Source organism: Passer domesticus, chromosome 6, assembly GCF_036417665.1.
Source record: "Passer domesticus isolate bPasDom1 chromosome 6, bPasDom1.hap1, whole genome shotgun sequence".
NCBI classification, from domain to species: domain Eukaryota; kingdom Metazoa; phylum Chordata; class Aves; order Passeriformes; family Passeridae; genus Passer; species Passer domesticus.
The window spans coordinates 60,904,473-61,192,830 of NC_087479.1; the positions used below are offsets into that span (position 1 = coordinate 60,904,473).

At 38.0% G+C, this 288,358-nt stretch overlaps 4 protein-coding genes and 2 long non-coding RNA genes across 10 annotated transcripts; 3 read left to right on the forward strand and 3 right to left on the reverse strand.

Moving 5' to 3' along the window:
• The first annotated feature begins 24,194 nt into the window (after nucleotides 1-24,194).
• On the forward strand, nucleotides 24,195-29,338 carry SVIP (small VCP interacting protein). The gene is made up of 4 exons (XM_064426204.1): nucleotides 24,195-24,518; nucleotides 25,426-25,476; nucleotides 27,662-27,775; nucleotides 28,576-29,338. Exons 1-4 carry the CDS (start codon nucleotides 24,456-24,458, stop codon nucleotides 28,588-28,590), a joined length of 243 nt encoding a protein of 80 aa, XP_064282274.1. The 5' UTR covers nucleotides 24,195-24,455; the 3' UTR covers nucleotides 28,591-29,338.
• Nucleotides 29,339-33,503: 4,165 nt separating this feature from the next.
• Nucleotides 33,504-126,910, reverse strand: GAS2 (growth arrest specific 2). Of its 4 annotated transcripts, none has more exons than XM_064426200.1 (11): nucleotides 126,664-126,892; nucleotides 117,090-117,249; nucleotides 109,188-109,312; nucleotides 86,068-86,209; nucleotides 84,206-84,225; nucleotides 82,096-82,189; nucleotides 79,299-79,331; nucleotides 76,698-76,761; nucleotides 72,107-72,251; nucleotides 68,816-68,923; nucleotides 33,504-34,841 (listed from the first exon to the last, which is right to left on the reverse strand). In XM_064426200.1, exons 2-11 carry the CDS (start codon nucleotides 117,229-117,231, stop codon nucleotides 34,623-34,625), a joined length of 1,092 nt encoding a protein of 363 aa, XP_064282270.1. In that variant the 5' UTR covers nucleotides 117,232-117,249; nucleotides 126,664-126,892; the 3' UTR covers nucleotides 33,504-34,622. The 4 variants fall into 4 exon arrangements, with proteins under 4 accessions (XP_064282270.1, XP_064282272.1, XP_064282271.1 ...); XM_064426203.1 differs by lacking the exon at nucleotides 33,504-34,841 and adding an exon at nucleotides 61,366-64,589 and having other exon boundaries at nucleotides 126,664-126,910; XM_064426202.1 differs by lacking the exons at nucleotides 79,299-79,331; nucleotides 82,096-82,189; nucleotides 84,206-84,225 and having other exon boundaries at nucleotides 126,664-126,882.
• Nucleotides 44,807-51,246, forward strand: LOC135303921 (uncharacterized). 2 transcript variants are annotated; one of them, XR_010365337.1, is made up of 4 exons: nucleotides 44,807-45,195; nucleotides 47,832-47,931; nucleotides 49,316-49,385; nucleotides 50,263-51,246. It is a non-coding gene; the product is annotated as an uncharacterized LOC135303921 (long non-coding RNA). The 2 variants fall into 2 exon arrangements; XR_010365338.1 differs by lacking the exon at nucleotides 44,807-45,195 and adding an exon at nucleotides 46,861-47,046.
• Nucleotides 126,911-148,128: 21,218 nt separating the features above from the next.
• On the forward strand, nucleotides 148,129-149,535 carry FANCF (FA complementation group F). Its single transcript, XM_064426205.1, has one exon. It carries the CDS (start codon nucleotides 148,202-148,204, stop codon nucleotides 149,297-149,299), a length of 1,098 nt encoding a protein of 365 aa, XP_064282275.1. The 5' UTR covers nucleotides 148,129-148,201; the 3' UTR covers nucleotides 149,300-149,535.
• Nucleotides 149,536-246,080: 96,545 nt separating this feature from the next.
• On the reverse strand, nucleotides 246,081-274,614 carry SLC17A6 (solute carrier family 17 member 6). Its single transcript, XM_064426210.1, has 12 exons — nucleotides 274,479-274,614; nucleotides 271,321-271,573; nucleotides 270,276-270,394; nucleotides 257,197-257,311; nucleotides 255,685-255,772; nucleotides 255,494-255,580; nucleotides 254,429-254,571; nucleotides 252,279-252,428; nucleotides 250,928-251,060; nucleotides 250,122-250,232; nucleotides 248,550-248,677; nucleotides 246,081-248,213 (listed from the first exon to the last, which is right to left on the reverse strand). The coding sequence occupies exons 1-12, from the start codon at nucleotides 274,562-274,564 to the stop codon at nucleotides 247,881-247,883; spliced, it is 1,746 nt and encodes a 581-aa protein (XP_064282280.1). The 5' UTR covers nucleotides 274,565-274,614; the 3' UTR covers nucleotides 246,081-247,880.
• LOC135303925 (uncharacterized) lies at nucleotides 260,243-270,269 on the reverse strand. The gene is made up of 2 exons (XR_010365339.1): nucleotides 268,839-270,269; nucleotides 260,243-262,580 (listed from the first exon to the last, which is right to left on the reverse strand). It is a non-coding gene; the product is annotated as an uncharacterized LOC135303925 (long non-coding RNA).
• Nucleotides 274,615-288,358: the final 13,744 nt, after the last annotated feature.

The window sequence follows — 288,358 nt, forward strand, 5'->3', positions numbered from 1 at the left end:
GCTGCTGTACATTCAGAAAATCTGCATGGGGCAAAAATTTGCTACAGTGGAATATGACTCACATATCTATATAGCTAATGCCATCAGCCAGGCATGTGTGAGAAGTGAGGGCTAATGTGCACCATCCAGAGAACTCCCACAGACACCCAGAAGAAAGGAGTCCTTTTATCTGTTCTTACCTTTTGCTGGGGGAGAGCAATAGATGAACACAGTAGAAGGCCAAAATATTCAGTCTGAAATACTAAATGCTAAGCAAACACCTTGCCTCTGTAGTCACAGATGATTTCCATTAAAATGAAGTAATTCAGCTGTGAAGTAGTGTAGCCTACTTGATTGACTGCCCCCATGTAGATTCAACTAGGAAATTATAGATACTCTGAAAAGAATGAATCTTTGGCTCAAAGAAGCCTGAAATACTTGGAATTTTTCAAATTCCTGGTTCCATGATACATGTATGTAGGTATGTTTATCCCGTGTTACAGCTGTCACCTTCAGTGTACAGCTCTTGAGCCTTCTTTCAAAACACTGGGGACTTGCATAAAGGACTTAGTCATCTCCTCCTTGCAGTGGTAAAATTGCCAGAATAATTACAGGACAAGGAAGCAAAGGACAGTCCAGGAACAAGACTGTTTGCAGTCCCAGGGTTTGAGAGGATGCAAGCACTAATGTCATGTCATGAAGGCATTAAGCATTTTCTGTAGGATACAGTGAGTAACAGAAAAGAGAGAAATATAATTCCATTTGTTCTAAATCAGTGCATAATATCGAGAGGATTCACATTTGTATCTGAGTACAATATTTAAATTATCAGTAAGCATACTTTCTTGACAGATGTCTTTTTGTAAGCCCTGCATTCAACATGCAGTCACTGGGGCTATTCATATATTAAAATACTATGACGGAAAATGCATTGGAAATAGCTGAAATAAGAAATAAAAGATGTACTTTTGAGTCAGAAAGGCTACATTACACTCTCAAGAATTACTAGGATTGAAAAGGGAGTGCTGTTACGGGTGGGAAGACTCCATGAATCTTTTCCTGGCCTCTACCTTACACCAAGCCTCTGCAGCTTTTCTGGACAAAAGAAACAAAACTCTTAATGATAAAAGCATAACAGAACTGAGGATTTGCCCCAGTGCAAGAAGTATGCTGATGTTGACTTGGAATTTTATAATTACTTTTATGGTTTAGAGCCTTATGACATCTGGATGAGGTGATTGTGTACTTCAGGAACACTCTCACCTGAAATGAGTGCCTTAGGCACTCATGGACCTCTTGCTGTCACTAGCTCAGCCAGCAACCCATGCACTGCAAGTCCATTTCAGCGAAAAATTAGTATAGCATCCAACCTAATACTTCTAATTCCAAACAATAAACTTATGAGAAATAAACTAATATTAGATTAGCTGCAAGGTTGGTGCAAATCTCTGATTAACATAAAACAACCCCACCAAAATCAACCCCACAGAACAGGCTATAGAAGGCAAGCGTGTAAGGTCAGAATTCCGCACTGTTCAAAACAAGAAACTTGTTTTGAAAAGAAAGAAAATATTTTTTTTATAGTAAAGGTTAATGCACATCTGGTTTGAAAAATGAACTCAAAAAATACAGTTTAAACATGAGTGCAAAGTATTTTGCATTCAAAATACCCCAAACAACCAACAGAAATTAAGCTGAGGAAAAAAAAAACAGCAGAAAAATTAATCTGAACATTTTTAACCTCAATTTATTTATTATTTTACCTTGTAATCATTTTATGGGATCGCTTTGTCTTTTTAATTTGCTAGTCAGAATTAAATAGCATACTGATCACTTCTCAGGTTTCCTGGATAACAATGCTCCAATCTTTAAGGACAAGAGGATTTCCTTTTTTCCTATCTCGATCTTCAAAAGCATTTACTCAGTATTTTGTCTGCTATGTCTGGGCATCTCAAGTACAAAAGATGCTTACAAACATCCAAAAAAAAAAAAAGCCTAAATTTGAAAAATTTAAAGAGTTTTCTCTGACCCAGAGGTCACTCACAGTGGTGGCAAAGCAACTAGAGGATGTTGCATTTATGAAAGATTACTTGTGTGTAATATATAGAAGAATTTCCCCAGGTGCCTCGCTCTTGAACACAGTGATGAAGAGGAGATGGGTAGTGACCTGTAGCAAGCAGTAGAGCCCTATGCCATGATGTTGACAGGGCACATAGAAGTCCAGGGAAGTGTTCTGCCCCAGTTCACAGGCATGAGAGCCCACAATAGAATTCTAGTCAGCCCTCTCATTCCCTCACCACACATCACACTGTCTAACAATAAAGCACATGTCTGTCTGGCTGTAATATATTATTGTGTCATTTTTCCCACCATACTAGACACAGGTCAACTCCATAAAAAATTATTCTACAACAACATTGATTGCTTGGGCCCATGGACTAAACTCTGATAATGTACTCATAGAGAGATCACAGAATCAGAATTAACTAGGTTAGAAAACACCTCCTCATCAACTAAACCATGGCACTAAGTGCCACATCCAGTTTTTTTTTAAACATGCCCAGGGATGTTTAATCCATGACCTCCCTGCATTCCAGTGCCCAATAACTCTTCAAGTGAAGAATGTTTTCCTGATATCTAACCTAAACTTCCCCATGTACATCTGTGTGCTCTCGTTCTGTCAGTTGTTGCCTGGGAGAAGAGACCAACCCCCATGCGACTACAGCCACCTTTATAGGGAGTGATAAGGTCTCCTCTGAGCCTCCTTTTCTCCAGGCTAAACAACCCCAGTTCCCTCAGCCATTCTTCATAGGGCTTGTGTTCCTCACCCTTTACCAGTCTTGCTGCCCTTCTCTGGACATCCTTATTTCAACAGAAAAATCCCCTGTATCAAGCAGATAACACAAATTCAGCCTAAGTCCACGTGCTTAACTTGGTTCCTAGTCTTCCCATTTTCATGAATATTGAGTTCACCATCTCAATAAGGCCCAAGGTGCTGCTGGAGTCCTCTAGCTTTATTATGCAACAAACAAATGAAAGGGAGTAACATTAGACATTGGTCCAGGACTATGGCTATAAACAGGTGACTGGCACCAGCCTCAGCTGGAGCTCTGCTCTCCCAAGCATGCTGTCAGCACAGGCTTCCTTCACAAGGCTTTGTGACAATGACAATCTCAGTGACAAAACCTTCCCTCCTCATTCCAAGACTGACACTTCCTAGGGCTCAAATTCTTTTACTCTGGAAGTATTCCAGAGTGTTTCCAGGGATATTCCAGGGAACAGTGAGCCCTTACTTGGAGACTATTCTTATCTGTTGGATTTTAGCTTTTTTAGAAGGAAAGAGCAGCTTGGCAGAATCCAGGACAGCTATGCACATCCTGCTGCTCTGACACAATTATGTTGCAGATGCTACTATTCCACACAAGATGAATATTCAACCCTTACTACTTCTGACTTTTCAATAATAGAAAACTTTCAGAAAATCATTGTTATCTCCAGTTTAACATCTCAGACTTGATGACAAGGAAGAACTCTGAGGATTTTTTTTTTTTAAGACTCACTAGAATAAAAATTATTCAGTCGAGGCCCATGGCTACAGGCTGTCATGCATGCTGGAGTCATTCCATACTCATCATGGCATATGAACACTGTATTCTACTGTAATCAGTCTTTTTACAGTGTAGAGCTATAATTATAAACTGATTTTGATTTCAGAAATGGCATTGCAGTACCTCACTTAAAAATACCCTCCCTGAAAACAGGATGCTCAGACTTTTGTTTAGCAGAGGGATAGTAAGTTAGGCATCAAAGCAGACTTTGGCAAGGAGAAAGCCAGTCACTTATCTGGCAAGAGACTTGGCTAACAAAATAAGGATTAAATGTATGCTGAATTCTGCTATGGAACACTTTCCTAGAAATTTTGAATGATGTCTTTTGTCCTAAAGGGAAGTAAGGGGGGAAAAAAGGGTAAAGGCACGATGGATTGTTAAATAGCAAGCATCATGTTTCCCTTCACTAAGCACAGGCCAGGACTGAGGCATGTGTCAGATGGTGCAGGATGTAGGTGTGATTCAGCTTCTTCTTTCTGACATTTAAAACACTTTCAACCACTCAAGACTATTTTCTGCATCCAGTCTCTGATGGGAATATAAGAGAGGCAGCACTGACATTCAGCATCTGCTCTCAGAAGCAATGCTTCTCCTATGACCCAAAGCCATAATATAAAATAATCATTTGCTTTCCACAATTCAGCTGAGTTACTGGAAAAACAGAAACAACATTCTCCCCTTTCTTGTTATGCACACCAGGCATCATATTTTTTTTTTAATCCCCAAAGGTTACATTCTTTTCTCCTGAAAACGCCAAAGGGGCAGCTAATCCTAAACCTATAAGTATATATGTAATGATCAAAAATATTTTAAGGCTGCTCAGCCAAGCACAAATAGCTGTGATAGCAACAGTAAATCTATTTTCACAAGTTGACTGGGCTTGATAAACCAAAATATAGTCATAGACAGAAAAGGAGTCATAGTTCCTCTCTTAGGAATAAAAATATTAATTTATTTTGATTTAAATATATGTTTGCATCTCACATAATCTAACAAAAACTTAAAAAGACATATTTGTTATGTGTTTGGACACCTGTTAAAGTGTGTGAGAGATTGCCAGGTTACATTTCATTCAGCGTTTATATGTAAGTCCTTAAATGACTGTGCCTGCAGCTGGTAGCTTTTCATGTAGCCAAGCATGGTTCAAAGTCAGTGTAGCTCCAGATCACAGTCAGCCAAGGCCATGCACATTTTAAACACACAAAAAGTAAGAGTAATTTCTTCCCTTCCTATCTCTGTTATGGTTCTACTAAAACAAACCAAACATTTTTCACCTCATTTTAAAATTAAAATCTGCAGAACTGGTTCACCTGAAAGGAAATCTCACAACTTTTATTATAATAGAACATCTTATGGTGGAAACACTTTTGAGAGGTTATATTAAAATGTCACGAAGATATAATCACCCTAAAGTATCTCCTTGTATTGAATTAAAAATCCTATAACTGCAATACCATTCTGGGAAAGGATTCAAAGACCTTCCTTAAAAAATAGATTATTCCTTTAAAATACGCACCTTTCTAAAGTAATTTATGTAGAAAACCTTATTGGTCTCTTTCCTGTTAAATGCCAAAGGATTCTTCATAATGGAATTAATTACAGAAAAAAAAATCATTTAATTCATTCAAACGCATGCATTGATAAAACCATTTTCTGGCCTAGATAAAAAAAGGACAGGACTAGCCTAAAATGAAAACACAACTCCACTGAGATGTTTTCACTCCTTTGTAAAATACAGTGCTTTTTTGAATTAGATGAGCTTCAGACATGAAACTCAACTCAGACCCACATCTTCTCATTCACAAAAACAATAGAGTGTCCAGTATTTTAAAAGAGTACTAAAGTGGAATAGTGAGTATAAAATAAAAGTATTAAAAACCAATGAGTATTTACAAGTAAATGAAAATGCAGCACTGCTTCTGCTACAATTCATAGAAAGTCTCCAAAACAACGGTTTCCACAATGAAAAGAATTTAAACTATGCAATAATCCTAAAAATCACTACTTATTCAAGAATGAGGAAAGATGTGAAACTTAATAGCTCTCAAAACAAGCTCTGCAAATCAGTTAACAGTTCATGTTAAACCAGAGATCAACAAATTTGATAAATGAGGTTTGTGTTGTATTTACATCTTCAATGAAAAGAAGAATAAGAGGAGCTCTAAAAAAACAAGTAAAGCCTCAAATATCTTAGATTAATTATTATGTAAAGATGCAAAATGTGCAGCCATAACAAATCAGTTATACTTCATTCTGGAAAGATCTCAAGACAATTAGTTATATATCTGAAGACCAATATGACCCATTTCTATTCCAATTAAAATGTCTAACCTCTTAATTATATTTTATATATATCTAATAAATTATATCTATAATATCAAGGTAATATATAATATATATTATATTTTATATAATATATTGTGTTTATTATATAATTACTGTACTATCTGAATTATAAAATATGTATTTTATAAATACTGGAGATACACACACACACACATATATATATATATATATATATATATATATATATATATATATATGCCTTTTTCACACAACTCATTTGGAAGTCATTAAAATGCAAGTCCTATGGAAGGGATACACATCATACCAACACACCTACTGAGTCCTGTGGGAGATCTTGTTCTGCCTAGGAATTTTCAGCTTTTTCAAGGACTCAACATGAAGCAATTATGCTTGCCACTTACTCTTCCACTTCTTCCACCTGCAGAGCTTTTTCTCCACACCCAGTCACAAAATCTCCCATGTGTTCCCAGTGCTGGCCAGGAGCTGCCAAAGGCTGGCTGGCATCTTAATCACTGCACAAGGCCAGCATTTCCCTGGAAAGTCTCATTGTCTGCTGATTTGTTTTAAACTGGTAATGAACAAGAACACATTTGATTCACCATTAATGGATATCAGAGGACAATAAAAGCCTGGGAACAGGAAATCCTCTTCTCATTGCCATTCTCTTCTGGTATGGGATTAAAACAGTATCATTCTCAAACACTGATGTGGAAACACCACTGAATAAAGATAATTCACTGCAACAAGATTTATTGGCAACACAATACATCAGCAAAATTCTGAAAGTTAACCACATCTTTACTTATTTCCTGATTTTCACTATGGTTAAGAGGATGAAACCTATATGGCCTGTGTGATGATTTATGTTCAATTATTCCTAGAGCCTTCACTAAATATAGTCAGTCACAGGGAAAGCAGAAGTTTTATATAATTTTAAGAATTTTTTCATCGAATCATGCTATTTCAAATGAAAAAATAAAGATACTACATGGTTCACTTATTGCAAACCAACATACCAGAATTGTATTTTTTCTACCAGTGTGTCAAATGTTCTTGCTTTTCCATATAACTCTGGCAATTTAATTGTTAGAACTTCCTAGAACTTCATTATCATGCTATATAATTGATTTTTACCTTTAGTTTTCCAGTTCCTATTCTCTATTTATTTGACTTTGACGTAGCATTTCACTGTAAATGAAAACCTACAATCATTATTCATGTATTTATCACTAGATAAAGTCCATATGTCTAGGTAAAGTTTAGGTATTTTTTTTTCTTGTTTTAAGGACACAATTGAGGGAAAGAAGTATTGGTATGTTCATGGAATCACAGGTTACCTTAAATTTCTTATTTATGTCAGAACATGCACCTATGGTGGCAGACTAATTTACATATACTTAAAAGTTTTATTCTTAATATCTCGTCTGATACTCTTGTCTTAGGTTGGAAATGCAGCATGTGGCTGGGGGTGTCTTCTATTGCCATCTGTTAGATGTGGGGCAGTTATCTCTTGTTAATTGTGCCACCTGTTAAAAACAGGTGGGACAGTTTTCTTTATCTCTTCCATAACCAATCCTCCCTCCAGAAAATATCTTCTGTTCACGGGCCATTGAGTCTCACTGCATGACTGATACAATTACATCATCCCATTGGGAGATGCTCCACCCAGGAAGAGGAGCCAAGCATTCCTACCTGGATATAGTCTGAGACTTGGAACGCCTCAGAGCAACCTTTCCCCACTAGATTCCCAGAGGAGTGACTTTCTTTTCCACTGCATTCCCAGAGGAAGACCAGGCCCATCTCCAGCACCACTGGAGCTTCAGAGGAAAACTCCCCCCTTGTGCAGGATCCCTGCTCCAGCAGAAGCACAGCTGGCACTGCAGGAGGGCTGAGCCCCCATGGGATGGGACTGTGCCACCACCCCAACCCACAGGGGGTCAGGTTGTATTCTGGCTCCGTCAATGTTGTTTTGTATCTTTTTTTTTCCTCATAAAGAACTGTTATTCTTTGCCTGAGAGCCCCTTAATTTCAAAATTTTAATAATCTGGATGGAGGGAGTTTACATATTCCATTTCAAGGGAGGTTCCTGCCTTCCTTAGTGGACACCTGCCTTTTCAAAGCAAGACAACTCTGCACAAAAAAAAAAAAAAAAAAAAAAAAAAGAAAGAGAAAATGGTAGATTTTAGTCAAGGATGTTGTTAGACATTCCAGTATGTGATTGATTGATTGGTATGGATTGATTTTCCAGTATGTGATATGATTCCAGTCAACACATACTGGAATGCTTTCTTTTGGTAGTGAAAATCAGTGTTACTTTTGTCTTAAGATAAAGGTTTAGTTTTTAAATCACATTTCCAGGATGAAAGAAAAAGAAATGCATGTTTGTGTCCTTCCTTTTTGCATTTCCCCCTCTCCCTGCAACACTTATTTAACATGTGAGTGAATCCAAGTGTTCCCAATAAGCAAATTAATGAGTTTTTTGTAAAAAACCCAACTATGCAAACACACACAAACAGTACAATTATCCAAGAGCCTCGTAGAAGAGTTTGTAAGATGTCCCTGCTCTCACAGCCCACTTTTTCTATGCCACTCTGTTTGGCTAGGGTCAAAGCATTTCTCAAGTCTAAAGATGCAACTCTACAGAGTGACCTATATTAGTGAGTGGTCAACCAGTAGAAAAAGAATCAGACAGTGTTAGAGCAGCAGTATCAAGGCAATTTTGAGCAGGACAAAATTTCAGATAGAATATATTTTTTAATAGGGTGCTTTATAGCTGTACCAGTCTCTTGGAATCCAGACTTCATAGCAGGGAACACTCTGTAAAGCTGTGTTAAACTGGTGAGGGCTAGTTGACATGCAGAAGCAAGATCTGAAAGAGCTTCATTCCTTTCCATATCCAAGATATGAAAGTGGTGCCCCAGGCAGGGCTAGAGAATATCAGGTGCCTGCAGAAATGAAGATGAATTTATAAAAGCCAAGAATATCTGCTCCAGTTCCCATCCAGTTGTGGGAAAAATTTTATTTGTTTTAAAATTCATTTTATAGCAAATAACTCCCAGCCTACCTCTGCTAACATGCTGGAGGGAGAAAGCATATGCATTGCTGTATGGCTTGGAAAGGAGTCGAGTGCACAGTGATTTGTCAGACTGTGTAGCAGCAAAATGGCAGGCAAGCAGATTTCAAACTGACCTTGAAACGCAGTGAAATCTTCCTCTTAGTTTAAACTGCCCTTGTACTCAAACAGAAGGTAGTTTATGAAGAATTTATGCTTAGATATGGTAACTGTAAACAGATGTTCTTTTTGCAGTCCCTAATTGCTGTCTGTGATACTCTGGACTGAAAAAAGGGATCTTATGAACATGCTCAGCACAGTACCTATAAGCATTCTTTGGTTTAGTTAGAAATTGGAAGGGAGCTTCACGAGAATTCAGAATTTATCATTATATACTTTTACAGATTTTATTCAAGGATATGCCAGTGCTGAGTTTTACACTGAATTCTCCAGATTTTCCAGTGCTTCATACATATGCTTTTTTGCACATAAGGAAAAGGTATAAACAAAAGGCTAGTATTTACTGTGCATGTTTTTAGTCACCAACTAGCAACATCTTTAACCCTTTTAAAGCTGTCTTGTTTCTGTGGAGCAATTGTTACAATTTATGAAGAAAGATGTGAAGCTAATAAAAAGGGATTCATTGCTGATGAAGGAAAATGATCATTATTAGCTGAAAGATTACAAAGCAAGATAAGGTATAGCTTTAAAAAAAGCTCAGTTTGCATGGATCTCAACAAAAATTGTACTCTCAGAGACCCTATAGAGCTTGGATTGCAGTCTGACATTCACAGTAACCTCTACGCTAAAATGTAAAAAGAAATTTGAGGAAACTCATTAAGTGAACAATGAATATATGCATCTGTGATTATAATTAAGCACTACATCATTTTTGTTCATTTCTGGTTAGAAAGTTTGAACAATAAATAAATTTCAAAACACAAGCCTTGCTACCATCTTCAAAAAAAAAATCTTTATGTTGAGAATTAGTACATTTAATCTGTCATGAACTATTAATAGTATATATTCATCTTACTGCTCCTTACAGATCCCATGTCCTTCCCTGCATTTTGGGTTGAATTCCATCTAAGTAGAGGGAAAAATTAAAGTTCATTACTATATCACTGCTAATATTCTACTGACGACACGCATAGTATCTTCTGTCTAAAGTAAGGGATTTAAGAGATAGTTTTCCATAATTACCAAAACCAGCTACTACCTGGAAATCTTTGTCAAATGTTTCCAGATAGGCAGAAATCTAAGGTTCTTGTCAGAATGAACTCTTGAAAGTTCCTCTAGGACAACTCAAAATACTAAGTCACTAAATTGTGTTCATCCTCTTCAACCATCTCTTTTCTCTTGGCCCACAATCAATTTATTATAATAAAAAAGACCCTAAGATGGAAGCAGTAAGAAAAAATCCTTAATTTTTTTCATCATGAATGCCAGTGGAAATACTATAAAGTACTGAGGTGACATAGAACTTATGATTAAGATTCCATGATTCTTGTGGAGGAAATCAACCTCCTCATATATAAATAAAATATTATGAATAAAAATAATCAGTCACATTGTTTGTTGATTCCTTACAGTTATACTAAGAGCCTGAGACTCCAGTAACCATGCTTTGCATGGAAGACTTTATAGAAATGGCTACCCTCAAGAACAAAGGGGCCAGAACAAAGTAGCTGAGGCTCTAACATGAGCACCATTGACAACTTCAATCTGTTCAGCATGCCTGAAGTAGAGCAGAATTTATTTGCTCAATTATACATATTTTATAGAGTACTGTTGTGGTTTGGCACTGGCCCAACACCAGACACCCACCAGAGTCAATCGCTCACCCTCCCCTGCTACAGCTGGGCAGCAGAGAGGGGGGGGGGAAACTAATGAAGGGTTCATGAGCGAGATAAGGACTGGGAAAAATATTTCAAGGGCAAAACAGGCTCAATTTAAAATTGCAAAGTGCATTTATTAATAACAGAATCAGAGCAGGATAATGAGAAGTAAAAGAAGCCCTTAAAACACCTTCTCCCCCAGCCCCTCCCTCCTTCCCACCAACAGCACAGGGAGACAGGGCATGGGGGTTTTGGCAGTTCATCACCAAGGTTTTCTTCCAGTGCTCAGGGAGAGGAGCCTTTCCCTGTGAGGCCGTGGGGTCCCTCCCACAGGAGGCAGTTCTCCATGAATTTCTCTGTCACGGTTCCACTGTCACGGGCAGCAGGCCTGCCACACCTGCTGCAGTGTGAATTCCCCCCACGGGCACACAATCCTCCCAAAACTGCTGTGGCATGGGTCACTCTTCCACGGGGTGCAGCTCTCCAAGGACAGGCTGCTCCGGCCTGGAAGCAGGGCCCCTCTCTGCACCGGGTCTCCCACTGGATCACAGCCCTGCCCAGGCATCCCCTAGCTCTGGCATGGGCACCTCCCCAGGGGCTGGGGGTGGATCTCTGCATCCCCCTGGATCCCCGGGGGCTGGGGGTGGATCTCTGCATCCCCCTGGATCCCCAGGGGCTGGGGCTGGATCTCTGCATCCCCCTGGATCCCCGGGGGCTGGGGGTGGATCTCTGCATCCCCCTGGATCCCCAGGGGCTGGGGCTGGATCTCTGCATCCCCCTGGATCCCCGGGGGCTGGGGGTGGATCTCTGCATCCCCCTGGATCCCCAGGGGCTGGGGGTGGATCTCTGCATCCCCCTGGATCCCCGGGGGCTGTAGGGACACAGCTGCTTCACCATGGTCTCACCACGGCTGCAGAGGAATCTCAGCTCTGGCACCTGCAGCACCTCCTCTGCCTCCTTCTCCACTGACCTTGGTGTCTTCACATTCTTTCTCTCACATGTTCTCACCTACTCCTCTTTTCTAACTAGAAGCAAAAACTGTGTGACTTTGATTTTCTTCTTAAATATGTCATCACAGAGGCAACCTCTCTCATTGTCCCACTTTTGGCCAGCAGCATGTCCATCTTCAGTGCCATCAGCCATTGGCTTTGCTGGACATGGTGGAAGCTTCCAGCAGCTTCTCACAGGAGCCACCTCTGTGACCGCCCTGCTACTGAACACCAGGCCATGCAAAAGCAATACAAATACCTAAATGGTCCTGAAGAGACTATTACAGAGGTGGAAACTCTCCCTTCCAGCCTGACCTGCTGGTCTGTGACCAACAGGACTCCATAAGTATACTTACCTGTATTGGAAGTGGCATTTACAGAGAAACAAGAGCTCTTTTACAGACAGAAATTGATTGACACCTTTAATTTACCACTCTGCAAGGATGGTGGCATGTAACCATACAAGCAGAGAAGGAACAGCAAGGTGTGACTGACTGAGTGGAACTGCTGTGGAGAGTGTCAGCCCTGGAGCTTGCTAATCCGAGCAGACGGACACCAGCCACACATCACTATCCATCAGGGCTGCACCTGCTCCCATGGAACCGGTGACAGCATTCATTCAGTGGCTTCCTATTGACATCTAAACTGCTGGCTAATGACTGTGAGTGACATCAGGGCCACAAAGATGTAAATAAGCATCCACAGATGCTGCAGTTACTTTTGCAGCAGAAGGCCTAGCTGGCACTAAGCCGTTCCTTTGCTTTTCCTGCAAAGCAGTCTATGTCTTTATTGCTTTAAGGACTGCCTATAACCAAAGGAAGAACTTCTGATTCCTGAACTCTTGGGATACTGGGACACAAGACAGATGATGGACTTTGGCCCTGGTTATCATATGAGATTTGATAACAGGATGCCTTGGCAATAGCAAACAGAACTTTGAGGATTAAATCAAGATTTCAAGATTAAATCAGACGGGTTTTCCGTAAAAAGATAATTACATTAAACTCTGCAAGCAAGAAATGTTGTAAAATGCATAAGTTTGTTTATGTGATTTTTAATCCAATAATTTAGTAAAAACATTACTAGACTTCCTAAAATGCTATATTAGCATTTGTATCCCACAATAAAATCAAATTCTTTGACCATCTCACCGAGTCCTCGTCATGGCCACTCTTACAGGCACTTGTCTTCTCTTGAATAAAGAGTCCTAAATTTTAAAATTCAAATAACTACAAGGTATGATAAGTAACTGAACAGTTAAAATTCAACTATAATTTAATCATGGATGATTTTTAATTTTTAAATAATTAAATAGGCATGATAACTTTATAAACTATCAGCCAGAACTGGCTTCTCTCTCCAGATTTACATGCAATAGAAATAATAAAACTGCCTGTAATATCAAACCAAAACAGGAAATTGAAAGTGTGATTATGGATTTGGAAAATACAGGACATTTTTGTGTCAACAGTACCACCTGCTGGATATCAAGAAGACAAGAGGTAGAGACTAATCAACATTTATAAAAGTCAGATTATGGCACAACTCAGTACTAGTCTTGCACAAATGTCAGCATAACTAAACAGTTACAAATAAATCGATAACAAATTTTCAGATCTTCTAACACACTCCTAAAACCCTGCAGAAAGGTCACGGACATTTTCAATACATATTTTTTCTTAAATCAGATATTCAAAACTCATTAAACATAATCAGATTAATAAAAAATTCAAACCAATCTGCCTAGCAGCCCAATTTAAAAGCAAAGCTACTACTGTTAATGACTGTATTAAGTATGGGGTTTTAAAACTTAATTACACAACTAATGTGTTGTATCACTACAATGTTATTTAGCAGGGTGGGAGGAGTAGACAAAAATGCCTTCAAAGCACTAAAATAAGCAAACAGCCTCCCCCTTTCTATTACTGTTCAGGTACTGTGAAATCCCAAAAATAAGCAGCTATTAAACGACCTCAATCCAAGTGACTTCACTGAAAGGTTAAAGCTTCAGCAAGAAAATCATCAACCTTGAAATCCCCTCATATCTATGGTGACATTTAAGAAGATCAAAACAAAATCACCCAGTTTTCCTTCTAGCCAGAGAAGAGGAGGAGTAGGTGAGAACATGTGAGGGAAAGAACGTGGAGACCCCAAGGTCAGTGGAGAAGGAGGCAGAGGAGGTGCTGCAGGTGCCAGAGCTGAGATTCCTCTGCAGCCATGGTGAGACCATGGTGAAACAGCTGTGTCCCTGCAGCCCCTGGGGATCCAGGGGGATGCAGAGATCCACCCAGAGCTCCTGGGGATCCAGGGGGATGCAGAGATCCACCCCCAGCCCCTGGGGATCCAGGGGGATGCAGACATCCACCCCCAGCCCCTGGGGATCCAGGGGGATGCAGACATCCACCCCCAGCCCCTGGGGATCCAGGGGGATGCAGAGATCCAGCCCCAGCCCCTGGGGATCCAGGGGGATGCAGAGATCCAGCCCCAGCCCCTGGGGATCCAGGGGGATGCAGAGATCCAGCCCCTGGGGATCCAGGGGGATGCAGAGATCCACCCCCAGCCCCTGGGGATCCAGGGGGATGCAGAGATCCAGCCCCAGCCCCTGGGGATCCAGGGGGATGCAGAGATCCACCCCCAGCCCCTGGGGATCCAGGGGGATGCAGACATCCACCCCCAGCCCCTGGGGATCCAGGGGGATGCAGACATCCACCCCCAGCCCCTGGGGATCCAGGGGGATGCAGACATCCAGCCCCTGGGGATCCAGGGGGATGCAGAGATCCAGCCCCAGCCCCTGGGGATCCAGGGGGATGCAGAGATCCAGCCCCTGGGGATCCAGGGGGATGCAGAGATCCAGCCCCAGCCCCTGGGGATCCAGGGGGATGCAGAGATCCAGCCCTAGCCCCTGGGGATCCAGGGGGATGCAGAGATCCAGCCCCAGCCCCTGGGGATCCAGGGGGATGCAGAGATCCACCCCCAGCCCCCAGGGATCCAGGGGGATGCAGAGATCCACCCCCAGCCCCTGGGGATCCAGGGGGATGCAGACATCCACCCCCAGCCCCTGGGGATCCAGGGGGATGCAGACATCCACCCCCAGCCCCTGGGGATCCAGGGGGATGCAGAGATCCAGCCCCAGCCCCTGGGGATCCAGGGGGATGCAGAGATCCAGCCCCAGCCCCTGGGGATCCAGGGGGATGCAGAGATCCAGCCCCAGCCCCTGGGGATACAGGGGGATGCAGAGATCCAGCCCCTGGGGATCCAGGGGGATGCAGAGATCCACCCCCAGCCCCTGGGGATCCAGGGGGATGCAGAGATCCAGCCCCTGGGGATCCAGGGGGATGCAGAGATCCACCCCCAGCCCCTGGGGATCCAGGGGGATGCAGAGATCCACCCCCAGCCCCCGGGGATCCAGGGGGATGCAGAGATCCACCCCCAGCCCCTGGGGAGGTGCCCATGCCAGAGCTGGGGGATGCCTGGGCAGGGCTGTGATCCAGTGGGAGACCCGGTGCAGAGAGGGGCCCTGCTTCCAGGCCGGAGCAGCCTGTCCTTGGAGAGCTGCACCCCGTGGAAGAGTGACCCATGCCACAGCAGTTTTGGGAGGACTGTGTGCCCGTGGTGGGAATTCACACTGCAGCAGGTGTGGCAGGCCTGCTGCCTGTGACAGTGGAACCGTGACAGAGAAATTCATGGAGAACTGCCTCCTGTGGGAGGGACCCCACGGCCTCACAGGGAAAAGCTCCTCTCCCTGAGCACTGGAAGAAAACCTTGGTGATGAACCAACCAAAACCCCTGTGCCCTGTCTCCCTGTGCTGTTGGTGGGAAGGAGGGAGGGGCTGGGGGAGAAGGTGTTTTAAGGGCTTCTTTTACTTCTCATTATCCTGCTCTGATTCTGTTAGTAATAAATGCACTTTGCAATTTTAAATTGAGCCTGTTTTGCCCTTGAAATATTTTTCCCAGTCCTTATCTCACTCATGAACCCTTCATTAGTTTCCCCCCCCCCCTCTCTGCTGCCCAGCTGTAGCAGGGGAGGGTGAGCGATTGACTCTGGTGGGTGTCTGGTGTTGGGCCAGTGCCAAACCACAACAGTCATATGAGAACATTAAAAGAACTGCTCATCTTTTCTGTTATGCATCTTTGTGGGTGCCCTGAGGGGCTTTTCCTGGGTTAGATTGACACAAGAACTTCCCTCAAAAGCTGTTAAGACCCAGTTGGCTCCTTCCCTTGTTCCTGTGTCCCTCAGCCTCTCACTCCCTATTCCCCCACTGGCCCTGATCTTTGTACTGCCCCATGCCACTGTTCAGCCCCTACCTCTGGGGACACAGAAACCTGGACTCTGTCCATGAGTGGCCCTTGGACCCTGAGCATCTTACCTCGTGCTGAATTAAACATCTGTGGATATTATGCAAAGGCCTTTTTTGCTTCCTTACTCTAGACTTTACTAGTGGCTATTCCAGCTGCAGCACATCTTATACCAGGTCACACTTCCTTCAGAAAGCTGTGCTCTCTTTCTCCATGAAGAGCTCTGTCCAAGCATACTTCAGTCTTCCTCTAAATCTTAACAGATTTGCAGCAAAATCTATATTAGTTACCTTCAGGGATTATCATCTGATGGATCCAAAAGGCAACTGCATGCAATGGAGATCCTCTCAGCTCTAATCTAAAGCCTGACAAATACTGAACACTTTATCCACAAAACAACAGCACATTCATACTCAAAAAAAAAAAAAAAAAAAGTTTTTATTAAAAAGCAGAAAATTAACTCCTAACACTCTACACCACGCAGCAGGAAAGTTTCAGTACCTCCACTGCAGCTCCCAGGAACACAACAAAGTTCTCCTGTGTTCAATCTCAGACTCTCCAGTAAGGGCAGCAGGTGAACCTCCTTTTCTCTGCCTTCCAATGCACCTCATCAGTCTCTTATTATGACAGAAAGACTTTTGATGGCCAGTTCAGAAAGTCCAGCACCATGTTGAGACTTGTGTTAAGTTCTTAGTTCAGCAACTCAGTAACCCCCTCTGATGACCTAACAGGCTTGAGAAGTGGGTCCATATGAACCCCATGAAGTTCAAAGCCAGGTGCAAGGTGCTGCATATGGGTCAGGGCAATCCCAAGCACAAATACAAGCTGGACAAAGAACGGATTGAGAGGAGTCCTCAGGAGAAGGCCATCGGTGTGAGAACTCAACATGACCCAGCAATGTGCACCTGCAGCCTACACAGCCAACCACATCCTGGGCTGCATGAAAAGCAGTGTGAGGAGGAGGTCGAGGGAGGTGACTGTCCTTTGCTCCACTCTTGTGAGACCCCACAGGAGCACTGTGTACAGCTCTGGGGCCCCCAACATAAGAAGGACATGGACCTGTTGGTCCATGGGGGAGTCCATGGAGAGCCAGGAAGTCCAGGGGAACCAGGAAGACCCTCAGAGAGCTGAAGCAGCCCAAGTACAAAGACAGGTTGAGAGAGTTGGGCTTGTTCAACCAAGAGAAGACCCCAGAGAGACCTGAAAACACTTTCCTGTACATACAGGCGTACAAGAGAGATGAAGAGGTTTATAAGAATGTGTAATTGTAGGACTGGCTTCAAAGAGGGAATATCTTTACACTGAAGAAGGATAGATTTAGATTAGGTATTAAGAGGAACTTCTTTACTGTGACAATAGTGAGGCAGTGGCAGAAGTTGCCCAGAGAAGCTGTGGGTGCCCCAGCCCTGATATGTCCAAGCCAGGCTGGATGGTTCTTGGAGCAACCTGGTCCAGTGCAAGGTATCCCTGACCATGGTAGAGGGTTTGGAACTAGGGGGTTGTCTTAGGCTGGAAATGCACCATGTGGCTGGGGGTGTGTATTCTATTGCCATCTGTTATATGTGGGGCTGTCCTAGGGTGAGGTTATGATGCTTGTATCCCCAGTCATGAGTTCTGTTAGTGCTGGATATTATGTACTGTGCCTTCAAGACTGGCTCTGAAGAGCAAGGTTTGTTTTGGTTTGTTATCAGCCTGCTCCCCCACGGCTGGCAGGACACAGAGACGGGGCAGTACATAGTGTGGCTTTTGCTTTTTGCTTTGCTTTTTGCTGCTTGCTTTGCTCTTGCTTCTGCTGTGCTCCTGTTTTGCGTTTGCTTTTTGCTTCTGCTTGTTACTTAGTTTAGCTAAGCAGTCCAGATTTTTTCCTGGACTGTTTTTTCCTTTCCCTTTTTGGAACCACTCACACCTGCTCCAGACTGGGACCTGGGAAACACCGAGAGTTTGCATCCTGTGGCTGCAGCAGCTATCCCCAGCGCCAGAGGGAGCGACAACAGAGCCACCACTCCCAGGAAAGACTTTCTGAATTTGTCATCCTTTTCAGATCGGTGAAAGTATTGTCATCTGGTATTGTTCATTTTGTGTGCTGGGGGTGTTTTGCCTGTCAAATAAACAGGTTCTTTCCACTTCTCTCCGAGGAATCCTTCCTGAACCGGTGGGGGGAAGGGGCTGTGTGGGTTTGCTTTCTGGGGAAGCCCTTTTTGGAGGTTTTCTCCCAGATTTGCCCTAATCCAGGACAAAATTTGGTGCCCAATGTGTGGGGCTTGAGAGAGTGGAAAAAACCCTGTTTTGAGTACATTTTGGTTGCCATTACTATGTGTTGGTATAAAGCAGTTAATAGCCATGTTTTTTGAATTCGTAATGTCTCTTGGGGTGAAGGCTTGCATGCATTTCTAGTCCGTCGGGTTTTTTGAGATCTTAATACCTCTATGGTCCCTAGGTTTATTTTCTTCTCCAGAAATAGCTCTAGTATTGTCCCTAATACATAGTTTTTACAGTAGAGGGGCAGTGACCAGAATAGCTATTCTGCTGGGCTTGGTGGTTATGATTTGTAAGAAGTTTATAAACATGCTGGGGTCTGTTCCAGGTATGAATGGTTCATGGCTATGCTTATGCACCCAGTTTGTTAGAGGAGGAGCGGGGGATGAGGTTTTTCAGCCTTTGCTTTCCTTCTTCTCCTCTGAATCTGTTACCTCCCTATTGGAGAATGTTCAGTTTCCTCTAAATCTTAAAGAGACCATCTTTCTGATATTTAATCTAGTAAACTTCTTTTATACAGTCTGCAGCTTCTCTAGAATGAGGGCTGAGATTTCTAGACTGGCTGATGAGACCCCTGACCTAGGAGTAGACCCAGGCATGGAAAATCCTGAGTGGTGTGGGAAATGGGAGGATATGGGCCAAATCCTGAAGGAATTCTCTGACCCTATAGTCTGGGACTTCCCCCACAACCAAATTCAGAACCCAGCTAAGGTGGGGAAATACCTGAAAGAGAAGTACCTCAATGATGGCCCTAAGGAGAAAAGGATCATTACAGTGAGCTGGGCCCTGGCATATGCTTATCGCACACTGCTAGATACTGTAGGACAGCAGACAAAGGGGGCAGGGAGATACATCAAGAGCTATCCCAGTCACTCAAGCTGCAGCCAACACCCCAGGCTCAAAGCCAGCAGCTAAACCACATAGTGAGCCTAAGCCAGCAGTTAAACCAGACAACAAGCTTCAGCCAATGGCTGTTGCTACTAGCACTAGAAGTGGGAAGTGCACAGACAAGACCGATCGACCAGTGGATGATGATGATGATGATGATGATGATGATGCAGGAGAAGGACCCTCAAAGCTTCCTGACATAAAATCAGGAGTCAAAACAACAGGTGAAAGATCACAAGCCAATATTGAGTCCTTCTCCCTGAAGGACCTGCGTGGTCTAAGGAAGGATTACACCCGACGATCTGATGAATCCATAATTAGCTGGTTAGTCCGTCTTTGGGATGCTGCAGGCGAGGCTACAATTCTGGACGGCACGGAAACAAGGCATTTGGGATCCCTGTCACATGATCCTGTCACTGACCAAGGAATAATGAGGGGAGCTAACCCTCACAGCCTCTGGGCAAGGGTCTTGGACAATGTAGCGCAAAGATAGCTGTGTGCCGATGATCTCTACATGCAACAAACACAGTGGAAGACCATAGAACAAGGGATTAAATGCCTGAGAGAAATGGCAGTGGCTGAGATTATCTTCTCAGATGACATAACAACTAGGAATCCAGACATGGTACTATGCACATCTGTGATGTGGCGAAAACTGGTACGACTTGGGCCACATGAATATGCTTCTGCTCTAGCTATCATGAAGCGGGATGACAGGGATGAGACCGTGCTTGACATGGCAAAGAAGCTCCGAGCTTATGCAGATGCTGTACATGGCCCCACACATGCCAGAATCGCAGCGGTGGAAACACGTCTGCAGAGATTAGAGGATAAGATAGAGGAGAATCATAAGAAGCTCAGAGAGGAGATTAAAGAAAACCTTCTCCAAATCTCGGCAGTACAGATCAGAAGTTCTGGTACCCAACACAGACATTCCCCAGGTGGAGAGAAAAGGTACACCCCACGAGCTGAGCTGTGGTTCTTTCTGCGTGATTGTGGAGAAAACATGAGGCTATGGGATGGAAAATCCACCGCTGCTCTTGCGTGAATTGAAGGAAGACAGGGCTCAGAGAGGAAGTTCCACCACAAGGAAAGCAGCTCCAGTTGCCCATAGCCGAACTGCCAGGTATGATGATGATGATGACATGTCTGATCCCCTTGAAGGAACCTCTAAGACATATGCCCAAGGAAAGAAGGATAACCAGGCTTAGAGGGGCCCTGCCTCTAGCCAGGTAGAGGCTAGGGAAAATTGTGTTTTCTGGACGGTGTGGATTCGTTGGCCTGGCACATCGGAACCACAAGAGTATAAAGCTTTGGTCGACACTGGTGCACAGTGCACAGTAATCCCATCAAGACATGTGGGGACAGAATCCGTTTCTATTGCTGGTGTGACCGGGGGATCACAAGATTTCACTTTGGTGGAAGCTGATGTGAGCTTGACTGGGAATGAGTGGAAGAAACATCCTATTGTGACTGGCCCAGAGACCCCATGTATCCTGGGCATAGATTATCTGCGAAGTGAGTATTTCAAAGACCCAAAAGGACTGAGGTGGGCATTTGGGATAGCAGCTGTAGTGACAGAGGGCGTCCAGCAATTGAATACCTTGCCTGGACTGTCTGAGAATCCATCTACAGTAGGGCTTCTGAAGGGAGAAGAGCAACAGGTACCAATTGCCACTTCCACAGTGCATCGTCGACAGTATAGAACCACTCGAGATGCTGTGATTCCCATCCATAAGATGATCCGAGAGCTGGAGAGCCCAGGGGTGGTCAGCAAGACCCACTCACCCTTCAACAGCCCCATCTGGCCTGTGCGTAAATCTGAAGGAGAATGGAGACTGATGGTGGACTACCGTGCATTGAATGAAGTGACTCCACCACTGAGCGCTGCTGTGCCAGACATATTAGAGCTCCAGTATGAGCTTGAGTCCAAGGCAGCAAAGTGGTATGCCACTATCGATATTGCCAATGCATTTTTCTCCATTCCTCTAGCAGCAGAATGCAGGCCTCAGTTTGCCTTCACCTGGAGAGGTGTGCAGTACACTTGGAACCGGCTGCCCCAGGGGTGGAAGCACAGTCCTACCATCTGCCACGGACTGATCCAGAGTACACCAGAAAAGGGTGAAGCTCCAGAACACCTACAGTATATTGATGACATCATTGTGTGGGGAACACAGCTGCAGAAGTGTTTGAGAAAGGAGAGAAAATCATCCAAATCCTCCTGGGAGCTGGTTTGGCCATCAAAAAGAGCAAAGTAAAGGGACCAGGTCATTAGATTCAGTTCCTAGGAGCAAAGTGGCAAGATGGACGGCATCAGATTCCTACAGATGTCATCAACAAGATCACAGCTATGTCTCCACCAACAAATAAGAAGGAGACACAAGCTTTCCTGATTGCCATAGGTTTTTGGAGAATGCACATTCTTGAGTACAGTCAGATTGTGAGCCCTCTCTACCTGGTCACCTGTAAGAAGAACACTTTCCACTGGGGCCCTAAGCAGCAACAAGCCTTTGCCCAGATCAAGCAGGAGATCGCTCATGCGGTAGCCCTTGGCCCAGTCAGGACAGGACCAGAGGTGAAGAACATGCTCCACTCTGCAGCCAGGAACCATGGCTTGTCCTGGAGCCTTTGGCAGAAGGTGCCTGGGGTGACTCCGTGTCGACCATTGGGATTTTGGAGTCAAAGCTACAGAGGATCTGAATCTAACTACACTCCAACAGAGAAAGAGATCTTGGCTGCCTCTGAAGGAGTCCAAGCTGCCTCAGAAGTGATTGGTACAGAAGCACAATTCCTCCTGGCACCCCGACTACCCGTGCTGGGGTGGATGTTTAAAGGCCACCATGTCACCAGTGCTATATGGAGCAAGTGGATTGCTCTTATCACACAACGCACCCGTATAGGTAAACTGGATCGCCCTGGGATTTTAGAGGCAATTACAAATTGGCCTGAAGGTGAAAATTTTGGTGTCACAGATGAAGAACAAGAACCAGTGACACGGGCTGAAGAAGCTCCTCCATATAACCAACTGCCACCAGAGGAAACACGCTATGCTCTTTTTACTGATGGTTCCTGTCGCATGGTAGGAATGAATCGGAAGTGGAAAGCAGCCGTATGGAGCCCCACACGACAGGTTGCAGAGGCCACTGAAGGAGAAGGTGGATCAAGCCAACTCACAGAACTCAAAGCCATTCAGCTGGCCCTGGACATTGCAGAAAGAGAGAAGTGGCCAAAGCTCTATCTCTGCACTGATTCATGGATGGTAGCCAACGTTCTGTGGGGATGGCTGGAGACATGGAAAAAGACTAATTGGCAGCGTAGAGGAAAACCAATTTGGGCTGTTGAAGAGTGGAAAGACATCGCTACCAGGGTAGGGAGGCTACCTGTGAAGGTCCGCCATGTAGATGCCCATGTCCCCAAGAGTAGAGCCAATGAGGAGCACCAAAACAATGAGCAGGTAGACCAGGCTGCAAAGATAGGGGTGTCCACGATAGACCTAGATTGGGAGCACAAGGGAGAGTTATTTCTAGCTCGATGGGCCCATGATGCCTCAGGTCATCAGGGTAGAGATGCCACCTATAAGTGGGCACGAGACCGAGGGGTGGATTTAACCATGGACAGTATTTCTCAGGTTATCCACGACTGTGAGACGTGTGCTGCCATCAAACAGGCCGAGGATGAAACCCCTATGATATGGTGGGCGGTGGTCCAAGTACAAGTATGGGGAGGCCTGGCAGATTGACTACATCACACTGCCCCAGACACGCCAAGGCAAGCGCTACGTGCTCACAATGGTAGAAGCCACCACAGGGTGGTTGGAAACATACCCTGTGTCTCATGCTACTGCCCGTAACACCATCCTGGGCCTTGAAAAGCAAGTCCTGTGGAGACATGGTACCCCTGAGAGGATTGAGTCAGACAACGGGACTCATTTCAAGAACAGCCTTATCAGCACCTGGGCCAGAGAACATGGCATTGAGTGGGTGTACTATATCCCCTACCATGCACCAACTGCAGGCAAAGTGGAGAGGTACAATGGGCTGCTAAAAACCCAGCTGAAAGCCTTGGGTGGGGGATCTTTCAAAAACTGGGAGCAGCATTTAGCAAAGGCCACCTGGTTAGTTAACACCCGAGGCTCCACCAACCGAGCAGGTCCTGCCCAGTCTGAGTCCCTGAATATAATACATGGAGAGAAAGTCCCAGTGGTACATGTCAGAGGTTTGTTAGGGAAGACCGTGTGGATCAATTCTGCCTCGAGTACAGACAAACCCATTTGTGGGGTTATCTTTGCTCAGGGACCAGATTGCACATGGTGGATAATGCAAAGAGATGGAACAACACAATGTGTACCTCAGGGAGATCTGATTGTAGGGTAAGGATGATATGCAAATATCACTGTAATGATATAACTGAATGTTAGTGCCGTTGTCTGTACATTAAATCATACATGAGATAGAAGAAAATGTGTAATTGTTGACAGTTTGAGCAAGTGAAAGATGGAGAAGGAAATGTTTAAGTGTTGAAGGTCTGAGCAAGTGAAAGATGGAGTTTTGAGTGAGTAAAATGAAAGTGGGGAATCCTGCAGCTCCGAGATATGGGGCCGGGATTCAGTGGTCTGGTGTGGGGATGCAATGAGGGCATGATGAGTATAGCTTGTAATTTTCACGGGGAACAGATGGAAGTTTTACGTTAATAAAATGCATGATGTGTGGTAGTATGTTGACGATATGGGGATGAGGGGTGGAATGTCCTAGAGTGAGGTTATGATGCTTGTATCCCCAGTCGTGAGTTCTGTTAGTGCTGGATATTATGTTCTGTGCCTTCAAGACTGGCTCAGAAGAGCAAGGTTTGTTTTGGTTTGTTATCAGCCTGCTCCCCCGCGGCTGGCGGGACACAGAGACGGGGCAGTACTACTTCTGGCAGAAGAGCCAGAAAGCGACACCCCCACCACCGAGCCGAGGCAGATCTGCGCCGGCCTCAGCAGCTCAGCTCCGGCCGCGCCGGGCGGGGCGCGGCATCGGAAATGCCGGCTGCCGGCGGGCCCCGAGCCGGCACGGGCCGGGAAACCAATCGCACTGTTCTCCCTGTGCCGTCACAGAACACCTTCCATTGAATTCACTACCGGGGGCACTCGCGCGGCCCCGTGCCAGCCTCCGCCCCGGCCCCGCCCGCCCCCGACGGTCGCAGGCCGGGGCGGGCGCTGCCGGCGCTTCCTCGGCGGGGCTGGCGGGTGTTCGGGTGCGCCATGGGGCAGTGCCTGCCCTGCCTGGGGGGCGCCGTCAAGGACGTGGTGGAGACGCCCGACCCGGTGAGTGCGGGACGGCGGCGGCGCCGCGCCTCCTCCCCGCCTTGTTTACAGTGGCGCCTGGCGTGCCGCCATGAGGGCGAGCGCGGGGGCGGCCGCCTTCCCTGCGCGACATGGGGCCAGGCCGCGGGGCTGCCGCCGTGCCCCGGCGGGCAGCGGCGGTGCCGGGCACACGGAGCCCGTCCTTCGGCCCCCGGCCCGGGCTGGGCAGAGCTCTTGGGCCGAGGCCGCCCGGGGCACCCCGCAGCGTGGGGCCTGGCGCCCCGGAGCCTCCTGCCGCTGCGCCGCACGGATCGCGCGTGGGCATGGGGTAGTGTGGGGACCGGGGGTTTCGCGTGAGACGTGTTACTGCATAATCGTGGCCAGCATGACCCCCATTTTTACACGAAATAGAAAAAAAAGCTGTGCTTCCCCCTCCCCCCGGTGGATAGTGGTGCTCGCTTCTAACTACCCTTCCACTGCATGACATTTTTCCTGGGTGAGTAAGAGCCCATCTCAGTGGTTTGTACCCCTCATCTGAGGATTTCATGGGGGACAAGGAAAGGAGCCTGCTCTGCCTGGGAGAGCAAGCATTCCCCTTCCCAGACCCTAAAAGGATGTTTTGTGCACTGCGTGCCGTTTCACCCCAGTCTGGGTTTTTTTAGTGAAGGTGCAGAACAGCTGAATAGTGATTTCTGGTGGGGTTTGGCTGTATATATGTCAGTAGCTGCTCTTCTGGCCTATTAGTCACTAAAAACACTTTGTTCTTGCAGGCTGGCAGTGCAGGGAAAGATGATGCTAATTGACTTGAAGGTGTTATTTTGTGGGAGTTAGTATCACAGATTTGAGTTGTACTTAAAAATTAAGACTTTAAAAAGAATGCAAAGACTATATTGAAGTAGAATTTCACTGTCTTTAACATTTTACCTAGGAAATAAAAAGAAGACAACTAGCAGAAGCTGCTGAAAAGAGGCAGATGGAGGTAATGTCTGATAAAATGTCATTTTTTGAAATTATTTTTTGATAACTGATTTATGGGGAGAATGGCTTTGGCTTCTCTGGTGACACCGGGTATCCTGTTTGGGTTGTGGGAATTGTTGTTAAGTACTTTCCTGGTATTCTTAATGTTGTACTTTATACCTTTTATATATTAAGAATTTAGCTAGGTGCTCTAAGACCATTACAAAGTAACTGAGCTTGTTTGTATGGGAGATATTTTACAGTAGTTTATAAAACAACCTAAGAACTGGAAGAGCAACTTCAACATTATTTTTTCCTTGTTCTCAGACTTGAAAACAAGAGATGGAGAAGTATTCAAACCAGAGTGGTCAAACAATTGTTGCAGTAGTTTCAAGTGGTAGTGCACTTGTACTTTTCTTAAAAATGCAGGTTGCATGCACTTGCAGGTTCTTTATCAACAAGGCAACAATTTGGACGTGTTTATCAGCTCAGATTCCAGCAAAGATGTAGTATTAGTCTTTTGTCTTTTTAAGGTGGCCAAGCTTTAACTGCTTATATGTCCTTAAAGTTAGAAGAGGTAGGATACAAATGCTCTAGCAGAACAGCCAACCTGGTTTTTTTCCTTACACACCTCAAGACTTATAGCATATACTCTTATTGTAGATTTTGAAAGGTGTGTCTTAAAGACCACAGCTGAACTGTGAAGAGAAAGGATTGTTATATGTGTGAATGTTAGTTACATATTAAATTATGAGTTGGCCATTATGCGTGGGAACCATGACTTGGTTTGAAGGGAGTTTAGTAAATAATTTGGAGCAACAGCTGAGTGATGCATGAGACTCCTTAAAACACTTGATTTTGTGTCATTCTACGTACTAAAAGCAATCTACATGTTGTTTTCAACCACAAATGGGTTTCAGTCACAAAGAGATTTTTAAGCATAACTGTAGGAAATAGCTAGCTCTTACCTGGCTAAAAAGCTTTCCTGAGAGGAAGGAAGCAATTAGGGTTGTGGATGTCCTTGAAGTTTAGTGGGACCCATTGTGCTGACAAAGAAAAATGGAAGTATCACTCTGTTACTTTTTGTTTTCTTGGAAGACAAAGAGATAAAAAGTATCTATTGAGATTTTTCAGGACTATCTTTGAGGTCATTTTAGCCTCTGAATGTTGGGTAATGGAGATGTCTTGCAAGCAGCAATACTTAGTTTCACCCTTGTGAGGGGACAAGAGAGTAGATCAGATGTCTTTCCTTCTCTTAGTGTTTTCTTGTACATGCTTCTCAGCTGCTCATTATCCCTCCTGACATCATATGAGCTGTTCTTCCTTTTGGGGTGCTGCAGACAGTTTGGGTACCTGACTCACTTGGAAGGCCAGTTTCCTGAGAGGCAGAGAACATGTGGTCTAAGTAGGTTGTTATTTGGTGGTAAGATTTGTCTTGGTACCCCACTGGACCTTGAAATTCAGGTGAGAACATTGTTGGTTTGCCTTGGTAGATTTTAGCATCTTTTGTATAACTTCTGCTATGTTTTTATAACCCTAAACTTAGATAAGAATCAGTTTTAAAACTTTTTCTTTCTTTTTTGTTTGGTTTTCTTTTTTGGTTTTTTTTTGTGTTTTTTTTGTTATTTTTCTATTTCATGGTGTTAACTGTAATTCTGATGCTCCTGCCATCTAGTCTAGATTGTCATTAAAAGTTCCACAAGGATGTGAAGCAGGCAGTTTACAACAGATTTTTCATTTGGTACTCCTGCTACCCACACACCCTGTGACATTTTGAAGGGTGGACTGCTCTCAGATCACAGTTGAAAAGTTGAACTTCCTCACAGCCTGAGCTAGCACTACTAACACAGCTCTTTTTCTCCCCTGTTCGTGAGGGTAAAAGTAGGCCCTGACACTGAAAAAAACAGACTAAAAATTTGTGATCTTTTGGGAAGGGAAGATTCTGGTTCTGCATCTGAGGATGAAACATCTTCACCTGGATGTAATAACAAAGGGAAACAGAAACACCTAACTTACCTATGGGACCAGGAGTTCACAGAATGAGGAAATATCCTGAAAGGGCTACCTTGATGTATCAGAAGCATTACTAAGTGCTTCAGTCTTTTCATGCAAACCACAGTTCATAAAATAGTGTTGCAACACTTGCAGTTTGGTTTCTCTCCAGAAAAATAGCTAACCTGGTCTTACTCAAATGTGTTTTCTGCCAGGCTTCCTCTCGTGGTATTAAGAATGCTTACTCTGTAGAGCAGAAGAAAAAGAAACAGGAAGAAATAGAAAGAAGAATGGCAGCTTCACGTCCTGGAGGAGAAGGAGGACTGCGAGTAAGTTTAAAAAAGAAAAAATGTGATTCAATTATCTATATATTCACTGTGAAAATCTGTTTTGTCATGTAGAAGATTGAATAACTTGAGGAAAAACCAAAAGGAAGGGAAATGGAATAGAAATGGAAGCATGTGTCATTGTCATGCAGTGTTCTTAATGAGACTTCATCACTAGGACAGAAAGACAGTAGTGATGGCAGAGAGCTTTTTTTTCTCCCCTCTTCTTCCCAGTTTCTACATACATGATACATCAGTTTTACAGGTCTCTCAGCACTGGGGACCTCATCACTGTGTTATCCTGTACTCAGTGTCTTTTTTCAGTGCCAGTTGAGATTGTCTCTCTTCCTTCAGAGCTTATAGAAAATATTTGAGCTGAGTAGGGCAATGGTTTGGTTTATGTGTCTCCCATCATGAAAGAAATATACAGTGTTGGCATAAAATTACTACTACTGCTATTCTAATGTGAACTTTACCTCAGAAGGCCAGGCAGAAGGTTCATGAAGAATTACAGTCTCTCCAAAACAATAGGTGTATCTGATCATTGAACTCAGGTTTTGTAAGCCTATGTCTTTTGTCCTTATCACCATACATGATTCAGGAGGCAGGAGTTTGTGTAAGTTGCCGCTGATACACTGTATGTCCATCACTTGCTGGAATAAAAGATTAACTGAGAATGTAAAGGTGAACGGAGAATTTACTGTAGTTTGACAATCTTACAGTGTTTGTTTGCTTTGGGATTTTTTTCCTTTCTTTTCCTTATCTTCATACAAATCTGTGGTGTGTTTTTTTTGTTTCTTTAGTGGCAGGTTGGATAACACATGACTTCTGAAGAGAAGATGATTAATGTTTACTGCCAGTAACTTGTCAGTTTCTGCAGCCAAGTGGCACTTACTCATCATGTGGCTTTTGCTGTTCACCTCTGAAGACTCAGCAGTACTTTGCCATTGTGGGACAATGGATGTGGAAACATTCACAAAGAAATTTAAGAACTAATTCTGAACACTATGGTTTTGCCAATTTTGTTTGTTTGTTTTCCATGCATGTTTTACTGCTTCCCTGTCAAGACTTCCTGTCAGCTGGAAGTGGCCTCCTTATGTGTGGTCAGCCAATATGTGTATACCGTCTGGTCAGTTGATGTCTGTCTGTCTGTGTATGACTGGCCTGAGCAAGCTCAGGTGCCCACATGTTGGTTTGGATGCTTATTTCAAGCTCTACAATTAAACCAAGTCCTCATGTAGAAAGTTTTTCATACATGTATGTATTTGAATATGCAGATGACAGCATTTCTTTTCTGTTTCCTAATGACTCTTGCACTGCTTAGGAATTTAGTGCCTTTTTGAAAAAAGAAAAGTAGTCATGGCAGGTCCTTACAAATGGAATAATTTTGTGACTAGCAAAAGAAAAAATAGAAACCTTTATAAATTCTGTGTACTTAGATCAAGAATGCAGTTTTATTATGAGTGTAATAATTATTCTTGTTTTCTCACGCAAGTTTCTTTTGAGTCTGTAAGTATTTATAATGAATACTGAAAGTTAAACATGAAATTAAAAATCCTGTTATTAGTTGTATTCATTTATTACCACAAGAGGGCAATGCTAACCTTCTCAGGATTTTGAAAAACAAACTGGAAAACAGTTACTATGCCATCACTTTGCCAGTTAATTTCCAAAACTTTCTGTGTTATCTAATTAGCTGGACTACTTACAGTGCAAAAACGTTTTCTTTTCCCCAGAGAGCATTATGCACATTATGCATGGGCCCAGTACTGCAGGTGCTGCATTTCTGACCTAGTCAAGATGCAGAGGCTTTTTTTTCACCCCTTGAACTATGTATTTTGTCTTTCACATCTCAGTACTGCCCAGTGTTGTCCTGAGAGTGCAGTCTTGACACAGTTTCCTGGCTCAGCCTTTAGAACTGAGCGGAGAAGGGAGAACTTTCAACATTAGCATAATGGTGTTTGGGCTGAAGAAAGCTTGTATCCTTGGCTGAAGACTGCCTTCAGTTTCCTTTGATTGCTGGCAATTGCTCTCTTCAGTGTATTAACTGTTCATAATAATTTTTTTAAAGTCTAGTGAAAATGCATTGGGTTATAAAAAGGTATCTCATACATTAATTTGAAATGAGAATTTCAGTCTAGCATCACAGTAGGTGTCCTACAAGACACTTAAGCAGCACTTACACGTAGTTGGTCACTTGGGTTATTTAAAACTTTAAACATTTTTCTCTTTATTCTCTGTCATATGCTCCCCTGAAACTGCAAGGGGAGCAAATAACCATGTCTCTTGTCATCCAAGCCTCTGCTTGCATTAGTGCCATGAACACTTGCATTTAAAGCCATTGAAAGAACCTAGGGAAAGCAATCATATTCTCCATCCTTCATGTAAAAACTAGAGCTGTCTATGCTTCTTAAGAGACCTAGTTTTGAATGTTGGATTTATTGTATGGCTAAGGAACCACAGCAGAGGATGTGGGAGTGTGTAGTTCCAGATTATAAATCACCTACAAAGCTGTTTCAAAAGATGTTCCTATACCATACCTATCCAGTTGTCCAAATTGCCAGGTTTAACTGACTGGGAATTATTTGAGGAAATAAAACCACTGACTGTTGGTTTAACTTTTGTTTCAGCTGACAATGAAAGCAGAAATTATTGCAGATCAGTAGTGTACAGCTGATAGCAACCTGACATGTACCACTAAACAGTAAGGCTGAGAGCCCTGTAGATGAGCTGCTCTCTCCTTACAGATGTCTTCCCTGTCTTTCTGATTGCTTAGTGCAGTAGTAGGTTTATGTGAACCACAACAGGAGTTTTGTCCTTATTTCTCTCAATCCTGAATGTTTACTTCACCTCGGAGGCTGTTTACAATGCACCTTTTCACATAGATTATTAATATGGTTGATATTTTGTTTACGTCAGTACAACTCTTTTTTTTCCTTCATCTTCTGAAAGCCCAGTGTTGTACTTGAAAAACTGGCAGGGCCAAGCCCAGTACTGGTAGACTGGACTGAAAAGCTGACTCTCCATGACTGGGATAGCATCCTCTTTGTTGCAGTAACAGAGTGAAACCATTTGCCACTCCATAGCGTTAAAATTCAAAGATTATGTTAGAGAGAGAATGTTTGTAGCAGATATCCTGAAATTTGGGAAGGCACAGAAGCTGTGTCTCTACAAGGATGAGCAGCATCACAGTGGGCCCTGAGGAACACAGATGACTTTAGCATGTGCATTTGGCACAGTGACAAGACTGAGTACTTGAGACGCAGCTCATCAGGCACAAGCAGTGCCAGCAGTTTTTCCGGAGTCTGGGAAAGCCTGTACAGCCCCATCAACATTTGTGTGATCCCACCTGTGTTCCTCCACCTTACCTTAGTTGACACACCACAGGCTAAGAAAGTCATAGACAGAGCAAAGAAGCAGCACTGTGCCTCCTTCCCTTGTCAGGTACTCAGGCTGCTGCCAATGAGGCAGTACAATGTGTAAGCCTAAAAAGATCCCAACCCTTGTCAGCATCTCTAGGAAATGCTTCTGTAACTCTGGTGTGGCAAACAGCTCGTCTTCCAGATCTAAAGTGAACATGTGTAATAAGTTCAGGATTGGGTCTTCAGTTACAAGAAACTTGCTGTACACACTTCCATTGCCTTCTCATTTCACTCATCCCCACCAACAATCCTTTAACTAGCTGCCATAGATTTTCCATATCTTCTCTAAATTGCTGTTGGAAAAAAGGTGGTACTGCAAGGGAAGGAGCAATTATCCCTACAATAAAGATGTGAAAAACCCCTATCCTCAATCAGAGATGTAAATAATCCTGCTTGGGAAAAAATCTCCAGGTAATGTATGAATAGCAAGGTGACAGAATGCACTTCCTATAAAGAGCAATAACAGATATTAGTTACATTTCCAAACTAGTTTTGAATGGCTTCCAGCATGATGAGTCATATTTGACATTATACAATAATAATTGTTTTTTGTAAATAATTTTACATAATTTATCCATTTTGAGATTTATTCACAGGCATCTCCCATGGAGTTTGGTCTCTGAGGACTTTGAGAAAAGGCTTCATTGTAGCTCCTATTGCTTGAAGTTTTTAGGACTTCAGCCTCCTCAACATTCACATTCAGCTAATTTACACAGCAAGATGGTTGAAATCACTACATCGTAGAAAATTACCTAAATTTGTTCTGCCCCTATCACTGCAGCAAGGGCTGTATGCCTTTGAGCAAGATTCTGCTGCTCAGCTTTAGCTTCATAAATTGAGCCATAGGTTCCTAACAAGTTTTCCAATTCCTACATTGCTACAGGATCTAATACACTTATGAAAATACTATTTATCAGATTAGCAACACTTACCTCCAACCCCCTCTTCCAGACTAACCAGCTTACTGCATTTCTTTTGTTGTTTGTTTTATTGATGCTTTCATTTCCTCTGTTATTCACACCCACATCAATGCAATCAAAAGCAGTAAGTCCCACCTGGATGTTTTTTACATCAGGTGGTACTGCCAATACTTTAAAATAAAATCCTAATGTCTCCCATTCTGGAACTGGCAAATCTGAAGTTTTAAGTCAAGGAAGTGTTTTAATGTGATTTTTTTCAAAGACATTTGAGTACCCCCCCAAAACAAACAAACAAACAAACAAACAAACAAAACTATTTTGACAGGTACAGTCCAAGCACACAAAGGGATTCATGCTGAGTTTAAAAGCTTGATTTGGATTTACTGGGATTGTTGAAGTTTACTATTAAAATAAACTTATGAATACCTTTTTTATAATTATCTGCTCTGATTTATTAATATGTAAACAACTTCAAATATTTTAAAAACCAACATCATAATAACAACACAAACTTAGTCTTGGATGATGGAAATAAAGATTAAACTTGAAGACCTTGGAAGTGTTTTCAACCTCTAGGATTCTGTGAAATCCAGCTAATTATGTTTAGAAACCTAGCCATTATTTCTAAATAAACATCTCACGTTTCCATGAGTGATTTTTTTCCTTCCCTTTTCATTTGAAAACAGATCTGTCAGTGCTTATATTAAGATCATGATTTTTTTTTCAGCTACGCTACATTTTTTATGAAATGATGTTACTTGTGGTCTGCTTTCTGCTCCCTTTGGAGGACATATGACAACTTCTATGACAACTGAGACTTCCTATGGCTTTTCAAGACATTTATTGCTGAATATGTGTTTAATCTTCCTACCTAGTGTTTTAAAATAAGATTAAAAGGCTGTAACTTTGAAATTATGTCCTGCTACATGGTCTGCTGCACCCAGCAATTGTGAACTGATTGTATTCAGCAGGTATTTTTAGATGAAGAGGCAGGCCTTTTCCACAGAAGTGAGATACAACGTGCTGATTTTAATAAGGCATGGAACATGAAAGATTGTCTTGATCCTTTCTAACCCATAGGCATTTATTTTTCTGTTAATTTTAAAGACCACAGGAGCAGATCATAAGACCATTTAAAAAAAAAGTTAACATCAGAAAGTAGAGAAAAATACTAGTCAGGACTAAAAAAATATTTCCAGGATGCTTTTGATTTTTTTTTCCCTGCAAAGAAAAATTAATTTTCAAAAAATATGGGTATTTCTGTGTTATCTGTTTGCCCCTTTCTTTGTGCAGCTCATTATTAGGGCAGCAAGTAGTGTTGTGCATTGTAAGCATCCAGTCAGTAGCAGCAAAGTAGAGATGAATGATTACAAATAATGAGATTCAAAATGCATGAGTATTTAAAAAATTTTATTTAATTTTAAAATTTATACAGTCAGTGAAACAATCCTATAAAATGATTTTTCTAGGATGTTACAAGGCACATAAATTACCAAATATAAACATAGAAAAGTAGCCAAAATAATGAACTAAGCCCACATACACCTTTAGCTATATTAGAGGTGTGTGAATGATTTATGAGAATATGAATCACTCTATTTACAGGGTAATGCATATTTCACATTTAACAATAATCAACAACATTAAAAAGAAGGGGAAGGAAAAGCTCATATCCAAGAACAGAGCCACATTTTGCCACTCCAGAGGGACTTGCATTTTCTGAAGCTCCTCCCTGGGTGAGAGGGCTGTGTTAGTGCTTCCCTTTTGGGCTGCAGAACATCACCTGGTGTGACAACCAGCTCTACTGTCTGACACAGGAAGGGGCACTCTCCCCACTTCCCCATGCTGCCATACTGGGCAGCTTTGTGAAAAACAGAAAGGATCTACACACAGATCGAACACTCAGCATTGTTTGCAGCTTTAAATAGTAAAATGGTGTGAAGGGGTTTCTTGGGCATTCTCTTTTAAGTAATGGCTTTGAGAAGTTGTTTGGCATGCAATAAGCCATTATTTTCCACTTATTAAGAAAAGATTGCAAAACATACAGTCAATTTTTATTTCATTTCAAGAGACATTACCAAATAATTTCTCCAAATACCCACTTTTCACCTGCATATATATATTTCAACTACACTAAAAATGAGGGATTCAAAGCAATAAGATTTTGGTACAAATATATTTCATTGTGTATTTCCTTCCAATAATAGGATCCACTCCTTTATGTAGCTCTAAGTATACATTCACATAATAAAGAGTAATAATTTGGCTAAAAAGATATGCCTGTTTATTATCCGATTGTAGTAATTTGCCTATCAAGGATAATTTGCTATAAAAGATACAGTACTAGAAATAAATAGTTCTAAATTCAAAGATCTTCAAAATGGGGTGTCATTTCCAGTCTGTGTTAAATTTTCCAAAGTCCTTTTAAAGCATCAACTAAATTCACTACACTTGAGAGAATAATTTGGACCTACATACATGAAGTCCCACTCACATGAGAAGCTTATTTCACTTAATTTCCTTCTTGGTTTTGTAATGGGCAGAAACAACCAGATAATTGTCTGGATTCATGTCCCTGATGTTTGGAGACTTGCTCTGGATTGGAGACGTTTTCCCATCTACTCGGGAGATCTGAAGCATTCGGCATGGGTCATGCTTCAGTAAGTAACCTGCAAAAGTCTCCCAGCCTCCTCCAACACGAACCATCACGTGTTTGTTGTGCAGCATCTGAAATTACATAGGCGGGAGAAAAGAAAAACGCTCTTGAGAGGCAACCATTCAGAAGGAAATCGTACTTTTTTGCTGTAAAAACCTGCTTACTTTAATTGAAAGCCAAAAAACGTAATGGTAGTACATAAAAGGAAAGGAAATACTGTACAATAAAAGGAAAGGAAAAGAAACTGTAGAGTGTTTTTATTTGAATTTTAAAAGTAAATTTAAAAAACTGTAAGAAAATGGGCTGGTATTTTAAACTAAAGATTTTCATATTTTATGTAAATAAATGCTACATGTTCTTCTAGTCCTATAGCATGGAGTCTTTTTGTTCTTCATGTCTTTAGTAGAAATATGTCAGGGAATATGAATACTTAAAGATTATTATTTTAAAATATATTAGTAAAGACACCATTTTATATTGAATTGAAACTGGCTTTTCTTTACAGGAGTAGTGAAGGGCAAACAACCAAAACAATTTCCTCTATCTCTGAAAAATTTAAGAGAAAAAACATATTTAAGAAAATGAAATTACATTTATTTTAACAATTAAGTCTTTCTGACAATACATTCTAATAAAATAGTTTAATTAAATATTAATAAATATTAATAGCTGTAATTAAAATAATCCAATGAGGTATATTAGAAGTAATTTATCTGGGTTTGGAAACACCTGAATTTTCTGACTAAATTCAAATAAAATTTTTCTGCAAGTGCCAGTGTACCTTCTCCCTTGCCTATCCTTGAATTCAGTTGGTGATCTTACTAATTTCTCCCTTTTGTTTCTCCATGCAGAACAGCAAAATAAATACTGGTGAGGTATCATAAAACAGCACATTCTATATTTATTGGGTTATTTTATTACCAATGTGAACACCACATTGAAAAATGCTTTGATCAGGGTATCTCATGAAATGGTAAACAACATTTAGCTGTAGTACAAGAAATTAAAAATTGGTCTGGTAAAATGTGTCTAGAAGACACATTTAACACAGTCTAGGTTTTTGAATTTGGATGTGTGGCAGTGATGCCTGTCCATGTTTTGACATGTCCAAAACTCCCTGGAGGGCTGGCAGTATTTGCAGTTGAGACTTAGATGGCACGTAAACCTTTTGTAACACAGCACAGCCAACAAAACAGGAAACATCCTCAATCAAACAAAATCACACATAATAGAAGACAAAAAATTAACTTAAAAAAAAAACCCTCAACCAAAGAACCCCTCACCTCAGCCTATTTGAATTCTGTGACATAAAGAGACAGATTCACCTGAAGTGAAGAAAGCATGGCCAGCTGTACAACTCAGTGAAGTTTGAAAATCAGGTTACATTCATAAGGAATGGAACTCTTCATTAGAATAAGCAGCTGCAGATGAAATCTCATTTGACAGTTTTCATTTAAAACTGCTACACAAGGAAATTCTTGCTTGTGCACTTTGGTTTTTATGTAAAACACAATGTGCAATCAATTATGGATACTGAAAAATAAAGTTACTTCTGATCCATCGCAAAGAGGTGCTCAAGCACCCTCAGTTTAATGAGTATCTCCCAGCTACTGAGTCTGCGCTGGTGCTCTGGGTTGTGGGAGTTTTCATTTCTACAACAGCCGTACACGAATGAGGTTTTTCTCTGGATTTATGGGAGGGGGAACAGAATCAGACTTTTTCTCTCAAGGTTTGTATTTTAGTTTCAAGACTTTGATTTGAGCTGACAAGGATATGAGATCTGAATCATGCCTTTAGTCTGGACAATATATCATGAAAGAAGCAAATGGTTTTTGCATCAAGTTTGAAAATTGAAGTTCAAATGGAGACAGATCCTTAAGAGAATCTAGAGAATTTTATTTAGCAACGTTCTTCTCTTTGAATGCCTTAGAAAGCTTTTGAGAAGTGCCCCAAAAACTTTTAACATTAAAACAACTTAAGCCAAACTGGTGCAATACAACATGGGGTGGGGAGGGGTTGATTGTGCCTGAATTTCAGCTTCCCTATATTATCATAGGGGGATTCACGTCCCAAGAACAGTTAGTAGCTGGGCTTTTGATTAAGATACAAAGTTAGCAAAAAGTATATTTGGTTCAATTTCCCTTGCTGACTACTGTGCAAACACACTCTAAACACACTATTTCCTGATACTTAGGTTAAATGCACATCTTTTGTCTTTCTCCTCTTTGATCTTAATCTTTTGTGTTACTACACTATTATAAAAATCATTGAGTGCTTGCTTTCTACAGGCAGAGTTTTCCTACATCCTAAAGAGACACAGTTTATGTTGTGCTGTGTCACAAATGCACCATTTTACTCCTACTGTCATATCTTGATGTTAGTAACATCAGCATGAATCCAAAATAATTCTGCTAGTTTTAGAATTGCTCCAGCTCCACAGAAGTATGAAAGACTTCTTAGCATGGAAAAAAACAACAACAACTTGCTTTACTTTCTAACTGAAAAAACAGTTTTCTCCCCAAAATACTTCAGCTGGAGATGAAACTCTTGAGATTTCATATTCCATCCAATTCACCTTTTCAATTGCATGAGAGCTCTGAGAAGAAAAAAGTTGGATTCTACAATAATAAAGTTTATTAGTAACAATTTAAATACATTCATGGCGTACATGTATTTTCACACTGCTATCCAGCCAACTAAAACTAAGAAAATCCTTTCTGAAAATAAAATCCAACATATGCTTGTGATTGCCATAAATTCCGTTATTTCAGTTGTGCCTGAAACAGGGCTGTCACTAAAGCTCTTCTCTCTTGAATCTGTCACTGAATCTACAGTGAACCAAACAGATATAACAAACCAGAAGAGCAGAAAATAACATTACAGAGGAAGAAATGATAGATTTGTTTTGGTAGGCACCAAGGCTGTATCCAGAGATAACAAGGGAAAGAGTTAATAGAAGTTAGGTGACACTGAGCTGCATTGCATAGGACTTTGGCTTCAGTATAAAATATAGTCTAGGCAGTTATGGTTTTCACATACCCTAATTTGGTGAGTTTGATGCCTTATTAAAGAGATATCAGGTGTATGTAAAGAAAGTTAGTTCATCTAAATAAGCAGTGCTTAGCTGACTTGAAAAATTCCTATTCTGTTGTATAGGAACTAAAAATCTATCCCAATATAGTTACACTTCTGTGGATGCTGACAGTTTAGTCAGAAAAAGAAACAGATACCTTTCACAGGCATTGTCCTGGGGAAGTTGTGAGAAAGCTCAGAGAAAGAATGAAAACAATTCTTCTCTTAAGTCTCTGCAGCTGGTGTTTGTGAACTTGTGGAACATGTTATACATGATGTTATGGAGAGATATTTACAAAGAGGTGTTGTTTCTAATTAACCAATGGGGTGATTATTAAGAACCAATCAGGTTCTGTGTGAACGATGTTGCTTATAAAAATGTGAAGCTTTGTAATAAAGTAGCTTTTATGCCTTCTGAAAATACATGGAGTGTATCACCTTCATTCCTGTTCCTGACTCAATGGTGACACACTTCAGATTATAACTTTCTTACAGAATATTTCAGAAGGTGAGAGGAAGAAGAAGGAGGAATTACACACTATAGATCTGATCCAAGTACTACAAAAGCCAACACAAAAACCCTGCTGACTGAAAAGGAACTTGGGCTGGGCTCTGGAAGCTAAATGCAGCGACCTAAGGCAAATAGAATTAGTTGGTATGACTTTAGACCAACTTCAGAAACAGCGTAGGCTACACAGTGAGAGAATATTGACTATAAAAATTGAAGGTGTTTGGCAAAATAATGCAGAACATCACACCAGTGGCTATGAAAAAAAAAATTCACACTCACAAAAGTGAAATATTAATGAGATTGCTAATGAGAAGAAATTAAATTTTACTGAATATAAGCCACTTAGACTTATCGTTATCAGTAGATGTATCTTGGTGCTTGTATCTTAGGACTTAAGGATCCTTCTTTGAGTGGTGTTCAGAACAACATCATGAAATGGGCTTCTACATCAATACATTTCACATTATCCGCAGAAACATCACAGGCCAACCCTAAGGAAATACCACTGTTCTGAAGACTTATGTGCATTACTGTATCAGACTGCTGCCCACAGCAAGCTTGAAGGCTTTGCTGCCTCCACTGAGAGGTACACCCGCCCTCCCACATCAAGGCCCCCTCAGATATGGTACCACTACCTGATGATTCTGCTGCAACCCCCACTGATGTTATTTAGGAATCATTTTGCTCCAGCCTGTCCATACCTCTTTTGCTGATCTACCCTCCTGTCTATGAAAAATAAATTACTTTCTCAAATCTTAGCAGTATTCAGCATTCACTAACAATTCTTAGTAAAAAAACCAAAGTGAGAGCAGGATACAAATCTCAGACCAGGAATGGGACTCAGATCTAGGCTTTTAGCCTGCCCCAGCGACTCTCTGGGCCTGTATCTAGAATATGTTAGTGTCAAGTAATGACAAATTATTCTGCAGGGATAATTCTGCTCATGTGGACATTTTCATGGAGTAGGACATCTTTTCCATATAAGAGACTGTTGTGACAAGAAGTGATGTTTGGCACTGGCAAATGGTGAAGTCTTGGAATTTGATGCACATATCTCTATGGAAGATGAAAAAGTATTATCTGCAGACTTGAGACACTACTGCTTCAGGAAACAGGGCTAGCAAAATTAATCTTTAAAATCCCCAGAGATTCCAATGCTTGGCAGTTACCCAGGTCTTCTTGAAAGTGGCCACTGAAAATTCTCACATTTATCACTTAATGTGGAAACAGGTCTCGCTTGGTGAAGCCCCGAGAAAGACTCTGGAAGACTGGCAGAAAAGTCTGTGTCCAGAAGGGTGCAGAGAAGTCTGTCCAGCTGTATGCTTTCCCAGACACTCTGATGACAGTGGCTCAACATCCCTGACAGTCACCAAAACAAGCAAAAGTTCTTGCTAACAGTCCATGCTATAGTCCATTCAAACAGGATGACTGGCCAAGAAGAGGACACCACCACAGTAGGTGATAGAAGTCATTTATACTAAAACCATATAAAACTAGAAATTTTCTAAATTCATTCAAACAGGGATGCGACTTTTCAGAAATTAATAGGTAACTGTTGCTACATGAAGTTTTTCTACTTCTCTGAGAATTCACTGACCTGAAAACACCAGAGTGTGTAACAGGCTCCTGATTATTTGCTTGAAAGCCAAATGTAGACATTAAAAATATCTCGTTAGCAAAGATTATGCAACTTCATCACTAGAATTCATCATAAAATTTATAGCAAAATCCTGAAGTATGATCTGATTTAATCATCAGCCAGGTTCTATTCATGTACAGTCCTATTTTTAAAAGTTTATAGACACTGTAGCATAAATATTATAAAAAGCAGTAGTACTCTTAAACAGAGGACTCCCTTACACACAAGGAATCATGGGAGTAATTCCCAACAGAATATGGAAGAAAATCAGTGGGAAAGCTAGAAAGCTTCCCTCCAACTACACTGTCTCTTGGCTTTCATTCCCCTTTTATCATAGAATTTGCGTCTTCTTAGAGAAATGCTTTAGTCTAATAAAGCAATAAAGCTTATTTTAGACTTTTAAGGAGTCACTTATGTGCCTGAGTGCATATCCAAGGGATTAAAACTAAACCTCACCTCTACATATCTGAAAAAGTGTAAATTATGTAGCCAATTCCAGGTACTAATTATTCATCCATATTGAAGTAATCTATTTGGAGTCTATTAATATATATTTTGGCAGATGATAATTTATTAGTCCCTTCCAACATAAATTATCCTAAAAATAAGTAAAAATAAGTCTTTCTCCACCTGAAAACCAGGAAATATGCACTCCTCATCTTCCCTTGTCATCCCTCATTAAGTCACATTTTGCCTAGCTCCCCTCTTTATATAGGATTATATGAAAATGCTTTGTATAAAAATGTCTTCGAGTTTTAAAAGTTCCAGATGATGCGACCTCAGCCATTACATATGGATTTGTTTAAGGACCAGCTCTGACTTTCTGTGTTGTCATTCTAAAACTCCAATAAAATAGCCTGCACTTCCTCTCTCTTCAGACACCACAATAATGACATGAAAAATAGATGGCTCTCTGGATTAACATCTCCCTCTCATTTTTGTGGAGTTATATGTTGTAAATCATACTAAACAAATCTCTCTTAGTTGGAAAAAATGTCATAAAAAAGCTCAGACTGAAAAAATATGTCAAGAACATATGTTAATTGCTTGTCACAATATTTCTAGCTATGCTACAGTTTGGTTTTAGAATTAACATACTTTCTGAATTATGGAGAATTTTATTTTGATGTTACATCTTGGGCTGTATCAAATACATCAACACGTATCCACTTAATTCATTGAAACAATGAATTAAGTGGATACGTGTTGATGTATTTCAGATCAAAATTCAGATCAAAAGAACAAACATACTTTGTTTACACAAACACAAAAGGTGTCCAAATAATCATTCCGATATGTAAATACCCAAAGGGCTATTTAGACATTAAAAGCATTAAACAGAAAATGGCAGGTGTAATTATCCACTTTTCTTATTTTCAAAATTTAGCTGTCACTTCACTCTGCAAACAAAATTCATCAAAGAGGACTGTAGACATGTCTCTGCATGCAGGACATTAAGGAGGTCAGCTACAATAAAGATGGTGGTTTTAAGCAAACCCTTAGACTTTTGAAGTTAAAAGTAAGCGAGGTTTTGTGCAAAACTGCACTGAGTACTAAATGCCATGTAATCCTCCTAGGCAAAAACTATTATGATAATAGGAGTACCAAATATAAAAGAAGGAATGGCAGCAGAGCAGTATATCACATATGGTGGCATCTTTAAGTTAATATATGGCAAGATCCCTCATCTGCCCGATGAAGAATTTAGGGTTCAATTTCATATGTTTGTATCATTTTCCATATTCAACTCCAAACTGCTTCAGATACCTGCAGCAGACACATTAATAGTGAGGGGTTTTTTTTAGCAGTTAAGAATGAGATAGTACTATTATTGTGATCTATCACAGATACCACTGTATCTTCAAAGAAGACTTACTCTTCAAAAAAAGCCATCTCTCTTCAATTAAGATGCAATGAGAGACTCGTAAGATTTAGTGGGCAACAGACACCCCTAACACTCACTATTCTAGGATAGAATTTTTTAATTATAAATGTGTTTTCATTATATTTTCTTCCCTACCCATATTTTTGTCATTTTTCTATTACACAGTTGAGTGTTCAGGATTTGTAAAGTGATAGCAGATTAAAGTATCATTATAAAATACAATATTAGGTACTATGACTTTTTACTGTAATATAATATTGTGTTATATTATTAAATAGATATTACCTATTGTTTCACAGTTTAACTGAGTAATACATTTTGAAATAGAGATGGAAATGTTTAAATATATAAATAAAGTGAAGATCTACTCCTTACCGCTGGACACTTACTCAGTAACAGGTGCACTTCTTTTCTAAGTGAAACCAGTTACACGTTTTTAATAAATGAATGATGTAGTTCCTGCTGAAGTCAACAGGCAGTCCAATTCTTCAAAATGTATTTTGGGTCATGTTTTTTGGAAATCTGAGCCAGACCCTTTTGCTAAAATAAGTAAGATTTTTTTTTTCTTTTATGAAAAGGCCCCTAGGATAAAGGCTTTAAAACCCTAACCACTATATTCTTTGTTAATTAAATCCACTCCTTTCAGCCTTCTCGTTCTCCTTTTCATCTCACAGATATTTCTATAAAAAGATATATAACAACATCAACTGTTTTATTTCACTAAAACACATAGCAGAGAGCTATTGTCATTTAGAATAGGAAGTGATTTGCTTCCACCTAACTCACCTTTACTTAATTGATTAGTCATTTTGCTTGTGTGTTGATTTCTCCTTTTTCTAAACTGGTATTATTGTCCATTTGGCAACTGCCTCCATTTTCAAAACCACTCCTTCCTTTGAAAAACTTAAGCAAACAAGGGTAAGTAAAATGGAGTTAAAATGAGACTACCTTTGTCTTTTGGGACTCAGCTTCCTTTCAAGCCTTTTATATTCCATTTATAAGTGCCTTAGAGATTAGGACCTCCTTTGAGATTTCTACCTCACTACTTTCCAATTTGTTTTTGCAATAATTACCCAAGCTGTTAAACTACCTTATCAGTCAAAAATCTTGTTTTTTACAGTGCTTATGGAATGCTATTATAAGATGTCATGTTTTTGGTGCAGCGCTGGTAACACAACTGGGAATAGAAAACATCTGTGCTGAAGACAGGCAGAAAAGTAAGTGGCTACTGATTCCACTGAAATCAGACTGCTGTAGCTCAAAAACAAACACTTCATATATTAATATACCTTGTTGGTATGACCTATGTTATGTTAAAACACTGCTTAAGCAACTTATAATTCATACATGATTGCAAATTACTCCTAACAGGAAGGCAAGTGGAACCTGTAAAACCATTTAAAAATCTGGGAACAGTGCTCCCAAGTATCTCAACCCTGTGCCTTTCACCATTACACAGAGCTAAATCCAGCTCCACTCTTTCAGTTCGTGCAGAAAGCAAATCTCCACCAAGCCTCATGGCAATATGAAATGAAAACAAAAACTGTCTTAGATTTAGCCACAGCTCAGGAAACTAGCATGTAATCAGGTCAGAAACCCAATACCACGGGGAAAAAGTTTGTAAATTGTTCCTAGAGAGTTCCCCAGAAGAGGTGCAGATGTGGAAAAGCTGATGGCTTACTTACATCTGAGTTTATAAAGGTCTGAAAGAAGCTAGGAAACACTTATTTGATCATGAAGCCACAGTGTGTCTAAAAATGAATAGGATGCTAAATTATTAAAGCCCTATGTGATCTAAGAGAAATAAGCAGTTTCACAAGCCTCCCTTTATAGCAGAGAGCAGGTAAATGGCATGTTTGCAGTGGTATCAGGAACAATGTACCAGAAAAATCTTCTATTTGATGTATCAGCAGAACATCATACTAGGACAGCACCACAGCCTCCCAAAAGGGGCAACAGCAATTGCTGAAAACAGTACTCTGATAAATCTTACAGGGTGTCACTGAAGATCAGCCAGTTGTGGGTTGTGAGAAGTACATCAACAGCAGGGTTGTGAGAGAATAAGAAAGTAGAAATCGGGATGTGGGGATGAGCAAAATTATAATAAACAGGTGGCCTAGAAGTACCCACTGGAATGTTAGAGATAAGAGTACTTGAGAGCCAAGATGTGCTGGGGTGATTCATACTGTTATTGTATTCTCTATCTATCTGTGCCAAAATACTCTTACTGTCTCTTTCAGACCCTGATGCCTTGAGAAGGCTGTCCTAGAACAGAGGCTAGACAGAGTTAAAGAATAAAGTACGTATTTATTTAAAAGCCTTAATGGATACACCTTGGATAGTACAAGAGCCTGGCCAGGGCTACACCCAAGATGAACCCAAAATGGTCATAAAATGGACAACTGGTCACAAGGTCTCACACTTCTATAAGGTTTGGTCCGTTAGCATATTGGAGTTAATTGTCCAATTATAGCTTCATCTCTCTTCCTATGTTCTTGGGCCTCAATCTTGTAACAGTTTTCCTTGGCTCCAGGCTAAAAGGAATTATTTTGTCTGCCTGCCTTGTGAAGAGAACTTGCTAACACTTAATATGAAGCTCAGAACTACACAGCTAGGCAGCACAGAATCTGAAAAATAGGAAAGCTAAAACTTAAGACATCACCCTCCATCTGGGACCCTTGTGTATGTGGGGTTGCGATCGTGGGCATTTTCAAAATCTCCCTGCCCAGGTGGTTTGCTGGTTTTTGCCATGAAGTGTTTGCTCATGGGCTGCTTGGTCTTTGCTCAGTGAAAGGTTTTGTTTTTTTCCTTTTTTTCCCCCCGTTGGCTAGGAAAGAGTGTTACTGGGTTTGAGCTTCCTTGGCGGGAGTTCCGCACGTCTCTGCTGGCGACCCTGCTCCAGGAGCGAAGATAGGAGCAGAGCTTTCGCTCTTCTGTGGCAGCTTTGGGTTTCCAAGTAGCCATTTGTAGAAAGTGCAGTTCCCAATTAGAAACTGTTTCGAAGTGAACTGTGCAAATTCTGACAGCAGGGAAAAAAAAAAAAAAGCAAGTGAGGCGCTGGGGCCGGGACACGCCATGTCCCCCAGCGGCCTGGTCCTCCTGCTGCCACCCCAGCAGCAGCAGCGGCGTGGACCCACATGAGCCAGCAAGCTTCCATCTGCCTCTAGAGCTGTCCTGTAGCTCCTGCCTTCCCAGAAGGGGCTGTCACCACCCGGCCTTTTTTCCTGGGGCAGGCGGTCGCCTGGGAGGTGCCATTTTAGAAGTGAAGGGTGTGATGGCATCCCCCCGCCATGTCCTTCAGCCACGCGGCCGCTGCTGGTGGGTGCCATTTTGGGCCTCTCCTTGTTCTTGCAGGGTTGTGAGGTCTAGCAGTTTAGTTAACTAGTAGTTACTTACCATTTTTTTCCTCCTGCCTGCTGGTATTCTGTTTGTTAATAAATTTTTGTGGGTTTTTTTCACTTCGTTCTACTCATATTCATTCCTTATTAGTGGAAAGGGATTGTATGAACTCTTAAAGGGAGACAACTCATTCCAGAATGTTGTCCATTCAATTGTCTCAAACCAAGAGACAAGGGAAAGAAAGTTTCTTTCCAGCAGGCACCTAAGAGTAAGCAAGAATCTAGCAGTCCACTGAAATCCTGAACTGATATAGCACATGGGATAATGAAGGATAGTGAGGGAAATCTCAGGGCAACTCACAGTAATTACAACTTAAAAGACTGAAAGGACAAACTGAAAGTGGAACTGTCAACACTGTCTCATAAAGTATGGGATCCAGCACAGCGGTGATTTTTAGTTGATACACAGTCTGCTGAAGAGATAGTAGAGATTGTTCCATAGTTTCAGTGATAAAATTGTACATGATACCTGACCTCAGGACCTGAGATATTTGCAAAGACCCATAAGGAAAGCCGTGCCTGGGAAACTGAGAAATTTACAGGAATGGGATGGGAACAAAGAAAGATCCACTTGCACAGTGAAGTGAATAGAAAGACTTCATGAAGCCTGAGACATTGAAGAACAATCCTTTGATTAGTGTAGAAGTCCCAGTTTGAGGGTACTTCTGCAGTCATTCTGTGTATCATCAAAAAATACTCAGAAGCCATGAAATAACATCTTACCTTCTGCAAGGCAAGTGAGGAAATAGGATTTTTTTCCCTTTTCACATTGCAAAAATGCAACATCCTTCATCTTTTTGTGCATGGCAAGAGATGAAGTCAATATGCTTGGCATAATGGCAAAAAAACACTAATGCACAGGAGTTCAGCTATTTTTAGATATATATTTATGTATACCTGAAACAGCCAGGAATTGTTTTAGAGGTTGAAACCACAGCCAGGTAAATCCTGTATGGCACAGATAGCTATTGACCTTTGGAATTAACAATTGTGTTAAACATTTCTACAAAGGGAAGGCATTGAGACTGACTACACCAAAGTTACTGCACTTAATGAAACTGCTTATTTCTGTTTCCACACAATAGCAGGCTCATTGAAATAATTATTCCAAGTATTCCTGCCTAACTAACTGAAACTGAGATACATTGTCATACTGATAAAAATAACATGACAGTTTGGACATTTGAAATTCTTATTCTTGATTTAATTTTACCTCAAACCTTACATTTGGCTTCTGTCTGAAACTATTTTATAGAATTTGGAAATAGCATCTGTTTCATGTCTACCAGTAAATCTTGCTTCCAGCAAGGTGAGCACTCTGTGTGCAAGAAATAACACAGATGCAGAAATAAACACAACTCCTGTTCATTAAGAACAAGTGTATTTCTGACAAGTGAAGGCATTTATGCCTTGGACAAAAATGAACAGTGTCAAGGAAAATTATTTAGACATGGGATTCATGTTCAGAATGGTATTTGCAAGTAAAGGGACTGCGCACTTCCAAGCACTTTGGGTGACATCTGGTGCATTGAGCTCTGAGGGCAATTAAGGTGACACTTTTTTGTTTCTTACTCTCCAGACACATATGTCTAGGCCAACCACAAGGAGGACCTTGTCCCTATCAACTGAAATGTGTGATATTGAGCAGAAATCTAGTTGCTCTTAGCTGCAACACTGACTCATAAGAAATATTTTATGCAACACTCAGCAGAAGAGATGATATGGCAAACAGATGAAATACATAAAAAGAAATCAGACAGAGTTTATGAGAGTAAGTGAAAGTGTCAACTTGCCAATGGTATGTCTGGATGGAGTTATGGAAAACCATATGTACTAAAATCAAGTAATAGGGGTAGGGGAAGACTGTATTTAAGAAAAAAATTTAAAAAAACATTAGCATGAGGCTGCTAAAATAAATTTATGACAGATTTCTTAATAAGAAGAAAAAGACTTTACTCTTAGCTTTGAATAAAAACCCAAACAAACAACTAACTTCTTAATTGCAATGATTAATCTTTCTATTAGCATTTGGGGCCCTGAAAAGTTTCTCTTAAAGAAACCCAAATAGCTAGAGACAATTCCCTCTCACTTTCTAAAGTCAACTAAGTTTTTACCCCTCACGAAATACCTCTAAAATAATGTTTTAGAGCAGTGAGGTACTATTCAGAATAAGTTAGAGGCAGAATTTAATAGAAAATAAAAATATGAGTTCTATCTATAAACTGTGCACAAATTTAAATTAGAAAGCCCACTGAATACAGAAAGGAATTAATTTTACCCAGACTATCAAGATTCTTCCAACTTACATTCTCTTAAGGCTGTTGAGTCACTTACAGAGTGTATTTATGCAGAGTGATCATCTATTTAGATTTTGCCACTGAATTCAGCTAATGTAGAGTTTCATCATGCAGATGTGCGTGGGTTCCATGTGAACATGCTCGTGTTATGGGACTGCAGAAGTACATGAAAATGTTCTTATGAATCCTTAAGTGCCATCTGTTCTCTAGCTATTTTATCAAGACTCATTCTGTCTCCTAATTTTCTGCCTCAAAACAGCCAAATAAAAGAAAGTACCTCCTGCAACTAAACAAAAAACTGCACATCTTCATCTACAGAATTCTTCTCACTGACTGCCTCTGGAAGCAAAGTGCCTGTGGTAGGTGACAGGTGTTTTAAGTCCACAGACTGATTTCAGTTACTACATACATCCAACTGCAGCAATCTATGTGTTTCCCTCTCTGGATTTTTTTTTTTAGCTTCCAAATTGCTTCAAACAGCTACTTTCAAGTGTATGCAAGATTAATGCAGTAGCTGGAGTTAAAATGCTTACTTGCTTCCTTTATTATGCATTCCCATCCTCTGGGACACCAGTACAGCAAACCCTTCCCTGTAGTTGTGATCTTTGTAATATTTGTCACAAAAGCAATTGTTGGCCATTTTCCCCAGATCATTGACTTTTGCCCCCTGTTGAAATAAAGACTCTGCCAGTCCTTTAGTGGTTAAAATCATGACCCATAAACTTTCAAATTACGTTTAAGGTATTTTGATTTACCCAAATCGTCAAATTGACCATAGCATTTCAGTTTAACATGTGAAGTCCAAAAAAAAAAAAAAAAAAAAACCAAAAAAACAAACCCAAAACCAAACAAGCAAATAAATAATAAACAAATGGTCAGTCTAGAGTCATCACAATTCAGTTCAGTAGCTTCTTATAGCCTATAAAAAACCCAACCCCAAACTAAACTAACCAACCAAAAAAAACAAAAATTCCTCCACAAAGCCAAAACTATCAAACACGTCAAGTCAGGACTGCAGTAATAAGGAAAATCACAAGGAGGCAGGCAAACATCACAATCAATTACAACCATGAGTGATAGGAATAAAAAACTATACTCCAGAGAAATGAAGATCTCAAAAAGGATAGGTAGCACTTTTTCATTTCCTCATGCAATAAAAATAATAAAAATGAAGCATTTCTGGATACCTTAAGAAAGAACTGAATACCATGTATTTTATGCCTGCAGATTTATCTTTGCGAAGAATTAAAAAATATATGACACTCTAGGGGTCTTCTGCATTACTAGTCAGTGTCACAAATACTTTGACTTTTAGATGGTTTTCTGCCTTCTATGAATTTATTCAGGATTCGCAGCTGCCTCATTTGTTTTGGCACTATCAAGCAAGCAAAAGAAAATTCAATAGTTTTAAAGTGAGGGTCCCAACAAAAGAATACCAGAAAGATTTGAATTTTTCTGGACATTTTCTGGACACTTTCAGATGTAGAAACTGCCTATATATTTTGCATGAAAAGTTCAATAATGCCTTTACTACTCAGGCTTTTTTACTTCTTCATGGTATCACTTTCAGGAAAGGCAAGTGCTGAGGTGTCTGATCCAACCCATAAGAGAAAATAATATGTAATGACTATAACATTATTTCACTTCCTGAAATTTATGAGATGTAGGTTTAATTATAAGCTCTAAAGACATATTTTCACATATCCTTCAGCAAGTAAACATATTGTAATTCTATGCTTCAAGTCTCTAGGCTTGGCATAACAAGACCTACTTGTTCCAGTTCATCTGTGTACAGGCTTGCTGGCTAGTCAAGGTAGGAACTGTGAATATATGTGGATAAAATATCAACATTAAAAAGTACAGTTTCTGATAATTGAGATAGAACCAGTCAGAGGGTAGCTATATTTGAAATTAGGAGTTTTTAAGATTTAACATATGCATAACATAACTCCTCACTGAATGCCTGCAGATGAAATTGGTCCACGCTCAAAATTATTGAGCTGTCTATATGTTCCTGAAGATGAAGAATTTATAGTGCACAATTTCAATGTGCACTAGCCCCTGCGTTACTGTGACTGCAGCTTATTAAAATAAACATATAAAAATAAAGAAACAAACATAAAATAACACCACCAACATGATGCATGGCAATGATGGTAGTTAGAAAGTTTAAATTAAAGTGAGACATGTAAAACTGGGGAAGTTTCATTCATATGACTACACTGGCCTGTGGAGACCATGTACTAAAATCCAGGAGTTATCCAAGAGAAGCTATAATATGCTTACAATCAGTTTATCCCTGTGCCAAAGAATCAATGTTTTAAAAAGCTTTTTAAAGCAATACAATATACTAGCCAGCCATAAAGACATTTGGCCTTGGTTGCTTAGCAATCCTAGAATAGAAATGTAAATAAATTCATCCAGCCTTTATTTCTGACTAATTCAAAATTACATTCTATTGTCTAATCATCGTAAATATATCTAACAATATGGTCCTTTAGAAGGAAACTATTATTTATACTATCCTCTAAAAAAAGGCTCATTAAAATGTGGCTATACTGAGGATACTGCTTACAAGGCTTTTATCTAATAGCATCACCAAATAAATTGAGATAAATCTATTGTTTTCAAGCATGGGTTATACTTCAGTAATTTAATCCACCTACTCTTCCTCCATCTTTCCTCTACAGGATATTTATTTTGTGTACTTTCCATAACCTAACCCACAAGCTTCATGGAAGTCTGCTCCCTGCATTGCAGGTGAGAGAAAATGAAAACCTCGTAAGGAATAGAAGCACAAAGGAATGAGCATCGAAACAGAGAGGAGTGCAAACCTTATCTTTACAAGTGCCCCATGGCAATCCAGTACTCCAGAATGGCAAGGAGAAAACAGGGACCTGTCTTGTTCCAATCTCCTAGCTGTCTTGTATTCTGAGGCCAGAATATTCCTCAAAGAGATGCAGTTCAATTTTAGTATTAGTCCAGTAGGAGCTATTGCTTAACATCTACATTAAGATGAAAGACTGCATATGAACATTTGTTGTGGAGTAGTAGTAGCTGCTAATTCACATTCCTAAAAGTAATTTGGTAAATTTGCCCAAAAACCTAAGTTAGAGTCAAGTTCTACAGAAATGTAAATTAATTCCCATTAGACTGAAAGAGATTTTCTAGTCTGACTCTCTTCCAATAAGTTCTGGACCATGGTGTGAGGGCTTGGCCTTCAGTTGCTTCTGCTCATTGTGTAGGTGCAGCAGTAGCTGTTATCCCATCTCCTCCCACTAAGACTGTTCTGAGTTCCTAGGTTTCCACCACTCCAGACTCCTTCCCTTGATGAGTTGCACCTACCACCCTTCCTATTTATAACAAGCAGTAAGGAACTCTGGATGCTGGACCAATGTCACTCTTTCTTTCTCCTGGACTATATAATGTATACTGTCAAAGAAGGAAGAGTACATGGACAGAAGAACAAAAAATGGGCAGAAGACTTCAGAAAAGAAAAATATTCCCCTCACCCCCCCCTCCAATATTTACACGATTCCACTTCTACAGCTTCATTCAACTTGATGTCCTTCTTTTGGAAGATGCTCTCCTAGATTCCTAACCCTGTACTTTCATAAGCCTGTAGGTGGACCATGGTAAGGTTAAAAACATGAGCTGACCAACATTTAAGATTAAAGGTAATAAAGAGTCTAAGTCTGTATTTACTCTGTTATTTGTTGTATGTCTCATGAACTGACAGAAATTAACATTTCTTTTTACTTGTAGAGCAGTTATCTTTGAAAAATGCATCACTCGTATGTTATATTTCACTCTTTTTCCCATTTTCTCCTCACCATAGCCCTGAGGGCCAGCAAGTCTCTGCTAACATTGTCCTCTGGCCTCACTCTAACATCAATTCACAAAAAAAAAAATTAATTTTCCTTTATATCTTTTAACAACACTGTTCTCACTGTGGCAAATTTCCAGCTCAATTTGCCTTTACATATAGGGTACATTATAAATGGAAGCAATCTTTATAGTTTCATGTAAATTGAAGAAAATATCTGAGAAACCCAAGGTCCCAAGAAGTGAGTACACTGCCAGCCAATTCCAGCCTGCAGTATCACTGCTTCCATTGACCTATTACTGGAAGAGGAGCAGCTCTTATGGGAAAATTATTTTGGAAAAATGGGAAAATTTTTCAGAGAAAAGTATCAGTGAGCTGGCAATATTCAGACAATATTCCTTCAACCAGTACCAACTGTATTCATGAGAACTGTCAGGACTCTGTAAGGTACTTCAGAAAACCTATGCAAAGCACAGATAACCCATGATTCTGGTTGGCTGCCTACAGAGTGCCTCAGACTCCTTCTGTTTTATGATTCCTAGTTATGCTGGAAAGCTTAGTCTATGTGCTTTTAGATAAAATATAATAGGCAAAGAACAGAAAAGTCTCAAGGTATGTTTTCCAGTCTTATATATGAACAGTTAAGGGCAACACCAAAATGATGAAAACAGTTACACAGAAATCTGGAAACTGTCTCCTACCTCCATCCCCTGGTTTTTAAATCAACGGAGCTACATGCATAAGCAAGAAAATTACATTTGGAAAGTAGCTAAAGGCAGATTGTTTTATTAGATCTTGCTTGAATTTAGACTAGAGGTTGTTCTTTTAAATGAGCAGGCCTGCAATAAATTTATTTAACTCCATGATTTTCATTAAAATGACTTCTAATTTACACTGGGTTATGAAGGGAGAACAAAGGTGGCATAATTTCAATAATGTTTATCCTTAGGCTTAATTTTCTTTAAATAGTACAAAGCATTCTCTCAAAGTTTTCAAAATGATGTCAGTGTGAGTCTATGGGGCATGATGTTACAGAGTTGGAATGAAATTATGTCACTGGAAATCTATGAAACCAGCACTGTCAGTAATGAACCAAAGCTATACTAATGTGTTTTAAAAAAGTGAAAATAATCTGAATGGAATGAAAAACTTTAAATAAAATTAAGCTATTGCAGGTCGCATACTATTTATCCAAGACTGCAGTCATTGGTTTTGATTCCAGATCCAAATACACATATATATTTGGCTAGGTAGTCAAATCCAGTCCAATGCCATCTGTCGTATTTTACGTGTTTCAAATCTACCGTATCTCAAGTGACTTAACTAGCATGGAAGTCTTTGGGCCAAATTTGACCAGAGTATAAGTAATACTGGGAATTGTATACCAAGTACATCAACTGGAGAAGAGTACAAATGGCTGGAAAATTTAAACTAGCACAGCGAGTGGACACATTTTACTCTTTCTGCAATGTGAAAGCAGGAAATCCACACCTGGTCATTCTCCCAGCTTCTAAAAACAGCCATCTAAATGCAAGTCAGTGGTGAATTAGTTGCATTTATGAGGAGAGCACGAGCAGAAGTTAACATATGACAACATGGCTGCATGATATTTCACTGATACCAACTTTTCTTGCTACATCTTTTTCTTCTCTTTATGGGCCCAGATTAGCACTTGCCATCATCTTAAAGCAAATTTCTAATATATTTGAACTTAAAATGGGTTTTCTCTGTAATGATATTGCCATAGAGAAATTAAGGATTGGCATTTCAGCTTAAAAAATGTATGACTTTCACGTACTGATATTCACTGTTTCATTTCATACACATCCCTATTTTGCCACAGTCATAACACCCATTTTTTGAATCTCCTTACCAGATCTATGTGTATATCCTTACACTATTACTCCATTAATACTGAACATAACATACAAATTAGAACTATTTTATTTCTCAGCCACATTGATAAATCTTACTTACGTCCTAAATTGTACACATATAAATCAATTCAGAACTTTTTTTATTCAGGCTTTTATTCTAAACTGTTTAGCACAAAATAAATTTCAGCTGAAATCAGTCTCATGTAGTTTGGTGTGTTAATGTTGAATTTTTAACTGCTTTGACACAAGACAAGATATTTTACATGGACACAAAACTGCCAGTTTGGTAAATTTGGGCAATAAAAGGCAAAATATTGATGTTCTTGCTCCCCACAGCCCCACTTTGACAGCATATTTGATACTAACTTTGTTCAGAATCCTCACTTTTCCATGAGACAGATCCAGGAAAAATCATGGTAATACTATCATTTTTGTTCTGTGGAATTCCAAGTTTATCTTTGGAATGCTTTCCAAGAGTTTACTATACTTTCATGACACTTGTGAGGGGCTGACCAGGTGCCAAGCCCTGAAATCCATTTAAAGTGCAGCAAATGTTACCAAAAAACCACACTTCCTTGGCATGAAATTTTAAAGATAAAAAATTGATGGGGTTAAAGGAGAATCAGACTTAAAGAATGCACAGATTTTTCATATTGTGCTATTTTTCTGTGGGGTATTTAATAATTTTAGGATCTGGTAACTCTCTTGACACAGGAATGAATTATTTAAAGTTAGTATTAGTAATTCAGTTTAGTTTTGATAGCTGCTAGCTGTAACCTGACAGCACTTCAATTCAGTCACATGGAAATTCCCTGTTGTATATATTCTAGTATGCTGGATCTCTTTGCACTCATCAGTTTTATATCTTTCTGCAAATACCAGAAGAAACGTTGTTCTAGGTTCTGGCAAAGATCTTGGAAAGGGAAAATGTGCTAGTTGCCAAAAAGACACTGATTACTCTAACAGAGTAGCCCAGAGTTTCTATCCTTTCCCTTTTAATATGTAAACTTGTTTCTGATTTAGAACTGATTCCTGGCAAAGGTGTTTTCCTCAGTGCTCATTTGTGTATAGCTAGGCTCTATGTTGACTCCCATCTTAGAGAACACAAACCACTTTTCACTTACTCAGAAGCATGAATAAATTTTATAACATTTAGTCCTGTATTTCAGAACAGGAAGGCAGAGTGAGCACACATAATAGGAACAGAAGCAGTACTTCTATTGCATGTATGCTTTTAAATCATGACTGCAATAGCAAGAATTATGTAAAACTCATTTAAAAAAAATACAACAAAAAGAAGAGCTATGTTTAGACAAATCCAGTATGTATGCATCAAATATGCAAGTACTCTTGCATCCTTCAATACTTCATCTTTAGATTTCACTTCTTTCAGAGATGTACTTTTCAATTCTTGCCAGAATAATAGATTTCCCTTTGATAAGGTGATCAAGTGATGCTTTGGTAAAGCCTGAAAAAGCAATGGAAACATTCTTGACTGAAATACCTTCTCAAATATTGTCTGTTGTTCAATGCTGCTACATCTGAACTGTGCACTAGACAGTGCTTCCTCTGTTCCACACCTGCATGGTGTGCCCTGGCCATATCTTAATCCATGAGAAGGCAAGATTTCCTTTTTAACCTTACCTCTCCTCCTGTTTTCAGGTTATCACAGAGGAGGCTGCATGCTCCCTCTGAACATTTAACAAACCTTGTGTGCCCAAAATTTTATCTACCGCATATTCTAAACACAGACCTAACTAGGAATCACTGTTGCAGTTTCTAAAAAATTCAGTTGACTGTCTACAGATCTGTTAAATCTTTAAGCTTTCTTCGATTTTTATTGAGGAACCAGTTTCCCAGCTGGCACTGAGGAAAGTAATTTCTACAGAATCTTTGTGCACTCATCTTTGTCTTCACAGTGTCTCTCTCTATATGCAGTTTAAAGATACTTTTCATTATAGCGCATTTGTTCTGCAAAACAGTTTGACTAGATTAAAAATTAGCATGCAGACATAAATATTTCAAACTCAGGGCCAAAATAGAGAAGGTTAAATCAACATTTCCTTCTTCCATTTGCCATACTTGAAGGGTACAGTTCTCCCTTTTAATTCACCCCCATGTTTAAAAATTACCCAGTTAACATATTAACACTCCTTGATGTATTTTGAGTTGACGTCACCTAAATTTTTAAATTTTTAGTCAAAGGACTAGGTTTCACAGATAGTAGTGTGGCACATGTGCCTTTGTACACACCCATGTATAACTTACACACACAAACACACTCACATAAAATACATGAAGTACCCTGTGCACAGGTAAGATGGAGTGTAAAGCACACAAGAGTTCCTAAATGCAAACATATGTGTTAAGTTGGGAGATCATAATAGATCTTCATAACATTTTTTCCACTTCTGTATTATGAATAAAGCAAAATGAATGTGTGTTGTAAAACAAAACTTCTTCAGACTGGAGAATCTATTAAGTTAGTATTAGCTTTTATTCTCAAAAGGCTTCGGTTTTTAAACAATTTTTGTTATTATGTTAATCTTGAAAGTGAAAACTAATTGTTAGGACAAGACTTTTAGTTCTAATTGCATCATGGATAGCCTCAGGCAGTAGCTGTAAACAGAGATAAAGCTACAGAGATCTTTCCCTTAGACAAGCTTTGCTAATGCTAAGCACCAGTGCTGAGAAATTCTTTCCAGGTAACTTTCCTCTCACAGTATCTCCTGAGCAGTTATTATGAATTTTGAACAGTTTAAGAAACATGAATGTGAAGATCATAGTGTAAAATGTAATTATACCTATTTTCACATCAATATAATCTTTCATCATCAGGATACTCTTAGTTTTTGAACTGGACTCTTTACTTCAATATTAGCAAAAAGGGAATATTACATAAAAAATCCTGAAGTATTAAATGTTGATACATTCATATTCACTAGAATCTGCAAAAAATTACTTGATGGCTTGAAGTCAAATACAGCCAGAGTCCTGGCTTCAAAAAATACTCGTTGAGGAACCCTTTAGATATATATATATATACACACTGCCAGACCTGCATCAAACACATGATCTCCATATTTCCTACAGCAAAGATTTCATGCCACAGACACCATGGTATATGGCATAAAGCTTTGAGCTTTAAGGCATCTCCTCTGGCTCAAACCTCAAGGCAGCTTTTGGACTAAATGGAAACAAGAGTAGAGAACAGACAGAGTTAGAAAAGCACCATCACAAGCCTTGTCAGTATGTTACAGACATATTGCTTTTCACCAGTCTGAAAGAAGGGATGTGGATGCCTTGCACATTTAATAAAAAGCTTTTGCCCTACTATTCCATATATACTGAGATACTCCAAAAACATTGTTTGCTTATTTGTCCTCAAAAAATTTTTGTACTGGTAGGAATTCCTGAAGCACTGAGAACCAGCTTTACTTCTCAGAGATTTAATTTTTTTTTGTGCTGTACTCAGGGCTATGTCAAGACTGAATACTAAAATGATAATAGCTAATAAAAAAATCTCTGAACAAAACCACATCTCCTTTGCTATTACTTTTCCTAAGTTGGAAATGTGTTTTAAAATTAGGCAAGTAAGACTGTAACCCTGAGTAAATTAGCTATATTATAGCTGAATCTAACAAAATTATACACAATTATCAATACATGCAGACCAGGTTTTCATGGCCTCCTTCAGAATCTGGGTTTATGTCCAGAATTGCTAAGAATTGTTAAGTAGAACTTTCTACAGTATCTTTTGCAAACACTATATTAAATTTAAAAACAAAACAGAAAAAAAAAATCCCACCACTCAGCAAAGACTAAAGAGAAGGAGGGAGATGAGAACAATGTACACTTTCAGCATGAAATTGCCATGATATCATTCTTTGGCTTGCCAATACTTGGAGAAACTGGGTTGGAGAGGAGAGAATGAAACAGAAACAGGATTCTTTGTACCCTTATGAAATGCTAAATTTTCCTTATCCCTCTTGCCTGTCAGTGAATCATGAGGAAGTTGTTAAGTAAAAGAAATTTGCATGAGCACCACTGAAATTTCTGAAACACTGAGTTTTTTGCAGCCTACCATTTTATTTGATTTATGTGAGTTGGGTTTGAAGGTTCTACACAGAATTCTGAATACTGCTATGGTTCTACACCTTAGACACCACAGAAATACATGTAAAAAGAAAAATTAAAATAAAAATTCCAAATATCTAAAATACATTTAAAACACATACATTTTGACTGGGAAATGTTTTAGGTTAGGAATTTTTAAACTGTATTATATAAATAATTAAATTTATTGTTCAAAACAGTATTTAAGTATTATCTTCAACTACAGTGTCTGAAAATAAGTGAGCTATATTAGTTTAACTGGGTTTATAATAGGCTAGCTAATGGCAACATGTTTCTCACGTCTGATATGGGAAGTGAAACCTGAGCTATAAAAAGAATAACTGCTTCAACAATTTTTTATGTGTTCCCTTGACGGAAACCAGGAGGTATTTTGAAACCTAAAGCAATACCACTTTAGTTGAGCTCAAATATCTTCTAGGGAAAGCAACATGCTAAATGTTACCAAGAGCAAAATGGTATCAAAAGGTTAAATATCTGTGGCAGTTAAAAAAAAAAATTCAAATAGAAACTCATTTTGTGACTTACCTGGGCTGCCTTTAAGTGACCTATTGATATGCTCCATCTAAAATCATGCTAGAAGAACAGGGCCAGGAAGCCATCAGTTGGTTGCCAAGCCAAAAGCCCCTGGCTACTCCTGTCTTTGAATTTTCCTGCCACACCAGAACCGCTTGCCCAGATCCATAGTTATTCCAATGGAAAGATTCAAAATTGTGTCTGGGCTCCAGATCAAGATTCACTGTATAGAGATCAAATATTCCATGACATCTTCATTCAAAAGGAAAAATAAAAATTAAAAATTAAGGAAAAGGAAGGATTTAAGATGGCGGGTTGCGGGGCAGAGCACAGATGAGGTAGAAACCTTTACAGAAACCTTTATGTGCAGATGAGAAACTTTGACACAGAGGCAGAAACCCATTTCCCTCATATTTAAAAAATCTTTGAGATTATTAAAACTTACTTCAAATGAGACGGAAAATTATCATGGTTATGCATTTGCCAGATTGTTATAAACATATCTCCTTATGAATCAATAATTACCCTTACATACATTAAAGTTCATGTTAAGCTACCGTGGTATCATGCTAAAGGTTGAGAAAAGCAAGACTGTCCAAGGCAGTAAACACAGCAGAGGAAGCAGCAATTTTCCTTAGGCTGTGTTGTGATAAGGGGTGATGGTTTTAAACTGATGTGAGAGTTGATTTAGATGAGATATAAGGAATAAGTGTTTTACAACGAGGGTGGTGAGGCCATGGCACAAGTTTCCCAGAGAGACTGTGGATGTCCCATCCCTGGAAACATTCAAGGCCAGGATGGATGGGTGAGCAACCTGGTCTAGTTGAAGAAACCTCTGCTTATAGGAGGAGGTTGGACTAGATGACATCTAAGGCTCCCTTCCAAACCAAACCATTCTATGATTCTACATAAAACCTTAATGCAAATTTAAAAATTACTTAACTTTATTTCAGTATTATTTACAAAAGCAATCACAACCTAGTAAGTAGCACAAATGGGATGTTTTGGGCAACAGTTCTGGCCCTCTTCTGAATAGTAAAAGCTTCAGAGCGAGCTGCATCTAGTTGTTTAGAGAAGAGGTACATTCTCAGGACTGCAAAACCTAAAATATCTAGCAAAATATCTAATAATTTTCACAGCATATATTCATCTAAATATAGTGTTTATAACTAAAGCACTTCAGCATCTGTTCCCATGACTGAAATAATATCTTAATAAAATAAGAAATTTTAATGACCTGGTATGTGGAATTTTACAGGGTGGGGGGGAAGTGGGGGGAGCTTGAGTTGTATTTTAAACCTTTAGGTAAATCCAATTTTCAGGAGATGAAAATCCAATTTTCATGAGTTGAAAATCCAATTCTCATGAGTTGGTGTGCTTATGATAGCACACCATGAAGCAATTGGTATCAAGTGATGCTGATTTACGACTTGATGAGCAATCTATAGCTGGTCTTCAGTTTAGTAGTTGCTGGTTTTTGGTAGATACACTTAAGATAACAGTTAACTCTGGGATCTCCCAAGTTTATTAATCTTTGGCAAAGAAAATGTTTTCTCTGTTTAAAACTTCCTCATAGCAACGTATTCTTGTTTTGTTCTGAGTTTCAAAAATCAGTGACAACAAAAAGAGTAAAAGATGATTTAGATCTCAATGAGATTTGTAAAACAATTTATTAAAAAAAAGTATTAAAAAAGTGTTAGAAATTTGAGCATTCACCATTTAAAAAATCAAAATATAGGGGAAAGTTTGTTTTTGCGTACAGCTAACCCTCATAGTTCATTACTAGAAGACATCTTGAACTATATTATTTTCAGAAGGGGATAAATAATGGCAACTGCATATTCAGTTTTAACTCCAAATTCCACATTAAGATAGGAGTTTTATCCCATGGCTTGTGTGGGCTACCACTGACTTCAGGGCATTTCCAACAACCTGAACCCATCTCTAAGTTAGTACTTATTTTGTAGCATTCATGTGATAATTAAGAAACTTTTAATCAAGGCAAAAATGAAGTAATTACAGTTTCCTTAATGTTCTGTTGTTAAAGGAGGGCAACTACACAACAAACTTCAGTGAAAATTCATTATTTGATGCACAAAGCATGTAAGCGGTCTTGGACTCAAACTTCTAATGTAGAGAAGAAAATAAACAAAACCAAAGAAAATAAAGTCAGGATCAAATGGTGACCTTTGCTGGGCATTTGTGATTTCTGCTGATGGAGGTGCCGGGGAAGCACAAATCTGGTCCCATGTGAACTGGCATAGTCACTAGATACAGCTATTTCCATTTGTGATATACAAGGAGATGACCAGCTCAAGGAGAAAAACAATAACTAATACTCCCAAGTCTAGGATCTTACAGGTACCTGTGGAACTACTAAAACCTGTATTTTAATCTCTCATGTATTTTGATCATGAACTAAATTTTATACAGTTCACCACAAAGAGCTTGAAGGGCAAGCTGTCATTATATTAAAATAACATATATAAAATTTGAGTGCACTTAACCTTAAAATCTCTTTCCTTAATTCTACCTTAATGTAGGCAACAATATTTTCCAGTCATTTAAAATTATTTACATTAACAAATGGAATTTAAAATATTAAGTAAAAATAGCTATTAATACTATCCTAAATTGTTAGAAGCAAATTATATTTGAAAGGAAATTTTTTTATATGTTGTAGTTTAGATAAAAATCTAAAAATCTGCACTGAAAAAGCATTATTCAATATATCCTAAGAGTATTATTTCTGTTATTGCAATATAAGAGAGATACACTGAATTTATCATGACTGTTTCATAGTCTTTGAAATAGTCTAGACTAATAAATAATTAAAGGACATAACTGTTATAGATAAAGGTCTCATTTTATTGCTTTGCTACCATAAGAGTTTCTTGTTATATAATTATTTTTATTTTTTGAAAGATAATCTATTCCCACTGACTGGCGCAGATGCAGCTTAAGTTCTGTATGAGTTTCTTTTCTTTTAAAGTTGTAGTATAACATCTCAAAATAGAATCTAAATAAATCGAGGTAAAAAGCATCCCCAAAATTTATAACCAAAATATATCAAATTGACAGTTTAATTTTTACATTTTTAATCTGAAAGACAAATAATACAAAATGCTATGTAACTCTGTAGTTTGATTATAAATTCCATTAATTAGCATAGAAAATAGAGAGGAATTTCTTGTTCCTCTCCACTGAAAGAACCCTGAAGATGAGATGAAGGCATCCCTCTGATTCTAACAAAAAAAAAAAACCCAAAAAAAACCCAAAAAAAAAAACAAAACAAAAAAAAAAAAAAAACCAAACAAAAAAAAACCACCACAAAAAACCAAAAACAACAAAACAAACAACCCCCCCCACACACAAAAAAACCAAAAAAAAAAAAAAAAAACCAAAAACAAACAAACAAACAAAAGCCACCAAAACTTTTAAAGAGAATAAAAACCAAAAATAAAAATTCAACTTCTCCCATCTCTCTAGAAAGAATGGGCATGTGACAGCTTCTGCTAGCAAAGACAAAATCCTGCTGGAACAGACTAGTTGATAAACTCTCTGCCATGCAAATCATCACTATTCTCATTAAAATACGTTCTGTATTTCAACATGAGAAAGGATTTGGAAATATTGATTACTTTTCCTCTGGTCAGAACTAGAAGGTGTCAGAGAGGACAAAGTCATCAATAAACACATGGGATAAAATCCTGCTGTGTTGACATATTGTAAAAAGTACTTTATACCTTTATATGCATATTGCCAGAGGTGGAGTTTAAACATGAAATATAGCAGATACAGTTTTTGGTGAACAACACGAATACTTACAAAGTGTAACTGAATATAACGAGAGGAAAAAACTTGCTTTCACACTGACAAGAGAATGACAAAGAAATAAAATATTTTTAAGAACACACTCTAACTTCCTCCCGGTTTTAGGAATAGAAAGGTAAAACCACATTGTATTAAATATTTTAAAAGCCCACATACCACTTTATGTTAAATCGTGGCCAGCCCAGTTCTAGGCAGAACCATAATTCCCGAGTCAAGATATAAAGCCAATGGGAAATTCCCATGTAGGCTAAGATTTCTCTAAGAGTATTACACTAAAGCTAAGGAATATGGCAATAGATAGTCAATGCATTTCCATGCCTGAATCCTAAACCTCCAATGACAATCCCTTATGAACAGCGCAGAAGCTTTGGTTAACAGATGCCACCACATAAGCCATAAGCCACATTTTTTCTTCTCTCCAGATGGCAGCAGGAGTTATGTTTACAGTAGAAAAGTATACTGTACACACTGTATATCATAAAGAATCAGGTGGGACTTTTTCCTTTTCAATTAGCATTGTATAGTAATTATCTAAACCTACAGTGAAGAATATTAACCTAAATTCACCATACAAATATTTTAGCATTCTTCTATAAAAGACAGATATACTTACCTTGACTCTGTTAAATGTACTTCCATTAGTGTCATACCTAGTCAACTCACCAAAGAAAAAGCTTACAGAAGAAATGTAAAGCTCAGTGCTACCCTTTAAAAGCAACACCACAAATAGCAGCATCTCCATTTCTAAAGCATCAGGTTTAATAAACTGTCTTCTAAACTGCGAGCACATGCTGCTGTCCCATCATAAATGCAGAATATAGTATTGTCTAGTAAATGTCAAATGGATTCTTATAAAATGATTTATCTATTCAACAGAAACACAAAGTAATAACTGAGAGAAAGGAAATACTTTTCCCCACTAATATTTTCAGTATAAACTTATAGGATCCAATCCTTAGTTCTCAACAACACACTATAAATAAAGGCTTTTTGTTTTGAAAATTCTTGTCTGTAGATTAGTGGTGGATTTGATTAGCAGTCTACATGGGTTCTTAGCTGTGGAGATGCTGGTCCATTACCTGTAATATAAAAGGAGTAAGAGAAGCACAAAAAAAGGAGAAGAGGGAAGTTATATAACTTGGTCTATTTTTGTATTCTCGGTATTGAGGGGGGAAAAAAGTCTAAAATAATGAGATAAATACTGCATATTTTCCCAGCTTTGTTACTCATCTTTATTTATCTTTAAAGTATTGACAATGTTTTTTGTATAATTAATTACCACACAGAAAATACTTCTGGTGCTGTTGTGCAGGGTAATTTTACCCTAGTTTATTCTTGCCAGAAAAGGAAACTCCCCATTACACCTGGGGAATGTCTTGCTTTGCCATCTTTAGCTCTTGCTAAGGAAAACAGCTGAATTTTAGGGTGATACTTTTAGACACAAAGCTTCAGAATATTCTATCCTAGCCTCCTCCTGAGAAGAATTCTCATTCTACTAATTTCAGATAATGTAATACTGTTATAACTTCAGATCTAGAAGCCTGAATTATAAATACTAAGGCAGAAAATTACCACAGGTAATTTTCCAAGAACTAGAATGTTACTCTTCTTGAAGATGCATTACACCCTAAAAAAGCCAATATGATTTGCTAAAAATTTTTCTTATCTCCAAATGGAGTTTTCATTGTGCAATAATGAATAGAGGGAGACACTTGGAATTAAAGAAAACACAGTATTTGATTGTCCACAGAAGGAGGTCACTGAAGCAAACAAGTCTAAGCTAGTGAGAAAAATTGCAGAGCTATTGCACAGCCTGTCAGTTCCACTGAATCTGAATATTGCGTCAAAGACATATTCTGTAAAAAAATTTCCACCAAGTCTAACAAGAACTTCATTGGGTGAAAGTAAAATGGAGTAACTTCAACAGTTTTCCATTAAATTAGGAGCTAATCATTTGACTTACAAAGGGTTTTTTTGTAAAGAAGTTTCTAATGAACCCTTTCAAAGTTCTAGACACTAAATTAACATGAATGGCTGCACAAATGCAGTACATCAGTGAAAAAAGGTAGAAAATTAAATCAAGAGGGGCAAAAAATATGTATTTAATTTCTCATACTTTATACTCAATGAAAGTCAGTCAACTATTTAACTAGAAATCTCAGTTCTTGAAAGGACCAGATAGGGGAGCTGTAGCTGCTTTTTTACTGAGTGCAAAACCAGCATCATCAGGTACAAAGTGAAGAGAGAGATGTCCATGGGCTTCTGTCTCCATGGAGGCATCTAGGCCTAAATAAGAAAAGCTGCAGGCAGGAAGGGGAAAAAAAATAAAGAATAAAGGGAGAGGCAGGAGAGAAAGGGTAACTAAAAGAACAAGCAAGCTGCAACTTAAGGTGGAGCAGGGCAGGGTTCTGCCTAATGTCAAAAGATTAATGGTAGAGTGTAGAATAAAATGGATTTCCTGACAGTTCTGTAGGCAGCACTCAATTCCAGCCACCCCACTAACACGTTCAGTATCACTGTTTGTCCAAGAGCTTTTGAGTCCTGTGCAGTGAATTTTACTGGCCCTTTAAGGACTTTTTTTTTTTTTTTTTTTAACAATAAATGAAACCTGAGAAGGCGGAGAAGAATTCCACCTTCAGTAGCACGAGACTGAAATGTCATCTTTTCTGTGATTGTAAAGCTGTTGGAGAGGAATTGGCACAAAGTAAAGAAGTGTCCAGCTGAAAGGTCTCCAAAACCAACTCGTATCTGGGCACAAAATAGGGCTGGACTTCAGACATGCCTTTCCCCAGGTCTTTTACAGTCTTAAGTTGAGAATTACTGTAGGTGTCTACAAACACAAAGAAGACTGAGATTAGAAGCCCAAAGAGACCAATGACTGTTGCTGTCCCGAGGCCCAAGATGTGTTTTCAGAATTCACTCACAAGATCCCAGGCATCCCACTGTATCTCCTTTAGAGTTAGGGTAATTGAAAACTCCTCATGTGCCCATGATTTTGACATTTTAAACACCCTGGAAAGTTATTTTTTGTGGATAAAGCTCAGGAAAGGATTTTCACTGCTAATAACATAAACTTGGAGTGAAAGTATTGAAAGTGAAGGTATTGAAAGACTGGAAGTAAGTAGGCCTGGGAAAAGCAGAACAACTGTGAAAATCTTTGGAATAAGGAAGACAAAAAAAAAAAAAGCTAGGAATATTATGTTGAAGGAAAAACAAAAGACAGAAACACACCACACAAAAGCTATGAGTACAACTTATGCATTTGAATTGGAAAGTCAGAGCAAAGCATTTGAGATCTGTATAATCAATTTGCTTTCTACTTCTCTGTCTTTTCAGTTCTTATATGCTATATGATACATCATCCCTACCTGGATGGTTTTGAGTAAAATGTACTTCTATATTTATACACAAGTACATCCTTCTCACCAGGAAGACGCAATAGTCCATATTAGACTGTCTGCAGAGTGATTTTTCTATATATATATTTATAAAAACATATATATTACACATATATTATGCCAGTGAATCTGAAAATAATGTTTCTACACAGGTACTCTAGCAGGTAAATAACACCTTTCCTTTCCTGGGATTTAAAAGAAGAAAGTATTAAATAAACATTGTATTATTACTATAGCAAATTAATGTTACATGATATTAATTATTAAGAATACAAGGTCAAATATTTAAGAGCAATCACATACTTATCAACTGGTCTACAAGGCAGAGAACACATCTATATGTCACAGGAAAAATCAGAAGCTTTAAAACCAGGACCCATTACATCATCTAATGTGACTCCATTTGCACTACAGATAATTTCCCAACAATTTGAATGTCATCATAGGTATGGACCAAAATGACAGATCCTTCTGAGAGAAGCTGGTTAGTTTGGGGAAAATTTTCATACTAATGCATATACAATGCAACACGAGGTAACTTGAAAACAGAATTCCTGTCACTGAAAATGTTAAAGAAGTACTTTTTGTACAGGTGTGATTGACATTTCTTACTATAGAAATCTCTGCTGCCTTCTGCAAGAAGCAAGCACTTCAAACTCTGTGACTCTCTCCCAATTTATGACCCAAACATTTTTACAAGTTTTCATGACTTGTTATTCTTTATTTTTAAAAATAGGTTTCTTCATTCAGTTCCATTCTGAAAGTTTAAGGCATAATGGTAGGATGGTAGGAGAGTGAAAAAGCAAATGATTAATTTTATGTTGCACACATACAGAGATCCTGCTAATTGTGAACCAGTGTTTCAATTTTAAATAAGATGGTCATTTATCATTTATTTTAACTTATTAATATAATCCATTAATGTAAAATATGTCTTCCATCTTTTCTGTGGAAGTGGAATTTAGAATCGTTCCTACTTGGAAGGAAGGAAAAAGAATCTACAAGCAGATAAATTTTTATTGAAAATACATTTTTAGGATCTAAGCCACCACAGCATTATTTTAATCATATTCAGTTTATGCATTATGGAAACATTTCGTAAGAAACTGCTTTTGGGGCATGCAATTTTATCAGGAGATTCAAGCATCTTAATGTTTTTATGAAGTTTCGTAATTCCCCTTAATTCATGGATTTAAAATTTCTATTAGGAAATTAAATATTTTCCCATGTTAAAAGAAAAAAATTACTCTAATTTTAATGGGACACTTTTTGCTACATATTCCAAATTATTTCCTTTCCTTAGGAATCACTTCAAATTGACACATGTACTTTGTTTCTGTGATTTTTTTCCTTGAAATCTATGCTCTGCCATGTTTTATTTTGCTTTGCTATTCCTTTTTCACTTATTCCATATATAGATATAAATTAATAAAAGAGGAACTTGGGACACTTTCTCTTCTGGTTTGAATGCTGGTTTTGGGGTCTTTTTCCTAACAGAACTTGCAGAATTAGAAAAAAAATACAAATATTATTAAATAATTTCTGAAAAAATAATCTTAGCCATCAATTAATAGGAGTTAACTCCTACCACTTGACATACTTGTAGCATTCCTGAAATGATAGATTTTTTAAATTCTCTAAAGGTTACTGCAGAAAGCTAATAGGCTAATACAGTAGTGGATATACTAAGCCATCTTCAAACAATGAAACTGTTGATCTCAATTTAACTAGAACACATTGGGTTGTAAACAAATGGCATTTATTTGGCTGTGTCACGCTGTGTAAAGAACATACAGCCTAGGAGGAACTACCTCAGTGGCATCAAATTCGGTGCCAAATACCAACACAATTAAAAATCAGCTACACACCCTGAATCTGCTTTTCACAACTGTCCAAAGAAAGGCTAATGTATCTAGTTATGTACTCAAGAACATGTAGAGTGAAGGGTAAAAACTTACTGTGATTCAGTGAAATGTTCCAAGATGAAGTTCAAACCAACCAGAACCAGAAGACAATTGACATTTAAAACCTAGGAAAATGAACTTGTTCCCACTGAAATGCATGGCAAGTTTCCATTTATATAAGTTTTGCAGGAATGATCTTTAATACTGCTGTTTATTACCTAATCTATATTACTATTATTTTTTTGCACAATTCAACTTGGAATGCAGTAGTGTGATATGGAAAGGGATTTTTGTTTGCAAACTTGGAATGAAATCTGGCTTGGACTAGATTGCATAATAAAGAAGTCAGCAAAAGGGAATTTGACACTCACCATTCTGGCAGAACTCAAGTTTCTCAAAACAAAAATATTAAAAATACTTTGATACTGTTTTTAAAATGAAAACCAAAAGGAAGAAAATGTAAATGTTAAACTGTGCCAGATTACTGAGGTCTTTAGTTAATAATCATTACCTTCTTCAAAGTGGTTTGAAACTAGTACTAAAGCTATTGCCTAAATATACTGCAGAATTTTAAAAAAGTCCCTTACTAGCTACAAACCAGAAAAGCTATTAATCCTTTATACTCAAATATCTGTGAGATTTAAAAAATCCCTTATTTCTTCTTCTTTATGACCTATTACTGAATTAATTAGGAGTTCTTATTACTTATTCAGCACAATACTTATACATGTTCCCAACTTCACACTCCCGAGAGAACCCAAACCCTTATCTGCCTTCATTGACTTCACTGTGAGTTATGTGAAGCAGAAGTTTGTGACTGAATAAGCGCTCTGGTATTTTGTTGAACCAGGAACTTCACTTCTGCAGATAAGAAGTGATCCCTCTGACTTCTTCTGTTTACAAGTGCTCAGTTTTATCAGGTCACAGTTATGAGCCTTTAGCAAAATAGGGATAACAGTTATTTGAGAGCAAGACCTATCATTTTGTCAAGTCATGACTCAAGAATAGTGCATGTGGAGAGGAAGATGGGAAGAAGTGTAGTATGAATCATATTCTTAACATACAACTACAGAATAACAAGATTAGCATATTTTCAATTATTATTACCATAGCCATCTATAGAGACGATTAAGTGGATCAGATGAATTAATCTTTGAAAGTAAAGATGTGCTAAATTCAGCCACATAATAATGCTAGCAAATATTGATACTGATTAACTTTGTGCTATGGGAGTTAATAATCTACACACAAAGTCTGCAATACAGCTCTGGGTTTGGAAATATCTGTCAATCAAATGATGTACTATGGATTTTAACGGTTTGCTCACACTGCTTTAGCAATATATCTTAGTCATGACTTGGCAATTCAATGATCATGAAGCCTTTGATCTGTTTCCTGATCTGTTAAATAGTATCAGCCAAAACAGAGTGGGAGAAAGGCTGTTTTAATGCAGTGGATATTCTTTCAAGCCAAACCGAGAAGTCACCAGCTCTATTTCTGAATACTTTTCTTTTGGTTGCAATTGATTAAAGAGAGAGCAAATTCAATGATCTAAAGTCAGAAGGATATTTATCACATACTAATAATTCCTTGGGCCAGTTAACACACCGTAGGTTATTTATTCTCCAACTGTGTCATAAAAATGAGTCAGTGCTGGTTAACCAGAAATATTTTTTCCTGTTAATCAGTGATGTAATTTTCAAAGTGGAAGGTAGCAGTAAAGTAAAAACAAAATGTGATAATAAAATCTTTACCCTAATAAAAAGGATCTTCTCTCCAACTCTGTATCTTCCCTGTGAAAGACGCTCCACACAGAACTTATTAGGGCATTTACAAGGTGGATCTTCAGAAATGTGTTTAACCTATAAAACAAGAAGTTATTAATAGGAACTGTTTAAAATAGCATGGATACCAAAACATTCAATAAGACACTTGTCATAATGTATCATTTAATATAAGTATTAATTGATGATATTTTTCTTGGTTTTGCTTAACATTTCCGTAACCCCAGAAAGCACCCTATGGTGCTTCCAATAACAATGATTTAGTAGCCGAGTTAAAATAGTTACACAGTTCAGCATCAAATTTGCACTCTTTATCTGAAGTCAAGCAGTTTGCTACGTGGAGTCTAGCACCAAACTTTTGTAACTGCATTCTCAGTATTTTATGATGAATCAGCTCAAAGTGCTAATATAGTTAACAGGCAAAATGAAGATGTCACAAGATGCATCCTGCCTTCTAAATATATATACATATACAGGTGTCTTCCTTACCATTAAGAGGCTCTGCCTCTTTAAAATTGTGCTCAAACCCCTTAGGAAAAAAGCATACAGAAAATATTGTGACATGATGAAAAATTAATGCCAAGACACCCCCCAGCAGTTTCAACTACCATTTGATGATCTCCTTGTTAGGGCTAGCTAAATCCAAGTTAATTTAAGGGACCTCAAGAACACTATCATTGCCAAACCTAACTACATAACCCCAAAAAATAAGGGCTGAGAAGAAACAGATGAAAACCACCTTCCTGCATGTTATTAGCTGCACCAGCTTGACTTTGGCCTCCTTGCTCTGGCATGTGCTACCAAAGACATTGATGTTTAGTACAAGTACATTTTATACTCCTAAATGATGGGAAAGTAGCAAAGGCATCAATATCAAAAGAGCAGGTCTGGCTGTGAAACTCTTCCTTGGCATTCAAATTGCACTTCTGCATAGGAACAGTGAGAATAAGTGCAGCATTTTCATACACTGAGTTTTTCTTGGACAAAATACCTACCTAGTATGTCAGCACCAAACAATGCAGAATGCCAGAGGAACCTGTAGATGTTTGTCCACTTCAAACAATATTCCAAAGACATTTTCATATCCAGTTTGTAAACCAAGGCCTGTAAAAATGGTCTGAGGCCCAGGAAAGGATATTTTCAGAAGAGCTAACAAATTAAAGTCTTATATTGTTTCATAAAAAGAAAAAATGCTTGGCCAAAGCTGTAGCACTCTAATGAGTGTTTTGTTTATCAAGAATAGATAAGGTTTGTGAAGTACAAACGTTTCTTCAGATCTGCTTTAAGAATTAGGTTGCAGTATGTTAAATAAGCCAGAAAGGCAACCAATTATTGTTTCTCTATTTTTGAAACTAGCCCTGTTGAGTGATTTAAAGGCTTTCCAGATATTTCTGAAATGGTTCAATGCCTTTATTTGAATAACATCATTAATTAATTAATTGTGGAGGGTTTTTATAAGTATTCTTAAGACTTATTTATTTTTAATCAGGGAATAATATTTTTATGAAGAAAAATAACTAAAATAACACGTAACAGAGGAGCTCTACATGTATTTTACACACAAAAAGTATTTCTCAAGTATCAGATGAGTTGTCCTCAGTTTGAATGTATCAAGTTTTGAATTTTAACATCAGTTACTCAAATTATTTTTATCAACATGGATGAGACTTAGCCTCCATTTCTAGATAGTTAATGTACAATAGGAATAACTTAAATGAAATCAGTGGCTGATTACTTAAATCCAAGTGCAGGTTGCTGAGGATGAAAAAGGTGTACTCCTGTATTTCTTGGAAGGTGGTACCAAGACTGGAATTGTGCTTAGGGAGTTTTTTGGCAATGGCCCTCTGAATATTGTTCAATAATGAGGGATTCCTGACATAATATCCTATGGCATTATCACCCTGACAGCTGAACATGGGTAGTAGGAACTTAATGCTTCATCCACCAGAGTTCATATAAGGAATCAAACCCCCAGAGTAACTGGGCCTAAACACATTCAAGGCTGTTTTGAACTGTAAGCAAAATAGACCCATCTTCTGCCTGTGGAGAATGAAAGCCAACAGTTCTATTCTGATGTAAAGCAGAGGATAATAAGATCTTCACTGCTGATCCTGCTGTTGAGGGTTCCATTGCCTTACTGTCCCAAAGGACACAGAAGCATTGAGTGGAATTTGGAAATCAAATAAGGAAGCAGAGGCAGGAATTATATTCTATTTTATTTTAAGTCTGGACTATATGAGAAACTGCTGCTATTTTATGGTGTGAGTGTCTGGGGCAGTGCAGGTCAGGATTCTAGCTGGATGAATTCCATTCTGTTTCTATCCATACTGCTTTCTAAATTAAAGGAGGTGGTTAGAGAAAACCTGCTTTCTCCCTGTTCAATTTCTACATGATATGCAGTCACCAGCCTCCTTCTACACATAACTGTTCTTTCTCAATTCTGTTGAAACACAAGTCCTTTTGCAAAGTTAAGGAAGAAATACAAACCAGAAAATTTTAAATGTAATTATAGTCATCAAATAAAAGAAGTGTTTCAATAAAATGAAGGAACATTATATTCCATCTGCTCTTTGTAACAGGAAAGTGGCACATGGATTTTTCAAGAAGTGCTTTGTAACTCCCAGGTGGCACATCTACCTTGCAATGTAGTAGTTACTATGGTAACTGCTTCTTTTTACAGGCTAGATTTGTACTTTTCCAGTTTAACCTCTTCATGGTCTCCAAATGTGTCCTTTTCATCTGATTCCAGCTATTTCAAATGAACCCCTGTGGGTTTGCACCAGAAACATGAACACTCAATATGCTGCAACAAGCTTAATGAAATTGAAAGCAAGATTCTAACAGTGAGGAAAACAATGCTTGTTTTTTTACTATGTGAGAATCATGCAGAACAGCAAAAAATTAGGCTGAAATATCTCTGAAGCGTTTGTTAACATTCAGTACAAGTCAGTATGAGCCAAATCTTGTCCTGATTCAGTCCTTCCTCAGACAAAGCACCAAGTGGGAGTTGGTGAATAAGGAGTAAAAGAGTAATAAGAAGGGAATGTGGTGCTAAGCACCAAGCTAGGCTAAGCTGCAGAGCTCCTACACAGTGTGATTTTTTTTTTCCTAAGCTTCAGGCATAAATAATTGCGGTCAAAAACCAAATAAGTCTGTAAGTCAACAAATGTTTAAAATAGAGTGAGATGTTAAACTCAGGCTTGTGTGTGTTTTGCATATCAGAATCAATAAGATAGGAAGAAGCTTCCTCTCACAACTTACAGCATCATCCAAGAGTTTCCCTGTACTCTTTTTCCCGGGAGACTTTGTGGGTGATGGTGAAGGAGATGGAAGGGGAGCTGAAAGTGTTTCCTCTTGTTCAATCTCTTTTTCCAATTTTATTAATCCAGGAGGTTCCACCCCACACCTTTTGGAAACATGCAAATAATAAACTATTAGTCCATAGAAAGTATTATGTATTTTAAAACAAAACAGTGGAAAGAATTTCTACTTTGTGTGTAATAACAGAATGATACACATTAACAAAAATGTTTAAATACACCAAGCCATACTGCCATAATTTCAAATTAATTTAAAAAAAATAAGATGCAGTCTCTCAGTTAATCAAATTTACAGGAAATACAGGTACTTTTTCAGCTTCTCTGTCTGATATCATATATGCTGATGAATAATTTATGAACAACACTAGACCTCAAAAATTGCAATATTATGCAGGACATAGTCAAGTTCAGTACATTTGCACTTTTTTTCTATTTTATTTTCTTTCTTTCCAAACAGAATCTTTTCAAATTACTTAACAACTTATATTTTGTATTAGTATTTTCTGAAGAAATACAAATGGCCATTACTCTTCAGAAGTGGTTAGTGTTTCTACTAATTTATTTTTGACAGTCTTCAGATCTCTGTTAACAGTGGCAACACACTTGTTGGTCTAGCTCCAGCTAGAACAAAATACATGCAACTTCATCATGGATAAACTCAGAACACTTGAAGAACAAGATTCTTTTTGAAAGATCTTCTGAAAGCTTTATGGCAAGTGATTGAGTCAGTATCTCACAGCAAGCAGCAGAACTTGGGCAGAAGTCAAAAGTCTAAAAGCGCACCCCATTTTCCTAATTACCGATAATCCCCTTCTGGGTTTTGGGGTTTTTTTACCTGCCAACACTGAATAAACCCCAGAAAAACACTCAGAGTTCCTTTTTCAGAGAATGACTTCAGCTTGAAAAAGTTATCATGCCAGGTAGACTTCTCACAGCAAACTACTTGCACAAATGAAATTATATTTTTTTCTGCTGCAGAAAAGTCCACGGTCCAGATGCAGAACTATAGTGACTTACCTAGATAGAGACCTGGACACTAAAATATGGAGCAGTAAGAAATACATATCATGAAAACTAAAGCTAATTACCATAATGATCTTAGAAGTGTACAGAGAAAAGATATAAGCACACATACTAGCTTTTGCATTTTCCTGATAATGTTTAATTTAGTCTGCCTAGTAAATTAATAGAAAGCAAACCAGGAACCAAATCTGTGCTTGTATTGGCTTGTAACTGGTGCAGTCTGTGTAATGAAAAGCCAGCCAACACTGAAGCAAGCACTTATATACAATCTATTTACTTCCTGTCTGTCTGCAGATGCTGACAGGCTGTAAATCATGGAATTCCCATTGGGCTCTAAGCCTACTTCTGCATACAGCCTTACTCATCAAATAAAACTCTTCCAGGGTAAGAAATGTTGCTTCTTTGCTTCTACTGCTTTTCATAGTTTGTAAATTTCATCTTTGTGAGAGATTTTTGAAGTTTCCTCTACTTCCAGTATTCTGAATTCCTTTGATGAACAGTTGAAAAATAAAATCAATGATCAAAAAATACACACACTTTTTCCCCCCATATGCTGTATGAACCCAAAGCAAAGTTGCTGGAAAACTGAAAGTGTAAAAAGCCACATCTTTTCTGAGAGGGGTAGAGGTGCAAATTCTGGGAAGGTATGCTGAGCATTTCCTTTTCTGCTCCTTTCTAGCCTGGCTTCTCACAACTACATGTGAAGCAGCAATGGACTGTAACATGATCTGTTAGATTTCTTAAAGCACCACTTTCTGTTTTTATCAAGGTAAAATTGAATACAATAACAGAAAGACCTTGAAATTTTCCAATAGTAATTCCAAAAGACCTGTGAGGGTTGTTTAACCCTGCAGAGTTTAACAGTAACCCAAGAACTTCATCTTTTGTGCAGAAAAAATAATTTATCTGCTTTCCATTGTATAATCTCTGACTTTCAAATACTTAGGAGAATGTTGGACCTTGTACAACCCACTGCAACAGTCCTGTGCATTTTCAGAGGTAAATTCCACCCTGTAGGACACTTCCCTCTCTCATAAATCTCACTGTATTGACATAACATCTGCCAGTGACACAAAGCCTCATTTTAACTATTGAAGTTTTGCAGACGATCTCAGAACTTTGTTTTCATAAAAAGCTGAAATTCAGGATAATTTATCAGGCCATTGTATTTTTATTAATATCTTTGAACGGCCACTTTTTGAGCCAAATGGTCACACCAGTTTCCCACTCACTGTGCAATCCATCCATCAAGACCTCGTGTCCCTGATTTGTCTAAGAGGACACTATGTGATAACGTGCTAAAAGCATTCCTAAAGCAAAGGTAAATCATCACCTGCCTTCCCTCCTCCAGAGAGTATCTGTTGAATACAAGTTGAGCAGAACAGAGCTCAATTTAACTCCTCCTCAAGCAATCCTCATTCTTCCTCACTTGTGCCTCAATCACAAGTTCATTTGCATTAAATAAAAAAGTTTAGGTTGACTTTCAGGAGTTACAGACCTGAAAACTAAGAGTAATCTAGCTGGGCAAAGTGTGCCAAAAGCTGAGTCCTTGTGATGAGTAAGCCACTTTGAACATATCTTTCTGCTTCTACAATTACTCAGTGTCTCTGACACTTTTTGTTCTTTAAAAACAGATTGAGACATTTTTTCAAAGATCTCTACAGCTCCTGCTCTGGAAAGCAGATCCCTAAGACTGCCAACAGACCCAGTTTGCTTTACAAAGCACACATCTGACTTCCCTCTTGTTTAAAGCAGCACAGCAACCTCACTTTATTGTGCTCTTTCCTACCCTTAAAGAAGGCATTTATCAATTCTCGTTTCCCATACAGTTCTGGTTTACCAGAGCTCAGGCAAAACAGGCATCATATATTTGGTTTTCAATTGTATAAACCACAGTTTTTGTGTACCTTGGAAGTGTACAAGATTATAAAAGGGGATTTGTTTGTTTTTCAAGAGATACTAGAGCAGTAACATGTTATTTGACCCCTAAGCTACAAATAAAATTAAAATAAAGAAACATAAATACAGAAATGGAAACACAGTATGTAAAATAATCATTAATGATATATGGTAATATTCATGCAATATAAATAGAAAATAGAATACACATATTTTAAGGATAAAGGGATCGATATGCATAATAATGAAAGCATGGCTTATTTATTTATTTATTCAGCGCTTCTTTTCATGTCTGGAACAGAAAGAATCCGAGACGTGGAAGCTTAAGACAAATTTAAAGCGTAACATTCTGTTTTCATTCCCTTGTAGATCTATTGAGACATCAAATCTCACTGCAAAATGAGATTAATGTAACTCAACCAACTTTAGCAGAATCCAACACTGCCTAACCACAACCATGCATTACCTGAGGAAGTTGGATACTAGAAAGTAACCAACCAGGGCAGATACCCCTGACAGTTATGCCCCAGGCACAGGGGCTTTGGGTGCTGTAGGTCTATCTCCAAGCTGGTCTTGAAAGCAGTTTGTTTGCACAGGCAAATTAAGATTCATTAAAATGAACTTCATTATGCACCTGCAGATCAAAATACTTTCTGCTTCGTAGGAAGTTAAAGCAATTTGCCATTTGAATACAAGTTGTAGAGATAACAAAATAACTGAAAACTTGAAATCACTTTTTTTTTTGACCATTGCTGTTCCTATGCAAGCTTCCACTGACAGCAAGGATTTTCTGAAACTTGACCAGGAGACAAATTTCTAGTTTTCCATGTGAGTTCATTCACAAAATATGAATACACATCACGCAATTTTAACACAGCCAATACTAGTTCTTAAACTAGCAATAAACAGGGGTCTCCCTCACCTTGTTACCACAGGGAATTCTTCTGAAATTATTGAAACTACCTGAATAGCAAGGTACTCCAACGTTACACACATCAATGAATGCAACTGCAAAATTACATGCAAGACTGGGCAGCAGTGCTGCTGCTAATGTATTTTTCAGTAAATCTTATGCACTGTGCTGGTTAAATCTACATCTGCAAAAAGGGGGGAAAATCACATTCTAGTTACTGTAATTTTGATTGCTTAGCAAAAGTCTTTGTCTTTATGTCAAAGATAACATTACAATGTACTGAAGGTCCAGCACAGCTAAAATCATATTGGCCAGATTTAGATCAAGTGAAGATCCCCTTATTACCAGAAAACTTCATTAAATTGCAGGTTTTTTATTGAAAGATCTGACTTTAGAAGGAGAAATGGCTCAAAGCTTTATAGAAAAAAAAAGTCGCAAACCCTTCCTCTCCTAATAGAAGGAAAGCCTACAAATATCTTCACTGATGTACAGATATTTTGTAATATTTGCTAACAACTGCCCTCAAGAGTGACATCCAGTGAGTGACCTCCTGAAGAGTGACATCAAACATTCTATTTGAACCTAATGAGCACAAAAGTTAGCTTGAGATGTGCTGATTTAATATGTGTGTCAATAGCCCTAGCCCCTGCTGTCAAGAATGCAAATATTTTAACAGTCTTAGAATATTTTCACCTACCTTGCTGCAATTCTTCCAAGTTCCAGCAAACAAAGGCACACTTCTCTTGGCTGCTTGTGGAGTACTAGAAAAGCAAAATGAAGATGGAAAAACACTGATAAATAAAGGCTATTTTAAAGATCTTAGTGATGGAATGGAATCTAATCATCAACATCTGTTACTCTTGACTCCGTTTTCTTTGCCTTCAGTAGAGTTTTATTGGAATAAAAAGGATGGGATTGATGAATGGTTCTCAGAGTTCAGACAGTTCAGAAGCTCAATTTAATTATCTAAATCACTGAATAATTATTTGGGGTAACTGGTAACCTGCAAGCAGTTCATAACTTTTTAAAAATAATCAAGAGATCTGGCATAACACTTTAATTAGCAGAAAGTAAAAAATAATAACATTAGAGTGATACTTTTCTTTCTACAAACTAAGATAATTCATATCCTTTAGATCACTATTTTTCCTAGCCAATTTAATTTTAAAACATAACAAAGTTGCATTAACAAAGACACACCTCACTATAAATTTGGTCCTGATTTATTTTCACATCTACTCTTAAAGTAAATATGAAACTAGAATGTGTTAGGAATCAGCTCTTCACAGTATAAAAATCCCAAACAGACAAAAAAAGAGTTTCTTCTTTATACATACATACATATAATGCAAATATGCATGCCTGGATTCCACACAGAATAGGTTTTTTTATGATTCAGAAGTAGCTGTGACACAGCATGATGTTCTAATTTTTGTGAGAGATTGAAATGTTAGGGGTTAATGTCCCAACCATCCATTTCCAAAAGGAGCAGGTGCTTTGCTGAGGCCAGGTTTGCACTCCTTACTGGAAAGAGAGGGGGACAGGTTTTGGTTGTGTGGTGGTGAAATAACCGTGTAAGAGCAGCCCAGGCACAGAGGTGGCGTGCACCCACCACCAGAGGATGAGCACAACAAACCTATTTCTGTTTGGCAACAAGCTGGGTTTTGAGCCAAATAAGGGAAAAGACTCACAAGAAACAGATTCTGCAAAGTGGAATACTGCTTTTTATCATGGCAATGTCCTCCCTTACATAACTGGCTCAGGTGTAAAACTCCCCTCCATGGATGGTATGGGGACACTTCATGGGCCTGAAGGCACACATCCCTTCTGATGGGGCACAACTGTTACTGTGACATTTTATGGAAGTCCTTTTGCTAGGATTTTCTCCTGAGAAGCTGAGAAACCTCAGAAAAGAAATGTAAACAATAACTATCCGATGCCTGTGGAATGTGGTCTGGAGCTGGTTTACCAACAGGTGCATCTTTGATTGGTCTCATGTGAATTGTTTTTACTTGATGACCAATCATGGTCCAGCTGTGTCGAGGCTCTGAGCAGTCATGAGTTTTTATTATTCATTCCTTTCCTAGCCTTCTGATGTATTTCTTTCTCTACTCCTTTTAGGATAGCATTTTTAATATAACATAATATCATATATAATAAATCAGCCTTCTAAGAAATATGGAGTCAGATTCATCTCTTCCCTTGTCCTGGGACCCACGAACACATTGACACACAACTGGCTCAGCTACACTGCTGTGACAGGCACCTGTCATGCTTTAGGTGTCACAAACCATCCAAGTCCCCCAAAGTGTGCCCAGACTAATTTTCTGAGGCTTTCCACCAGAGGACTGCACCTGATCCACAATGCTGGAACACTGCAGCACCCTCGCCTCAGCGGTGGTACCCTGGATGTTGTCACCTGAACCTGACTGTATTTTAACCCACTGAACCTGAAGTTTCATGGGTTTACCCCAACTTCAAGAGATCAAGACTGAGACCATCACTTTAAACAAGAGACATTGAAATTGCAACAATTAGGTCTCACTTCACTTTCTGTTCTTATCCTTTCTCTCTTTTCCATCTATATTTTCTTAAGTGCTATCTTCATACTTTGCTGCATTTCTATAGATGATAACAGCCAAAATAGCTACATACCCCCTTTCCATTGCAACCAAACTGATCTAAAATAAACCTGCCATATATATACATATATATATACACACACATATAAATATATATATATATAAACACTAGTCACTCAGTGTGGTTTCACTCTCACCTGCCCAAAGGAATCTGCTAGCAAGAACCGCAGTTACCCTTGTCATCAGGGGCAAGTTATAACAATTATGAAATACCACCATAAACCAACAGGGTTATTTTCCTCCACAATTCAGAACAGGTAACGTTCTGTAAAGAAGTTCAGCAAAGCATACAAGCAAAATCCAAAATCAATAAATCAAGAAAGTGTCTGTATAATCAACTCCCCAAAACTTCAAGAAGAAGAAAGGAAAAGTACAAGGAAAGAGAAAATAGTAATTATGAGTATATTGTAATCTACTCTTCAGAGATACCTACTAAAGCTCTTATGTTGTTGTGAGTAAAAAATCAGGTTTTAAAAATTTCCACAATATTAAAAAAATTTTCACCTTACACTTCAGATTGAATTGAGACCAAAAAGTAATTGTGTGACTCTTTGCATAAATAAGAAAAAACCTGAACAGCATAAAAATAATTTTGTTTTTAATGAGTTAAGGTCAAGACATCAGCTATATAAAATTTTGGTAATCTAAAGACTCACCTAACACAAAGTCATGAAGAAAAAATACCATACCTGAAAAAGATATTTCAATTTCTAGTTAAAGCTCTGAAAGCAATTACTTTGTTCTATGTATGTATGAGACCCAGAAGGAGGCTCCACAGGCTTGAACATCTCTAGGTAATAATGCCCTGAGGAGGACCTCCAGCCTCTGTGACTTCAGCTTGCAGCTCCACTGACATGAAAAATGTGAGTGCTGTGAGTTAATGCTCATCCCAGTATCTTTTCCTAGTGTCTGTGTAGCCCTTTGAGAGGTATGCATTTGTCCTCTAATCTCATCCAAATATATTCCCAGAAGTAAAACTGCAGAGCATGAAAACTAAACAGGCACTGCACTAGAAAAATATATTTATTCTTCAGCCATCTGTTACTAAGAATATAAATGATGAACACTTGCACATTCAGCTATTTTCAATATTCTTCCTTCCCACAACATAGTAATTACATTAAATATTTACCTTTAGTAGTAATCAGTATTTTTAAAGTGTTACATTCATGACCCTAGATGTATATTCTGCTATTTTGGTTTTAAACTGGTTGTGACAGCCCCAAAATAAAACTTGATTTTAAGAAGCAAGGCATACCCCAAAATATAAATAAACTGGGTTTGGAATAGTCAAACCAAGTAAATTGCAATTCATACATATGTACATCTGAATGACTTTGGATTGGATGAAAAAGAGTGGTTCAACTACCACTATTTGCAAAAAAATCCACAAATAGAACCAGAAGAAAATTTGATTAAAATTTGATTTAAAAAAGTAAAAAAAAAAAAAAATCTACTCAAACTTCATAGACCTTTAGCAAGTCTGACTCAACATAACCTAGACACATTTCATGCATTTCACACTGAACAATGTGGCACAGTGACATCATTGTTAGAGGATGAAGACATGTGCAGGCAATAACCAACCACAAAAACAAACATCAGCTCAGCTCATAAGACAGTGCTTCTAAGGAGAAAATAGCAGCATTCCTGAGGACTATACAGCATGTGTATTTGGGGACTTCAGAGACCAATAAATGTTATTTTATGCAGATCCCCTGCATAAAATGAATCAAAATATCCCTCTTTCTAGAGAATCTCACTGATGGCATTTGCTTGACAAGAATGCAATGGGAAGATATAGTGCAGACAAGTCTGGCTTATTTTAGGTGTCCTGCCTTTTTGCTTTTCATCTTATCTCTAAATTCTTCTTATTTGCTGTCCTCACTGCCTGCATCTTCACATGCTACCTCCAGCCACTCTTTGTTAACAATAATTCCTTTTCAGTTCCTGGAAGGTTTTATCCTTGCTTCTCTCTGGCAAAAATATTTCTTCACATTGCTCCCTCCCATCTTGTTGCTGTCCCATTCTCTTTTTACAGGTATTCCTCTTTTGTTCACTCAACCTTTGTGCTTCCCCAGAGCTCCTTACCTCAGTGCCTGGATGCTACCAGGCAAAGCAGAGGAGGAGCAGCCTCTGCTTTCAGCACTATTAGAACCTGTGACTGTGAGGAGACAGAACACACATGGAGTCCGTGTGTTTACTGAACAGGTTTAAACTGAAAGTTCACAATAACATTCAGGGCTTTTGTTTTGTTTGTGGTTTTGTATTTGTTTTAAATTAGTGGAATATCCAATCACAATAAACTTCTCACAACTTCCTGCCAAGTTTCAAATCTTGGCTTCTAACACTTTTATAAACCATTTTTAATGAAGTCAGTCTTCCTTCTAACTTTTTTTTGTTTGTTTTAAAGATTAAGATATCAGGCATAGCTGAATAATAAAAAGTAAATATTAATTCTGTTTGTAATGCATTCTTTATCCCACTAGAAGCAAACAGTTTTACCCAGTGCCTTAGTATTTACTATCACAGGCTTCCAATTGCCATCAGAACTCACACTAGTTTAGGGTAAGTTTTCCAAAAGGATGGTCCTTTGATCCTTCTTCCTATTTTCTCTCACATTTTCCTTTAATTTTTACTCTGCTCCTACAGAAGGCTTTTGGTTCTTAAAAAAACCTCCAATATTGTTTTGTCAACACTCTTAACTTAGAACAAACTCACCCATGTTTCAGCATCAGAGTTATGCTATGACACACTTGTGCTTCCCCTACACTTCCTGCCCCATTTCAGCTCAATCACTTATGGAAATCTCAGAACAATTAAGGTGTCAAACATACTAGATCTAAGGATAGTAAAGAATTAATATAGAAGGGATACAGAGGTCACCCGAACACTAATAATTTACTGAAACTCATTAGTTTAACATGCAAATCCAATGGTAACAACAAAGAGTCTAGGATGCTTCTATAGTCCTCAAAATGAGATATATTCAGTAATATTATGAGTAGTTTAGTAAAGAGTTGTGAAAGATGGGACAAAATCTTATTCTGATGCAACTTCAAGTAAATTTTAACATGGTGTTACAATATGTAGATGTTTCAATATAAAAGAACAGAAAAAACTTGCACCTTGAAATCAGATAAACTACAGTAACAATTTAAAAAATAATCTTCCCTGTGTATAAAATATTTTTAAGCAAGCAACATTTGAGTATTTTTTAAATAACCTTTAAGCCAACAATGTTAGAAGAAAGATCAGAGGTGCTGGTGTTTCAGTTTACTATTTCCACTAAAACACTAAATGCATTTGTTTAGGAAACCTGTCCATGAAACTCAAATCAATCAGTTGCATCAAAAGAAGTCCATGTCACATACTGTGTGTACAGGTGCACAGAATATACAAGCACAAAACATTAACCATCAACAGCATCCAACAACTCCCAAAACTGATTACATATCAGCATGCTGACACACTCAGTGGCAAACCCTTTTCTTGCTGGGTAGACTTTATCACAGAAGAGATGCAGAATATTCATTGGTTCCAAATCCTATAATCATCCAACAACACTCCATTACCACAAAGAGTTCAGAACTTATGTTTTATGTTCACTGACTAAAGCAATCACAGAAAATCTTACCATTCTTATTTGTCCAAGAAGAGTTTTCTTTGAGTATTATACTCTTCAGGCATGAGCAAAATTACAAATATCTCCACCTAGAATGCTTCCATGAGGAAAATTACCAGAGCTGTGGGGATCTGCTGCCCTAAAGCCCTACAGGGGCTATTCCCTACAGGGGAATTTACAAGGTATATTTATGGGAACAGAGGAGTTAAAGGCAGTATTAACATCCTTACACTGCATGAGAGAGTTAACACATCATGTTCAGGGTCCCACATAGTCTGATACATCTAAGAAGACCATTCAATGACACTGTACCTCAAGATTTGCACAGATGATCAAAATTTGGATTTTGGATCATAATTTTTGGCATTAACAAAGCTAATTCCTTCTCCTTTAAATACACAAACTTTAAAAGTAAAAAACATGACAATGCTAAATTTGGCAATGAGTGCAGGGAGCACATATGGTGTCCCTCTATTTTGCAGCACTCAAGATTATCCCTACATACTGTGTTGCTATAATTTTTACAGATGTTCATGTGTGAGCTGTAGCTCATACATCAGGTATCCCAGACACCTTTTCTTTGCAAAGCCATTAACTCGGAGACTTTCCTGCCATGTCTCTGCACTTGGAGATAAATTGCTACCAGTCAGCTCTGGCTGTGTTACAAATTTTAACAGGAAACAGTTTTTCCAATTTGTTTGCATTTTAACCTATGTTAAAGCATGGTAACATTCAGCAAGACAAACTACATCATATTATAGACTACTAACAAATTAGCAGTACAAATCTTCAAATTTTTGAGCTCTCTACCATTCTCTTCCAATGATATCTAAAGTAACCTGTGATTAGACAGCATAATCATATCTACTAATATGTCAAGCACCTCTATTTTTCATTCTACTTATTTTTCCTTCTCTTTATTCTGAAGACTTCAATCTTCTTTCCTTGTTTGGCTCAGCTGAATAGCCCAAATCCAACAAAGCATTTGAAACTGCGCTTAACTTTAAATAATTACATGAATTGCTCAAATTAGTCCACAGGTGAAGGACATGATCAGGTCTGCTCACCTGCTTGTGTGGCTCAGCCCTGAAATGTTAACCCTCTGCAGAAGCAAGCCTCTAAGAATACTCAGGATTCCCATTAACATCACTTACCTGCATGCCCATCAGGCATGGAGTGCCCCTATCTGCTCTAGTCTCTGTTTGAGACAGCTCCATTCCAGTGAGGAATACCTTTGTACCACTTGAGTCTCAGTGCTAAAAATTAGGAGTGATGGAAGATGCATTTGTGGGCAGTTATACTTGCATGATTCAAAGATTTCTTCAGAACTTACAACAATGAGACAGTATTTTTAAGTAATGAGAAATAATAGCAATTAACAATTTCTTAGCCAGTATAGACTTTGTTTTGCTGATCTCTAATATACTTGGTACTTTTTTTTGTTTTAAAATCAGTGTCATAAATCCATCATTCAAGTATTTCAGTGCACTAGATCTTCAAAATCACTCTTATAATTCTAGAGTACATATTTGCCAGAAAAAGACCTCAGGAATGTTTTATATTGTACAGTAGCACGATGAAAATATTCCTATGTGCCTTTAATTAAATAACACAGTATTTGCATACCATAAAGCACACAGAATAAGAGTGAAAAAATGAGGATAAAAATCCACTCAGTTGAGAACATTGCTACAATAAAGGTTCTCTAATACAGACAGAAAAAAGACGCTTTATCACTCCAATTTACACACCGATTTACTGAGTTTATGAGCCGTGGGGAAAAACAGAAGAAAATGCAAACAACAGTTACCTCTGTAACCATAATTTCACCACAATTAATAACAAAAAAAAATGAAGAATTCAGTGAGGCAGTGCAAAGACAGATGTCATTCACACACATTTCTCACTGCTTTGAAAAGAACCTTTGATATTACTTACCTTTGCTGAATGTTTGCTTCCTATGCATTGGTGAAGTGATTTGTGGGAGAGAGAGGAACATAAAAGCTTTAGATTGGCAACTGTTAAGATTTATCATTATTTCTAATGCATTAGGATAATCTCAAAAAAGCAAAACTTTGAGTTAATGATTAAACTGAAGGAGAATAATAGCTACTAGTTTTATCTTTTTTTTTTAAGGCACGATTACCACCTCCTTCTCAAGTTCAGAAAAATGGGTCAAAAATGTTACCAAATCCTAATCCTATTTCAAGCAACATAAATCTTTTCTACAAGTACATTATACAATAAAAGGAAAAACCTCAGAACCTAGTTTTTAATCAATTAAGAAGAAAATCAGTCGCTAATCAAACAAAATGGAGTACAGGTTTGCACACTCAGTTGTATTTCACTTCAGTTTTCTGAATGAGGAAGTTCTCTGGAACACACCTTTTCAGTTGTATTTGCACTCTGTTTCACTATGGCAGGCAAGGCACTGTGTATGTGTGAAAATTAACTATCAGGAAATATCAGTATTCCAGCTATGTCAACTCCAACTCTAAACAAGATCTAGTTTTGTAAAAATGCACAACAGATTTGTGGAACAATGGCAAATGGCTGGGCTTACCATAGCAATACAAACTTCAAATACCTTGAAGTATTCCATTAACCAGAGGTTCTTCTGCCTGTGTCAGGCATTGGAGGTCTGCATCTCCTGGTGTTTACAAGCTCCTTGGTCCTAGGTAAATGGTCAACTTCTTCACCATTTCAAATCATTGAAACTACAATTATTGTTCATCTTCCATGTGATTTACCATATCAAATAAGAATTTCATCTTAAAGATTTAATTAACAAAACAGAGTCAATACATATATTCAACTTACTATTTGTCACCTTTGAGATAGTAATCTGCCCTCTGCCAAGCATTTTCTCCCAGACATAGAAAATAATGTAATTAAAAAACTTCCCAGGATAAAAGAACAGACAAATGAAAAAGAAAAACTCTCTCAGAAATATCTGTGCTAGACTACAGAAGCAGAACAAGACTGTAAAAGAATGGGAATAGTTCAGTCACAACACATGTAAGAGCTTCAACAGGGCAAAGGCTTTTGAGCAACAGAACAAAGAAGCTTCAGCACAGTGTGTTCATTTGTCTTCCATAGAAATTGATCTGTCACCATGACTGCTTTATCTGATTTGAGATAGCAAACATTGGACTCTTAATTTCATGAGATCTGGCTGAAAAACTGTGAAGTAAAGACTCATAAGATTTCCTTTGAAGAAAGAAGAGTTAAAACAACGAAGACTATGTAGTATTTTCCTGAGAGTGCAATTCTTTTCATGAAACACCATGAAGCAGTGGTATTGGATAATTTTTGTCCAGAACTGCACAAGGGAACTAGCTGGGGAAAATGGTCAGCATGGGAAACAGACAAATTTTGTATCTTCTCACCTCCTGTGCAATTCACTAAATCTCCACAACTAGCCAAATGTCTGCAGACAGAACTGTGCATGCACTTGTATCCTACTTTCCCAAAACCGAAAAGCATCATCTTATACATTGAACTAAGGAACAGCATTCCATGCTCAGAAAAGTATATGTAAGGGTGAAAAATATTTGTGTGCAAGAAAACATAGCAAGAGTTTCCTCTCATTTAAGTTCCTCTTAAAACTGGCTTAAATGAGTAATATGTGATGTGTACTTTAATTGTTCATTCTACGCACAAGCAGCACAATTAACACAAACAAAGGTCAGAGTCAGAGTCAGGACCTATTAAAAGCCTTTCTGTCTTTCAAGGCTAAAGGCAAAAGAAAAGTTATCTCAAATTACCAACTACTACATGAAGAATAAAGAAATACATACCCAAACCTTCTGATTCAAACAGGCAGGTATCATCCACACCTACATCTCTGCACCAGGATAAGAAATTTGCTGTGTTGTCCCGTGCAAAAAAAGATCCTGAAGGAGCATTGGCTTTGCATGGAATTTTCCGAACTGGTAAGGTCTGAAAAACAGGAATTCTTTATTTAGCTAAATGATACATACTATCATAATACTTAAGTATTACAAAATCACTATGCAAGTTTTGCATAGATGGGTAACTCCCACCAACTTATTTCCTTGGCCATTAAAGAATTCCGAGCAAAGAAGCATGAGAAGTGAATTTAACAGCATGCAGTTCTCAGCCAAAAAGTCTTTCCAAAAGTCCACACAATGAAGTTGAGAGCTGAACCAACATTAGCTACTTAGGAATATGACTAACTATAGGCTTTGTATTTAGTGTTTGGTCCAGTTCACTGAATTAAAAAAAAAAAATTATAGACAGAATTTAAACCAGGAACTGAACTTTCTTACAATTAAGGGTGAATTACTTTCAGTTCTATGCTAGGAGGCAATCACAGTGCAAAGGAATGGGTCTTGAGGCCCAAAGACTACAAACACTTCAGAAAGGTCACTGTCTCCTGTTTAACAACACCCAGAAGTCTCCAGTGCACAACACAGGACTGTAAATCTAGTAGGTACAAAGTCAAGGTCTACAAAGACAGGTTCTCACCATACCAGAGTAGTTCCCTTTACATTATTTCAATATCAGAAAGGATGCTGCTGATACAGCATCAACATCTGTACCAAACAGAGTAATTACCACAGCAAATCTGCTTCCTGCATTGGTACATTTACTGAGACACACTGAGAAAAGAAGTCCTTAGCATTTAGTTTCACTTAAGGCTTCTTTTCCTCAAAAGAAAAATAGCTGTACTACATGGACAAGTGAAGACAGAAAATGAAACATTGTTGATATGTAACTTTAGGGATCTATAAATCATGGAGGAATTCAGACCTTATGTTGATTTGAATGCACTCTTTTTTCCAATGCTGATTTATGAAATTTTTACTTCTGTCTGGAGTCAGTAGTTACTCAATGAAAAGTGAGCTAAGAGGTAGAAAACTGCAAATATGGTGTCTCTACTCATTCCTAGCTTAAAGTTACTGGAAATGGGGAGAGCAACACAGGAGTAGGCTTCCCCTTACAACAGCTTCTAGCAGTATAATAATGTCAGCATTAAACACAGCTTAGAAAGAGTTTAAATCTCAAACATATTATACATATGACAGCAGCAATGTAACAGCAGAATATGCCTACGTGCACTGAGCTACTTGCTGCTACCTACCCAATAAGCCAAATAAACTGAAAAAGAACAACTGCAGGCATAATCACCATTGTACTTATTAGTATGTCATGGGGACTAACAGATTGTCTTAGATATATAAATATGTCTCAGAGATTTATGCAATTAAATCTATTCCCCAAATCACCATCTAGCTTTCATTCCCCCATGATTCTTACTCCAAATACTCAATTTACATTTCCTTGTTTTGGAAAAATTAACTTATTATTCAAGCTATTTGCAAGGAGATATTATTATTTTTCTACAATTTATATAAAACACTGACGAATTTTGCATTCTATTTTAAACAAAAAAATCTTATGCCACAGATACCATATCACCTCCTGGACCATCCAGGAAGAAGGAGGGAAAATCAAGAAGGAAGCAGGGAAGTAAAAACAGCTCTTCTCTAATCCAGAATAAATAAAAAAACTATACAACATTAATTCTTTCAAGGGGCTCTAGATATAGGGCAATCTTACAGATCAGATGAAGTTTTAAAACATTATTTCTGCCCCTTTCTATTCTTCTGGAAGAAGAAAAAAAAAAAAAGTAGAAATAAATGCTCAGTTCCTTACATATCAGTGATTTTGTTTTTCTTTTCTTAAAGAAGAAGTTAATAAAAAGCTGTTAGCACTAGACACATTTTTTAGGCTAGCATTCTTTTAATATTATACTAATTTCTTCAAAGAAACAATGAGTATCTCTTCTGAGACAAATACTTATACTCTACAGGCAGTTTCTCCCATTGCATTTCCTCTCAGTGACTTAGTCTTTAGGAAGAAGTAATGCACCATTTGTGCATCTCTGTCTCTCCCTACCCTTTCCCAGGAGATTTTAACTGGACAAATCTAATACAGTCTCTAACTATATTAGTGTTAAAAGGACACCCACTTCTTTTAAAAGCAGTCACACAAGTCTCTGGCAGCCTGTTGGAAGAAGGTCAGCTAGTGCAGGCTGCAGAGGAAAGCTGTCAAAACAGGACATCCATTCCATGATTTTGCACTAAAACATTGCAGAAACCTTAAAGAAGTCCCTTCTTCAAAATGATTTCCCAAAGAAAGTTCAACCCAACCATAGCTCTTGCAGTGCAAAAGAGGAACAAGCAAAGTGGGCAGGGATATTGGACTGGCACAAAGCAAAATGGAAAAAGGCAGAGAGCAGCAAGAGTTGGGCTGCTCCATGAGGGAAGACAATCCAGGGTCAAAGGGTGAGCCCAGCACAGGCAGTGGCAGCCCTCACTGGCAATGGTGCAGTCCCAGAGCAACCAAATAAGGCAATGCTGGGAACATAAGAGCTTTAGACAATTGTTCTGTTAGAGGAGGAAGAGCCAAGTCAGGTCTAGTGTGTCCAGGGAAGGCGAGTCAGAAACAGCAGAAGACAAGGCAGAACTCAGGGCTGCAGCAGACACTGACCTAGCCATGAAACCCGGGACAAGGAAGGGAAAGCAAGAAGGAAGCAGGGAAGTAAAACCAGCTCTTTCTAATCCAGAATAAATTAAAAAAAACAACTATACAACATGAATTCTTTTAAGGGGCTCTAGATAGGGAGCAACAGGCAGCCAGGCTGGAGATGGTCTGTTCACAACACAGCTCTGACAAGAAGAGGGCTTGAGGTAAAAGGGACATTCTGGGCCATGGGCAGAGAGTGCAGGTCAGGGTCCCAGGGGAGGCTGGTCACAACTATTAAGGTATTTTGATTCCCTCAAGTCTTGACAATTAATCTGTGGGTTTTAGAGTTTCAGTGGAATCAGAAATACTCATTACTTTATAATTAACTCCATTTTGTCAGTAGGGTGCAAAGAGGTGCCATATCATAGCACTCAATCAATCCAGTTACAGAAAACATCCACTGTACATACATCATACTTGATCTTATATTCACTGAATCAAATTATCAGCATCTCTAAAATGTTTTAACAACAAGAAAATCAAACAGAATGAAATTCTTTTCCAATATCTGCTTGGACCAGATTATCTGAAGTGATACACAGACATTGAATCAACTGAGTTAACAGTCAACATCAGGGGACCAAATAAACAATATCTGACACTACTACACTCTTCGTAATTTTTGATTTATTACATCAAATTAAAAGCACCAATTCTGGATGATCTGCTACGGACAAATAGCACTGTGACAAGAACAAGATGCCAAGAAGCCAGCTCCAGTATTCCTGGCACCTGCAGACTTGTGCATAAGAACTTCAGAGAGAATGGAAAGGAGATAAGGATACAGATGCTTAATGTGTAAGAGCAGACCTGCAGTGTCAAATCATGTCACCTCTCAGTTCTCATCTCTAGATTTTTCCACAGTGTCCATGTTCTCAGGCTTGCCTTTGCAGAAAACTAGTGAATCTTCTCCAAGAAAAGAAACTTCTGTTTCTAATGCCAGGAACAGCTCAGAAGAGGTAGTGACATCATGCTGGGTTTGTTTGCTTCCACACAGCTCTCCAGCTCTAGTCAGTTCTGCACCTTTAAACTGCTTTGTGCTGAGACAACCATAATAAATAACCTATATTCTTTCAAGTCCTGCTGAGGAGACTGAACAACGCTGTTCTGGAAGTCTGTATATAAACCACTTAGATTACCTTAGAACTATTGAACAGCAAAAAACCTCAAAACACCAACCAAAAAAAAAAAATAAATAAACACCAAACTAAACGAAACAAAAAAAAGAAATTTTTGTGTGTGTGACTGGTGGCTGCCATCTGGCATTCAGTGGAGACTCGGGCTCAGTGTGGGCACAGCCCATCTGCTCTCCCTGGCCCTGAGCCCAGCAGCAAGAGAAGCCTCCAGCAGTGGGCCTGGAGACCAGGACCTGCTGTGTGGCACAGAGCCTCCAGCAGAGCAGGAGCAGCCAGGAGCGAGGAGATAGCCAGGAGAACCTGCACTGCCTCTCTTCCAAGGAGCCACTGGGAAGGCACTGCAACGCCTGGCAGGAATGCAGGAAACCCCAAGTGACCCTTGGGTCGCTGTTGCTCCCCAGTACTAACAACACATTAATAAATCTGGTTCTAAATATTTTGTATCTTTTGATTTACGTATACTGCAGTGACTGAACGTAGAATTTCCTTCTAGAAGATCAATTCAGAACAGATGGTTTATGTGTCAGTAATCACCTGAAATTTCATACACATAAATTGCAATTCTGTGCCTTGACAACTAAGACTTTTAAACACATCATTTAACCTAGCTTCACTATGAAGCTTAGACATTCATGGAACTTACAACATTCCTTTACAGTGTCTTTCAAAAGCACATTTTTGGTAGTAACAGCAAATAGTAAGAGTCTAGGTACAGAACATTACACTTTACTAAGCAAATTTGTGATATTCTTAATTTCATAGCGACAGAAAAATGTTTGATTAACAGATGTCCTGAACAGCTCAGGAGTGACAAATAACCACATGTAAAGACAAGACATTGTTGCAAACAACAGCTACATCATTTAACAACCAAAAAGAGCACAAAAGCCTCCGGTCGTTTTCTGAAGCAAATACTACACAGACAAATATCCCTGACATCACATGATCTCACTAAAATATACGAGTTTCATCCCATTTCCCACAGTACTAGGGTCTTGCTGAAGAGAACAGCAAAAAAACCCCACGCTCTTTTCTATTCAGTAATAGCCCTAGCAGGTTTATCACACAAATTATAGGGAAATACTCATATTTTCTAATCACCTACTAAATTTTCCTACCACCTCTTAAACAGAAGTCTACTTTTTTTAATATTTCCAAAACTGTCACTGTACTGCTCAAACTCTAACACATGAAAGCTTTTATTCAAGAAAGGCTTCATGCAGAAATATTTTTTACCGAGTTGTATAAATGGCCTGACTATTTCAAAAGTGCTTTCTAACAGATCATTCTGAAATAATTAGGTTTCCACATTGCAAAACTGACTTTTGTTGACATAGTATAGTATGACCACAGTTGCTTTGAAGCATCAGTGGCCGCAATTACTCCTATCAAGTATCAGGAAAACAATTCCCCAGTCACACTCCTTTTACAATCTTGTCTTGTTGACGTGCATGCATGTGGTTTAATACAGGATGTGAAAGTGCGAGTGAAACATATGATGCAATCCTGGAAAAATGCTGTCAGGTTCACTTCTAAAACCAAAAGGGACTCTCTTACATCGATGCTCTGAAATCACATGGAAAAATGTATTTTTGGTACTGCTTTTTCAAAACGAGTTCATGAACAAATACTAAAATCCCCATTTATTTGACTTAGACTTTACTTGTATTTTGAAGATTGTTCATCATATTTCCCTTTTTGAAAAGATGATTTCAGGATATTTTGAACTATCACTTATGCTTGAATAAAAAGAAAAAGATGAGCAATTTGTCTGCTATGAAAGAGGGCTACAGTTACTAGGTACTCAAAGGGAAAATTTGCCTTTATCTCCTGATGACCTACATTAACCAAAATGGGGGGTGGGAGTGGGAAATTATGCCATGAAGTACCTAACTGCTGTGCCTTGCTAGGCCATTTAGTGTTAAGTGAGCATAAATTCCTACTGAAATGTGATTATATCAGCTAAATAGAACATGTATCTATTTCAAAACTTTCTGCCATTTGCTTTTTAACTTAGCTCTGTGGCAGTACCAATCCCTTTCCTCCTTCAATTCTTTCCTCATTTCCTCAAGTGTTCTTAAACAACTGGACCAACGGCCAAAAGAATGTGCTAAACGTACATGTAAAACAGAATATGGAAATACATACAAAGAATTTAAAATTAAGCGTTTCCCACTGAAAAAAATAACTGAACTAAGAAAAGAAATACAAACCCCTCAGCCCTACTAAAGAAAGCTGCAAAATAGAAGTTAAACCCCAGGGCAAATTTAGAATATGAAAACTCAGCAAGGAAGTTCTGAAGGCTTAGGACACAAAAAAAAGCCAAACTTTTCCACAGCCAGAGAACTAAGAACAACTTCTAGACTGATGAAAAATAACATTGAACATATAACAAAGCAAGCGCCCCTAAGCAATTAACTTAACAAGCAGCAAAACAGTTTCCTTCAGTGAAACACAGCTTTTATATTGTCATATCATGTCATTTTAATGGAACAGGAAATTGGATTTCAAGTTTACAGATCACGTGTTGATCAGATTTTTACCCTATATAATAACTGCAGAGATCATCAAAAGCCAAAAATCACTCATTATCAACTTTCTAGATTTTAAGAACACATTTGTGAATAATTTGGAATCCCCAACATATTTACAATATGTCTATAAAAATAATTAACATCATCAAGGCTTTACAGAAATATACAGACTTCAACATTGAAATAACTGCAGGACTAAATTAATGCTTTAACCATGTAATTCAGTGTCAATTCTTCCATGTGGCATTAGTGTTAGCTTCTTAAGAGTAAGAATATATGGAAAATAAACTTAACTTTTAAAATTATATTGTTAAATTAAGCATTTTTTCATGTATTTTTTCTTCTAAGTTCTCTGTCCAACACACAGCTTACTCATCACATGGCAAAAGATTGGTTATTCAAAAAAATAGTGTTAATACTAATGAACAATGCAGCTTTTACTTCTAGCAGCGTGCCAGAAAGCCAAGGAATACAAAAGACTATTCAAGCCACAGACAATGCACTGTGATATCCAGAAGTAAATAATGTCAGAAAGCAGCAAGGCAGAAGCTTCATTCACCAGCTGTTTCACATTTCATTATTTGACTAATAAGCAATTTAAATGTAGTCTAAGGATATGTGTATTTCAACACATGGAGCCAAAATCCCAATGTCTGTCAGAGCTGGAAGGCCATCTCTCAGGGGCTGGCTAACCCAGGGTAACACAGAGGGACCACAACCAGGGGTCCTGCCCAGCAGAGCACGGCTCATGGAGGATCACAACAGAGAGCCCACCTCAGCAGATGTCAGACGCTGTTCCTCCCACTCCTCTGTGTAACAGAGGTGGGGATTAGGTCACTACAGTCCAAAGACTTGGGGAGGTCAATAAATTCTCTCTTAAAACTTCTAGACATCTACGTCTGTAACATACCCATGCCTACTGACAAGTTTACTTTTATCAACAGTCTTTCAAAGTATTGCAGAAGTAATTTGCAATCTCCAAGCATGTATGCACCAAAAATTAAAAGCCATTACTGCTACTCTCTGAAAATGCTAGCAAGCCAAATGCAAAGATCGGTGGTGGTTTGTTTTTTTTTCTAATGCTATGATAGCATTAAATAGAGTCACTAAAATAAGATGCTTTCAAGAGAAAGACTTCAATTAATTTTTTTTTAAAGTGTATTAAGATTTTATAAACAGAGACAATAAAAGAAAGCCATGGCAAAGACCTCCCTACAGAATCCATGAAAACAGGGATTCAGTAGTTAATTCTCATTCAATAAATGGTCTGTGTTTAAGAATTAACATTTAGATGGGGATTTTTTAAATTGGCATTTCATAATGAGCTTCTTCAATAACATTTAAGTAGAACAGAATGAGGCAATTCTCACAGGTGCTCCTTCAGAGGGCAATTACACCTTATCCTTGATAGATGATCCTGAGCTTTTCCCCATCACAACCTCAGAACTCAGAGCTGAATTAGCAAAGAGTTAGTTGAAGAAGACAAAAGAATCCTAGTTTCCGAATTTCATTCATTTTTATTCCAAGTAAATGAGAAAAAAAATGGAGGGTTGCAATTAACAAGAGAATTGCACTTGTTTGTGGCATTGTCACACAGCATGACTTGTGAATGAACATGTCAATAAACACCAATTATTCCATGAGATGTGAAAGTATTTCCATGACATATAAATGGTGAAATCTGGGTGGATTTTCATGGAATATATTTTTTGAAGCATCTTATGTATTATCAAATTATGTTTTATCAAACATCACATTCCTCAAAATAAAACATAAAAACCACTAAATTTTGGCAAAAGCAACTAATTTTAGTAATAACAATTTCAAAAAATCAAAATGGGAAACTGCTATTCTAATACATATTAACAAACATACTTATAGTATACTAATACTTAGTAAATAACATGTAAGTCATATTGATTAACTGTTACTTAATAGAATATATAAAGAATATTGTAATTTGACTTGGCATGTAAGCTTGGGTTGTGCAAAAAGAAAAGAGGGGAAATGTTAGAGAGCATTTTGGGCAGACACTGTGCACAACCCTGCAGACAAAAAACAATGGACATTCCGTGGATTTAGAAGCATGCTTGCCAATACTTTGGGTATGTGCCTGATAGCAGAAGCATGCTGCCCTTGGACAGCCAGCAGGAGAAAGTTTGCCAACTGCATCCCAGGGAAGAGGATGTGAAAGAACATGGTCTGAAGATTCTAACAGAGGATAAGAAGATGTTCTGCTGATATTGCTGACAAGCTGAGCTACATGACCAAGACATGTTCAAGAAATAGTCTTTGTTTTATGTATAAGTGCTTTGTTAACCAATCAGATACTTCCCCGTGTCGCTTGAACCCTGGAACCATATAAATGTACCCTGAACCTAACAATAAAGGAGCATTGATCATACTTCTATGAAGACGCGATCTTTGTCTCTGGAGGCTCCTCTACCTTTTTCCCCCTACCCCTACCCCTCTCTTTCATGATTTGGCTGCCCGAACAGGACTAACAGCAAAGTCTGAGAGAAAGAGAGAGAGTGAAAAGCAGACACTTAAAGTGAAAAGCGGACAGCGGAACGCTGTAATACTTCAATCAGAAGTGAAGGTGGTGAGGGGCCAAGCAAGCAGAGTTTTTTCAGCTGGAGTCAGTGACTCAGACTGAGGTGAGAAGAGTCATGATCTTCCTTTGCTTGTCTTTTCTATTTATTTTCTTTTCTGCTTGCCAAATATGGAAAATGAATATGCGGCAGCAAAGAAATTGCTTTTAGGTATCCTTGCTAAGCGAGGCAAGGCAATTTCTGAAAAAGCTTTAGATAGGCTGGTTTCATGGGCAAAAGGAGGAGGTTTGTTGGCTACCCCCACTCAATTATTCGAGTGGGCAGCCTGGCATGAAGTGGGAGATGCTTTATGGGATGACACCATTGATAAGAAGGGCAAAGAACCGTTCTCTGGCTGTAGGGAAACTTGGAGAACGATCGTAAATACTCTGCAAGCTTTGAAAGCTGAGTCGAAAGTAGCTGCAGCTGCTGTCCAAGCACTTACCTCTTCAGATTCTGCTCCTGCTGCTTTACCCCTCTCAGCACCGAGACGGGGCTCATTCTTTGGGTTTGGGCGTTTGCATCCTATAAAAGGCATGTCTTCAAATAACCCTTGCTCAAACGCACGACAGCTTTTATCAGCGGGTCAGCAGCAGAGTGAGAAAAATGAATCAAGTGAAGGCGAAGGAGCTGCTGCTGCAGCAGCTCCCGATGTGTTCATGTCAGACAGCGGAAGTCAACCAAGCCATAATCTGGAATTGCCTCAGACAGCTACAGACGAGATGGGTGGGCCTAGCTACCGGCAAAACTGTTCCCAACTATTCTGTCTGCACCTGTTCTGTCTCCAGAAGAAATTGCATTACTGAGTGAAGAAGAAGAGGAAATAGATAAAGAGGATCAACATCCAGAAATTAAGTTAAGTTTAAAAGAGCTGCAAGTTCAAATGGAAACAACAATGCAAGCATTGCAAGATCGGATGGAACGATCCCATCAGTTTTTAGAAGCAGGAAGAATTGCTCTGGACTGGATTTGCACTGTAGATGTAAACTCTCCTCATGACTGCAGAAATCTCTCAAGAATGTTTCCTACAACATCTCAGCAAATTCTATGGGAAAGAGAATGGTATCGTCTAGCCACTTTAGAAGCCAACAGACAGAGAGGTCCAAATGATCCTTTAAATGGAATTACTGCTGAAATGTTAACAGGAACAGGAAGATTTGCAGATATGCAGACACAACTAAATTATCCAATTGAATTACATCATCTAGCTGCCTCCACTGCCTGACAAGCCTACTATGCTATTCCAGGAGAAGGCCCTCCACCTGCTTTCACCAACATCAAGCAAGGCCTGTCTGAACCACATACATATTTTATTGATCGGCTTTCATCAGCATTGATTGTTCAACCCGACATGGATGAAGCAGCCAAACAAAACATGTTTAAACTACTGGCCTTTGAAAATGCAAATCCCAAGACCAGATCATTGTTAGCTACCCTGCCAAGGTATGCTGAAGTCAGAGACATGATTGAATTAGCAAATCAAACTCAAGGTAAGCAACAAGAAAAATTAATCGCTCAAGCTGTGTCTTCAGCTGCATCTATGTTAGCTGCTGCAGTTCAAAAACTTGGAAGATCAGACAACACTCCTAATGAAAGATTTCTCCCAGGCATTTGTCATCGATGTGGACGAAAAGGACATTTTCGTAAAACCTGCGCAGCCACCGTATGGTATGATCATTGTCAGAAGGACAATCATGCAAGTGAAGTCTGCAGATTGACAAAAACCGGGAAGATCAGCGCGACAAAGAGGCCCCACGCTGGGACAAAAATGGCAGGCCCCTCAATGTCATCCAGCAACTACCCACTCCAGCAACCAGAGGTAGCTTGGGAATCGATTTGGCAGCAGCAGTAGATGTCACCCTAACATCTGTCATGCCTCAGAAAATACCTACCAGAGTGAAAGGACCTATCTATTCTCTTACTAGTGGTTTAGGTGCTTTCATTATAGGAAGGTCATCTGCAAGCATGGCTGGATTATTTTGCCTGGAGTCATTGATGCAGATTTCACTGGTGAAATTATGACTATAGCTTACACTTTGACACCTCCCTTGGTTATAAAGAAAGGTACTCAAATTGCACAATTGGTACTGTACCTCAAAGAATGCACAGAAAAAGACATCTTTCGAAAAGCTCCAAACAGAGGAGATAAAGGCTTTGGATCAACAGGAGACATCCTAGTGAATTTAGTCCAGCAGATGCAACAGCGACCAATGATTTTTCTCAAAAAAGATAACCATCAGATAAAAATGGCCACATTAGACACAGGCGCAGCTGTAACCATCATTAGCACTCATTTGTGGCCAAAAGGCTGGCCCTTGGTGAATGCCATTGATACTGTACAAGGAGTTGGAGGTGGCATGGCACCACAACAAAGCCTCACTGCTGTACAGCTGGCACTTCCTGAAGGCCAGTGCATCACTGCAAGACCATACGTCATGCCACTGCCTGGCAACTTAGGAGGCCCGGTTGGTCGTGATGTTCTTTCTCAAGTGGGAGCAACTTTGAACATTCCTCAGTCGCAGTTTTTGTGCTAAAGGTCACTGCTGAGCAGCCGCCTATCCCGCACATTCAATGGAGACTGATGAACCTGTGTGGGTAGAGCAGTGGCCCCTTTCAGAAGAACGGCTGCACATTGCACATCAGTTAGTTGATGAACAGCTGAAAGCTGGACACATCAAATCTTCTATCAGCCCCTGGAACACTCCTATATTTGTGATCCTCAAGAAATCAGGGAAATGGCGTCTTCTGCATGATCTTCGCAAGGTCAATGATCAGATGTGGCCCATGGGAGCTTTGCAGCCTGGAATGCCTTTGCCTATGATGCTACCACAAGACTGGGACATTTTAGTGATTGATCTGAAAGATTGTTTATTCACTATTCCCTTGCAACCTGAAGATACAGTGAGATTTGCTTTTACTTTACCCTCTATCAATAAAGCCACACCTGCTGTCAGGTATGAGTGGACAGTGCTTCCACAAGGAAATAGATGGCCCCCCACAATGTGTCAGCTGTACATATCCTGGAGAGTCCAACCAGTCAGGCAACAGCTACCTAACACCCTGATTTATCACTACATGGACGATATTTTGCTTTGTCAGAAAGACCCTATTACAAACAATGTTATCCATTTTTTGCAACAACAACTTGCTTCAGCAGGTTTGGTAATTGCCCCTGAAAAAATCCAACAAGAGTCACCTTGGAAGTATTTAGGGTGGGTAGTCACTAAGGCTACAATCCAAGCACAAAAACTGTCTCTCACCACAAATATCAAAACACTGAACGATGTCCAAAAGTTAGTTGGAGATTTACAATGGGTACGCAACATAGCTGGCATCACAAATCAACAGCTTGCACCTTTCATGCCTCTTCTGCGAGGTACTGACCCACGACAACCTGTCACATGGTCCACTGAGCATCAAAAGGCTCTAGAAACAGTTGGACAAATCATTGTTGCTTCCTTTGCAGATCGTAAATTAGAGTCAGAAGTAATTGGCCTTCTGATCTGTAATACAAGCCATCCCTTTGCTCTGCTGATGCAATGGTCTGCTTGGCAAAAAGAAAAGGGGGGAATTCCCCCTGAATGTGCCAAACAGACAAAAATCGTCCCTGATGAATGTGCCAAGCAGACACAGATTCAAAAAATTGAAAAAATTGCCCTCCCAGAATGGCTTTTTCCTCCATTCACCACCCCAAAAAGTATTTGGCAAAAACCAGAAGTGATCAGTTATCTAATCCAAAAGGGTAAGCACAGATGCAAGGATGTTAGTGGCCAGGAACCTGCGTGGATTAGCCTGCCCATCAAATCAGTAGATTTTGAACAGATGATGCATCATTCTGACCCACTTCAAATAGCATTACTAGGTTACTCTGGTAAAATTTTGAATACAATGCCATCAGATAGACGTTTGCACTTTCTCTCTGGCTGGAACAACCTAAAGTGGTGAGGCAACCAGTTAAGTTATCACTGCTTTCACTGATGCTGGTAAGAAAAGCAAAAAAGCTGTGTGTCTATGGAAACAAAACGATCAGTGGCAAAGACACCTGCTCTATGAAAATGAAGCAGATTCACTGCAAACACTGGAATTCGCTGCAATTGCTTGGCCCTTGTCAAAATGGTCAAATACACCTCTGAATGTAGTGTCAGACTGTCAATATGCCATGGGAGTGGCACAGCGCGTTGAAGATGCTGTGATCAAGCTTCCTAAAAATCAAAGACCTGGAGAACTGTTTTTGCAGATTCAAAGAGCTTTGAAGATTAGAACTCAGCTTTGCTGCATTATCCATATAAGAAGCCATTGCACCAAGAGGATTAGGAGAAGGCAACGCAGTAGCTGACTCTTTAGTTAGTGCAGTGCTTCCTGCACCTGTTAACTCGTTTGTTATGGCCAGAGAAACTCATGAAATGTTTCATCAATCTGCTAAAGCTTTAAAAAGACAGTCTGACATTACCTGGGCAGATGCACGAGTTGTGTCTCCACAGGTCACAGACCATTGTGGGTACCAAGTTAATGGACTCACCCAGCACCAGCTCTGGCCCACAAGACCCACAAATCTTTTCCGAGCAGTGACAACAAGCAATTATATAATTAATTAGAGAAGTCGTAAAGGAGATCAAAATTCCAGACATCTAGTAGTAAATATAGTAAAAGAACATAAACCAGGTGGAATTTGGGAACGAAATCCTATTTGCTTTGCAAACAGTAGGCGATATTGTGATTATTGCAGAAAGCATTTAGTGCTTACACTTAAATGTGGTGGGTGTTCACAAATATTTGATCGTATTAGTCATTATATTGATGAAAATGGTAGTTTATGTGACCATTTATCAAACCCCTGACCCATCTGTTGACCATTTTGGAAGTGTTGATAATCTTTATGAGTGTATGACCATTTGTGCCCTGAAGAGAGCCATCCAGCAGGTACAACAGGCAGATAGGACCCAGATCCTTGAAATTAGATGCCAAGAATGTCATCTAAGAGATCCTGCACCCTGGGCATTGATATTGCTACTGAGCATTCCCAGCACTTTACCAATTTATACTCTCCCTGAAGGGAAAAATGTTTGGGTTACTTGGGCCAAAACAGGACAAGATCCATTCTGTTTGTCATTAACTACCCCTTACAATCCATTTCATACCTGTCTAATTGGAGTCCCTCTAAACCAGATGAAAGAATTTGGGCTTTGGACAACAAATAAAATAAATTCCAACTACTTCTTAGGGTTTCGAGCAGTTAAAATTGCTCAAGGGCTGAATGTTACAGGCTTGGAACCTCAAGAGCTTGGTATCTTAGGGTCTATACCAGGAAATTATTGTTTAGTTTTGGGATTTTACGAAAAAAATATTGTCTCAGGTAAAATCAGACTTCATAAGCCAAAAATGATAGTACTTGGATTGCCCCTGGGTCCCCCTGGTATTATAATACTGCTGGTTACTGTAACAATTGGCTTTGGCTTCTTCCATGGTATGGTAAGGCAGCAGCAAAAGCAAAAATGTTGCCCCCAGGAGTTTTCCTCATCTGCAGAGATCAAGCTTGGCCTGCCATACCTGCAAAAGCACAAGGAGGACCCTGCTATCTTGGTAAGCTGACATTGTTTGCCCCTACTATCCATCAAATGACCAATACAGGTCACAAATTTGAGCGTACCCGGCGCAGTGTAGAACAATTAGGATCTGAGTGTAAGGCCAATGTTGAATTCTGGGAACGACCCTCTGTTATTGTAGCTTCACTCTTTTCACCACAAGTTGCTTCTGCCAAAGCCCCCACCCAACTAAGACAATTAGCCTGTTGGACAGGAAAATAAATTAACATTACCTCTAGAGTGCTAGATGAGCTCACCACTGATGTTGATAGTTTACGACATGCTGCACTACAAAATCGAGCAGCCATTGATTTTTTGTTATTAGCACAAGGACGTGGCTGTGAAGATTTTGAGGGAATGTGCTGTATGAATCTTTCTGATCATTCTGAGTCCATTCACCTTTTGCTGAGTTGCAAAATAACATGAAGAAATTCACTGTTGTTGAAAACCCATTTGACAAATGGCTCAAGGATCTGGGAATTACTGTCTGGTTGAAAACCTTTTTGACAGAAGGACTTCGTTTTCTTGTTGTTTTTGATGTGCTTTTTGTTCTTTGTTGCATTCTTATGTGTATGAAAAAGAGTGTAGAATCAATTGTTAAACGAGCCTGGGTTGTTCAAAAAGAAAATGAAAGAAGTATAGAAAGATTCTTAGCTGAGCAAGGCCAAGATATTCTTCTTCAGGAATTGGACAAACCAGGTCTGCAGATTAGAGAGTTACTTTGAAGACCATGTACCGGGCTTGCATAGAACAAGATAGCCCAGGTACTGTCCTCAAAAAGATGCAACAAAGAAGGATTGAGCTTTGTATCAAAATAAGGCTTAGATGTCAAGCATGCTGTGGGAAACTGCTATTCTAACACATATTAACAAACATACTTATAGTATACTAATACTTAGTAAATAACACGTAAATCACATTAATTGTTACTTAATAGAATATATAAAGAATATTGTAATTTGACTTGGCATGTAAGCTTGGGTTGTGCAAAAAGAAAAGAGGGGAAATGTTAGAGAGCATTTTGGGCAGACACTGTGGCCTATGTGCACAACCCTGCAGACAAAAAACAATGGACATTCCGTGGATTTAGAAGCATGCTGCCCTTGGACAGCCAGCAGGAGAAAGTTTGCCAACTGCATCCCAGGGAAGAGGATGTGAAAGAACATGGTCTGAAGATTCTAACAGAGGATGAGAAGATGTTCTGCTGATATTGCTGACAAGCTGAGCTACACGACCAAGACATGTTCAAGAAATAGTCTTTGTTTTATGTATAAGTGCTTTGTTAACCAATCAGATACTTCCCCGTGTCGCTTGAACCCTGGAACCATATAAATGTACCCTGAACCTAACAATAAAGGAGCCTTGATCATACTTCTATGAAGACGCGATCTTTGATTCTGGAGGCTCCTCTTCCTTTTTCCCCCTACCCCTACTCTCTCCTTCAAGAACTTTATCCCTTAATTATTCCAGAAGAACCCAAGCTAAGGAAAATGCTTCAAAAAAAAAATGCTAATGAAATGGTTGTTCATCAAAACATATTACAGGTTCTAAAATTTCTTACTGAAAAAAGTTTTCATAATTTCACTGACAGTGTGGTCAAACAACATATTACTTTGGTCTATGGAATTACAGTGAATAGCCTTTCACTGTCCATCTAAATAACAAATGCAAAAAGCTATTCAAAATCCTTGATAATGGTGGATGTACAGCTGTATTACCATTATACCTCCTCTTCCACCTGGTTTTCTCCCAATGAGCAATCTCACATTTTCTGATCTTCTGAAGTGCAAGACAAGGTGAGGGTTTTCCAGCTCTTTCCTGTAAGATTAGTTCCAAATGGTGACACTTGCCATGAGGCAAGTGTCAAGGAAGACTCTGAAATATTTAGACGGTCTAAAGAAATACAGAATTTTTTGAGATGCTTTATCTGTTTGCTTTCTGAATTTTCTGATGTTTAACAAAGATGAAATTTTCATGCAGATGCTGAAAACATTCAGGAAGAATTTAGCATGTACCTCATGCTAAATTTAGCATGTACCTCACTGCAGGTAAATCTGATGCTCCAAAGCTCTGGATGCTAATTTTTGAGAAAAAACTGCATCTTTGTTTTTATGATAAAGAATCTGAATTTCTGTAAGCTTTTAAATTAAAAAACACAAGGAAACTGCTAGAGCCCAGGGAATTCTAAACAGGTGCAGAACTTAAAAACTTTCATGATTTGAAAAACATGGTGGAGTGTTTATCCATACAAAAAAGTTCCAAAATCAGCCTTAAATCAGCCTCAAGTTAAAAGCAAAGCTTTACTGCATACTTTAAGCATTTGGGGCTGATTTACATAAACAAACACAAATTTGAATATTTATTTAAATAAACAAATTAAACATAATTATGGTAGCTATAAATTGATGTCTGTGCCTCAAAGGGACTTTGTTTTCTTCTTCTGCATTGCAGTCATTACTTATGTTTACCACTCCCATTGCTTCAGAAATTTTGGCTTATCTTGGTTCAGGAGTCACTATTGGTAATTGCATCAAATTCTGTAGATCTTTCTTATTCATTACTCCCAGAGAACTGCTACCACAAACTTAGACTTAAGAACTGCACAGTAAACTAAGGACAGTTGGTCTAAACTTTGTTGTTTTCTCAAGTTATAAGGTAATTTCCATGCAAGTCTGTTACATTTCTGTTCCAGATTATTCCTAGAAGTCTAAATAAAAAGCCAAAGAGAAAGATCTGTTACAAAGATGTCTACAGTTTGCTTTAAACACTTAACAAAATAAGTAGTAGGACCATTACAATGCATTTCATATAAGAGGCAAAATCCAGCAAATCTAAAAATGACTGTTTATAAATGTCTCTCAGAAAATATGCCATCCCTATCTTTAATACATGTATTAAAGTAATGGCAGAAATGTTATGAAAAAATCCAGGTCTAATATAAATTTTACGAAGTGTTTAAGTATTACCATTCCATACAAAGTCAGAGTTAATTAAAAATCTCTGGAAAAAAACCTTGGTTTTCTCTTGTTAAATTATATTATTAGAAATCAAAATGTGGTCCTCATGACCTGATTTGCAGTTCGAGTCATATTTTCCAAAGATGGAGCTACCAAGTAGCTAAATACTTAAATCTGCTCTGCTTTTTCCCTGACAATTAGCTTGTGATGCAAATTCTTGTTATTTCTGCAATGTTAAACAGGAGCAGAGAGAGGGGTATGCGGGAGAACCACTGAAAAGAGCAAGACCAGTTCACATACACTGTTCTTCAGCCAAACAAGGGAACAAACCATGCCTTCCCAAGGACAAGTATCAAAGAGAAGAACAATCCAGAGACACAGAATGTCTTGGTGCTGCCTCCAGGATTGTATAGCTCTGCTTCCAACACAGTGCATGGCTTGAAGTGCATTTAAAACCTTTTTAAGTAGCTCTTCAATGTATTCACCTGGAACATGCCAAGCAGACAAACACATAATATCCTGGAATTGTTCAGAAATATGCTTTCCTAGTCTGATGAGCAACACCAACTATCGTACCTGCAATCCTCCTGTAAGCATAAACTTTAGTTGTAGGAGCATTTGCTGAGGCATAGAAGGTTTGTGCATGTGACCTATTGCAGACAAATCCTACAATATCTGCAAGAAACCTGTTAGCAACCCACTTGAATGAGCAAGCTATCGACACATCTGAGAAACACACAAAGAGCTCTCCAGCAAGCAGCTTTACAGTCTTGTGGAAATTATTCCTTCTAGATGGGTCAGCACTGTCAATCATTTTGCAAGATAATCCTTTCCCTCTCACATCCACATCAGTCTGCCACTAGAAAGATTAATACTCAAAAAGACACTGCTGTAGTTTTTTAATCCTCCCAAGTAATTGAGAGTCATATCTATCATGCATATGATTAGAAGTTGGCTGCATGAGCTTTTATCACAAAATAAGTCCAGAAAGTACAAGTGTGCAGAAAAGCAAATTGCTGCTCCAGACCATAAAGGATCTGTCCATAGCCTAACAATTGATGCAGCCCTATTCATGAAATTCTCAACTGGAGAGTCAGATTTCTAATTTACAGCGGGGACCTGAACCTGACATCACTGATGCAGCTGATGTCTCTTTACACCGGCAGACAGGCTCAAGGCACCAAGTTTACAGAATACCATCCATTCATCCCATCTATAGGACACAGATAATCTTGAGAAACTGAAGCCTACAGTATAAATAAAACCACCATGCTGATTAGATCAGACTTTCAGCTTGTCCATCTGGGGTCTAAGAGCAAGATCCAGATTCCAGATCTAATTCTGAATAATTGGTACAGATTCTTTAAATTGTAATTCTTAAAATGCATAACATGACTCTCAAAGATAATTCACCTTCAACCTCCTTCATGAAAACATTGTTTTAAGTGGAGTGTTTGTAAATATATCAGCAGCTTCAAGGATGGTGGGCATAGTACCGTGCCTTGCCGACAAAAACGGTAACAACAATTAACACAGTTTATTTATGTTTTTTTTTAAAATCTTTATTACTGGTCTTACTAAACTAAGCCAAACTACATCAAATGTGGGCTTTGTGCATACTGCACATGTCTTGATGCTCTGGATTTATTTGTACAGCTGTGAAATTCTCAAATTAACTATCTGTCAGGAAAAGTAAAATACTGACAGGAGACCATGGAGAAGAAATGCAAGTCAATGGGAGAAAATTACAAAATGGCATAGTGCAACATTAATTACTCTCATTGAATAGCTGCTGCTATAATAATAAGCCTGTAGTTTCAAGAAAGTACTCCATTAACACCAGTACAGGTAGTTTCAACAACCTACTACTATACAAATCTTGAGCATTTATTAAGATTGCTGCTAGTCATTTCCTTGTATTTTAAAAATAGACATTATAAGATATATTACTCTAAAAATCTCCAGAAAGAGAAAAAAAATTACTTAGAAAATACCTTATATAGTCACACTGCACTCCCAGTTTAAAAAATCCATTTTAATCTAAGACTCAAAAATTTTGTCTGCTTGTAGCAAAGGATCAGATACAACATCAATGCTTTCAGAATTATCAGGTTTTGAAGCATGGTTTAACTGCTTAACAATGAAGAACATTGTCCTCTGGGATTTGCAAAAAAATCCTGGGACTCAACATCTTCTGAAATGAAGAATTTTTAAATGCTTCCTCTTTAGAAACTGAAATGCTTTTAGTATCTTCTTACTGAATATTAACCAATCAAACAGCTAAGAAGGTAGAATCATGGAAGGCACAGAGTACCTATTATGATATCCAAAGGTGCTTATTATGGCATTAGGCTCACAATAGCAACATGCAGAGGCTGCCTAAACAGCACCAGAGGCTGCCAACATCACTCTCCTGAAAAACAAATATCAAAGTGGAGTGTGGCCCAGGTGGTATTTTTAGATACAGGGATTCAGTCCTAAAAAGGCTTTCTACAGAAACAAAAAATCCAAATATAATTTTCATTTCTTTGAAGTTTGACTCTTGTGATTGATTTCCCTTTGTCCACTGGCACAACTAGCAGGGTATTCATCCCCAGGAAACAATAACATACAGAACCTATGAGTGACCCTTCTGCTTTCTCAAGTTCTAATACATTTCAGCTATAGGGACTTCCTCCTCTGGGTGGGGTTTCTGTGCAAGCAGCCTTCCAAAAGATCTCTCTTCCAATACCTAATTCAGTATTTACTTTTAAATTTACTCAATTTAAAAACTCCTTGACAAGAATTTTCCAACTTGTATGTAAACAAGGTCCCCCTTTTTCTTGTTTGGCTTTCACCAGCTTCCCTCTATGTCCCATAGTTTTTGTATAGAAACTGACCATTTACCACATCATACCACACCATTCCTGATTTTGCAAGTTTGCATCGCATGCTCCTCTTTCTACACTCAAGCATCCTAACCTATCCACTCACTCATAAAAATAAACTCCATTATTTCCTTCATGCATAAAAAGTTATGCCTTTTTTGCCTGCCTCTCACTCTTAAGGAAAAAAGACTAGATCTTCACCACAATCCATTTAATCTCCTCTTCAGTCTCTTAAAGCTCTATCCCCAAAGTCACATTACCAGTAGTTTCCTATGTATTTTGAAAATGTCCCCAGTATCCACAAGTGTTTCCACATGACAAAAGAAGGAAGTGTTGATATCAGCAAGACAATCTTCCTTCCAGATTTGGAAAACACAATATTTTGGGAACTCCTTTGACATCTGTTTTCTCCATTTACTCCACATTCAAAATAGCTGATGCTGGCCTAGGGGATTCCTAAAATCTGAAGGAAGGCCAATGCTCACTAAGAAGAAAGGGAATGATACAGTTCAGTTAACAAACAAACTGCAAACTGACATTGACTTGCAACTTATTGCACAAGCTATTAAATCAGAAGCAACAGGATTTAACCTGCTATTTTGTAGAGTATTGCAATATGAATTTAGGGAATTATGGCAAAAAACTGAGGAGTCAGTGCATGTAATATTAGCTTTTAATGTCTTCTTAAATCTGTTGCTATTGTGGCTTAACTAGCAGCCCCAAAGAGCTTCACAATGAATTCATGATCAGTACTACATATCAATCAGGGCAGGATATATCATCTTTCTTTAAGACAAAACTAACCCCAAAATATTATATTAAGCTTTTCCATAGGAACAAGTTCACACAGAAGGTAAAACTGCTTATGAAAACAGACCAGCTTGTGGAAGGCCTCAGTTAAGATGACACACACGCCCTCCATTAACCATCACGACTTCCTCACTCAGATGCAAGCTGGTGCAGCAATCAACTGATCCTCCTGACTCGTTTTATATCAACTGCTTCTATCTAGAAAAATTCAAAGTTACATATAGGGATAGCAAAGTCTGCTATTTATTTTGACAGAGGCTGAACTCAATAGAAATCAGTAGCTTCTCCCAGCTGCCAGTGAAGCCATCAGGGTACCTCAGTGAAAGAACATGTTTCTGTTATCCTGTGCAGAGCAAGGGTCAAATGGCTTCAAAGTTCCACATATATTATTAATGAAATGCATAAAAATTATTCAGGGGAGGATTGTGGAATTCTTTCTATGCTAAATTTCATACAATATTATCTCTTCATAAATGTTCTTGGTACTACAAAGTCAGATTGCCCAAGAGTGCTATACAGGGAATTAAAATCTGAAAGGATGAATAGCTCCCTAATAGTATACAATGACACAAATCTGTTATTCTGCAATTTATTTGAATTCTTACTAAGTATGAAATAACATACACTGAGAAAACAGTAATGAGGTAGATTTTTTCCCTTTAAATGCATTGTCAGTTGTACCAGCCTGATAAATAAAGACCAACAAATCTAAATAATGACCACATATGGGACTGCAAATGTGTCATTGCCTTCTAATGTAACTTAGAACACAAAAAACAGTACAAGTAACTCTTCCTTCTACCTAGCTAGTTCCTAGGCTCAATCAAGAAGACTGTCCTATGTGTTTTCTCACTTGAAAACTACCATGACACTTAGATGAAGACAAGCCAGACTATATCATGAAGAGGAACTCCAAAGCCACCCAATACTTCTACTAAGGAAGACCTGATTATAATTCAAACTAGGAAATATGAAAGAAAATTTCTTCTACAACAACAATTATGAACTTGGAACCAATAATTACACAGGTGCAACCAACACAAGACTGTCAGTTCTCAGACCAGCTGATAAAATTTATGCCATGCCCTAATTTCTGCTACACACAAGTTATGAAACATCGAGAGCAGAAAATGCTATATGATTTCTGTTCTTAACCTCTTTTTTACCTGTTCTTTATTTGCTCGTTTTAGCTTTCAAGTATGATGTACCTGAATGCAACCAGAAAAAATAAGAACAGTTTCACACTGAATGTGTTAACGTGTCAACCATTTAATTCTACTTCTCCAATGAACTTGCTACACTCTTGAAAGTTTCCCAGTAAGATTGTCCCATGAGAATAGTTTAAATTAGAGCAAGGTTGTGTTCAAACAAATCCTTAAATGGATCCTTCCAAAATTCCTAATTATCTTCTAAGCTTCACATTTTCCATATAACTCCTTAGACTCTTTACTGAAACCCCTCCCAGCACACCAAATCCTTAAACTCTAGGTACCAAAACTAACTATAGAGTTTCATTATTGGTCTCCCTAGAATTGTTCTTAGAGGAGAAGACACCTCCCACAGCTACTTAATATAAAATAAATACAAGGATCACATTTTCGCTATTGCCTACCACATCCCACTGCTAGATCTGGTTTATTCTTATTCTCCACATATTACAAGTACTTTTTGTTTTGCATAGACACTTAAATAAATACCAAATAAACATTATTTCCATCAATTACATATTGCAATTTTTCTACACAGAGCAATTACCTCCCCACCCATTTGCAGAATCTCCACACATAAAACCTCTTAACTTTTAAAAGGTTTAAAAAACCCTCAGTACCAAAATGGTCAGATACATCAGATACTGATATTAAATGCTAGAGTGTTGACCAACACTTACTTTGCCAGGCTTGTTTGCATCAAAGCTGTTTTCTTTAAATTTCTCCTGCAGGGTCTCAGCTAACCGGCAAAGCAAGGCACCATTATCCAATTTCTCCATAAAGGTTTCTGCTGTTATTTCTCTACCTGAACATCAAACAGAAAGTTAACATGTCAGAAAGCATGCAATGGTACATTTGTGTAAAAAGAGAAATAAAAACAAAAAAATACTGAAAAAAAAAACTTGCATTACTTGGAATACTTTATGAATAACCTCAGTACTACTTTACTGGTAGATATACAGCAAATTAGGAAAAGAATCCCATGCTTTCTTTGGGAAGGCATGTGATATTTGAAAAACAGTTCTAGCATATCCAACCCCATGTATTTCACTATACTTATGAAGATCCAGTGTTTTTAACATAACGTATTAAAAGAGAGAGTACAGCAGGAAAATGGTTTACACCAGTATGCATGTGTAGTTATAGCATGAATTGCTAAGAGTTGATTTTGTAACAGAAGTAGAAAACAATGTCCAAAAGGAAAGGGTGGTATATTTTTAGTAGACTCTTAAGTTTTGATCCTGCAAGAAGTAAACAAGACAGTGACTGCCGTGCTCCTCCGAATGTTCTTTTTCAGAAGTCAAGTTAGGTACATAACAAAACAAGGGAGAGTAAAATTTCATGTTATATATCTACTTGCCACACAGATCAAAATTTTCACTAAAAGAACAAACCTAAAATACTCTGCTTTTAAACTATATCAATTCTCATATCATGCTATATGACAATACTTCAGCTGCCAGGAAATGTCCTCTCTTCTACAGCAGGCCAGACAACCTCGCAGAACAATGTAATTACATCCCTCTGGAAGAGGGGATCACATGTTCCACGATGTGATTGCGCGCTGACCCCAGATGGGAAGGGAATTATTTACCATGCTAGACTAAACTTCTAGGATCTTAACATAATTTTCAGTAAAAATATTCCTATTTCCTATCGAAGGTTTTTTATTTTCACATTTCTACTGAAAAATTTCCCTTTACTTTGGACACTACATTGGCAAGCCACTGTATTTTTCAGCCCTTTTAACTTCCACTCATATCAAGAGAGCATCAAGGAATAATTCTTGTTCTTCCAATTATGACAGCATTTTTTCCCTCCAGTATTTAAATATGCCATTTAGGAAATAACACTACTAGCTCATTTTTCATAAGCTGTTACACAGCATGCATTAGCAACAATAGTCTAATGTACCAAAAAAGAAAAAAGAAAAATATTTAAAAACTGAAGCGAGACTGGTTCCTCATCCCATCCAAGTCCACTTCTACTTCCATGAGAGGTCTGGAAACTGAAAATATTAATCTGTTTGGAACAGGTTCACTGCAACTTTTTATCAAACAAAATAGGAAAAGTAAAGCTTTCCCATATCTTTTTGCTAAGAAGAGAGGGGGAAAAATAACATTCAAAAGTAACAAAAATGAAGTATATGCATTAGTGCTGAACTTCTTGCTGATACGTTGTAACCTGATACTCCATGTCACAATACTGAAGATAACAGCATTATAAAGCAGTATGATATTAAAAATGCTATAGGAAAGCTGATTTCTCTAGGCCCTTGACTGAAAACTTTGAGATACCTTAGCATCCTTTGGGCAAAATCCAAAAACGTGAGTCTTTTCAGTTTGGTAAGTTAAGATAAAAACAATAAAGATGGTTGCAGCAAAGCATCTTCAGATACAGCTCACTTCGTTTTTCATTGAAGCTAAACTTGTTTTTTTCCTAACACATTTTAATTCAGAAATATCCTTTTAACATGAACATTTTCCTTTTTTTTTTATTCCCACTTAATTCTATTTGCCATGTAGCCCACTTTATAGCTCCTGTATGCATAAATGACTTCTCCAGGCAAAAGAGCAGCAGTAGCACTGCAGACATGCAGAGTTAGCATATGCCTAACAGATAATATTTTTGCCATATCTCCAGATTAAATGAAGCCAGAAATGAAACTATAATAGCCCAAACATTAAAAAAAACCTGAGCAGCTCAGCATCTCAAAAGACTTTGCCACCATTCTAGCCTACATATTTTCCCATTTTCCCCATCAGCATTTTTATAAAATGCTCTAAATCCACTAGAATGCCAAATTTTAAAAATAACCATGCTTCAGGAACTGCTTGAGTATTACTTTTTATAATACACTCCTTCTCTTCTAAAAAAATTATTTCAAGTATCTTTATCAGACTAAAAATTTTTATTTTGATTTGCAACACATAATTTTTTCACAAAAACAAACCAACCCCCCCCCCATGTTCTACATATCTCTTCTGTCCTATGATTTATAGATGCATAATTTCATAATAATGGAATGTAATAAAGCCCTTAAAACTTATTAAGGATATTTTCTTTTTACAAAGATATAAAAAAAATTGGTCATCTTCTTCTGCTACTTAACAATATATTTATATTATTTTAAGTGCTGAATTGCATTAGCAGTTTGGTCACTGCATATTGTACACTAAACTGGATTATTTGAGTTCTATTTGCCTTTATGAAATCTGAAAGAATGAGTTTTGCATTGAACATCTGTCTCCAATGAAAAGTATATTAGGTGTCAGCTTTCAGTTCACTGTATTTTATGGCTTCATAAGGTGGCATTTCTTTGCTAAAACAGACACGCTGACATATTTAACAGTAGAAATGTATTGATTCAAGTAAGAGTAATGTTCATAACCTGAGGAAAAAAATTGCTCCATGTATTTGTATGGAAAAAACATCAAACTCCATTAAAAATGTACAACTCCCTCTATAATTACAAGAAAGCAGTTGCAATGTTTTTATAGAATGGTAATAACATTAAGTATAATAAAAAAACAACACTGAAAGTATGAGAAGAAAATCCAGGAATATGAAGGCTTTCAGAAAACTCTCAAGTGCTGCCTACCCTCTCTTTTACCACAACCACCAGATTCCCCTTAAAAAGTCAAAGAGCTGCACCTGAGCACCCACCACTTGCAAACTGTGAGCAACTATCTGTAAGGTCACCCAGTCCTGGGGGACCTAATAAAACCAGACTGGAGGTCCATGACAAAATAATGGAAGAGAGTTCATGCCTTGGGTGTGTGCCCAAGAAGTTGAAGATAAAGTTTTCCTCACAGGTCTCAGATATCCAGAGCCTTCAGAAAAAATAGATAGACTTAAAGAGATAGACCCAGGTACCCAAACCTAATCAATTTCTCTATCACACTTGGTGTAATAACTACAGTGCAACTCACTCCAGCCTCACAATTTCCTGCTGGCCTATTTTAATTGCCTATTTTGTGTAGTAACACAAAACTAGTAGTTTAAAAATAGAAACATTTCACTCAAGTGAATCTCTGAAACATCTACAATGCTGAGACACTATTGAAGCAATTGCTCCTAACCCTCTCAATTCACATGGCATATAAATGCAAGAAAACAAAAAATAAAAATAATATTAAAATATAAATAAAAAAGAAAAAGAAAGAAAACCAAGGCAAATGACTATGCATATACAGAACTGGTTCTTTTCTGACAAGATTACTCTGCTCCCTACAACAGCTGATAGTAGGAGAAATCATTTTGAAAACATTGAGACATTATTACTTACTTGAAATGGTACACATAAAAATTCCCAAAGGCATGCTGATAATAAAGAAAATTATAAAGCAACTCAACTAAGTAAGAAACTATATCAGAGCCAGTAGAATCACTGCAGGTATCAGTAGTGTGAATATCTTGATACTCAGACGATTAAAATCTATATTTCCCACTGGATGGATCTGAACAAACTGATGTTGAAAAATACACGTTCTGGTACAGAATGCTCTTAGGCAACAAGGTGAGCAACAACACTGAGCTGGCACAGATTTAATTCAGAATCAAAGAAAGACAGTTTTCTTGCAGAAGACTCACCATTCTCCAACTTCAAACTGTACACCTCCTTCAACCTTTTAAATACCTAGCCTTGTCTTCAGCTTGATGCCTCTCCTAACATCCACACCCCTGTTCCTTTCCTCCAAGCCTCCTTCACTTTTGCACCCAAGCAACTTTTACATGCATCAAACAATATTCAATGTTTATGTGCGCAGTTTCTCAGCATCTTGCATTCCCTGGCCCCTCAGCTATGAGCTTCTGAAACCCTCTACTGTTAAGCGGCCTCAGGACTGAAACCTTGGAACCCAACATATGCCTCAGGTGTAGTCAGTCCCAGTCAGTGCTAAATGAAGCTGGATGGAATAAAAAGACAATAACCTTCTGCAGATTGTAAACAAACTCTGTAAATGGGGAAAAATATTAGAGGTCCACAAAACTGCCAAAGAGGAAACAGGGAAACCATCTCTCTGTACCTGTCCTAAAGTATAGGCTGGCAAGGAGACCCACTCCTCATGTCAGCTTTTGCAGACCCACAAAAGAAAACAAGACTAGAGAGTAAAGCAGACAAGCAAATCTTTCAAATTGCCATTCTGCCTCTACTAGAAGACTTCTGTGGCCCAAGTGTGCTAATTCCCATACGCAGCTTGCTCAGGGTGGAATAGCACTTTTCAGTACCCACAAGAACATTCTACTAAAGCAAGTCTTTTACACAATCTACCAAACTTGGAGTTTGTCAGAAGTGAAAGCATTCCCAAATGCTTCATTAGCTCTATACCTAATAGAAACAAGGCTCAGAGATCATCATGACTGGCAAGTCAGCTGGGTTAACACATCTCGTTAGCTTTGTCACCACCACTCTTGACTGAGACACCAAAGCTCAAGAGAGAAGCAAGGACAGGAGACACAACATCTATGGCTGCAATCTTCCTTTCCAGCAGACAAACCACAACACTGACATGTCCCACTTTGAAAATACTCCAATGTACAATATCATGTGAGTTAATCCTATCTGACACATGGATTTCATCTGCAATGTCCTTTTCTCCATCCCCTAGAGTATAGACAGCTAAAATCTATTCAGCAATGGAGCTGTAAAGATGAACTGTCCTCTCAGAAGCTCTCAGTTTCTCTGACATGGTTCCAAAAAATAATTAGCAAAGTGCACACACAAAAGTACTAGTGATTACTAAACAAACACCCCCACAACAATGTCCATGATAAATTAAATATTGAAAGTCTCAGGATTAAAAATTCTTCCAGTGTTATTTTCCAGCCACACCATGTATCTCACTTTTCTAATTTATCCATTGGGTAAGGTCAAATTCTAGCTATGCCTACTTTCTATCTGATATCAAAACACTTCATTCATATTATAAAGTGCATTATCCCAGAAATGTTTTCCAGTTTGATTTTGAACCCACATCAGGCTATGCTGCTGCAATACCATCACCATTCCAACTTCCAGTAACACTGTATAGGACATAAGTGTCTCTCCACAAAAATCTCTTTAAAAACCATCACTTGATCAAACTACCTCAAAGAGTTTCAGCCCTATATTTGCCTAAAATACTATTTTTTTTAAAATCTGTATTTCTTTGAAAAGATTATGTGTCCTTGTTGAGTCCTAGTACAGATGAATGACAAAAATATAAATGCAACAAAAGTTAAATTAAGATAAATGTTATGCATAGTAAATGAAAGTTAAATGTTAAATGAAGTTAAATTAAATTTAACTTCAAAAGTTAAATGAAATGCATATTAATTTCCTTTATAAATTGAGAAATCCTATTGCATGAAAACTGCAATAAGGCCACTTACAATGAAGCCACACAAGATACAGACACAGCAAGCTAGGATGTGGACACACATAGTATTATCTGCTCTGTGTTACTAGCACATCCATGCATGTAAAGATCTACTGACCATTAATTCAAAACACATTATTTCTTTCATGTAGACAGGAAAAAAACCCAAAAAAAACCAAAAAAAGCCTTCCATATTCTTCTATCTTTTTGGATGCTGAAAAATGCATGGTGTATATTCATTTCTATTTTAATGCATGCTCACACATACCTTCTCTACTTAAAGTTTATCCAAATTATGCAGTAATTAAACAAAATTTGAATTCTGAGTTAATATACTCTTACAAATAACAATTATTTTCATTCACACTTCATTTATTTTGAATATGAATTTTAACTTAATTGAAATATTAATTTGAATAACAATGTCTACATAGGAATTCAAAGCACTCTAACAAAACACTTTCATTTCAATTCATCAGCACAAAACTCTGAGAAAAGGAGAGCTTGGTGCAAGAAGGTGTGGGGGAATACATTAAGCAAATGAACTGTATACACTGCTTAATTAAAAGAAGGTTGTGCCCATTGAGTTCTGCAGTGCAGAACTTGGTGTCCATATGAAAAATCAGATATTTAATTACAGTTGGCATTTCGGAACCTCCTGCTGGTTGCTACTTTCTTGCTCAAAGGGTGACCTCATTCCTAAACTTTTCACTGGGAGAACTCTGTCACAAACTGCAAGCAAGCTTCTATTTGTTTTAGAGTGGATCACTAAAACTTCATTGTTCAAAACATTTAAACAATATATTGAATCCTTAATGGAATGTGCTGCTTCCAATTAAAAAACCAGTCACTTGGATTATTGTCTTGTGAGAAGTGGAATGAAAAGTTCCGAATTTTGTTCTCGTTTTTCATAGACAATTTTATATTCAAAACACATTAATTTAAATGGAAGTACCATACAAATAAGTCATTTAAAACACCTGCCACTTTTGCAGTTGTGGATTCATAACTCAACTGAAAAAATAGGTATTGTCTACCTGCAAAATATTGTGTTCTATTGACATTGTGCTTATTGACCACATCTGTCCTAACATAAGTGATATTTCCTTTTCCTTCTCTTAAAAAAGAGGAAATAGAGCAATAGAGAATGTGCTGATGAGAGACAATGGATATACTGTTACTGTATGACATCACTGAGATGGATTAACTACAGCATTTGCCATGACAAGACACTGCCCATGTCTCACCAGAACAAATTTTCAGAATTTTTTTTAATTAAATAAATTCTCCAAAACCATGCACACCAAATTTTCTTCCAAAATCCCATCAACTAAATTTCCATGTAAACATAGCTTCTGAAATATTTTTCTTCTCTTTATTTAATGAGAGGAATTAGTGGCATGTCTCCCTTAGCATGAGGTATCGCCTAAGTAATCTATTTCTTTAGTAGTATCCTCTGTATTTACAGAGATCACATAAAAGACACTTTTCCCTGAGTGTTCTCAGCAAACAACATACTATTTCCTGGCTCATAGTTTCTAAATTCCACCTTCTTGAGTAATTTGCACATCTCAAAGTATTGTCCCTGGGAGGAAGGAAAGAGACAATCTCATTTGCTCTTTCTTATGTTTTTTTTTTTTCTCAGTTTTGGTTTGCATCCTCTTCTGACAACAACAAGCTTTGTCTTCACACACCAAGATGCACACCAGTAAATCTCCAGGTCCCAGCTAGGCTAGGTCAAACCCCTCTATGCACAGGCTACCACAAGTCTTAGCATGCATTGCCTTGGGCAGCAATCATCAATTACCCGACTGCTTGGTCAGAGAAGAGCTATTAAATGGTTCCTTCTGATCAAGACAGTCCCTACACCATACTCTTCAGGAGGCCTAGCAATAAAAATGGAAGACATAGGTGAAGGCAGCAATTAATATCCTTCATCTTAGTGGTATAGGTACAGAAAACACATGAAAAAAAAAATTAACGAGGAAATTTGAAAGAAAACTAAACACAGAATATATAATGTTCAGTTATGTTACTCACAGAAACACAATGGAGGTAAATTACTTGTTAGCTTTTCCAACCTTGCTAATATTTGTCTTTTATGATGGTAGCTACGTAGTCATAACTTTATTTTAGAAACACAAAGAAATCTGAATTCCCAGCTAACAGCTTAAAGAGTTCTCACACTACCCAGTATCTGCATTCCATCTTATTGTACCTTACCCAGTAGGTTTGTGAGCCAGAGGGCCAAATCCTCTTTCATTGGCAGCAAGTTGGCCTCGTGTCTACTTGCAAGCCACTGACTGTACTGGTGCATGTCAGAGAGACCAGGCCCACGTGCCTTGGGGCTCAGGGCAGTGCACATGGCTTATCTTGTCGTCCCCTGTTTACAAAATTATGTAAAAAGAAAAAAAAAAAAGAAAAGAAAAAAGTTATTCATTACACCAATTAAAGTCTCACGTGCTCCATTTTCAGAATTGTAGAAAATAATCCCAACCAGAATGTAATCCCCATCTCTGGAAGTGTTCAAGGCCAGGTTAGACAGGTCTTTGAGCACCTGAACCATTTTGTGATTCAATAATGACAACAGTAATTATGTGCCTAAGAAATCAGATATTAGACAAACAGAGGTGGATCTAACACATGGTTGCACACACTAGTGACCAAAACTTCTGTTTTGATAATGGATTTTTTTAATGTGATTAAATCATACAGGTAAATGTTAACATCATTTGTACTCACCAAGCTACATGCCCAACACAACAAAATGTTCTGCAAGTAATTATTAAAATCAAATCAAAATAAACATTTTGCACAAAGCTAACAACTCACTATGGTGCCTGACCCAATACCCAATAGCAATTCAGATTAACTGGAGAGCTTCAGAGATTTTTGGATCATGCCCAGGAAAAACATGGCAACAACCAAATTACACTCCTACAGCAAATTTATTAACAATTAATAAATGCTGCAACCAAATGGAAACAGTGTATTCCACAGCTTGAAAATTATTAAAGAAAAAACTACACCAAATATATTGACTCAATAGCATTATTGCTTCACAAGCAGCAGAACAGCTAGTGTTGGTCACTCACACTTGCCACTTCCCAAATTCTCCTCTGCTTTAGTGATGACTTACTGAAACTTTTCAGGTAAGACAACTAATCTTTAACACACATGATGTATTAAGTGTTGTCAGTCACTGGAGCCACTGCTGTTAGAACCACTGGACCTATCTCTATGTCTGAAGAACACACTAGTTCTCCACCTGTGGCAGAAATGTGCAAGGTTATTTTCCCCTCTCTGAAAGAATCTTGCAGTAATTGTAGCGATGAGTTGAAACCCTTCCTTGCCTGGTAGGCTGTAGCCCACACCAACCAGCAGACACAAGGTCTTGTAGAGGTGGCACTAGACAGCCATTAAGTGAATGTGAGACCCATAAGGAATGGTCCTTTGTCTATTCTCAACTGCCTGGTCCACACCAATTGGAGTAAGACATATCAACTGCCTTCAATTCATCAATCTGCAAACACTTTCTCTCTGTCCTTCACATATCTTTCATACCAGGTAAGAGATATTTGTGACCTTGAAAACAACATGAGAAAAAAAGAACAATTTATTATACTATCCATTATGGCCTGAAACCAATTTCTTTGTCAAAAAAACCCCAATATTTACTAAATGTAAAAAAGAAAAAAAAAATCCTTTCCATAAAATTGTGCTGTAACTGACTTTTCCAAATGTATGCAATAGTATTTGGGATATCTTAATACTTGCATTAAAATACTCCAGCATTTTTTACCCTACTCTGTGTAACTAAACTCCATGTTTGCAAAAAGGTCTGCATAAGCTCTTTTTGACAGTACCTCACCCCAAGTCCTGAAGTTTAGCTTGCCCTTGAGATAAGGCACAGCTTTCACTACAAATATACTTCTTACTGAAATTAGACAAATTTTTCAGTTGGGGAGAAGCAAAAACATACATAAAAAAGATTTATTCTCTTGTATAAACACATATTTCTGAATTATGAGTAGATTTTACATTTTTCTAACAAAAAAAATCCTTATGCATCAAAGCTTCTTTGAAGGCAGTTTCTTTTTAAAGCAGACTAAAGTACTTAACTTATGCACAGCTCTGTTGTGAAACTGACTTTGTGAAAACGTCAGCTTGGATTTATAGCTTCCTGGTTAATTAAATTCAAATCATACCTGCTCATTTAGGGCAGGCTGCAAGGGAGAGGAGGGAGAAGACTTGGACTGTTAGCTCTGCAAAAATCAACCTGGATTGTCACTCTCAAAATAGATTGATTCAGACTAGAAGCTACCAACAGCTAAGGAATTTCAATGAAAGTATATCTGAAGTTTCTCTAAGTTACTCAGAACCACATAAATTATTCTTTCAAATCACTGCTTCATTTTGGATTGAAACAGAGGCAAGACAGATAGCTGACACAGCTGTCACCAAAGATTATATGGGAAAGATCAAGTATTTATCACATACTTGCCTTCCAGAAAGAGCCGCCAAGTAATTTGGACCACTTACTGGGATCTACAACCTCCACTGATACAGTGAGAGCCAGAAGTGAAATAAGCTTTGTTTTTTTTCCTCTTGAATTACCTCTCCAATGATAGTGGTAAAATAAAAAAAAAAAAATCTTATTCCTGAGTGTATGTATCTAAATATTTGGGAAAATCCTGAAATCCTGCAATTTGTTTCTCTTTACGTACAAATTGGAAAAATACAACAGAAAAAGCAGAACTATTTCACTAAAGAAACCAGTTAGATGCTGCACCTCTTCACTGGGAAGGATTTCACATTTCATACATGCATTGTGGAGGGAGCAAGACTGGATGACACTTGGAGGTGCCTTCCAACCTAAATGTATTGTTATTTTATATTTCATGGATGCTCAGAGCAATATGAATCATGAAACTCTACACAGGGTCTGCCCTGCTAGAAGGGTAAAAATTGGTGCACACACGCTGAGCTGGGTTGTGTCAAGAAGGAAACAACAGGCAATACCCTTTTCTTTCACCCTATTTCACCACTTCCAAGACCATGTATATGAAGTGCTCTATGGGGCTAATTAATCACCAGCATTATGATATGGCTGACAGTCGTCCAACACAATACAGGCTGCTGACACTGGTGGGGCTGAAGGAATTCTATGGTCTCAAAGCCACATTTCTTTAAGACAAGACAAAACAGAAACAAGGCTTCTTAAACAGCTACATGGAAGCAGTCTGGGCTTCCACAAGAGTCTGTGGAAGAAGTACTGCAGTCTATTTACACTTCAGGCCTGTTTCTGTGGAAATGCAGAGTAGAGAATTGGGGGAATAGGGATGTTATTTCAGTTTGTCTCTAAAATACAGCATTGTCTTTAAGTATATTTCATATTGACCCAACTCAACAATCAGGCTGTGTAAAGTCCTAAGAAACTTTTGAGACTCATTCAGAGAAGAAAAGTGGGAGAACAAAGATTTTGGAGGATGCAAGGTGCTTCAGCCTCTTAGTAACTCTGATAGTATGAAGAAAAAAGAGGGACAAGAAAGGTATTCTGAGTTTAAGATAGTTTTCATAAGACACATCCTCAGAATGAGAAACTGGAAAGATAACAGAAGCCAGATAGACAGGTGACAAGCCTCTAGAAGGTGAAAATGATTAATACATTTCTATATTGGGACTAGGTCTTCTTGAAACAGTAGCCCTGAATGAAAATAATGTATGCACTAATTTGTCAAGTCGGCATGCAAAGTGAGGACTGAGGAATGATAAAGTTAATGCTGATGAAGAGCCTGACGAATCACAGATAAATCACATACAAAACAACCTTATCTCTGTGTAAGTTTTCTTTGATTTCATTTCCAAAAAAAACCCAAAATTTTTCACTTCTCCACTACTTCTCTGAAAAACTACCCTACGCTTCAGTAAAATCCACAAAATTCCTACACTGGACTTTTAAAATCAATTGTTAAAAAATTAAAACTCAGCTTTCATGGAGCAGGGTATCTCCTCCCACAAACTCTCTAAGTTATACTGGAGGTCGGTTATCAATCTGCAAGCATCAGAAACTTTCAATATCCTTCATGCAAACACTACTGAACTTGTTAAATTCAACATAAGCCTTCAAAATACTTCAGTACTGAAGTACCCAAGTTTCAATAAAAAGTTGTCTACTTCACCAATTGTAGATACTTATTAGAACTTCATCACACAGTAGCTGGGATCCACGACAAAGCCAAAATGCGATAGTTCTGTGAAGGTGACAGCAGTGGAGTATTAAGCTCCTTCAAGTTCTGTTTGAAGATTCTTTCTGTAGTAAAGGCCAGGCCCTTGCCTCATCACCCAGATACCTTCAAATGTCTTCCTTAAAATGTCTTAATATATTTATTTTTCAGTGAACTGAAGAAAAGTTTGTTGACAATTTATCGGTGAGGAATGTGGTCAGAGAAATGGACTCACTTGCATCAGAGGTAGACAGCAGCTTTCAAGGATACCTCACCACAGCTGAGGCAAGTCACTGGCCCCAACAACTATTTCATCCTTTCCTTTTGGCAGAGAAAGTATGAACAAAGTAGCCAAAAAATATTGGGTTTCCTAATCTCACTACTTTCTAACAGCAACATCAAATCACCATATATACAGCTGTTTAAAACTAGCCAACACAAACATGTCAAATATTTTATAGAATGTTACACTTCTCTGTAAACTGTTGAGGCTGACGTGATATGCAGAAGCATTTTCAAAACTTACCTCTAAATGCTTTAAAGCAACTGATTCCCCCCTACTATTCAGAATGTAGATGAGGAACCGTCTTTGACTACTTTTCATCCTGTTTTGTTACAGTTCATATTTATGTGCACAACCCTTTTTTCAGCCTCTCTCAATAAGAGAATGATGTCTCAAATTCTTAGCCTTATTGTCTAGATGAAGAATTCAGTGTGGGATGGTTTACAGTACACCCAGAAATGTATCAGATTCATTTCACTAAAAGGTCCTATTTCTTTCTGCTTGCTCCTACTGAACAGTGAAGTTCTTATTTTGCTTTACAGTAGTGCATTTAGTTATCTGTTTATTGCAGTTCATTGCTTGTATTATGCCAGCAGCATAAGCTTACACTATCTGATGATTGTTATCAGTGATCATCAGGTGAAAGCAATGAGAATCAAACAAGTGATCTTCTGTTTCTACTGGCTTTTGTTGGGGTTAATGGGTAGGAAAAAGAATCACGAATGATACACTGTACTCAAAACACACAGGAAGCAAAGACTGTTTAATCTAGAAAGTAAAACTGGATGCACAATGAAGCACTCACAGTTGCAGATCCCCAGATTGAATTCCCTTTCCTATTCCAACTACCCTCCTTACCTGTAAAATTGTGATTATTTTCTTCAACCAAGTATAAAAATGGAGGAAAAAATGTATATATAAAAGCTTGTATATATGATTAGATATACATACAAAGAAAATACACATGCTCCAGCCTGCTAGATAATAATATAAACCGATATGTTTTTACTCCAAATTACCTATCAAGTCCCAGCATATATGCATAACAGCTTATACTGAGTAGCTGCTGGCAATGCAGTGGCCTCTGTACCACGTGAGTTTCATTGTCACTTCAACCTGGTTCCCAATTAAATATGCATTAATTCTCAAATAAAAAGGGGCTTGAACCATTTCCTCCAGTTTGCTCCCACATACAATCCTTCCAGGTCAGGAATGAAGAAGTCTTGCTGAGTCACTTGCTCTAAGACTTGACTTAAGAATTAGCATGGAAGTTAAGTATCCAGTGAAACAAGCATTTTTCTTTGCATTCGGTTAGAAAAGAATGAAAACAAGTTAGAAGTGTCTGTGGAGGGGAAAAAGAAAACATCATAAAGCAAATGCAGAACTCCCTATAGTGACCAGTCAAATCACCTCCAATGCAGAGGTCCTACATGATGTGCCCTTTGCATCATAACATGTGACAGGGACACTGTGCATAGACATCAAGCTTGGCCCACCCAGGCACTACTGCCCAGCAGGCAAGTTCATTGACTGGCTCTGTGCAGTTGGCAGCCAAACCAGAGCTATCCAGGACTGAAGAGCTGCACATATGCCAGTTCAGTGGCCCAGCTGCTCTACAAAGTTGGAACAACTGGAACAGAAGATGTTACAACTCTGCCTCGGACCCTGGGTTCAAAGACTCTTTTTCATAAATCTTATCAGGATTAAATATGCAGGCTTGAAGCTTGTGCAATGAAATCTGTTATAACATGACTGAGGAAGCATATTAGCCACCAGTTGTAGAAGAAACTAAACATCATACACACAACTGTGCAACTGCTTTACTGTCAGGGATAGAGGAAACAGACAGCTACTTAGACAAGATCAGCAAGTTTTTCTGTGAAGGAACTGCAACTTGAGCAGTAGACTGTACATTGGCTTTGACAGAGGGGTATCAGCTATAAATACAGACAATCTCCTGCTGTCTTAGAGAGAAGGTAATGCTACTGGAAAGCAGCCAGCCTGGAAGGAGAGGAGACAGAGGATCAAAAGCCAGAACGGAGCTCATGAATGTATCTGGCAAGGGTCTCTGCTGGATCTCCCTGCTAATTCTAATCACCTCAAGCAGATGGAAAAGAACAGAACTTTTGAAATTTTACTGGAGTTTAAGTGGACTGCGTGCACCATTCACTAACTGTAACAGCAAGCTGAGTGCAAAAAAGGCATAAGATTCAGTGTTCATAAACAGATTAAGTTGCAGAACAAAATGCATAATTGTGCAAGCAGAAATGAAGCTGCCCACAATTTGGGACCCATATTGCAATCACCACCTTCACATCATCAAGTGCCAGTTTTATAGACATGGCAGAACCAAGGATAAATACACTCACATTTTAAAACTTACTTCAGTTTTCCTGTCTCAGTGTTGACATATTTTTCAGATTTGGAGAGTATAACATCAGTTCACAGACTAAAGGTTGCTCTTATTTTTCCATACATATATACTAGGTGTATATACACACATACAAGCAGAAAGAGGGAAAATATGAATGGCTTCCTTTGAGAGCCACAAAAAGAACTAAAAACTTTACATTTTTTAATGTCAGGAAACTGTTCCCCATGGTGAGATCTGCTAGACAGTGGAATGACTTTCCCAAATGAGACTGTGAAAGCTCCCTTTCTTGAAATGCTAAAAATGGACTAAAAGAAGCAGCAAGAAAAAACTCAGAGACTTGCCCCTCACTGTTAGATGTTACTTAGTCAATCTTTACCATCTTCATTTCCCAGTTTACTACAGAAGAGTAATCACTCTCCTTTTGCCCTTTTACATACATAAAAACAAACACAATAATTTTTAAAGTCATTCTGCTACTGCCTTGCATATTTTCTCTTCAAGAGGTATTTGCAGAGCTTTCCCTTCTATAAGAAACAACAGGTCATTCTTGTCTGCTTTATCATACAGGTAACTTACATGTACTCGTAACTTTGCTCACTACTATAAATGAGCAGATAAAACATAAGCTGACAAATGCAGGCAGCATATCTTTATAAAGAAATTTAATTTTTCTAGATATTTTATTATCCTTATAAACTATACCACAACCAATTTAGCCCAAAGTTTCTGAGTTTTCCCAGATTAACTTGGAACATACTGTACATTAGGAGCAGGGGGAGGGGCACTGAAGGGGAACCACCATCTGAAACTCATTAATCAATTAGAATTTTTCATGGCTTGCATCAAAATGTGATCTACACTGATAGAGTACATTTTAATCACAAGAAGCCTTTGTCCTTTACATTATTTATACACATTGCAAGTGTGTGCAGTACTTCGAGGGGAGGATGGAGAACCTGGCACAACAGCTCACTGATACCTTATACCTGTAAGGCCCTTGGACTGATGCCAGACCAAAACAAAGTTAACTGCACTTAAAAATCTGTTCTAATCATTGGAAGCCTAGATGTTTTCAGGACTATGCCTAGTAGAAACAATTTTATTGCCTTGATAATGTCTCCCTTACCAAAAGGCAAGCAGAAAGTCTTTCACACTCAGACAGACTGAATGCTCCTAAAGCAAAGCTTTAGGAACATTCAATATCTACTTGCTCATGAAATTGTAACTTCTGGAAACTGAGCCTGATTCCTCAGGCTTGAAGTTGATTCCTCTTTGCATGGCTCTTACTGGATGTTTTTCTGATTGTCTAAGCAAAATAGCCATTAAAAATTAGTACAAAAGAAGTTTCAACCTCCACCAGTTAGCAAATAAAATATATATTTAAACTGAGATAACACATCTGACAAGGAGTAGGAGTGTCTCTTGCTGTAAGGACACTATGCAGACAGTACTACATGCTGACTTCCAACCATCAGCTTTGCTTTTAATTATGATGTTCCATTTCTAAATCCTGTCCTGAAATTAGTGTTAAGTTCAACTGAGAGGTGTAAAGTAGAGTTGAATAGGTACTGTGCACAGTAAGTGTGCCAATTTAAATAAGACTGTAGGTAAAATAAATAAAGTGACCAAATAAGCTAGCAGGATAAATTAAGTGGCAGCTAGAACTTGAGGATAGTATTGACTCTTCAGCACTTCACCACCTTCATATAATTTTGACCATGGTTCCAACAAGAGCAGTATAATCCTGATAGATGGCTTATGGCACCGTACAGCATGAATTCAGGAATGTCCTATTTAGAAACCTCCTATTAAATCACAATCCACGTCACAAAACCCTCATAAAACTGCTACACTTGGCACAGCATCTAATTTGCAATGAAACAAAAAAACACATAATGCACATGGAAAACTAATAGTAATTCGTTCATTTTTCATTGCAAAGCAACGTCAGAAGTGTGTTGAATCTGCACTGGGGAGCCTGCAATGCATCCGTCCCGTGTCCCAGGAGCTGAGCTCCCCTGGGAGCGTGCAGAGGCAGCAGGCTCAGATGACACCATTGCGCCAGGATGCACACAGCAACCCTAGACAGGGACAGCAACCTTCATTCCTTACACGTACAACGTTAGCGAAGAAACAGAGCCTTCTTAAAAGTGAAACTCCGTCCTCGGAGATTTGAATTTAGAGCCTGAAGAGGAAACCGAGAGTCCCGGGCTAACCGAGGGCGGCTTTTGGCACAAGAAGGGTCTCGTTCTCTTGGCTCGGGGGGCGGCGGAGGGGCGAGCTGCGGCTGCCTGCGGGGCTCGGTGCCTCCCGCCCGCGGTGCCGCAGCCCCGCCGGCGGGCGCTGCGGACGGACAAACCCGCCCTCCCCCTCTCGCACCACCAGCACCCCAGGGCTGCCGAGAGAAGCCATAAAGATAAACCAGAGGTTGGGGCCAGGGGTGAGTGCACAGTAAGAGCCACCCCCCATCCCTTCTCACCCGCCGCGGAGTCCGATGCGTTCGTCCTCCTCGGGGCCCCTCCACAGTCAGGCTGAGCTAATGGCTTTGCCATGAGCGCTGGAAGCGCTGCTCCCAGGTCTGCCCCTCGGGGGCAGGACCAAGCAAACCCGCCGCAGCCCCCGGCCCTCCGCGGGATGCCCAGGGCAGCCCGCACCCTCCCGCGGTGAGCCCCGGGAGAACCACGCGTGGGCCTCCGCCACACACCCACGCACATTCTCATTCCGCCTCCGCCATGCTTTCAAACTCCCACGGTCAGAGAGAGAGGGAAAAAATCCACACCGAAACCCCCCGAAGCCCCACCAGCAGACAGCGGCAGCAGCCACCCCCGTGGTGCCCGCCGCCGAGCCCCGCTGCTCCCCGACGTACCCCCGCGGCCCCCTGGACTGGGAGAGCAAGGAAACAAAAGCACCTACTCCCCACCGAAGAGCCGCCGGGCAAAAATCACCTTCCCGCTCCGCTGCGGCCCCTTTCTCTTTAAACTCGAGAGCAGCCGGCGAGACACGCGAAACGCCCTCAATTTAAAGGAGCCCGCGTGGCGAGCCCCGCCGCACGGCTGACAGCGAGCCCGCTGCACGGGCAGGCAGGGCTCCCACCTCGGCCGGGGCGGGCAGGAAGGCAGGCAGAGTTCCCACCTTGGCAGGGAGGGGGGAGCAGGCAGGCAGGGCTCCCACCTCGGCTGGGGGGGGAAGCAGGCAGGGTTCCCACCTTGGCCAGGGGAGCAGGCAGGGCTCTCACCTTGGCTAGGGCGGGCAGGAAGGCAGGGCTCCCACCTCAGCTGAGGGAGCAGGCAGGGCTCCCACCTCGGCCGGGGCGGGCGGGCAGGCAGGCAGGCAGGCAGGGCTCCCACCTCGGCTGGGGGGAACAGGCAGGGCTCCCACCTTGGCAGGGATTGGGAAGCAGGCAGGCCAGGGTTCCCACCTCAGCTGAGGGAGCAGGCCAGGGTTCCCACCTCAGCTGAGGGAGCAGGCAGGGCTCCCACCTCGGCCGGGGCGGGCAGGCAGGCAGGCAGGGCTCCCACCTTGGCCAGGGGAACAGGCAGGGCTCCCACCTTGGCAGGGAGGGGGAAGCAGGCAGGCAGGGCTCCCACCTAAGCTGAGGGAGCAGGCAGGGCTCCCACCTCGGCCGGGGCGGGCAGGCAGGCAGGGCTCCCACCTCGGCCGGGGGGAGCAGGCAGGGGTCCCTCCTCGGCCGGGCAGGCAGGGCTCCGGGGCTCGCTGCCCTCGCTGCCCTCTCGCCGCCGTCCCCCCGAGCACAGCTGGGCGGGCTGGGAGCAGCCGCGCTGCCTCTCCTCATGCTTCTGTCCGCTCAGCTCGATGCTCTCTTTGGGAAACCCGGCTTTGGTTTTGTTCGGTTGGTTCGGATTTTTGTCTGTTGTTTTGTTGTTGTTATTGTTTTGCGGGGTTTTGTTTGGTTGGTTTTTGGGGTTTTTTTTGTGGCTGGTGTTTTTGGTTTGTTGTTTGGGTTTCGGGGTTTTTTTACACTTCCCCCTCCCCCCTCATTTTCCCCCATTTTTTTCTTTTTTTTTTTTTTCCCCCCCTCTCTGACACCGATTTCCTACCCTTGAGCAGTCCGCATTGACTGAACGGAAGTTTAATACTTGGTTTTTTCAGAGGGACGGCAAACGCAGTTCACACTGATTTACCCTTGAAATGCTGAGGTATTGTATTACAGCCCTTGGCAGCGAGTTGATGCTTAGTTCCATTTATCTTTTATTATTGCTCCCTTTCCAAGACTCGTGGTTGTGGAAATGGAAAGAAAAGAAGAAAAGAAAATGTCACATCCAAGATAAAACTCTGTTTTTTCTTTAGTTTGACTATTATGTCTGGAATTTTTTAACACTTATAGACACATAATTATTGCTTTTTTTTTTTTTTTATGGCTAGAGAAATATTTGGTGGAACTTTCTTTGTTGCTTATTTCTCCAAAACCATTTCATGCTACCTTGTACATCTTGAATAAAAAAGTATACTGTTCATAAACTGATCATTCATTGTATACATTTTAAAGAGTGATGGGTAGAGGTCTGGCTTGTTCTTGTTATCTGTGCTTCATTTGCCAAGCTAACTTTTAGCACACCATTATTTCAGACATTTCATTCTCACGTTACGTCATTTTTGTGATACTTCTACATTTTGTTAAATGTCAGTGATAACGTTCTCCAACTATTGTTTGTTCACTTATTCCCTGCCCAGCGAAGCCCCTTTTGTGAATTCAATAGCGGGAAACAGATGTTCAGACTTCTTCTCTTAATGCATGAATGTAGATGGTCTTGTTGAGTTTCCTAATGGTATCATGCTATCACTTTCAATAAGAGTGTTCCAGATGAACAGTGCACTTATTCTTCTCTTTCACGGTAGAGTCACTTAATTAAATTTTTCTAGCTAAAACACATGTATAATTATACTGAAAGAATTGTTTTAAATTGATTGCTGAAACACTCATCAAACTGACCCTTGTTTTTTATTTACATTCATTTCTTTGTACACTGATCTGCTGGGAAAACTTGATTTGTGTAATTAATGCTGGGCTATTTCTCAATAATTGCAGTATAAGCAGGTTCCTATTCCCTGAATAGCAGATATTCATTCCTGGCCAATCAAATGCACTCTAGTTATTTATTGTATTCCTACACTAGTATTATACTTTTCTGGTGGACTATTAACTGCTGTGATGAGTGCTACTTAAATGAGAGCAATTCATCAGCATGCTGATATAGTTAACTATGGTGAGCTCTAACCATCTACTATGTGAGTAACAGCACAGAATTAAATCACCTCCTAGTTTTGATCCAGTTAGCAAAATTTTAATGCCCCTAGGCATGACTGCTTTCATTGGCTCATCCAATTTTTTTTGCTCAGAAAAACAAAAAGGAGAAAAAAAAAGCCGTAAAAATATATCCTAAAGATGCACTGGGTTGGAACCGATGGTGAGCCGATAAGCAGATTCCTGCATCCACTTGATTGTCTTACAATTTCTTACCTGACCTTGAGAAAGATTTTATTTGTTACTTAATAAAGAGCAGCAATTCAAATCCAATTTATGTCAACTCAATATAAAAACCACCTTGAGATGAGAAGACAAATTTTGTTAAAATGTCCCTTGTGCTTAAAATCCTGGCTGTAGGAACTCAGTACATCACTCCGGATGTCCAGAGCTACCGAGACAACCCTTGGGGGGCTCGGAGGCCCTGGAATGTTGCCAAAAGTACCTGGTGGCTTGACTTTGATCCTTTTAAAGAAATGACACCTGAAGGTGAGGAGATGAGAGAATTTCAGGTCTGAATGGTGAGGGGATGTTATTCACTTGTTAGAACTTAAGTTAGAATGCACTGTACAGGGGGGTCTAGAATTCTGTGCATGGATCAGGAGTCCCAAGATGGAGGAATTTGGGCGTGCCCTGTCCTTCTTCTTTCTTCTCCTTGGCATCCATGTTCAGGATGATGTTGGCATGTGTGGATTGGTTCATAGAAAGAGTACACTTGCCAACAAGGGCAGAAAGTATTGGGAAGTAAAGGTAAATATTGAATACGTAATTTTCATTATAAAAGAGACAACCGCCTTGTGGGCGGGAGAGAGTGCCTTTGGCTGTCTTGCTGATCAGACCTCGGCTGGACAGACAGAAAAACTTTGTAGATAAGAAATAATAAACTCGACTGAAGACCTAAAAGCAAGAGTCCAGACTCCTTCTTCGAGAGCGTGGCCTACCCAGAAACACTTTTTCCCGTGCTGGGGCAGAGACAAGTAACAGCCGACCCCGGCACCTGGCAATTTCTAGAGAAGTTGAAAAACATTCTCCTAAGCAACAGTTACATCTTGACCAGAAGCTTCTCATGGTTCACATTCTCTTGAAGTTACAAGATTCCTACTAAGTTTAGGAGCAATTCTGCACAGGGAGTTAAGCTGAGGCTTTTCCAGATCCCATGCAGTAAATCTTGTGTGAGCATTTGCATAGGTACCAGTAGGAAGGACTAGAAAAGCATTTGTAAGATTTTGAAGCTGAGGTTGGTTGTGTGCTCCTTTATCTATCCGTTTGTACCAAAGGATAATCTAACAGCATGAGCGTATTCATAGATACTTTATGTATCTTTTTGTATTGAGGATTGATAGCAGACAAGCAATATGTAACATCCAGTACAGGAGCTAAGAAAAACAAAAAACTGAGGGTTAGATCAAATCTTACTCTAGCCAAAGGGATGGAAACCCAGTGCCAAGTATGCATCTGAAATGTCCATTATGTGAATACTGTGGAAGTTTCAGTAGCACCATCACAATTATGAATGAACTGAGATTCACAATTCTTCCACCTTTAACATTAGAATTCTGCTTTCAAATTGGACACAGTAACTTTGGAGCCCCAACAGAAACACATTTTCTGCATAAGGTTCAATAACAGCATTGTTTACCTTTGCAGAGGAAATACACAAAACTTTCCTAGTCAAATGCCATCATTTTCATTAGTCCTTCACACGATTAATCTTAGGTCCTCACACTTTCAAGGTCCTGTGCCCACACGTTTTGATAATACTTCCGAGTCTACTTCCAAGCAAATAAGAGGATGAATGGGTATGAGAATAAACAATGATTTGAAGACAGACATAGGAAAGGAGAGGGAGAAAGATAAAGCATATTTGGAAGTCATATGAGCATGTATTGCTGAATAATATTAATACCACTGCAAAATGGTTCTATATCTTGTCTCTAGATAATATGCCTTTCCTACTGTTTAAATTAATTCTCATAATAAATGTGTATACGTGGCTGAGATGCAACAAATTCTATCTGAAGATATCATAAGCTTTTTATGATTTAGGACAAAAATTCAGGATTAAAGATTTTGTAAGATTTACTTGGTAGCAGGTCTAAACCTTGATGCATAGATATTTGGAGATTAAATTCATGAAGTCAGCAAGGATGACCACAATGGCCGATTTTATCTGTGTAATTTGTCAGCCCTTTCCTAAAAACTGTCTTAAAATCACCACCTCTGATGACCTGTGAGTGCTGTGACATTATCAGGATTTTCTTATGCAGGTACCTTGCAGGTCATTTACAAATGGGAGAGAAAAATTACCTAGATCAAAGGTTTCTCAATGCCCAGGAAGCTGAAGCAGCAGTCACTGAATGGGAGGAGGAAAAGAGGCCAAGAGAAGACAGTGTAGAGTGGAGGATGAAGATACAGGCATCCGTAAGATCTAAGAGAAGAGAGATGGGAGAGCACAACTGAGTTGAGTAGCAGAAATGCTGCATAAAATGTATATTGAATTGAGAATATCATACCTGCTCATTTTCTTGCTTTTCTGCCATTAAAGGGACCATATAATTAAATTATTTAAGTGAAAATGAAGTGAGTTTGGAATGCAGAAATAGATTGCTTTGTTTTTTCTTTCAGTACATGCCACATAAGTTAAAATTCAAAAAATAGTGTTCAGAGGTGACTAAAAATTGCTGATACTTGAGTCAGTTTGTTAGAATATAAGCAGCAACAATGAGTGCAGAACGTGTTTCATAAATCATCCAATATTGCTGCAATATTATAGTACTTACTTTGCCACAAATTTCCATGTCTTCCTTGACTTTTAATAAAGGGAGAGTGGTCAATAGCTTTGCAGGCCTGAGATCAGTAAATACAACCTTATGGAACTCGCTGAAATATATTGCACTAACTGGTGTCAGATACACATTATTTTAATTTTTTTTCTAAAACAGTCGGAATATAATGTAAAAATCTCAGTTAAAATGTGTCCTTTGTATGAAAATTTTAAGAATAGAGGAAAAAATTAAATGGGTAGAATTTAAAATTGTTTCAGTTATGCACCATTTACTATTTTCATTACCATGAAAATAAGACATGCTGTAAGTTAATTCCATCCTCTTATAATTCCATTCAACACACACAGTGACTTCACAGTCAACTGAACTTTTATCCAAGCTGCAGTGAAACACTCATGTTAAAGCCCTATGAAAAACTTCAAACTACTCCTTTACCATAAAATTAGTATGTTTTGTCCTTCCATCTTGTAAACTTACTATGCAGGAATTGTACTTTCTCTCTATATAATTATATATACTAAAAATAATTACCATTTTAATGAAACTTTGGTTTTAATCTTAAATATGATACTGAATGCTATAATCTAAGAGAAGCCAATTTTCATCATTGCAAGTCCAAATACAAGTTAACTGTTCCCTCTGCATTATATTTACTAAAACATGTCTACTTCTAATCTTTGGAGGAATCTTCATTAGTCACAGAAAACGCCTGGATGAAATTAGACGCAATAAATAAGATTTCTGTGATGCTTGGATTGATGTACTGTGCACCAGCATACATAGATTGCTCAGAAGATCCAGGTCTATAGTATGTGCATCACTGGGACAAATATTCTAGAATAAGTGCTCGCAATTGTGATTTGCATAGAATGGTATTATTTGGCTGAGTGTCACTTATCCATGGATACAGAGCATGCAGTTGATATGTTCAACTACACAATAATTACCAGGCCAAATATGTTCTGTCTGACAAAGCACAATAATCTGTCCCTAAACAAACAGTGCCTTAAACATAAATGAAGCAGACAGTTATTATTAATTTTTTCTTAAACCCTCAGTTACTACATTGATAAAGGTGATTTAAATCACTATGTATATTGGATAGGCCTCATAACATCTTCCTTCCTTCCTTCTTGGACTGAAATCAATGATACCCTCACATACAGAACTCTACACTTTTCTAACTACAGCTCATACTACACTATCTTCCTCACAAGACAATGTAGCAATTGAAAGTGATTAAGACATATAGAAACTTAATCTGAGATAACTGTCAGAACTAGCCCAAATGTAAATTAAGTGATGATCCCTCTTCCTGTTCCTTATATTTTACAAGAGATCTAGATTTTGTGGCTGGTCTCTACTTGGAATGGACAAATGATTAAAATAGGGTGCTGAGGTCACATAGAAACACTGGATTTTAACTGCTGAAAACACAAGAAGAACAGTGAGAAAAAGACAATCTAAACAGCTATCCCTGCCACATTGTCTTCTTGTAAGTGTTTTGGAATCATTTTATCAGCTTCTTTTATAGTAGTTGAATCAAAATACATAAACTAATTTTCATAGGAATTAACAGATGAATGCTGTGCTTGGGAGGCAATTTACAAAGAGTTCTGATGCACATATTGCAGTTTCTTGAAACTTGCAAAATTTCCAGACCAAGAATAGCAGAAGACCAATCAGTTTTTCAAGAACTCAACAATCATTTTAAATAGAAAATGTTCTAATAGAGTAATAATGCCTGCCCTCCCACTTCCCCTATGGCTGGTCAAATTCCTGCCTTCCTTTTTGTTTTGGATGTCTTCCTTCTCTTGACACAGATCTATGTTTCCCTTTAATCATTAAGATTCATTGCTTCAATTTGCCTTCCCTTTAACTTATTCCCTTTGTTATTGGGCTTTGTATGAAAATAGTTTGTTGGGTTTTGTTTATAGTTAACCAGGTCCCAATTCTATCCCTTACAGTGAAACTCCCATTAATAAAATCAGGTGAGGATTTTTTTTTTGAGCCTAGTTCCTAAGAACAAAATTATCAGCAGTTCTTCCAAACTGAAAGAACTGCAGATAACTATAGACATAGTTTTAAATCTCTTCTTACAGAGAAGTATATGGACTCAGTTCTGTCTTCCTAGCTTCATCATAACCACACTGATATTTTCCCAGACCACTTCAGTCTACACTTGTCAGAGACATAATTGTAATATTTTACTGAATGGGGGAAAATGTATTTCAGTAGGAGAGGTACTGATCTGATACCTCTAGAGGAAAATGCTAAGGTCAATCCCAAAGGAAATAGGTGGCATACAAAGGTATTTTATGTGAGACAAGTATGTCTTTCTTCCCTATTGACTACTTAGTGAAAACAATTTCATCAAACTCCACTACCCTAGTCACTGGAATAACTTCTGCAGTCCAATTTAGGATCCTGTTTCCATTTCAAAGCCCCACAAATCAGAAGATACTTTGGCTATCTCACAAGTTCAGTTCTATTTTTCTCACATTGCTTCGTCTGTGAAGCAAAAAATTCTAACCTATTCAAAGTGATGCACAGTCACAAAACATGCAATTTGTAATAAACCTGCCTTTGTAACAAGGAAATTAAAAATTCATTGCCTGGCTAGCAATGGAAAGGAAGAGAGACAGAATGAAAATTAGGTGCATGCTTAGGTTTCTGCAAGTCTGAGTTTCTTCCCACGCTGCCTTCACAGTTCTCCCAATCTTTTTCCTGGTGCTTCTGACACAGCTGTTCAGCACTTATCCCTTAACCCCACACTTTCTCCATCAACATTCCAAATTAAGTTTCTTCACAAGCTATTGTTGAGATACTACCTCTATTGCTATTTTTTTCCAGGACCTTTTTTCCAACTCACAGTTCAAGCAGGCAATCTTATACCTTAAGGAATGCTTCAGGTCCAGCATTCCTTTTCATTCTTCTATTACAGTGTCATCATCAAAGCATTCCTAATGGAAAGAACACCATTCCCTCTGCACCATACTATGCTGCCAAGTGAAACAGGGTGAATGCCAGCTCATTTAATAAGTTATTCCTGTCTTGTGGGGTAGGGAGATTCAGTTCCTTTTCCCATCTATGCAAATGTATCTGTTCTATCAGTTTTGCTAAACCACTTTTTATTTTAATTTTCCCATCTGTAAAAGAGACTGTCATAAAACATAATGTCATAAAGTAGTTCATGCCAGTGGACACCAAAAATTGTATTGAGATAGCCTTGATTTATTAAGTTGATTTATAGAAGCACCCTGCACTTATTTCTCTTCTCTTCTCTTCTCTTCTCTTCTCTTCTCTTCTCTTCTCTTCTCTTCTCTTCTCTTCTCTTCTCTTCTCTTCTCTTCTCTTCTCTTCTCTTCTCTTCTCTTCTCTTCTCTTCTCTTCTCTTCTCTTCTCTTCTCTTCTCTTCTCTTCTCTTCTCTTCTCTTCTCTTCTCTTCTCTTCTCTTCTCTTCTCTTCTCTTCTCTTCTCTTTTATTCTTCCTTATCCTGGAAGCCACATACCTGGTAAAATGCTAATAGAGAAGGGAAATAAGGAGGTTTGGGAATAATCCTGGCTCTGGTTATCACTTGCTGTCATACCTAAACAAGAAATCTGTGTGTGATCTCAAAGTATTTAAGTTATTAAGGGAAAGTTATTTAATCTTCCAGACGCTTCAGAGTTATAATCTATAACATTATTATCAAGTATATCTCATGAGAATTGTAAGGCAGTATTAAACATTTTGATGTCACAGGCTGAAGATTCAACAAATTAAAATATTACTTTTTTAGTGTATTACCTCTTTTACAAACAGTCATGTTGTGAAGAGGTTGATCAATAGCAGAATCATCTCTATGACTTTATACTTCATGTAAGGACACTTTTCCTTCAGGAGAGAATGCCCAGTTCACAGTGTTACAATCTGAAAGATGATAAGGGAATAGCTAATTGCTGACAAAAGACTAGTGTTTATATTGTTAGGGTGTTACTTCAGCACCTGCAATCCACAGATCATCCTTTTCCACTTTATCCTTTCCTTCACTGGGAATGATTCTTTATTCTGTTAACAATATCAAAATAACAGTGTCAAAATAAGGAGCTGGTTTTGTTCAACAGTGTACATATTTAGTTTTCCTCTTGGGAGAGCCTGATGCATTTCTTTTTATGCTATAGCCAAATGCCTTGGGCATGTTTTTCTAACTGAGGTTGGCTGAAACTGCTCTGCTTTCCTGCTGCCTGTCATAGGCTGAATTACAAGCAATGATGGGACTGGTTACCCAGCTCCCCACATTAATGACATATGTTGCTGAAATGCATTGAGAAACTTTTAGTGAGATCAAATTGCAGAAGAACTTCAAAATCAAATGTCCCAAGCTAACAATGATGAGAGAAAGAGACAGAAAGCTAGTTTTTTAACTTTTTAATATTATAGCCATGCTTACAAATAAGATGAGTCATAATTCCAGTATTAAAGCTTATTCTGTGTGATCTTTAAATTTAGGACATTTCTATTTCTTCATCTGCCCCAATTCCATGCAAAGAGCCCACAAAACAATTAATAATTCAACAAATGTAAACAACTACTTGAACAAAATATTGTAGGTCTGACAAGTGAAAAGAAATAGGAACCAAATAGACCAAACTAAGACTAAATATTTAGAATGGTTATCTGAATGATATGACATTCTGAGATGCTAGTAATTCCATATAGAATTTGCTACCAAATATGGTACTGTGGATTTGTGGCCCTCAGGCTTCATACAACAACAACAACAACAGGAAAAATAGTAACCTGAAGTACTGCAGTCTTGATATACACAAGTGCTAGGGTCTAAATCCATCATAAGGACCTCTATTTTCACCCTCACAGTTATGGATGTGAAATATTCATCTGTAGAAAAAATGTATGGTAAACAAAATGATGCAGGGTTCTATCATGGCACAACTGGTGACCCGCATCTGCTGTAACACACCTGAAGTCTTCCTGGACAGAGATAAAAATTATAATGTTCTTAGGCTTACTTTAATTTTTATTACTCTAATAATAAAAACTAGATTGTAACCTAATAAATAGGTTGCCTTAGTAGAATATATAATGATATTTTATGTCCTATGAATAGGCCAAGTTCACTGTCTGCTTCTCCATGAGATACTATAAAAGGCAAATCAGAAGAAATGCTGTGAGACTGAAATGATAATAGTGAATGACTCAAAAAACCAGCCATTTGCAAAAGCAACAGGTGCTTTTGCAGACATGCAGAAAGTAATTGCCCAGGTGCAGAGGAGGTGCACAAGCTGGGAGCTACAAGCTGGGTACAAGCCAAAGAAGAGAAAAGGCTGATAAGAAGCTGCTCCTTCAAGGTGGCATAGTGCTTTTTATCATGCCAGTCTTTTTATCATATCAATCTCTTACACAATTGGCTAAGGTGTGAAAACTGCCCTCTGAAAGAAGTATCGCTACATTCACATGTAGACCTGAATGTATTTATCCCTCTGATGGGCCATAACTGGCTCAGCTACACTGATATGAGTGGCAGCTGTCATGTCCTAGAAGGTGTCATGGACTAGCCAAGACCCCAAAGTGCCCTGTGCTCCACAGTGTTACAGCGTGCAGTGTAAATCTCCCACCTGGATTCAGCCTCTATTAACCCACTGAACTTTTGTTTCATGGGCTCTCCCCACCCTGATGTATCAAGAATGCGAGGATCACTTAGAACAAGGGAGGATGAAATTGCAGCAATCAAGTCTCCTTGCTTGATCCACGGGTGGTGACTATGTATTTTTCTTCTCTTATACTTTCAGGTTTTTCCTTTATACATGTTTTGAAGTGTTATCTTTATATTGCCATATTTTAACAGACAGTAATAAACAAAACAGCTACATACCTCCTTTGAAATTGTTCTAAAATAAACATTACACACACACACATATATATAAACCTGATCATTCAGGGTTGTTTCACTCTAATCCACCCCAAGGAATATATTAACAAGAACCTGGGCTACCTTTGTCTTCTGGGGCAGGTCATAACCAATTCAAAAATGTGAATGAAACCAAGAGGGTGCACTTCCCTGAAAGTACAAAGAATTGCACTCCTTAGCAAGTACAAAGAATGCCAGGCCCACAACATGTCCATTTTCAAGAAAGAGAGTCGGGAATAGCTTTTCTTGAAAAGATATTTTAAAAATTAAATAAAAGGCTACAGAGTCTCCCAGTTTTCCAAAGTGGAACATAACCCTCCCCTGGGATAGGGTACAATTCCACTAATTTTGCTGAAAGTGGCAGACCAGTTACATGTTCAGTGAACTGTTCAGAACTGGGCTGCTGAATCACTTTGGAGACAAATTTAGTGGGAAATCCGTAACCAAACCTTGTGGATTAAATTTGTGTTTATGTCCATTAATATAATAACTGAGACATGCTTGGAACAGGACTGAAGTTACTATTTGCAATTTAGTAATGTAAACCACATGTAAAATAAAAAAAATTAAAAATTAAGTAAGATCCATGTTGTTATTTTGCACCAATATTTTTGTCAGTACTTCCCAAGTACTGGTTAATTCAAGTTACCTGAGACACTGATACATTGGCTGTAGCAGCAAGTCAGGCAAAAGGCATCTATTCACAGCACAAATTATCTAGAAACAATATTTTTTTTGTATAATTTGAACCTTACATGCTTGCTATGAAGCCTAAATATACACCTTGTAAAATTTTCCCATGGGAGTGATTTCAAAAACTGTAAAAGCAAAGACTTGGAAATTAGGAAGAACAAAATGCTATTAGAAATTCAGAAAAATAAATAAAACACCCAGAATATATGGTAAGCAAAAGGAGAAACAAACATTTTCTACTCTGAATATCAGCCCATTCTAAGCCTATTCTCTGAGGAACCACTGCAGGCAGTCTCTACCTTGCCAGTTCCATGTCTTCTCTGGTTCTTTGCACAGCAGCAGGAGAAAAGTAGTTTTAAATCAGGACATGTATCTCAATTTTGTCAACAGGACAGGGATTGACATGACCCTTTTTTCTTTCCCAAGTGCTTTGAATATAATAGATACGCCATACTGATTTTATGTAAATGAACATTTTGGTTTTATTGAAAGTAATTTTATTTTAAAATTTCATGTAGTAGAAAATTCTAACCTCTCATTTGTAGTGAAATCACTGTTTTGATACCTGAGACTAAAGAAAATAGAACCAAACTGCATTCTGAGATTAAAAAATTTCTCAGATTACTCCCATGGAAATGCTCTGGACTATTTCCTTGGATAAATCATTTCTGTACTATAGTTCATAGCATCTATCCATTGCAGTATTTAGGCAAGTTACACCCAGATTACAAACTGTTGAGTTTCCCATATAAATCCTGACTGCTGCCAGATGCACAGGATGCTTCCACTACATGAATGAGGATCTCTAACTTGGACAAAATCATCTCTCTTAATACAGAAATTTTCAAGAGCTCTCAAGACCCTTAGGCATCTGGTTCCCATTGACTTGCTCTTGTGGCAAGGTGCCTAACTCCCTTAGGTGGTTTAGAGCAGTTAATCATCAGCGAGTTTTGTCTGGAATATTTGATCCATATTGTCCATTTGCTAAGAACTGTGAGATCCAACTCTTTCTACAAAAAGCAAGGGAACCAATTCCAGCCCCCAAGGGTTGTAAGTTGTCAGTTAACAGAACTTCACACTCTTTCAAATGCTGATGAGCATCAGCATTTCACAGAGAGAAAATCAGACACAATATTTTTCCTTGTTTTATGTAATTTTCTTCACACAGAATATAAAACTCAAGTACATTTCTGAGAGAGTAATTACTCCTTGATGAAGTTACCAATATATTTTTCTCAAAATGCAAAAAGTTATTGTAATACCAAGAAATATGATTATATTTTCAACAGTAGTTTCTACTAAGAGTAGTGTTTTTTTCTCTTTTTGTTATAACAAATGGAATTAATATGAATTTTATCATTTCCAGGTTTAATACTGGGCTACTGCTACTTTTTTTTTTACCAAACCCCCTCCCCCCAAAAAACCAAAAAACACCAACCCCCACCCCCTCCCAAAGAAAAAAAAAACAAACAAACAAACAAAAAAACCCTTTACTAAACCAGACTTTTCTTTTAGACTTTTCCTTCAGTTCTAGGAATTCATCTTCACCCATCACCCCATCCACAGGTACAAACTGCACAAGAATTTTCTTTTGCTGGCTTTTAGTTTTATGCAAATATCCTTTGTGCTGGATCTCATCTCTGCTGCCTTTGTTTAGCCCATTGTTATTCTTTTCTGCAAGTACAAGGGAACACTGTTAATTGGGGAAGCTAATAGCAACATTTCAAGACCAGCTATGACCTAGCATATCATGCTACATGTTACCTGTACTGTCATGCTTTTTGGATATACACGGAAGTTCCAATCTTTGCCATTACACGTACCCTTCAGTGCACTGGACTAGGAATCAAGTAAGTCAAAATAATATGCAATTGACATGAAATACAGCATCCTAACTGCTATAGAAACCACAACACCAAAACATTTTGGGTTCTGGGCCTTTTTACTAATTGAGTACCTTTGTTTTCAGTAAAAAAGAGGGAAAAAACTTCTTAAAGAACACCATTAAGTTAAAAACTCTGGAGTTAGAAAAAAACTTTTAACTGCTAGAGGCATTTATGAGACAGGTACACAACTTGCTATTAGCAAGCAGCTCTCAATATAAACCAAAATTGTTTTACTGAACTATTGATCCTAGAAGTGGCTGCATGAGTTTTAATGATCTGCTTTTAGAGGACAATATGAGTGTAGATAACAGAATCCAGTATTCCTTTGTATGTGTTTACATAAATAAACCAACAAATGAAAAAACTCCTTACAATTTTCTTAAACAGGAAGAAAAATCCCTTCAAAGCTTTGCATTAACATTTGCTTGATTCACACATTTATATTATTTTTCCAATTGAATGTTCTTCTTGATATGCTAGGATGGAGAAAAGTAAAATCTTTTAACCTTAATGAGATTCACATATAAGCTCCTCCTCACTTCAAGAATGTTTCTTGCCATCCCCCTCGCCCACATTTGCTTCACAGTGAAAAGGATGTTAAAATGGAAAATCAAATTAGTTTGTAAATATTAACCAATGAGCTTCTTAGGAAAGACTGAAAAAAACCTACGTATACATTCTGTGGTTTCCATTTCCTTGGTTTTATTGTCTTTATGTAAATTCTCCCAGGACTTTTCAGGTTATATGTCTGGAAGCCACAGCCATTCAGTAGAGTAAAAGTTGAGAGAATAATGAGAAATGTGCTGGAAAAATTCACATAAAAGCTTTGGAGACATGCAAATGGAAACAACAGATACGTAAAAGCCATAATGCTCAAAAAAATAAATGTGTACCCAGCATGTGCATACCTGTGTTTCAGTGTAGCTCTCTCTGAATTCACAGACATATTATTTGTAAAGACACTGTATAGAGCAGCAAAGGAGTGGGATATGACAATTTTGAGATGTTTTCAGGATATTAAGGCAATGGAAGTGAATAATCCAAATGACTTCTGTTATTAGAACACGGACTTACATATAAATAACTCTATACGTAGTTGTCTTGGCATTGAGTTTTATATATCTTTTTATGTAAATGAAAAATATAACCAAATATGACATGAAAATGTGTTTATGAGATCTCCCTGAACTCTTGTGCATGACAGCAATTTAAGTGCCTTGGAAATATGCACAATCTACAAGTAGGAAAGAATCTTTACTTGTTATTCTTAAACATTCATTTTTTTCCAATACTCTTACAGAGATTTGTCATTCAATACTAACCCTGTGATGCTAGACTAAGCTTAGTCCAAGTATGCTTCACTTTATACAAGTACTGAAGTGTTACATATCAAAATTCCAAACCTGTAGCCATAGCCAGCCTTTATGACTCAAATTTTATGGAATATTATTTTCAGAGGACTCGGTAAGATGATCTCTAAAACAGATAGCTCTTTAAGACAGTTCTTAACAGGTACCCAAAAAAGAGGGGTTGGGTTCAAGAATGGATGAATTTGTGCACCTGATCCTATAAAAAAAGTACTTAAGATAAGTAGATAAGAGTGTTAAAGGAAAAGTAGGCATGTAGGCAAACTAATCAGTACATGCTGTGACCTACCAAGCCCACCACCACAACAGGCAGCAAATTAAATCTCTCTAAAGGGCATCACAAAGGCAAGTGACCAAAGCACACAGCTCAAAACTTTACCATTCATCAGCAGAGCAACATTAATGCATGCTCTTATCCCATAGCAAATATAAGTTAAAAATGCATTAACTCAAACAACCTCAGGCAAAACTACTTATAGCTAATACACACATAACAACTGCAAATGGTTTTTTGAAGTGCATACATGATCATTTAACAAGCTTCATGTGGTGCAAGGGAACTTTGAATGTCTGTACTAATTTCACTTCTGATTGATTATTCACATAGAAAAAGGTGACTTCATTTGCCACCCAATTACACTTATGTTCATGTCTATGATACTGAAGAGCTATAGCCGTAGCTTAGTTGTTTTGCTAGTATGGTTCTGACTCATAGTATCAAAATGAGAGATAGAGCTAGACAGCAAAATCTGTCTTTTTATTTAAAAAAAATAATTTTTGGTATAGCCAGACATAGGTAAATTAGAGTGAGGTTTAGGTTATCTCAGTGACATGTATAGATTTCTTTCAATATGCTGAGTTTCAATCAATTTCCACTCTAGTGCATTTCAAAACTGAGGCTTGGCCATTGACACCAGTTACCACACTCATAGCCTAACTCATTACAAATGGGCATTGCTACTAATATAGTGATACACTACAAGCGGGGCTTAGAGGTTTCAGGGGAAATCCCCCTGATGACAGATATGCCTTTTGTACAATCTGAGGCTCATGCTGATCTACAAATTAGTAGGTTCAACACCTTTATTATGCAATTTGATCTGTTCTCATGCCAAAAGCACAAAACAGACTTGCCCCTTTTTGAGATACTGAGAGATTACATTGACACACACACACACAAAAAAAAATAAATCTTAAGTACCTCAACAGAAGATATGGAAGGGGTGATACAGTCTGCCAGGCAGTGGCTTAACTAATAACCTCAGTTTTCCACAGTTTGTTGCAGAAATGAAAAGAAATTCTACAAGAATGGTTCACAAGTTTAAAGTCTTCGCTACATGGAAGATAATAAGTATGGCAAACTTGTGTCTAATACAAAATTTGAGGCAGCAAAACAAATCTCCTTACAGTAAGAAAGTGCATATTAGTGCCAGAAATATAGAAGATTATTATAAATCTCTCTCTCTCAATTTTTATAATTTACAATAGCACCCCCTTATCTAAGGAAAGACCATTTTGGAGTTTTATAATGCCAGCTGGAATGAGTAAACAATGTCCTACATTTCTGTTCAGGAGAAATAGTATAACCATTTTATAGCCAGCATGACTTCTGAGAGGAAGGAAAATATAGCAATGAAATCCAGACTTCTGGCTACCTTGACCAATTTTGCTTCAAAACTGATATTTCCTGCCAGGGTGAATTTTATTGGCTCTGTAACCAGAGTGAAGAAACTCACTAGTTCCATAAAACTTCATATGAATCTTTTACTTGACTTCTCAGCTTAGATAAAACAGCACAGTAATTCATATTAAATTCAAGGTTTGTGAAACTGCTTTGCAGTGCTTCACTGAAAAATGAGCTTGTTTTCAGGGAGCTGTGAAAATTACTTCCCAGATTTTTGTATCTAACAGACACTTCTCTTACTTCCTCATCAACTTTCTTTGCCATGTATGTTATCAATCAAAAGCTGTAATAGAGGAACATTTACTATAGCTTAACACAACCATAGATGAATACCCTCAAAACACTTACTTTAATGCTTATTGTAGAGATTAAATTTTAAAATTACAAAATAGACTTTATTGGGGAAAACCAAACAGAACAACAAAATAGAAACAAAACCTACAACACAAGAAACACTGGCCACCCCTGTTCATACTATCACATCTACTTAGAAGAAGTATACAGCAGACATCTGAACAATCCAGTATGTTGTGATTGTAAATCTGTGCTCTAGCCTATCACTTAAGATAGGCTGTTCTCTCTTCTGTTTTCTTCTTTGCTTTTAAATAAGTCATAACAAAGGTTATTTTTTCAGACTGTGTAATGAAGTGATAAATTTTCTGTATGATTTTAAGGTATCATTGTGAGTTTCACTTCTTGTTAGGTAAATATAGACAGACTCTATAGTTTACATAACATGAAAGACACATCCAAACTCACCCTGAAACAGTATGAGAGACTACTACAAGCATCATTAGTAGAGGAAGCAGGTTGATATCAAACACCCAAAGACCTATGTGAAGCCTAGAAATAAATGTTTGGGTTCTTTTTAAAAAAGTCATCAAGCAGGAAGCACACTGCACACAGTGCTATCTGAAAATCCACTCACCATTCTATCTGCCCCATCTCTGTGTTCTTACTGTATCTCCTGACAGCCTAACATGAACTTTCCCTTTCCCGTCCCCTTCCCCAATAACCCTCTACCTCACCTCCTCAGTCTCTCAGTACTTACTTCCCAAGTATTTCCCAGCTGTCTGAAGGTGTTCCTGAGATAGAAAACCAACTCAGCACTGTACAGGTACTTTTAAACCATACCTATACAACTCAGCAATCCTATTAGATAGCAACAGTCTTAGTATCAGTTGATAGAGAGTAAGTACAAATTTTGATGCTTAGTTATAATGCTGATTACTAAGGAAGTAATGGCTATGCAAGATATTACTTAGCTAGATGTAAGACTGGTCATAGTAAAGAGAGTACTAGCTCTCAAATTCTTATGCAAATAGTTCACCTGTAAGGAAAAATATCACATTTTTCAATTTAATTTGATTGCTATGTGGTACCACCACCAGCCAGATCAATCAACTGATAAATAGATCTCACTCTTGCAGTGGAAGATCCTAAAATGCATTCTGAGAATGGTCAGGGTCTCAAATAATAACACAAACTTCAGAGAAGAAAAGGATTACTTTAATGGTGAGTGTAGAGAAAGAATTATGGGTTTTATGGGCTATTGTAGTGCAACAGAATCATAACCATCTCACTGATACCTTGCTTCTTTTTTCATTCATTGAAATAATTTTCCAATGCATTCTAAAAGTCTAATACAAAACTCTGCTGCTTCTTCATGTTAGGCTCTATTTTTCATTATATGCATCCCAATCATGACAGGACCCTGCAAATGCAGCCGCAATACCTAGAAATACAGAAACATCTTTTTATATGAACCATTTTATTAGAGATGCCAACCTGTGCCCTTTTGATGAAAAGTAGTGATATTTAGAAGTTTGACCCTAAGTTAAAAAAATGCTGAAATATTCAGAGGTTTTATAAAATGCAAATTTAATTTTTCAATCAGCTCTACAGAAGACCCACTAGAACACACAGGCCATCTCTTTTCACATGTAAGAGTATTTCTGATAACAGTGTTTTTTTCCAGACTACTTAGATTTTCACAACCTGTTTTTGTTAGTTTCCTGGTGCTGCAAATGTGGTTATTTGATTTCTTTCGCATGAAACATACAGAGACATTCCCACAATATAAACCCATACGTTTTATCCAGTAAAGAAAAAGAACAGTAATGTGAAAGATTTCTTGTGAAAAGTTATCTCATGTAAAGGGAAAGATCTTTATGACATGGAGCATATGCACCTCCAAAAACATCCCTACCAAAATAAAACATGAATTCACTGAAACAGTTTTCTTCCTCTGTGCCACAACTCTTCATTCAAGATGTGCCATATTAACCAGAGAGGCCTACATATACATGTGTGTGTGTATATATATATATTACGTATTACATGTAAATGTTGAATTATATTCCAACCACTCTAAGTTTCTTTCACTTTTTCATTTAAGAAAAACACAAGGTAAAAACATCCCAAAGTGCTACACTCAACTGTATGTAATTTCAAAGTTTGCACGCTCCTTCTTCTCTTCATTGTATATTATTTTATAATATGCACTGGAATATACAGGTAAGGCAGATGATAGGTAAGTATGAAATTATTAATTACAATAGCAATTCCTTTGTCAACAATGCAATAAATTGCTAGATGAGAGATATTGTAGCCAATTTTATGTCTAATAGCTAACAGAGATATTTTTCTCTAACAGAGGAAAGAGATTAAAAAATAGATTTAAAAAAGATTAAAAGAGACTTTTTCAGGGGAAAATCATATATTTTAGATTGATACTTTAAGATAGATTATATTCATAGACACTGAGGTGTTTTTATTAACTCCTTCAATCACAAACAAGGGCCATAGAATTTCACTCCAATGCCTGTATTAGGCCCTTAACCTACAGGTGACCTAAAGCACCAAGCCTACAGCTTCATGTTTTTCTAAGAAAGAAATAAGAAAAACAGAAAATAAGAAAATAAGACTGAAATAAGAAAATAGGATAGCAACTCAGATGGGAGATCTGTTTTAGTGAGTGTACTTAAGAAAACATTTACCAAACAACCATCTAGGGCAGTCTACAAGAGGGTCTAGAGAGGGTAGCCTAGTATCTAAACCCTTACTTACAATTTTATTAATCTGTCTTTTGCTTTATTTTCAAAGCATGATGTGAATTAGAGGAGCTTGTCATCAACAGCTTCAACACTACTTTTAGGGCAAGGACCTGTGCACATGAGACAAAGTTTCAGCATGTTCCTAATGAGACACAGAATTCGAATGGGTTCCGTGTCTCTGTCCACACATTTCAATTTTCCTTAGTGGAAAATAAACCAGTAGAAGCAAGTTGTTGTCCTCTTTCTCGTCTTTCATCCATGTTGGTTTGAAGTCAGAGCTACAAGTGTTGTCTCTCTTCCTATCTAAGCTACCAAGGGTCCTTACACACTTCATCACCCAAAAATGCAATTTGTTTAATAACAAACTTGGAGGAAACTATTGGCAGCACTAGGATGTACAGAAGAGAACATACAATCTGCATGAGGATGCATAGTGCTCTTTCAAAGAGCATTATGGTTTGCCTTACTGTGAGTATTGCAGCTCACTGTGTTATAGTTTGGCTTCTATTGCTGATTCCCACAGTAAATTCCAGTCAAACCTCACTTACTGTGCCAGGTATTGCTAGTGCCTTTCAGAAAGCTAAAGGATTTGCTTGGGCAGGTTGGCAGTGTTGTCCTCAGGGCTGGACACAGGGCCAAGTCCTGGCAGGCTGGGTGACAAGGGTGTCCACCCTCCTCTCTTGGACATTGCTGCAGCCCAGTCCAGCTAAAGGCACCAGGGGCTCACCAGGTCACTCTGCTGTCTCCAGACGTGTTCCAGTGGCCAGCATTGTGCCGCAGGGCTGGCAAACTTTCAAAGAAATATCCAGCAGCTACCAAACCTCCCAGCTCCAGCACCCAGCTGCCACTGCTGCAGCCCTGAGGAGCAGGGACACAGAGTGTATCTGTGGAAACTGCCAGAAGCCAGACCAGCCTGCTCCCTTCCACACTCTGAGGGAACACTGAACGTAGCTCTGCCAGGGAGATGAGGATGGAGGGCAAGAACCTGTAATCCAGCTGGGTGGAAGCCCTTGAGGCAGCAGACATTAGGCAAGCATCTGAGAACAGTCACTCCAACACATAGGCTGTATCAAGTCATGCCTAACTTGCTTGCCATGTAGCAGAGAGGTGGAAGTAGAGGAGTCACTAGTGGGGAATCGCTAATGAGCTATGAAGCCATTAATTGGTGGGGCAGAAGGGTGAGCCCAGCCGTGGCAGAGCACAGCCCTGGGTAGTGATGGGCAGTCCTGCTGCCAGCTGAGCTTGGCATGGCTCCTTCCAGGGCCTGAGCTATTCTTGAAACTGGGAAGCACCCCCAAAGGTGGGGCAGGGGGAGCTTTGCTCCTGAGGAGGTTTATGTTTTAGGGGATGGTTAGGAATGCTATGCTACATATCGTTCTGTGCCTCTTACCATAAACAGACCGGCTGGGCGCGGGAGGTGATTGTCCTGCTCTGCTGTGGCGTGGCCTCACCTCCCATTGTGTGTGTGGTTTTGGGGGACAGGATACAACAAAGAAATAAAGCTACTGCAGAGCGTCCAAAGGAGGGCAACGAACGAAGATGGTGAAGGGCCTAGAGCGGAATGACCTACTTAAAAAAAAAAAAAAAAAAAAAAAAAAAGGCGGTCGGTTTTAATCATTTCAATTCGGTTCAATTTCCCGCTCCTGGTCGGGTGATGGGCCGGAAGTCGAGTGACGGCTCCTTCACCGAAAGCTCGATCGCTCGGATTGACGTCCCGCTCAGCCAATAGCTACAAACGCCATCCTCCGGGCCCGGCCCCGGCTCCGGCGGGACCGCGCTCGAACGGCAGCCCCAAGCCTGGCCCATGGAGGCTGTACTGGGGCAGGTGGAGCAGCTGCCGGCGCTCCTGGCCGTGTGCCGCTCCGCGCTGGTGCGGGACTGGGACTCCCTCACGCTGGACAGGGCTCTAGAGTGGGCCCGGTATTTCCAGCACCTCCATGACCGGTTCCGTGCCCGTCCCCAGCTCCGGGAGGCCCTCGGCCGGCGGCTGCGCCGGTCCCAGCCGTACCCTCTGCTCGGCTTCCCCGCGCTGGGCCGCTGCCCGCTGCTGTTGGGGCTGGCGCTGCTGGAGAACCGCGCTTTGCCGCCCGCCGCCTGCCGCCGCCTGCTCCGCAGCCTGCTGCAGCCGCCCGGCGCGGGGAGCGGCTCCGATGCCCGCGGCCTGGAGCTGCTCGCCCGCCGCAAGGCCGCTGCCTGCCTGCTGGCGGTGCCCCGCCGTCGGCCGCGGCGTGCCCCCGGGCCGGAGCCGCAGCTGCGGGCAGAGGCGCAGCTGCTGCTGGGCCGGCTGCGGGGGGAGGCCGCGGGGCAGCTGCGCTGGCTGTGCGGCGTTCTGGAGCAGCTGCCCCAGCCCCGCGCCTTCGCGGTGGTGGCGGCGGCGCTGGCTCTGCTGAAGCAGGAGCGTGGCGCTGAGCAGGCCGGAGACTGGGACCGGGATGGGAGCAGCAGCCAGGGCGGGTGCCCGGAGAGCACTGCGGGAGACGGGTGCGCAGCCGGGCTCCTGCTTTCCTGGCTGCTGGGCGACCAGGAGCGGTTTTCTGCCTTCTGCCTTTGCCTCCCATGTTCCCATCTTGCTTTCCTAGCTGGTCACTATTCCCAGTTAAGCAGATCTTATTTGGACCTCTTAACCGGCTGGGGAAGCCACTTGGTGTATGACCCCTTGCAGGGGCGGTGGGTTAAAAGTTGCCTTGACAAAGCTAAATTGTCCTGGGAGGAATTAAGGGAGCGCTTCAGCTGCCTCTGTCAGGGATCTGCGCTGCTCAGAGAACAGACCCAAGCTGCTCTGGAACTGCTGAGGACACAAGATGGAGACTTCAAAGTCTGTGGCCTAAGTGTGTGGACTGACTTACTGATGGAAGTAATGCAGGAACACAAAAGCAACGTGAAAACTTACAAAATCAAGTAAAACTGGTTAACTTTATTTGATGTGAAAGGCAAGACAACTACTCTCTTCCTTGAAAACCAAATGTTGTGACTGCTGATCATGATTCTGACAGCATCTGGTTCTGAAATCTTTCAGGGAGGCCTGGTGTTTTGTTGTGATTGTGCTGTCATTTCTGGTCAACACGAAAGTTTCTTCCTTTTCAGTACTTGCTGATATTAATTATCTAATAAAATGAAGAAAATGCATTCTGCTTCAAATATGGAGTAGTTTTCTGTTTAGAAAATATGACGGTTCTGATATGGTCATGGTAGGCATTTTTCTAAGTGTTGGAGGCTGAGCAAAAGTTCAAAGGGAGGGTGGAGTTTCAGATGTGAAAACACAAATTCAGGGTTCATTTAGTAGTGATTGTCTTCATTGGGCTGTCTGCTCTGGTGGCCATGTTGATGCTTCCATAGCTCTTGCACTTGACTTAGCCCCAGGGTCAGTGAAGAAAGTGAGAGGAAGCCAACTGGAAATCTTCTTGAAAAGTTCTAAAATAAATGTCTTTATTAGTTGCTATATTACTTGATAATATCCAGGTATTTCCTAAGCAAAGTGAGATAAAATGTAGGATGTTCTGTGTGGTTTTCTTCCCATTTCCATAATTTATTACACTATTCATTGCTTTTTGAAGCAGAAAAGTGAGTGAATAGCAAACTTTTTTACTACATGTATATATTATATGTACTATATATATAAAACTTTGTCTATATGTTTATACAAAATAGTATATAATTGTATGTATAAAATGTGATATATATATTATATATAATGTATATATAATATTTTCCCCCCTTTGTTATTTTACATCTTATCTTTTCTGTTAGGAAAACTTGAACAAGGTAGTTACTACCTTTCCACTTTCATTAAAATGAGTACTGTAATGCAGAAATAGTGTGTATATTCAGCTCTGTAAACTAGTGTTTCCAAAAGTGAGCACCGTAAAAAGAGAATAGTCAAGGAAGATGAGGCAAATGTATGGAACTGCTGCCAAAAGAATTACTCATTAATCTTTTGTGTGGAGGACCTGACAGAGTTCCTGTAGACCGTATTCTTACAGTTTCAAGATCCTTTGTTTTCAAGATCTTTCTTTTGTTGCAAAAGTCTTGTAGGAGAGGTTAGAAGATTCTTCACTTATGCTTATAAGCTTAAAGAAAGCAAACCAGCTATTAAATGTATAAACTGTATTGAAGCTAATTAGAGTAGTAATCTGTCTTATGACAAGAAATAGTGTATGCAACTATGGCAGATATTTCTGAATGGCAGAACTAAAGTGGAGAGAATCTTGAGGTTTTTCAAATGGAAGCAATTGGAACAAGGATTGAATATTGAAGATGCTTATTTGAACTTGTATGGAAGTAATTGCAGACACAAATAATTTCTTATTCTTCACCTATTCTAAAACAGAAGAGGTACTTGGGGGTAGCAGCCTTTATATAGTTAGAAGGACATGCTACTAATCTATCAAAAATACAACTTTTCTTTGCATTCCTTGCTATGTTACATCAGTGACGCAAGTTATGGAGATCTGTGGATGAACATATTCTAAAACTACAGCTGTGGCAGTTGTCTTGCTCTGTCTTAAATGGAGTTGTTTCCCCTTCTGGAACTTGCAGTCAATCTTAAGAGACACCAATGTCAGTGGACCTCCTGACTGAGTCAATATTTCTGTGGTATCAAAACAAAAAAAAAAGAAATCTGTCTAAAAATTGGTCTGAAATCTGTCAGTGTTTAAAACTGCTTAGAAGTGTAAAGCATGAAGTTTGAATTTATGTTGTCTAGCCACAGTTCCCTGTGTTATGTAGTTTTGGCATTTGGTGTGGAAACTCTGCACTTGAGTTTGCTCTTAACGCTTTTAACAGGCATAAGATTTTTTTGTCTGTTAGAATACTTTCTGCTATCAGGGGTTCCTGTTGAATAATACACACAAAGATGCTAGACAAAGTTACTTGCTTCTCCTCAGATATACTTTAAGGGTGATTAACAAATGTTGCAATAACCTTGCAAATGTTGTAGTATCAAATCAAACTTTGACTATTAAAACCTGCTGTGCCCAGGTATTTGAGTCTCTGGGACAAATTTCAGTGAGGGTTGAGTCTTAGTTTTGCTTGTCAGGTTAGATATGTTTCATAATTTCTTTCAGAATATTCACTATAAATTAAGTCTTTTAACTATTTCTAGAATAAATCAGATCTTTTTAGGGAGTTTCTTCATGCAGTATTTCACATCTTCCTTTTGATAAACTTAAGCTTTGTGTTATAAAATTCAGTTCATGAAGACATACGTCTTTCTTTGAAGTAATGCTTATTACACCTTTTAATACCTAAGTTCAACTGCAGAATCTTTTACTGGCATGGCTAGGAAGTAATAAGCCCATCAGTGATTTATTAAGCAAGTAAAGAAATAATCATGGGCATGGACAGGCAAGAGACAGGCCAGTATAAACCTTATATACTGATTTCCAATTCTGTCTTCCTTATAGAAACAGGGATGGCAAAAGGTAGTTCAACCTCAGTGAGACAAAAGCACCTGGTTATAGCAATTACACAGAAATGCTCCAATCTGTCCCAAATACATTATAAAGAGAGGCCAGATCTCTGATTACCAAATTCCAAAATCCATATGGTATTCATTGCACAAATACACTGGTCCACATTCCCTATTATTTCAGCGTGCTCGTCGACTTCTCCAGGTAGCTGTGCGAATGATTAATTTTTTCTGGAATTCCATTTTTAATAAAAGTATAAACAGGAAAGGAACCTCCTCTTTTTATATATTTGCAGCTCATGTGTGCGAACTCTTGACAATCTCAACTATCACAAGAAGCGAGACAGGCTAAGGCCTCTTCCACAATCACCTTCCTCCTTTTTTTCTCCTTAATAAGCAGAAGCAGATCTCTGCTATTTATTAAATGATGATTGAAGAAACTGCTATGCTTGTGTTTTAGAAGATTGGTAAGGATTGTGGAATGCATCAAGAGGATTTTACTTGCCCAGTTAACAGCTAAGACATTTTCCTGCTGTTGATGCTTGATTTTTTTTTCACAAGAAAGAAAAAAAAAAATTACCCCTTGACAAACAGAACTGTAACTCCACAGGTAACATACTATGAGATGTCTAGATACAAAGCTGCCTTTTTTCTTATTTTTATTGTAAAGTGTCTGTTCACTTGTACTAAGTAAAATCTAGAAGAAAGCAAATTATATATTGTAGTACTTTGCAGAATATATGCAGACACTAGAATAAAGATAAATTATGTAGAATAAATTGTACATTTATGAAAACACTATTAGCAAATTGGTACTATTCAGGCGAATATGCAAGCCTGATTGTCACAATGCATTAGCATGAATATTTTTTTTGCACACAAGGTTTCTTTCCCCCAGCCCTTTCCCAAATAGGTGAATAAGGGTCTAATGTTCTTTTCAGTAAGCATGAAAGATGGTTGTTTTTGTTCTTCTCATGTGTTAGAGAATGCTTATTAGGTCACGAAGGCAGACTAATGTTTTAATCACATGGAAGTAACATTTTCCAATACTGTTTAACTAGAAAGTTAAAGTTGTATGGCTAATTTTAGTTTTGCTGTTTCTGAAAAACAGGGTTTAAAGCTAAATTGTATTCCTTGTGAGCAGTTTGGATGAATGACCCATTGCAGAGTGCTGGCAAAGGTCCTACATCATCGCCATTCAGAATACAACAAACAGTAGTAGCATAGGCACCCTGTACTTGAGAAGCTTATTTATTTGTTGGGCAGAATTGCAGAAAAATAAATAAAATGCAAGTGGAAAGGGTGAGGAGAAAATGTGGAAAGCTGCTCACTTCTGAAGACCCATTGAGAAAGGGTAGATTTCCCCTTCACCAGAACTGAATGGCTTTGCTACTGCTGGAGACAGCATTAGGTTGGTAGTTTTGTGATAAAAAAATCAGAAGAGTTTTGATTTGATGTTGGCTATTCTTCTAAAACACTCATCCTCTGTGTGCCCAAATGACCACATTGATCAGTGGTATAACGAGGTAGTAAATGAGAAATGTTGGTAGTAAATGAGAAATGTTGTGCAGGGTAGGAGACTGTTTATTTATATAGAGGCTTGTCTCACAGAGGTTATACCAAAGGAACAACATTATATCTGCCCTGGTATAAAACAGATTTGAATAATCACAAGTGTGATCTGGAAAACTAGCCTTTTATCAGGTAATAATTAATATAAATCCTTCTCATAGGCAGTTTGCTCTCGGTATTGTATCTGTCTCATGAGGAATTAATCAAACACATCCTTCTTTATTAATCAGTTATGCACCTTACTGAATTTCAGATTAAGAGATTCTAGACAACCTGGAAAAAATTGCATGTTTGTTCTCCCCTATGTACTTCTTTTTAAAAAGTCCCAGGATAAAAAAAATGAACTGTATCAATGAACTAGATGAGAGATAAACACATAGTTAAGGTGCATTCTCTTTGAAAATTTCTCAGAGGTAGCCTACAAAGATAATTTAATTTATCCTTTAATTCCTTGTGTGCCAGTACCTTAGAGTTACTGATATTATTTTAAAGACTTTATTATATGCCAGTAATTTTCCATTGTGTCAGTTCTTTCACAACTAGATGTCTGTGTCCCTAGATCTTTAGAGTGGTTGGCATTTTATTTACTGTTAGTATTTTGATTCATCTCAGATACCACAGAGGGTGGCAGCAGAGCCTCTCTACACATATATGCTTGGATTTCTGATCCAATGGGAGAATCCAAGCTCAAGGGTCATTTCTAGAAGCAGAAGAGATGCAGGGAGTAAACACCCACTGTTGTCAGAAATTAGCCAGTCAGAAGTCTCCAACTGAAAAGCCCTATTGAAAGTTTATTTTGTCCTTGCGATTCTAATTTTACTGGCTCTTAAATGTAGTCTAGGATCAGGTAATAATACAAACCATATCCTCTGTCTCTATCCACAAGCCCATTTTATTAATAATATTAGGTATGCAGCTCTTAAATTCCTTTTCTATTACATGATAAATTCCATAGTATTATGTGATCAATTTACTGTAACACTTAACTAGTACATTTTACCAGAAATCATAGCAGTATGCACTGAACAGAAAATGTAGCAATCAAATTCTGAATCTTGTCTCGAGCTGCACCTTCCTATTATATTTCTTCCTTTGGGAGGAACGTTCAGGATGATTGCTCAGACATGGGTTATTCATAGTGTGTAGCTCACAAACACACTAATCCCAGCATTTGATAAAGCGCTATTTAGATTTTTGGCAATTGTCATGAGTTCTAAATCCCACCACAAAGATTGTTTGAATGTTTTCCTAAGGATAATTTCCAGTAATGAAATATGTACTGCTTTTACCTGCACATTTGTATCATTGTTCCTCTTATGGTGTGTTGGACTCAGAACAGGAAATCATAATTGTGGTCTTGAGTTCTTGTGCATAGTTCTTCTCTCAAAGTTAGCAATGGAAGAAAATTATCATGTGCTCTCTATCATGCATAATAAATATTACACCCATAAAAATGATCCAACAATGCAAGATTATTTGCTATATGATTAAATTATCAGTTAAATACCAAGATAAATACTTGGTTTTAAAGCTGAATAACTGGGAAAAAAAAAAATTGTATTTGCTTTTTTCTCACAGGAAGAGATAATGAATCCTCTTTAAAGACGACTAGGCTGATGTGAATGCAGCTTCTCTTTCCAGTACTTATAGGCAGGGGAGTCATTAATATTTTCTTATTAATGTAAATGAGCTAGGTAACAACGATTGATTTCTTCTAGGAATTAATTGGACATAATCAATCCCTAAAACGAGTGTGACAACAAGGTCGTTCATCAGCCTCTTAACATTGCAATAGCCTAAGCTTGCCCTTTCAGCTAGGAAAAGATGCCATGCTCTGGAGAAAAGGCTTTTAAATCATTGTGCTATTGGCAAAAAAATGTGTACTGTTGTCTCTCACAGACTCATCATTCTTAATGCTGAGGTGAAAGTTGCTGACTTCAGGTATTTTATAATTTGCATTGTTCAAGCTTTGGTTTTAGGGCAAAAATAGAAAGTATACATAGGAATCTAAGGGTCTTCTCAGCTATGCAGGGATGTTCAGGCATTGGAAGGGATACGCAAGCGAATGTCATAATTTAATTAATGTCTAGATCTACGCACTTTTGAGTGAGATGATGGCATTTTTTAATTATAGCAGTGAAATAATCTGACCCATCACTTATTTGCTTCAAAATAGTTTGAGCACTGAATTCGCCTCCAATTTGCCAGTGTTTTGCTTTTTTTGAAGAGGTTTGCTTTCTCCCTAATGCAGCAAAAACTCCTTCCCTTTTATTCTTCGTAAATGTGTACAAAGATAATATGCATCAAGGGAACAGTAGGATGACCATAATGCAGAAAATAATTTCTAGAATGTAATTGAAGGAATTTCTTAGTACTGCTGAAGTAGCCAAGAACTTTCCCCTATTTTTAAGTTAGTAAAAATTCAGTAAGGAGACAATCCCCTCCACCTGCAAACAGTACATCAAACTATCATTTAACCCAAAAAGCACAAATAAGATCCAGTAGCAGGAAATGAAAACTTGAAACAGTTAAAAGAAAGATTCTGTTTTCTATATTAAGATTGTTAAGTTAATGGAATAATGGAATAGTAATAATAATAATAATAATAATAATAATAATAATAATAATAATAATAAACACCTTTTATGGTTTTCACTGCTTACTTGCAATTCTTTGCAGAGACTTTGTGTGTTCCTAAAATGTGCTTTTTTATTTCAAGCAAAAGTTTTTGGCCAGTAAGACCAAACACATGGCCTGATAGAGAAAAAATAAGGATGAAAAAGAAAATGCTGGTGTGTGCACTTCCCCACTGCAAAATTTGGCATGCTGTTTCACACTCTGTGAGGAGTGAGCAGAGTGTAGAACACAAGAGTGTAGCCTGGAGCCCGTGGCTCATAATGACAAAACTGGAGCTGTAATGTTTTGATATGATCATTGTTCAATAAACCTATGAAAGGTTTGATCTGGATCTCACTTAATACTGCTTCCTTTTGAAGGTAATTGAATTTGTGGCTGTGGCTGTAATTGAGCTGGGTAGGGCATGAATTTTGGTCTGAGGTGTAACGGACAATATCCCTGCCAAGAAGAAACACTGGACTTATTTTCTGAAGACCATACAAATATATAGGACCATCCATTTCTATGAAAGGAATACATTATGTGAAAAAAAAAAATTGTTTAAGTGACTGAGGAAGGATTCCTATGGTGTTAATTGTAGTTACATAAAATTCTCATCTTCACACCTTGCATCTATATCAAGCCCTCTAAGATTTTATCTTTGTCCTATGGCTTTCTACATATGACAATTTTTATTCCTTTTCAATCTGAGAAGGGGAAAAATTACTTAAATAATTATTTTCTGTATTCAGTGATGTCAAAAATGTGTTGCTGACCCTGCCAGTTCAAGGCTTTTGGAAACATGGAGTAAATTGCGAACGACTAAGAGGATCAATTTAAGAAGGTGCATTATCCAAAGGCATGTGCGTGCACACTCCACTAGTCACTGGACATCTGGTTGAATCTGGAATTACTACAGTAACTTTCAGGTAATGGTGAGCATGAACTTGCTGCTAATTCCTATAGGAAAATACTGGACTCTGTGCATGGCACTGACAAATTGCTTCCAGTGGTATCTAAGATATTTCACTGTTGTCATTATAGCCTCTAGCAAACTCAGGATATTTGAAAAGAGTATGGTGTCTGCTATGTGTTGAAGATGTTATATCCCTATTTATAGTCCAATTCCATGAATAGAAAATTCCAGCTGAGAATGTTTACTATAGAAATTTTGGAATATGGAGCTTTTAAAGGCAGGTATGTTTATTTTATGTGCCAGGCATTTAGGAAAAAAAAAACAATTAAAGCCACCTTGCTCATTAACCTTTCAGTTCCTCTTAGAGCACTCTAAGCACAAGCAAGTGATTGCATTTTGATTTGTAATGCTTCAGTGAACTGGCCCTCTTCTCTGGGTGTGTGTGCACTGTACTATAGCACAAGCTCTAAACACTTGCATGTGTTTTTATTTCACTGTGATTTAACTGATATGCTGATCTAAATTCTTTGAACTCATGGATTGCAAATGCCTTTTACCATGAACTATGTTCAGTCCTTTTTACATCTACTTTGCAAAGCTATATCACATGCCATAATGCATTATCATGGTTATTGCTATTTGAGAAGACTCAACAAATTATAAGCAATATCAAATCAAGACAATGATTTATAGAAGTATAGCTTGACTTTTGGAGTATAAATTGGAAGAAATGACAGTGTATTATTTCTCCATCACTGAGTATGATGACTATAAGTTGACGAATTCTTACTCCTTTTAGAAGATATAGGAGGTGAGGGAAAATGCCAAACTACATCGCATGTAGAAAGAAATGGATTAATTGAATCAGAAATCATATTTTAAAACAGTGTGTGTATTAGCAAAAGAGACATTTTGAAAAGTATTTGGGTTCTCAGAAGCTAATGAGAATGGCTTGCTGGGCTCACAAATGTTAATTTGCTCTTATGTTAATTTTTAAATTTCCTTCCAACAGCAATTAGAAATAATAGATAAAAAGAAACATGAAAGGTAAAATAATTTTTTTTCTGTTTTATAATTACAGAAAAATAACCCGTGTATGGGATGAAGTTTTTTTCCTTCAGCCTTCATAAAGGCATATCCAAATAAACCTGAAATACAGAGCTTCTTAAAATGCAAAGGTTTTTCATCATCTTGGCAGCTGTGACGTGCACTCGTAACACCTGATGCATCCTTGTCCCTACAAAACTTCAGACACAGTGGCATTTTGCTATTTATGTTGAAGTTTGTGGCTTCAGTGTTTAGAGAACATTGCACATGTACGTGAGGTAAAATGTTCAGCTCCTGATCAAGGTCTGGAAGGGACTTTTTCCCAACATTATTAGAAGAGACCTTAGGTTTTAATTTCTCTTTGTATTTAGCTTCATATTTTCTACATTTTACAAAATCTCAGTCTATAATCCTGCCTGTACTTCTGGACATACCAATTTTTTTTAAGCAGCATTTTTATTGCCAGAACATGGCTTTGGATTGTGAAATCCTTGATTTAAATGTTACACGCACTCAATTAAGAGTTATTATCCAAAAACTGTATCTTTTAACTGAGTTCTAAAGAAAGTAAATGTTGGTGTCAATCTGCTGAGTGAATCACAGGGAAATCAAATTGTGTAGAGTGATGCGGGGAGTTTGTAGCAGTTGTACTCTTGATGTAGGTATTTATACTTCTGGGTCTGATTGCAAATCTGTACTTGTTTAAACAGGAGACTAAGATGTTTGGAATGTTTTACAGTGGTTCAAAAGCAATTCTTAAGAAAAAACAAGTAGACATTTTATATAACCAACAAAATTTTTCACCACGTGCACTGTTGTATACTTCATCTTGGTGACTTTCTTATTCCTTTGGCACTCCTGTGGTAAGAGGTAATTAACTTCATATGAAAAAAATGGAAAATGGTAGCTTTTCCACCACAATGAAATGCCGAAATCTGAATGAATGATGAAGCCTTTAGAATTAGTGGCAACATTACTGTAGTGAAGTCAGAGAGTGACCTGCCCTGAAGGAACAGGGAAAAGCAATAACGTTCACGTCCCATCTGTCAGGAAGGTGTAGGAGACATTTGTTACATAATGACTGTCCCATTCACTGAAATATTATGGGGATTAGAAAATACCTTGCATAATTTAGATACACCATCTCTGTTCTGGAACCATACATTATACTTCCCACAGACAGATTAAGCTGACATTCTGAGCTGTATGCATGGTTTATGTAGGTAACATAATACTTGCAAATTATATTTGCTATGAGCCAATAAAATTAGAATGGGGTAGTTAGGCAATAGCCTAATAACAGCTAAACTAACAAAGGTTTATAAAATACATCTCTCCTAATTTTTCATGGAGCATTCATTGTTTTTTATTTTTTTCCATAGTTTTACTGATGAAAGGCAGCATTAAAAACCAGTACTGTTACTACCCAACATGCAGGTGTTCTCAGGCATATATAGAATTTGAGTCTGTCTCTTCTGCTCAGATAGGAATTTCTATGGTTCAATAACTGAATTTTCTTCTAATATAGAATTCCCACAGAGATATGATAAGTTACACTCATTTAGAATTGAGCTGCTTGAAATAGAAAATGTGATAATTTTAGATATGCTTTCTGAGATGGCATTTTACTGTTACATCAGTTTTTATTTCTGTATGGATATTTTTCAAAATACCTTCACCGACTGACTTCCAAAACAGTTACTGAACAGTTTCATTCCATTAGGGCTTTGTTGCTTTGGGTTTTGGGGACAAGAGGGTTCTTCCTCTTTTGAGAATATCCCAGTAGTACAAAACTGTTGGCACCATTTGACTTCCAAGAGCTATAAATCTGTTCAAGACAATGGCTTGAGGACAATAGGATTGATTGTTTCTGTTATATTGGGATTGTCACTTTCTGAGCCAAGAGGGATAGAGCCACGACACAGTAGTGAGGAGGCCAGCAATTCACAGCTTCTTCATCCATCAGGGAATTTGCACTAGGTGCTGTGTTAACCCAGTGGTGTATTTTGGTGTATTTTCTGTGCAGCCTGCTGTGTCTTCAGGGGGAACAGCCCTGCTCCTCTTCTGCCACGGAGCATGGTGCTTTCTGCTTTCTGCTTTCTGCTTTCCATCCCAGTGAAGCTGAGCCTCCACAGACCTGGCAGCTTTGCTGCTGCTCAAGGAGGTAGCCTGGCCTGCCTGCCCACACTTTGGGGGAGGCCAAGTGTTTGTGTGGCTGTGTTTTTGCTTGGCTGGGATGCCCTGCTTTCCCAGCTGTCCCAGCACATCTTATCTCAACAGTGTGTGTTAGGGCAAAGGATGTGGCAACATATGGCTGGGGTAGGAGATATGTGCAGCATTTTCTCATGGCAGCATTGGTGGTTTATGCTTTGTTCAAGTACAACATTAAGTGTGTATTTTCTTTACTCCTAACTAACAGTTTAGAAAAGGGATATACATTATGATTAAATGAAAAACATTGGAAAGGAATGGAGTTTCTTCTTTCCCCTTATTCCTTTGCAAAGATGCAGAAGATAGGCTTACAGAATTAGATGTAGTCATTTCATATGGGTAACATCTGAACAGTAACGTTTATTCCATTTTCCTCAATCAGCCTAGATTTATCCTAAAAAGTACATTAGTGCATTTAGGTCAGTTATTTCCTTATTTAAAATTCTATTTCATAATTTGAAAACCAAGTTTTTTATTTTTCATTAAGAAAAAATACTTTATAGTGTACAAGATGGCTGGAGAAGGATATAGATCTAATGAATAAAAGACGAGACTAGGTTTAATTATATTTCATGCCTTTGGAGGAGTGGAACTGTTTGGGACGCAAATCTAATATCTGTTTAGAATTTTGGGATTGACACATGTTAAAATTTGTTTTATATTTTAAAATTTGCTTTCTGACCATTTGTGTGTTATAACAACTGAAAGAGGTGTAACCTCATAAAAGGGAGCTCTTCCTACTTTTACTACTGTTTTAAACTTGTGGCAGAATTTAATACCACTAGATGCATTTCTTGATAAACACAGGGCTCTTAGGTAAAAAGAATCTGAAACATTTTCTTGCTGTAAGATCAATAGGTGGTTAGTGTCAGCAACAGCATATTTTGTTTTTATTTTCCTGCAATTACTCTTGGTTTAGAGAAAAAACAAACAAACAAACAACCTTTAATTCTACACAAATAAAATGGGTACAAGGCTCACATCGTATGTAACCACACCAACACAGGTTTTGACATCCTATTGTGCTATTTTGGATTTAGGTAGAGTTAATTTTCTTCACAGTGGCTGGTATGAGGATGTGTTTTGGATTAGTTCTGAATACAGGGTTGACAACATGGAGGTGTTTTTGTAATTGCTGAGTGAGGCTTGCCCTGAGTCAAGGCCTTCTTTGCTTTTCATTTGGCCATGCTGGTGAGGAGTTGGGGGTGCCTGGAGGGTGGGAGGAGACACAGCCAGGACAGGTGACCCAAAGTGACCAAAGGGACATTCCAGACCATGTGGCATCAGGCTCAGGATATGAAGGGGGGAAGGAGGAAGAGGGGGGATGTTTGGGGTGATGGCATTTGTCTTCCCAAGTATCTATTGCACATGATGGGGCCCTGCTCTCCTGGAAATGGCTGAGCACCTGCCTGCCTATGGGAAATAGTGAATAAATTCCTTGTTTTACTTTGTGTGCACAGCTTTTGCTTTCCCTAATAAACTGTCTTTATCTCAACCCATGCATTTTGTAGTTTTTACCCTTCTGATTCTCCTGCTGATCTCATTGGTGGGGCTGTGTGGTGCTTGGCTGGGGTTAAACCATAACACCTATTGTAAGTTTTCTTAGAACAAAGAATTGTTTATGATAGAGATCTAAGGAGAATAAAACTCAGAAATACAATGCCATTTCACTAATGTACTTGAAAATCCTCGTGGAAACTTAGTGGTCTTTTCACTGATTTCTTGAGTGTTCCTTCATGAAAATGGCCTCAGTTCTTTCTTCTGTTTGACTGCTCCTGTTTGTGTGCTGCCCTGAATGCTTTGTAAGTCAGCAAGCAGGCTTGTCAGTTCCTCTTGTGCTGTAAATCTTTGTTAATAGGGAATATGTAATTATCTGTTCTGAAATTGCCATTTGTAAAATAACTGATGCTTCAAAGAAAAGAAATATTAAATATGAACTCTGTTTCTTCTGCTGTTAGTGGTATAGACCAGTATGGAAAGGAATTTATAGTTTGGACTCTCAACCCTCTGCCCAATAACAGCAAGCAACTGCTTTCCTTACATTTTGTTATTGTGAGTCAGGAAACAATGATATGTAGATCTAAATAAGAAGTGGAATCCTGACACTGTTGAGTCTATCTATTGACTGGCCTGACCTGCAGAATGGAGTTAAACTGCACAGTTTAAGGCAATGTCTAAGGATTTGGAGGTGGCAGAGCTGCAGCAGATCCTTGGGCCAGAACTTCTGGCCCATTGGTCAGAACACCATGGCAAAAAAGTGTGGTTGGATATACAAGCAGGAAAATGAGACTTGTACCATAGTTATTTCAAGTCAACATATCTACAGTTAAGGAATCAAAATTTACTAGGCAATTCATTATATTGCTTTTACTAGCTACCATAGAAATATTTATGGCATTTAATTATTATTCTAATATTCATTATTTCAAAGATAAATTAAAATTGAGCTCTGTTAAATATTGTTTATTTTATGTCTTTGGGGTCTTAACCAAGAACAGTAACTTTGCTGGGGTTTTTCCCCCTTTTCTGCAAGATCTATGATAAATTCAAATATTCAAGTTCTTTAATTAAAGTATTTCCTTTTGTGCTTGTTTTAACATGACACACAGAGTTGATTAACCTTTCCAGAGTATATTTTGGAAGATTGATAGTTAAATTTTGCTCAGTTTAGCTTTTATAAGGAGCTTACATGAAATTATTTCTGTGACAATAAGTAAGGCATCCTAAGGTATCATACTACCTGAATCATAATAATAAATCAAAAACGAAAGATTTTGTGCTAGGTTGCTGCTCTTTGTAATGTAACTAGAAGGTGAAGCAGAGAAAAAATTCTATTTCCAAACAGAATCTGTAGCAGATGAAGAAGAGAAAAGCTGTATAATATTGAGGTGCTTTGCAGAAGAGATGTAGCAGCAGTGAGGAGCACTGCTGTTACTGTTTTAAAACCTGCTGCTTTGCTGGAGTGCCCATGTGGATACAGGAACTCTTTACACATCTCTCCCCATGGGGATATGTGAAAATGTTATTTATCTTGAAAAATGTATATCTGAAAAATTTGCATTTTATAATAAATGCACTTTTTAAAATAGCAATGCAAAAGTTCTTACAGTTTGTACTCCTGAAGACCCATCCCCTAATTTAGAGAGTTTAGTACTTTAAAAAGAAACTCCTTTCCCTGGCTGTGGAAAACAAAGAGGTATTCAGCAGTGGTTAAGAGGCAAGAGGGCCAAGGCTTTTGGAATGCTGTATGTAACATGAGAATCCCTCAAGCAGAATGGAGGAACCATGCAGTCAGTGCTGCATATTTCTACCTGCCTGCAGGGATATAGTTATGCAATATTAAATGCTCTTTTTATTAAACTCATAATATTTTTCTTATTAATTCTATAATATTTCAAAGAATATTTTTTGCACTTATTAAGATAGTGAAGTATATACAATTTTAATATTAAAATTTTATTAAGCATTAAATACTTGCAAAATATTTTTCAAATCCAAAACTGAAGAGTATTTAACTATTAGATGTGTAAATGTAATGACATTGCATTTTGAAAACAAGTTAACGAAAAGTCAGGAGCAAACAGTTTCTTCATGTACAAGCTGAAACTGATTAAACTTTTTGTATTTGCTGTCCCAGGTAGCATCCACTCTGGAATACTGTGTAGTTTGGGTGCTGGGAAGGTGGGTGCTGGTTTGCATTGGAAGTGGAGGAGAGCAGCAGCTTAGTTTGGATGCTGAGCAGAGATTTAGTGCCCTCAGTGCTGTAGTCAGGATGAGGTTTTGAGGAAGCCGTTTTGCTTTGCTAAAAGAGTGTCTTTGTTGAGTTTTTGATGAAGCCAGCCTGCCTGTTGGTGATCTTCAGAAATGTTCTCTGCACTTTTTCATAATTTTATGGTGTTCTTTGAGCCAATTCCTGAGCAAAGTGAGAACCAGAGTGGCTAATTCCTCTTACTCACACCAGAGGAATCCTATGCATTTTTATGCCACCTGTGTTTGCTTTCCGTGTTCTAAGAGATCTCTAAATGTACATTTTGTTGGGTTTTTTCCCCCTGTAATTCATCATAGGTTTTTTGAAAGCTGGATCATTGTGGATTCTCTTCTGGTGGATTATGCCCATTGGGCATAGGTGGGACGGGTGGGTAGTATTTGTGGTTATTTGTTTCAAGTCTACATAATAAAAAGTGTCTCTCCTCAATTCTGATTGCAACTTTTGGCTTCCTCCTGGGATTGGCAGATTGAGAGGGTTTAGGTTTTTTTAATTTCCAAATTAAAAAATGTATCCGGGTGCCATAATGTAATGAGCCTTTAGGGTACTCCTGCAGTGTTTTCTCTGTTTGCTTTATGAGCAGCCTTGATGAGAGGACTCTGGCAGCTTGCAGCTGTTTTAAAACAGGTTTGAGATCAGAGTTCTGGAGGGCTTCAGAAAGCCTGTCCTGCTGCCTGTCCCTGTCCTGCTGGGACACAAACCAGTGTGAGGTGACTGGAGGATGTCCAGGCTAATATGAAGTAGAGGAGTGTCCATGAAAATGTTACAACAAGGACCTAATAAACATTGAACATTCTATGTTTTCAATATCGATAATAAAATGCACATTGTCACAAAGAGTTGTGCTGTGCAGATGTAGCTTACTTTGGTGCAGATTAATTAGGCTTAACAGGAACTTAAGTCTGCTCTGCAAATGCAGTATATTAAATCATATATTAAAGATGCAGTAAGAGGTTTTCACCTGTTAGAAAAAACTACCCCTAATGCAACAAACACAGGCAGGCTACAGCTGTATTGGTTAATGATTTGGCCCATTGCAGGCTTTAGGTAGTATCCTTTTTTCTAATGAATAGTAAAAAAATACTGGTTTTAGTTTTGTCTGAGCTGGACTTAGTGAGTGGTGGACTAATACTGTAACATTCAGTACTCACTGAGTTAAGGAAGACAACTGAAGTTCATGGCACAATGGCCATTCATACTGCATGGGGGAGAAATCATGGCCCTTTCTACATGCCTTTTGTTTGCACAGTTAATACTACTCATAAGAACAAATCTCATGTAAAAGACCATAATGAAATATATTACATTAAGACCTACAGCTGACCCCACTGACTGGGACAGATTGAAAGAATTTTTTTGCAGAGTATTTTTTACAGTATGAGCACGCCTACTGAGAACAGAGGCCAGCAGTCTAAGACAACATGTAAATTTTCAGTTTATTTATTTCAGTACAATTAAATATTACAGCCTCTTTTCACATACTTTTATTCTCCCTTAAATTTTTTTCTAATTCACGTTGCTTTATTAAAAATGTTTTTGATAATGTCAAGATACTTGTGTTTTGTAATCAAAATATTAACCTAGGGTAGTTACACTGGTATGATCTGAAGAATTTAGCTGAACTTCTATAAGAGTATCACTCTAAGCATCTCCTCTAAGGACAAGCATTTAGGCACATTACTTCTGGAAGTAATATTTCTCTTTCAGTTGTTTGTTTTAATAAAATGTAACATTATCAAAATATGTGGTTAAATGTAGACTGACAATTTAAAACTGTTTTGACTGCTACGTAGAGTTACCTGCCTTTTAATAGGATGTTTGAATTGTGTTATGGTAAGCTGATAGAGCTAACATAATCATAAAATATATTTTTTTATATAACAAGACATATTACTAGGTTGCTGTGACATAATATCTGAAGATGCTTTAATATATTTCTTGTTTAATGCCAATTTGCAGAGGTACATCTCATCTTTATAGGACACTTTCAAATATAGCCCAGCCTATTGGTTTGACCTTGTGTAGACATCACCCCAAAATCTGTCTCCCATCATCCCTTCCAAAACATCTTTTTTGGTGAGAGAAACTCTGAGCTAAGACCAGTCAGATCTGGAGTAGAGCCAACATGGGAGTCCTGCAGCTGACAGGCACTGAGATTTTTAGTGAATATCAGAGAAGTGACAACTCTGTCCTGTGAAGAGTGATTTTAGAAAAAGGAAGAGAGCTCAATATCTATTGAAAATAAAGTAAAATTGAAAGATAAGCCCTCGATATTCTGAGGGAAGAATAATGCTGGACAAGCCACCTCTGCTACTTTTACCACAATACCATGAATGAAGACAAAAATAAAAAGGTGGGCCACTAGCATCTGTATATCTATCCTACCAGAGATTTTACTCAATAGAATGTCCACAGCAGTTTTCATCAGAAAAATAAACTGCATTTATCTAAGACAGTTTACCATACCAGCAAGACACTATTAGCCCATCGGGGAAGTAATTTTATATATTGATAGCTGATAATTGCAGGCACAAGAAAATGTGGTACACTTGTCTCTGTATCTTGATTATCACTCTGCAGATAAATTCATAATCCCAAACTGCTCAACAAGAGGAAATGCATTTTTAGCACTGCAATATGTTACTGTCTAATGTGTTTTGGTGTTTTTTTGCTTAGTTCTGTTGATAAGTTATGATTCACCTTACAATTGATGAACACATGTGGAAAAGTTTTTGAGAATAACTGATGAATTTCGGGTGCCTCATGTTTTGAAAGGCGCTGATTTTATGCCAGCGATATTCAGAGATTTTATTTTGAAGTTCTGGCATTTATGTGCTGCATAGTAGACCTTTCTCTGTTTCACAAAAAAATGCCAAATTGAAAATCTGTGTAGTATTTATTCTGTAGTAGTTTGGCACTTGGAAGTGAAAAATGAAAGGACTTGCTGAGCTGAATCACTGGGGGTATGTGTGGGAGGACAGTTACCAGAGCACGTCCTATTGTTGCACAGTCCCTGTCAAACCCGATCATCTTGTATTTTTACCTGCTGTGGATTTCTCCATTTCCAGGAAATCATTGTTTATCTTTCTAGCTCAGGCTTTTGGGCCATTTTCTAAAGATTGGAAGAAAAAGCTTATAGTAATTTATGTCAGAAATTACATATCACACAGGTAGGCTATTAGAAGTATATATAATATACTTATATATAATATATCTTAATACTTCAAATAAGTATTAAGAGGTACTGTGGTTAGTATTTCATGTAATTCAGTGCCCTTTTTTAGTAACTTCTCATATGAAATTATTTGCTGGAGTACCAGAGATTCAGTGTGTATCTGTCGGGCATAAATGTGTCCCAGTCACAATTCAATTCCAAGCAATACTTTTATATTAGGAACCAGCAAGGCAGTCCATGGCAGGAAGTTCTTTGTGTAGGCTATTGTAATGTTTGTTTTACTACTCTGCTGAAGTCTGCTGGCCAAACTCAGGCCTAATATGAGTCGATGAAGTTTTAAAAAACCCTGACTTTTTTTTTTTTTGAGGTTTGTTTGAATAAAATCATGAACAAAAATTAATTTAAAAACCAGTTGCCTTAAATGTTTTTAAGCTTCAGACATCACTGTAGAGCAATTTTTGTTATGAGTCTTTTCAAAAGAGATCAATAATCTCTTTTATCTTCCAGATGTCGAACATTACAATTGTTCCTTTTGCCACTGGGCTGGTATGCACTCACTGAGGGATATTTGCCTGGCATCTCTCTGCTTAGGCTGCAGCTTTACAAATAACTGTTCATAACTTCTCATCTCTCAGCTGCATTATAAATACTTTAAGGTTCCCAGCTGCACTGTGTTTTTACAAACATCTTAAAATTATGAACTTACTGGCATGCAGCTGGGTGAATGCAGTTACGAATGGTTTATACTCAAGGAAAATTTCTGAATAGCATTAGAATTCTTGTTGAAGTAATCTAGTGTCAGGAAAGTAGGTCTGCAGATATATTTTTTTCCCCACCATTGCCACCATATTTTTCCTTTCCTAGCTGGTGGTCTGACATCTGTGAAACTATCTTGTGTCATCATCTAGTCTGAGTTGTAAAGAGCAGCCATCTAAAATGTGTATATCTGCAGTGGGTTTGTAGCAAGAGGTGATGAAGGAACAAGAAAATGATAGCTGTGGGCTTGTTTATAGCACAGAGTACTTTCCAGTTTCTGCTCATTGAAATTTTTAGGATGGCTGCCTCTTAGGGAGTATGCCATAATACATAATTTCTTTCCTTACTGGATGGCCTAGTGAAGTTTTCAGTGGTAACACTCCAAATGGGGAGTACAGAATCTTGCTTCTAGAAGGTCTGTGTACACTAAGATCATGGCTTCTTGCACAGCTAGAAAAGCAAAACAGGATGGATATCTTGAAAGCAGCTGTGAGTTATCCTTGCATAGCTGAAATCAATGGCAATTGTGTGTATCACTCCCTTGGAGATGCCTGCTGGCACATTTCTACATCACAGAATATTTAGAATCTTAATAGTTCACAGACTTCTTCATTTTTGTAGATTTAAGATCCCTGATAATTTAGTGCTTAGTTTGAATATCAAATTACAATTTTTTTAAATACATCTATGTCTTAAAATATGGTGTGTTATTTTTGAACTTCATTGTCTACCTGACTTGCTTTTTGTTAATTTTAATGATCAAGTCCTTGGGGCAGAAGAGTTGTTCTAAGGTTTCACAGTATGGAGTGCAATGATAGAGATTAAGTATGTGGAACTGTGATGAACTGCATCCTCTCTGGCATGAAGTCAAAAGCATTCAGTTTCTGGTTTAACAGTTCATGAACTGGCTTTTGTTTTGACTGATGATGTATTCTTTCTTTTCAGGCATCTGGGAGACTCAAGATATCTGCTAGCAAACTGTGCTTCCCTGTCTCCCTCAAATGGTGTTCCTTCACCTAATGTTCATCTCTGGGTTCAACACTACTTCATAGCTCTTGCTGTTAATAATAGATCATCTGCAGAATTACAGAAATGAATTGTAGGGAATATAGATATGAAAAACTGTCTTCTATCAGCCAGCCAGAGTCAGTCACTTGATACAGGCAGAATTTCATTTAGTTTTCACTGTATTTGGCTCATTTTCCTACAGAAACTTACACATCACATTGCTTTTGCTAATAGACATCCAGTCTTTTGGCAAATAGTAATTTTTCTCTTCTGGCTTTATCACCAGGCCTGTCTCTCTTATTCATATGGCACCTGTTGACTAAAGACAATGCAAATAGGCAGGTCTCATAACCCCTAATTTGTGCTTATTTTAATTTTTTATTTAATTTCCTTCAGTTAGGAAAACCAGGGTTTTTTCTCTATTGCTAGTTAAAGGACTGAGGTAGATCTTATCTTCATAGGACACTTTCAAACATAGTCCAGCCACAAGGTTTTACCTTGTGTAGACATTGCTCCAGCATCCTATCTTCCCTCCAAAACCTCTTACAAGTGAGACAAAGTGTGCTAGCACTGAGATCAAGTGTAAAGCCAAAAATATTCATTCATATTTGGCTTTTGGTTTTAGTTTTCAGGTTAAAAAAATCTTTTTGCTTATTCATTAAAGAAATATTTCAAATGTATATGTCCATAATTTACAACTAAATGTAGGGATTTATTGATGCGTTCATTAATTTATAGGTCCACTAATAGATGTAATGATTTTTATTAATAGTTTAATGATAAATAGTATCATTTATTATATTGATAAGATTACTTTATTGGACTGAAGTAAACAGGAAAGAGTAATGGTTCATGCTTGCAGCATAATAATGATTGCCTTAGGCCTGCCATCGGTCTTATACAGATGACAAGCATTATAAAGTAAATAATCAAAATTTTTACTACTCTTGGCACAGGTACTTGGAAAATACATTCAGTATTCCGACTTTTTCCTCACTTTCCATGCTGTTTTCTCTATAAACATTCTGCCAAATGTAGAGAAAATTCCACTCACCACTTGTTTGATTCTCCTCCTGTGCTAGGATCTGTTCCACACCTGTACATTTTTCGTTCATGCTGTGCCCTTATTGGTTTGAGGCAATTTATTAACTGTGATTGTTCAGAGGCATTTTATACAGACAGCTCTTTCTTGATGTGGGACTTTGGTCTTCCATAGCTATGGACACATGGCAAAAAATAACTTTGTGTGGCAAGCCTTTTTGGTGACCAGCAGAGCTGCTGAGCAAAGGCTTACATAAGCATGGGTGGTAGCCACTAACCCTTTTCTGAAAGTGTCTGAATTATGTTCTGAAAATCAAGTTTTAAATACAGGTTAAGTGTGCGTTTTCTGCTGTTGTAGGAACTAGTTGTGTATTGTAACACACTATTTAATGTCTGTTGGTTTGTTATTTTCTTAACCCATAAAAAATTGGTGGTATGTTGTGTGTTCCGTAGAGAGCTGTGAATCCAAATTAAATTATTACAACATGCTTTGGAATCCTGAAATCTTACAAAACTACTGCTGATTAATGAAACAATCCTTTTTGCTAAAATATTTGGGAAAATAGTGGGCTTGGGTGCATCTTGGGTCAGATTCAGTATACATTCATAGTAATGTATGAAAATCTACAAAAAATCATTTATTAGCATTTGTGTTTATAGCTTTTTGAACTTATCAGTTAAGATCTGTTGGGCATAAAAAAACCATTTTCAGTATTACTATTCTGATTTGTCTTGTGTGTTGGTTAAACTAAAAGTGTACTTTATTCTTTCACAATGGTGAAATGTACAAGTGACTAAAATTTCAATCATATAACTTTTTCAGAGGAAAGAATAAGTAAAATTATATTAAGAATGGAACTGTAGATCATAGCTTCAGCTTGATCTGGGAACAGGTTGAGGATATATGAAGTAGTTCACATACTTTTTCACTAAAGAAAAACTGAAGTTAAAATTTTGGTTCAAGATTCTTGAGCTTTTCAGTGCCATATATTATTGAACTGATAAATAAATATGATATTGAAACATGGATTGAATCTGTATTTTATCACTCTAAGATTCATAACCAGCTTCATTGGTAAATAGGCCATTTTGAGGGAATATAAGATATCTAATACAGTTACCAGCTGAATCCAGTTATATATCCAGTTACCAGCTGATAGACAGCTGAATCCTTTGTCATAGCCCTTATATTTTGAGTGAACATACTAAATGATCTTTTAATGCAGTTTTATATTCCAGGAGGCAGAGAATAGAACTCATGTCATTTCAGGTCTTTTGCCACTGAGAACTATCTTAGACAGTATGTACTCATGCAACCTGCTTTTGAAAGAAAAGAATTAATGCATAAACCCAGGAGGTAGAAAACGTTCATTTTTCCTAAGCAATACAGTTATTTATCTTGAATTCCTCTTCCAGAAGACACTCTAATATTGTTAAATTCTTCCGTGTGAATTTTTGGAACGTCCATAATGATAGGGTAGTGAAGCACCTTCTTAAATATCTTTATTTTCCAGCCTTTCCCACTGTTGTGGCATTATCCATGAAATGCAGTACCAACAGGTTTTTATATTTGGGGGAAAAACCCAACAAGGTGTAAAAGAATTCAATAATCCTTTACATTTTGAAGAGGAAAGAGGAAAAATAAAATTTATTGCAAAAGCTCTGTTTGTAGCCTCAAGAGTTCAGTTAAATACCTCCATCAGAGTGGAGGTATTTAAATAACAGGAAAGATAAATCTGTTATAATATTACCCAAGAAAAAATAGGTAATTGCAATACTTTTAATATTAGAAATTCTTCTCTGATTACCTGAGATGTAGAACATTAGATAAAATATCTTCGTTGTTGTAATTTTAATATCATTAGAAGCAGGACTATGTTCTCCTGTATTGGAAGGAATGATGATGGGATCACAAGGAAATGGGAGCCCCTAGGAGCCAAAATTCTTCTATGTAGTTCCCTCATTAAAGCATTAAATTGTTTGCAAAATTTGTGTCATGCTTCCTCTTACTTGCCAAGTCATATGATCAGTTTTTGGGGTGGATGCAAGCCTGGCCCATCTTTCATCCTATTTCATCCCACTTTTTCTCTAAAAGCTGCTGTTCAGGAGGTCACTGGCAACAGCTACGTTGCCTTTATGCTCTTTCCACTTCTACTAGATACAAGAATTTTTAGCTGGTTGGTTGGGGGGTGGTTCTTGTGTTCTTGTGTTCTTGTGGGGTTTATTTTTTGGGGTTTTTTTAAGGCTTCCATTTACATGATTTTTCTTACATTTTACTAATGTGATGGGGAATATTCTGCAGCTGCATCTTGGAGGATTTTAAGGACTGGTGGTGCTGAAGAGCAATAACCTATTTAGAATTGCAGAGCAGGCAGTGATAAGTTTCTTAACTCTGTTGTAATGCTAATGGAGGTTGGGAAGTGCTTAAAAGGGAGAGATGCAGAAGAGCAGAGCTTTCAGAGCTACTTGGCACTTTGGAACCCATAAGCACATTGAAGAGCACAAGAACATTTGATTGGGTACCTGTTTTGCAAGTTGCCTGTGATAAACCTTCCATTGTAGTTAAACAGAGACTAGTTTCAACTAGTCAACTGCTGCCTCCAAAAAGGAGGCTTTATAAAGCTAGCTAGCTTTCTGGAACAGCATTGTACCTCCCAAGGATACTCTGGAGCAGGACATTTGCTGGGGTAGGGAGGGCATTTGGTCGGCTGTGAGGCGTTGCTGACACCTCGTTTTCTGCATTGTAGGATACCACAAGCAATGTAATTGTACTGTCTGATGAACTTTCAGACCTAATGCCAAAACTTGGTCTGACATTCCCCTGTTAAAGGGTATTCTCTGTCCTATGAAGCATAGCTTATCAAAAATCCGGTTAAGGAGGCTACATTTGGTCCTTGATTTCTTGGTTTTATTGTGTTTGCTGAGCACCCTGACTTAGTGAAAGATGTCCCTGCCCATGACAGATTGCTTGGACTAGGTGATTGGTAAAGATCCCTTCTCATGAAATAATGTTGAGATTTGGCTAAGATACAGCAAAAGCTTGATCACAGGGCAATGTAATCATGAACATATAAATTCAAAGATGCTGTGAATAATATTGAGAAATTAGAATGCATCATAAACATGCAGGGTATAATATATATTTTTGGAAAAACTGAATGCTTTTATTATTAAGATATTTTTAAGTACAGAAGGTGGTGTTTTTAAAGAGCTTTTCTGAAACCTATCCTGTGAAATTCAGTATGTGTATGCAATTTAATGAATCAAGAGTCAAATTAGTAGTAATAAAATAAAGCAGTCATTTGAATCTGAAAATATTCTGCTACAGTTTCCATTACAGCAGGTGATCAATAACATAGTGGAGTGGAAAAACTTGAATTGATTCTACCATCCTTCTTGTGCATATGCTTACATTTGTGGGGCTACATCAGGCTCTATTGCTTCAATGTCTAATAGTATTTTAAATCTCTTTCATTCACATTGAAAAGCAAAACATATTGCCCTTTCTTATCTAGGTGGCAGAATCAAGAACGCTTACTGTGTACAACTGAAACAAGCAACCCTATGGAAAAAAAATGATTGTGAACTTTTACAGAGGTGTTTCCTTCCTTTGAAGGTGGGTGGGGGGAGTTTGGGTTTCCTGATAACATAGCAAGGGTTAAATGAAACACTCACTGAATGAAAGTAGCCTCAGTGCCCTTGTGTCCTTGTGAAAAGGAATATGAGACCTATGGAGCTCATCGATATTATAGCAGGGACATTGTGGGCTGCTGGAAAGAAAATGACAGCTGAGATATGCTGGAATCCTTAAGGCAAGAGGGAAATGCCCAATGTTTTTATAAGTGTTCTTCCTCACTAAAACCTTTAAAACACAAGCACAATTTTTGCCAATAACTGGAGCTCAAAGATATTGCTAGCACATTCATTTTTTTTTGGGTGATGCTAGACCTTGTACTGGAAACCACCCAATTTTAACACATTAATTTTGAGGATTCCCTCTTCTATGTTTGTAGAATAATTATATAGTACATGAACTGCATTAAATGCCCAGCATAAAAAAAAGTCCTGTTCCAATTATATTTGTCGCAATGATCAATAGTTGAAGCTTTAGGATTTACAGGTTATAATCTAAACTCCTATTCATAAGTTTGACTTAAACACCTAAGTATTTTAAACTGATGCATTTTCTTTTTTTCAACTTCCTTTTCAGTACTCCTGCTCCTTAGATATATTTCCCTACATTCAGAGGTTGAGGTCTTTAAAAAAACCACATTTTCTTGCTTGATATAACTATATGAATTGGTATTTCTTAAAAAAAAGCAAAAAACCAATAAATCACTAAAGAATTTGAGATTTTTTTATTAAAATCACAGGACTTGACAATACTGATTTCCAGTTAAATCAATGGGCATTAAATTAATCCTTCTTTATATGACATTAATAAAAAAAACCCCCTAATATGCTGTTCAAAACTTAATTCATGGAAAACCAGGTTGGAAGGGGACCTCAAGGATCATCTGGTCCAATATTTTTGGCAAAAACACTGTCTAGACAAGATGGCACATCACCCTGACCAGCTGAATCTTAAGTGTCTGATGTTGGGGAACTCATCACTTCACTAAGGAAATTATTCCAATGTCTGATTGTTCTCATTCTGAAAATTGCACCCTTGTGTCTAATCAGAATCTCCCAGGAGAAACTTGTGCCCATTACCCCTCATACAGAGGAAGGCTGCATCTTCTTTGTAGCAAATCTTGAAATACTGGAACAAGGTGATAGGTCTCTAAGCCTTCTTTTCTAAAGTCTGAAGAAAACCAGTTCTCTCAGCCTTCTCTCAAATGGCAGAATCACAGTCCTTTGATACTTTGTGTTCCTCCTCTGTACCCTTTCCAGCCTTTCTGCATCTTTTTTTGTAATTCTGACTTCTGGTCTACAAAATTACCTCATTTTATCATGGTGTTCTTAGCTTTTTACTACCTAAATACAGTTAATTCTCTTTTATATTTTTACTGCATACATTTTTAGGAGTCAGAATTTTTGCTGTATCAGCAGAACCAGTATGAATATTGTTCTTAAATTCCACTTGGTACATGCCACCTCAGTACTTTCGGTTGCCTTTCCTTTTTCATTGAATGAATGCCATTGCCTTTGTAAATGCTGTTCCCTGAAAGAGAGACAAGATTTTTCAGTTTTAAAATGAGAAATTGCTATTCATAGAAACAAGTTTTCAGCCAATAAATACTATAGAAGCCTGGATTGAAAGGTCAGTGCTGCGATAGCCAGTCAGGGTCTGTTTTATTAATGGAAGTAAGTATTATGTGTCTTTGTTGCATAATGTGTTTTGCTGGAAGGTGAAGCTGTACAGCAGTGAGCTTTCTCTAGAGGCCTATTCTCTTGGCTTTATGTCGAAGACAGGCTTCAGCAGTAAATGGCTTTAAGCTTGTCAAAGAAAGGTTATTAAAAATGTTCCTGCCTTTCAGTCTCCGTGCTCAATAGGCACAAAAACTCAATCCTATAGGGATTTTTTTCTATTTAGTCATGTCATTTGGCATTTTGCCTATAGCTAAAAATGAGGTACCATCTGGTTTAAGCACACTAATGATTCTGCTCACTAATGATTGTTACCTGAACTGGCTCACTAGTTTGTTGTTAGAAATTAAGAAATGAGCTTGCCATCTGCTAATTGCACTTTGGTTACTATGTTTTGTTAAGATTTTAAGTCTCAGTGATTTCTTGAGGTGGTGATTTGGAATCACAGTTCTTCTGTACTAGTACTCTGGGTAATGTTGTTTTCTGCTGCCTTGACACATTTCTTTTATCACAATATATACTTATAATGTAATGGGACCTCATCTGCCTTGGGGCCTTAAGAAATTCACTGACTTCTGGTGTGAGGTGACTGGCAGGAAGTTAAAATGCAGGTGCTGAGGACAGAGTTGCTGCTTTGCTGACCACAGGCATCAGGTGAAATAAAAGGTGAGGGAATATTTGGGTTCCCTCCAGTGTCATTGGCACAGGAGCTGCTATGAGCACAATTGAATCTGTCAGGGCACGCACACTTTGGCTGCAGGTGATGGGAGGCTTCCACAGACCTGGGCATAATGCCTGCATAAAGGAATCATCCAGAATAAAGATGTCTCCATGATGCTCTGGACTCATGCAGCATATCTGGAAGCTATTCCTAAACTTACAGCTGTTTTCCGATGACTTCTGTGACACTTGTTTACTGGCAAAATGTTGCATTCATTGTAGAAATCTCTTGGATGTGAATCAATGGGCAGTGGAGCTTTGTTCCAATTCACAGTGGATGCTTACTGGCAGGGAGAAGTGGCTCTCTGTGACACTGAGCAGCCTCTGGTCTTGGAGATCATGTGGGCTTGTTCCCAGATCCTGCCCCTTGTTAAACTGCTCCTCAGGATTGAGGGATATCATAGCATTTCTTGACAAACTTTACCATTTCCCGATCACTCAGAATAGTGGAAGTCCAGTGTAGCTGGATAATAATGTAAGCTCATGAGCCTTCTTTTTCTCATGACACCCACTGTAATCAAGACACACAGCAAATTTTGTGCTGCTGGAGTGTGGAAAAAGGTATTTGTGCCAACCCTCTAGCCTGAATCTAAGGTGATTTCAGAAAGAGGTATTAGAAAGCATTAAGGGACTGTTTTGTGTGACTGACAGATCCAGGAGCAGCATCTTTATTGAAAATAATGAGCAAGGGCTTTTTTGGTATTATCAGAGCTGGGATGTGTGCCTGTATTCACAAGATTAATTCAAGTCCTTCAAAGACTGTCTAGGACTTTCAGAAAAGTCATTTATATGATCAGACCAGTGACACCTTGAAAAGCAATTGTTTCTCTAGAAGTGCCACTTATAATGGAAACAGAGATGCTTCTCTCATTGTGAAAACTGATTTTGTGAGGTTCCTGCCCTAGCTGCTTCAGATTGTATGAGGCCAAAACCCAAATGGTTGTGCTAGCTTATGTTCTAGCTACTGAGCAGTGCAGAAAAGCAATCTAAAGACAGTCCTGCGTGACTTTTTGCCAAAATCTATTAGTTTAGGAAAGAAACCTTAGAATTTTACAAGCAGCACCCTTCTCAGAAGGTAGTCTTTAAAGCCTTGAAACTGATGCTCCAGTCTAAAGCTTGTCTCTATTACACACTTATGTTACTTTTAGAATATTTTATTGTCTTGATGCTGTGATACAGGTGGTAATCACTTCATGATGTTGTGATAAAATATGAATAGACCACTTCAGTACAAAACAGGAACTGTTTCAAATTCCTTGAATTTAAAACTTTTAAGTTATACCTTTCAAATATTTTATTTGCATTGTTTTCATTCTGGTTTGCAGTAATGAAGTACAAGGAAAATTTCTGTTTGTTGAGGGGGTCTTTACTGCTGTTGGCAAACATTTGCATATAAAACCTTTTAGAAGAGTATGAAAGCATGCTCTGCATTTAGTTGTGCAAATTTTCAGTAGCTACGCATCAAAAAACCAAGATGGGCTTTTATTGAGGTATATTATATCTTGAATTTGAAAGGTTTTATTACTACTTCTTCTTCTCGCAGTTAGTAGTTGTACTTTTGCCTGTGATTAAGGCCTTGCTTTTAGATACTTAATTTTTAGAAGAGTCATAATACAGGTCTGTATAGGTTTCAAAAATAAATTTGGTGACATCTTGAACTCTGTTCACATTATTTTTTCTGAACAAGTCCAAGCCACACCTATTACACAAGATGTCAGGTATAAATAACTTACAATATCATATTTCTAATGCACATTGCCTTTGGTTTCTTTAGTTTGCTTAATGACACATTATTCATAGCTTAGGACAAAAATGCTTTTACTTAGCCAAATGTAAGCAACAAAAACTGTGAATATATATTATTCTAAGTATCAAAATCAACTAATCTTGTTATACCTAAATTCTGCTCTCTTTTTTCTGTGATTATTATACAAAATTCAGTGACATAATAACTATTCACTAACAGAAGAAACCTTAAGAGAATATTGCAGGATATGAGGTCTGGATTTTGAATATGAAAGTGCTGGGAACTTGTTTTAGAATGTGATCATCATCATGTCATGGAAAATAAATGTCACTTCAGTGACTGCCTGACTTAGATTTCAGCATGTTTTTGTTCAATATAAGAAAAGTCACAACAGATATCCTTAATGATGAATTAATTGTCATTTGTAAGATGCAGCTATTAGTTTTGCAAAAGGCATATTTGTTAAAATGGAGAATTTAATGAAAAAATCACAAACTGGAAGAAGAAGTTAGCAAACAAGCTGTACTTCAGTTGGTGAAAAGGCCTAATAAATGAAGTAGTTAAAAATATTTTCAGATGGGTAATGGTAAGTGTGCTGTATAGTTGAAAAGGATCCAAAAGGATCAGTAAAGTTCTGTGAAAATGGACTGTGGAAGACCAAAGTAGAGAAGTTTTACAAAATATAAACATAGAAACAAAAAAATGGATCTATCGCATAAAATTATCAGCACAACATACGTTAATTAATGTAATTTCTAATAAACATGAATCTGAGAGAGCTGAGGTACAAATACTAGCACAGAAGTTGAGAAATTGTGGTGGAGGAGAAGAACGAGGTCAAAGAGGAAAGTAGAACAAAAGGACAGAAGATAAATGTATTCGGATTATTCCCCATAGGTTTTATATCTCTAAGTCTTAGATATCCATCAGGACAAAATGTTCTGGTGAAGGACTTTATGCTTACAGAATAAGGTTTGTACAGATTGCTACCCTGTCTGCATAGCCCTGGATGTTCCTTGCAGTTTCCCTTGAAGCTGAGCAGGGCTGCTTGGTGGGTGTACTAAAGGCACAGAGGAGGAAAACACCAGCCCATATGGGCGAAGGTACCAGAATCTGTAGTTCAACAGGGAGAGGAACAAATGAAGTCATTGTTTTCTTGGCTGAGGATGTGAAATCCTACCAGAGCTATGAGGAACCCTTTGCATGGACATATGGGACTTTGCTATGAATACCTCTCACTGTGGTTCCCAAAGCCTTTCATAAAGGGTTCCCAATGTAAAAATCCAGATGTAAATGCAGAATTCCTAAGAAGGTAAGGCTGTGTGGATCTGAAGTTCTGGGCTGGCTGATTATAAATGTTCTTGAATCAAGAAGTTTGGACCAGGAGGCTTATTTTGGATGTAGATGAGTCTTTCTTTCTCACTCTAGTCCCAGTAAAAGCTCCCTTATATTGAAAATATTTGGATTTTTTTTCAACTCAATAGAAGTTTTGTATCAGATTGATAATTTTACTCTCTTATGCAGGGAGTGTTAGTTCATAATCAGTCCCTGTATTGCACTTTATAGCTAACACTTATCTTACATTTTCAATTAAAAAATAATCTAAAGTGTTTTGAAATGTAAAAATGTTAACTGTAAAAAATGTTAACTGTTCCTGCTGGGCGTATTCCACAGGTAGAACATTTTAGAAGAGTTCTTGCAAAAAATGAGGGGAGTGAGAGAAGGGAGAAAAAGAAGCAGAAATAATTTTGTGGCCACCAAATTTCTGAGGGCTTGGTTTTGCACTTTAGTATTTCTTTCAAGTTTTGTACTTCTTGTTACTGTCTCTTTTCGCCTAGATGTTTCTAGATTCTATAACTCTAACCAGAGTGGTAGGGGTCTTTTTGTAATTAAATTAATTGGGTTGGATCCTAAATCATCTTTATGTAATTTTCATCTAATATATTTCTACTGTCTTTAGCTAAAACTGCTTCAGATTTGATGTGAAGTTATTATATATTCTTATAGTGTTTTGTTACCTGTTCTGGGAGATGACAAAATAAACATAGGCAGAAGGCCTCAAGAAAGCTCAGTTTATCCAATTGCTTTCCTGCCTGGTGCTGCCAGAAGGGAACAGCCGCTCCCTTCTGTCCAGTCCAAGTACTGGTAATCAAAAATGATAACAACCCAGCCTGGCCAGGCTGGAAGGGGACCAGGGGAAGCAATGTTTTTGTAGCAGTGGGCAATCATCTCTCTCCTGAGCAGAGAGGAAAGTTTCTGGGAACAGCCCCACTTCCAGATTTTGAAAATTCACACTTTTTAATTTTTTTTAGACAGGATAGAGAATTTCTTGAGCCCCACTGTTAGCAGATTTTTAGCAGTAATAAACAGCTGTGGGGGTCATCTTCCCCAGTGTGAGGGACTCCTTGTCCTGCAGCTGTCCAAGAACACTGGCACCCTCCTCTCCAGGGAGTTAGCAGCCACTCCTGGCTTACCTGCCCAGCACAATTACTTTATGCCTTACAAAGCTTGTAGCTTTCTATTACAAACACCTGCAGAAGCAAATGAGCCAGATCGTCAATGTTTGACTTAGTACACCAAGAGCAAAATGTTTTGGGAATGAAAAAGCAACCACTTAAAAGACAGTAGTGCAGCATTAAGAAATGGAAAATAATGCAACCTGAAAAATTTCCAAGTGTAAAATGAAGCAATGGTTATTAAAGCAGAAATCATGCTAGTCACACCTTCACTGAAATAATGTCTGAAAACAGAAGAAAAGCTTTTCCCAACATTATCATGTAACAGCCATGTTCCAACTCATATGATAAAATACCAAGTCATAGAGTAAATATTCATAGAATATACAGTTATTTAATGTGAAATTTTCTTCAGGGTGGAGATCATGTCCTTAAAAGCTTATTTAATTCTTAAAAAGAAAAATGGAAAAAGGAAAAACTGTTTTGTCTTCATTCTGTTTCAGTATTCCAAGACAAGTGCAATCATCTGGCACTTTTTCTTTGGGGATGTGATTGCTCATTAAATGTTGTCATCTCTGTTTTTTATGAGTTGTATTTTTACATTTAATCAATATGTATACATCTGAACCTGTCGCTTGGCCTGACCCTCATACTCAAAGCCTATTTTAATGAAAACATTTGTCTGCTTTAGCAGAGGAAAAAAGATTATTTATTTATTTTTCATCAGTATAGTAAATATAGTGACTTCTACTTCCTTTTAAATAAACAGAGTAAAAATTGGGATCAATGGTCTTCAGATTTTCCTTCTCCTACCCGAAGCCTTACAGAAGTCAAGTAAAGAGAATCTTTGTGTTAGCTTTCACTTGTGTCTACTGTCATGTCTGGATGGTGAGATATTTCCACACAGGAGAAACTCAAGGCATTCACTGAGTTTTTTGGGTAGAGCAGATATCCAAAGGCTGTTCATGCAGTTTACAATTTCTCTCCAGGGCTGTCCAATCATAAACAATGAAAAATGTCACTTGCATATCAGAAACCAGAAAAAACTCAATTGTGCTGTTGAAATTATGTTAAATAATTACAGTGACAGACCTTGTGCTGACTGCTTTAACTTCTTCATTCTACTGAATCTCAGAAGAAATGTACTTAAATGTGTTTTGAAACAAATATTACCATGAACACAAATACTCTGCTGAATAAGAAAAGTAACATTCCTCATTTTTTCATGTACAAATGCAAAGCCTCTTCCTTCTTTAAACTTTTCTGATCTATTCTATGAACGAATTGCTTTTCAATACCCTGGGGTGAAATCATACATTCCTTCTGAGCAGGACATATTCCCATGTCCTTGTAGCTGGCAGGTTCTCACAGTGCTCTCAGAGCCTGCAATGCAGCTTGGAAATGCATTTTCTAAAAGCAGCAAATTTTAAGAATAATTGATATACTCATTCCCTGTGAATAAGGCACTTGTTGCTTGTGTCATACCACCCCTAGCAGAGCACCAGCCCTTGACTTCCTCCCACCAGTCTGGATAGCTACCAACCTGTAGGCAACGTCCAGATGGCATGAAATATTTTTTTGGAATTGGTATATGAAGAAAGTTCAACAAACAGCTTTTCCTGCTCCCCAGTTAAAAACCATATGGAAGATGGGGAACAACAGGGCAGTGTAGGACAAAGAGAAAGTCCTAAATGACCACTGCTTCTTTTTGCTGTCTTTCTACAGCAAAAGACAAAATAGGTTTCATGGTCAGAAATTACATGAATAGCAGAAGAACCTTATATTTAGAAGGTTTTAAGTTACTGATAAAATTTGTTTTAAATATTTAAGAGTCCTCTCAAAATGATCTTGAAACTTTTTTGTCACTTCATACATTCTGAGTACTTGGGGCAGGCAAACAATTGCAAACAACTGCAATTCCATAAGATTTTCAAAAATAACACAAGAGTGCAACTTTTATCTGACTAGCAAAACCAACTTCACTGATGAAGATTATTCCCTCTTCAAACTTGTATTTTGATGGAAGTATCAGGCCATGATGCTGTGAAGGAGCACCATGATAACAAACTTGTGTCTTTAATCATCTGGGCAAAGAAATTAAATTCCTTTGGTTGACATGCAATTAAACAAGTTAAACTTTCCTCTGTCTTGTTTTTGATGAATTCCTTTGGTTTCAGTAGATGTATTCGTGATCTTTAGGAGTACCTGAAAGGGTCCTTTCAGGACTCCTGAAAGGAGTACCTCTGCTAGGTAGGTGCAAGTTATTTAAAAACTGAAATGGTCTGAAACTCCGTGTGGATAATATCTATGTTTTAGTCCAAAGTTTTGACTGCACCTTGTATAGACCTCCACAGTGTAATCTGGCTACTGATAACACTGCAGATGCTGTGCCACAGGCTTTCATTACAGGGTACAGACCTCAGGAACAAGGCAGGAGCAAATGATATTATTCTTATTATCCATATAAATACCTGGTTCAAAGCTGGTCTACATACATTAACAGAAATTCTGATCATGTTTTTATACTACAAAGTAGACATAATCTTTAGAAGCAATTATCTATAAGAGCCAATCTTTATATTTACCCCTGGAAAATCAATTGCTATGACTTCTGTACATGCAAGTAGTTTTAAAATTTATTTTGTCCTTCAAGGAGGGAACTTCTGTTTAACTCTTGTCCTATATTCTGAACTGATTTATTGTTATCTCTAGGTTTTTAAGTTTCTGTGAGTCCTCAGAATTTTTGCAGATTTCATGAAGTTGAGTCTTCCTGACTTATAACCTTAGTGCTAGGATATTTTAAGAGATCTGGAAGGTCGATTATTTTTTTCTTATCATAAGTAGGTAACAGAAAAACCAGTATACTTTGAACAATACCTAGAGCTCAGAGGTTAGCAAGTGACAAGAACATCAAGTCTATGTACTCAAGAAAAAGAAACAAGTCATGTAATGTCTCAGGTTGGGCAACACAGCTTATTTTGTCCTAATGCAACCACTCTACTGAGGAAATACATTAATACACATTCATCAAATATTCTCAAACACCAGCATCTATCTTAAGCCATGTAGTAGTTTCTAAACATGAGTTCATCTCAGAACCTTTTAGTAAAGTACCCTCGGCTGGAGTGATTACTGTAAATATACTTTCCACATAAAGAAGTACATTTCCAAATGCTCTCAGGATAAGATGTGTGCTTTCAATGAGAAGGATTCTTGGATAAGCACTGGAGAGGAATTCAGGAAAACTCAGATTTAATCCAACTTTGCCATTAGGCAGTGAAATTAATTTGGTCAAATCACTTCATCTTCCTGCACCTCAGTTTCTGTGTGTATGAACTAGGGGGTCTATTGCAATCCACGAGGCATTATTAGCTAAGACATTCTGTTCCTTTTTCCATGTAGAGGTAGAACATCCCCTCTCCATCTTCTCAGAGTATTTGAAAGTTCTTCCTAATGGCTCCACATTCAGCAATTAAAGATAAGTAAGTGATGTTTCAGTAAAAAACATTTTATTCTGTTAACAATGACAGTCTTGCACATACAGTATTTTAGTGCAATTTTGTATGAACTTTTGAATTTTAAATCTTCAGGATATCATAATGGCTTATGCTTTAGTTGGTTTTTGAGCAGAGATAGCGTAACTATGTTTTTGCCTTCTATTTTTCATTCATGCGTTTTTCTTTGGTTTAATTTATGAATGTTTGGGCAACTGCTGGTCAGCATGCACTCACGCTTTCTTTCCCCTTCCTATTTTACAGTCCTGGTATAATATTTTTATATCCATTTGTATGTGTGGTTGAATGCAAGTGTGCATACAGTTGTGCACATCTGTATATGCCTGTTACATCAGCTATGTACTTAGTAGTCATCAGTCATAAAACCTTGAGAGTGAAAGCCCACAAACTCCAAGGGGAGGGAGTTCTGGAGTATAAATCAGAGTGATTTAGATGTAAGTGGTTCCTTGCCTGTGTTGGGATGAAGCCTTAAATCTGAAGTCTGTTGACTACAGGAGATCACTAATCAAGACTTATTTGTCTTTTATTGACACTTAGGAATGCTTCACTTCCCCCACATATGAGAACACTAGGCAAATACAGTATAAGACACTTTACTTGCCTGTAAACTTATTTACTTATATATTATTTACTTATTCAGAAAAAATAAAATTATTCTGTCTTTTCCAGGATGTTAAAAAACAAATAGCAAAGCTATTGTACATCTCAATGTTCTGCCACTAGAGAGCACCAAAATGTTTGGTTGTAATGGACTGATTGCATTAACTTCCCTCGCCTTAAAATAGTGTTCTTTTATGTTGCACAAGTCTCTTCTAAAATGTCTCCATGGTCCCATTTTTAATATATATGTCTAATGAGAAAACATCTACTTCTAGGTATATCATATTAAAAAACAATAATTTGGACTTTAGGCTTGCAATAGTTAAACCACATTTCTTTCACAGTTCTTCCCATAAAAGCCAAATTAATTTTCTAATTCTGCCAACAGATATTTTGACCAGTTGACTTTCTGGTACTTGATTTTATCGAACAAGTGTAAAGTGGAAAACACAAATTATGATTAGAGACAGAATTCTGATTGATTTTTCTAGATAGAATTGCAATTAATGTGATTGTATCAGCGTTTGAGTTGAGACATGAAAATCTGATCCTGACTTGCTGCCAAAAATGAGAGATGCTCATTAAAAAGACATGAAGGTTGGGGCAGATTTCAGATAAAGACTTCCCTTCTTGCTTGCTTCTCTGTGTTGCAGTGGTAATACTGCAACCTAAACTTGAATGCATATGCTGATTCAGCTGTGCTCGAAACCAAGAGAACATGTAACAGAATGAAATTTTGTTTCCACTTTTAGGAATATAAAAGCTTACATGATAAAGCCAGGATTTTACTCTCAGTGTTAGGGGAAGAAATATGTTTAGGTGTGGGGTGTGTACTCACCATTCAAAAGGAGTTGTAGCTTTTCTGTACTATTCAGAAAGATTCTCCAGGCCCTCATCCCATGAGGATCTGTGCTCTATTCCCAGGTTTGCAAGGTCTGCCTTGATGGCCGCAGCGTTGTGATCTCCATTCAGTCACTTCATGACACACAACAGCTAGAGTAAGCTGAGCCCCTGAAGGGTGTCCTTCACCTCAGAGAATGTCTTTGTCTAGTAGAAGATGTACCAGAGAGTAGATTTAGAATAAAAAAAAAAAAAGGTGTTTTAATTATGGAATATGGTTGTTCTCGCAGTCTGAATTGTGAAACTTTAGTGCTACTGTGTCTCTGAAGAAATATACATATGAAATATTCTGGACTAGAATGGCCACTAGAGTGGCAAAAGAGATACATGGGCTCTGCTATCATAGCCAATAACCACTATGTATAATTTAAAACATTAGGTTTTGATTATTGTGGAAATAAAGACCCCGGCTTATTAGTCTGCCAAGAATACTGATTTCTGGAATTTAATTTCACCTTGGTACTTTTAACTGTACATTCACAAATAAGTAAGCAATAATACTTCAGTGTATTAATATCACAGGTCCAAGCAATAGAGAACTTTTCTTCTGGACAGCACATCATTATGTGTTTTAAACATAGAGCTACCTTTCTATCTAATTGCAAATATATCAGTAAGAACACTACTTATTCTTTTTCCTGAAAAAAAGTCTCAACTCTGTAAATGCTGATCAATCAGGAAAAAAATGCTCATTTTAACATTCCAGGACCTAATTTATCTGTAAAAGGCCTACCGAGACTTTAGTAAAATCGAGTTACCTGAATGCATAAAGGTCCAATATAATTGGTGGTGGTTGCACACACATCCAATAGATGATCAATTGGATTTTAGAATATCAAGCCTTGCTACTGAGAAAATAAATATCTTTCTTAATGCCTATAAAAAGAATAACAAAAAATACAATAATAATCACCAGCTTGTTGTACAATTCATGAGGATCTGCAAGACTTGGTATTAATTTCAGTAGGTTTGATTCAACCAAGTCCTCAGTCCAGAAAATAAAGAACAAAATATGCCTAAACATCTAAGCATAAAAAACATAGTCAAATAAATCTGCTTTGGCTAATCCCTTACCTATAACTTTTTGTGTAAGTATCTCCTTAGGTCTCATTCAATAGCCAGGGTCTTGTGTTCTTAAATTTAAGCACTTGATGAAATACTGTGAGGAACAGTCACAACCTGATGAATGTGGGCAAATTGCCTCATTTAGAACCATCCAGAGCTCAGAAAAAGCTCAAATTCTCACATGCCAATTATTCATTAGAAGGAAAAAACAGTTTTGACTGTTCTTCTGATGATATCACTGAAGCAAATGAGAGAATCGTGTAAGTTGGAAAAGAACTTAAAGATCATCAAGTCCAACATTTAACTGAGAACTGCCAAGTCCGCTGCCAAGCCTTGTCCTTAAGGCCAATCTTTAAAGAGCTCCAGGGATTCCACCACTGCCCTGGGCACCCTGTTTCAATGTTTGACAACTCTTTGGGTGAAAAATTTCTTCCTAATATCCAATCTAAGCCTCTTCTGGTGCAACTTGAGGCCATTTCTTCTTGTCCTGTTATTTGCTCCTGGGAGAAGAGGCCAATTTCCACTTTGCTACAATCTCCTTTCAGGGATTTGTGGAGACAGAAGGTCCCCCCAAGCCTCCTTTTCTGCAGGTGGAGCACCCCAGCTCCCTTAGCTGCTCCTCATCAGACTTGTGCTTCAGAACTTTTACCAGTTTCATTGCCTTTCTTTAGAAACTCATCGTTTTCCAAGGTGACTAAATGAAATTTTCTTCAGAGTTGCATTTTAATAGTACTGTTAAAAATGAAAGTAATATTTCTATGTGATCAGAACGGTTGGGGTTTTTTTTTTTCCAAATCTGTTACTTCAAGGAATTCTCTAGATATAGTTTTTTGTTCTTTTATTCTTTATACCACTGATTTACTGCATGTGTTTACATTGGAATAGAAATTTAAAGGAGCATTTTCATTTATATTTTAAAACACATTATCCAACTACTTCTCCCCAAATCATATTTTTCCTGGCTGTGTTTAACTTACATTGCATCTGTGGCAATAAATATCAAATGAAAGAAGAAAAAAAAAAAGGTGAAGGCAACTCCATTGTAGTAATTAGATTACTCTGGAAATAAAGCAGTGGATCACTAAAATCTAATTTGGAAGTGATGAAGTGCATGTGATTGCCAAGTAATTATTTCTGCACAGTTGTTGTCCATGGGGAGAACAGAATTATTGGACACTACACAATGTTAATGATGCCATAGTTTGACAACCTCATGAACATGCAGAAACACTGGTCTTTCGAGGACATTTTGTGACAATTTGTATTCATCCAAAAGTCTGCATTAACATGTGCACCAAATCAGTTTGTGTTAGAAACACTTGTTGTTGTTTATTTTTTGCAAAATGAAACTTGAGTGTGACCTTATGATCAGAATTTAACTTTATATGTTTATTCACTTGCAGAAGGTGAAGAGATGTTGGGGGAGACAAAGAGAAATGATGCAGTTATGGAAGTATGGAACATTTAAATTTTGCTTTTAATATTATCTGAAGTTTTTTCTAGGTAATGGGAAATGTCGAGATTGCAACCATGTCTCCATCATAATAAAATTTGATTATATTGTAATGCTGGTAATATTTTCATTCTATTTCACACTCATATTCAGATCAAATTTTTACTAATCTAAAATAATGGATTCTTCTTCAGTAAGAATCACAATATCTCATTGTTGACTATCAGAAGAAATGCCAAAGTAAAGAGAAAAGATTCAAGTATAGACATACTAACCCTGTGTCAAGGGTCTTGTTTCCATAAAGTATGTAACAGTATCAGAAATTCAAATTTTATTTAAAAGTCATCTCTTGTTTTACACAGGTTTTTTTGCAAGCTCTGTTCATACCTAATGCAGAAGACCAGCTGAGTATTCAGAGCTTCCAGCAAAGTCCTGCCACCAGCTGGAAAGGAGCTCATGGGTAAAGGTGAAGCAGAATACCTTTTTTATGTGAAGAACCAAATATGCTTTGTTCTGGGAACATTGCACTATTGATGCTGCTTGAGAAGGAATTAATTTTTATGACACTATTCTTATTTGGAGGCAATAGCACTGTAACTGTCCCAGTACCCAGCTGTAATGGTACCATAACACAAACAATGAGGAAGCATTCTACCAGCATTTGCTCATGTTCTACTAGCTTGAGTCACAGAATCACAGAAAAGTTAAGTTGGTAAGGGACCTCTGGGGGCCATATGGTCCACTCCCACTTCTCAAGTGGGGTCATCTAGAGCAAACTGTCCAGGGTTTTGTCCAGATGGCATTTGAATATCTCCAGGGTGGGAGACCTCCATGACCACTCCAGCCAGCTTGTTCCAGTCTTTCCACTCATACCAGTAGATACAGTGGTGCTCATTTTAGGTGTCCATAGGGATCAATTGCCAAGATACCCAGTATCTACTTCAAATGAATGCAAAATTGTCTCTAGAATTTGTAAAAACAAATGAACACATTAAAACACTACTACTACCACCGCCACCAAAACTGATGTCAAAGTCCACATTTTCTCATTCTACTTTATCAATCTTGGATCAAAAACACTACCTGGTTAAGGTGAACCCTACTTCTACAAGCACTAATCCGTGTTGTAAACTAGGTTTCCAAATGGAAAAATTAAAGACACATATTCTTCTAATAGTACTTTCTTCTAAATTATTATGTACTAATGGTTGCTCTGATTTTACTTTAGAAGAGTTAGAAATTGTGCTGGTGTGGTGGTTGTGAACTCTTTGGAGTATCCTTTGTATGTTCCAATTGGATCTGAGGCTCCTCTGTTTCAGACTTGACTCACGGATGAGATTAGAGACAACTTTGTGGAACGGCTTTATCCCTGTCCCTATTTCTCCATTAATGATTTTAAACACTCAACAGGTAGATTATAAATATTATAAGGTTTTATCTAGAAAAAAAACCCTGTTGAATTAATAGAGACTTCCTGAACTTCATTCCTAATAGAAAATACTGACTCTAAAATTAGCATCCTATCACTTGTACCTATGTCATTGTTTTATCATTGGGCAAAATTCACCTGTAAAGTGTACAAAGTTTTTCTGGTACTGTGGCATGAAACATTCCTGTATTTTTATTTATCAAATTAGTGACTTTTTGTATAAGTTTTTACCTATTTTTTACTCTAAGTGGTAGATTCATAGACCCTGATTCTCATTTGTAGTCTAATCTCAGGGAAATGTTTTATCAGCAAATTTACTTATCAGGGTTTTGCTCCAGGCAGGGGAGTCACCTCCACCCTTTTGGATGACAGTGAAAAGTGATTCAAAAAGCATTTTCTGACAGACTTGGCAAAAATAATCTGATTTAAAAGCCACAAAGTAAACTACAGATTAGTAGTAATAAGAGTAGGAATTCAGATTGAGATTTACTAATCAAAAATAATTTGTAATTTTTTCCCTGATCCTGCTTTGCTGAAGTCAGTGGAAGGAGATAGAATCAGGGCTTAAAATTTCAATTTTCTAAGCAATATTTGAAGTTGCATCTAGCAAGATTTGCATGCAATTGTTTATTCATGGACTTGCAGAACTGAATTTCAACCAAGATCTGCATTTAGAAAGCAAGATGTGGAGCAGTATTGAATCACTTATATTGCATTTGGGCTGTACAGTAAGGTTTAAGTAGTGTGGGATACTATGGTACGCAACTCAGTAAAAGAAGGTTGTAGCTCTTATTGCAAAGTGTCATGCTGCTCTCTGTTATGGGATTTAAGAATAATCACAGTGACCTGAATGATCAGCAAGGGTGTAAGTTTTTCCTTTAGAATTCAATAATATATTGAAAGAAGTGGTAGTGAAGACAGTTGAAATACTTTTGGATTCTGAAGGAATTCTGAAAAAAATCGCTCTTCCTCTTAGCTGTCTTGACCAAATAAGAGGCAGCATCTATATTCCATAATTTTCACATATCGAAAAATTCACACAGAAATGTTGTGTGGGGGGAATAATTTTGTTTCACTATGTCTTCCCATGCTTTGCCTTCTGCTGAACACCTCATGTATCATGTTTCTAGTCTGTGGCTGAGAGCAAAGTGCTCCAGACAGTTGCTGGCCCCAGGAAAAATCTGGGGTAATTAGTACTCCTGCTACCAAATTTTTGGAAGTTGTATGCAGCTGTCATAGGTTGGAACCACATCTTGCATCACCCTGTATACTACCAGTAAGGAAATGAGAACTTCTGAGTTGATTTGTTTCCAAATTGAGTGTATATGCTCATATAGGAGTAGAATGAATCGATTCTCCAAAACTAGGTGGTGTGAATGCTATTTAAATGACATGTCTCATCTAATTTCTCCTGTGGCTAGAAAAAAACCCCTCAAGCATTTTTGTAGATTAAAACATTTTGACTGCAATGTGTGAGTGGCTGGGACCAGATCCCTGTCATGCCTATCTACTGTCACTGAGAAAATAAGTTGGAAAGATAGCATGCTTTCCTGCTGGCATAACTACTTCGAGGATTAAGTCAGTGAATAAAAAATGTGCGAGAAACAGAGAAATGTAACCTGAGCATGTACCTAAGATTTGTTACCTAGTTGCTGGCATAAGTGAGAAAACAAAACCTTAGCCCTGAAAATGAGAGTTTTAGATGAAGTTCTGCAAGAAGACATTCCTACGACATAGATTTTTTGCTTTACACTCTCCTCAATGACAGATATTGAGGAGTTTAAAAATGACATTCAGTTATTATTGTCTCGTTTGCTTATAGAAGAAATATCTAGCAAAGCAACCTGCAAAGCCATTGTTCCAAAATGAGGTACACCTTCATATTCTAACTGTCCTTTTCAGCTGACGAAAGTAATTGGAATTGTATTTTACTTCAAAAGACTTGTAAAATAAATTACTTCACCCTATACCTATATATCTGAGTTTAATCCTAAAAGTAAGATTTTTAACTGGTTTCAGTATGCTTTTTATCAAGACTGAGTTTGTTTAGGTCAAGTCTCTTACCATCTGAGGAACTTGTCAGAGATGCTACCTTCTCTCTTCCACCTGCTTGTCCTCTCTTCTGTAATCCTTTCAGGGAAGGAGGGTTCTTTCTCTGCATCTTGTGAAGCCTGTGCTATTTGCAGGTGTTAGTTAAACTAGTAAAAAGTAACCACTATTTTCAGTTTCACATGACAAAGTCATATTCTCATGAATAAGTAAATGAACAGAAAGACAGGATTTTTAAAGTGTTTGGTGTTAACTTATTCTCTTTCCACTTAGTATATAGAAAGAAACAAAGGCCAGGACTATATATTTTGGGAAATCTCAGCCTTGGTATGATAAAACTGGTCTCACATAGTATTTAGTTTGCCTTCCTCAACATAAACTCACAAGTGGAAAGTCCTGCTTTGGGATAGTGGCAGCCACGTAGTAATTCAGTCTGCATTGGAGCTGAGATCCTTGCCCAGCCCTGGTACTTACATATCTTCATGGATTAAATTGAGCCCAAAAGGTTTTACATGTAGAAAATAGAGATTCTGGAGTCACTAAATATTTCTGAATCATTTGTTGGCAAAGTTCTTACCTCATCTCAAGACCATAAGAATGAGGACAACTTTAGTGTCATCATTTCCCCCGCTCTGAAAAAATGCTGTTAATAGTGATGGGGAGGAATCAACATCTTTGTTTGCTCTAAATGATATGGGGGTGACACAGGAAATGCTACTATTTTGAACATCTGCAAATATTAATCAAATGTATTGTTGTAAGGAAAGTATAATTTACCAAATGATTGATAAAAATACTATGAGAGTCCATTTTCCACAATCACTATACCAAAGCTACAAAGGACCTCCAGTGCTTGCAAAGTTATTTAAATGGTTTTCTTCTTTGTTTCTGGCCTGCCACTTTATGTGATTCCTATAATATAAATGTATTTTAAACTGAAAACCCAGACTGAGTGTTCTAACACTGCAAATTTACTTATGTTTTGTAGAATTACATTTTCAGGCCTGCTATACTTATGGACAGTAATGGGTTAAATTAATCAGGCTGTATAAATGTGAGCTGAACATATGGTCAGGCCCTCTGAGAGTTTTAAAAAGCAAATGTCTGCTAAAACAAGTAAAGTCCAGCTTTTTGTGAGTATGTTGTCAGCATGAAAAGAGTCCTCCTATTTGCCACAATGAAAAAAAGGGGAAGATCTGCAATTATTTCACTTCTCTAGCTGCACACAATGAAATGGGAAGAAAATTGATGTTTGACTAGGGACAAAAAGGCAGACAGGTGGAAAATCCATTTGGGAAACTGGTGTGAAATGTTGTGAGAGAGAAGAAATATTTAGTGGCTGGACATGTAATAGAAAAGAGGACAACTTTAAAATGCAGGTCCTCAAACTGCTGCAAAAGTTTTAGTTTTTAAGCAAATTATTTTTAGTTTTACTCCTCATTACAACACCCCAGACTAATGCAATGAATTTGCAAAAAGCCCCAGTCTTTTAAAATTAAATGTTTGTCTTAAGATCCTTACCAGTTTTTGGACTGCAAGCTTTAGAACTGATGAAAGATATCAGAGTTTTTGGTGGTATTTGACAGATAATAAAATAAATGCTTTAACTGTGACATCTGTATGATCTCTGAGTAAAAGGTATTTTTATCTCCTCTTTCTTTCATTTTAAGGAAGTACTATCAAGCAAAAAAAAAATGCTAGTGTGGAAACTTCTTTTATTCAAAAGAATTTTTAACCCTAAAGTTTCTGTTTTGTTTTTGAAAACAACCTCTACTGTTCTGAAAATCTATTTAACAAAGAACAAATATTTTTTCTGATGTCCTTGAGACACTGTTCTCATCTGACTTATGAATTGAAAATTAGTTTGCATTGATAGTGATTGAAGACTCAAGAAGTCATAGGTCTCCTAAACAATAGACAAGGAAGTCTATTTTTCCCTATTGGATTTTCATCTACAAGCAAAAATTACTGCATTTTTTCTCTAGGTTGTCAATTTGAATGGAGCCTGGAACAAAGAAGTCAAGGACACCATAGCCTGTTGAGAGTGAAGCATCCTTTCAGGGTCCTTTCCTACATGTTCCCTATTCTCTCCAAGCAATGACTAAGACAGCAGGCCAGGAAATGTGTTTATAGAAGAACTGTTTTTATCTTATGCCTGATAAATAAAGGCCCCTTGACCCTCGTCATCAAATTAGTATCTTTGTAACGTGAATCAGAGCTAAATAATATAAACAAAAACTTTTTTGTTCCCTATAGGTAATGCTTAATGTTATTATTCCTTTTTTCTACCACAAGAAGTTTACTGAAAGTATTGGCTTTAACTCAGTTGCAAAGCTTATATGTACCTGAGTAGGTCAAGAATTTCTCTCTCTTTTCAAGACTATTGAAAAATTTGAATCTTTAATACCCGTGTTTAATCCTTTCACTGTGCCAAAAGTGTTTCTCTTGGGAACGGGTGAAGCAAATTTATATTTTCCAATTAAAAGTTTAAAAACCTTTTCCCTGCAAAGTTACTGTATATGTATATGTAATATTTATTCTTAATTTTTTTAAGGCATAAATAGTTTGAGGCCTGCATCAGTTTTCAAATTCCACGTGTATAACGGAAACAAATTCTTGTATTATCTTTTGATAAATTCAGAGCTTTCATGTAGCATATGTAAGAATCTTCATTACCTGGATCCAGCTTTGAGCTACATTAAGGCAGTAGGGACCTCAGAGGCAGAAGTGGCATGTTACTAGTGGCACATTTGAATGTACGTTTTTATTGAAATTAGCAATGAGTTAGTGTTTTCAAATTACCATCGATCTGTTCCTGTCTATGGAAGTTTCTAGGGTGACAGAGCAGGGAGCATGGAATGCCTTGAAAAATCGCTTGTTGATAATTGTCACAGAAGGGCAAACCTGCAAAGTAACCTCTGAAAAACCTAGAAACAATCACAAACCAGCCTGTTATAGAGAAGGTGCAGAGGGATCATACAACTCACTGACTTGCAAATATGACAGTGGTAAATTTGCACTCACTTTTACTCATATGCCATGACAACACTAATTGAAAATCTTTAAGGACAAACATAAAATTCTTCCTTTTGTAATAAATCTTCCTAAAATCAGGGCCTTGTTCTACATATCATCCTAATAACTGCCAATATTTAGCCTTTCAAGCATAAAGAAAGTGTATTACTTACAACATAATTAAGTAATCTAAGAAAACATTAAAATTAATAGGATAGTAGTGACAAAGGAATAAAAATTTCACCCCCACCTTCCCAAAAGCATTCAGAGTATTAAATGACACATTCAGGCTGTCTTTTGAAAAAAGCTTTGTGAAACAAACACAATGGCTTATAATTTCTGTCTGCAAGCCACTGCATACAGTTAATACATATGTTAAAATGTGCACAGTGCGTCTCACTTTCCACTAATGAGATTTCAAAATCCATCCTGATTTGCTGCTGTTTACATAGGGAAATTAAAAAATTGATGGGTTACTTCCTTCCCTGGATTTCTGCACCTTGGCTGGCTGCTTGCCGTGACCAGGCAAACCTTTGGAGCAAGAAGCAAGCTTTGTAGCAGCAGGGGCTGTGAGGAAAGAGGCTCTGGGATCAATTAAAATGCCAGGCTTTTCCATGCTGGTTTCCAGAGCATCTGTGCATGATTCCACATAAATTTACAGAATTAAAGATCAGACAAAGGTAAACATTTCCATGCTTTGCTTAGCATTGCATTAAAATGAGGGTATGAAATATGACAAGACCATTCAGACTGAAGCTGTGTTTACAGTCTCCATATTATTTATTTACATCCAATTCCTTTGTTATTGCAGGTATGTCATAACTATAGGCTGTTTGAGTTACTGTTTGGGTGCAGGCTGTATTTGGAAGTTTAAATCAAACCACTCTAGCTGTTGTGAAAAAGGATGAGAAAAATGTACATTATCTTAGCAAAGAGATGGGTTTTTTTCCACATCATATCCCCTTGGAGACACAAAAAGAATATCTTTCTCAAAAAAATGTCTCTAATTAACAAATAAGCAAAAGAAAATATTTTTCTAATCGTCACGCGCTCAGATAAATTCTGGTGATATTGTATCTTGGCATACAAATTTAAATATTCAACATCCTGGCCAGCCCACTCCAACCACAACTGCCTTAAAAAAGCCCTTCTTTGTTTTGAAGTAGTCAGCAATACCTTTGCAAATGAAAGGTGTCTTCCCCTCTTTGTCTCAACCATAATCTATTCCTGCAGGCACACAGACTTTGTTTCTCTGCTGCATGCACAGAGCAAAGAGCCCAGACCCCTCTGGCATCCAGTCCCAGAAATTAAGGTGGAGAAAGATGCACCAGGCTTTTGTTGCTGGGTGTAGGTGGGGCATGGAAGCAGATGCCACAGGGAAGTGATGGGATTCTGCCACTCGGCTTGGGGAAAGCACTGTCAATAGGAATAAGCAATTGGGACTGAGAGAAGACAACGCGGAAACAGACTTAGAATTAACAAATAATGAAATGCTGTGTAGAAATGATGGAGGCAGCATTCCAGTTAAATCCAAAAGGGTTATATTTGAAAAGTGTAAAAAAAACCAAAAAAGCATTTCAGGGACACAAAAATGTTTGCCTTGAAATAATACCTAGTGAAGACTGTCTGTGGGTCTCTTATGTTACCAGATTCTGATATTTACTTCAGACTAATGTAATGCTTTCAATATCTTCAATATTCCTTTAAGGCATTAACTCTATCAGTCACTTTTCTAGCATTCTTCAAAATTTCAGCTGAAAGAGTTTTACCATCATTCTATAACCAGAGACCATAAACCATAAATGTTCCTAACTGAATTTGACCTGCTGAAGTAAGTTTGATGAGAATGTAGCAGTTTATGTTGCTCAGAAATACACATGACATGGTGCAAGTTTTACTATTCTGTATAATGAAATATATTGTTCATTTTGTGTGATGGATTGAAAGGAGAGAGATGTATAAAACCTAGGTACTGATTGCAGCAGCTGACAGCTTTCTGCTGTTAAGAACCCAGAAAAGAAATGTTGTTATGAGAGGAGGAAGAGCGATTTTTCCCAGATTGTGGTAGTTATTTTTGTACTGCTGCTGCCTTCTCAAGACTACATAGATCACATCTAACACCAGCCAACTTCTGCTGCTTGAGAAAGGTGGTGTCTTTTTTTCCCTAAGCACAGATTTATGGCCTTTTGGAATCTGCAATATTTCTTTACCGCAATTCTTTTTTTGTAATATGATTATATCAACTCATTTTTTTCCAGTAGTCCAGATGTTGATATGTTCAGCCCTATCATATAGATTTCCAGCTGCAAACCTGCTTTACAGCATTAAAGAATTTGTATTCTGAAGCTATAAGAAAGTAATACCTTTTGTTTTAGGGTCTTAAATGGATAATAGCAGAAGGTTTGTCAAGATCCATTACCTCAGCATCCTGATAAGCTTACAATGTCCTTTTACCTTATTTTTCATTCTTAATCATTTAGTGTTATTTTAAAACCTGCCAAGAACATAGAAACAAATTGCCTAATCTTTCAGAGGAATACATATGATTACTTTGCATGATATGGCTTAACAGTTATATTGATGATGGTTTCACAGGATGAGTGAAAATAGGCAAAGTGTTAGCACTGTGGGATTGTATTACAAATGCAGACTTCAAAAATGTTGAATTGCCTCATCTGTCTGCCTTGCTTCGGGCTAAGTTATATGTATTTAATCCAGGAATCACCACAGAGAAAAAAAAAATCTTTGGAATGGTTAATGGATTGCTAAATTCAACTACTTTTTTTCTTTCAATACTGAACCTGTGGCCTTTGCAGATGACTGTCCCAGTAGCAATTGTTTTTTCCCTTCCTTTTTGGAGAAGAAACACAATTATTCTGCCTTTAGAGAGTGTTCAGAATCTCTTCATGATGGCATATTTTCTGAGATGAAAGATGTAATTTATTTATTCCATCCTTCCATTAATCCAAAGACTAGTTGAGAAAATAGATTTTGTTCCACCCTCTTCTTTCAGGATGAAGTCTTGATTCATACCAAAAGGCAAAGCTGTAAAAAAGGGTACTGAATATTCTGCAGCTTCTTTAGAACCAGCTCACCATCTGCTGCTCTATTAGGTTTTGGTAATAAAAACAATTTCCTAAGCCTAGTAGACTCTTACACATATCCTAATCTATTTTTAAAACCAACACCATCATGTGTACTGAGTGAAGTATGCAGTTGCTGTAGAGCAATTTTACATAATTCTTTAGTTGATTATGATAAAAACTGAATTTTTCCTCCAAATGCTGGGTGAAAATTGCCTAGAGCAGCATCATTATCCATGTTAACAGTAATTAACACATTGAATTAGCACCTTGGACAATGCAGAGTGAGCACCTCCCTTTTTCTGCAAACACAACTGTTGTCTTAATGTTTTACATAATGAGCACTTTTGTTTCCAAAAAAGTATAAAGGTGCATTTCAAACATCTTCTACCCAGCAATTTGATATCTAAAGTAGATTTCTACATCTTAAGAAGGCAAATTTTAATTCCAAATTGCAGAGCATGCATTTAATTATTGACTGAATTAATACCATTCATGATGCTTCTATTGCTTTTATAATTGTTATAAATAAAAAATATTTTCTAATCATTTTTATGGGAACAGTCACAAGATTTGACATTCCTTTTGCACAAAACATGCTCATAATCAGGGAAATCTGCGGATGTTGGGCAAGCACAGGGATGATTCTGAGCTTGTGGTGTCTGCTGCTTTGCCATATGTGGTTTGAAGAGGACGTGGTCCCTGCTCTGTCCTTCTGCTCCTCTGGCTCGCTCTCCCTTTGTGAGATGAGGGGATATTGGAGCTGACAGGGTTTGTGCAGGACTGAAGCCAACGGGAGCACCAAAGGGCACACATAAAATATATGCTCTTGTTTTGTTGGTGGTGGGCTGTCCAGCTTGGAAAAAGACATTTTAATAGAAGATTAGACCTCTTCTCAGGCATACAAATTATAAATGAAAATACCCTGAAGCAAAAATATGACCTTTTTTTTAAGGGAGAGAGCATACTTGAACACAGAAAAGGGGAAAGGATATCATGTCTAAAACATATATTTGACCACTACAATTGGACCCTTCTGCTTTTGCACTCCTTCAGTGATGCCAAACGCCTCTGTGCCTCACCACAGGAGCATTTCCCTGGCTGGAGATGACACTCAGGTGGCACTGAGCTTTCCTCAGCTGTACCAGAGAATCCAAGTTCTCCCAGTACAGCTTTCAAAGTGTTGGTCATACAAACTGCCTTAACAATCTAGAGAGAGAGAAAAAAAAAAAACAAAAACAAAAAAAAAACCCAAAAAAACCCAACCCCATACATTCCTGAATGTTCAGAGAAAAAAAGCGTATATTTGTTTCTCAAAGCACATTGCTCAGTTTAACACATGCAGTTCTCAATAAAAGCAGTGGTGCACCTGGCCAAAAACCTTAGCAGCTCTTTGAAAATTTGCCTCTAATGTGAATAACCATAAAGTGTATTTAAGTGCAGACGAGTATGCTTCTACTGCACAAGCAATTGTAAAAATAAAATGTCTCCCACTGCTGCCAATGCATTACCCTGAAAGATTACTACAACACATGTGCTCACAAATGCAGCACAGTCTAAACTTGGCTCACTACAGCAAACCACAGTAACCCTTTCCAAGAAATGTTTCAATGGTGTTGGCCTTAAAGGTTATTCATACTCTTGGCAGATGACCCAAATAACAGAATGCCATGAACACACCAGGTCTCTGCTTGTAGCAAGCGTGGTTCTTCTTTCCTGGCTGCCTCTGTGCCTCTCGCATCACAGCATCTCTTCCTGCCATGTGTGACTGCTCGGGACAGTGGCTGTACAACCATTCCCCCCAGTTCCATGTTTTCCAAGGCATGTTGTTGCTACAGCGCTTGTGTTCCCCACAATCCAAAGTTGTGAATGTTGATGCAATAAGGAAAAATTGTACATTCCTTTGCATTGTTTTAAGGTTCACTCGCAATCACAGAATCACTGGGCTGGAAGGGAACTTCAAGATCACTGAGTCCAACCCAGCCGCAACACCTCAACTAAGCCCTGGCACCCAGTGCCACATCCAGGCTTTGTTAAACACTCCCAGGGATGGTCACTCCACCACCTCCATAGGCAGAGAACTTTATCACCCTTTCTGTAAAAACTTTTTCCTAATATCCAACCTATATTTCCAGCCTGGTGCAGCTTGAGACTGTGTCCTTTTGTTCTGTCAGTGCTGCCTGGAGAAAGAGCCCAACCCCACCCGAGCACAGCCACTTTCAGGGAGCTGCAGAGAGTGATAAGGTCACCCTGAGTCTCCTTTTCTCCAGGCTGAGCACCCCCAGCTCCCTCAGTTGTTACTCACAAAGTGCCTGAGAGTACCATATACATGACATTTTGAGTGAGCAGCATGTTGGAACATGTCTAATAGCAGAAGGAAAAACATGTTTTCCATTCTTTATCAAAGAACTTCAAGAACTTTCAAAACTCTATTATTTCTTTGTACTTCAGCAAAAGGCATTTTGGGTTTGTTTTTGTTTTTGTTTTTTGTTGGGTTTTCTTTTGTTACTAAAATGAGAGAACTTGGTGCAATTTGGGAGAAAAATACAAACAGCAGAACACTGCTGCATTTCTTAATTTTTGACATCGGATTGTTTCAGGGTGATCCAGGTCCTAATGTTGAGTAATTAATAATATATCATCATAGCAGTTCAGCAGTGTTCCTCTGTATTCCATGAAAAGTTCCTGAATGGATTTTCACTGTACATTTTGGTTTTATATTGTTCCTTTAATTTTTTCAACCATCATTAGCAGAACAGAAGATTTTGCCCTTAGAAAGAACATTTCAGTCAATAATTGCAGCACTTGGCCTGGTATTTTTGTTCTGAAGGGTGGTTTCAAGTACATCTCTTTTAATTATTGTCATCTTAGACTGTTACTTTTTAAATGTATCTTTTCTGAATTTATTTAAATTTCCGTGAACCATCTCCTACTAGTAGTCACCACATACAGATACTACCTACAAGAGTTGTCTAGTTTATTGTTTGTAAATTATTCTCATTGTGCACATTATTAAACTGATAGAATAAATTTTATATACAGCATGTAAGAATCTGTTATTAATGGTATAGAAGTGCTAATTGAAGAATTTTTTTCCCTCAGATTACCATCTTCTTCAAAAATGGTGAAAGACCAGACAAGACCAAATAATGAGCATCTATCCCATTTCTGGAGGAGTGAAGGAATAGATGAAAATTATACTATTAAAAGCATGTTTACTTTTTATTAATCATAAACTGGCTCTTGATTAGCCAGTCGATCAGTTCCAAACAACTGATGAACAATCAATCATGATCTGCCATAATTTCACCTGGTGAGATTCAGAATGAGGATTTATGAAACAGCATTTCATTGTCTTGCAGAACTTGTTAAATTTTTGATCAGCACAGCATTCATTCCACATAAGTCAAAATACACATAGCTATGTCATGAATGACTTTAATTTCCCATCTCTGCTTGATTGATGTGAAAATACATTTCCTTTTTAGAGTTCTTCAAACAGTTCCAAGGTATGCTTAAATAAATCTGTTACCTTGTCTAACTTAAGATAGAGAACATAACAATTTTGTAGTTTATCTGGTAAAGAAAACTGGAAGCATCAGTTTTTCAAGCACTGCCTGTGCTCTTGGTTGTAATGCTGGGTTTCACAGTGGCAATGCACAGAGCTTTCAGGATACAGCCAGGATTTTACGTACAGGTATTTCATTTCAATCTCCACTTTTATTTCTGGGGTCTTAAAGGAATGAAACTACCCATATATTCAAAGTTTTACACACAAACAAGCATTTACAGAACTGGGGGTTTTTCACAACTCTGCTGTATAAGGTTTGTAATAAGCTCAAACCATGTAATTTGTTTCAGGACATTCCTGGTTTCATATTCTATTTCCTTAGCTCTTTTTTCACCTGGGTTAGTTTTTTGTTTGTTTGTTTATTTGTTTGTTTGTTTCTAACCCTGTTGGATTATATTGGTGAAGAAATATTGAATTTTAATTCAAGGGTTTTCAAAATACATTTTCTTCCCAACATAGCATTATTATACTCATGCTAAAATTTCATTGAAAAGAACAGTTATATCTACCTCAAGAGTGGACAAAATAGATAATCAAAACAATATTCTTTCTCTGACAACCATATAGAATATTAAATTAACTGTTATGTATGTAATTAATTACTATTTAATGAACTGGAAGAAGCTCCCAGTTGAAATCATGGCTCTATTTAGCCTGCTGTTACACAGAAAAAACTCCAGGGTTTTCAATACCCAAAAATTTTTCAGTTAGTTAATGATTGTCTAGTTTCATTATCCTGAAAATTAAAATGATAGAACTTTTTTGTGCATCTGACAGATGCAGGCAAGAAATCTTCTTTACTATGGAAAGAAAAAAGAAATCCATTTGAGAACTGATATTGGCTAAAATAAATAATTAAGCATTGACATTAATTCACAATTTAAAATATCCTCTGAAGTAAATTAGAAAAGACACTAATTATAATTTAAGTTCATTGAAATGAAAACTTGGGTTTTAGAAACCATTCTTCATGTATAGATTTTGGAGTATTTTACAAAAAGAGGCAAAATAATGGTTCTATTTCACAGAGAAAGCTGAAGCTGAGAGGAAGGAAATCATTTAAAGACAGAAGACAAGCCACTGGCCCGGTCAAAAAGAATAGATCCTTGAGTAAATACCCTATTCACAAAATCACATTAATTAATATTTTTCTTGGAGAATAATGACTGTGTAGTCATGTGGCTTTTCCTGGCTTCATTCAGATAGTAATTGAGAACACACATGTGTGTACTAGGGTAGATATGTGTATTATTTCTACATGAAAATGGAAGACTGCTATAGTAGGGCAGAAAGGTGCACACTGCCAGTTCTACGAGGATCTCTCCTCATTTAAATTGGAATTTGTGTTTTCAAACTGGGAAAATGCCTGAGCCTCCACCCCACAGTCATTATGTGGCTGCAAGCCTCAGCTGAGACAGTCACTCCAGTGACTGGCTGATATCCAACAGCCACTGTGGCAAACCTTCTGAGATGGCAAGAAGCTTTTGGTGCCCTCTAGCCACTGTGTATAGGCAGTGACAGGCACACCCCAATTTTTGTATATAGCTTCTTCCTCGCTAGAACCAATTGTGACCTAATATAGTGTGTTATTTTTCATATAGTGTCCAAAAAAGTGTAAGACCTTGTGTCAGAGTGACAAAATGCATGTAGTGCTTCTGAATTTTCACATTTTTTGATTTCTGAAGGCAGCATCTGGTGATTTGAGTCCCAAAACATTTAGTCATTTTACTTTCATGTCACTGTTACATCTTTTTGAGACACCTTAGAGAAAATCTGTACCATATGTTATACTTTCAAATTATACATATTAGTTATCTCTGTACTTTCAAAATAAATCATAGAATTATAGAATAGATTGGGGTGGAAGAGATCATCTAGTTCCAACCCCCACTGACATGGACAACAACACTGTCCACTATCCCAGGGTGCTCTAGTCCAACCTGGTCTTGACCACAACTTCCATGGGCAAAGTGTGCCAGGGCCTCCTGACCCTTACAGGGGGGATTTCTTACTTCTAATCTAAATCTCCTGTCCTTCAGTTTGAAGCCATTTCCCCTTGTCCTATGCCCCCATGAGAAGTCCCTCTCCAGCTCTCTTGAATCCTTTTAGGTACTGAAAGGCTTCTAAGGTCTCCCCAGAGAACTCTCAAGGCTGAACAACCCCAACTCTCTCAGCTTGTTTTCATGGGAGAGGGGATCCATCCATATGGACTTGTTCCACAGATGTATGTTTGTAAGCAATGAAAAAAAAGATGGTATAGAATATTTACATGCTGAGAATGATTTTCTATTTTATTCCAAGAGCCTTTCCCTTATTCCAGTCCTCTCCCCATCAGTCCCACTTCACAGGTACTTTCTTCCCCATGCTTGGACCCATAAGTAGTGCTAAGGCCCTCTTGTCCCTATCTTTAGGACACTTATTTATTTTCTGATGCATAAGAACTGACATAAGTGGTTGCCAAGCTGATCTGCCCTTTTATGGGGAACAACAAAAAGATGAATCCAATCTTTAATAGCCTGTAAGCTTATTTAGACTGCACTCACTCTCTGTCATTCTTGCTTATAGAAACTATAATGTGGTTCTGGTTGGTAAACTTGCAAACTAAAATGCAAATCTTACACATCCACTGGTGATTGAATTCAAGCAGGTAGTACCTTCAGAATCTGAAATAATTTTATAAGTTTCTGCTGTAGTTATCAGACAGAGATTGAGAGTTTATGCACATACATAGCTAAAAATAATGTTTTGGACCAAAGATCTCTTATTATAGTGTTTTCTAATTATTTTGTGTATCCCTTTGTAAGAATAATATTAAAGGATATTAATTGCACTAGTGATCTTTTCTGATACACTACTCATGCAAAAGAACTATAAATTCCTAGAGAATGAGTCAATGCCAGCTCCCACAGACTGTCTGAGGCAGGAAAGGCAGGGGGAACCACAGAAATTTTGCCTTCTATTTAAGTTTTATTTCACCATCCAAAATCAACTTCATAAGGAAGTGTGAAAAATTACTCACATTCTCTACCTTCTTTATTCTCACAAACCACTTGTGTTCCTCTGACTAATTCTGACAGCATGCTTACATGATGATCAACAATTTCAGATGACTGAGTTCCATACTGGTACCATGCACACAACCAAACTTGGGCTGATCACCTATTTACACAGAGTTGTGAGGTATTTTGTGTTCAGCACTTCCCCAACCACATTGCAATGTGTGCTTAGAACAGTTCAAAGGTAGCACAAATCTGTCTGTGAAGTCCTTGGCCACCCATTTGACATCAGCATATATCCAGGCAAAGCTGCATAGGTTGTTAAATTATTATCTGGATTCTCAAGTTATGCACATCTACCTGAGGAATAGGAATGATTTCTTTTGATGAATAGATGTAGTTACCCCTAAGAGTCTCAGAAGCTGTTTCTTTTTCAATGTGGTACTTTCAGATCATCATAGCAAAAGTGCTTCAAACAGTCTGTACCTTCAAATAATGAGCACACTTAAATGTCTGTAAACAAATTTGCTGCAAAAAGATATATTTATACACCACTTCTCCTGTGTGTTGCTGAAAGACAGATTCTCATGCCCTTGTGTAGGTTCTGTACCTATTGCCTAAATTTGTCGAGTTACTCACCATGAATCATATCCTGATTGCAAAATGTTACAAAAGGCAACTGCAAAAGAAAAAAGAGGCTAGAATACATCTAATCACAGAGACCTGCCATATGCCAACTGCTTGCCACATAGTTTTCATAAAATTTAATTTGATTGCAACACAATACAAGCAGGTTATGTCCCATGGAATCTGCACTGCAAAACCTTAGAACAGTTAGTTGTGATTTTCTCTTGTCTCCGATGATTATGACATATTTCACCTGAGACAGCTTGCAAGCGATTATCTGAGATAATGTGTGGGTTGGATGTGACTTTGGCAAAGCTGCATATCTCACAATAACAAATGTATATCTTTAGTTAAATTAAGTTGTTGGCCTGTCATTCATCACATTGATTCTACTCTCTTTCAGCTAAAAGTTGTGTCTGTCCTTTGGGAGAGAATTTAAGAAATGCCGTTCATGCCAGGGTTTCTCCTAATGACATTTATTTGGCTGTACTGAAACCCTGAGATTAACACATTCATTTTAGGTGGGTTTTTATGTTTCAGTTATAAATGCCCACTGAGTATCTTGTGATGTACTTAAAAGCAAATTGTGGGAGAAGGAAAATGCCACTCTGTAATTGATAATGTTATTATGGCAAACTGTTGAGTCAAGTATAGTGCAGACTGCATTGATCAGCAGTTGGAAATTACATCCATTCTCACTTTATTATATAGCATGAATGTCAAAGTACCTTAAGTGTTTCAGCAACTGAAGGGGAAAAGATGTGAGCTACCTAATGGATACACCTTTTTTTAGCTGCATTAATTTATTTAGTTGTAGGAATGTGCTTCTCTGGAAGCTGTTGCTGTAGTGTATCCGTCCATTTGAAAGTCAGCATGTTATAAACAAAGCTGGCTACCAGGAAAATTAATAATAAATGAAGCTTTCCTCCCTTCTCTTCTTCCACTGAAAGCAAAAATCATTTACAAAGTAAATAGAAGCTTTTACATATGGGAAAATAAATTTAACCCCTCCAACTATTTGAATGCTTTACCCGGCTTTTCCAAATTTACTGTTATGTCTCCTAGTTTCAATTAATTAATTATTTTAAATCTAGGACTCAATGCTTAAGTGTGTGAAATCTTTTTTTATCATTTGAGTATCTCATTCTTTAATTTTTCTTTTTATTCTTATTTTTATTTTTTATTTTTATTTTTATTTTTAATTTTACCTTATTTTTTCCAACAAACCAGAACTCAATTAATTGTGCAGCTCTAGGTTTACTGTACAGGGGAATCATACATTTTTCTGCAACAGAAGTTTTGTTTATGACTGTCTAATGTGCTTTCAGTCTGAGAAATCTGTGTTTTCTAGCCGTTTGCCTGTCAGCATTGCATCGTATTCAGATGAAAGGAGGATTTACAAATATATTTGAAGAGCTTAATCTATTCATAAATCTTATTTATTTTGGAGGAACAATGAAACACAAAGGCTTTTGTTTGTTTGTGTCCAAGCTGTGCTCTATGTTGCTGACATCGATGAAGAAAGGATGGAGGGGCAGGATGAGGCTGTTTTGCTTTGAAGAGAGAAGGAGTCTTAAAGATTATATATTGTTGCTTGGTTACAGCCCTTGTTTTTCACCTCTCCTAGGGACAAGTTGTCATGTTAAGGAAGACAAAAAGAGGGTTTTTTTCACAGAAAAGTCTTTACATCCAGATCTCTAGATGGGGTTCTTAAGAGCTCCTTCTGTTAAGCATGTATGTCCTAAGATGCATTTCATTGTTTTCCTCTGATGCTGTACATCTGTATAAGGATGGCAGATGTCTGCTCTGAGTACCCTCTTGTACATATGTACAGCCATCATTTCTGCTTTCAATCTGCTGCCAGCATTCAGTGAATTCACATATTATGGTCCAAAAAATTGTCCTGCATGACTGCTGAAACCAATACACACCTGTGCTCTCTGCACTAAACAGCTGTGATATTTATAACCCTATTTTGATATGAAGCAGACAAGAGGGAAGCTAGTCTTTAGAAAGATATATAAAAGAACAAATAATTTAAAACTTATAATCTGATACATTGTAAATAAAAATCAGTAGCAGATCTTTTCTGTATTAAAATGAAATCAAATTTGTTAATGTGCCTCCTAGGCCTTCTAGAGCGATGCTAACTTTTGGAAATGTGTCAGTGATGTTCCTCTGCAAATAACTCCTGCCATTTTACTGAATCCAACTTTCTTTTGTGCTCCTTTAATATCCTCTCCATCTAGCTCAAGATCAGGAAACTCATATAAAAGATTCTGGAACCAAGGTCATATAAAATCAGAGCATGCTCTGAGCCCAGTGTGGCCTGTGACATCAGGAAGCCTGGACCTCCTCCCTGTAAGAGCAATTATATATAAGGGTGGTTGTAAACTCAGCCTACAAAATCACTAAGTCACAGAATGTTGTTTTGGAAAAGACTGCTGTAAATCCTCTAGGTCAGCTCATTCTACGGCAGAAACTTCTCCAGTTGGATTTTAATATCTCCAGCACTGAAGGCTCCAGAACCTTCTTGAGAAACCACTTACACTGTTTGACAACTCTTACCGTAATGAGGTTTTTACTTCATTGTAAATTGCATTTCCTGTGGTTTTATTTCTTTCCATTGCCTCTTCTCTCATGCCTGGTGTCCTGCTTTTGGCCAAAAACCTCTGAAGGGATCCCTCTAGAAAGCGAATTCTAGGGACCCCTCCCCCCACCAGTTTGGGAGACATAAATCTCCTTCCAGAAAGGTGGAAAAAACTATTTATTTAACAAGCAAAGTGTTCACAAACATGGAAAAATGAATGATATTAAACAGTGGAAGCTCTCGTTGTTCTGAAGAGGTGGGAAATTCAGAAAATCCTTTTCAGGGGCTGTAGCTCAGCTTGCTTTGTCTCTTATCAGTCCCTCCTCTGCTGGAAATGCTGCATCCTGGGCTCCAGTGGGCCGCAGGCGTGAGCTCCAGGTGTTTTTCTGGGTTTTCTGTCCAGAGCAAGTTCAAACAGTTCCAAGAAAAAGAAAAGCCACAGTCTGGAGAACTTTTTGCCTCAGCTAGCTAAAAAACTAACTAAAAGCAAAGGAGAGTTTTCTCCTGCTCCCTGTCCGTGCTGCAGACAGCACAGTCTGTGTGAGAGAGAGAGAGCTGAAGCTCTTATCTCTGTGTTTTGAATCAGCCACCTCAGACATTCCACTGCTTCTCCTTCTCCCCCCATTTCACTCTTAGATCTAGTTTTAAAAGCACAGAATTCAATGTCCAGTACAAGCAGAACAGACAGTCAGGGATATATAAGGTCACCCTGGGCGTTACCAAGAAGTATCTGGCTCCATTTCTTCTCCCTTTTCTACTGCCCAGTACTCAGTCTGTTCATGAGATATCCAAGAACCTTCCCCAAACCAGAACACTCAGCCTCTCTCAGCTTTCCCCACGTGACAGATGCTTCAGTCCCTCTGTCATGTTGTGGTCCTTCACTGGATATGCACCTGTTATGTCCACATTTCTTTTGTATTGGGGAGCCCAGAGCTGGAGACAGCACTCCAGTTGTGTCCTGTTAGTGCTGAGCAGCAGGAAGGAATCACCTCCTTTGACCTGCTGGAAGCACTCTTTGTGATGCAAACAGTCTTAGAATGAATTTGTCCTTTTAGACAACTCATTAAAAATATTTTACTAAGCTAAAAAGGAAAATATTACTGACTATTCCTGCAAATAAATGTTATGCTTTTTATTCTCGAATCCTACCAATGCTTGTCTTATACTTTTCCCCATGCCTTCTTTTTTAAGAAGAAGATTATGACTGTGTTTTTGCAGCTGAGTTGTTGGTGTTGAAAGATTTAGAGGATTTTATTACAAGGCAGAGGTATCCAAGTATGTGTCATCTCTTAAACAAGTCCTGTTTTTCGACTGACACATGTCACAGAATAGCAGGTTTTTTTCTCCTTGCCTCCAGAATAGACACCCTCCCATTTCATAATGTTTTGCAATTCATCATTTGGTTTTCTCATGAAATCCCAATGAGTTAGTTTTTTACTTATTGGCTAAACTATTTGAAACTCAATTTTGGCAGTTTCTGATCACACACTGTTGTTGCTATGATGCAAGGTATGAAGCTGAGGCCACAATAAGAGAAAATGGCAGACCAAAACAGATGAGATTCTGTTTTGCCTATATAAGTAATAAAATATGACTGAGTTTGTGAGGCCAGGATCTCACCCTAAGTAATTTTTCCATGTTCCTCTTCTTAATATCAAATTTCCTGAAATTCCTGAAGAATTGGAAATTTACCATGAGACATATAAAGCAGCAAATTGTTGGATGTGGATTACACTTCAACTACAAAAGCCTTCTAAAACAGATATGAACTGTGCCCACCTCCATATGTTCATGCAGTTAACTCCCAAATCAGAGAAACTAAGGTTTTTTTCCTCTTCTTTTCCCTTTTTCTCTCCTATCTGACTTCTCTTTGCATGCAATGGGCAGTATTGATAGCTCCCCGGAAGACAATGTGTGGGTAGGTGTTGCTGAAAAACTCAAAGGCAAATATAAATTAATAAAACAGATGAAAGTATGTTTTCCAAGGTCTGGCAGGCAGACAGACAATTAGTTTTGGATTTAGGAGGTATAGAAATCTTTAACAGCAAAAATTTAAGGAAAAAATCCTTAGAGAGTTCTGCCAAATGTTAGAATAATCAACTCTTAAATAAAGCTTTATTTGCTTTCCTTCATTGACTATTGTAAATTCCAGATGCTGCCAAAGCTTTGACTGTTTGATTGATTAAATTGGTTACTTTGTTTTCTTATAGAAAATTGTATTCTATACAAATTACATATTGGAAATACAAACTGCATTAGTGAGACACTGGTAGGTTAAACCTTCCCACACCTTCTCACATCTTAGACTTGTTTCACAAAATTTTCTGAGATTTCAAAAATATACCTTCTTTAGCATATGTGGCAGAACTGCAATATTTTAGCAGTTTGTTCCAATATGTAAAGAAATTGGAATAACCATAGATCTCTTACAGGCCCTTTGGTCATACCTCTGCTCTTCCTAAATACAGACACTACTAAGTGCATGTGATCTGTGTCTTTCTGTCTCATCCTCCTCACTACCTCACAAAAAAAGCACCTGTGTTCCAAATCCTATCATTCTTAAGAGGCAGCATCTCCTGATCAAAGAATGCTTAGCTGTAGCCAAAACATTTCTGTTTTCCAGAATCTAAGGGGTTTTATTTTCCCACTTAAAATTCTGAGCTGTTCGTAGTAAGCAGATTTTGGGTAGAATAACACCTGAAAATATCATTTCTATGGAATAATTTGGATGGACTTCTACTGAATAATTTTGATGAAACACTTCCTTCAAACCTACTTAAAGGAAAATTTTATATATGGGTCTAACATCTTCCTTTATTAGATCTTCTCATAAACTAATTATTTTGTTTCATTGTCATTGTTTTTTTAGCGTTAGATTACTAATTTAATGTACAATATTTAGAAGCAAAAATGAAAACTACAGAGAGCAATTTCAGGTGGAATTACACTAATAATAAAATTTCTCATATGCATTTCTAAGCCTTTCTGTTGTTTACAGTGTGTTTTTTTGAAATGTGGCAGGGAATTAATCTTGCAATCTGCTGAATTTTGATTTCCCAGTGGAAATCAACCAGGAATGGTCAAGGCTACGAGCTATGTAAAATTATCCTTTGCACATGGGAATGCTCAGGGCTGGTTCTGTGTGAAGGCAAAGTAACCATTTGGCAGTGGCAGTAGATAGCTGAGGAAAACAAAATGCTGAGAGCTCTGGAAAGCTAGGCTAGCTTTCCCTGTGGAAAGAAAAGGATTCCCCCACAATTATCATTTGCCATCTTCACTTTTCCATTCCCAAACGAAGAGCTCTGTCCCTCTGTCTTTCTTGCTCTCCTTCCTGCATAGCAGAATTACCCGGGCTGTATCTCTGCATCTCTCATGGCTGAGCACCCAGCTGTATCAAGTAAGACAAATTTCAGACGTTTCTGATTAAAAGGCATTTTTCTGAGTGACTGTGGTTGACTTTCCTATTTTTACCTCTAGACATCATTCTCTTAGCAATGGAAAAGGGAAGAGGATATGCCAATTCAACTATCAGAACGGCAAGGAGCTCTGCATGCCTGTGGCAAGAAGTTGCCTCAGACTGAAGCTGACTTTTAACCACTATCAGTTACTCTATTCTAGCAATACACAGGGGAGCTAAAATTTGTGTTTCAGACCTTGGTTACAGCTTTTATATTGGGGTTCAGCTTTCTTGCATATCCTGTACAGGTATCATTGACTCACAGTAGAAAAAGGAAATTCTTTGCATTTACAAGGTTAGTATCTACTGTAGTTTAACTGAACTTGTCTAAATAACTCCACTACTCACATAATACACAGATGTTATCTCGAGGTTATGTCAGTTTAAAGACAGTCTGTTTACTAAGTGCTGTAACATGCTGTATCTTTAAAATTAGACAACACCTATGTACATAAAGTGTGCCCTCAGTTATTATCGGCAAATAAACCTTCAGTAATGAGGTTTCAGATCTATTGGTTCAGTGCTGGCAATAATTCTCTGTGGAACTGACTTCAGCCCATTAAGCAAGCCTGCTTCTGCTCCCGTGGTTGTTAATTTGACGGGACTGTGTCACATTAAGTAGAACAAACATGTTTTCACCCGCTCAGCCATCCAGAACGGACATGGCTGTTACTCTAACAACTGGATATTGATTGGAAGCATTCACCCTTTCTGACCTAGGGCTGGTACATGAAAACAGAGCCAGGACTGATTAAGAAATTGTATGTGTTTGTGCACATGTGTGCAGTGTTAATGGTCCACATAAATTTCAGGCCTTTTGAATTCACGTCATGTTAATGCTCTGAACATGAGATCTGTCACTCATTTCCTGCAGAAGCTGTGAAGCCTCGTTTATCTTTAATTATTTATTTGTCTGCATCCTTGTACCCATCTGCTCAGACCATGCTTTCAGGGTCCACTGCCCCATATTGAAAAATTTGTTTATTAGCTGTAGCTCTACTAAAACTGTCTCAGGAAATGATGAAGTTGAACTGCTGGGATTTACTTCTGGTTTTGAGCCCATGTATGGCATAATTCAGTAGAGAGTAGTGTGCTACTTTTGTGTATTCTTGATACAGAGAATATCATTAGCTGGTCATTTCTGTAGACGACTTAAAAACAGAGGAACTAAAGGGGACAAAAAAAAAAAAGAAAAGGGGGATTTTGCATCTATTAATGAAAGCAGACTACCTTGTAATATAAATGTTTGATGTAATGCACTTTCTTCCTGTAAATTCTGCTTTATTGATTACATTTAGTACACCCTTGGATGTCTATATGGTCTAATTTGCAGCACAGAGAGGAGGAAATGGGGTGAATTGTTCTAATATTCCATGCTGGTCAGCTCTGGTGAGCCAGAGTGGAAGGAATACTCTACTTGCCTTGCCACCAGGAGAACCATGAACTTACAGCTAATTCTCCTGGGTTCAGAGAAGTCGTGTGCTCTCATCTCCTGCAAACCTGACTCAATGGAGGCAGGAGTTCATTGGTGATTTATTTTTCATTTATATTCTTCTCCATTTTTTTTCTGCTCCCCCTCCAATATTGAGGTCTTCACCAGCTGTACTATATGACTCAGTAGAATTATGCTACACCTTCTCAGCTTTGCTATTTCTAACAACAGTACCAAGAGCTGATAATAAGTTTTATTTATGAAGGTAAGTACCACACATTGTCTTATAGTCAAACGTAAAGTTGGGCCACTCAAAGTGAGAAATTACAGGTTTAGGTGCTTTTAACGTGATGATAGAGAAATAATAATAATAATAAAGTCTAGATATCACTCATGTATTTTCTACAAAGTAAAATGCAGCATGTGCAATATATACTTTCAACTATTTGATGTGGGATTTTTTCTAGCACTAGAGTAAATATTTATAAAAAATACAGATATTATAAAATAATAATGAAAGAGTTTAAATTGTTTTAAAAGTCTAGATTTTTAAAATTTAAATACTTAATTTCCAATGTAAGATACTAAAGGAAACAATGTAATATTATGGAAAAAAATTGGAAATTAATTTTTTAAAAATTATTGATTTCAAGATACAGCAAACAGAAAGTAAAATTGCATTGCTCTTGCATTTCTCTCCTTCATAAAGCAGGAAGAAGCAATGCAACAGTGAAGAAAACAACATGGAAGTTTATCTGAAAATAGAGAAGAAATTTTATGGACCTGATTCATTAACATAAAATATACTACAGTGCTAAAATTCAAGAAAAATTGTGAAGATAAAATGGCATAGTGAAGTAATAAATGAGAGGTCCCAAGCAGAAAAAGATAATGTTCAGCAAAAAGAAAAAATCATATTATGTATAAAAGCATTTCTGTCTACAATTTTAGTGAAATACTTCTACAATCAAAGAACTTATTAAAAATAATCAGTTTTATGGAAACAATTTTTCAAAAGGAACTGTTTTGGTATTAAAAATGCTTTTATTTTTCCACATTGTTATATTTTCAAGCACCTGGAAAAATCAGAGGAAATATTGTTTGAAAATCCTTCAAGAAGAGTATGTGGGGTGATGAAACTTAATCTTCATTTACTACAGCTCATAGTTTGTGAAGCAAACAATCTCAGAAAGATGTTTTAATACTCTGCTTTGTGGAGATCATGGGAATTCAGCTGAGTGGACATGATGATGAAAAGTGATTCTGGCATGACTGTGTTCGAAGGGAATTAAAGATTCATGGATGCTCTGCAGAGGGATGTAAAACTGGAAGAACATCAGAATACACAATTAGTTGTAGGGTGTAATTCTGCAGTGATTTTAGTGATCAATGCATGGCTTTTTCATATTATTAAGCTATAAATTATTTTATATTATTACCCCAGAAAATCAGACTCTTCATTACAGAACAGTAGTGCTGCAGGATATTACATAAATGTAATCATGTACGTAACAAAATCATCCATCACACTGTGATAAGCAGTAAGTGTTCAATTGCAGCTAGTCAATGTTACTCTTCTAATTTTGTTAAATGTTGAATTCTAATGAATGTTTCATTTGGAAATTTTAGAGGTGTACTTTACAGAATTGAGCTTTTTTGGCACGAGAACTTCCTGATTCTTAACATGATTTGTATAATCACAGAATGGATAGGGTTGGAAGGGACCACTGTGGTTCATCTGGTCTACCTCTCTGCTCTAGCAGGGTCATCCCATGGCACAGGATTGCAACCCAGGGGTTCTTGAATATCTTCAATAAGGGAGACTCCCCAATTTTTTGAGAAATCTGTTCCAATGTACAGCCATCCACATAATAAATAAGTTTTTCCTCATATTGAGGTGGAGCTTCCTGTGCATCTGTTTCTGCCCATTGCCTCTCATCTCATTGCCTGGCACCACTGGGCAGATGGAGCCTGGTCCATCCTCTAACAGCTCCCTGCAGAGACTGGCAGACACTGACAGCTTCCCCCCTCAGTCTCCCATCTCCCCTGGAGGCTGAACAGGCCCCGTTCCCTCAGCCCTTCCTCCTAAGGGAGATGCTCCATCCCTTCATCATCTGTTACTGTCCACTGGAACCGCTGCAGGAGCTCCGTGTCTGTCTGTGCTGAGGAGCCCAGAACAGGACACAGCACTCCAGCTGTGCCTCCCCAGGGCTGAGGGGCAGGAACCCCAACCTCGGCCTGCTGGCCATGCTCTCCCTAAAGCACCCCAGGATCCCCCTGGCCTCCTTGGCCACAGGGCACTGCTGGCTCTTGGACAGTTCATTGTCCATCGGGATGCTCAGGTCCTTCCCACAGAGCTGCTTTCCAGCAGGCCAGCTCTCAGCCTGTACTGGTACATGAGGTGCAGGACCCTGCATTTCCCTTTCCTGAATTTCAGGCAGTTCTCTGCCCATCTCTCCAGCCTGTCAATGTCCCTCTGCTCAGCTGTCTGGGGTATTGGCACTCCTCCCAGCTTTGTGTCTCCAGCTGAACTCACTGAGGAGGCTCCTGTCCCCTGGTCCAGGTCACTGATGCAGAATTTAAACAGGGCTGGGCCCAGTACTGAACCCTGGAGGACACCACCAGATACATGATTCAACCGGACCCTGTGCCACTGATTTCAAGCCTCTCTTCAGCCTGTTCAGCCATTTCTCAATCCACCTCACTGCCCACTCATCCAGTCCACGCTCTCTGAGCTTGCCTATGAGGATGTTGTGAGAGACAGTGTCAAAAGCCTTGCTGAATTCAAGCTATGCAATATTCACTAAAAAACCAGAGTTCAACAACCATAGAATACAGCATGACATGCAGCATTACCCATTCATCTCCATGAAAAAATACTGTACGTTAGTAGAAATTAGTTGTATTTATTTTTACTTACTCTGCAGGGACACAGCAGTAATAAATGACCCCTAGACCCTAAACTTTCCACCATTTAAAAATAAATTCCGCTCTTTGCAGAGATTTCCTTAAGTTCAATCCATAGAGACAAAACTACCTCATAAATCAGCCATATTATCCCTATTAATAAAAATATTTCCATTAACTTTAGTGAATTTTAAATCAGATTATTAGGGAAGGATTATTACAGTGTCACAATCTTCCTGAAAATATTTCATGAAGATGCAGAGATGATATATAATATATATAATATGATAAATCATATTATATATATATATGATAAATAATAATAATCTCCGTTGATATTATAAATCTTGATTTACTCATTGCTTCTATTGTGTCTTTCTAGAGGTGCTGTGGTCCATCAGTTCTCCTTTAACTTCTTGTCTTGCCTTGCTCCTTCCTCCTTGAAACTATTTTTTTCACTTTTGATGCACAATGAAATTATTTCCTAATAGTTTGGGGAGGGGTGTTTCTGAACAAGAGAATGAGATGAGAAGGGAGGCATCCTGTTCTTTTTGGATGTGATTTGTGTTGTAGTTTGACATAATCTTCAAATTTAATATCGATTCTGACACCAAAAGCCTAACCTTATTTGTCTTATAATTAATAGGTAGTTAAAAGTTTTGAAGAGAGGGATAAAATTTACTAGGAACCCATGTGAATGTGGGACTGGTTAGCATGATAAGATTTCCCAGGAAAATATGACAAAGACCACAGTAGAATGTGGCCATCTCTCAATTTGTATGCTGTTTACTGGATTACACTGTTTTTTCTTTGGTAATTGTTAATGATATTTAATAGACTTCAGCTATTAAATATCATTATATAAGTCTTGTTTCTTCATTACCTATATGTAATATATCTTTGTAATTTGGAGGGTATAGTGAATAGTTGGAGGGTATAGTGAAGCCACTTGATCTAAGGTTTAAGGTTAACATTTGAATATGTAATACAGTAATAGTGTTTTAAGAAGCAGCAGTATAATTTTTGTCACACATTGATCATTATTATTTTAAAACAAATATTATAACCAAGACAGAAATAGGTTAGCTATGACACAGATACTTATCAAATGGAACGAATAAAAACTCAGTAACTTTTTATTATCCTCTTATGTTGATAGTTCATGTTGGTTTCAAATCAAATTTTGAGAAGTAAATAAAAGATTATATCATTATTTCAACCCCACTGTACTTGGTACAAATTTAAAGCCAGAGAAAAAATGCTTCAAAAAGCATTTTTTGGTGAGAGAAAACAGACAGAAAATGTAGTATTCTTTGCAGTTGTAAATACAATGATTGAAAGGAAGATGATATTACATGTCTGTGGTAGAGCCACAAACTGGGGGTTTAATCCAACGTAGTCATAGGAACATTAAATAATACAAACTGGATGGGACTCCTGGAGGTTGTTGGGTGCAATCCTGCGTGCAGAGCAGGGTCAGTCTAGACTTGGCTTTGCTTACTGAGAAGACTGTCCAGTCAAGTTATGAGTATCTCCAAGGACGGAGATTTCACACACTCTAAGCAACCTCTCTCAAGCTACTTTGTGGTGAAACCAAATGTCATACTTGATGGCACTTACAACTTTTCCCTTTTTTTTCAGCAGTGTATATCCCTAAGATTTCAACTCCATTCTCCTAAAAGCAGTGGAAGATAGCAATAGGATCCACCCTCAGGCATCTCCGAAATCCATTTCTCTGAGTCCATCCACCTTTTCCTAGAACATAACATGTGTGAGCTGCCTGTCCGTGTGTGAGTGCCTCTCACTCACCTTGCTCAAGTGTGCCAAGAATCAGGAAGTTCTCGTGCCAATAAAGCTCAATTCTGTAAAGTACACCTCTAAAATTTCCAGGGAAACATGGAAATGGACACTGCTCCTGTGGCATGGCACAGAGAGAAGCCGCATCCCTTCGCTCAGTTTGCTGGGTGCGATTGCTGACGGAGCCCAGCGTCATTGCCTGTGTTGCTGGATAAGCACACAGCTGACTCCTGTTCTGTTTGTCCCCAGGACCCCCATCCCTCATTGCACAAGGGTCCTTTCTAGCCCAGCCTGGGTAGCCAGCAGCATAATTTAGGGTTGGCATCAGATTGTTGTGTCCCCCTCAGAAGTGGCCTCATCTCTGCAGGTATTTGCAATAGACAAGGAGGCCGATCCTATGGCTTTAATTCATGTGTTCTTTACAACTGTACCAAGCTATCCGTGTTTTCATTATCAGAAGGGTCAAAGGGTGTGAAACTAATGTCTGGCTTCGAGGAAAATAAATTATTGTTGAGGAAGCTACTTGAACCAGCCCTGATTTTAGTTGCTCTGTATCAGCCTGATTAAATCAACACTGGATGGGACTACCAATAACACCAGTGGATTTGATTGAATTGCAATGCTTCAGACAATTGTGAAATACCTTGTTGAGTAATAAAATGTTCTGCTTTTTCTCCTCTGCTTCATTTTGGTTTCATCTGTTTAAAAGGAGGTGGGGTTTTTTTATCAAAATAAGAGAAAAAAGTCTGCAAATTCATTAAATCTGGTTGAGTGACAAGGAAAAACAATTGGGAGCTTGTATTAGATGGGTATTTTGATGTTTGGGTATGGCTCTTTACCTACTTGTATAGCAGAGCAAAGACTTGAAAACAAAATAATTCTTTACTCACTGATGTTTTGTAAAAAAAACCCACCAAAAAGCAGAAAAGGATAAGAAACTGTTTGGGGTTTTTTTGTTCAGAAGTGCTTTTTAATTTTCTTTTGTTTTCTTTATAAATAGGATGTCCACAGCCTTGTGTCTTTCTGTCAATGTTCTTCCTGAAATTCTTGGACTAAATGCATAAAGGAATTTTTTCCTGTATGCTATAAACAGCAGTGACTAGAATGAGAACAAATCTGCCACACCAAAATCACTTTGATCATGCTCAGGAATCCCAGCAGACATTTTGGTTTTCTGCATCCTCTACTTGGAGTGAATAGGAATGAAGAAGTCTATCTCATCAACCCAAATATATTTCCAATCTGATTCATTCTGCAAAGGAGATTAGAGCACCTTAATGCTATGCTGCTGCTTTTCCTTCAGTGGAGAGAAGTAGTTGATGAAATAGATATTTAAATCCTCATTACTTAGTATCTAAAAGTAGCCAGCAATTTAAATAAGAGTGTTCAAATGCGTTACAGGTAGTACTTGTGTCTCCTGCCAAGTCTCGCTGCACATGGTTTAGGGTTTCAGTACTTTCTTTAAAATGCCAATATTGAGATAAAATGCAGGATTTAATTTTGAAGCTTACAGTGTAATCCGGTGTATTTATTGAAGCTAAATTTGTTCCAATCAATGCTCATTGGTTTAGGGTGCTCTTTGAAGTCAATAGAATTTCTGCTTTAACCCCAGACAGATTCAAGCATATAATCAAAATTAACTTTAGATAACTTGAAACTTAAATCTACACGATTACAAGTATATATATATATATATATATATATATATATATATATATACACACACATATATATCTCCCCCCGATTTTTACATAGCAACATTGTTGTTAGGGTTTCTTGTAACAGCTGGGTCCCTGAATTCAGAATCACTTCTGAGACTATCTACCTGAACAACTCCTATAAAATGTGTGGGGTTCTTTCCCTAGAGAATGATCTCATTTTCAGTCAGTGATTAAGCACAATTCACCTAAGGAAAATAAAATCCCTTTATATCTTCCATGGTTGTGTGGCATAAATTAACAAGTTTTTCCCAAGACACAACACTATTTTTAATATAAACATTAAGCACATACCTAATTTTTTAGAGTTTTTAAAAATATTCACAGAAATTGCTCTTCTGCAGCTCATGAACTGTTCCATGAAGAGTTCTGTTGGAAATTAAAAAGACTTAGTATGCAACAAAGAGTGCTCTGTCTTTTTAACTAGTTACTTAGGCTTTTGTTATTGTTGCCATGTGAGAAATGCTGTGAAGGCTTATGTCCTGTAAAATACTAATAAAGAATTTTGAAAGTCTGTGTTGCTTTAAGAGACACAACTCAGGATCCTAATGGGTGATCCTCTGTCTGAAAAAGATCCCTGCCTTTAGGTATTGATTCATTCTTTGTAAATGAGAGCTGCTGCTCAGTCTGTCTTTTGGGCTGTTAAAATTTCACAATGTGATGGTCCACATAACTCTCTCTGTGTTGAACTGAGTGTGGAGTGAATTAAAATTATTAACAAGTCTCCCCTCTGAAGACCATTAGCTAGGTAATAAATCAACAAGGGATACCACAGCATGATGAAACTGTTACAGCCCACAGTTATTACGACACATGGGGCACTGTCAGAGGACTTTAATCTCCCTCATGTAGAATAATTTATTACAGCAACATCCTCTGAACTTCCCTTGTTGATATAAAATTATTGGGTTGAAGCATTTGCAAAGCAATATTAGCATTGCTAAGGAGGTTGCATATAGTCATTCCTTTCATTAATATACATCAGTACCTTCAGTAGTGAATACAATTATCTGATTTTGAACCAAAAATATGATGGAAGCAAAAATCTTGTATTTGAGGCAATCTGACAATAAACATACTTGCTTTTAATTTTAATGATGAGAGAGAAGATGTGTGTACATGAATTTGTATAAAATTCTTTATTTGGCTTTAAGGACTGTTCCAGGTATCCCACTGAATGCTTGAAATCATGCAAAACACGCTTCTGCAAGGTAGAATGCTTCCAAGCTTGGGCAGAAGATGTGGAAGTGGGAGGCTGATCGTGCTTTGACACACGTCTGTTTCTCTGGAAACAGGTGGGAAGCATTTAGCTATCTTAAAAAGGCTTCAGTGTCACCCAGTGCCCAGACCCTGCACTGAATTCAGCTGCCAGCAGTGCCTCAATGCTGGCTCCTTGCAGATACCCACAGAGATATGCTTTGGCTGGGGATGGGAGAGAGATTGATCTGTCAGGCCACAGAGTATGTGGGTCACTCTATTTGCTCTGTCTGGGCTGCAGGAAACCCACTGCTTGAACGAGAAGATCATGGTAGCTGAGAGTGCTTATGTCAAGAAATACTCCTGGAGCCTGAACAGTCAGGTTTCAAAGAGCATAAAAATGGCTTGGACTGATATCTGCCCTGTATTATTTCCATATGTTGCCTCTGCTGAAGGGAAAAAACAGAATATCTGCTAGGCCTTTGGACAAGGCTGGGGAAGAAAATTGGCTCAAGAAATCTTTGCCATCTTTTTCAGTATTAGATGAAAAACTTAACCACACTTCCTAAGCAGGCTAGCCAAGCTCAGATTTGATGAGGTATTAAGTAAAGCAAACTAAATGTAGGCAACTGAGAAATTACTTTCGTAATCTAAATATGCAGTCTTTGATTGTACTGGGCTTTTTGCTTTGGTTTTGTTTTTTTGGGGAGGGGTGGGAGTGGGGCATAGCACATTTTCTCCAAAAGGTATACAGAAAATCAGGTGGAAATTTTTTATCTCCTATATAACTTATAATTTCACAACTGAGTGGATTGACATGAAGACTTTTGTCTTTTCCCCCCCCCATCTGTTCCAGTTCTGCATAATCTTTTTAGTATAAGGAAATGCCAACAGTCTGTTCTGAAAATATTGAAGAACCATGAATTCTTCTTTCCCCAGTTGCTTGCCTACAGGGTGTTTGTTATGTGGCCTAATGCAGGCAGGCACCAGCATGCAATTCATGTCCACCAGGGCATGCAATAGCAAACATGCAATTGTTTTCATTAATACATGTGTTTAAACATTCTCATTCAATGATGCTATAAGCACCTGTTCTGTCCAGGAATGTGGCATTTCAGGACCCTGAAGGCCAGATAGGTTGTGCCTGAAGGGCTTCCAGGGAAGAAGGATCTGGAGATCAGTGCTGAACTACACTGGTGAGTCAGATCCAACACACAAACATAGGAAAGACATCCATATATTGCCGAACTTACTCATAAATGTTACTCAAAATTTACTCAAAAATTTAGTCATTTGAGTAAACTTATACAAATATATGTCTGAGCAGTCATTTTTGTTCTTTTTTTCTAAAGTGGTCAGCTTCTAACAGTTTTATTTTCTTAAGTAAATGTTTTAATAACCAAATATCTGCCACAACACCTAATTCTATCTACAAAGGCATGTATTTTTCAAATTCACAAGGAATTAATTTTTTAGAGCTTCTGGTTGCATAGACCATTGGGATTCTTGGACCCTGCTCTCTTAAATAGACCCAGTCGGGCAAAAAGCGAGAAGCAATCATGTATGGATACGCAATCAGATTTTTTTAACATAATGGCCAGGATATGCTTAACAGAAATACCAGAAACCTGTAAAAGTGCTACAGCTATTCCTGGTAGCAACAGTAAAACTTCAAAAAGTCTTTAGTCTACCCTTGTCCTATAATTTCATCTTCTCTTTTTCCTTTGTGTATATTTCTCAGACAAAATGCTAACAGTAAAATCATTCCAGACATGTGTCTTCCATTAACTTGTTGAACTCAAGAAACTTACAACACTCCATTAAAATTATTTCCCCTCTCCCTAAGATGCCCTGTCACAAATCATAGAGCAACTGTAAGCATTACTAGCTTATTCCTGAAAATACTGTAGTCCTGAAAAAAAACTGAAAATCCCTTTCCAAAAAGAGAAGTTTAATTCTGAACTATAGCTCAGAGGCATTGCAGGCTTCGGCTCTAAATTAACTTACATGAATTTGATAGCCTGGGGTTGTGTTAGTAGAGATTGATTGAAACATTAGTTGGGTTTAATCCTGCTGCTTGGGAAAAAGGAATATAAATTGCAAGCAGAATGGTAGCCCTGAATGAGATGATCAATACATGAGCTCTCCCAAAAATCTGAGGTATTACATTTTACATTAAATTATTCAATAGAATCTGTGCCAAAATTAATATGATCCATATCAGAAGGGAATGATTAATGTTTTTATGAAATTTTATTTGATCAAGTTTAAGTTCATTTTTCAAAACCGTGATCACACTTGCTATTTTTATATGGCTCCTTGAAAGTATTTCCCCAGAATGAATCTCATGAATTTTCTTTTGTGTGAATGGAATTGAACCTTCTAGTTAAAAAATGATGAACAGTAATTAGGACATAAATTATTTAAAGATCTCACAGCTTAAGCAGACATAAAAAATGGCAGGCAATTAAATTCATGGTAAACTCCAGGGGATACTGCTGGAAACAGGTGGAAGCAAGTATTTTATGAGATCTTAGGACAAGCTCAGGGCTCAGGAGATGGTGACATGTGGATGAAAACTGGCAATTTTCAGTCTAATGCTAGCTTAACAAGATGTGTAGGAAACCTTATTACACTGGTGTGAATGTCCCCTGTGGGCCAGAGTGAGGCTAAAGCTCCACATTTAGAGCTGCAGATGGGAACAGCCGTCCCCCTCTTTGCAAGCTTCCTCTTGCTTCCATCCCTTTACACGCACAAATATCTGCGGTGTGCAGAGGCTTTGGAGAGTGGTTTCACAGCTGCTGTGAAACCAAGTGCAGCAGAGAGCATTCTGACAAATGAGCAAGTCTTGCCAGCATCAAAGAATTTAGAGGAGGGGATGCTAAGGCTCTGATGCATTGTACCTACACTGCCCACATAAAACAAGAAAACTTAGGACAAGTAAATGTTGCCAAAATCTCTCTGCCTAATCAAAAAACAAACCTAATTTAAAAATTTTCAATAACAAAAATGTTGTTTAATATCCATTTTCCTTTTTATGTTAGAACCACCTATTATTTAAAATTTCATAAAAAATATTTTATACTAACTTATATTTATTTTAAAGAAATGTGTGACCATCATGTTGAACCACAAATCTCTTTTTATTAGCTGTATGAACATGCAGTGTGTACAAATCAATGCATTTTTATTCTCCTTACATATGTTTTGCATTTGCAGTAAGCAGCATGAAATCATAGGTGTGGTCACACAAGCTGGATGAATAAATGTATACATATTTAGTATTTTCTTTGTACATTGAGGCGAAGATTTCCTTAAGCTGCCTGCCTTTATTTGTGTGAGCAAGGTGTGCAAGAACTGACTATAAGGCATGAAGCCATACAATGATTCTCTTCAGATTGCTAAGTCTGTCTTGTTATTTTAATATATTTTGAGTCATCATCAATTGGTGGATTTGTTTGTTTGTTTGCTTGTTTGTTTTTCTGAGCCTGGGCCTGCAAAACAACAGTCATCTAATATAACACGGGTCTTACACCTACCTTATGTGACAGCACTTTTGAAAGCATTATCGAGACTCTGCTGGATGTGTTACTGCCTTAATGGGGTTTTTTTTTCATTCTCCCAGGAGAGTGGAAATTGCAGCTCAATAACACAGGTTTTTAATTACTCAGCACACCAGTCCAGTGAGGTTGTAGACCAAAGACGGTTGTTCTTTTCTGAGCAGGTGGAACACTCTGAATACTACACAGAAGACAGAAAATTCAGCCTGTAGAAAAATGGAAATTTCAGCAGTTATCAATTAAGGGGAAATATATCTAAAATTCAGAATTTTTAAATTAAAATCTTGGGAAACAGATGTTTTGAAACATTCTATTTTGTTTCCACATGGTATGTAAGAAAAACTACAAACTTTCAGATCAGAAGTATCAAAACAGGTTGCTTTACTCTTGTCACCTCTTTTGACATTCAAGTAAATTATATTTTAATGCAACCAGAGTGCTCCAGCTTTTGGCAGAGAAAGGCATTGTTAGGCAAAATAATAATTTTATTTTTCCTAAAAGTCCGGAATTTGCTATTGGAAGCAAGCTGAAAAACCTTTGGATCTGACTCTACAGAAAGGCTCTGTGGCAGGTGTCTTCAAAGGACTACATTAATTTCTCTGTATTTACTGGTTTCTCTGGGTCTGGATTGAAGGCACTTGAGGCAGTAGTTCATGTTGGGACTCAGGTGTTTATTATTTCTTATCAGTAAAACAGTCTCACAACCATGAGTTCAGCAGCTTTTCATTAGAAGGCACAGAATGGCTAAATATCTCTTCTTACAAGGTCTTTTAAGACTAAACTATCCAATTAGAATGGCACCTAGATTATTTTCCCTTTTAACCCAATGACTTATCCCACAGAGCCTGCAGTGCGGGCTTTTCTGCCCAGTTACAAAATGCCACCCAAACCCAAGAAGAAGAAGGAAGAAGAAGCATGAAGAAGAAACCCAGGACAACACCCTGTGCCCTCCATCTTGCTTCCACCCACAACACACTAAAAATCCCCAAACCTAAATTTCTCACCAAGTGACACACCTACACTGTTCTCCATAATCTATTTCACACTTTTGTGGATTCCAGTCCATCTTGAAGTCTGGGAAACTTTCTCCATGAATGAGGGTCAAAGTCAGTGCTCCCCTGGGGGTCAGGGCACACCAGAGCAGACAGAGAAATATTCCTGCTGCCTTGGGTTTCCACATATACTGTTTGTGCTTGCCTGCATACACAGCTGCAGTCCTGAAGCATCTCTGTATAACTCTGCAAATAATGAACTTTCCCACTGTAAAAACCTTTTACCAGTCCTAGCATTTCTACAGCTTGCTGCATCTCAGACATCTGCACTGGGAGGCAGACATGAGAATACATCACAGGCCCTGGACTCAGCTCTGCGAACACCCAAACTGGATGAAGTTCAGCTCTCATCTCAGGGTGACCAAGAAGAGGTGGAACCCTCGTGTAAGTAGCATGGCCTGAGCACGTCCACCTTGAGAAACTGCAACAGGCAACACTGAGGTTCATTTGAACACCTTCTTTTAACTGTCAGCATTTTAGAGAAAGTGGAGCCATGCTTAGCAGTTTTGCTGAAAATCAGGCCTTCTAATTCAGACAGCTCTGTTAGAATTGCCAGCTTCTACTGAAAACAAAATACCAGTTTTAAGTCCTCATACATCTGGAAAAAAGCTGAACAGCATAATGTAATAACATTATTATGGCTCAGAAAGTTAAAAGCAAAAAGTCTCATCACAGGAAAACAGCTGACTAAACTAATGTTTGACTCACAAAAATTTTTACTTTTTTTCCCTGTAAACACTCAGTTTTTGAGGCTTGACTAATGCTTTGTGAGGGCTGAAGATTAAATATTAGATTCTCGATCCTCTGATTCTGTATGCTCAAACATTGTGCTAAAATATAATGATCCTTAGTTCGGTGAGGGTTCTCAAAAGTAATAATCCTTCATTTAGCAGAACTGCCCTGGTTCATTTCTAGAAGTCCTCTACATCTTTGGAGCCAAAGGTGTACTTGGCCCATGTGAAAACTTTGCTGTGTTGTGTAGAATATATGCATAGAATATATTTGCATAGAATATACTAATACTATACACGTAATTAAAGTATGCTATAGCCCAAAAAAATTACTATAGTTTTCTTTATGTTTTGAGGTACTGAAATAATGATTAAACCAATGTGGACGTGTAGAAGAGCAGATTTAGGCACCATACTATGCAGTGTACACATTGAATTGTACAATTTCATGATGCGAAATAATACTGTAAGCTATTAGGGCACTGTTTCCTGTTTATAATCCACATCTGATTTCTGTACTGCAGAAACAGTCTTAAAAGCTCCAGAACCCCCTAAAGAATTTATTATTTTTAGGTCTGTGGAGGGATTGTGATCTTTAAATCCAGCCATATTTCTTAAACTAAATCTGGTTGTGTGTAACTGTTAGTAAAAATGAACTATTTTAAATACCTAAAAAAAGCTCTTCGTTTGCATTACAGCTTAGCACAGCATGCACAACACATAGCTGAGCAAAAGTAGTTTTACCACTCATGAAAACAGTCCTATATTTGACAGGAATTTGACTAAATGATAAAGTCAGTAGTGCTGGCTTCCCAGCACTTTTATTTCTTTGCTGTAAAATGAAAATACAGCTAAATACACAGATAAATAATGCATACTATTGCTGGGGAAACAATTTCCTTTTCAGCTTTTTATTCATTGCCATAAATCTAAAGATACAGTTTTCAGAGTTGCACAGGGTATTTGACTATATCCTTTTTATTTAAATTGCAAATAAATATATAAATGCCAAAGGCCTGGATTTTTAAAGCACCTTGAGGGACTGCTAATCTTATTCATGATTCTTTTTCCCATTTAGGGAAGAAAATATTTGAAGTTAGGATACTAGCAGTAGTGTCCAGAAATGTCACAATCTTGAATGTATTTTTCTCTCTGTAAGACAGAAAAACATAATAAAAATGCATACTAATGACTAAAAAGCCTCATTTATAAATTGAATGGTGGTCACTATATTGCCAAAGTTGCTATAGCCTGTAATTGTGATTAGGACCCTACTACACTAAATATTGTACATACAGTGTAAAATGAACCATACCCCCAAGAAAGCATAAAATCACAGAAATGAAACATGAAAGAAAGCATTGCCATGATAAGCTCACATATGAGAGACTGAATGAACTGCTGCGGAGGCTCCTAAAGCACCACATATTAAAAATACTTATTATGGCTTCATCCTTTGTGCCAAGATTTACTTAATTTTGGAATTTAAGTGTCATGTAAAAAATATTTAAGAACAATGAACAATTTTATTTGTATTTAACAGGAATCTAATAAGTTTGACGTCTTCTCTGTTCTACAGAAAGCCATTTTATATTCAGTTCCACTTAGAGACTGCAGTGGCAAGGGGACCTTGAGTCTCATAATGCCAACCTGGCAGATCCTAACTTGTTTGCTTTGTAAATGTGTGGAAATCACAAAGTCACCTGTGACTGGCACACCCCAAAAAAGTCAGGCTTGGTGATGATATGCTATGCAAAGGCAGAAGTACTGACCAAGGAGCTGTAAAATGCCAAGAGGAAATCATTATGAGAAAGACATAGTTTGAACTCATGTCATTTCTGGGAATTAAAAAGCTGACAGGTACACTGATCCATTACTTCCCTCAGTTCAGTCCCAAACTCTCCATGGGAATCAAGCATTGTAGCTTTTTTTTTTTCTGACTTAAGGCCAATCTTCTTTCAGAACAGAGCAGAAGCAGGCGCTCATAAAATTAATCTAATAACTCATTTGTACAAGGACTAATGTAGGCTACAGACTTGAATTCAGTTCCTTCCTTCCTTCCGCCACTCCCTTCCTTCCTTCCTTCCTTCCTTCCTTCCTTCCTTCCTTCCTTCCTTCCTTCCTTCCTTCCTTCCTTCCTTCCTTCCTTCCTTCCTTCCTTCCTTCCTTCCTTCCTTCCTTCCTTCCTTCCTTCCTTCCTTCCTTCCTTCCTTCCTTCCTTCCTTCCTTCCTTCCTTCCTTCCTTCCTTCCTTCCTTCCTTCCTTCCTTCCTTCCTTCCTTCCTTCCTTCCTTCCTTCCTTCCTTCCTTCCTTCCTTCCTTCCTTCCTTCCTTCCTTCCTTCCTTCCTTCCTTCCTTCCTTCCTTCCTTCCTTCCTTCCTTCCTTCCTTCCTCCCTTTTCCCTCTCTCTGCTCTCCACTTCTCATTCCCCTTTCTGTTTCTCTCTCCCTCCCTCCCTCCCTTCTGGTTTTAGTCATCATCCAGTAAAACACTGTAGAATAACACATTGTCAGTCTCTGCTGCCTTCGCTGCCCCACTCCGTGATGAACAATTAAAAATTCATGGAAGTCTGCAAGAGAGAAGGCAAGTTTGAGACAAGGGGGAGAACCCACAGTCCAGTGAGAGCATTAAGTTAGGAAGGGTGAGATATGCTTCTCCTTGCCAATCAATAAGTAATACAAGAATTTAATTATTTATTGAAGTAGATATTAGGAATCTGATCTCTCTTCTCCACGTGACACTGATGTGTTACTATTTCTGGCCCTCATTTCTGGAGTAAATTATTTATATATATACATATATATATATATATATATATATATATAAAAACTGCCTGTGAGACTTTGAGTTTATTTATATGTTAAGTGTCACACAGAAAAGCAGATGATTGTTGCACATTCATATACAGTATGATGGGCTCTGAGATCCGCACTACCATTTAGGAACAAGGCATTGGAATCATAATATAGAGATGTATACTATGTCCAGTGCTCAGCAAAAGTCAAAAAGAAAACCAACATTTGGAATTACATGACTAGGAAAAGATAATGAAAGAAAACTACATTAAACCATTCAATACATCCATGGTTCAGCACCAGAAATGTCATGGACAGTTAGGGTCCTCTAGCCTCAGAAAATATATGCTGGAACTAGAAAACCTTAGAGACAGGCAATTCTAAAGAATGGGATAACTCATGCAGACAATGATCTTCAACATGGAAATTAAGGCAGCTTAATCAAGACAGAAGTCTTCAAAATTATGTGTAGGATAGTGAACTGTCATTTCTCTTATCCAACATAAGAAAATTAGGAACATCAAATTAGGGTAGGAGAGGCTGACAAAAAAACACAAACAAAAAAAAAATTCCAAAAACATTAAAAGCAAGAAGGAAGTTATAGTTGTGTTAGGCCTGTGAAATTGTTTGCCTTAGGGCATCTTGGATAGCAAAATATGTTTTGCCAAGAGGGGACTAACAAGCATTTGGAAGAGAGAGTAATTGATGATTACTAAGGAGACAAGTACCAGCAGGCTTTGGGAATTTTCCAAGCTGAAAATTGTTGGAACCTAGAAGAGTATGAACAGGGGAGTTACTCTATATTCCTGCCTTCTTTGAGCTCTTCCATAGGTCACTTTTCTTCACTGTTGGAGTCAAAGCAGTAAGATGTGGTCTGACAAGGACAGCAATTCTTGTCCTCTGTGACCCTTCCTTGTGTATGGATCTGCTTCAGCAGTGAAGATAAAAGAACTGGTAAAAAATAACCTCATACAGAAAAGAAAGGGTAGATTTCTTGCATCACACTTCAATGACCTTCAGAATACGCACAAGAACACACAGGAAGCCTACATACTTCTATGGAGCTCAGCTTCAATCTTCCAAATCTCAGAACGATTCTTTAGTCATTGTCCAGCAGAGTTTGTTACTGAAAATTCTGTTGAATAAATGATATAATTTTGTTACCTGATAATTTTGTAGCCTAAAGCTAACAGCAGTAAAACTTTCTGGTGTACACCCATGTGTTTGTTGAAGTGTGTGTGGGTCAAATGATTCATCTTGATCCTCACAGACTTTTTTCATATTCTTGAAAGTCAGAAGATGCATTTGGTTATTTAGAGATTAAAACTTTTTTTTTTTCACCACCAGAAAACATATGGGCAAAAAAGAGAACAGATACTGTTGTACCTGCCAGTCTGAATCAGCAGTTATGGACAGCTGCCTGCTGTTACCATACTTGGTGTGGACCTGAAATCCAAATAGAGCCATATATATTGTTTCCAAAGTACTAGCAGACCCAGTTTTAATAATCACTTGGTCAGAAACATTTGGACCAAGCCCTATTCAGTCTGAAGATTAATTCTTAGGAATTCTGCCTTAGAAATTCACTGTAAAAGAAAACCAGAGACTATAATTTCTATAGCAGAATCCAGCTTACTAAGGAAAATAATAATAGCATCATATTGTGGATATGATGTTGAGAGGCCTACATTAAGAATATTTCCCAAAAGTATCTTTTTCCTTTTAGAAGTAATTTCATAAGTTGCAAGGACTAGAGATAAACTTGTGAATCCAAATATGTACTCTGCTGCTATTCAGACAAACACATTGCATACTCACTTCCATTACATGATCAAGCTTCATCTTAAAAATATTAAGGTTTCTTCCCCTCAACAACCATACAGAAAGTTGTTTTAAGATCTTGTTGGTCAGATAGTTGGACAACTGATTATCTAACTTCTATTAATATAAACTAGTTTATACTTAAATACTTATCTTACATTGTTTCAGGCTTCAGACACTTGCCAGATTTGTGTTGCTGCTAAAGGATATTGAGATAAGATAGATTTTCAGATTTTACAATGATCTATTGTAAAATATATCATATCTATTACAATATATATCAATTATATTTACAATGATATATTGTAAAATATATACAAATATATTCCTAAATATCAGTAAGTGATGAATGGAGGATCCCATTTACAATCATGTTTAACATAAATATTTAATCAATTTCTTCCTACAGTCTTTAGTACCTCAATGTTCATTGTGGTTGATTTGAAAATCTTATGTTATTTATAATCTTTGGAATCTTAATGGCGATTCCAGGATATATTTCTGTAGTGATCTGACTGATATTATTTTTCCATTCTTTTAAGATTTAATTTTGCTCTAGGTGTAAACCAGTTGTGTCTGTCTATCATTCAAAGAGCTAGAATGAAGTACTGATTATATCTGACATGCCAGTGGCCTTTCCCCTTTGTCAAGTGTTCTCAATGTTGTAGTTCTTATTGGAGGATTTAATCTTTTTTATACTCTTGGGTTTTTTATCATCTTATCTAATATCCTCAAAATTATCCTTGAACATCTCATTGCAACACTAAATAGTTTTTGTTTTCTTATCAAAGTCATTATATTCAATTTTTTTCACAACCTGCTTTGTGGAAGAGAAAGAAAGGGGTAAACCTTCAGTGGTGTTTTTCAAGAGCAGAGCTGATTTTTCATATTGCAAACTGGCAGTGACATTATGCAGTGCTTTAGGAGGTGTTCTTTTTATGGACAATACCCTGGTGGCACACACCAGAGAAGCAATGGCAGCAGCAGAGGCAGCTGAGGTGGTAGCATGTTTTTAGTGGATGAAACACAAGAACTTGCCAAAACTGTGGGAATGTGACCCGTAGGAGAACTTGTTGCCAGCTTCTTCTGTTTTGTAATTTTTCCTCTTACTTTTTCATTGTATTTGACATTTTCCTGAGACTCAGTTTTGTAACTATAAGTGCCTTATGGCAATGAACAGGAGAAATGGGGCCTGTTCTTATATGGAAATGGAATATGGAAAACAAAGAAAATATGCCCAAAAAAGATGTTTCAAAAACTGGAAAAAGCATTTCTGAAGTGCTTATGACCCTTCTTTTCTTCAGTTGCTGGTAGAAGCTGGAGCCCTCCATTCCTTGCACAGTTGTTTGTACACAGAATAAAATACTGATAATTTCTATCCCTAGTTAGAGTTGCTTTCTTTTTCTCTCCCAGCCTTTGCTTGAAATAGAATATCAGCCTTGGCTCTTTGTAGAGAGCAGCAAAAGGCAGCCTAGTGGACTTTGGTGCTCCATGCATTATGAGGCATGCAAAAGCTCAGTAATTGCATTAGTGAAACAGGACATGTGGGGACATGGGTAAATATGTGGCCTCCTCCATCTTCTCTCCTTGCTGTTTCCACATATGTTAGCAAATCTTTTAATGAAGTATTTTTTATTTTGCCTGTCCTATAATTTCCTTCCCTGGTCACATACCAGGCATTTTCTCAGATCAACCAAAATTAGAAGTTTAGAGAGAGAGTTTTCTTATGAGAGATTGCTTCACAGGTGAAGAAGACAAGCTGTTCCGAATGCAGCAAGAGCTCTGTTCTCAGATGGTGAAGCAAGGGAATACCCCCAAGGTTGAAATGCTGTATTTTGTTTGAATAATTGGGATAATTTTTTCATACATGTTTAGGTTGTCACTGAAGACTAAAGGACCTTAGCTAATGAAAGTTATTACTTCCACATTTGAAAAAAAAAAATCCAGAATTTCAAAGTCAGATTCATTCTGCTGTTTCTCGGTGACTGAATGAGTTTAATTTAAGACATGCAGATGCCTTCTTACCATGTGTGTCAAGTGCTTTCAGGCCTATTTTACAAAGGAAATAATTGGCAGTTTTTTACATTTATTTTCAAGGTATGTGCAATACTCTTTGCACCGCTAAAGAAAAAAAATTCTGTCCTAAAATTTTAAAAGCTAATTAATAATTTCTGCTCTTTGAACTAGTTATGTGCAAATGTGTTTTCACTGTTACAGTTGTACAGCTTAATAAGGTTTCACGTGGGTTTTTTCTCTGCTAACATTTTCACACCAGATCGAATTAAAGATGTACTGTACAAGGACACTTATCTAAAAATTATTATCTGTTATCTGTGTGCATCCATGCATGCTTCTTTAAGAAAATGCTCTGTATCTCTGCAACAGTTTCTGACTATCATGTGATGCAGGAATTGCCATGGTAACTACTTGTATGCATCTTTTATTGTCCAGCACAATGGGAAGGTAAGAAAAGCTGTGAAAGTTGGTGGCAACACAAGTTACTGCTGCCCTTGGTTTGCGCAGCTGTCGCTCACTGTGATAGGAGTGCTGCTGTTGTCTTAGGATAGAATGTTTCTATTTTATACATGAAATCCAAAGGAGGCATATTTTATTGCAAAATTATTTGGATTTCTTATATATTTGTGATTTATGACTCAGAGAAACACATTTGCTTGAGTTTAGGAAAGACAAAGTGAAGAGCTCTTTTGCTCATTAATCTCAAGGATAAACTATTAGGCTTTCTGTAGTCTTCTGTAACATCTGAATAGAAATTAATATATTTCTCAAAAAAGAAATTCACATACTCCTATCCCTTAAGGTAAATATATATTTCATGTTTAATGCTCTTTAACAGAAAATTCAGTAAAATTGCATTTTCTTACATAAGATTACCATGACTGCTAAAGCATTTTTCTTCGAAATGCTACATTTTGAGAGGTGTAGAATGTGAAATACAGATGTTGATTTTTAGGAGATAATAGCTGTATATGTCCCTAATAATATAACTTTAATATCTTCTAAGAGTTGCTTTGTGTGACTGCTACCAAGACAGAGCAACAGCCTGTGCATGTAATCTCATTCTCTGGCAATTGTTCTGATCCCTCCAGGATCATTTGTTACTCATTCACTGCATATCTGCAAAGCTAAGAAGCTCGAAGTGGTTTACTGAAGGGCCCAGTAAAATCTTGGGCCCCAATTGTTTCTTGCAATTCGCTGCTGAAAGAAGAACAATAGAAATATTATAAATGGAAAAACAAATCTGTGCCTCAGAAGGGAAGTTCCAAAACGGAGATTGAGAAATAATTTTCCCCATCAAATTATTTAGAACTAGTTTTAAGGCCTGTGAATTGCTGAACATATTCAGCACTCAACAGCCTGATGCTGTTACAGGAGTCCCATTTACAGAAATGAGTGTAGAGAATGTATTTCCCTGCAGCTCAACCTCAGTTTTCAGACTCTAATGGGTCAAATACTCTATGAGAATCAATAATTAAATTGGGCTGAAATTAATCAAACTTCAATCCAATTAATCAAAGTATGGGTCTATTTTTAATTCTTCACCAAAACCATAGTTCTCTAGTGCATTACTGCTGGAAACTGTTTCTGGATCTGCCTGTAGTCTACTGCATAAACATGTTGGGATCCTTTCAGTTTGTAGTTTACTGAACTTATATTTTCAAACCTGAAAGAGAGCATAATGATGTCTTTTCTCTGTGAAAATTTCTCTGAGATGACTCAGGGTAAGATATGAACAATCAGTAGCTTTGATGACAACATGAAGAAAACTCTGGATCAGCTGTACTGCAGCGGCACCTTTCTTCTTTGTACTCTGCTCTTCCCCACACAAGCGAATCAGCCATTCTGCATGGTCACAGAACTGAGATTGCTGGAGCACCACCTTTGATGGTCTCCCAGCACAGCTCATTCCACATCCTGTCTCCAAAATGCATGCCAAGTGACCAGCCATTTCACATGACAGCAACTAATAACAATAACCAATTAATAATAACCAATATTGGAAGAGATGACCAAGGAACATCTTCTAAAAGCAGCATAAAGAAGTATGAACTACTTACATTTTTCTCTCTCATATTGCTTTGAGAAAAATGTTGAGGAAAAAAATTTGAAGGAAAAAAAATATTATAAAGGCTGCTTTCACAGTGATTTGTGCTTGTACTGGTGTTTTATATCAGAATTGTTATAATTTCACACATGCTGCTTGAAAGACATTGTCATAATAAAATTTAAATTTCATGGGCTCTGTAGTTGCCACATCTGAAGCTAGAACCATTGCCTCCTTGTAAATTCTAAAAAGGCAGAGGGCAAAGAAAATGAAAAAAACAAAATATTACATCTCTCCTGAATTTCAATAAAGAATTCTGATATTAAAAGTAAACTATCTTTTTCTCCTAGTCTTTCTCCTTGTCAATATCACAGCCTGCCCCCTGCTAGATTTAAAACCCCACAAAGCTGCACTATTTTCCAGTACCAAACCATGAGATGATGTCACTCCCTGTATTAGACAATAATCAACTGAGTTTTCTCTGAGTTAGTTCCAGTAATGAAATTATCTATCCTGACAGTACTCACTGGCAGTGCACAGTAACTGCTCTACTCAGGGGGTCTCCACTATGTATTTATTTCTATGAATTTCTTTTTCCAAACTTGCACTGAATTTTACTTGGAGAAAAAGATATTACTATTAGTCTATTAATGTGTGTCTTCTTCTCCCACTTTAGAATTTTTAGAGACAGTGACTTTAAGGGAAGATTTTGAGCATCAAGTTACATACCCTATGTGCTAATGCTCTAAAGGGAAAAAGGATGTTGCATCTGTCTGATGTTTTCTACAGTATTGATCACTCTCTCAGTGCCGCAGATACTCTTGGGAGGTTCAGAGTGATGAAAACATACTTCTCTGGATACAAATGCTTTTACTGAATATCATTATAAACACTGCAAAAAAAAAAAGTATTAAAATTACTGTTTAAATAGTGAATTTGTTAGGACTTTGACTATTTGAAGAAGCAGAATTTAAAATAGCTTTAGAGCTCTTAGCAATGTTGTCCTGTATATTTTGTGTGCAAAATAAGTGCAACATGTATCAACTGATCCTTAAAAAACCTTATCATACATATATAGAAAGATATACACACTGACATTTCAGAATCATATCTACTTCATTTATTTTCTAATGTCAAGTGCTTAATTAAAACATTCTTTTAAGAACACTTCCACAATATATTTACTGTGTGTCTGGTAGCTTTACCAGATAGCAGAGGAAAAAGTGAGACAATCTCATATTGTGTGAGATTTTAGCAGACTTTACCTTGTACAGTGTCAGGAGGGAATAAATCCTTAGACAGTATGTTGCTGCCACTAAAAATTACATGGTAGCATATTCTGTATGCTTTAATCCTGAAAGGGGCTCAATCTGAGCCAAGAGATATTCAGCTTTCTTCATCTCTTGCAGAGGGAGCTGTATTCTGCCAAGCTAGGTAAGAAATGGGCAGCTTTGCATGTGTTCTTCATGAGATGATGAAATAATAGAAATGTTTCCTGATGATCTCACAGCACATCCTCTTTCCCAGTCCTGATAGTGGCTCCCAGCAGTTTCCACAGGTTCTCTGCACAGTATCTGATGTGGCTGGAGTGATTGTGCATATCTATTTGCAGACTGACCATATAGTAGGACTAGTTGGCTAGTTACGACAGTTTTCAGTATTTGTTCCTGAAAAGCAAAGACTACAGCAAAAAAATTAGGATTTTATAACGGTGCAAGTTTTGGGTAGAAAGAATATAGAAATATATAAACTATAGAATATAGAAAAAAAATTTATTAACAAAGGAAATCAATTTAGTCCAAAGGTTTTCCTCTGTGTGTAATTCATCTACTTCCTGATACAAAAATATTCTCAGAATATTAACAAAATGTTTTGGGTTGGAAGGGACACACAAGGATTATCAAGTCCAACTTTTAAGTGAATGGCTCCTATGGAACTGACAACCTTGGTGTTATTAGCACAATACTCTGACCAACTGAGCTCATCTCAGGGTCATGACATATGACATACTAGTGACATTTTCTTTATTATTATGTTTCATAACCTTTTCTAAAGATTGCTAAATGCTATTTCAGGTCTAACAACTTTATAACAAATATAGTTTGTTTTTACATATACTCTACATTAAAGAGCACCCAACCAAAACTAAAAAAGTGATGTACATATAACAGCATAACTATGCCATAAAGATATTCAAGATACATTTTGGAGATACATGTCTCAAGCTAATAACCTTTCACATTTCCCAATTTCATCTGTATTTTGTCCTCTCATCTGCCTCCACTGGGACCAGTATTGATATTCCAAACCATGGGGCAGCTGTTAGATAGTTCCCATTATCATGGTTTTATGTTTAAAAAGGCAACTTGCCATAAAACATGCCACATATTTTAGAATTCTCATGTGAAGGGAGTGATGTGTAGCAGACACATGGTTTGAAGACACAGCTTTTGCAAGGAATCCTTAGTTCTCCCTCACTGCTCCAGTGACTGATTCTTTCTCCTCCAAATGCCAGATTTGTTATATGAGCAGAGCATATGACTAGGGGGACAGAGAAAAAGTCATGTGTGCATGCTTAATTTTGGTGGTGAACATAAAAGAAAATAGATTGCTGCCTATTTGCAAGGCCTTCTTATGCCAGAGTCCTGACAGAAAATTTTGAAATGGAGAAAAGGGAGAAAGATTTGGTTTAATAAGCTTTTATGATACAGGCAGAAACACATGTTCATGAGACAATAAAAATGAAACTCAACACACTTGCCATATTTGATGTTGAATTCCTTTTAAAATTTTCTGTCAGGCAAATATTTCCCTTCATACCAATGTAGTCTATCTGAAAATCCTGAAAGTAATTAGTCTTGCTGAAAGGAAAATCTTAATAGCTGCCATGTCAAGCTCCTGTCATAGAACCAGAGAATGGCTTGGGTTGAAATGTCATCTAGTTCCAACCCCCCTGTTATGGTGCTATATGGTTCTTGGTATATAGAATTCCGCATCTAATCAACTTAGAGTGGGTGGATTAGCAACATTCAGGAATCAGAGATAAAGGATATGAGACACATGTCAAAGTAAGCAACAGTGTGAATAGCTAAAAGTACACAACTAGGCTTTGGGGAGTTTGGCACATTATGTTGCCAGCTCCTCTTTGATGTTATCAAATATAGAAGCCACACTGCTAGTTTTTGTACACTCAGAAAATTGAGCTAGTAGCCAAATTCTCTCTTTAAAAACAGCTGTTTGAAAAAAAGAGATATTATTAACTAAAAGATGGCAGGCAACTCAGAAATACCAGAGAAAGATAGATAATGTAATTCATGCTTATGTAAACATTTCATTCTTTATCTGAACAAAGGACAACACCTTCAAACTATTTACTTCACCATTAGATTGGTCACTGTGAGATAGAAAAATATTTTTATATTCTCAGTTACTATTTATTTTATATTCAGTATTTTTCTCAGTATTTGGATATCAAACTGTTCTTTGTCAGTTGTACAGTATGTACAATTTTCTCCCTTTGCTCAGAACCATTCATAATTCATTGCCTGGATTTGACTAACTGTATCTCTCATGAATTTACAAATAAGTGAAATTTCTTATACTCTAGTGGCTCCTTGTGGAGTTGCCTTTTTTAGACTAAACTGCACATGACTCACTGTTTGTTTAAGGGGTTTTTCTTCAACATTTACTAAAACATATATAGTGGTTTTGATTCTTAAGTAAATAGCTAAGGAAAATGACCCAAATATTTGAAGACAGAAGTTCTTTATAAAGTAGTTCAGCAGTTTCATGATATGCATTTTCAAACTGATTTGTTACCTGGGTTTTTACCTGATATTTATTTATTGTGTGTTAACTCATTTAAAAATGTGTATAAATTAAATCTTCCAAAATTTAAATTACAGATGTATGGAGCACTTATACTTATTAACCTGGCCTGAATCACCTGAATAGAGTAGAGCTGCTCTACCAAAGTTGCATGACTATCTCTTTGCAACCCTGCTGCTTTGTTTCCATCAATATATCCCCAAACCCTTTTGCCTCTTTCTGCAAAATACATGAAAAAATGAAAATATTCTTTCACAAAATAACAAGCAAACCTTTCAGAAATGGATAATTACTCATTTAGACAGTTAAATCAATATGCAATGCTTAAAACCTCAAAATTTTTGGAAGTATGCAATGAAATATTTGGGCTCCAGAGTAGCATGTACAATCATTACATTTGTCTACTGAAATTTTGAAAAGAGGTGCTCCACTTCATGGTACTCAAAGGCACAAATATTCGTCTGTGTGCAAAGTGCCAGCTCCTGAAGAATCCCCATGGAAAAGATTCCGCAGGTGATGTAGACCACCATGGCTGCTCTTACCACCCACAGGAAGGATTGGCATATGGACAGATTAGAGGCAAAAATTTTGCTGTCCAAATGGTTTTCTGGATTAAGGAATCAAATGAGGCTGAGATAATAGATCTGGGCTGGTAATTGCACTTTGCAGTTTTGATCTGTTGGGTGGTGAGCCAAGGAACACAAGATGGGAACTGGGTGCTGCTGTTCTCATAAAGATCACTGGCTAACTGATAACACAGAAAACAGTTCGTGTAGATGAAGAAACACCAACTTGTTCCATTAATTGACAAATGTGTTTTGGCTGAGGCAGAGGATTGTTAGCAAGTTACTAAGAAAAAGGGATGATATTTTACTTGAGGTGATTGAATGCGACCCCAATTAAGTGATTTCCTTTTGTTCTTATTCCAAAATTTCCAGACTGAAAATTAACAAATGAAAACAAAACAGAAGCAAAACTTCCTATAGATATTAAATAACTGTACTTCTTATTTCTGGGATGATAGGGAAGATGCAGTCTGATTCTGGTCATATGGTGCATCTGATCGATGGCAATAGAACATTTGTAACTGATACGTAACAGCTGATATGGGGGTTATATTATAAACTTAAGTAGCTTAATTTATGACAAATTGCTCTTAAATATCACAATTAAAGTTCTCAAATTAGTGCCTTATAAGTTAATTATAATTTTTGTGCTTTCATCTTGTTTTCTGCTAAATATGCAGTCAAGGCCCTGCTGGTACACAGGTGCTGAGGAAAAAGAGATCAATGTCTGAAGCACTAGGACACTGTAGTGGTGAGTACTACTGAACTGTAATCAAGGAAAATAATCATTCTGTCTTCAAATTAGGATTTAAATGGGGTGATGACATTGGGTAAGAAAACATATTCATTAGTTTATGCTATTATTTTGTGTACTGACTGACATGGAGATGTCATGAAAAACCATATTAATTTTTTTCATTTCATTTTTTCATAATATATGTGAAACAGAAGTCAGTCAAGGTTGTACAAGGAAATTTTAATTCTGGTGTTTCCTGACTGCTAGCACTTGCCTTTGCAATCTTCACTCTTCTCACACAGACACACACACACACATATAAACATACAGAGTAGCAACCAGAATTTCCAGTGAGTCTTGGTTGCACATGCTCACTTTGAGGTCTGAGCATCATCTGGGGGCAGAACAACAGGAGGAATTAGAAGGTGGGTTTATTCTTCTGTCTGTGTCTGTTCTGTCTTTAACTTCCTTTAAAGCCTCAAGGGAAAAAGGAGAAATAACTTTCTGATTTTCTGTTCTTTGGGTTATAATACATTCAAGAACATTAAGTAGTGAGGTGATTGTGAATGCTAATGCAAAGCACAGAAGGTGAGTTTACCTAGAACTAATAGAGTTTTAAAAATGAAAATTAGAACTGCTATTTCATGTAGGCATTTTCATTTCTTTCATTTAATATAGAAATTATGACGCATTTTTCATGCCACATCAGAATGAAGATTAGCTAAAATATGTTGCTTTTAGAATCAGTTAGGTCAGAAAAGACTTCTGAGATCATCAAGTTCAGCCTATTACCAAACACCACCACGTCAACTGGACCATGGAACTAAGTGCCACATCTTTTCCTAAACACCTCCAGGGTGAAGGTAGGATGAGTAAGTGAGGATCCTGCTGAAAGATGATATAAAGTCTGGGATTGCTTACTTGGTCATGTAGCCTGTTACAGGTTAGTTCAAAACATGAGATCAAATCTTAATGGTAAAGTGTGCCTGTATTTTCTTAGAAAAGCATTTTATCTACTGCAAATATAATATTAGCGTATTGCAAAATTTACCCCAATCCGTGCTGACTGTCAAAGTTGTTACTGATAATCTCTGTTCTTTCTACAGATAAAGACTGAGGAGAATGACATCCACAAACCAAAGTGTCCATTCATAAATTCCTTATTAGGAATATGGTGCTGATTTTTTGTCATACATTCTATTAATCACAAGAAAAAAGAGGACTAATTAAATTTGTTTTTCTTACTGCAACAAGATAAAAAGTACTTTAGAGATTAACTGTAGACTTGTTCTTATTAGTGCTCAAAAGCAGATCAATAATTCATCTCTGTTTCTTCCTGTACTTTGTTATTAATCACAAATGAATGGCCACACACACCAAATGAAATGATGGACTCTAGTATTTTTCCCCAGGAGATCCACATCATTTCATTTTAGATGTCACTGAGTGGCTCCTGCACTGTTTATTCAGGCAACAGAGGCAAAGCCACACAATGCACGCCAGCCTTCAAGATACTCTGTAAACACTTTTTGTTTATACAAACTGTAATGCATGCTCATCAAAAAAGGTTTCTAATTAAATTTTAATTCCTAAAATAATTACATGGACCTTTCATTTTGGAAGTGAGTGAAGTTACCCAAAAGTGTTTAAATATGTGACACGTTTGTACTCTGTATTAAGACAGTTAACTTTCAAAATCAGCAGTAGAATTTTGCTCATTGATTTTATTGTCTTCTCTGATGTTTGGTTTTGCAGCCTGTTTTGATATTGACCCTTAAATCTCTCCCTTTAAGCATCTGGAATATTTTTTTCTGTCTCATTCTTTCTCACACCTTCCTTTTTCTGCATTTCTTTGTGAGATTTTTGTGAGAAAATTCCAGAAAGAGTCAGATAGTATGTGATTTCATTGTAGAGGAAGGAAAGCCAAAGCTGCTTGAAATGAAAGAAGCAATTCCACAGGGAATGGTTAAGCCATGCTACCAACATCCTGCTGTTAAAACACTTGTATATGATCACTGTTTTATTTTTATAACATAATTAGAAGCGATATATTTTCAAGATTAAATTAATCAATAACAAAATAATAAAGTAAGCATTTCCAAGGAGTGCCTCCAGATCACTTCTCAGTCAAACCAGGAGGCTTTTTTCTGATATTTCTCTGGGCTGTTTAATTGTTTATGGGATTGTCTTTCTTGCATGACTTACCTTTTTCACTGCTGACAGAAATTGAGGTGAGCATCAGGGCATATTACCTAACTGATGCTGGAACCAAAACATCTGAAACATCTGTCATTTGGGCACCATGGCAAGTGGAGAGGGACACGTCATTGGGTGAGCAAGAGCCATACCTTCCCCTCTTTTTCTCTGTGTCATACAAACTCCTTTTTTCTTTGCTTCAAATACTCTTACCAGCTCATGCCAAGTAAGTAGTAGAGACAGGGGATTACAGAAGATCAATTCAGTGACAGAAGGATTTGAACATTTCCTGGAATATGAGACTGATAGCTGAGGCTCTTGATTCACTGCAGCCACAGCCCTAGCCCAGGAGTACTCTCCACTGACCCACCTCACTGTGAAGTCCTGTGAGAGTAAAGCTTCCATTCTAACTGACAATTAACAAATTCCAGGAACTTTGAATTTGAGGAAAATGTATAGTGAGGGCCTTCTCTCTATTTCTCCTGCTCTGTTCAAAGGCAGCACAGAGTGAATTCTAGTGAGCAGAAGCACTGTGGGGATCTCCTGCCTGGTGGTGACAGCTCCAGAACAGAATTCCAGTGCTTGCAGAGTGCCTGTTTCCAGCAGTGTTCTGGCACCAGTGTAACAGGGACAATTTTGAGGAACTTGCTTTATCTTCATTGTAGTGACATCAGTGCCTTCAAAACACATTGCCTCCACAGGAGCAGAACTGGATATTTTGGTAGAGGAATAACACTTGGTTCTCCAAAGTGTCACAGCCTGTGCACTGAAGGATCAGTTAGGGAATTGATCTTAAATGAGTGTCAATAGTTGAATGTTAAATAGTGCTGCTATTTTGACACAGCTAAAATTATTTCAGCTTGTATGCTTTCTGTTAAGTAGTTTTCGTGTCCTCTCAAATTAAATTAATGCACAAGAACAAATAAGCCACTGATGGCCCAAAGGATTCTATTCTAAATAAAACGTGAAGTATTTACATTTAGTGATATAAACAGTAAATTACTGTTGCATAAGGCTGGCATTGTATGAGCAAGTTTCTAGGCTAATAAAAATATTCTAAGACAAGAAAATAAATTAACTAGAATATGCTCTTTACAAAATTACCTTTTCTTTTTACTCATATGAAACACACAGACACACAAAAATGTCCTTTAAAATTATTTGTCTAAAAATGAAATTCTGTTTTCTTAGATTTTCATTACTGTCTTTTTCAAAACTGAATGTCTTCATCATAGAAAAATGAGAGAGAACTGTCTTTAATTGGGTAAGTATGATTGAGATATATGGAAAAAAAATCAAAAGTATGTTTTCTCAAGCACATATTTGGAAATTATATTAAATGTATTTACTGTTTTATTGTATTTCATTTTCAGATTATTTAAAATGAGCCAAAAAGTTTTAAAGTTTTGACTGAGATTATTATTATATTTTTGTAATTAAAGAGCATATGTCAACAGTATTTTCATGTTCATGCAGTCTGTCTCACAAAGCACAGCCAATCCACTTCTTAATAGTCCCATCACACTTGCAGTCAAGAAAAAGCCACTGAGAACCATCACCTTCAGGATTCCTGAAGCAGAGTCAGATGGTCAGTCCTCACCTTGCAGCGCTGCCTTGTGGTTTTCTATGTGAGACTTATATGTGCAAAGCAGCATCTTTTATACGTGCAAACATCACGTCCATATATATACACACATTATATATATTACACAGCACCTGCATCACAGTTAATTTGGTGCTTCCTCTATGTAGGGTAAACTGTGCTTTGATCAGACATAATTCCACAGAAAACACAACTGAGAAGAAAGTCGAGCTTACCTTTATTTGATTCCATTTTAATTCCAAAAATCAGCATTTACAAAAAAGAAAAACACTGGAATTTTCTAGATTAAAAATAAAAAGAGTTTTGTTCATTGTTCTGATGATTACCTTGAAGAAAATTATCATGTTCTCCTCATAAACTCTTTTAGTGCAGGCCCATTGGTGGCATCTAGCCAGTGTTGGCACATTCAATTGATTATACAGTACAAACTCTAATTAAATGGCAATTTTCCAATCTTAACAATGCAATAGTTTCTCTTTTACATGCTTTATCATAATTAATTTTCTGCTTTCAAGCATCATTTTTGGAGAGGGTAAAATGCTTAAGGCGGTTAAGGGCTGTAGGTGCCCCTGTGGCCCTGGCAGAGAAATGTGTCAGGCACAAGGCTGGGGGCCACAAAGGTGGCAATCAGCTTCTGAGCCAGCTTCTGGCCCCACCTGAGCCTCAGCAGAGAGGGACCAGACATTTAGGACTTTGTACTCAGGTTTTCTTCTCCTCACTGTCCCTTCCACTTCAATCCATTCTGTGATTCTCTGTGAAAAAGTGAGGAATTTTGTCAGCTCTTCTGTAAGCTTTTCCTCAGGTTTCCAACAATTCCAACAATTTCCTGTAATTTCTAACTTATCCATGTATTTAATGTCTGTCTTTAAGTCTGTTTATATGTATTCTTTACCTACTTTCTTATAGATAAGAGCCTGTCACAGGTTAAACTGTTGCTAAAAATGTAACTTTGTATTGTTTTCTAACTCTAACCTGCGGTGTTTGAAAGAAACGGTTTCACCTGAAACAAAAATTGCAAGGATTATATGTTTCTAACGTTAAAATTTTACCAAGGAGACATTTGCCAACAATCATGCTGAACATTAATTCCCAAGCATGGCAGATATTGTCCAAGCACTTGACTTCAGTATAACTAAGCACACAGGCTTCTGAAGTGGCCCATAAGTAAACAGATAATACATTTCACTCTTTGCTGTGCTTGGGGTTACAGCTGAGTGAAGAGACATTAAGCAAAGCTAGAATAGCAACATGAGGCACACTAGCTGGACAGAGAGGATAGACATAGATATCTAATTAAAATATCTGATTGTAGTTCTAGGTCCTTTGATTATTTACTCTTAAATCTCCCAGCACAATGAAAATTATTCATGCAAAAGACACAGACAAATTTCAAATAAGCAAAAAAGCAGCTGCTGTTAAGTAGTTAATCTAGACCTATACTAGCCTTTAAACTCCTTCACAGCTTATCATTAAAGGAACAAAACATTTCATCTTTCAGAGGCAGCAACTGAGACTGTGATGTTATCTTTCTTATGGTACGGCTTTGAACTGTGACATTTATTCTGACTTTCACCCTCATTCCTATTCCTAGCTTCATGCTGAAAGAGAATTTAATTCGTATTTGCAGATATTCTTTTGTAACTTTTATTCAACCTTTACCTTGAGGCTTTCTTTTTCCCCTTAGGCAAGTTTTTTTCAAAATTTGATCAATTGAATTTCATGATCACTTTTGAAAGTAAAGAGCACTTTATGATATCTTTATCTCTGCAACAAAGAGTATGTGTTAACAGAAGGGATCCCACTGAGGGAGATTCAAATATTTTAAGACTTGTCAATTTGACTGAGGCTGTCTATATGGAATCATTTGAGGACATGAAGATGAACATCTGAGGTGTTATTCTAGCCCATCTAAATGCAAAGTTTCCTAACAATTTAAGCGCAGCCTGGATTCCACCCCTTCCTTTTACTTTCCTCATTGAAGAGATAACCAAGCAATAAATAAAAATGTGAGTAACAATTCCTTTCTTTCTTTTTTTTTTTAAATATACTGAGTGGGGAGTACCAGATGGGGAGCAGAACAGAAATTAGTGACAAGACAAAACCATTAATGGCTGTGAACATGGTCTGATTGACAAACAGGTGATTCCAGCATCTGAGACTTCCAAAAGGGGAGCACTACACCATACATGTGCAACAGGCCTGCAGAGCAAGTCTTTGAACCTCTGCAGAAGAGAAATCTCTGAGCAGAAAGAGCACAGTTCAGAAGAGGCTGAAGAAGTATATTTTAGCAATGCGACTTTATAAAAAATGAAGTAACAAGAGAAAAACATAAACCTATTTACCAAGAAGAAATATAGGGGTTTAGATGAAGGGTCATGTCCCCTCAACTCTCCTTTTTCTTAAAGCAGACAGAGCTGTTGCTTCTTCTCTTTGAAGAACCCAATTATTTTCACCATTTCCCCTTTCTTCCTTCTCTGTCATGTTCCTGATAATTGCTTCCTGTATTTTCACATGAATAGGAGTCTGTGAAAAAGTAAAAACCTTAAGACCTATCTGGCTCCTTCTTCCTCCCAAAAGAATGGATTCTTCTGCTCTGCCATTGAAAGAGGAAGTGAAGAAGCCAAAGCAGAAACAGAGAGCTAAAAAATGACTGTGGAGATTCCTTGAGTAATGTAGCATTCATAGGCAATTGTTAGGTCCTTACTGAGTGGTAGCTGGCTGAACAGTGCAGTGTCTAATGCCTGAATTAAAGTCTCTCCTTTGTTCTACATAATTCAAAGGTACCAAGCTAAGAAAAAAACCCTATCTATATTTAATGAAACTATTTAAATATTTCCAAGATACAGAACCTGTAAGATTAGTCTGAAAATTAAGAAGAATTGATTTTTATTTATTTTGTATTTTCTGAGCTGTCCATTTTCCAAAATAAATACAACAGTAATTTTGAAGCCCCTACTTATCCTACTTTTGAATCTTTCAGGTGAAAAGCACTGGGCCTGTTACTGCTCTGGTTAGTGTTCTGAAGCCTTTTGCTCAGTTTGATGTTTCTGCATTATTCTACCTGGCAAAAGAAAATTATTGAAAAGTAGAAATTTTATTAGAAAAATACTTTTTTTAAATATAGTCTTTCTTTAAGTTACTGAATGCTGTGGAGTTTATCTAAAAATGGATGGAAAGTAGTATGTTTCAGTTAAGGAGCCTTGTTGCATAATCAAGAAAAGGAAAAATTCCACAAACAGCCATGTGTACCTTTTAATTTTCTTTCATCTCTGCCAGCTTTTTTGCTAACACAGATTAATATGTCTTTCCTAGGTTCACTGCATCTCTCACACTGATCCTCCTGCTCCTTTCTCTTGCCCACCTAAGCCAGCCATCCTTATGAGAGGACAAACACTCTTGAGACAGGTGCCTCTCCCACCACAGGCGTGCACATGGTTGGAAGCAAGGACAGACAATGCAAAAGGTCGGGTGTGCATCAGAGCTCCCAGCTGAGAGACTCTCCTCATGTCAATAGCAGAATTTGTTCCTCAGTGACTATCATTTTAGTCATCTATATAAAAACACATCTAAAAATTACAAGAAACTCTAGTGGTCCTTTTTATATAAAAGGATAAATAGAGCATTTTATTAACACTTTTTGCAGCAACAAAAGTGACACAGTCCACATCTTTTTCATTAAACACAGCAAAAGCTATGGTCACGTTTTACATCACTTTGAGGCACAAAGCAAAATACTTCTTTTCTTAAGGTCAAGGTATGATTTGCATTAAAAAAAAAACGAGAAAAAACAATCCTCAAGTTGTATATTGCGGTAGCAGGGTTTCCAATCACTAGCACAATACAATGAACAGACCAAGAATCCAGAATGGATTATTACATACAATAATATTCATTTGATTGAATTAAGAAATGGATCATTGTTGTCATTTTAGAGTATTAAGAAGTGGTCTGGTGTTGCTAACTTCAGTTGGTTCAGTTTGGTTCAATCCCAACAACCCCAAGTATATACAACAAGCTAAATGTAGGTTAATATATAATCTAGAAGATTATGCACTTCATAATGCATTGCACTTATTGCTTGGTACACTAATGTTGCAGTCACTGTTGAGTTATGCTAAAAAGACAAGCCTGATGCTTGCTGGCTTCTTTCAACCCAACACTAGTTATTTACCACTTTGGTTTATTGTGAGTTTTTTATGTTACTCGTATTCAGTGTCCACTATTATTAGGTTTGATTGAAAGACAAATACATCTTTTATTTCCGGGATTTCTAAAATAACACCATTTTCTATAATTACAATATCTTCAATAAACATATCTATGTATACAACTGTGGCACAATGTGTAAAAATATGAAAGCTATTAAGGGAAGAATAAGGGTTAAATTATTCTCTGTTTCTTCTATTGGTCTCAAAATATCCTGCAAAACAAATGCATCCTTTTTCATAGGGCTATTTGCTCATAGTAAACTTCTCTTTGGAATTTTGTAAAAGACTATATTCTTTTCTATGTTATATTGGGGTACGTTTTCTCTTTCTAAAGACACCAGTACAAATTCAGAATATACTGCAAAGAATAGAATAATAAAGCTTGTTTTTTGATAAAGGGATTTGCCAGGCTGCCTGAAAAGTCAGACTCAATATTTTATATTGTTTTTATATTAGTTGATAAATGCAGGGAAGAACATGACAATATCTATAATTTAATGAGATTCTGTAAATGATAGAAATAAGAATTTGTGCCCAAACATTCAGTATAAAACTCTTAAATAATTCCTTTAATTATCACAGAGTAGCCTGCAGCATGTAATCACGATAAACATACAATATGCCCTACTTGTTCTTTAGGCTTGACACAATTACCATTAAGGGAACTGGATCAATCCTTGTACATGCCTAGGACTCAACCTTTCTTCTTTAAGAAAGTTCTCGTCCCAGACTAAACACACAACTCCTACATTGCACTGAGTGAATGTGTGTCTTTAACACAACCTCAATACAGTGTAACAAATATATAAGTGCATTTTTAATGATCAAGTAATTTTGGCTTTCTAAAAAGAGCATTAGATGTGCCGACTTGGTTGCTTAGTTGTGCTTTAATCTGTAATTATGAGTTTTAGCTCTTGTATACTGTAAAGTATCTACTTGCCTCTATAGTTTTGACCAGTAAACCCTTAAAACTCTAATGTTTATAGAACAAATATAACCTAATGAAAGTGATAACATCACAACTCATATAGATTGCACTTTGATGTATTTTTTTACAGTAAGACCTTCCTGTTTGATATGTGTTTACATGTTTATACCACATTTTATTTCTGTGTGCAAACAATCACAATGAATTTAATCACAAACACTACAAAATATACCAAATATTTAGGTTTGTTATGAATAATCTCTTTCCTTGTAGTTGTATGAGTCTTGTACTTCCTCTTGTACAAATTCCTCCTTTTTCTCCCAGCCATTAGGCCAGCCACCATTGACCTGGGTTGTAGCACCATAAGACTTGGTGGTACCATAATTTACATAATTCTGAGTAATGTCCCCTGTCTCCTCAGCAAGTTCATCTTCATGAATAAAGCCACATTTCTCTTCGCTTGTCTGTTCAGGGTCTGCCCAGGGCTGTTTCTCTCCTGAAGCAAATATGCCATAGAAGATCACACCTCCATAATGAACTAAAGCAGCAATGAGGAAGACATACTGCCATTCTTCACGTGTCTGTAAAGAAGAAATTTGCTAAATCAGAGTAGCACATAGATTTACCTAATTCTTCTGAGCTGCAAGATTTAAATTAGGGATTGAAGTGATAGCACAGCTAAAACATTCAAGTGTCCATTTCAGAAATATTTATATCCATCTTTCTTTGAAAAATTTATCAGCCCACAAAAGCATCAACCTAATGGACATATAGTGAAGCATGCCTCAAATTAGCATCCCTGGATGCAAATCCCAGACTCCAGTATGGATATCCTGGCAAGTTGTATTATACAAAGGTCTTTCTCTTGAAACCAGTTGTATCAAACTGGAAGATTTGAAAATTGTATTTCCATTTACCTTGTTCTTTGTCATTGCTCCAACAATTATAGGGCAAACCATTCCAGACAAGGTCCCGACTCCATTAGAAATCCCCATTAAAATGCTAGCATACCTTGGGGCAATGTCTAAATGGTTGACATTGAATCCTGCAACAGAAAGGTCAATGAGCGCTCACACCAAGAGCAGAGCAGTACTTCAGTTTAGAAAAGTGACATGACATTTTTACTATAACATATTTGGGCTGCTTAATTGCATTTCTTTATCCCTGAAAGACTTGCAATGCTTAAATATTCCTAGAGAGACTCTGGGTTTTCATTTTCCTTTAAGAAAATATTTTAAAGGGATACAAGGTTAATTTTCTCCCAAAACTGCAGCTTAAGAAAACCCCAAAACCTCCCAGAAATGTCTGTGTGGAATAGACAGCCCAGATAATATTTAGGCAGGGAAATAATTTGTATTTTGTAGTGCCTTCCATGATCACTTCATGCTGTAAATAACATGCCTTTTCTTCTTCCCGTATGTAACATGTTCTTTTCCTATTGCCCACATTTTTCTTTTTGCTGCATAGACCAGCAGAAGGGAGTTCTTTTCTATTCTTCGGTGTTAAATTGGAGAAAAAAACAGTATCTATAACTGAATTAATGATTAATTTTGAAAGATATTTACTTGTTCTCTTGGATTTTCAACAGCACAATTCTGTTGAAAATGTATGCAGTAACAATTTAAATAATCTAAAGATACAGAACTAATTGTTCCCAAAATAAGTACTTAAATAAGTGAAAACAGAGACCAAACCTTTGGATACAGATAGTATAATGGAAAGGGCAGGCAGTATGATATGGTCGACTTGGGGAAAATGCAATACACTTCCCAACTTGTACAAAACAAGAATGGTACCTTGCAGAATGCATGAAATCAAGGACAGATTTGATTAGAAGGGATTTAAGCTGTTTGGCACAAAATGAAAGAGAGCCTGTTTGAGACATAAGGAACCAGCATGGGAGAGGATACTAAAATCACAGTGGGAAAACAAGGGGAGGTCAGCTGACTTGTGTTTGGGAAGGGGAAAGGCAAAGGGTTGATGAATCAGCAGGAAAGGGGAGTAGCTGACCTTTAATTCAGAAAACAAATCCTAGTAATTAGGCCCCAAAATAATACAATACTAAGAGGCCCCGAATTAATAAAATAATACAATATTAACAAAGCAATAACCAGTACACAGTGGAAAAAAAAGGAAATACTTCTGTTTAAACAAAGATGTGTAAATTTAGGTATCGTTACGTAATACCAGTCCATTTGTCTTCTATGTTTGATATCAAGAAAAATCTGTAGTGTATATTAGCATCTAAATGAGAAGAGAGTCTAATTTGCTGCAATGAACATGAAAAAGACTGAATTATTTGAACAGAAATAATGTAATATAAAAGCTGTAATACCAAATGTATATTCCTTTATAATGATCACAAATAATGTCCTTTGGGAATTCCAAAGTGAGTGGGCTTTTTAATTACTATTCATGAATAAAAGCAAAGATAGATGTTTTATCTCTTAAGACAAAATAGTTTAGTGTTAATAACAATATAATCTTACCAGATATGGCAAATCCACTAAAGCCTACAGCAAGCACTAAGAATGAAATAGCCACTCCTTTGCTGTGTGAATATCCCACCACAAGAAGAAGAGTTGCTTCCATACCAAAACCTGGTGAAATAATAAATAAAATCAGACATTGAATTAAATTCCCTCTCAAATACTGCAGGCCTTAGGATGCCATGACATTTCATAGGAACACAAATAAAACATTACCTCAGAGTGGGATACAATCAGGTATTTCCTTCATCTCTAAAAAACACATGTTCTTCCTTTCTCAAATAATACTTTTTGAACTCTTTATATGCTAATTTATTGCCACTTTCTGTCATTTGTAAGATAAAAATAAATACTTGTGATGTGGCTAGGTCATTCCAGTCAACTCTCATGGGTAACCTGCTTATGAATTTTCCAGCCCTTACAACAGCTAATGTGGCTTCAACACCTCAGAAGGCAAGGATGCAATCTCAGGTAGTCATCTGGGCTCTCTTAGTGCAGAGGGTATTTAGATGAGGAGCTAAGGCTGAGTAAGTAGCTAAGAGTAGGCAAATTCCCCTCCAAAACCTCATCTATTTCTTTAATAGTCTAAATGGTTTTCCAAATACCAAATAACTGTATGGAAATGGCAAATGAGAGCACCTGTGTTTTCTTTTATTTAGTAACTACATCTACATTACATAAAGAATGCAGCAAGTATTGCCTCCTAAGAACATACAACTGTGCAGATTGTTTCTTCATTCTATACAGAACACAATATGAACATCAAATGGCTTCAAGAAACTTTTAAATAAAATAGAAAGACTTACCTCCACAGTTCATTATCTTTCTCACATTAGTCGTTGAAACAATCTGCCTGCTTCTTAAAAAGTCAGCAATTTGTCCCCCAATAGGAACAATAATTGTCATCACTAAATGCGGCACAGCAGATAAGATACCCACCTAAAATTAAAATTAGAATTAGCAAAGTATAAACCATAAGAAAATTTTGATTCTTCATTTTCTGAAGCATTCAGCAGCTAATTATTTATTTTCAATGTCATACTCTGTGCTAAAACTTTATTAATGTCTTGGGTAATGAAATGAACAAAACTAGTGATCTGAAGTTTTTATTTTATTTTATTTTATGAAGTACAGTGAGAATTTTCAAGAACCTCTGATGCCATGACACTTTTTTTTATAAATTGTTTTCATAGTTTATATTTAAGCTATCGCTTTTACCCCCTCACTTATAGTCCCTGTATCACAATGTTCAGAAAATTCACTATTCACTAAAACTGAATTGCTGCATTTCTTTCGGTGTTTAGTGCAGCTTTGCAGAAAGACTCACATGCCTAGACAGATTCCCTGTGGATCATCATCACTTGCACAATGGCCATTTGTCTTTGATTTCTGACCAAACTGCAAAGTGTATGTGGGCAAAAGATATGTCTGAAAAGCTTTGTATGTAGTGAAAGATAAAATACTGAATATCCACTGGTGATATTCAAAGTGCTATGCACACATGGCAAAATAAGACGTAGTACTTTTGTGATGACTGTTCCAATAGATTATATTGTGTATTCATATTTACCTCATAGGTCTGATCCAAACTTCGTATGAATCTCATGGATCATATGTGATATCAGATCACCCCTATATCTCGCATTTTGCCACTGTCTTTTCGCCTTTCTAAATGAGAAAGGGGGAGCAGTTCTCACCACATTAAAGGTGCATATAGAAAGGTGACAAATTATACTATCCTTCCTAGAACAAGATGGCCCTGCTTTTTAAAAGACACCTGGAAAAATACATTTAGCAATGCTTTCTGTAAGCTTTGGTGGGATTCTGCAGCCCCTGGGGCATCAGGAACAGAGTGTGATGGGTCTGCTGGCACCTTTCTAAAACCAAGCATGATCTGGTTTTGTGCACTTAACTTGCAATGTAGGCCCAAGTAAATCATCACTAAATCTCACCCTGCCTCCACCTTTCCCTATCCTATCCTTTGTCATAGTTGTTACTTCACTTATTCTTGCTGGTCAAGGAAACAGGAACTGGGACGAGTAAGATTTAAGATGTAAATCCATGATAAAGATGTGCAACACGTTCTTAATAAATACTACAAATATATCTCCGATATTTACTTAGTTAAGATAAAATCTTCACATTCTTTTTACATACCTTGCTTATTTCAAATCCAAACACTTCCTCAAAGTAAGCAGGCTGACTAATTAGCAGCAAGTAAAAAGTCCAGCTTCTACAGAAGTTTGCAACTATTATTGCATAGACTGGCATAGATGTAAAAAATTTTCTCCATGGTGTTTTGTATTTCTGAAACATAGAAAGGGGATCCAGTTACCATGTTGATCATTATCAATTATCCATCTTCTCTTTCCTTACCCTTTTTTTTTAGCTATGGTCCAACAAGCACATATATGCACAGCATATAAATGCTACTACAAAATGCACAAATGAAGAAACTCGGTGATACTTGATTGTATCACAGCACTCATGTACAAGTGCTTTTATCTCAGTCATATAAATATGTACATGGACATAAAACCAAAATAATAATGTCTTTAAATAATAATGTCTTTCAAAGACAAGGTTGCTGTATTTGAGGAAACAGTTAGAATTGACACTAACTACATGACTTCTTTCAGATTTACTGCAAACAGGTATTTTAGCATCTAAGTCTTAATTGCAGTATTCTACCTTTTTTAATCAAGTCTCAGCTGAAACTGCTTGGTCAAATATATTTTTTGTTTGTTTTATTGTATTTTTAAAATAAATTGCAGAAAGAAAAAAAAGAAAGACAGATGGGCAACCCTGCTGAGTCCCAGCACCTGTCCACAAGCTCAGGCTTCCACCCATCTGTGTTGATCCAAACACAGGATCCATACCCAGTTAAGTGCTTGAAAATCACTTCAGCAAGAATTTAGGCTGAATTCAGTCTACTATAGATTTGATTACTGGCTTTTCTTCAAAGAAAAGCCAGCCCACAGACAGATATGTGCAACACTTTGTATAGCTATTAAATTACACTTAAGTGACAGATAAGGATTAAGTGACTTAATCAATGGGAAGCCAGCCAGAAAATCTAACTTTATGGTATGGGAAGAATTTCAGCTTAAATATTTTAGAAGTAACTGAATTATTGATACAAGATAATCACTTTGGGAAAAAAAAAAAAAAAGTTAAATTAAAAGTTAAATTAAAAAATAGACAGAAATTGTCCAGTCCAAATTAGAATTGTAAGGACATCCTTCAAAGTAACTCATTTCACATGAGATTTTCAAAACCATGAACTCTACTGAATGCTGTTGAATATCAACTGAGACAGGCCCTCAATATACCTAAAAATTTCAGCTGTCAAAAAATGACTACGTAATATTTTCAGTTCCTTATTTAATACTAAACAAAGTTTTTACTAAGCCAAAAATAGTTAATTCCTGAGTTCAATCAAGAACCATTGTTCTGACCAAACAGAAAACATAATGAGGGTCTACTAGGAATGGATGGTGTAAAAGTTTAAGCAGACGAAGTGAAGCTTAAACAATTTTTTTTATTTTCCTGAGCGCATGAGCAAACATGGCAATATTTTCTTTAAAACTTTTCAGCAGTTACAGAAATAAGATCATTATTAGTTAGCACGATTGGAGTGTTAATTGGCTGGAAAATTCAGAGTTCATACATGGTTTTTAGGTCATACACGGTTCTTGAGAACTAAACCAGTACAGAGTCAGCTAAGATTATGAGAGGCTTGATAACATGTCTTCAGCAAAATGACTGCAATAATGGGAAATGTTCTTATGGATCTCAAAGCTCTGTTGCAACTTGCAGTCTTTCTGGCAGACAATACATAAAATAATAAGGATGGGCATTTTCTGATGTTCTGTGGACCTCAAGAGACACAGACTAGTGCTTGTCCTGCAGTTTGCTTTTAGGAAGAAGAAAACCTTCCAGAAATTACTATATAGGAAGGAAACTGACTTTTTCAGCTCAAGATATAAGAAAAGTCTAAATAAAGTTGCAGTATCAAATGTAGCTGTACTTCTTTTTTATAAAAAGAGGCACAAATTCCATGAGTCATCTGCTAGAAGAACTGGAACCTGTGTTCTCTTAGTGCAAAAGCAATATCCACCCAGAAATCCACCAGCAGATTTAAGATCTTCCCATCCCCCAGGAACACATTTGTTCAAATTGTTCAAAATACACTTTTCGATCTTAAGAAGAGTGTTTGACTTTTTGTTGTTGTCTTTATTTGGTTGATGGGATGTTTATTTTTCTTACTATCTCATTGGAAACCAGTGTGTGGGTAATATTCTTACTTCCATTGCACCTAGGAGGTTGGCACTCTCTCCAATGCTTTCTTCTATGTACCTCCTTTCTTCATCTGTGATTGTAGGATGCTTTGCAGGACTCTCATATGAAACCAAAAGCCAAAACATGTACCAGACTATACCAAAGCTCCCTTTGGAATGGAAAGAAAGACTTTAAAAAGAAATACACAGTAAAGCAACAAACAAGGAAGAAAAATCTGTGAAGAATTACAACAAATTTAAATGGCAATTGTTGTCTGTGCTTCTTTACTGAGTTCTCTCAGTAGAGGTAACACTCCAACAGAGAGTTTGGTCCTGTGAATAATACTTGTGCAAAAAACATGCAGAACTATGGCACAATGAAGTAGTCTTTGCTTTGTTTATAGAATTATTTCACTGTAAGTGAATATTCACTTATTTTAACATCAATTTGTACAATGCAAAGCAATGAAACAGCTTCCATTTCATTTCATCAAACTGTAAATGAAGGCCCATTCAGCTTTAAGGTGTTGTTGTTTGATTACTGCACTAATTTTTTTACCTGCAGAATAGAAAACTCTGGCAACTTTTTCAACATAGCAATGCACTTCTTGAGTAGTTTATTAAATTTCTATAATGCTTCCACTTAATTCACATAAATGCAGAATGAATTCCCTTGAGGCATTCTTTTCTGTGCGCACAGGTTAACACGACTGGTGTGAATTAATGTAGGTCTTCAGATAAAAATCAGGACAACTTATTCAGGGCAGATACTCTAAATTTGCAGTTTTATCAGTGTGAGAGACTTTAATGTGAGCAGAGATACTATAGATCTGCCCAGAAGTTTGCACTGCTGGTGCTAAAGGTAACGGAAGGTTTCAATGTGAGCTAGCTTTTCTTATTTTTTTATCTTGCTTTCTTACATACCCTTCTCTTTAAATTCTGTTCTCTCATTGTTCATTTCTCTAGACTGTATTTTTAGATTAGAAGTCCCACTTCTCTGGGGTTTTTATCGTCTTAACAGTAGCTTTTACATTTTTAGAAAGGGTAGAGGAAGGTCAACAATACTGGAGTGAAATGAGCAGAAATGCATACCATACACATAGAACACAGAAGACCACCCAGTGTATTGCACTAGAATCCCAGCTAAAGGCATTGCAATCACAGCTCCTGCATAGGAACCTGCAAAACAAGACATGTGGATGAACAGGCAGAAAAAAAAAAATCAGTTTCAAAACACTCATGCATTACAAATAGAAGGAAGACAAAAATACAAAGTTACTTACCACAAAAGGAAGTGGTTGCTAACCTACTTCTTTCTAATGGGGGGGCCCACTTGCTCCAAATACCATGGCAGGCAGGGTAGGTGACCCCCTGGGGAATGGTGTGCCACAAGTTAGCTAAAGCTGGTCAGTCACTCAGTCAATTGTCTTTGCATGAGTTTTTATCTTTAGCTGCTATAAACAAGAGGTTGAGAATGCTTTGCACCTTTATAGCAAAATCTGAGCACAGACACAGGAAAACGTCAATTCTAAAATGGGTTTTGCATATCACTTCAAATCACTAGAGAGACTGTATGAAACAAATATAAAACATGTTTCCTTTTTCTCCCCCTTCCAGGAAAGAATCCCAAATAATTAAAGAGCATTAGTGCACAAGAACCAGAATCAAAGGAAAGATGACAACACAGATCCTCTGAAGTCCTTCTAATGCAGGACCAATTTATCCAACCCGTATTTGTTTTGCCTAACATTTAAAGCAAAATTTAGGAAATACAGATTAAGGTGCCACTGCTCTAAAACTAGAAAATAAGATCTATAACAGTTTAGAAATATACTTTGAAGAATTTTTCACTCTGTCTTCAATGAACCTACTTGAGCATATAAAGTAAGTATTTGAATGATATTACTTGACTTCATTTTAAACCAGCTACCTTTTAGGTCTCTCTTCAAAACCAGCCTTTAACTTAACAATAAAAAAATTAAACCTGCACTGCTGAAATTTTGAAAGATGTTATATGAAATGTACAATAAAAAAATTAAACCTGCACTGCTGAAATTTTGAAAGATGTTATATGAAATGTACATTAATTCCTGATTAAGATGTACAAATGTACACAAATTTGTGATTAAAAATTATGGCATATGCATATGGTATATGCATATACACCATATATATTTTTTATATAGGTTATATAAAATAACCTATATAAAGGTTATGAGGGAAAGGAAAGGAAAGGAAAGGAAAGGAAAGGAAAGGAAAGGAAAGGAAAGGAAAGGAAAGGAAAGGAAAGGAAAGGAAAGGAAAGGAAAGGAAAGGAAAGGAAAGGAAAGGAAAGGAAAGGAAAGGAAAGGAAAGGAAAGGAAAGGAAAGGAAAGGAAAGGAAAGGAAAAAGGCTCAATTATTTTTTTCCTCATTTAAATTATGTTAAAACTCTTATCCATTCCAACAAAAACGTGGCATGGTCAGGACTTAAGATATAACCTTAGGTTTTTGTTATATTCTGTGATGCTGACCAACAAGTAACTGTTGAGAATTACACCAGTAAGGCCGTATGCAGTATAGAAGTTTAGTAAAACATCAGTGCTAAATGCATATCTCACTGGCTTCTCATTTTGCCATGACATTTTATAGCTGAAGGAAAATCAAATAGCAAAAATTCATATATTGAAATCCTTTATACTCAAAATCAGTAATAAATTTAAAACCATTTCTATCTTCCGTCCAAAGCTACAGTTGCTAGCTAAAGACTAACAAATACCTATTACATTTACTAGTTGATTTACAATTTTCCATACCTCTACAAGGCCCTGCAAGATCCTAACGAAGATGACACATCCATAGTGCACCCTGGCTGCAGATGGTATTAGCATGTTGAGGGAAGATGTCAGCAGTATAGCAGCACCAAACACTCTGCAAAAGCAGCAAAAAGGGGAAAGTAAGAGACTTCAGTGCTCTCCCAAGTGACTTATTCTGCATGTGCTCATATATCAATATAAATATTCCCTACATGTGTTCTTTATATGGGGAATATACTGACTGCACTGGGTAAGTGTCTACTTCCATCTTGTGTAATAATCTGTCTGGAAAGACCCAGACCAAACATGGATGTGTTTATCTACTTAGCATAATTTCCTAAGGAAATGTATCTTATGAAATCACACGTATAGATATTAATTTCCGTATAAACACCCACTTTAATTTTCAAACTAATTTCAACCAAATCTGATTGAATTCTCCGCCTTCTGGAAACAAAACCAGAGTTTGTCTCCAAAGGGTGTGCTAAAACAGATGGTCAGTAAAAGAGTGTCTCATGTGTCTTAATTGTAAGAAAGTGACACCACACATTTACTCCTTAAAAAGCAGAAGAGAATTGACTTTCATACAGGCCGAAAGCGTCGGGAAGAATTTTAGAGCTGGGATTTTCCTAGACACAAGAGATAATTAATCTGGAAACACATATCTGCAGAAACCAGATAATTCTTACTACTGCTTTTTCAGAGGCTGCTCACTGAAAATTGCTCATTTTGATTCCACAGCATCCTAATTTGAAATAAAGCACATAACAAAGTCTAAATAAATGCATGAAGTGGTGATTCATTTTCAATTCCACTGATTTGACTGAATTTTATTTGATTTGATTAATATCCACCTCTTGTAGGAGGAAATCTTTTCCCAGCATTATTGTGTCTCTTTTTTTTTCTCAAGCTATCTAATGCAAATATAAATCTGATGACATATGACATCACAGTATCTGATGTGGAACTGATTTGACAGAAACCTTTGACCTTCACTTGTGTTCTTCAGAAACTGGTACAGTGCCATAAGTCATTGAGAAACAAACCTTGGGCTAAAGATGCAGGATGAAAATTCTCCCCAAAGACACAATATTCCACATTCTGTATTTAGAATCACAGTCTGAAACAAATCTTGAAATAGCAAACTGAGTATATGCCACTTCTATTTGACACATTTTAAAGGTCATGGTAAGGAATCTTTTCTAAAGTGCCCTAAATCTCATCTCCTAATTGTCTTCCCTTTGATGTCTATATCAAGTTGAACAATATTTAGCTGTCTGTACAGCATATTTCTGGCTTTGCTTGTCAGCGTGTTCAATACATCTGCTGGGACTGACTGGACACGTGACTGTGTTGCACTGTGAGGACTATTTTGACCTAAATCGTCTTCTACTCTTGATTTCTTAATGTGTAAGTTTCTACTCTAAAACTACATGCACTTCATTTCCTTACAATTTAATACCTCCTTATGCTTGCATAAACTCCAGTGGTGCCTGCTCGGTTAAAATCACGTGAAGATAGAATATTATAAACTGCCATCTCTTTACAAGGCTAAGATTTGCAAAATTGTTGCTTAAGGTAACTGTTTCTTCAAGGAAAGTTTTGTGATCCTGTATCTGAAGTCAGCTTCAATTTGCCCAAAACTGAAAGCTATGTTTCCCGGAATTGCCTCTGTTCTCATGTTTACTGAAGAGAAGCTGTTTCCTTGAGTCTATTCCTTCTAGAAGACAAAGGAAAATGTAACTGAAGGAATGATCAGAGACATGCTTCTTCCAGATTAAAATCTTGCCTGTATTTAGACACACAAGTACAAGTGAGCATTCAGTTACATCAGGTATAGACGATGAAAAATTCCGCAGCATCACTTGTGAGTCAATTCTTTCTGAACTATGCTTTATAAGAATGATTTCCTCCCTCTCCCCAAAAACCTAAGGATTTAAAAGTAGAGCAAGTTAAATTATTATTATTATTATTGCAAGAAATGGCTTTTTTGTGCTGTTTGTGAGTCCCTATTAAAAGTGATGTCATGCATGGCTGTTGTAGTGAGTCCATTTCCTCTATAACTCTTAATCAAGAGCAAATAAATCTTCCTATAGTTGCTTTGTATCTCTCAGTGCACAATCATAAATATCATAAGTATTTATCTTTTGGGCTCTTTAATCTTCTTAGGTTTATTTCCATAAATGCTAAATTCTACCTAAAAAATATTGTGATATAGTTCTGTTTTTTGTAAAACCTTACTGTTTTATTGCTTTCAATATCTCACTTAGCAGTATTTATTATTATTTAGATCAAGTAAAAATGAGTTTGAGCTACAGTCAATCAAAATATATTTGAATGCAGCTCACATTTGAATATATTTAGTTAGGAAATGGAACATTCTGATTGTTCCTAGGGCATTTCTACACTATTTTGCTGACTCACACATCAAACCCTCAAATTATGTAATCTTTTTTTTTTTTTTTCTTAAATTTTTTTTCTGTCTATTAAGCTAGTGATTTCTGATCCTTTATGTTTAATTTCTGCACCTCGCTCAATTTTTCTACAATGTTAACTCCAGCAATGGGTTAGAAAGCTTAGATTTCTTATGTTGTCATGGCAAATTAAATGTGTGTGTGGTTCCATTGTCATACGCACTGATGGTTAATGTTCATTCTCAGACAGACAGAGCTCCCTGCAAAACACAGTTTCCAGCTTGTTTAGGGGTGTTTGTTCCTCCCCACACCCCACTGCACTTCTGTAAAAGCACCAGTTTGTTGTTCTGATGTCACTCTGAGCGGAGAGCTGTGGCCCTCATTGGACACACATATTTAAAGCTGCCACGCCCTGTGGTGCCTCTCTTCAGTTGTGTTCCCAAAGCTGGGCTCTGCAGTGAGCCAAGCCTTGCTGCAGAGTGTCCCTTGGGCTGGGCTCAGCCCTGGAAATCCATGTGGCTGCACTTCCATGCAGAGGTATCCTTGAAAATCCATTTCATTCTGGGCACACTCCAAACCCCGTGAAAGGTTTTAAAGCCATGGCACAAAGTAAGAGCTTTAGCAGATTGAGGGTAAACTCTGGGAAAAGTGAGTTATGTCACAGAGATAAAGCAGGCAAAACCATTGACACTGCCTTAATTCCTGGCTCTTGCATTAGGTTGGAATTAAAATGTCATGACATGTCTTCAGCAGCCCCTAGCCTTGCAAAAAATTCCTTTCTGATTCAGAATCAGCAACTGTGCAACTATATCTGGAAGAAAATAAACATCTACAGAAGAAGACAATAAATACAGTAGTATTATGTCAAGGAGAGGGGAAAAACCCCAATATATTCTGGTTCTCATAAGTCACCAGAAGCAGTCCTGAAAAAAAAAATTATGCTTTACTTATCTATTTCTAGACTGAGTAGATGCAGTCCCAAAAATCAGAATCTAACATTCATCTTCAGTGTTTTGCTGACACTGGCCTCAAAGGTCATGAACTGTGACTTAATCCTCCTGTAATATAAGCAGTAATAATAGCAAAATCATATTTGAATGTGAGACATTTGGGATGGGAGAAGAGAAAGAAAATTACTTTGACAGCACAGGAGAAGTGCTTAGAATGGAATGAGGTTGCAAGGGGATTTAACCTGTTTGGGTTCCAAGTCAACTGGATCATTTTTCTCTTTTAAGCAAAAGAAAAATAAGCGTATTTATAGATCTCTAATCTCTGCATCTGTGCAGCAGCACTATTTCCATCTACCTTTGTCAGGAAATTCACATTACATGAGCATTCTGCAGTGTGTTACAGATATTGTTACACAGCTGGAAGCAGAGTCAGCTCAAAAAGTGAGCTGAGCACAGAGCACTTCAAGTGCTGAGTGCCAGACAGATGGATGCCATATCCAGTTACATACAGGAGATCTGCACGTCGGGCGTCCTCCTTAGAGGCATCCCTTCACCCCAGTGACTGGGAATCAAAATTGCTGCAAAGAATTTATAAAACTAAAGGCCCTTTTAGATGTGTACGTGGTGGAATCAATTCCTCATCTGAGCCTCCTGTATTTTTATTTATGTTACTTTTCAATATATTTGATAAATTCCACGATTATCGATTATTCTCTGAATAAGCAAAGTCACTTTGAGAAAATGAAACTTACAGATATTGAATGAGTCTTTTCTGAAGCAAATGAAGTACCTTAACTACATTTGTCCTTTAAAAAAGATGGAAAAGTAACTCTGTATATTTAAAACCAATTTTTAAACACTTATTTAAACAAGAAAATGCTGGAGTTTTAAGATGTGTAAATATATGCTGTATCAGTGAATTGTTAACACAATTTCATTAAAATTCAAAATAATTGAAGAACAGTAAGTCTTGGTCACTTATAATTACAAAACACTATTTAAACAGATTTGCATTGAAAAATACAAAAGTATAGAAAGTATTCAATGGCTTCCATAGCAAATTAATTCAGGACTGCTGCTTAATAGTTTTTTCCCTCCAAAGTGCCACTGATCATCATTTCATGGAAGAAATATCTACTACTTCCTATCTACTGAATAGGAACATTGGATTATTTTGTTAGTTTTCTAGGGAATCATAGGGAGGGGGAGGCTGTGTGTGAAAGCATTTTGCACCACTACAATAAAATAAATTCAAAATATTATAAATTGGTTTATTCTAACTGTAAACAAAAACCTATGGAAAATGTAACCCATGTTCTTTTCTGAAAAAGAAAAACCTCCGATTTGACAATTTCACATGAATACAGATCATATTCTAGAGAACATCATTTTCATTGGATGAAGTATGTGTATTGATCAAATATTTGATTTATAAACAATGATAAAATATTTTCCCTAGTCATAGTTACAAACTTGTTAGGTAAATTTGTTAGGTAAATAGGGTGGAAAATAAAGAGGATTGAAAACATGAGCTTTCTTGGGAAGTTTTCCCAAACTAGTTTAAAGATTAGAGGAAAAAAACCTGCCATTATTAAAAAAATTGAATTTATTTGGATTCAAGCTGGTGAGTTGGTTTGCCATTTTCTTTACAGAAATCACATGAAATATGTTGAACAAAGACTTATTTTATGAAACATATATAAAAACTTAAGCTGGGTTTTGACTCTCCTTTGCTGTTCTTCCTTGAACAGTGCTTGTTTGGGAGAGTCCTCATGCAGCAGCAGCATATGTATCACATCATGTGACTTTTTAGACTCTTCTGTCAGCTCAACGTTTCTAAAATGTACTCTTTGACTCTACCTACTGTCTTTCATCTGTGATATACCTTATCCAGCAAAGGGTAGCAACACAACATGCTTATTTTGTATTTTCATACAATCCAAATAATGTTTTGCCTGAAAGGAACTGCAAGGCTCAATGCTGTATTAAATGCTTCCTTTTTTCCAGTAAAACACAGTGCCTAGAAAGAAGCAAGACAGGAGCTAACTGGAATGTCCGTGGGCTCACAGCAGCTTTTCAGAATCTTTTCTTCTGTAAATGTTGCTGGCAATGACAATTTGTGATCAACTTCTTAACTTAGATTTTTCTTTGAACATATAGAAGTTTCAGAGGTTAACACTGAACATTTCCCTCCTTACAAAGCATACCTCTACCTATATCAGGTGTAATGAGGGCCTTCTAAGACTTTGATAGACAACATGTGCATTTTGATGACCTCAATTTATGGTTTGATCTGCCAGGTTGGAAGATTAAAAAAATCCCAAAATATTCATGAGGCTTTTAGCAAAAGAGAGATACGAGGGACTGGATCATGCACCAATGTGAAATGTCATGCAAAGATTAAGTCCATGTGTACCAGCAAGCCAGAAGAAGTCCTTTCCATTTCTGCCTTCTTCAAACCCCGCTGATGCCACTGACACATACCAAGACCACAAACAGTTTTCAGGTGCGCCTTCCATTGCTTGTTTGCAATTTGCCTGGTTTTTGATGTGTCAATGTGTATCTTATAAGAACTTGGGCACTGTTGGATGACAGCATCGTTGGAATGGATGCCAAATGCAAAAGAATCCTGGGTCACTAAATTCAAATTGTTGTTCTTACCAGCAAGTGCATCACATTATACTTTCATAAACAGATCAGTTTCCATCTGAGAAGTTACAAGCATTTTCCCTACTTAGTAGTTTTTCCTTTCCAACTTTTTACTTCATATATCCAGTATATGTCTTCTACCCACGTTGTTTTATTTTAATGGCTTTAATCTCTTGAGTTTCCACAACCTCAATTCTATTTTTTTTCTTTTGCATTACTAAGCAAATTAGATCCTCTACACCTTGTCTTGCTTTTTTTCTTCATTCATTTGCTCACTCTACCAATCCTCTATTTTTCCTGTCTGAACTCAGCTGGGGAACGTCTCAACCTGCGGTTTTGTTTTACAACTCATTATATCCATATATGTCTAGAGAAAGCTGTGACTCATTCCGTCTAGCTCATTAGCTTTGGGACAGCTTGCTCTTTAAATATGTAATCTGCTAAATAATGTTTCAAACCAGGACTGTTTCATTCAAATCACCTTACCAACATGCAGGGCTTAGGCTGTGGTTCAACTCTCTCTGCTGATTTAGAGATATATAACACACTTATCAAAGGAATCATCTGTAGGTTTAATTTTAAAATGTTTTGTGGAGTTTTTTGGGAGGATAACTACTATGCTGGACTCAAAAGCTGGACATCTGTACTGCTTTTTGGAGGGTTTTCTGATTTATCCTGATTGTATCAGGACTGCTCAGAGCAAAGGCATATTCCACAGTGACATTAGTGTTTTTATGCAACCAGCCTAAATAACATTTTGGTGCATCAAACCGGGTGTACAAATTGTTTTGGACTGAAGTAACAAACCAAGTAGAGGTGATTAAGGATACCAGTTGCACAGAGTGCATGCAATTAATGCTCAGAAGCATCCCTGGGTTTTGTTTCAGAGACAGTTTTATTTATTACATACCACTGTTAATGCAGTAAGGATTTGTGGAAACTCAGTACTAGAAGAGACCTGGGGACAAGTTATTTGACAGCACTGAGATATCTGGATGATATAATCCTAATAAATAAGAATTTTCTTTGTCAGCTTGTCCTGAAAGGGTTCAAATGGGGTGATCTTTAAGGTCTTTTCCAACCCAAACCATCCTAGGATTTTCTGAAAGTATCTGGTGTAATTCTATGAAAACTGTGTAGTGCATTTTATACAGATAAGGATTTCAAAGGATTTTCATCAATGGAGGATGGAATGCAAAAAATAAGTTCAAATTTCAAACATAACTCTACTCTTGTAGGGCTATGTAGGGCTAAATTCTGAAATTTTAGATTTAGTCTTAAAAAACTAGTCAAGGATTTGGTTCTCTGCCTTTTGTGTCTTGAGGATTATTTCCCTTCTGTATTTAATTAGTTCCAAAATTCCACATTTGTCAATGTAGTGTTATACAGCTGCTTCTCAGTACCAGAGAAAATAACATTCTAGCCTATAACAGTCTTGCATGAGGTGCCTTGAAAGCTAAAAGTTAAGCACCATTAATGATGGTTTGCCTGCTTCCAATGTATGTAAACATAAACTGTGCTCTTACTGACTCTGAAAATATTATTTTTGCTTGATAATAGTGTGATTTTTTAATTTTATTTTTTTTCAGCAGTTCCATATGCATTTTCAGCTGTTCTTCATATTCATCTTCTTGACTGCAAACTGTGAGTAGCCACTCATTTGGAAGACTTACACTACTTTTATTGATTTTTTAAAAATTATATACCTATCATCTCACTTGTTCATTTCCTCATAACCTAAATAATTCCAATAGTATTTGTCTTAGTCTAGTTGTCTTTTTCAGTCTGTAATCACTCTGATAACCCTGGGGTAATCACACATCCTCAGAACAGAGAGAGACATAGCTGTCCCAGGATTTTCCTGGAAAACTGTGAGAAGCTGTGAGAAAACTCTGAGAAAGAATTCAAAAAATTACTATCTCTCTTTCTGTAACCATTGTTTATAGATATGGTTCTCCAGAGTGTGCTATTCATACTTCACCAATAATGTGAGAGAAGATTCCTAAAGGCCAGTCAGGCCTTAGGTCCACCACTGTTTCTCTAAGAACTGTGGATTTCTAATAATAAAGTGTGTTTTCATGCCTTCTGATGACGGAGTCTCTGTATCACCTTTGGCTGTCCCGATACCCCTTCGGTGATAATAACCCTGCTTGGGATGACTTTTACTTATGTTTATGTATTTCAAATTAACCAAGTAACTTATGGGGGAGACATTAAGGGGAGAAATGTTTTAGCTGTTCTGTGGCATACGTAGTCATTCTGGCTTATGTCTAGTACAGGCTCATTTTCCAATGACTCTGGTGACCCCCCTGCTGTAAACATAACCCTGAAATGCTCCAGACAACATAGTTGTCTGAAATGCTCACCCTGACAATTTATGTTTTCCTAAATGATACACAGAATGTAGTGGTTAAAAAACCACTGAATCGGACCTTTAATTTCCATAAAACAGGGCTAGCAAAACTGGGATTGTGCCATGAATATTGGAGTGGTAGATAAACTCAGCCACCCAAAAAACCAGAGAGAATAATCTACCTTTGCCATTAGAGTTGAGCACTTATTCCCAAGCACCAGCTCTAGGCTGAACATCCTTCATAGGAGAATTGCCTGAAACTGAACCTCTTTAAAAACAGTCTGTGGCCAGAAGCCATAGTATAACAGCTTTATTTGGCTTTCTTAAATCAAGATAAACCAGGTTATTTTCATTCATATGTGTATATGGGAGGAGGGGGATGTGTCTCTGTGCTCTTCATACTAAATCCTATTATAAGCCCTTCATGAAGCATTAATATGTAAAAGCCGACCTCCCGCCACCTAATCTAGTATAATAAGGGCTTGGATACATTATTAATTTTTGTCACACATCTGAGGCCCCCTTTTATCAAGCAAAACCCCCATCTAAATCCCTTGTTGCATCATTAAATTGTGAAAACAGCTTCATCATTCATGACAGAAAAATGGAAGGACCCTGAACCATATGGCAGAGGGAGCAGCAGTACCAGCTACCAGTTTCCCCAGTCCCCTTCTTGGAAAGACTGGTACTTCAAAGAGTCTGCAATGCAGTAGGGTGACAAAATCAGCTTGGGGGTTTTTGTGCAATATTGGTTTCTTTGCCTAGAAACAGATGAGCCCCACACCAGTGCCAGGGATCAGAGACCAGCTCAGTCTGCAGGATTTTGGACTGAATATGAAAGGTGAGGTTGGCAAGTGCAGCTCTGGGGGGATTTCCCTCACAATGCAAGGTCATCTTAAGTCCTCAAAAGTTCAGAAATTGGCACTTGTTTAATCATCCACTAATCCCCTGCTCATGCTGTGAATTAATCATTGTTTGCAAATCAGAAAACACACAATATGCCTACTTGCTAAAAGAATGGAACAATTTCTCTTTTTAATATAGATAAATGTAAAGATATGGACTTCCAGACATCTTTCTACTTGCATTTCTAAACCAACACTTTACCTTAAATTTTTATGCTTGTTGTCATTAAGGCCAAGTTAGAGAGATTCTGATTTCACCTACGTGCTAATGACAGTTTCAGTGAAAATCTGTGGGACTCTGAGACAAGATGCAGTGACAGTCATCTGAAATATCATTCATTTTATTCATACAAATAATCCTATCAGATTACTTGCTGGGAGGAAGGATTTAGTATTTGATAACAAGAAGAATGACAATTGAGAAACAAAGATTAATTTGAAGTGAAATGTTAAATTTGTATAGTTTCATTCAGATTAGAATGACAATGATTAAGAGTTCAGCATAGATGAGAGACAATTACATTGTAGAGAAATGTAGTATAGTCATGTAGTTACAATTTTTAATGTGACTACTTCCAGGATTTGAGCTTTGACAGATAATACGAAATATATGTCATTACCATAGGTGATTTTAATTGTTAAAAAATTGGCATTCTATTCTGCCATTTAGGTCTCTTTGTGTCAGAAGGTTCTAATATTTGAGTGTACACAAATGAGCTAAAATGGTTACTCAGCTTTGTTTTATAAAAAGTAGCCTGTGATTATTGCAGACTTACTTTTAAAAAAATGCTTGGCACATACAGTCAAAACTGGCATTTCTATTTTAAATATATAACTGCATTGGGAATTGATTCTCTATTGCGTAATCTAACAATGCCCTATTAATTTCAAAGAATCTTTCCTGATTTACAGTAAATGTTTAAATAGTTCACTTAGGAAATCAGTAAGGAAATGTTGCCATAGCATTTTAGTACTGCTTTTGGCAGGACAAGGGGTTTGTTATAGATTTCCAACATAAAGGATATTTAAAGGGCATATCAGAAGTTTAAAATATAATGATACTCAAATTATCTTGAGATGAGGTGATAAAACTGAATACATTTTCACACCTTCCCATATGTGTATGACAGCACAGCAGGCAGTTTATTCACAGACAGCTGCACTAGCATGAATGTGAAATAGGGAATATTAATTTGAATTAAATTTTTAAATTTCTAGATTATAAACAAAACATGTGCTTACTCATAGGACCATGCAGCATGAAATTCAACATGGCAGCAGCCCTTAACACTTGTTTACCCCTTATATTTAACTTAATTATCCCTCTACTGCAAACATTTCACAATAGCTAAAACATAACTTCTATTATAGGAATTTAAAACACAATGAAAAACACTACAACATAATTTCTCTGGTTGAACCAGTGGTGGGTAGTCACTATTATTACTATTTAAGCTTTTTTTTTTCATTTGGATGGCTGTCAGTTGCTGATTCTTGTCATCTCTTTCCAGAGGACCAAGCAATTTTTCCAGTGGAATTATTATGCATACTTACAATCAGATTACCTCCTAGTAATCTTTTTATATACATGTATCCTGAATACATAGTTCTTGCTGCTTCTTTCACTAGGCATCACTTTATATTGTCATTTTTGAAGCAGTTAAAGATCTCTAAAGCAATCTCTAATTTTTCAACACCCATACTAATATGAATGAGTCCAAATTACACACAAAAATCCAAGGTCAACGTCATTGCCTTAAATACACTCATTGCACTAAACAAAGAAAAGTAAACATTCTAGGATTACACTGATTGCTGTAGTAGAGCGTCATGCTGGAAGCTTGTGATGTGTTTCTAGTCCCACATGGTTTAAGATCCCTCTCAGTGAGACTATTTTTCAGTGTTCCTTCCCTCTCTGATGTTATCTTGCATTCAAGTGTCATGTATTGAACAGAATTCAGTCAACCAAAAGTTTAATATATCATGTGATCGACTGGATCCTTTGGTAGCCACAAGTTTATCAGCATTTATACCTATTCCCCAAATGACTGATGAAATGTGAAAAGCACAGCAAGTATCAGCAGTACCATAATGGTATCTGAATCTTTGAAAGGTTCATAGGCTCTAGACAGATAATCATCAGTCTCCCAGTGGGAAAAATATCACAAGTCCAGTTACAGCCACTGGCTTGGTTGTGAAAAACACAAAAAGAAAAGAAGGAGTTTCATCACACCACTTGGGGCGCCTACCCCGAGTAATCTGGGCTCCCTACAGAATATTTAGGCAGTGAGATGCCTGGAAATGATACAATACACCTGAGTCGTGAAGTGCTTCCACAGGAATAATACCTAACCAGAAAAAATACACCTACCTTAACTGGAGTAGTCCTCAGTTACTGTCATAAATGTGAATGTTTGTGAAGAAGAGAAAAATCAGATTCGGCATGACAACTAGTGTGCTTCTACTAATGACTTTTCCTGGCAATGTCCCCGCCATTGTCTTGCAAATCTCTGTAGTTGCATCACTTTACATCTGAATTGGTTCAAATGGCTTTTCTGATGTTGTCTGGGTGAATGAAGACAGCTTTTGATTCTCTGGGTCAGATTCTGCAGCCTTTACTCGACCAAAACTCCAATTAAACCTTAGTAGTTACAGACTGTGTAAAGACGCAAAAATGATTAAAGGAGGGATAAAAGATAAATAATCCTTTAAACGGCTATTAATGGCTATTTGAAAAAGTCTTTTAAATTTCTGAACCATTATCAGAAGATGGCACTTGTAAACAGAAAGACAATGGACACCCCACTTTAAAATTGTATGTTTTGATTTATTTGTTTTTAAGGGCAGTATATTAGTGTTTTCTCCGTTACAGAGCATCTCTCTGTTTGTAAATACTCGTTTCTACTGTAGATCTAAAAGCTATTTATCTTGAGGAGACCACCATTTTTTGCTTCAGCCGCACTCTCTCCTTCCTCTCAGTCTCAAGCACACATAAGCCATCTTGTTCATCAGGCTAAGCCTCTCTGCCCATCCAGCCCTACCTTTCATGTCGCCCACTCCTGAGAAGAGTTAAAGGTATATATGGCCGGGTTTAGTATCCATTTGCACTTAGTGCGGTACTGGTTTGAAGAGTGGCACTAGGACCTCTGCTGCTTCTGCAAACGATGAGCCTGTGACATTAAGCAGGGATGTGAAAGCCTCATGTGTCTCGAATACTCAGTGGATCTAATTAACAGGTAGAATCGCACCCTGGGTGCTTGAAAAATTGCCAGACACCATAGAAACGAGTCCTTAAGTCCCCGGACCATCTGCACTTGCTTTTCATTGTGGAAGTCTCATTTAAGCATGTTTTTCGACCATTCTAAATTCATTTATGCTTAAATGAAAAATTCCTGCTGACGGTTTCCCTTTTCATTAGAACAAAAATAATAAAATTCTTTAATTCAGTCACAGGAAAAAAAAATAAAAAAAAAGAAAAAAAAAAAAAGAAAAACCACAACCTCTCAAGCTTTGATGAAATAATGAATCTTTGAATTTGCGTCTGAATACGTGTTGTTTGAATATCGTTGTCACAACCTCCTTAAGTGACTGTCTAAGGGAAAAGGAAACCAACATGAGGCATCCCCCGCAAAAGAGGGGGGTGCTGGCAGGAGGGTGAGCCATACCCCGGGGCAGCGGAGCTCCCGGGTCGCACACGGTCCCTTCCCGGGGCCGTGCCTTCCAGCGGGGCCGGCTCCGGGCAGCCCCGGCCGCACCGCCCCGAGCTCGGCCCCCGCCCCGCCCGCAGCCCGGCCCTCGGCGCTGTTACCTGTTCGCTGCCAGCCGCGAGGAGATGTACCCTCCGGGGATCTGCGTGATTATGTATCCCCAGAAAAAAGAGCCGTGGATCATGCCGACTGTTTCAGGATCCCAATTAAACTTCGCTTTCTTCCAATGCAAGGAGGACCGGGACAGACAGAGAGAAAGACAAGAGGAAGGCTGTAATTGTGCCGCTTGAGAGCTTTCACCCGCGGTGCCGTCGAGGGGGTCCCGGCGCCGGGCTCTGCCCCAGCCCCTCACGGCAAACGCCCGGCTGCCGGCCTGAGCAGCAAACAAACCCAGCCACAGCAATGGAGCCGGCACCGCCCGTGCCTCCCGGGACCCCCGAGTGCCCTGAGCCGCCCAGCGAGGCACGGCCGGGCCGGCTGGGCCGGCTGGGCAGAGCCGGGCAGAGCCGGCAGCTCGGGCTCACACACAGCCCTGCCGGCCGGGAGCCAGCCCGCTCTCGCCTCTTGCCCGAGCGGACAGCGAGCCGTAAGGGTTCCTCTGCGGATCTGGGTGTTTAAGACTCATCTGCGTTTGCGGCATCTTTCTCGCCACGCTTTAGCTCGCTTTAAAGCGGCTCTTATCATTTAACGCCTTTTGTCAAAGCAAATTCACCCCGGTGTTTTCAAATATTCCTGCAAAACCTCCCCGCCTCCTTTACGACGAGATGCACCCGCTAACAGCCCCTTATTCGATGCTCTCCTTCTCCCATACCCTACGTTTATTTTAGGAGATATCTGCGATTTTTAAGGCTGTGTGGGAAAGACACGGCGGGGGGCGAATTGTACGCACAGTAATACCACAAACTGGGGCTAGGAACTGAAATGAAGCAGTAGAAATAATCGGTAGAAATTGTTTCTGCGTCAAGAACGGGATTTCCGTCCTTCGAAGGGCAGCGGCGGGGCCGGCAGGGGGAGGGACCGGGAGCATCGGGGCTCGGGTGGGGGAAATGCCATGAAACCATCCAGAGCCCGTCCCGGCTGTGTTGAGGTGTTTGACTGAGAGTTGTACTGGGGAGGATGTGGGATTTACGAGGGAAAAGTTCCCACCTCTTTTATAATTTTTCCTCCTCGGTGTATGGTGCTGTTGTTGACCATATCCACGATGGCCACTCCCAAGTTACATCGGATCCCGAAGGAAATGCAGAATCCCAGTCCGCTCATGATGGCAATGATGTACCTCCGGGGCAGCCCGAAGCAGGTACAGTCGCACAACGGGGCTTTCTTCTCGGGCACTTCCATGGGCTTTCCATCTTCCGTCAGCTCGATGGTGTCCCCGGGCTTCTGCCTCTTCTCTAGGACTCTGTCCGACACAAGAAGGGAAAGTCAAGGCCTGGCCGCCTGAAGGCACGACAATTTCGGGGAGCTGGAGGCTTAAATTCACCGCTCCCCTCGCTCCTTTGGCTTGGAGATCGATTTGAGGATTTATTCCTTGCTTCCCGTTCACCTTCAACTGCTCCTTAGCGGTGACCTGTGGGAGTCACGATTAGTCATCCCCAGCTCCCCCCGCCACCCCTCCGCAGCAGCCCAGGGAGGAGCTCTAGCTGGGAATTGCTCATCTATCATTAAAGACTTCTGCTGAAATATGTAGGGCGCCTCAAGAAGACATCATCTGTAAGCACTGCAGAGGCGCCATGTTGGGCAGCCCAAGAGGCGCAGGAACACCAACAGGCTCCTGGAGGTGCTGTCACCTCCCTGCTGCACCACAAACACCAAGGGGTCATCTTGGTGTGCACCTCGCCTCAGCTCTGCCAACGAAAGAAATGTCAGGAGAGAAAGACGGGAGGGAGGAGCGAGGGGCAGAGGGCGATATTGCTATTTATTTTGGATTTGCAAAATGGCTGTCACATGCAGGGAGGGAAAACACGACCGGGAGCTGGCATCACCAGAAGGCTTTCCCCAAGATCTCGGGGCTCAGCTGGCAGCGTGTGACCGCTTAGCGGCTTTAACCTTCCCGGGGCAGCCCCAAGCACCAGCTCCTTGCCCTCACTCCCTCGGTTTCACTTGAAAATCGTGTCTCCTAGAGCACAATCTGAAGGGAAATGGTTGTTTGCAGCTATTTCCAATCAGCCGGAAAAAACCACGAAAGGTGATTTAGAAACATTCAGATTTTTTAAATAATCTTTTTCAATGCTGTGTCGGTAGCAAGAATATTAGGTTTATAGAGCAAGTGTCCCACACTGAAGCCCTAAATCTTGTGAAATCACTGAGATATTTAAAAATCAGAAAAGCTAACCAATTTTGTCGTCCTGAGAAGCAAATACGTGACCATTTGCGGACACTGGTCTCCACAACCGCTGCCTCTCAGCTCTGCTGTAGAAGTGTTTTCTCACTCGGAGGAGCATCTCTTTCAGGTTAACTCATCCGGCTGATAGGGCAGTAACCATTAGCAGAATAAGGCTTAAAAGGTTATCCGTGTTCGGGAGAAAATACAGGGATTTTCTCCAAAAACGACTCAGCTGAAATTCTCTCGATTTTTCTTTTCTGAGCATATTATTTCTACGCTTAAAGATCGCGGCATTAAAAAATGTGTTAAAGTTGTGAATAAAATAAACCACCGTGGGTTTATGTTCAAAATTCGTTCGTGTGGATAAAGGGTAGGAGTGCTTTCTCCCTGGATGAGCGTCTTGTCTTCGGAAATAGGCAGGAAATCAATGTGTAAGAGGCAAGGAAATTGTTTAGATTCTAAGAAAAGTAAACAAAGTACTTAATTGCCGTGAGCTGAAAAAAATTAGCAAATCACGCGTTTGTTAGTCGAGGTGTGAATTCAAACGGAGTTTTGCTGGAAAATACAAACACCGTTTCTCCATTATTCACTGTGTGACTACAAGTAGTAGAGATAATAGTTTTATTTAAATGTTGTAGAGTCTTTAAGAACGAAAAAAGGGTGTATTTCCTAAACTATATTTTAAGCAGTTATTCTGGATTATCCTTTATTATTAATAATAATTTTCAACTATTGAAAATTACTTAAATATAACCAAAAACCGTAGGAAATGAATTGCATTGTTGATGACTTTAATTTTGTTTTTTGCTTTTCTTAATGGTACACTTCCTATGAAAATGGAAGCCTTAATTTTGTCTATATCACTTCACTGATATGTCCCCTTCCCTTAAAATGGCAGCAGAAGTTGTGACTCATGCTGTGAAACAGCCTGGTGTCTGTGCCCAGCACTGCCGCATAGGTATGGAAAAAAGATTTTTACGTGACCTACCCTGGGCAGACAAATCCGCAGTTACCTTATAGCTGCAATTCGGAAAAAAACCCTCAAAACCAAAAAACCAAACAAGCATAAAAAAACCAAACCAAACCAAACCAAAAACCCCAAATAAAAAACCAAAACCCAAACCAAACTAACAAAACACTCCAAGCCAAACCTAATATTTTGTGGTGATTTCTAGCAGACGGTACAGTCGAAAATTATTCAATTTTACAGACTATTCTCAAACGTTGTGGAGGTCACTAAAGTCACCAGATTGGATGGAGAACGATGTGTGAACTTTCGTGCACGCAGTTCGTAGGTATGCAAGAATCTGGGTTTATTTATCTGTGTGCACAGGGCTCGAAGACGATAGAAATGTTCTTTACACACGTAAATATAAAAGAGTGATGCTTTTGAGTTTAGCAATTGCAGCTGCCTATAATTTATAGGACAATCAGATGCTTCTGAAGGAAGATGGATAAATAATTAAACACATTCCTCTATATGTTTCAGCTTCAGGAGAAAAAAAAATCGTTCAGATATCAATTATTTATACATCTCCATGTTTACCTTCATCTGACGACGAATTACACAAAGGACAAGACTAATCAAAACCAGAATTTTTAAAATATATATTTGTTAAGGCCAGGGGGCAAGATCCTGTGAGTGCATTGGGAAATTAAGATGGAACAAAAATACAGGTTGCTCCTCTCTCCTGATTAGGATTTCAAGATGGGATCCTGTTTTTGTAGAAGAAAGGTGGGGTAATCTTTTGCTGCATCTTTCCTGACACCATCTCCGAGTCAGCTAGGGAAGTTACGAGGGTGCCATATTGAGCAGCTTCAGCACTAGTTTCAGGGTCTAGATTATATCCAGCAGAGTCGCAACAGCTCCGACCCTGCCACCGCTAACCTCAAAGCCTTCGACCTCCTGCAGCAGCGGGCGCTTACCAAAAGCTTCCAAATTTTCCTGGGAAGTAGAATCCTATAAGAAAATCGGTCTTACCTGTAGAGTTGCCCAAGCGATTTTCCAGCAAAATTCTTCAATCCCTCCTTGCCGGGAGTCAAAATCCTTTGTTTTACCGACTCCATTCCTTTGGGGATGCTCGCTGGATAATGTTCTGCTCTGGATACGGCGCTGCTACGAGCAACGATGGTTCATATTGGTTTAATCTCTTAACTTTTCGTCCTCATTCAATGGCTATCGGTTCACCTACGGGTAAAGGGAGACTGAGAGGCAGAGTGCGCGCGTGTGTGTGTGAGCGAGGTGGAGACGGCGTGCGGAGTCGGGGGGGCGAGGGCGAGGGAGCGCGCCTGTGTGCGGCAGCGAGCGGGGCGTCGGGCGCGCTGCAGGCAGCCCCTGGGCTTCCCGGCGGCGCCGAGTTTGCCGGGCGCGGTCAGAAACTCTCCTCGGCCTCGCAGGGCTCAGCAGCGGCGGGCAGGGGCAGAGCCATGCCCGGCGCGGAGGGCTCGGTGCGGGAGCGCTGGGCGGCAGCGCCGGCTCGGCGTGTCCGCGGCGGCGGCGCGGCGGGGGCGGGGTGCGCTCGCCGCCCTGGGCAGGCGCTGCCGAGCGCCCGGACCGGGCCGAACCCCCTGGCCCGTGTCGCTGCCCCCGCCCCGCTCCCTCCGTGCCGCCCGGGCAGCGCTGCCCCGGCGCTCCGCGGCCCCGCTCCGCCGGCCCTTGGCCCCCTCAGCACCGCGGGCAGCGCCGCGCCCCGCCCGCAGCGCGCCGTGCGCCGGAAGGAGCAGGCCCTGGAGCGGGCACGGCCGGCCCAGCACGCCGGCACACCGGCACAGGAACGCCCTGTCTGCTTACACAGGTACAGGTACAGCTTTGTACAGGTCACAGATACCGCTTTGTACAGGTATATTTGCCTCCGTGCCGGCCTGGCACAGCGGCACGGCCGCCACAGCGCTGCTGCTGCGCAGGGAACACCCTGTCTGCTTACAGAGATACAGGTACAGCTTTGTACAGGTCACAGATACCGCTTTGAACAGGTATATTTGCCTCTCTATCCACGTTTATTCACGCAGCTTATTTTAGATCATGTCAGGAATCCACTGCTTTCTCCAAAGCATTTAATATTTTCCACCTCTTTTTTGGTCCTGCTTTCATGCCTCTGGGTAGGCCATCATAACACAGTCTTGATTTGTGGTATTTACAGCAGTGGAATGAAGTGAGCATATTCTGAAGACAATTATTTTGCCTTTCACAATCTAATAATAATAAACTTTTATCTCGTTGAAGAAAATGGAAGATGCAAAAGTCGGTATTTCGAAGTCATAGCCATTATATTTCTCTTATTTTATTTTAAAATTTCTGTAATGTGCTACTTAAAAAAAAAAAAAAAAAAAAAAAAGTGTTTTAAGCAAGTCCTTCATAGTATTAAGCTACTTCACTTGCCCGGTGGGTAACTAAATGCAAACTGTATTTTCAAAGGAAGATTCCCTGATGAAAACATATGTTGTAGTTGCAATATCCGAAAAGAAACTGCTCTTTGGGTTTATAGAAATATTTCTTTCAGATGTTGCCCTCTGCTGGAGGGTTAATGAAGTTTTACAGAGCCAACGCACATTTACGCAAGACCAATTATTTTAATATTGAAATTCCCATAATGACTGATCCATGCAGAATTTCAATAACCCCTTTCAAAATTGTAAAAGAACTACAAAGTACTAGAATGGAATAAATAAACCATATGAAACTGAAATGTTGCTCATTAGCATCATCCCACAGCCCTGATTCTACACCACGGTAGCTGTTGGATGTGGTTTGCAGCATTGTCGCTGCCATCACCGTCCTGAAAGGTTTTTTCCCAGAAGAGGAAAAGCTGCACAGTTACATAAGCACCTCTTGCCAGTGTGCCATGGCTCCACTGTGCCATTGCAGATGCTCAAAGGAAACCCATATTAATAGATTTTTCTGAGAGGCAGCGGGAACAGAATATTGTTTTGCAGGGATGCATTAAAGGGGATTGGATTCTGTAATTCAAGCCTTTCAGAAAGGTACTGAGTCCTTTTCTGAGCTGAAATTTGAGGCTGTAAAGCCTGCTGGGCTTTGTTTATTTATGCTCTGCAAGGAGCTCAGGCCCTTTTTTTAGAAAGCTCATCCCTGGCATGGCTTTGATGCTATGGCTACTAAGTAGCAGGAATAATTATTAGCAAAAGAATAGCATTTAATAAATAAATTATGATTGATTTGAGAAAGATAAATAATTTATCGTATCACACCAAACGGAGAAGAAAAGTCCAGATGGCACATTCCTGGTTATTTCTCTTATTAGAGGAGAATTAGATAGTCCTTAATTGCATAAAATATGTAAAATAGCAAGCAACCCTGATACAGTGAGATCCTATAGTGACTAGGCTCTGCTGCTGTAGCTATCTGAAGTAGAATTTTTTTGTCTATCAGATGGTACATCCAGATATTACTGAGTCACATCCTGATCAATCTCAGCTGGTTTGGCTTCACATGAGAGCAGTAGACATCTAATCTCATTAGTTCTACAAAACTTGTACAGTCTTCTTCGCTTTTTAAACATAATATATTAAGTATTTAACCTTGATAGAATAAGCCATTTCTAGAAGAAACAGCGCATAACAATAATCAAAATTGTTATTGATAGTTGTTTTTATAACAAACGCCTGTCATAGACAGACCACTCACAAAAATGCCTTCAAACTTCAGTGAAATCACAGCGAGCTCTTTCCACTGGTGTCAGTGGTAAAGGGAAATAGGAAGTTATGCAGAATGTTCTAGTCCAGATGATCGCTGCTAAATGTTCTCATATTGACCAGCAGGAAAGAGATTCAGCCAAAAGTTGCTAAGTGAAAACTGTGGCTCTGAAATGGCTCTAACAATATCTGTGGGATGATGTGGTGCAATCCAAGATGCTGCAGATGTCGGTGTTTTTCACACGGAACAGAAGACTTATTGTTTCATCCTGAAATCTTGCAATTAAATACAATTTTCTTCATGTCATTGGGTTTTCTTTAACTTTTGCTCATGTCATGAATCTTTATGTGTCTTTTTATTTCTATAGTTAATTTTTTCAAATTTTGAACTGAATTATTCCAAGAATTTAATCTTATTCAGTGGTGAAGAATTACAGATGTGGTTCTTAGCTCATTTGTTCTTTTTGCTATGCATCTAATCTCAAAATTTTCTACAATAACCCTCAGAATAATGCCTAAATATTGTGTAGCTCTCTTAGAGAAGTTCAAAGGCAATACTCCAATATAAATCCCTTCTCTTTAAGTTTTAGTCTTTCTGGAGAAAACTACACAGTAAGCTAAAATTTTCATCATGGTACCTACCAGTGATTTAAAAATAGTAATTATTTAAATTCTATTTTTGACCTTATCTTTGCTGTTGATTCACTGCAAAATGAATTTTCTCTGTCCCAAGTGTCATGCAAGCAGAATTTATAAATGGACCTATATTTTATGATTCATTTTGAAAAATAAGCAAATACGTATTACTTTAACTTCATAAGATCATACATTAAAAGTCTAAGACATTTGTTCTTCTTGTTTACAGAAAGGTGACAAAATACTGCTCTCAATAATAGTGTCATCTTCAGGAAAAAAAATCATGTGCTCAGAATCTTAGTGATGCTGTTAAACCCCTACATGTAATACAGACTTCTGGTACTGAGGATAGCATAAAAAAGCCTCAAAAATATGGATTATGATCTAACTATTACTTCTTTTTATGGTAGCTGTCCACTAAATCAAGTGGAATTTGATGTCAACTGAAGAACAAAGCAATTTTTTCCCTTCTTTGGGACTATGGAACTGTGAAATCACACAGCAATGCCAAAATAACATCATGCTTGCCAGGCCACCAGAAAGAAGGTTTTCTGGAAGAAGCAAGAGCTTTGTAAACTCTTTTTTAGTAAACTGTTTATTGAAAAAAATTCTATCATTAAAAGAAAAGATTGAAATAAAATCTTGTGCCAAATCTTTACTTAAGAGGCAGAAAAATGTGTCAAAAAGATTAGTTTAAATCAGGAATTTTCTCATTCTCCCTGAAAATTTGCAAGGATCACTTCCTGAATACTTTGGTGGGCTTTTATCATATTCTCCTGAGTCACGATGATTCACTGCTGGACAAGTCCCTTGAAAAACTGCACAATACATAATTTTGAGGATTTAGATGTAGTGTCTATGAGTTGACATATTAGAGATGTGTCTATGCTGAATTTTGCATGCCAAGCTGTAAAGATTCCTGAATCCAAGTTAAAACTGCGTGAAGTTGGGTTGACAAAACTTAATAGATAATTTTGCCTTTTGGAGGCCTGTCCATCAGTGTCTAAACCTATATTTTATGAAGTGAGCTGTGCCTACAGCTCCAGACCCAGGCTGTGAGCACAGTGGGGTCATTGTGTCCTGTTGGGAAGTTATTACACCACAGTGTCAAAAGGAAGAGCTGTCACCTGCTGCAATGCTCACAGAACTTCTTTCTGCTTCCTCACAGTCAGTGATATTTACATCTTGAGGGGTACTTTAATTTCCAGGCCAGATTGGTGATTTATATGCCATACAACAAACGTGGCACAAGTTGAACTGTTGGATCAGATCTTGGCTCTGTACTTCCACAGCAGCACAAGTATCCTTCTTATTTTGAGTCTGAAAGTGAACATGCTTGGACTGAAATGTGCTGAAGAATGCATGTGTCTGGGCAGAACTTACACATTCACATGGTCCCTCTCAACCACATTGTGCATTTTTGAAATAAAAATCTGGAACTTCAGGCCACAATCACAGGGAAAAATAGAAAAAGCTAACAGGAAGCTGGCCACAGAGGCAATATGAAAGTGGCTGTGGACTTTGTCAAGCAAAGTAGCTTTTCCACTGCTTCAGCTAAGCTTGATGTTTGGCAGCTTAGTGCTTGCAAATTGCACTACTCTTTCAGATGCCCTTATTCAGTTGCTAGAATGTTATTGCATTGCTTTGCCAGTAGTCTAATAGGCACCAGAAATGAAATGTGATGGAGTACAGGCGTTTCACACATTTTTCAGGGCAGTTTCTAGTTTTAAACCAAACTGGAGGTAATTTGCTCAGGGATCTCTGCACTAACAAAGATGATGAAATATTCTAAATATATATTTGTTGTTGTTGTTGGGGTTTTTTTATTTTGTTTTTGTTGTTTTTTGTTTCTTTTTTTTTAATTTAGGAATATCTTGTTTCTAGGCATGTTAATTCTCAGTGTTCATTCTAATAGTGCCTAATTATCAGACAATATAGCTCATGTTGAAGCTGTTCCTTCAGCCCTCTAGTGGTAAAGGGACTAGGTAAATGACTAGAATTGCAGTCAATTTTTATGTTCTATTGGTATTGCAGATTTCAGCGTGGAAAAAAAAATCTCGAGATGATTTGCAGTTGCTATACAGGACTATTCCATGGCTGGAAATGTTTCTGTTATGTTACAAAAAGATTCATTTATTTCCTCCATCCTGCCTTTCCTGTCTAAAATCTAGTTCATTTTTAGTATCAGCAGATAGATTGTTAAAAACACCCCAACAAACGAATAAAAATCCACCCAACAGCAAATGCTTTTTAAATCATTAAGCAATGATATTACTTTCTTCTTTTTTTTTTCCTGGTATATCTATGGAGAAATTTAACAGCGTTGAATACATTTATCTTAAAAATAAATGCTTATATTCTTCCCACATATTACAGGAACATCTGTTCCTCTGAATTCCAGTACTGTTCCATGAGTTACATGCAAAGGATCCCAAAGGACTGGAAGCCATCTGTCATGTTACACAGGCAGAAATGCACCTACCTCTGGGGCTCAGGCACAGTAACAGTTCTCTCAGTACCCAGGACAACTATGCAACACTTGGTGAGTGGGATGCAATTATCCAGAACAAAATTTAGCCAAGGATTTGTGATTGCAGCACATTATCCTATCTTTTATTACCAAGATGATTAATGATTAATATCATTAATCTGTCGTTACATTATTATTATTCCAGGATAACCATCACTGGATTGTTTAACAGCTTAGAAAAAGCTTTTATGCAAGAGTCAGTTTGGTCTTGGTGATAGTCAGGTCTCTTTTCACTGCATGAGAAACCTTGTGAGAAATGCAGAAATTGAACACCGTATTATGGTGGGTTTTATTGCAAAAATTAGAAAATCAGAAGCAGATTTTATAAGGCTGGAATAGTCCTTCATTTTCTGTTGACTTGTCTCTCAGCATTATTTTAAAATGTATTAAGAAAAGTTTGGGGAGGAATTTCCACTGATTCAGATCACAAGTTGCACTGATCTGAACAGGGCTTAAATCTACTGTATGCTTTCATTTGCTAGAACACTTTAGGAGAAACCAAAAGCAGCATCAGATACATCATTTGATCAGGGAACTGTTCCTGGTTGGAGAAAACAACCCAAGAAAACTCATAATTGATATTTGGAAAATAATTGTGCTTAGTACAACAGCAAACTGATGTCTGAGGTGGTGGAGCAGGTTCTGGACTACCATGTTGGGTGTGAGACTGATATATTGCAACCCAAATTTGTCACTCAGCTTTAAGGTGCCTCAAATTTTTTTGGGTTATTCTTCTTTAGGATAAATACTGATTTTTTTCAATAGACTAACAGTAAATGCTGTGTAGGAAGATTGTATGTAGATTTTTCACATATAAAATTGTTTCCCTAAGGAGAAAGGCATACATATTAGAATCCACAAAAATAATTTACTAGTGGACAATTTTGTATTTTCATGTGCTAAGCCATAACTTTTGTCTGTAGAAGGATATTGAGACAATGAGTAGAGCTCATTGTAGCAAAAAGTAAATAAGGAGGAAATATATGTTTAGTTGATGTTTGGGGCTAGTGGAGTCTGTAGAAAGTAATTGTCATGCTTTCCCAAGAAAGAAATCTGAGGGAGACTTTTATTCATCCCATATTTTATTCTTTGGTTTCATTTCTTGACAAGCTGACAACCATCACACAAATTCAAGACTGAATGTAATTCATTTATTTTCTTGAATTTTCTTGGAATTAGCATGAAAGTATTGTCACCAATAGGGATCCAAAATAGGAGAGTATGAAATCTATGCAGATTTCTCATGTCATACATTTGCATCTGCATTAGATAACACTGACCCACGTTAACAGTGCTAGCATGTCTTCAAATGCCTAATACTTTAATAAAAATACTCCCATCATTTTATTCATAATATAAAATCAGATACTGCCTCTTCTGTGAGCTCAGAAACATAGAATCATAGAATCATAGCATCATTAAGGTTGGGAAACACCTCTAAGGTAATTGAGTCCAACTGTTAATGAATGCCTCTGACTCTCTGAGGTTCCTGTCCTCAGTAACCCTGGTTTTCTACTGTCCTGTCCTTACACCAGGCCCTGGCCAGGATCTGTGAGAACTCAGTCCTCCCCTGCGTGTTCTCCAATGCTTTCTTGTCAGCATACTTTCTGTCATGTCATCAACGTGCCTTTTCCTCCTTCCTTACTGTGCCTCTTTTATTTTCCTTTAGAATACTGCTTTTGGTAAATGAGTTTTTTGGAAAATTGTAGGGAACTTGTAATGCTGGCATATTCATGTTTCTGCCAAATGGAACCAAAATTGGTTCAAAAGTGATTATGAAAGGAAATGAACACACACACACACACACAAAAGAAATGTGTTAGAAAATAGGACTGAACCCATCAAAGTTAGATGCTGCTGTGTTGATCTCATGTTTCATTAGTAGCAGAAGCTATCTTTAATATTCCTGTATCTTTTGCGGGACAATGTGTGTGTCTTCTCTAAACCACAAGGTCTTACCTCTTTCATAAATACTTCAGAAGTGCTAGATACCTGCCATGTTCTGGAGAAAATTAGATACCTAGTTTTCTCCAGAACATTGCCATGGGTTTGAAGGTGGAAATGTCCAAGTGTTCTTGTTCTTGCAAAGGAAAACCAAAGACTGTAAAAGATTTTAAGAGAATAAAAAGACAGAAATGCTATTCTTGTTGATATATGGAATACTTAAGATGTTCCTTCTCCCCCAGAAATATTAGAGCAGCACATAAATTAAGAGGACAGGAAAATATCTGCTTTATTTTAGGGCACTGCTAATGACCTCAGTGGTGGTTGCACTGTGTTCCACAGGGGAGGAGGGAAGATGAGGATGTCACATGGATAGATTACTTCAGGCCAAAACACTCAACCTATCCATTTAAAAAATACCTGTGATCTCTAAATGTAACTAAAAATATCAAGTTCTTGATTCAGACATCTCTTCTAAATGTCAGCATTGAGCTCAGATTTCATACACATTTCATTTTATAATCTGGTGTTTAAGTGTAAATATTTTACATCTATTTTTTCTTTTTGTTTGTTATAAATAAATCATCACAGATCTGGTCAATCAACTAACTGATTCCCCTGGAGAAAGTCTGCTGATTTTTGTGTGACTCAGTCTCTGTGTGACCAGTTTAGACATTTTTAGCTATTCCAGTGTTTCTTCTATGGGGGAGGTGAATTTTAATTATCTGTTCTGGGCCCTGTTTGCAAGACTCAGAAGTTCAAACCGTTCAAGAGACTTGTGCTGAACCTTTGTCCCTTACCAGGCTCAGGGTTTCCTTGTCTGTCTCTTAAGTTGGTGTTTTCATCCTGAAAGCCAGGACAAGCATTTCTGTCCTTTGGTTTTCTTTCCAAAAGCCCTCATCTTAATAGTTGACATCTCCTGGGCCTTTACCACGGACTTTTATCGAATTACCTCTGATTATTACTACTCATTCTGTAGTTGAGTCTCTTTTTGACTCCTCTTGGGGTAAAGATTTGCTGGTTGCTTCCCTTTTTTACCCAAGGGGCACTCTTTTATGGGCAGTTCTTCACTGGCTTTTTTTCTTCCCAGAGCTGGAGGAGTGACCAGCAGCACCTCTTGTGCTCTCCCTGTGTGCTGTGAGCAGTGATCAGTATTACCATTAGTGCTGTCTCTGTATGCTGTGGTGTGTGATCAAGGGATCCCACTCTGTTTGCCAAAGCCAAATACTAAAGTGCAGAAAGAAAGCTCTTACAAGACAATGCTATTTATTCTGTTTTAGTTCTACAGAAACTTCTCAATCAGTTAGAAAAATAACAGCTGGAAGGAGGAAAGAGACAAATGCCAAAGTCTCTGCTTGGACTGTATTCCTACCTAGTAGAGCAAGAGGCATATCTCTGCATAATATTCAGAGGACTAGGCAAAGGAATAATATGCAAAGGAATTCAGGATCCACCCATCTGTATGGAACTAATTTAAATGTGCCCATGGCATTCTACCAGCTGAGAAAGATTCCAAAGAATTTTCACATCCTCTATGCTCTCCTTTCAGAAGTAATGCCAGTTTCTCAAAAAATTGTCTTACCATTTGTTTGTTCTGAAGCCCTGTTGAGGTATTTCTTAGCTATTAAGCCTGCTTTATCCATGGAAAATGTCCATCATGCTATAGCCAAGCAAAGATCAAGACAGATATGAATAAATATGTAAGAAAAGGGAGGTTGCAAGCACAGTTTTGTTGCTTCTTGCCAGATGTTCAGAGCTCACACCCTGGGGGCTGCAGCTAGGTAATTAATGTCTGCAACACCTAAGTTGTTAACTTTAATTGTTTGTTCTGTTCCCTCACTTAATATTTTCCTGTATTTCCACGCTGAATGTCTTACTTTGTACATAATTCCAACAAAATCACTGTTGCTAGTTCAGAAAAAAAGGACTCTTTTTTAAAAGAGTCCCAAATTTTATTATAGTGATTTGAATGGGTTTTTTTGTACACATATTTTTTTTCTCCTTATCATGATAGGCTGAATTTTAGGTACTAGTTTTCCCTAGTTTTGTTTTGTTTTGATGTGTCTAGTAATTGGTCTGAGACTGCCAATTCATCCACAATTCACACCTACCATGATGTCATATATTCCTTTTTTTTTCTTTTTTTGTGGATATGTTCTGGCTTCTAAAGTGCTGAACACATCAGAAGCATTACAAAGTGCCTTCACAACAACAGGCTTAATATTTTTTGGCTTTCTGTTAGGAATAATCATATAATAATCAAAGCTCTGAAATAAATATGTATCCCTAAACTGGAAAGCAAGTAGTCCCAAAAAATCCATTCTGTCAGTTATGTCCTCTTCACTTCCATATCCTTTTTTACTATGAGGCCTCATTGGCTTATGAAAACAACTTTCCCTGGAGGAATCCTATCTTAAATAAAAATCTCTGCTTAATCCATGTGTTAAATCAGTCTCATGTCACTGAGTCACTCTGGTGCATTGAGAGGGTCTTCTGCTTTCACAGACAAATTTCCTTGGCAGGATGCCCATTTCTTTCCATTTATGACAAGAGTATTAATCACTCTCTGATCAGTGTGTGCTCCATCATCAGGACACATCAGAAATCATTGAGAGGTACTTGGCAGCTGGTTAGCATTACACCTAAGTGCTTCCTCCAGCACGTGCTTTTCCCACCTACATGAGCATCTTTCCTCCACTCGTCCTGTACCTTGTGTCATGTTCTCCAAAAGGCTTCATGAATCCATTGCTTGTCTTTCAAAAGCTGCCCTGTACTCTCCAGCACTTCTAATAGATTTAAAAATGATCCTCATTAATCCTTCTTCACTGAAAGGATAGGTGACCAGTCACAAAGCCTGAAGGAGATGGAAAAATCTGACCAGTGAGGGAAAGAGAGAGGAGGATCCTGTCTTAAATCTATCAGAGGCACGGAGGTGGTCAGATAGTACAACAAACCAGCCCAAGTTCCTCTTATTGAGCCCAATTTCAAGGAATACAACATAAATACAACCGGACTTTATCATGAGTGCCAGCATTTTGGCAGAAAATCTCACAAATTATTAATGTTCAGGAATTCCTCAGCCATACAACAGGCAGATTATCACCCTGAGAGCAGACCCTCACTAAGCTTTTTTGAGGGGGCTGAAGGCAATTTCTGTTTCACATAGATATTACTGTTTTTTTTCAAAATGCTCCATGCTTCATGTACCCCATTTCCCTGCAGTAGGGTAAAAAGCAGTTTACAGACACCAGCATTTGAAGGAATGTCCCTTTCTCAGCACAAGTGGGATGGCAGATGTACATGTCAGCTCTGTCACCTTCTTCTCCATGTGTCTTCATATTTCATTCCTTGCTGTTTCACAAAAGGTTATAGGGACATAAACAGGCCAACATAATGTTCAAAATTAAAGTAATTCTAGTTGATAAAGCTAAACATTGGGGCCCTATTCTAATACCCTTCGTAAACACTTGACCAAAGTATAAATCCATTGTTTTTGTTAGTAGCTGCTCTTTTATTTGCAGACAAATCAGGTTCAGAAATTCTTTGTGCATCAGGAAGGAAGACTGAGCAAACTGAGCATGAGCAGTACCTTTTTCTTGATAGTATTCAAATACCTGACACTTTTTAAGATTTTTATTTATGAATTAGTCTGAGTTTAATTCTCCAGGTAATATGAATAGGTTATATTATATATATTATTATATGACTATGGTCACAATGTAATCTGTCTGATACACAACAACTCTCACATGTAAGTATCCGAAGTGCAACTTGAGTGTGGTAACTGGTAACTCAGTCTTGCAGAACAAGATGAAAGGCTGAGAATTGCAGGAAGTAGTAATCTTTTTGCCTTTGATGATAACAAAAAATAATTAAAACTTCAATTTTTAGTATTTTAAAATATTCCCCAAACATATTGAATAACCACTTAGAAAATTTCCCATTATTTAAAGCTTTTTCAGTTAAAAATCTGTCGATATAGATATTTGTTTTTAATGAAAAATTCTACTTTAGAAAAATTTTGTTAAAATAACAATAATCTGATATCATTCTCTTCTTATGCTAGATAGCATCTATCCTTTTTCAGGTTAGAGGCTTAATTATAAAGTTTCAGAATGAATGAATTTTGTGCATTTCTGCACCAAATATCCACCAAACAAAAGGCATTTATTGCAGAATGAAGAAGCTTGCCAATGTCGCCTTACAGGAAGTTGTGTTTGTTCTCACCACAACAGAAACTGAAGTTCCCATGCCGTCCTCATCAGACACCCAAGGTCTGTGGGAAAGCCTTGCTGCCAGGGCTGTCCTTGTGCCCAGGAGTGAGTCAGTCCCTGAGATGAAGATGCGTGACAGTCAGGGATGAGTGGTGTGTGCACAGGAGGAAGGGGGGCTGCTCTGGGCACCAGGAGGTGTCTGGGTTCTCTGGGTAGACATTTGAAGCAGAGTTTGTACAGCATTGAAAATGAAGGATTTCTTTCATAAACTTAATAAATGAAGTTAATTTCTTCCAGGTGCAAAAGCAAAGAAAATCCTGCTTTTCCCTTCTCATCAGAATCAACCTTTCAGATGCCCACTTCCAGTTCCTGTGTTAACTACTAATACCTGGGTCTCTTCTCCTAGGCAGGGGAGACCTGCTAACAGACTAGCATTTACACTCAAAGGCTTCTTCTACACAGCTGAATATTAAAAATTTCTCTACAAGTGCTGGCTTCAAGCTGTCTGGTGCCTCAGCTTTGTGTCTTCTCCAGTTCATAACAGCTTACACTTCTGTTTATTCACCTTCCTCCTTCTGAAGATAAAGTGATTAATAAAGACTTCATAGTCTTTATTAGTTAATTAATTAATTAATTAATTAAATAGAATTAATTTTCTGTGCCCTCCACATGTTCAGCACATAACTCCAGCACTCTGAGTTTATGGCAAAAGTATGAAGCAGGCTCTTTTTCTGCTTTGATTTCCTCTAGCCATGTTACCTCCCCCAGTGCTAATCACAGCAGTGACCCCATTAACTAGATAATAATCTTTTTACCAGTCCCACAGAGAGTACTTTTAGTTGATGAAAAAGTTGGATGTTGCTACCTGGTGACTCAACATATGGTGGCATTTTTAACTAAAAAATTAAACCACGAGTCATTGTGACAGGCGGGTTGCAGCCACAGAATCATTTGCTATTTCCACCTAAATGCAAACAAAAACCCAATGAAAAAGCATTTATTGCTTACCATAAAACACACAGGATCATTCTCCCATACTCGAAATATCAGACTTTTTTGCTATTGCCTCCTGTGCTGCTTCTGAGAAAGCTAAAAAGCTGTCACTGACACTAAGGAAAGCAATCCTATGTGAAAGGGGAAAGCAGAGAATCCTTCCTGATTGCAGTGCACTAGTGGCTTGCTTAGAGCAGCAGGAACTCTTAGATAATTAACAGATTGCTATTACATGGTGAGCTATATATAAATTTCTTGGCCTACCTGTTTCATCTGTTTGGGTATTTACCAGGTTCTTTGTTACAGAGATGTTGAAATCTTGGCCACATCTGAAAATAATAGTACACTTTACATTGGAATAGAGACAGAGTTTTAGCTGAAGAATAATATATAATATATAATATCTATATATATATATCTCCATATATATAATAATATATCTATCTATATAATAATATATAGATGCCACCACCAGAGAACAGGCTTACCTGTAGCATTACTGCTTGCTAGCACTAGTAATGGGCTACTGTCAGCAGAAATGTTTGTTTGAGATAACCTGACAGCAAAACTCTGTTGTGAAGAGGTAACATGGCAGGGAATCTGGCCTTCCTATCAATTTTCCCTGCTAAAACTTTCTGTCTGGAGCACTTCTGTTCCTTTTAGAAAAACCTATTAAAAGAGCTATTGAGCATGCAGCCCTGGAACATTCCAGCACTATTCGTATTACATTTCATCAAGCACTAGCTGAGAAAAATAAGCAAAAGCTGCCAGTATGGGAGATGCAAGGATCTAGGAGTCATCTGAGCCTGAGCTTTTCTACCTTTGCAACTTTTCTTTGCTGAGGATGGTGTGGGCCAGGCAGACCCACAGCATCAAGTGTGTCAAACAGACTGT

What these genes read in the sequence shown, in the direction of transcription:
- SVIP (XM_064426204.1), top strand. Translation starts at nt 24,456, where the DNA reads ATGGGGCAGTGCCTGCCCTGCCTGGGGGGCGCCGTCAAGGACGTGGTG. An exon ending in TGGTGGAGACGCCCGACCCG is followed by an intron (nt 24,519 to 25,425) that starts GTGAGTGCGGGA and finishes CATTTTACCTAG; the next exon opens with GAAATAAAAAGAAGACAACT. An exon ending in CTGAAAAGAGGCAGATGGAG is followed by an intron (nt 25,477 to 27,661) that starts GTAATGTCTGAT and finishes GTTTTCTGCCAG; the next exon opens with GCTTCCTCTCGTGGTATTAA.
- GAS2 (XM_064426200.1), bottom strand. Translation starts at nt 117,231, where the DNA reads ATGTGCACTGCCCTGAGCCCCAAGGCACGTGGGCCTGGTCTCTCTGAC. An exon ending in GAAGCAAACATTCAGCAAAG is followed by an intron (nt 82,190 to 84,205) that starts GTAAGTAATATC and finishes GGATGATTATAG; the next exon opens with GATTTGGAACCAATGAATAT. An exon ending in CTTGGAAGAATTGCAGCAAG is followed by an intron (nt 72,252 to 76,697) that starts GTAGGTGAAAAT and finishes TGTTTCCAAAAG; the next exon opens with GTGTGGGGTGGAACCTCCTG.
- FANCF (XM_064426205.1), top strand. Translation starts at nt 148,202, where the DNA reads ATGGAGGCTGTACTGGGGCAGGTGGAGCAGCTGCCGGCGCTCCTGGCC.
- SLC17A6 (XM_064426210.1), bottom strand. Translation starts at nt 274,564, where the DNA reads ATGGAGTCGGTAAAACAAAGGATTTTGACTCCCGGCAAGGAGGGATTG. An exon ending in TTCTGTGTTCTATGTGTATG is followed by an intron (nt 254,572 to 255,493) that starts GTATGCATTTCT and finishes TCCATTCCAAAG; the next exon opens with GGAGCTTTGGTATAGTCTGG. An exon ending in AAAGATAATGAACTGTGGAG is followed by an intron (nt 250,233 to 250,927) that starts GTAAGTCTTTCT and finishes TTATTTCACCAG; the next exon opens with GTTTTGGTATGGAAGCAACT.